This window comes from Copadichromis virginalis, linkage group LG6 (genome assembly GCF_057382275.1).
Source record: "Copadichromis virginalis isolate Kocher_CV1m ecotype Utaka linkage group LG6, C_Virginalis_male_GT1.1, whole genome shotgun sequence".
Lineage (NCBI taxonomy): Eukaryota > Metazoa > Chordata > Actinopteri > Cichliformes > Cichlidae > Copadichromis > Copadichromis virginalis.
This window is the reverse complement of record NC_140623.1, coordinates 10,855,591-11,143,948: the sequence shown is the minus strand read 5'-3', so window position 1 is coordinate 11,143,948 and position 288,358 is coordinate 10,855,591. Positions and strand designations below refer to the sequence as shown.

Here is a 288,358-nt window from a genome sequence, read left to right as displayed (position 1 = left end):
GATCAATTGATCAAATAGAAACTATGATTCTTACAAGTGCAGTGTCTTGGGAACATTTAGAAAGAACCGTATGATGATTTAAAATAACACATTTGACCTTTGACCTCTCCTTAGAGGCCATTAGATTGATCTATTAAAGCAGCTATTCGCTATCTGTTTCTTTCTGCCACTGATTGCATTGATAGCACAGAGGTATATATGAAAACTCTAAATATCATGTTAATATCATGTTTTTGACCTTTTTCCTCTTCTTCAAGGTCAAATAAGGCCAAACTTTCATAACATGTCTTTTATATTTAAAACTGTGTTTAAAATTCTACTGTTTTTGTCTTGGCAACATTTAGGAAATGATAGTGTTGTACAGGGATTTTATTAATCTTTGAGCTCACTTTACATTTCTCATCTGCCTGTTTTTCAAGTTGACCCCAAAATGCGTTATATCTTTAAAGAAAGTACAGGCGAGAGAAAGAGCTGGTTAGAAAAAATACAGAAGTACCATAATAAGCTCAACTTATTCCTTCCCCCTTATTTACCGCTTTTTCTGTGTTTGCTTTTTTAGGCCTCAGTTTGGTTTTTTAACTCATATTAGGCTTTGTTCTACCCATTGTGTGCTTCTTCTTCTTGTTATTCAGTAGAGCTCCTTGACTTCTCATTTTTGGCTACAGAAATGGCCAAAATTGATTTTTAGATTTCGAATAGTCTGCTAAAGAAAAACTATACAAATAAAGTAAAGATGCTCTGTAAAACCAACTCTGAAGACCTTATTTGATCCAATTTTGATACAAAGCACAGATTATTTCAGGTCAACCAGAAACAAAAGAACTTGTTAATCCTGTATCATCCATCTGTCCCCAGATGGAAAGTAAGTCCTTTACCTTAACACTGCTCCTCCTCCTCCCTGGCCGTCATTACTCTCAGACTTGTCTGACTCACCTTGATGACATCACCGCAGTGAGGTCAGTGTCCTGCTTGGCTGGGAGCGGATTAAATCGGTGGCCTGTGGCGGTTGTTGCACAGGTCTCAGGGTAGCTTAAGTGTGACTACATGCGGTCACTCTGTGAGGCTCAGCAGATTAAAATGTGTGCCACACTGCTGGTGATGTCATGAATTTGAGCCCTGCACCTGACCCACACCACCTAACATCCTTTTTCTTTACTTTTTGCACAGTTTCCAAAGTCATCTGTTTAAAAAAAAAAACAACAACAAAAAACTGATTTTTAAGAAAACATCTTAGTTAAAGTCTTCCATATGAAAATAGTTGCAATGTTATTTTGCAGTTTTGCATTACTGTGTGTCCCCATTACATAATGTGCTGTCAACACTTTTAATTTGAACAACTTCAAATGAAAACACCCACTATGTGTAAGGCCGCTATGAAAAGAAAATCCATCCTGTTTTTGCACATTCCAAAAATTCCAAAGGTCATACTTGGTCATTAGGCTGACAGAAAAACAGATCGGGAGATGGAAATGCCCCTTGGTTTTCTCAGGAAAGACCATACAAGGGAAAAAAAAAAGAAGAAAATAGCAGATGCTAACATGGCAACACTAGTAACAATGCATCGGAATTTTCTTTTTATGTTTCATTGTTTGATCCATCAGGGGAAACTCCACCGATGTTTCATGGTCATCATCGCGGACACAGGAGATGAAGCAGTTTCGGCAAGTCATGGGACAGGACAGGAAAAAATATTGCAATCATGTTAATTTATCATTGTGTTTATTTCTGATAGCATTCCATGCAAGTGCAGTAATCAGCTGCTTTTAATTCCTCTGATAATGAAGTAAACATAACTTCAAAGAGAACATCAGTGTTTGGCTGAATTCTGGATAATCTTTCTAAATTGGGCTTTTTTTATATATATGCTACAAAAAAGGAAAAAAAACAGCCAAAAACGAGTCTGTTGGGATGTTTATATTCTCTTAATCATATGTGTGCAGTCAGTGCTGCAAATTCTTACTCCAGCATTGCAAACGCTGCCACACAGGTGGGGTCCAAATCTAACCATCTAAATTTAAGTGTCTCACCAGACTCTGTGCCATGAAATATTTACTGAATGTGACCCAGAATAAATGGAGCAAAGCCAGTGAGCCAGTTCAGGCAGACAGTGAGCTGCAGACACTCACATGACTGTTCCACTGCAACGTACGTCCAAAGCACATTTTCAGCAAAGGTGTCCTCAATCAGCTGTGCTTAGACACTGCTGGGTACAAGCTGCAGTTCCTCTTCAGTTTGCCTTCAGTTTCAAAATGATGCCCCACTCCCTTACTGCGTATAGGCAGGTTTCTAAATCCTCTTGATTTGTAGGTGTGCTGTACTGTGCCAAACTGCAAATAGGCATCAGAGATTGTTCAGGGTGCTAAGATCCTTCCTATAGGTGCCTCAAGTGAGGTGTTTCAGGTGAGTCCAGCTGGGAAGAGGCCTCAGCACAGACCTAGGACATGCTGGAGAGTTCATGATTATTTTGGTAAATGCCCCTGAAAGACCAGGAGGAAGTGCAAGGAGAGAGGGAGGTCTGGACATCACTGTATAAGTGCCAGAAGAGATGGATATCAAACGCATTGCAGAAATAGATATTTTGCCCTGGATTGAAGGTATAACAAGTCCACAAACGTGTGTAGTAAATTTCATGTTTTGGTAAAAATAGCAGTTTTCACACGCAACATGTAATCAGCATCATGAGAGTACAGTCTGCGCATCCAATGCCCTGTAATGGATTTAATGCCCGGATCTAGATAAGAAGTTGTGGTGATGACTCAGACTGTGTGTGTGTGTGTGTGTGTGTGTGTGTGTGTGTGTGTGTGTGTGTGTGTGTGTCACCATCTATAGGTGCAGGGCCGGCCCGTGGCATAGGCCGTATAGGCAAATGCTAAGGGCGCCGTCCATCAGGGGGCGCCACGCCAGTGCCACAAATGTTGAAGAAAAAAAAAAAGTTGGTACTATTATTTCTAAATACAAAAAATAATCCCACGTTAATTAAAATGCAAAGTAAAGCTTATTTAATAGAAATATTATTTGTTACAACATTACGCCCCCCCCCCCCCCTCCCCCCTCCCCGCACGGTGCGCCCCCTCCCTTCCCGTATCATGGTTCCTTTTGGACGTCACCACATCAAAAGATCAACACAAGATGTCAAAACGGCCAAAACTGTCAGGTGCCCAGGGAAGAAAAAAGAGAAAAGAAGAGGAGGAGAAACGAGAAAAAGACAGAGGTAGGTAAGGTTAGCCTACATGAAATTATTTGTCTGAATGTGATAGTAACCTAAATTTTTAGCATTAAGCTAATGTTACATGATTCGCTAATTGCTAATCAATAAATAGCTAGTTAACTGTTTTAACGTCAGTTAATATTGTGGAGGGGGCTAAATTGTTATGTAAAATAATAATGTAACGTTAGGTAATTACAGTACTCCCACCTTTCCCACCATTCCTCATTTGTATTCATCTTTTAAGCAGGTGTTTTTTGTTTACATTGTTATTGCCTTCTGGTTAGCTAACGTTTACCCTGCAGGTAATAGTCACTTTTCCACCCCTGTATATATTATAGTTGTAAGCCTAGTTGTTAAAGTGCACATCATTAATGTTAATTAAGCAATATCACATGAGAGGGAACGCTGTTTTTTTAATATGAGCACTGCTGTGATTCGGTCAAAGATAATCATAACATAACATTCTCATATGATATTATACTTTTACTTTGCATTCTGCTATTCAGCATTTCACTGTAATGATGACAATAAATTGAATCTAATCTAATTTGCATATCAGTTAACATCATACATATATCTCTTTGGTTTTTCATTTATATTATATCATTTCATTTTATTCCTGGAATCATATGTTTTTATTATTAGACTTTAATACTCAGTGGTGTCACATACTCCTCTCTTCAGATGCACTGTTGAAGTTTCTAAATCCCACCCCTGGGCCATCTACCACATCTACCGCTGCTGCCTCCACTTCAGCAGCACAACCCACCAGTGATGCAGCATCAGCAGCACAACCCAGCCATGATGCAGCAGCATCAAGCGGTGTTCCTGTTGCCTTATTTATATTGTATTTTTAATTTATTTTATCCAACTTGTTGACACGTTTTATTGTGTTTATGTATGTAAAATTTATTGTATTTCATATATTCATTTTTTATTTTTTGTATTCATTTATTTATTCATATATTTTTTTATCTTGTTAACTATTCTGATAGTGAATTTGCTTTCTTTAATAAAAATAAAAAGGTCAAAGACAAAGCTATTCAGTTTCTTGTGAGTACATACACTACACTCCCGATTTAGGGGTGCGCCACCTAAAATCTTGCCTAGGGCGCCAGATTGGTTAGGGCCGGGCCTGGCCCCAAGTCTGTTTAAAGATTTCACTCTCTCTTTCCCTTTTTGGCTCTGCCCATGTGACACCCCCTCCCAGATCTTCCCTCCATCATGTCCCCCTTTTCTCTCATAGGCATCCCTCTATCACTCTCGTGCTCTCAAAAACAAACCCACCCTACACACACACACACACACACTTCTGGCTGAAGTCACTGAGTTGGAATGCAATCAGAAATAGAGTGAGTGAAATTTGTGTGTGTGTGTGCGTGTGTGTGTGCGTGCGTGTGTGTGTGTGTGTGCCAATGACGTCAGTTGTTTGTTTGCGTACTGTGGTTGTGTCTGGGGCACCAGCTTGGTAGATAAGCAGTGTGTGTGTGTGTGTGTGTGTGGTAGGGTAGGGTATTGAGGGAAAGAGGGAAATGCCAGACATGAACGTGCGCATAAAAAAGGTTTTGTTTAAAGTCAGTGGGGCTGGCCTCAGGAGTGATGGGCTTGTCAACTTTTATGGACTCTTCATTGTTGAGCGACTGATGATTGAGTGTATTCCCATGTCTCTGTCTCTCCTGCTCTCTCACCCCGGCCAAAGGAAACTGCTGCATAATGAGAACACACTCTGAGACAATGGGTTCAACTGGCATAAATACACGCGCGCGTGCGCACCCATGCAAGACGCGTAAACATGCGCCATAACTGCCAGAGCTCAAGGGTCAGGGGTCGGGCCTGTGCTCCTGATAGTCTTCAGACCTTCTGAAATTATTTATCAAATATGGAACAATCCGGACATACCAGTAGCATTTCAGAGGTTGGTTTTTTTTTGGTCACTTTTCCTTAGGTGACTGTTGGAATAAAGAATTATCCCTCTCCCACCTTCCCTCCCCTGCCTGGACCTGGTCTGCCCAGTGATAAGGTCAGATTAGATTTATTTTTGGGCTCCTTGCAGTATTGCAAAGAGTACCAGAGCCCTGAGGGTTTCGCTTAAAAGCATTTTGTTGTGTTTTTTGGGACTTTTTGCCTGTCACGTGTGATGAAGACTGCACTCAGAGGGGGAAAAAAGAAAAAGAAAAATCCAAAAAATGGCCTATTTTTTTGAGTAGTTTGACCTTGATCTGGTTGCATTACCTGTTCCTGGAGCTGCAGTTTTTCTCTCATATTGTCTTTTCGTCTTCTGTGTGTACATTTAAAAAGAAATGAACAAAATAGAAGTTGCATCATTAAATCAAGAGCACTAGTACCAATTAGTGTCACATATCCAGTAAGCATTTCTAACTATACCAGCAGCCATTCTAACCTGAATTGGTATAAAGCAGAATGTATTATTCTAACTAAGGCAGGGGAAATAGATGCAGTGATACAAGATTACACATAGGATAATAGATAAGTGTTATCAAATGTTTGAATTGCCCTCACACCTAACCAAAACAAATAAATCGACTGTGATAGGCAATCAAAGAGTTTAGTGTGCTTTTAAATAACCTGTAATAAAACATGAAAGAATATTTTGGAGATTAAAGATTTCACAGAGAGTCATGTGTGCTTATGAGTAGTTTGTCTGACGTTCTCATTTAAGTGGAAATCTGGATTCAATGTGTCCTTTTCCTTTAAACTCAGCTTTCAGTCTTCAGTCTGATATTCAATTCAAACGCATAATGCATGATACAGTATAGATTTAAATGCTGTTCTAAACGCTGCAAACTGCAAGATGATGGTGCAACAGAGACATTAACTTGCGGCAGGCCTGCTCAGCACGTAAATTACTCGCGGAGAACTGGCGCCACCGTGTGGCAGCATTTCTGAATAGCAGTTTATGGAAAAATAATCCCGAAGGAGCACACTTGTCGCCGCTAGATGGAGCCATTCGTGTATCTGTTGTTTGCTACCGCTGGAACGAAACCGGAAACGGTTTCAAAGTGTGCCGCATCATAGCTGCGGTCGTGTACAGAAAATAAAATAAATAAATAAACAGCTTTAAAAAGGCACTCTCCGGTCAAAATATCTCTTTAATCTTGCCATTTTTCTTTTTAAAAAATAATTGAAACAACAAAAGGAAGAAACACGAGTTTGGGTTAATTATTATTAATTTTAGAACAAATGATAATCTGGATGCATAGAATAATATGTCTCTCAACTCTGAGAGAACTAGACGGATGTGGTGTCTATTATTCAAAGCACACTTTAAATGGATTTTAATGTTTAGCCCACTGTCAAACTTATATTCTCTTTCGGAAGTTAGATATGCAGAAAAAAAATGAATTTACATTTATTTTCGTTGTTTCGTTGGGCGACCGCTATTTTGCAAACCCTTACCGGAAGTGCTTCTCTTCTTCGCTCTAGCTTGACTCCGCTGCTGTCAACATTTGTTGCGGTGAAACCTCCGAGCTGTCACAGCAAGCGTCTGTTGAGCCCAGTCATGCCATCTAGGTTTAGACTTTACTTGTGGAATTCGTCATGAACCAGGCTGCTATTTTGGGACTAACTGAACAGAGTTGAACAAAACGGGCATGTTTGTTTAAGTTCAGTCTCCGTGCGGATTAATATTTCTGGTTAACCGTCTTTGCTGTTCGTTGGCGTGTTTTTTTTTTTTTTTTGTACTATTATTATTTATCTGCGACGGACTAAACAGTTTAACGAGGTAAGTTACGGGCACGGGGTTAAGGAATCCAAGTGGTAATTCGTGTTTTTTCAGTTTCTTAAGGTTGAATTTTGGACTTTTCGTGTCTCCCTGCATCTCAGCTGCGCTTCAGGATGCTTTTGTCCGTTGGCTGCCCGTTGAGTTTAGCGACTACAGTTTATTGTCAACATTAGCTGCCTGCAGCTCCTGCTCACTCTGAAAGCATGTGGGGTTAGCTGTCTGCTGGAAATGTGTGTTAATTTAGCGATGAATGTAGTTAAACAGCGAAGTTAAATGTCAGCGTGTCATATGTAGGCGGAACTGGTTTGTTGTAATGGGTGATTAACTAACCTGCCATACTTTTCTGCATAGGCTGCTCTGCTAGTCCCCATAAGACCACTACTTAACAACTTTATGTGGGAGTGTTTATGTCTTATTACCATTTTGTTATTATTATTATTATTATTATTATTATTATTATTATTATTATTATTATTATTAGTTGCCATATATTACTTGCGTAGCATTTAGTCTTATTTGTCCACAACAATACATAACATGAGCTTGGGCATTGAGGGCTACTTTAGCCATACTGAGCTTGGTGCAGGTGCACAAAAGGTTAAATTTCACAAAAAGCAATTATTTTTCTGTACTTCGATCAACGGAGGGCATGCAGGGAATATTTAAGGCCCTCAGAGGGTGTGTCTAAGAAAGGCAAGTGCAAAATTGGCCAAACTGGCGATAACTGTTTTGCTGTAAATAACATGTTTTAACCTTATTGCCATATTAAGTGTGTTGTGTAGGGAAGCATTGTTACATGTACTGGCTAAACAGGTGTTTATCTTTTGTCTCACATCAACCACATCACAACACCAGAAAGAAAAAAAACTACTGGGCTTGTCTGTCGTTACGGTATCATACTATTGTCTTTCAATATGTAACCACAGTTTATTTATTTATTTATTTATTTATTTATTTATTTATTTATTTATTTATTCATTCATTCATTCATTTATTCATTTTTGTAAAGGTATGTTTAGGTATTGCAAAATCTAATGAAGTGCATAAATCATCCCTGCGGAATTTTCTTTTTGTTTTTGTTTATTTCATGTAAGGATCATAGACTGTATGTAAAAAAGTAGATGTAAACACTATTAAGTTAGACGTGACTAGTGAGGGCTTGATCCGACAGAGCAATCAAGGGACCATTCACTCTGCTAGGGTAGCAACCCCTCAATCTTTAAAGCACACCCTGCTTCATCATCCTCAATCGCTTTTAACTAGAGTGTAGTTTACAAAATGAATATCGTGTTGTATTCAAAAAGCCCCCAAACTGCAGATTGAGATCATTAGTATATGCGTGTAGTGTTTACTGTGGTTGCATCTTTGAGATATGTTTACCATAGACTTTTCCACAGTCTTATTTCTTTTTACTCTCAGAGCTGTTGTCTCCTGCTGGAGTTTAAGAAGAATGCTTCAAAATGAGTTAGCATTTTCTACTTCTGGTTTCCTTAGCCTGAAGTTAACATTTTAATTTTTTTAGAGGCTTTTAACTTTTGTGATCAAAACACACAATATCTTGATCTATAGGATGTATTTCAATAAATACACAATCATGAATATTGAAGCCTTAAGTGTTTTTGTAAAGGCGTTCACTAACAAAGGACCATGGAGACATTGAGCACAGGGTCGTAGTGAAGTCATACAACTGTCATGTAGTAATTTTCTAACCTAACATTGGTCTTTTACTTTAGGGATTGCAATTATGTGTTAAAAATCAGGGTGGGCTAGAAAAACACATCATTCCTGCAGCGGTCTATATTACAGATAAATGCTACTATTAAATGGGGGGAGATTTTGGCAACATTGTATCAATAATTAATACAGGGACACCAGATATTAATATTTTATTAAATAAATTTAAATACTCTGGGAATACTATGAACAACAGGGGTCATCTCACCATCCTGAGATAACAATAATTCGGCTTAACCAAAAAAGTCATCCAGCACTGGACACGAGTAAAAACAGGGCAGCAGGAAAACTCTGTAAACGGCTGCAGCCTAATTTCGACAAATTTGGATCAGCGCAGTTCATGTAATCCAGCTGTTGTTCAGTGTAAGGGAAGTTAGACTTTTTTTACAGTTAAAATTAAAATTGGGATTTTTTTTTTATGCAATCAAGGGCTTGATTTGGAATTATTAGTATGGAAATGGAAGGAGATTAATTCAGAAGATCTTTAAAATAAAGATTGTTTCAACACATTACTTGAAATATATGAGTTTTGTGTGAGGCTGGAAGAAAGCAGATGGGCCTGCCTGAGAGTCTCGGGCAGGGATGGTAAAACAGCTTCGCAGCCCTGACAATAAAGTTTCTTTCATGCAGCAGACTATTTAGAGAGACACTGAGAGAATAAACATTAATTAACTGGGTCACATTGTTGTAAACAGACCTGGTTAGGTAGCAACTTAGCTAAAAAACTGTGCTTAATTATTTTCTCCCCTTAAACTTTACAAAGAGATTGTGGTCCTTTTGTTAGAAGGCAGTGCACACTGATGACTCATCCGCTCTCTGTGAGTGAGTCATATTTCACTGGCACGGTACTAATGTTAGCCACAAACCATGTGCCAGGCTGGTTTGGTTTGATGAAGACTAATTCTCGGCATTCCTTTCTTCCCCCACTCCTTCTTACCGTACCATTTTCCCTTCATTTCTACACTTTCTTCTTCTTCTTCTTCTTTTTTCTGAATTGTTTCAGTCATTCATAAAAGTGTGAAATCATAAAAGTGATTTCACACCTTCTCCATCACCAGCCAAGCTTTCATCTTTGTTGTTCTGCCTGTTCTGTCTCTTCTTTTCTCTCCTGTGTCTCAGTGTCTTTGTCTCAGTCTGCATCAGCTCTTACTCTTCCTTTCACCCTCTACATCTTTGTTGTTACAGGCCGTGTCAGCGTTCCTTCTTTGTCGCTGTCCTGACAGTGAAACAGTGCCCCTCTTTGCCCAGCCCTGAGCAAATAATGCTGCTACATCTCAATCTCCACTCTTTGATTTTGTCCAATAGAGATTCCTGCCGTCAGCTTTACGGGCTCACATGTGTTTTTACATGTGCTTGTGCTTGGGCTGTAATGGTCCTGAACCATTTGGCTTGCACAGTTCAGTTTGGTATGACATTTCCTCGCTTTTATACAGCCTGTGAGTCATACTGTTACTGAAATATAGAAGTCTATTTTTGCCGGCATACTTGGGTTTCTGGAACAGACATTTGAGGCTTTATCTGTAATCATCTGTTATCAGCTGCTGATAGACAGCCTTAGCATGCTAACAGGAGTGGTTGTGAAAGATGGACAGTACTTCCACTTTTACTGAACATTTATGCCTTCATTTACACACAAACAAGTTTGGTGTGTGTGTGTGTGTGTGTGTGTGTGTGTGTGTGTGTGTGTGTGTGTGTGTGTGTGTGTGTGTGTGTGTACTTGGTTCTCAAAATTTTTTGGACCTGCCCCACTTCAGAAGCTGAAAAAAGTTCAAGCAACACACTGATTATTGATTATGAACCACTAACTAGCTTAGAGTTCTCTCTTATAAACAGTAGGCTTGTTATGACAAACTAAATACCTGCACCCAAGACAATACTTGATATTTTAAAAAAGGGTCATTAGTGTCTCCATAGCGTAGTGGTTAAAACATTGGCTTAGTGAAGTGAAAGGTTACTGATATTTTATAAAGGGGTAATTATTTCTCCTAGGTCATGCCAAAAGTATGGCACTGGGTGTGTTAACATTTACAATAACTGTTTAATACTTCTGTGTTGATGTAACAGGAGATTTACTGGCCTCTTCAATTCCTCTTTAAGAGTTGTTTAGTGTTGTGAACGTCAGCTGGTTCAACTGTTAGTGAGGGAGGGGCTGTGTGTCTGCAGCAGTACCGTGTCAAGTCTGCTGCTATCATTGGTGTCGCAAATGGGTGTCTAACCTGATAATAATTCTTAGTTTTGAATAGTATCTGAACCTGTTTTAATGGAAAGTAGCAGCTTTTTTTGACCTTAATCTTACAGGAAGAACTGGAATAGCCAACTGCAGTGAAAATGCAGTGCCATGATCCCAAAACTGAAGCACATACCAAAAGTGTTTTTTTGTTTTTTTGTTTGTTTTTTGCTTGTGTGATTATTACAGCTTAATCAACATACTGGCCTATCACAGATGTAATAGTTTTGCCGTATCCAGGAAACCACATTTTCATCTATTGAACCAGATGTTTGGTGACCCTGGTATATTTTTACAGCCCAGAGCTTAATTCAATTTACTGCTCAGATGTCTCTTTTAGATAAAACTGTGAAAGCAAAAATGCTCATATTGTTGAGCCCTGCTTACTATCATCAAATCCTGTGTTATGTTTTCCACAACACTGTTGACCCGAGGAACACTATAAAAATATAAGTAATTCAGACTTTACTGATATCAAACCCTTCATGCCACCGCCACTGTCTCCACTACATGTAGCACAGCAGGCATCATAGCCGAGCAGGGCGATGTTGTGGCGAGGCGATGTGTGAGCTTTGTTCCAGTAAATTTTCTTCTTCTTCTGCTTCTTTTGACTTGTTTTACACTCTAAGAGACTATACTAATTATATGAGTCAGTATATTTATATGGGAATTTCTTACTCTGACATTCTGACATTTTTGAATTATTTTTGTTGGTGTCGAATCATCCAAAACAAATTCTTTATACAGCTGTTTATAAATGATTCCAGTACAGTACAAATGGATAACTGGTGGATTTCCACACTGTTTGGGAGACTCTGTCATTTCACTTTTTCATCTTTCATTTGGACTAAATGGCTGAATGTGATGCACTTGTCACTGTTGTCCTTCTTCATGATTGAGGCAGATTTATTTCTGTGGGAGCTGTGCAGTTTGTGCTGCCTATTCTTGATGAAAAGCCGCTTTTGTGTCTTTCTGCACCTGATTCCCACAGGACCTGAATCAGGCTTCTCTGTCTCTGACGGGGGGGGGGGATGTTGTCATCCTCACATTTGTACATTATTGGCTTTCCATACTGCACATTCTCATGGAGGAATCAGACCTCAATGACAGATCCTGTGAGCAGTGCAAGGGTGACCAAGGCAGAACATGTTTTCTCAGCAGCTCTTTAGAAGTGAGATGCTTAGAAATTAAATGAAAGGCCTCAAATCAGTCACGCGGGCATTCCAGGACAAAAACAGCTCTCTCAGTTTACAGCATGAACAGACTATTGTAAGATGTAATTGGGTTTTAGATCAAGCGGACTGGACGACAAGCCCCAAATAAGGAAAGTAAACCTACACAAGAATGTGGGACGCAGTCAAACACGGCTGCAGTGTTTCAGTGGAATGAGCAAAAGAGGAGGGACATCTTGGTGCAGCAGTGTCCTCTGTGTGGGGTGGGGGTCGGTGATGTTCAGGAGGAGAATTGTGCTGAGCTAGGCTCCACTAAGATGCCACTTAAAGTGTAAGGGAGGCTTTAGGGGAATTAAGTTCAAAATACTCCCCCTCTCTACGCTCTTAGCTTAAGCCTCTTGACGTATTAAGAAGAAAGAAATGTAAATGTGTGTTTCCTCAGCAGCAGGTCCAGGCTGCTTGCACTGTTTAGTCTAAATAAACATGACCCTTGTTTTTCTGTTTTGTTCTTATGATGGGATCTGCAGATTAGATTGTTAGACATGATGGGATTTAAAAAGAGCTCTTACCTGTCACATGCTACAAGAGCCCCTCCATCTAATTTAAATTTAAACAGCCTGGTTGTTTGATAGAGAGAAGAAGGTGCAAGTTACAAAAAATAAACAGATTTAATATGCATCTTCATAGGAAAGATGTATTGGAAACGTAGCTGTCTCTGCAACAGAGCAGTTTCAGTATGATGGTGTGTTTTCCTTATTCACAGTAAACAGAACAGGCTGGCTGTAGCAACCACCACAGGGGCTGCAGGGCGTCGTCAAGTACAGTGTTGCTGTTATTGGCTGTTTACATCAAAACGGTGTGGCTGCTGATATTTACTCTTTTCTCTCTTTCAGTCTTTCACCCCCTCGAGTCTTGAATCAACAGACGAGCAGAGGGTGACAAAACTAGAGAAAAAGTATGTAAAGAGTTTGTGTGGTGTTGTTGAGCATGTTTGCTGGACAAAGTTTGTTTGTAAAGCAAGGTCATGATTTGTAAGTAATTATATTAAACAACAACAACAAGGCAATCGCCCATTTTTTTAAAGTGAGGGTTTCGGCGCGCATGTGTCCTCGTGCATCAGCTTCCTGTCTGTTAGATGCACAGACGCAGCTTCCCTTTTTGTCATCTTCTGCCGCTCATTTCAGTTGCACAAGTCTGCAGTGATCGCATCCCCGGCTAATGACATCAAGGCTTTTATTGGATGTCAGCTCTGATTGCGTTAAAACTTCCGAGACAGGAAGGCTGCTTTCATGAGAACAGTCAGAAGCTAAAAGAAAGGATCGCAGAGAGAATCTAAAGGCTGGTGGATTTCCTGGGGGCCTCTACTTGTCACTGAGCTGAGAAACGCCCCGTGCAGCTAGCATTTCTAACTTTCAGCGTCCTGTTACTGTCGAACGCCTCGTTTTGTCTGATTGTCTGGAACTGTAGCTGCAGGTATGTACTGGTGCTCTTCTTTTGGTCTTATCAGTGATGTGCAGCAGGAAAGAGGGTTAATGTGGAGTTGAATGTTTTGACCCCATCGTCAGAGCACTGCTTGTGTTTTGTGTTTCTGTAATGAATTGAATGTGTAACAATAAACTTGCTGCAGGAGCTGTCAGGCGGTAAAGCTGCTGCTAATTATCCGCACTGTAAGAGCACATCGTGGACCAATGGGATCACTTAGCTTAAGATGCTTGTTACATAATCTTTACGATGCCTGCCGTGCTGAAAGTTAACCTCATAGATGTTTTGTAACAACATAGAGCTGTTCAGATCCTTCTCGCTACCTGTGATAGTCTCTGAAGATTTTCTGAACTTTAAGTATGCGGGGTCTGTTAAGGTATGCATCTGTGTGTGCATGTGTGTCTGTCTATCATGTATTCTATACTGTAAATGTGTCTGCACTGTAGCGTAATGAAAGTGTATGTCCTTGTTTTTTAAGCTTTGCATGTACAAATGCCTTCATGGTGTTTTGGGGGGTTTATATTTACTCTGTAAATCTTGGTGCTGTTGAGTGTTTGTGCAGCAGGACCGATTAGCTGGATTACAGGCAACCAAGATTAACCAAAAGAGCATCTGTCAGTGACATACTACTAATATTACTTCTACCACAACTACCGCATCACTATTACTGCTACTGTGCGTTTCACTGTGCTGCTGCTTTACTGTTTTATTGTAATAATAATGCCACATTCTTAAAGGTGAACATATGGTCTTATTTATTTAATGTGATTACAGGAAATATCATTACTGAAACATGCAAGTCCTAAAAGATGCATTGAGCTGCCAGTTTGACTTACTGGGGTCACCAGTTCTTGACTCCCCGTAGAGATATTTATGAAATGAACGAGAGAAAAGTTGATGTGAAAATGAAAAAATGTGACCGAGGCAAAAAAAAAGAAAGAAAACATTGCTCAGACATAGCAGATGGAAATAGCCACTGCAGTCATTCACTGGTTTGTGAAGTCCCATTTTGAATTTGAATTGGCATTATAGTATTCAGTAGAGCAGGGCGATATGACCAAAAATATTTATCACGATATACATTTGAAAATTTGCGATAACGATATAACTGACGATAGGGCTGCTCGATTATGGCAAAAATGATAATTACGATTATTTTCACTGAAATTGAGATCACAATTATTTGACGATATTTATTTAACCCTTTAAGACCTACTATAGAACCAAGTCCACCAGAGCTTATATTATTTTTTTTACATGCTGTAGTGCCATTTGTGGGAGCATTTCAAGTTGCTATACAACTGTTATAGCCCATATTTTACTAATATGTATGCATTAAGTCCATAGTAACTACATTAATTGCAAAAAAGTGCAATAAACTACAAAAAAAATTGAAAATCGCTTTTGTTTTGTTTACATATATTTCTACTTGGAGAAATTTAAGAGGTTTATCCCTCAAAACTTTAAATACAATAAAGTTGCAAAAAATAGTTTACAACAACAGGAAATTTATTTTGAGTGTCTTCATAGTTTTATTTTGGAGATACAGCAATTTTTATATACTGCAGGAAAAACAAAAAACAATCCTATGATGCAAATTTGCAAAGAAAATAGCATGTGCATCATTTCACTGTGGGAAGTGTTACGAACAGCTGATAGGAACGGCAAAGCGTGTTTCTGAAATATTATGTTTTTGTTGCTGCAAGCGCTTTTTATGCAATTTTTGCAAAGCTATATGTGGAACGAAACCGTGACCGAGGACAAGCTGATGTCATAAGATGTAAGTACAACTCCTCCGGTTTCATATGCAAAACAAATTATTGCGCTAGCTTACACGGTTCAGGTTCTACAGGGATTTAAAAATAGTTACGCAAAACGGAGCATGCTGCTCTGACCGGCTTTAAAGGGTTAACAATGACTTTAAAGAAAATAATATAAAATAGTGTGCAACACCACTGAAGTTTTTTTTTAAACTCTCTTTTCAACCAACGGCAGTCACTCTCCAAATAACTTCTGCTTAGCTTTCCGAGCTTCCCTCGGGTCCTCTTAATCAGCGGTCTCCAACCTTTTTTGCGCCACGGACCGGTTTATGCCCGACAATATTTTCACGGACCGGCCTTTAAGGTGTCGCGGATAAATGAGGGAGGGGCTAATAATCGGCTCAGTCATTTTTAATGATCGTTGAAAGCCCAGATCGTAATCGTGATTAAAATTCGATTAATTGAGCAGCCCTAACTGACGATATAATTGACACTAGACAAAACACTTTACAACTCCACAACTTTATTAGTGAAAAAAAAACCCATCAATGTATTTTCACTTAAACAAGCAGCTGTTTTTTATGTGCATTAAAGTTATATAAAAATTTAACAGTGCAAATGCAAATGCCTTGCTGACAGTTTAACCAAAAGGCATTTCCAGTGGAAATTGGCCGGCATATCCTCAGCATAACCATGTATAATATCCACAAAACTTAAAAAGAGGTTATACACACACAATATGGTAATATTATGTTGAAGCACAGTACATATCACTCCGCGAGGCTCCTGCCTACGATAGCCGTAATGCTCCAACAATCCATCAAGCGGTGCGGGTTCGTAGCTTAGCAAAGTCGTACTAAAACGTCTGACAGATTTTCGAGCGCCGTGTACCACATAAAATCGTTTCAAGGTCAGTAAACACAACCAGAATTCATACATAAGGCACACGGGATTATAAGGGGCTCTGTCGATTTTCAGAAAAATCAAAGGATTGATTTTAAGTGTGCTGTATTTTCCAAACACCACGGTAATAACGGCGGCCCGCTAGCATGCGCTACCAAAAACAGTGCTCTGTTGTGTATCTGATGGACGAAAGCTAAACCAGTTCCACACCAGTGAAGTTGCAGCATTTTTACAAACCAATTCTGATTCATCCGTTTTATTCAACGATCCGCTTTTGCTCTTCTCATTCTCTGTCACCGGCACGCTTTTTCCGCCATGTGCGTATGAAAACAAAGGCACTGCGCATGCGCGTTTTACCCATATTCTATGGCGATATTTCATTTTCTTATCATTGCCCAACATTATACCGGTATTACTGTGAACGGTATGATATGGCCCAGCCTTACTATTCAGTCTCTGTGTGTTCTGGAGCTAGAATTGGGTGTATTTGAATAAGAGGGTGAGTTTATCAGCAAGCTTCATTAGTAAGCTGTGCCCAGAGGCGTATTGGAGTAAAGATTATTTGATGGTTACCACGCAGCAAGTTGTTTGTCAGAAAGTTGAATTAAAAATGCTCCAAAGGGCAACAACACCACAGACTTCTGTGGGAGGTCCAATTCAGTGGCTCAGAATTGGACCTGACTCCTAGCGGAAAGCTACTAGCCCCCTACTACATCACTGTTCTATATGTCTTTCATATTTAAAACTGTCTTTAATTCTTGAAACTGTTTGATTGTGCTTTACTCTACACCTTCACATATAACACTGAAGTCTTCCACAGTATCTGTACATTGACAGTCACAGTTTATCTTTTCTCATCTTTTTCTTGCAGAACTTTTAAGCCAAGCATATTAAGTTATATAGAAGAGGCACAATCACTAATTATATTACTAATTATATTGTGGGCAATTTCTTGGTTAGCGATGGTGTATTCACTCTATCTAAATTAAGCTGGCAAATGAGGTTACTGTAGGTGAAAACTGCAGTTTTATGTAGGCCTAAGGATTATGTATTAAGAGTAGCTGAAAGCAATCTAAACACAATGCAGCAGTGTTTGCTGTGGACTTCAAAACACCACACTAAAATCCTATTCCACTGCTCTGACTAGGTCTGCTGATTACAGGGATTATCCAATTTCAGTAACTCTGTTATGTATATTGAGTAAATTGAGACTTACTATCTTTCCCTGTCTGTGTGTTTCAGTCATGTCTCGCAGAAGTTCTCGCCTGGTTTCTGGTGGCTACTATAATTCAGATGAAGAATCTGACTCAAGCAGCGTGACCAACATATCTATATCCTACCGTGAAAACCCTGTTAAGTAAGTTACTGGTTTCTGTGCCCTTGTGCTTGAAGCTTTTTTTCTACATTCTGATTGTCAGTCTGTAATGTAACCCTGCCTTTCTCTCTTACCAACTTTTTCTTCTTCAGGGTTTTCAAGAAGAAGGCCGGGACCCGCAAGCCCGCCTCCCGTACCTCCAGCAGAGCCAACAGCAATACTAGCTCCGCTGCCCCTGACACACCTGTCACTCCAGGTCAGTATGCTGCGATGGTGCATAAGTGGTAATGACATAATATCACAATCTGAAAGTTTTCAGAGTAGGTTAAAGAGAAAGTTTCCAAACTGTTGCCTATAACAAAGCTTTGGATTACTTCTAACCCCTTATCGGTATTTTACTGACTGTCAATTATTTAGTTACTCTTTGTAATAATGGACACAGATGGAGTATTGGTGTAAGGAACCTAATTTATTTATCTCATTTTCTGCTTCTTTCTCTCATCTGGCTCTTAGTCCCATCTCCATTAACCATTGAGAGCCAACCTGTCATGAGGACCGTATCTTTCACCCCATCCACAGCCACCCCGCGGCCTGCCCTGACCCCATCATCATCATCAACCCCGAGGCAGACACCCCCTCATTGCCACCCAGCATCTCCAGGAAACAGCTCTCCTGCAGGGCACTGCAGCTCTAGCAGGCCAGGATTACAGTTTAGACCCAGCCATAAGGAGCTGAGTCAGAGTGGCGTGGACAGCTCAGGGTACTCGTCCTCTGAGGGTACTTACAGGAAGCCCATGGCCGCCCCCTGCAGCACTGGTAGAGTCAGCATTAACACTGGGGATCCCAATACCGGATACAGAAGCAGAATCAAAAGTGCCTTCAACAGCCTCAGCGGTGAGTGTTGAAGTTTGCTTGTGTTTGCGTGTCTTTGCGCTGCCATGTAATAATCTCTTTGTTCGTGTTTGTTCTTTTGGCAGACTCAGCCCTGATGCTCGGTGCGACAGTATGTGCAAAAACACATGACGTGGCAGCGTTAGGTATGGTGTTTGTATATGATCATTGTTACTTCTTGTAGCTGAAGCTCAGTATGGATCTACATGTGCCTGTGCATTATATACAGATCCTACATACTTTTTCTTAGTTGCTGCATGTGATTTGGCTCTAGCTTATCAAAATCCCTGCAAATCAATGTTCCTTCTCTTCCCCGCAGCTAATTCTCTAATCAGCAGTCGCATGAAGAAGGCTTGTGGTGTGGCTCTCCTCCTCCTCCTCATCTTACTTTTATGTAAGTAACATAAACGAAATCGAATATATTCTGTGTTTTCAGAAAGCCGCTGTATTTTCTGCTTGATCTACTTTCCTGAAGACAGTACAGTAATCTTCTATGAGCTTGGGGTTTCCCCTCAAAAGTAGGCGTGGTAGGTTCTGCCGCAGAGGGTTCTTAGACTTGCAAAGCAGCACTGCTTAGTCTGCTCCCTGCATCATGTGGTGGGGTTTTACTCCCTTCTCCACCTCATTGTGACTGTATGAGTCACTGTAAATGTCAGTCACTACAAGAGGCTTTCACTGTTGAATATTAGAGTTGGGTGATCTTGCTTTGTGTGCTTCTGAGTGCTGTTGTTCAGGAACTATCCCTTCTGTTTTCTCCAGGTCTTTGGTTGTTCCTTCCCTTGCTCACCTCTTTCATCACCCGCATGAATGTCACAAAGAGCCCATCACAGACACAGCCTGTTGTCCCTGCTACTCCTCCTCCTGCCCAACCCAACAACATCTATTCCAAACCTGTGGTGGTAGGGCTCTGCAACTGACTGTTTTTCTTGCTGGTTAGATTGATGGGTGCTGGATCAATCTAACTGTCTGAGTGACTAAGTAGATTGATTAATTATAAATGACAAACTTTTATAATAGTGCTCAAGCTCAAATCTTCAAGGCCTGCACGAGGGGTTATTTAACAATGCCAAACCACAGCAGCAGTCGTCTCAAGGTGTAAAGTTCAAATCCAATAATACCGAGAGAACTCCAACAGATGGCAGAGGCAGCCATTTGCTCCCAATACAATACATATTTTTAAATGAAATCTTGATATTGTTTAAGTAATGGTAATAATGATATAAATCATTGTGTAGTTGTTTGTTTATATGCAATTGATAGTCCTGTCTCACTATATCCGTGCACTTGTATTTTAAATTTTATTCATTTATCCAAAAAAAAGCAGACAATGAGTTAAAGATGAATTTGACTGTTAGCAATCATTGTTGTTTTCTTCAGTGGTATCATGGCGGCCCAAGCTTGAGATTTGCTAGTGTAGTATTTTCCCAGCACACATTTGTGGATTTTTAAAGGTTCACAGAGTCTGTTTTCTCCACTGTGGGTGGTTTACAAATTGAAAGTGAAAGATCAGCAGTTTGATCCTGAGAGGAGACACAAATCCCTTGGGGGATCATGACGGATCAAAAATCAGCCAGCAAAGCTACCTGCTGTGGTGGTGATGAATTGGAAATAAGAGAGCTGCTGAAAGGTGCTTTTTACTGTATTTTCTTTATAAATCTTTATAAGTGCATCACATTCTCAGTTAAAAGAGTTACAGTTTGAGAACAACGACACTTTCATCAATGTCATTTCTCTCTTACCAAGCTACCTTTGGTTGTTCTCTTATTCACAAGGGGTTGCGACAGCAGGCAGCACCACATGTTTGATTCACAGGATATTTTGCACCAGTTACCCGTCCTGACACAAACCCAAATGCAGCCACCTGCAAATGTGTAAAGCGCTACACTTTGGAGCCCCACTGTTCTCTAACCAGCTAAACAGAGTCAACAAGGGATGGGATTTATGATGTTTATGATCAAAACTTTGAGACTTAGTTGTAAGTCCTTCAAGAAGTTCACCGGTTCAGGGACCTCTCAGTCAATTCTGAAGCATTTTTAAAGGTCAAAAATATATTTAATGTAATAGCTGTTCTGATTAAGCTTGCTGTTATGAGACTCTTAATATGTTTGTATGAAAATTTGGGTTCTTTTTTGTTGCAGTAATAGTTTGTTGTTTTTGTATTTTCAAACAGGATCCTACCATTGTGTCTGCTGTAGTAGATGAAAAGATGCAACGTCTTCTGGTAACAAACCATTTCCTTGCAGTCAGGAGTAAAAAAGTCTGCACCCTCCCTCCACACACGCACATGCACAAACAAAAATTAAGCTGTCTAACCATATCAGAATAAAACAAAGGAAAACTAAAATAAATGCATTGGTGTTACTTTGAGACCTTGCATGTTGATCTATTTTGAGGTGAAAGTGATGTGTTGCATCTGTTACAGGTGGAGCTGCAGATGAAGCAGGAGCTGCTTCTCTCCCAGGTGAGAGAATCTCTTTCTGGTTAACCCTGTGGGTGGTAGAGCTTCTGCCCACGGATGTCAGAAAGGAACACAGGCTAATAGTAACAGGGTCAAAACTCAGGTATGCTAGAGTGACATCTAGTGGTTGACATCTAGAGCAAATGCAGAGGTTTGTTTACTAACCTACAAGCACTCGGGAAGTACAGTTGCTGAATAATTCCCCAAAGGCATAATTTCTGATTTGAAGAGAATTTATTTTAAAGAAATTTTAATTTGATTTAAGGTTTAGAAACAACAAAAAGGCTTTCTGATAAACGGGTAACCATGGTTAGCTTTTAGGATGAACATATATGACTTAAAAACCTGGCTTTAAAACATGAGATCTAAAATTTATGAAAGAGACAGCCTGGTATCTATGAGCTCACTTCACCTATCAGCATGTCATGTTTTCCTTCACTTGTTTTTTCTAACAGATGAAGGAGAGACTCCAGCTGGAAATGCGCGATATGAAGGCCAAGCTTGAGGCCACAGACTCCGACAGTCGGCAGCATCTAGAGCAGCAGGTCACAAGGTTGAGCAGCCGGATGGCAGATTATCAGTCAGACAGCAGCACTGCTGCTGCCAGCCTCACCCTCAGAATCCAAGCTTTAGAGGATCAGAATAATAAGGTAAAAGTCCTGATAGGTTCAACTTATCTATATTTAAAGCAACCGAAGCTTAATGAATGCAGTCTGGAACTTTGCCTGGGTTTTATGCATAGTCTTTTCTCTTGCAGTTGGCCCAGGAGTTGTCATCCATCCAGGTGATGCCTCCTCCAGCCCCCTGCCCTGATCCTACCAACACACCTATACACAATCACCTCACACCTGAGCTCCAACATGCCATGGAGAAGTGGCTCACTGACCGCATCAAGGTAACTAGTAGTAACTGTGTGTGTGTGTGCGCTTATGCTGCTAGATATGAGTTGTTACACCTGTCAATACTTAATAGTATACTCTGTTTGTGAATGTGAATAAGGAGCAGGATGCAATCAGGCTCAGCAGCAGTGGAAGCTGCGCAGACTGTGGACGTCCCATGGCTGATAAAGTGGCTGACTTTGCCCTGGAGACTCAAGGTCAGGAATGTTTGGATAAAGATCAAATTGTTTTTGCTAAAATTCAGTGTGTGCATGTGTGTGTTTGCTGTTTTTGCACCCAAAAAAACACTTTTTAAATATTTAGTTATTGGTTGTTTAATTTATTTGCCTGTTGATTTGTCTTCTGTAATTATTCTAAATGACATTCATGCATCTTGTCATCAGTCATCAGCAAAGATTGTTGTCATTTAATCTTACACTCTATAACATATAGAAGATTAAAAAAAACATTTCAGAACTCTTATTGCCCTGTGTGTGTGTGTGTGTGTGTGTGTGTGTGTGTGTGTGTGTGTGTGTGTGTGTGTGTGTGTGTGTGTGTGTGTGTGTGTAGGTGCCAGTGTGATCAGTACCAGGTGTTCAGAGACGTACCGTATTCGTTCAGCATGTGTGACCCTGTTTGGTTTCCCTCTTTGGTATCCATCTGAAAGCCCGCGCACTGTCATTCAGGTACAATGACCATCAGTTTGCTTATCTGTTCCCTCATTGTCATTTTACCCTCAGGGCTTTTCACTTTAGACTGTTAGCCCTTTCATTTTTACTAACTACATCTCCCGCTGTCTTCCTCCCCAGGGTTACCCAGTGCTGCTTCCAGGGAAATGCTGGGCGTTTCATGGTGTCCAGGGAACACTTGTGATCTCTTTGTCCCACCCCATACGGATAACTCATGTGACACTGGACCACCTACCACGCTACAACTCTCCCACTGGCCGAATTGACTCAGCACCCAAAGACTTTAAAGTCTATGTGAGTGCTTCCAGTGTAGAAACAGTGTGGGGACACATGACTGCCTGCGCTTGCTTAAAAAAAAAGAAAAGAAAAAGCTGCCTGCAAGTCAACATGAAGCAGGAAAATAACCAGTAGCCAGCAGTCAGTTCATCATTAATGAGAGTTTGTGAGCTCGTGGGTCTTAATGACTCAGCTCAAACATAGATACATGGAGGGAGCAGGGAGGGTACTCGTGGTAAGGAAAGAGCGAACCCACCAGGTCTGTTTGTCCTCAGCCAGAGCATCACGTACTTTTTAGGATATACAGATGTACTACAATATCTGTCAGACGTAAAGATGTGAAATTATACCTCAGAGGCAGCATTTGTGGTTGAGACATTTAAAGCTGCTGCTAAGTCATGCTGGTTCTCAAGTACACATGCTTACACAAATTAACCAAAACATCAGATTGAACTGCACACAGTACACATGTGATCACATTTCCAGCAATAACTCAAGTAACAACACACGCTCTGCATTTGTCCACGGTGACAGCACACACTGGATTTTAAAGCTTTAGCATTTTTGCCTCTGCCATGTTCCATTATTGGTGTCAGAACTAAATGTATATGGATGAAAGCTAGCAAGCATGGTTTGCAAGCTGGATCTTAACCTTGTACAGCCTGAACCATGACATAAAAATATTTTTTATTTATGTATTTATCTATTTTTAAATGGATATTAAATCTTCTGAAATATGAATTGAAACAGTAGAGAAATATCAGTTTGCATATACGAGTTTTCATATGTATCAGTTTTGCTTTGTCTGGAAATTTATTCAGGTGTTTGAAGACAAAAATTCCATTGATCATGTAGAGATTAACACTGTTAAGACTGTTTTACTCACCTTAACTGGACCACAGCTGTTTGTAAAAGTAACCGTGCAGCTTAGATAATTCCATGAAAAATCCACCAAAGGCACCAAAAGAGCACACACATCTCTAAGTTTAAGCCTTTACAGTTAAAGGTTAATACACTCCATACACTTGTTGTAAAGGCCGAAAGTAGCTGCAGGGCAAAACTACCTTTGTACCATTGTGCTGTAAATTTGCGCTTTTTAGCACAGGAGCCAGCTTCAAGTGTAACCTTGAGCAGCTGCAGTTTTTTACTGAATTTCCCACAGCAGAGTTTTCTGCTTGACAGACACGCATACCTGCCAGTTATTACATTCATTTTCTTCCACTTCCTATTAAAAAGCCTCGGCACAATGTGATAGCTACAAATTGTAACTTTTCTGATATTTGTAGTTCATGAATTTGACTTGTTTATTATTTCACTTGTCATTTTTTAAATGTGGATGATCTAAATCTGCCATTTATCAACCGTAGGACCTAATATAGGAGTACTGTATGGAATTAAGTCTCAAAGAAAACCTTTGAGAGTGACATAAAGCCAATTTTAATATTGAAATCTGACCCAGGTGCCATTTGTCTCTTTCCAGGGGATGGAAAACGACACAGAAGAAGGAACACTGCTGGGGACGTTCACTTACGATGAGTATGGAGAGCCAACGCAGACGTTTAAGATTCCTGTGAGTTCAAATGAGCCCATCTTAATATTTACCGCTCATTATATTTACAGAGCACGAGCAGACTACTTCTGCTTCTGTATAAAGTGTAGTAATCATAAGTGTTTGTTGCATGCTCTCCCTTACACTTAGATTTTGTTGTTTAACTTTCTTTCCTATCTTTTCTTTTCTTCTCCGCCTCACACAGAATCCGAGCGACATGGTTTACAGAGTCGTGGAGCTGAGAGTTCTCAGTAACTGGGGTCACGTCGAGTATACGTGTCTTTACCGTTTCCGTGTGCACGGAAAGATCGCCACCACGTGAGGCTTCAGACTCACTCGGAGTGACTTGAGTGGCCAAATGCTACTGAAAAGTGTTTTAGTGTTCACACGCACAACTCTTTGTTTCAGCTGTGTTTTACTGGGGTTTTTCTAACCTCTTAATATTAAAGGATAAAAACGTGCACGATCCTTGTTGTGCAGTGCACATTTGCTTTTGCTTTGACAAAAGTCTACATGGAAGTTTAAGGTTCTGGCAACTTGCTTTCAATTATATGACTGTGCCACAAGATCCTTTTAAAGCTTTTCTTAGTACAAACTATTATTATTAACAATCTTTTTTTCCTACTTTGCATGTGTACAGCGCTCCATCCCACCTGAGAGTTCTCTGGTAAAATAACATCTCTTTCCGTTTTGTTGCTGGGAAGCCACAGAGGAGTTGAGTGTTCAACACCTTGCTCAGTGGCACAGTGACAAGTCATAGAAACAGTCTCTTATTTTATTTACTTGTCCTGGTTTCTATAGCTGGTTATCAGCTTTATTCATCTTTCCATCTTAGACCAAATGAGTCTCAGTATTTTATGTTTTTACAATTAAAACAGAAAATAATCTAGTTTGTCTAGCGCTCAGTCACATATGTTGCCTGATACCTGAACAGGTTGAAAACACTGTTTTGTTTTGTTTTGTTTTGTTTTGTTTTGTTTTGTTTTGTTTTGTTTTGTTTTGTTTTGTTTTGTTTTGTTTTGTTTTGTGCTTCTTCTTTTTGTTATTTGGTGGAAATACACAGAGGGCAGCAGTGAATGTTTTCTAATCAGCAGTGCTTGATGTTCTTAAAGGAAAATGTAATTTCATATCACTATGAAAGGTAAAATATGCAGCTTGGTAACATTTCCTTTCAGCACGTTTTGACACATCAGTGTGGATTTTCCTTCTGGTACTTGAATACTTGAAAAGCTGTTTTTCTAACCTCTTTGACAGACGTCGTGTTGAAGCCATGACAGCTTTGTTTTTTACTCTGTACATAATGCTTACATTTGTATGAAATGTTTAACCAGGATAGAAAAAAGTGCTATTTATGCATAAAACAGAAATTCTTTTACAAATTCTTTTTGCTCCGTCCATTTTGTAGGACCAGCTCGAGAATCATTTTGAATTATTGTCAATTATTATGTCAGATCTTTGGATTGTGTCATTCAAAACCCAGAAAACACAATTTCACACAATGACAGAATTTTTGTTTTTATTTGTTGTACATTTAGACAGAAGATCAGAGAAAGTATCATTTACAGAATGACATGAAATGTTCTTCCTGATTTCAAGCAGTTCAGATTTGGATAACTTAACAAAGGGTCAGGTTTTCAGAAGTATTATTATTGTTTGTGTTTTGTCTATTTAATAGATGCTGATATATACAAGTTGTTAAACAAAGGAGACACAGTGTCATTAACACATGTTTTCAAAAAGTAATGTTAAAGTGAAATGAAGATATATTTTTGCATTGATGGCTGTTTTATAAATGATTGTTTACATTCCTAAAAAGCTTAATAACCACTCTCCTGGTGTACTGCAGGCTATAGATAAACTGAACATTGTAGTATACAATACAATACACGCAATAATACACGCTAATGTTGTTAAATGTGTTTAACATGTTCACTTACAGTTTTCACTTTAATCCTTAAATAGCTTGATTTTGCATAACTAAACATTCCAACATGTGTCTAATAGACTCACATTTGCTGAAGCATTGTTTAAAAATGTAAGTATTGATGGGAGCCTAGAGCCTACACCTCAGAGTGTATCATTCCTCTTATTTGAACAGTGTTAAGGTTTAGGTAGATCAATCAGGTTCATTTTCTCTATCCTCAAATGTTAAATTGATCGATTGATTGACAATAAAAAACGTTTGTTTTCTATTTGGATTTTAGAAATCTCGTCTCACACGGAGCCCTAAAGTGTTCTGCAGAGTATATGACTACATTTTTGTCTGTAAGCCAAATTTGGATATTTGAGTTCTAAAATAAAACAATGCAATATGTCTTTGTTGTACTTGTTGTACATCCAGTGACGCTCATCGTGGTTATTGACAAATTTACTTCCTGTTCCTGAGTCAAAGACATGAGAGAGAAAAATGTCAGGTTTGCATTCAAGCATTTAAAGGCATAAAGCAGCTACCAGTAGATTTTTATTAAACTGCAGAAAATACCAACAACTTAGTATTATGGTTAAAAATGAATTTTTAAATATTGCTGATCACTGTGCAGGTTGCAGCTCAGCTTTTCCATCACGTTATCAGCCGCTCTGCACTCTTGCATCAGTTTTAGTCTCAGCTGATTTTGGGCAGCTGCTTCGTCCGGATGAGAAAAGTCAGAGGCTGAACAAAGCTGCTCATGGAGAGAATCCAGTAGGCCACACAGGTGACAACTGAATAGGGCTTGAAAGAAGTGGGACCAAGCTGCCTCAGCAGGTATTCTCCAATGGGGGGGAGGTAGTGGACGTTGATTATGACCAGCGCAGACAGCACTATTTTGAATGCTCGCTTTTTAACTGGGTGGACCTCTTTTCTGCTGGGCCCTGACTGGCGGAGAGACTTTAGAATCAGGGTGCTGCAGGTTGTTACGACCACAGTGGAAAAGCTTATGATTGCTAGTATCACATTCCACTTATACCCTGCAGAGACTTTGACCAGAAGGCAGCAAGCAGCAGTGATGGCACTCCCCATCAAGCATAACGACAGCCGCAGTTTGGGATCCTTGAGCCGCAGAAAGAACAGAGGATGGCAGACTGCTACGTAGCTGTCCAAACTCAAAAAGCAAAGAAAAAGCGGTCCCCCTCCCTGGTTTAAACCCCACGCCAGGAAGCTAGTGGCCTCCATTGACTGATTAAACCAAAGATTAATGCATTCACCCACGACTGTGATACAGAACAGCATATCGATTACTGCCAGGTTCAGTGTGAAGATCTCTGAGGTAGAGCAAATACCAGGTTTGCGCAACAGGAGGTAAATGACCCAAGCATTAGTTGGTAGTCCTAGTGGTGGCACAGTCACTACTGTGGGCAAGAAGTACCACAAAAATATTTCAGTCGCTGCCGTGGAGTTTCCCATGTGTCTGCGTTGAGCTCTGTCAAAAACAGAAGATATTTTACAAATTGAAATTTCAACGAAATACTAAAAATAACTAAAACACAACACTGATACATTATTACCTTACAAAGTCTTAACAGCGTGAAATACACTGGGCACTTGCTTCAATTCCAAAAAACAAATCTTTCTACTCTAGACAGATAATTACTTCGACTCATCTAAACAAACACTGCTTCTTTATTTTGCATGTCACATCTTATGCCAGGTGCTGTTTTGCACACTTTGTTTCGTTTAAAGAAATGATGCAAATTCACTCTATCTGTCACGTATTTACCAGCTCTATTGTTATCATAGTTCTGTTTTCAGCTTCTCATTTGTTTAGGTGATGTGGTCTCCTGTGAGCTGAATAACAACACAGTTTGATTTAACCCACCGTTTGCTGAAATCTATTAACAAATAATCCTGATTAATTAGTAGAATCTAGACTTTTAACAGTCTTATACAGAACTGTGCAAAGTGTTGTTTATATTGTGCTATGAAAATGTGATATTGGTGCAGTAATTTATAGATATATGTGCAAAGAACTGCAACAAGCAGTATGTAAGAAAAAAATAGAATTTGTACAATTATAACAACCTTGTCAATATTTGGTATGAATGAACTCACATAAACTAAAACTACTAGTTTTGGACTGTGTGCAAACATTCTTAAAATACCATTTTTCACATGGTGAGGGAAATTTTTCACACTCATAGATAGATAGATCGATCGATCCTTTGTGGCCTCCCAGCCTCCCTATTGGTGTGATCTCTTTTGGTCAATCACTACTGGGAGAGGTAGCAGTGGTCTTGAGTGGATTGTACACTGACTGTCAGACTGTAGATGTTGAGGGCCAGCCTCTTCAGAGACGGTTCTGTTAACCTTATTTTACACTGGCGAGCATCAGTAACTGTCTTTCCGATACTGAACATTCACTTCTATTCACACTAGTGTTTCAACATAACAGTCAGATATGACGTTAGCTTCTCTGTCATTAGGAGTCGAAGGATAATGTGCAAAAAATGTGTCAACTGTACAGTTTGTACAGAGGTTGTCTAATAATTTTATGTTGGTATTACATAAAGGTAAACGATTCGCATATATGTCATATATTAGTCGAATATGTAAACATTAACAAACATATAGGATAATTAGTATAAACGAGTGTTTTTCATGGCTTTGCAGGCTCATATTCCCTAACAGCGTTACCCTTTTTAAACTTCGTACAGGCAGTTCAGTAACACCTTGCATTAGATTTCTCATTGATGCTTACCTTGCATCACCTGTTTACAGTGTACAGTTGCATCAGTGAGATGAATATTTCACTGCAGTTTTACTGTAGGTAAATTACCCATAGGAACAGACCTGGGATCAGCTTGACTTATACACCCTATGAGTCATAAATGAAAACTATGAAAGCACAAACCTAGAGAGGCAGCTTGGTGCAACTATAAGACCAATGCCTTTATAATAATGCAACAGCTGAGAATATGTTATGCAGCTACACAACTTACATATATCATGTTCACAGTACAAAATAAGGTAAGTTGTTCAACAACTACAGACCCCTGATGGCACTGCATCTAGCCTGTATTTCATTTATGTTTTACCTCTGAAGCCCATATAAGTACTTTTTAATGGACACAATAACATTTCAATCTAGCTCAGCCAAAACAGCCTGTATGTACGCTACATATCTGAGTTATCCAATCGCTGAAGCTGTCTCTGCATCACTGGCCAATCACAGCTTGACATGACATGATTTTGAAAAGACGTCGTAGATGTTCGTCCAGATTGGCCAAACACAAACGTGACGTTAGTCCTTGTAGAGCATGTTTATAAGTGAACTGCTGGTAATTATGGGAACATCCTGCAGTAAGTGGCGAAGACCAGGACCACAAGACAAATCAAAACCTTTTAAGGTAAGATATCTTTGTGTATGTTTCATCTTTAGATTTAGGCCATAAGCAATGACATTGGGCCACTGTGTGGAATCAAATAGCAATAAGTTCCTCCATGGCTCTATTGTTTGGGTGCTAAATGTAAAATTAAAGTGTACAGCAAATGAAAAGTTTCAAGCATCAGAGTTTTTAATCAGGTTATGAAGGGCATTAGAAAGACTAATAGTTCTTGAAACAACACAATTCTCTGGTGCAAAAACATTTTGAAAAAGCAGATCTGTGGAATGGGCATGCCCTTCCATCTATTTTTTTGTTGGCTGCTGGTTTTCAGCCTGTTTTCTTTAAATACTGAACAGTAAAACCTAATTGGTCTTTCTAACAACCTTCCAGCTCCTTTGTTCTGCAATGTCCAACAACACTCTGAACACTGCCTACAATCATTCTGCAAACTCTACCAACCCCAGTGCGGTCCACATTCGTCCGCTATGGTACGAGTTCCCAATATGCGCCGTGGCCCCTTATGGCTACATTTTCTACTATGGAGTCAAGATGTTCAACCTGGCAGTAGGGACTCCGTGTAACATCTTGGTCATCTGGCAGATCATAACCAAGAAAAGCGACGCTTTCACATCTGACACCTTTATCCTCAATCTGGCCATACTGGACGCCTACTTCTGCCTCATGACGCCCGTCGACCTTGTCAATGGGTTATTGCTGAATGACAACGGCATCTGGTACTTTAAGCGATTGGCATATGGAATCAAAGACTTAGCGCCACTCTTTCTGGTGAGTTTTTCATTTGTTGCACTAGTGTATCAGATGTTTTCAAATAGTCTGATGTGCGAAGAAATCAGACCACTGGAGTGTTTTTTGTTTTGTTTTGTTGCTCTCCCAGTTCAATAAAAAGCTAAAGCTATAAAATTATTATTATCAATTTCGTTATTTTTCAAAGCACCATGAAACACAGTCTTTCTTCTTGTCTAACAACCCAGGTGTGTATTTGTCTGGACCGCTACATGGCTGTGGTCCAACCCGTGCTCTTCGCTGGCATCCGTGACAACAAAATCCGAATCGGGATTTCTGTGGTGGTGTGGGGCCTCATATTGGCTTACGCCCTGGTGAAGTGCATCCTGGGACGCATGCCTGTCGATGGTGTCTTCAGTGGCATCATCCTTTTTGCGTTTGCATTGATGATCTTTTGTAACATCTCCATCATCTGGGCCCTTCGGCACTCTGTGACGGGAAAAGAGGTGATGCACCCGGTGAAGAAGAGGGCCTTCAAGATGGTGCTGATTAACCTGGCCATCATCGTGGTCAACTACTTGCCACCCGTGGCGCTCATGCCCTTTGCGTCATACTACACGGCTGTGGCGTTTCAATGTCAGATCCGCGTCAGTGTGTACTCCATCATGGATCTGAGCTGCAGCATTGAGCCTCTGCTCTACATCACAAAGATGGAGCGTGTGGAAGGCACATGCTGTGGAAAGAGTGTCTGTGAGAAGCCGCTCAATGTCACCACATAACTGAACCTCTAGTCATAAATCCATCACAAAAGTTTTTCAGAGAAGACCGTGCATGCACTGTTATACTTTTATTTGAAGAATTTTGTCCTGTGTGATCCGGAGAGCCGGTAAGAGAACAACGTCAAAGCTCTTGAGCTGGTGGACAAACCTAGCTTTAGTTGAAATGTAACCTAATTATCTTTTTCACTAGCTGTTATGTGGTTGTAATTCTTACTCCATGCATATGATAATTAGTAAATAGTTGCTAAATAGTTGCAATATCCAGAAGAAATACATAATCGATTTTTAACAAACCACAATTTAGTAATTCCTTGAGTTAAGAGCAATTTTTTGAAAAACTGGAATAAGTTGCCTTATGCAATTAGAGAATGGGCTTTAAAAAATATGAAAAGAAGTGATTTTTAAATTTTAAAGTCACTTAAAAGCCTATTTAGGCAGCTTTTAGCGGTGGTATCATCTGAATTTCAGGAGCGGGACCACTCCTCCTTCACGCCCCCTCTGGCCTGAGGCTATAAAAACCCCCCTTCTCCAATACCTGCTGTTCTCATTTTCATATTGTGATATTTATATGCTCATATTTTCACAATTGTAAAACCTTACTGTGGATGTAAGAGCCAAATTATGTAGATATTTTGCATCCACTTTATTGTGTAATGTTTTATTTGATTGTATTTGATGGTTGGACCCCAGGAAGACTAGCAACCACTGTTGTGGAAGCTAATGGGGTTTACTTATAGACAAATAAACAGCATCCACCACAACCAGTTGTTTCTTATTCACACTTGTAGTTTGTGTTCTCATCTACTTTGGGGCAGGGATAGCTCAGTAGGTAAAGTGGTCGCCCCATGATCGGAAGGTCGGCGGTTCGAATCCACTTAACGGCTACCCTGAGGTACCCCTGAGCAAGGTACCGTCCCTACACACTGCTCCCCGGGCGCCTGCTTAGTGGGCTGCCCACTGCTTCACTGAGTGAATGGGTCAAATGCAGAGAAAAACAAGTAATTTCCCCATGGGGATCAATAAAGTATCCATTATTATTATTACTTATCCTCTGAAGGTTTATCGTAGTTATTGTTTGGAAACGATTGTGTTCTTTCATAAATCCTCATTTGCATTCAGTAGCAGAAGGCTAGTGTTTCAGGGGTTATATCGGCTAATGGGATAACAATTCAGCTATCCCAGGACTAGCTTATGAGCACCAAGGTAAGTGGAATTAAGAGGACCTACAGGTCTTTTATTATCATCACTTAGATTAGGCTTTGCCTCTAATGGAACTGTTGACATTTTAGTTTTATGTAGTTAAGCTGTCTTTGTGTCAGGAATTTAAATTCAGGCTAAATTCTGCTCCTCACATACAAGGACTTGAATCATCAGGCCCCATGTACGTCATAGTACCATATCCCCCCAATAGAGCACTTCACTCTTAGACTTCGTTCCAAAGGCGATAGAGGCTTCATCTAGCAGGCATCTCTCCAGTGGAACCAACTCCTAGCCTGGATTCAGGAGACACAGCCTCTCTACATTGAAGATCAGACTTTAAAACATACAGTTAGGGCTGTCTTGTCTCCATCTGCTCTCTACCCTTTCCCCTCACCCCCAGCTGCTCGAAGCTTATGCCTGCCCCTCCCTAAACCTGGTTATACTGGAGGTGTCTTTTCTGATAAAAAGGGAGTTTTTCCTTCCTACAGTTGCCAGGTGCACATAGAAGCGATCGTTAAAGAAGTAAAAGAAGCTGTTGGCTAGTGAGCACACCAGACGAGTAAATAAATTACTTTGAACCATGGAGATTACTCCTTGAAGACTTTAGCTAGCTCTCTGCTTTTTCCCCATTGCAACCAGCAGCAGAAACCCTCCTCATTAACTCTTGAACATCTTTTGGACCATTATAATGACAGCCAGGGGCACTGCCTGTATTACAGAGCACCGATTAAGCACTTTATTAATTAATTTATTAATTAAGTCTTACAACAGAATCACACAGAGGGACCAATTAGTAGATGTGTAATGAGCGAGCACACAGATTATGCAAGCAAACGAACTAAACACATAACAATCGAATTATTCAGGAACATAAATAGCACAGTGTAATGATGCTATGACATAACTGAGCTTTTTGCTCTGTATTTCTGAGGTAAACTGTACATGTTTACTGGTTTTTGGCAGAGTACAAGTGTGCAATGACACTGATGTTTTAATCTTAACATTGTTGGATTTTAAAGAATGTATTTAATACGTGATTTAGAGTAATTTGTAAACTTTAATCAGATATTTGATGTCTGAATCAAATGTTTGTCTTGCAAAAAATGAACAGAGTCACTTAGAAGTACTTAGATAACCAGCTCGGGTGTAGTGATTGTGCAAAGAGAATGGTGATTATTTGGTAAAAACAGTATCAGAGTCAGAATCAAAGAGCATTACATTTGACTGATTTTAGTGTGCATTATCTTCAGACTCTCTAAGCTGGCTTCAGGCCCGTCTTCTGATGTCACATATCCCGGGTAAGTGGGGTAAAACTGGGGAGACGGTGGTTTATCTGGTTTATTTTCACCCGCCAACAATGGCAGCAGGAATAGTGGTATCAGCTTGGCATGAGCGTAGTCGATCTCAAAACCCTCAAAAATAAGCCCCACCCCCCAAGCGCCCAACCCATCCTCCAGGAACCACGACACCTTCTTGGCGGCCAGCACCAGTCTCTCGTAATCTTCTTTTTCCAGTCTGAATATATCAGAGGTCAAAGGTCGGCGTGGGACTAACACAGTGAATCCAGGAGAGTTGGGGAATGGAGTGAGAAAAGCCACATGACCTTTGTCCTCCCACACGCGCCACTGCTGCTCCTCACCACGAACAATACGTGAGAACAGCGAAGGGTGAGCCGGATCGTCCCCGAGGAAGGTCAGATCAGGGGGGGCATCAGGCAGCGGCAGTTTGGCTCGAATCCTGGTCTGGATTTCAGTCAGGCTGGAGTCACTCCATCGTGGGGCAGTCCTGGAAGTGCAGTATCCCGGGTCATGGGCGTTGTGCTCTTCTTCCCCAGCCAGATGAGGGCGCCACTCTGCGTCCAGACCACACAGGGGGAGGATACGGATCTGTAGTGAAGACACGTGTGTTTGCTAACTTAAATTTACACAGAGGGAGCTGTCTACATGCGTTTACACGTGCTGGTAAAATGCATCAACAGCCTTTCAGATTGCTACTGGTTACACTTTACAGTGAACAGGTCCACCCAGTGTTCAGGCCCTCACCTGAGCAGGTCTATCTCTGTGGGGTCTGCTGACCAGCGCACACCTCCGAACTCCCAGCCTGTCACAAAGCAGCTCTGCCACAGCTCTCGCCCCAAGCAGCCAGGACAAGTACTCTGGCTCCCCCAGGTGGAAAATGCTGCCTCCTTGGGTCCCGGGGGTGCTGCTCTCCAGGATGACAGAGCCCGGGGTCCAGGGCCGAGGGTGAAGGTAGGCTACCAGCCCATCTGACTCCCAGATGACGTGACGCTGAAGAGCGGACGACATGCTGAGGAAAGGGAAGGAGAGAAATATGAATCAGCTCTTAGCTCTTCCCAATAGTCTAAGATGAATTTAGTGAAAACTGCTGTTTCTGACTACGCTACACATCTGACTCAGGCGCACGTGACCTTTGTGAAATTTAGTCACTAAATTAAAACGCATGATTTTAATGGAGTCATCCTTTTAATAGCTTATGTTTAACTCTGTATCAGACAGCTGCATGCCATTTCTAAAATAAATAAACAAACAAACAAAAACCCGCTAAATTATTTCGTTAATGCAAATAAACGTTGTGCCGATAGAAACCTTTGACTCAATTAAACACGTATGAATGTTGTCACTTGTGCTGAGATAAAAACATGTTCCTGGAATAAAACAACAGCTTTCAGAACAGAGTTTGGATTAACAGTCTGCCATTAACATGAATGTTTGCGTAACTTGAATCAACATACCTTCTAATAATAAGCCTTGTGAATAAAGTTGTAGTAAAGAAGGGCATGCGGACAACACCGACCTGCCTTCTTCTTCTTCTCCTCTAAGCTGGTTGTCAAAGTTCATGTAATAAGCACAAACAGCGACGAAAGCAGCGGCAGCACTTAGCCACATCAGTCAGACGTGCCGACGATATGAAACTGGGACACTTGAAACCAACTTTTACACAATAAAGAAAAACACAAGAACTAGAACTCATCCATTTTCAGCTCATGCCTCAAACTTCCGCTCAGCTGACAGGAGCCAGGAGCGGCTTCTTCTTCTTTCACTTCTCTTAGCAGTTTCCAACAAATCGGCACATTACCGCCACCCCCTGGAGACAGTTTGCAACAGCCCGTCTATCTGTGACACCTGCTTCCTGACTCTTTCTGTAGTGCAGAGAGCACTTTTGTATGATGTCATTAAGATCCACATATACATATCTATATTTATCTTTTCTTCTTTGCTTTCTTTCAGCCCCATATTTCTAACAACGTAATATAATCAATGAATAAAGGGGTTAGATTATTATATGAAAAATAAATAAAGCCCTAAAGTGAATAAGCAATGTCCCAGCGCTGAAGTGCTGGACATTCTGTCTGCCATTTGTCCAGTTCAGGGATGATACAGACACTGGCACCTATACTCAATTAGATCAACCAGTTAACCTAAGAGGCATGACTGCAGGAGGAAGCCACACAGACAGCATGCAAACACAGGTGTAAGGACCTTCTTAATATGAGGTGACATCACTAATGACCACACCACTGTGCTATCTGAGAGAAATCAGTATTTCAGTATTATCAGTAATTAATATGTTTATGCGTAATTGAAGTGCATTTTCAGCATTTATTAAATAAAAAGTTGAAAAGTAAAAATGCTTTATCTGAGTTCAGCATCAATGCTAAAAGTGTGACTGAGACAAAAGTGCTTGCAATAGTAAATGTGCAGCTTTGGCGAGAATGCTGCAGATCACACTTTGGGGATCATTTTTAGCCTGCAGTCTAGCAGTTTCACATCTCTGTCGGCCTCAGAGCTTTAACAGCAGCACTGCGTATTTTAATTAATGTTGGTTAATAATAATTAAAAAAAAGCATGTATATGTTCTGATGCATCTTGTATGTAAAAATGAACAGAAAACTTTTGCAGTTTGAGATGATTGAAGAATTCCACAAACATAAATTATACAAGGGAGAAAATGTATGTAAATTGATGTAAAACAAATCAACTGTACTTGAGCTGAGAACATTTGAACTAGGGGTGTGTTTTTATAATCGATTTATCGATTAAAATCGATTCTGGCTTGGGTAACGTAAAATCGATTCATTAAAATCCTGAATCGATTTTTTAATATAAATGTATTTTGCCCCAAATGCCAGAATCTCAGGTTAAACCTCACAAAATTTCAACAACCACCAAACAGCTAAGAGAGTAAATGAGAGCAGGAACACGGATTCTGCACAAAGACAAAACCCGCGGATCAGAATCAGTTAGATGTCGCCTTTCTCACAGTCGGGGCTGAAAGCCGACAGCTCGCTGATTCTGATCTGTTGTCGCTTTGTGTTCCCTTTATGCGCGGATTCTAAAGCTGTTAGTTTGATGTCTCTCCAAACAATATTGACCGAACCAGCAGCAAAAGAAGATCCAAACTACGCTTCACATAAACATCGTCATGTATTCACTCTTACTTTTACTGTTTTGCTTCCACCACGATGCACAGCTCTCTCTCTCTCTCTCAACAGCAGTTTCCCGTCTAAAAATCCGTTTTCTTCATTATTCGCTTGCTTGTTACACACAAGTCTACCGTTGTTTACAGCGTTTTATATACTTCCGAAAAGAAAACCTAATTTCTGCCGTTCAATACTGAACAAATTTAAACTTTTTAAAATTATGCAAAATGCAAAACGCTTAGCTGTGTCTCTAATAAAACCGCTGTAACTTCAGAGGTAACGTTCATGTGTTGATTAATGGTTTTCTTTCGTTTTTGATGTACTGCAGAATATTTTTATAAAATCCCAGGCCAGGAAAATCGCCTTCATGTTTTTCTGTGTTTTATCTTCAGCTACTTTGACACAAAGGCCTCTGCTGTGATGCTCACACCTTTGATAAAGTCTTGCGTGTGTCATCTTCCTTTTTATAGATACAAAAATATGTAAATGTACTGATCTGAATTATAATATTTCTGGCTGTCAAAATTTTAATTAATACGTTATGTTTTCCAGGCCCTCCTCTGACTTATCCTTTTATTTTCTCCTAGGAGCTGTTACGTCTCTGACTTAAGGTCCTGTGACCTGTGCTCGCCTGATGATTGTTGGTTTTCAACACAGACAGCAGAGGGCGCCAATGAAGCGCAGACAAATGTGAGTGCCTGATACACAAACACCATCACATTTAAACTGCTTATAAACAGCACAAACTGTCTGCTATGGAAACACCTCTTTATCAGATCACACATCACAAGTGTGTTGACTTTCATTTCTGGCTTACTGCCAGCAGTGTCAACTTGCTTCCTCTTTCCGAGGAATGTCAGCAGACCAAAACCCACAGAGCACTTCTCGAAATACTTTCAGATGACTCATCCCACACTTACTATATACATACATGCCTTTACCAGCAACGAGAGGGCGGGTAGCGCTGTAGTCTCTGTGCGTGTATATATGTGTCATCGTGGTAAAAAGTATTACAACTAAAACATGGCCACGTGCTTCTTTGTCTCTATGAGTGACTCCGTGGCAACAGTACGAGGCGCAGTCACCAAACTTTAAGTGTGGATTTTAGAATTAAGGTTATGATTACGAACTAATCCTAATTAAGTTCTAAATGAAAATGTTGGCATGGCAGTTGATAGGTGTCACGGGATCCTTATTGAAATATTGGATTCCTAATCCCTAATCCAATCCCTTTTCATATCACCTACCACCTAACCGTAATCCTTACTCTTAGCCTAACCCCCTAATCTTAATTCTGCCTTTAACCTTTAAGGGAAGTTTTAATGTTGAAAGAGTGATTTGAGGAAAGGAGGTGCAGACAAAAATATCATCACTTCCTCAAATGCCCTTTAAACCTTGTAAGGTTCCTCACAGACATGGACAAATCAAATCATAGATTTCCGAATGTCTGCGTCTGGTAGCAAAAAGATTCCACTGAGCTTGAACTGCTCCATGTAAAAGTATAAAAAAGTGCACAAAAATTTAAAGGTAAAGCATGACTCTCTCATTCAATACAGTCACTGTAAAGCAGCTGTGGCGTGTGGTGGTATTATAAGTTTCAGAAGTGTGCAAAATACAGTTCCCTCTGCTCTACTTCATACGGGAAGACTTTCAGAAAGTTTGCATGTGGTTTCCTGTGATAGACAGTGAGGCACGGTGAACAAATGTGTCGTCCCATTTTATGGAAGTAAATCTGTCCTAATCTGCACCCCGTGACCTCAGTAATGAGCTCAGCTGCTCGGGGATCCTCTGTGGGCATTGTCAGCTGAAGACCAGTACAATGAGTCTCTAAGTCAGAAGGGGCAGAATTTAAAGCCCGAGTGAAACACCGAAGTGTAGCAGGAAAACACCAAAACAGTAGAAAATACTATATATGATGCAAGTTGGTTTTAAATGAACTCAGACTAAGTTTCTGCTGTATGTGTCACAGTTTCTTTTCTCGCTTCCTACGACAAGGCAGAGGTGTCAAAAAAAAAAGGAAATGAGCCAACAAAAATGCACTGGGGTCAGACGAGTGTTAAATCTTGAGGAGAAGCTGACATGAAAAAACATCCAGTACATGAAGCAAAAACAGAGTTTGTAAAAATTCTAACAAGCCTGACAGTCAGTATTTAGTATGACCACCTTTATTCTTCAACACAGCCTGAGGTCTCTTAGGCAGCTTTCTTTTAATTAGTCTTTAGGAATAGTTCTCCAGGCTTATGAAAGGACATTCAAAGCTCTTCTTTGGATGCTGGCTGCCTTTTGTGCTTTTTTCTGTCAAGATGAAAAAACACGGTTTCAGTTGTTTTATGGTCCAATCCAACAGCATTTTTCTGTGTTCATAATTCCCTTGATTTTGACAAGATTCCCAAATCACTGGGGGGCTGGAGCCTATCTTGGTGTCTTAGGGAGAGATATGTCAGAGAGAACATGGAAACTCTACAAACACAGACCCGGCCTGATGGTGGAACTTGAACTAAGGATCTTCTTGCTGTGTGGCAACAGTGCTAACCACCGTGCTGACATTCCTCAGCAAATGGTCAGGTACAAGGACTGGACTGAAAAAGTGTAAAAGCAGTCAGTGGCCAACAAAAGCTGTTGAACAGGCCTCCGAAATTCTGGAGAAATGTTGCTTAAGACCACTTTAAACCATTACAAGGAAGTTCGGAAACTTAATATGGAGAAATGAGTGGTGGCTCAAGACTTTTGCACAGTACTGTTTTCAGTTGTAACTGCAATTTATTGACGTGTTTAATGATTTACCCACATGTGGTTTGTGTGTGTATTCAGCTGTGTTGGTCCTGCTCACAAATGGCAGGAGCTAAAGTGTGAGGCTCCGTCACACGCAGTGTAGCTGTCACGCTACCAACTGTTTCCCCACTTCACAGTTAACATCCCATTTTTAATTTTGATGTCAATGTAAAAAAATATGGTAAAATAAGAGAGTTACATAAAACATTTCTGCAGAGTGTAGATCAAGTCAAGTCAAGTCAAGTCAACTTTATTTGTCAATTCTGCCACATGTACAGGACATATAGAGAATAGAAATTTGGTTACTCTCAAACCCTAGTGATTAAAAAAATGCAAATAAAATAATTAAAAAGTAAAAATTTAAATAAATACAATACAATTTTACGTATAACAAAAAAAAAGCTATGCAATATACAATATACAGTATTCAAGTAAGGAGGCATCAGTGAGCTTTAAGATAATAAGATAAGATTAGTCTTTAGTGTGGGCCGTAAAATCAGACTACTTTCGAATTAAGAATTTGTAAATGTACAATATTAAAACAATGTGGCAACATTTTGTTTTCAAGCCAAGCAAAACTATATAATCTTAAGGTATAGATTTTACTTTTGGTTATGTTACATGAATTTACAAAGTCCCTGGATACGGTGGCCCTGAGAGGTCAAATGCACTGCAACTTAAGAAAACACCAGCAAGTAGAAAAACATGAAAAACACAACAGTTAAATAAGAAACAACAAAAGTAGGGTAAAAGGTCATAAAACACAATAAAAGTGTTTTTGGAGACACAAAATTTAATGGATCAGCTACACAGATACACAAAACCTGTGGAGGACTGCACAGAGACACACTTTTTTTAAAAAGCAGAGGATTAGTCTGTCTTGTGAGGTAATGCAGATGTTGTTTTTATTACCACTTTATATATATATATATATATATATTTTATTATTTATATATATATAAATATTTATATATATTTGTTTCAACAACAACAACAACAACAATAATTTAGTATAAATTCATCTGTTCTTGCTGCTCTTGCCCTTTGCCATCATCACCTGTGCATACTGAAGGACAGCATTTGAAACTGCATGATGCACAGCTGCGCAGGAAGTGCTTCTGGCTCGTGATCACCTGTGTACACAGCAGAAACAGCAGAAACTGAAAATTAGGGTGAGGCCTCTTTGTAAGTTATGTGGATCATATGTCACTGGGCATTCACCTGCGTACACATGTTAGCCTATGTGCACAAGATAAAAAATACAGCTTCCAGGACCTCTGGTTTCTAAGCCATCTTCTGTTTTTGATTGGTTAAACTTTTAGTCAACAGCAAAACTGCATGGATAGTGGTAAGAGGTAAGTGTCAAGTGGTTGGCCAGTTAGACTTTATTTACTGTAAACTGCAATGAACTGTATCCTGAAAACAACCCTCAGGTTCGGGGGAGATATAATGGTGGAGTCGCCTCGCTGACACGTTCCACTGCTGGATGTTTTTCCTGTTGGCAATAAGGAAAGTGAGTCTGTCATATTGGCTGCTTATGTGTTGACTAATGGAAATGTCATCTTTTCACTCTCTATTTTTGTACACGACTTTCAGGTTAATCACTGATTAATATTAATATCTGCTTCTTTTGTCCTGTCACCTTTGGCTGCTCCGCCCTGAGCCTGCTTCTGAGGAGGCTTCTTCCTTTTAAAAGGGAGTTTTTCCTTCCTCTGTCACCAAGTGCTTGATCACAGTGGGAATCATCTAATTGAAGGAGGTTTCTCTGTATTATTGTAGGGTTTTTACCTTACACCATTAAGTGCTTTGAGGTGACTGTTGTGATTTGGTACTACATAAATTAAATGAATTTGAAATGAATTGAAGTGAAAAGAAAAGAAAAGAAAACTGAATTTTAATCCTTTGTTCTGGATTTCAGTTTGATTTTCTTGATTCTCATATCTAAAAGAAAAAAATATATTTTAATGCTTTACAGCAACTGTTCCAAATCAGATCACCTTCAGCTTTCATTTTATAATCCAAATATCTGCAGGAGTTCAGAGCGGAGTAATAATCCATAAATAGGGCCGTGAACGAATGTGTCAGTTTGCTTGGCTATCACTGACTTACAGTCAAACTATGAATAGCCTTAAATCCTTACTAGGTTTCATGCCTTTGGTCAGCCAGATACCATGAAGTCTTGTGATAGAATGTGAAATAGAGTTGCCTGCACTTTAACATTCAAAGTGTGGGCTGCATAAATGTCCGGGTCAGAAGTGTCTTTTTTGTGTTGCAGTTTCAGGCCTCGGGGCTAAGAAGACACTGGAGGAGTGTTTGGAAACTCACCCGCCCATTTCTTGTGTACACTTAGTCAATGTGTACTTACTGACTTACTTTGGAGGTTCCTTATGTGGTTGTCTGTGTTTTCTGCTTTCCTCATTTCCTTTCTCCTGCCCTCATTATTTTGTAACTCAATCAGACATTACCCTTTTCGTGATGTCTGTTCAGTCTGGGTTTACTCTTTCAGTTTTTCCCTCATTTTGCCTCTTTGGATTTTTACTTTTCATGTTTTGGACTGTCAAGGATTAGCCTTTGCAGCCAAAGTTTGGTCTCCTCTGGTGTCACTGTTCTGGGTCATTTTGACCCGGCATTTTGAGTTTTTTATGTTTTGGTTTGATTTTTTATTATGGGTTATATTCTTAATCTGTTGTTGTGTTTGATTATTATTATACTTAGTCTTTGTTTCAGTTAAGGGTTTTATTCTTGTAACCTCGTGTTTACTATAGCTTTAGTCAAGTCGTTTAGTTTCTTGTTTCCTGTTTTATTGTGAAGGCCCATGTCTCATGTGAGTGTATTCTGTTTTGCGTGCCCCTGTCTGGTTAGCCCTAATCTCTCCCAGCTGTGTCTCCCTCCTGTTTCCCATTCCCTGATTACGCCTCAGTGTAGTTCAGCCCCGTGTTTCTCTGTGTCCTGTTGTACCCTCACTTTCACTGTGTGTTTTGTTTGCTAGCCTGCCTGGGTCGTTTGTTTTTGTATTCTCAGTTTAGTTAGTTTTCTGTTCAGTTGCCTTCCAGCAATAAAGCTGGCTGTTTTGAGTTACGTTTGCCTCTGTGAGTCCTGAATTTTGGGTCCTCTCTCCCTGCCTGCCTGCACACAGCCATGACATCTGGGGTCTGCAGCCGTCCTTGTATGTGCAAATATGTTACCAGTTTGGCTCAAACTGGTAACAAAAAAGGAGCGTCCAGACATACATAATCAGTTTATTAAAGTGTATCACATCAGTTGTCACATGCAAGCATTGATGATAAAACATGAATGTTACAATGTTTTGTAAAAGCTTAAACTACCAAACTGAGAGTCTGGGCTAACAGAGAAAAAAAGGCCACTTTGGCAGCCTGCCCAGGTTTGTAATAAAGGAAAAGACAAAGACAGAGCAGCTTTCCTGCTCTGTCTTTGTCTTTTGCAATAGAAAATAGAACATTGCAAAAGATTTTGTTGTGTCACATTTTATCCGGGCTTGCAACAGAATCACAGATTACCACGCAAGGCCATATTCTCATTAGTCCGATTGATAACTGTGCACGAACATATGATTGTGCAAAACAAACAAACAAACAAAAACAGGGCCCACAGTATGAGATATCAGCATCTATTTAACGATTGTATATAAGTTCCAGTGTATGTCCGTTTCCCATCTACAACCTGTGGCATGACATATGTAAAACAAGGCCTCAGTTCAGACCAGCTCGGGCATGAAAATCTCGCAAATGGAGACACATGACTGCACAGATTCTGATCTGACTCTGTTAGTCTGGGAAACAGCAAGATGACAGCGATAAAACTGGAACTGGAACAGAGGAATAGGCCAGTGCTCTGCTCAGAGCCAGTACAGCTATCACCTGCTTATAGAAAACAAATGTTTCTATCGTAACCTTTGTTTATCATTTCAGACGTTTTACCTCACAGTATGACGTTGAATCAACATGTCTCTTCTTGTCTTTCCTTTCAGCTCAGCCACCCTTCTTATCTGGACCACATGCAAATATGAAGTTCAGGTCTGGATTCTTAAGGTCATGTTTTGGATAGCGTCCAATTGTCCAACATCAGACAAATAAGCCAAAGCTATTGGACAGAGAAATGTCCAAATGCATTAAAAAAACTTATTAAATAAATAAATGTGTTTTTATAACACATCCGCCCAGATAATGGAGTTCAGAGCATGGTCATCCTTTAGTGACAGGTTTCCTAACACCATCTGCTAGGCTTCACCTCCGCTAATTGGAGTCACTGAACTGGAACTCTCTCCTTCTTATCTGCTGTGGGCACCTTCTGAAGCTTTTGTAATGGGATTGTCTTACAAATAATAAGCTTGCTGTTTGCTACAGACCATCCAATAAGTTTGAGTTCAGGATCAGTTTGATTTTTTTGTCACATGAAAGTCAGCACAGGGTCAACATTACAATGAAAAGTTGAACGAGAGGAATACAAATCACAAGCTTTCACAAGATAAAAACTAAAGGAATAAGAGTTTTAAACCAAAGGTGAAAAAATAAAGAGAAATAAGATAAAAGAAGTAAATAAATCAGCATTCTTGAATTTACGCATGTACGTCAGGTGTGCGGTATCCAGCATTACTGCACATGACAGCACCTGACAGCAGCAGTACCAGTGTCGGGTTAGATAACACCCAATATTTATTCCAACCATACGATTTATGAATGCAGCTTGTTAACCAAACTTGCCAGCCAAGCAGATAACTTAGCACTCCACCCTGTCGTCCAAATATGGTAACTTCTGGGGCAGGGATAGCTCAGTAGGTAAAGTGGTCGCCCCATGATCGGAAGGTCGGCGGTTTGAATCCACTTAACGGCTACCCTGAGGTACCCCTGAGCAAGGTACCGTCCCTACACACTGCTCCCCGGGCGCCTGCTTAGTGGGCTGCCCACTGCTTCACTGAGTGAATGGGTCAAATGCAGAGAAAAAAACAAGTAATTTCCCCATGGGGATTGTTGAAATCTCCCAATTCTTTGAATCTTTGGGCTGAAGGAGGGACAATACTCGGTGTATAAATGCTCAATCAACAATCATTTATTTCCATACAATTCAACAGTCAGAGCATTACAACGTCCGGACGGGAGAGATGCTACCAGAGGGTCAGGCACATGTCTCAAAATGGTGACGGGTTGCTCAGCTTTTTATACTCTCTAGTGGCCCCCAGCTAGTCGTAAAAGCCAAAACATCACATTCTTTCTCTGTTACAGCGCCTAAGTTATGACCTCGGCAGTTGTTTCTCTGCTTTCTGTAAGGTGGGGGTGTGGAATGTGGTCTATCTATCTCCCCTGTCTTAGACACAGAGTCTCCTGCTTACAATCTTCTCTTCATGATTCAACAATTAAGCATGTAACACATTCACAGCAGATCAAGGATACAGAGTGATGCACACTTGTCTAATAAACTAATACGTGAATATGTTCTTTTAACTCAAAAGTATAACGAGAACTAAACTACATACAGCTCACACACTCTATATTAAAGGGTATAATATGATCTACAGCAGTATTCTAATTCAACTACTTTGATTACATATATAAGGTAACATATAATAACAGAATAATATCACAGGATCAATAAAGTATCCATTATTATTATTATTATTTCTGTCTCCAGAACACCAAGACGGGGCTGCGCAAAGCTTTGCTCCTGCTACTGCTCACATAAAAATCCCTCTCAGCTGGACCAGTGATGTCTTTTTTTTTCAGCTGTTGTTAAACAAGCAGGAATAGTGGAAAATACAAAGGAAAATCTTAACTCATTCACTGCCATTGACGTCTATAGACGTCAATTGAAAAACTTACGTTGACTGCCATTGACGTCCATAGACGTCAATTACGTTTTTCAATGCGAGGGGCTAGAATACAACCTCGTCACAAAGCAAGAAATATTAGTGTCAAAGGCACTTTTCTGCTTGAAATGTATTTTTCACAAAAAGCTCGTTTTCTCCCTTTTTTTGGTCAAAACAGGCATCTTTGGTGGAACCCACCTCTCTTCTACAGCTGATTACTAAAGAATGGAAAATGGTAGAAACAAGATTTTTTTTTGGATGAAAGAAGAGAGTCTGTTCTTCATTTTGGTAGGTTCAGCGTTTATATGATCATAACACACAGTTTTCTGTGGCTCTTCAAAAGTGAGTGAAAATGCTCAAAAACCCTGGCAGTGGGGAGTTACCTGATTTGAAAATGGCTGGCAGTGAATGAGTTAATAACTCTTAAGCTTTCTTTATGGCATTAAAGTATATCAGTCCCTAACAGATTTTTAGCATGTTCACAGCTAACCAATAGACCATGCCATGCTCGGTATAGCCTTGTCATTTGCACTGACCTGATTTTGCTACCCCTGCTCCCCCCCCCCCCCCCCCCCCCCCCAAAAAAAAAACCCCATCTCCATAGAGACTGTGTCAGCTCCCAAAAAGACAAAAAACAAACTAAAAACCAGCAACAAACAACTTAAACATAAAGAATCACAAAGAAAGAACAATACAGTATCCACATCTGAACCAAAGAGTAAAACTGTGAAATGTGGATTATTAAATCTTAGGTCTCTCTCCTCCAAGTCTCTGTTAGTACATGACTTAATAATTGATCAACAAATTGATTTACTCTGCCTTACAGAAACCTGGTTGCAGCAGGATGACTATGTTAGTTTAAATGAATCATGCTGATGCTTAACATTGTCCACCCCAGCTGTAAAACTCAGAAACCAGTCTTACTTGTTATCATCTATCGTCCACCTGGGCCTTACACAGACTTTCTGTCTGATTTCTCAGACTTTTTATCTGATTTAGTTCTGAGCTCAGATAAAATAATTATTGTGGGTGATTTTAACATCCATGTAGATGCTAAAAATGACAGCCTCAACATGGCATTTAATCTGTTATTAGACTCAATTGGCTTCTCTCAAAATGTAAAAGAACCCACCCACCACTTTAATCACACTCTAGATCTTGTTTTAACATATGGCATCGAAACTGAACATTTAACAGTGTTTCCTGAAAACCCTCTCCTGTCTGATCATTTCCTGATAACATTTACATTTACAATAATTGATTACACAGCAGTGGAGAGTAGACTTTATTTTTTGCCTGTTTAATTTTCTCTTTTTAAATCTTTTTATGACTTGTAATCTTATGTGTAGCACTTTGTGATTCTGTCTTGAAAGGTGCTATATAAATAAAAAATGTATTTATTTATCACAGTAGATGTCTTTCTGAAAGCGCTGTAACTAAGTTTAAGAATATAATCCACCCACTGTTATCATCTTCAATGCCCTGTACCAACATAGAGCAGAGCAGCTATCTGAACGCTACCCCAACAGAGGTCGATTATCTTGTTAATAATTTCACCTCCTCACTACGTACGACTCTGGATACTGTCGCTCCTGTGAAAACTAAGGTCTCTAATCAGAAGTACCTGACTCCGTGGTATAATTCTCAAACACGTAGCCTAAAGCAGATGACTCGTAAGCTGGAGAGGAAATGGCGTGTCACAAATTTAGAGGATCATCATTTAGGCTGGAGAAATAGTTTGCTGCTTTATAAGAAAGCCCTCCGCAAAGCCAGAACATCTTACTATTCATCACTGATTGAAGAAAATAAGAACAACCCCAGGTTTCTCTTCAGCACTGTAGCCAGGCTGACAAAAAGTCAGAGCTCTTTTGAGCCAACCATCCCTTTAACGTTAACTAGTAATGACTTCATGAACTTCTTCACAAATAAAATTTTTATCATTAGAGAAAAAATTACCAATAATCATCCCACAGATGTAATATTATCTACAGCTACTCTTAGTACCATTGATGTTAAGTTAGACTCTTTTTCTCCAATTGTTCTTTCTGAGTTAACTTCAATAATTACTTCCTCCAAACCATCAACGTGTCTTTTAGACCCCATTCCTACAAAACTGCTCAAAGAAGTCCTGCCATTAATTAATTCTTCGATCTTAAATATGATCAAACTATCTCTAATAATCGGCTATGTACCACAGGCCTTCAAGCTAGCTGTAGTTAAACCTTTACTTAAAAAGCCATCTCTAGACCCAGCAGTCTTAGCTAATTATAGGCCAATCTCCAACCTTCCTTTCATATCAAACATCCTTGAAAGAGTAGTTGTCAAACAGCTAACAGATCATCTGCAGAGGAATGGTTTATTTGAAGAGTTTCAGTCAGGTTTCAGAGCTCATCACAGCACAGAAACAGCTTTAGTGAAGGTTACAAATGATCTTCTTCTTAGTGCAGTGTTCAATACTGTCGACCATAATATCCTATTAGAGCGATTAGAACATGCTGTAGGTATTACAGGTACTGCACTGCAGTGGTTTGTATCATATCTATCTAATAGACTCCAATTTGTGCATGTAAATGGAGAGTCCTCTTCACACACTGAGGTTAATTATGGAGTTCCACAGGGTTCAGTGCTAGGACCAATTCTGTTTACACTATACATGCTTCCCTTAGGCAGCATCATTAGAAGACATAGCATAAATTTTCACTGCTATGCAGATGACACCCAGCTCTATCTGTCCATGAAGCCAGATAACACACACCAATTAGCTAAACTGCAGGAATGTCTTAAAGACATAAAGACCTGGATGGCCGCTAACTTTCTGCTTCTTAATTCAGATAAAACTGAGGTTATTGTACTCGGCCCTGAAAAGCCTAGAAATATGGTATCTAACCAGATTCTTACTCTGAATCCGTTACCTTGGCCTCCAGTAACACTGTGAGGAACCTTGGAGTGATTTTTGACCAGGACATGTCCTTCAACGCACATATTAAACAAATATGTAAGACTGCATTCTTCCATTTGCGCAACATCTCTAAAATTAGAAATATCCTGTCTCAGAGTGACGCTGAAAAACTAGTTCATGCATTTATTACTTCCAGGCTGGACTACTGTAATTCATTATTATCAGGATGTCCAAAAAACTCGCTGAAAAGCCTTCAGCTAATCCAAAATGCTGCAGCAAGAGTCCTGACAGGGATTAGAAAGAGAGAGCATATTTCTCCTGTTTTGGCTTCCTGTTAAATCCAGAATTGAATTCAAAATCCTGCTCCTCACATACAAGGTCTTAAATAATCAGGCCCCATCTTATCTTAATGACCTTGTAGTACCATATCACCCTATTAGAGCACTTCGCTCTCGCTCTGCAGGCCTACTTGTTGTTCCTAGAGTATTTAAAAGTAGAATGGGAGGGAGAGCCTTCAGTTTTCAGGCCCCTCTTCTGTGGAACCAGCTTCCAGTTTGGATTCAGGAGACAGACACTATCTCTACTTTCAAGATTAGGCTTAAAACTTTCTTTTTTGCTAAAGCATATAGTTAGGGCTGGACCAGGTGACCCTGAATCCTCCCTTAGTTATGCTGCAATAGACGTAGGCTGCCGGGGGATTCCCATGATGCATTGAGTTTTTCCTTTCCAGTCACCTTTCTCACTCACTATGTATTAATAGACCTCTCTGCATTGAATCATATCTGTTCTTAATCTCTGTCTTTGTTCCACAGCATGTCTTTCATCCCGTCTTCCTTCTCTCACCCCAGCCGGTCGCAGCAGATGGCCCCGCCCCTCCCTGAGCCTGGTTCTGCTGGAAGTTTCTTCCTGTTAAAAGGGAGTTTTTCCTTCCCACTGTCAAAGTGCTTGCTCATAGGGGGTCATATGATTGTTGGGTTTTTCTCTGTATCTATGAAGCGTCTTGAGGCGACTTTTGTTGTGATTTGGCGCTATATAAATAAAATTGAATTGAATCGAATTTTGCGTGTAAATGCTCACTAGATGGGTCATATTGCATACTAAATCAAAGCTGCTTTTCAGCATGTGCATGGTAGGAATGTGGCGATGCCTCATTCTTCAGTGAGGTGTTGCCGGGCATTGTTCCAGCGCAAAGGAGAAGAAGAGTCAAATTAACCGTCAGTGTGAAGCCCTACCAGAAAGATCAGATAAATAAAATTATTAACTACTTCACTTTACTAACAAGTCTTATTTGAACTCTACATGGCATTTTTTATATTATTATAATTTATTTTCATATAACTGGGTATGTGTGTTAGCAGAGAGGTGAGGTGCATGTGACGACCACAAGTGATAAAAACAACAACTTGGTTGTGGATTGTGATGCTTAGATTTGAGTTGTCAAATTGATTTGGTTCTAGTTTTTAAGTTTTAAATACACTGCTTTGTTTCTGTACTAGTTAATCCACCTGCATGCAGAAGCTCTTTAAGTGAAATGATATTTTAATGCTAAAATTTAATTATTGTTGTCCACCGTTCATTTCGAAATTTACCATTAAGCTAAGAGACACAACGAACAGGGAAAACACATTATTGTTATGTTTTGATAAGTGACACTTATTTACCAATGCCAGTGTGTGGGCTCAAATTTGGGCATAAAAATGTGAATTCAGTTTATTATTTGTCTCATAAATAAAAATAAAATGTAACTAGAAAACTATTCATACTCTGATGGTACAGGTTTGCCTAACTTCATTAAATATGCAAAGGTTACTGTAGACAGAAAAGCAGCTGATTCTGAGCGACTCAGTGGGAAGCACTGATAGATGTTTTAAGAATGACTCTATAACAGCCTACAACAGCGACATAAAGGCCCTTTGAAAGTTTTCAGGTAAAAGCATAACTGTAACAATTAAACACATCAGAGAGCAAATCCTTAACAAGGACTGCAGGGTCCACATAATACCAAAGCAGACCTTTTTCCTCATCTCTTTTCTTGTCTTTCCTTCCAGCGTAGCCACTCTTCTTATCGCTATCTTCGCTGGAGGGCAAGGCCTTGCTACTGAGGAATCTGTTAAGGAGGAGTGTGCATGTGTGCGTCTGTGTGTGCGCCTGAGGGGTTTTACTGACAAGACTAAATTTACACAGCTGGTCAACACAAGTCAGCACACTGAGTTGGCTTTAAACCACACACACTTTACACCGACTTAACTGTAAGTTAAAATACTAATTCATGCTTAACACACAAGGTATGAGCAAATTAAACTTTCCAAATGTGGCCTCTAACACACACACTCTTTTGGAACAAACTGTGCAACCCCCCTCACTCTGACACCCTGTGCGAGCCTGGGGAGTGTTGTCTCGTTTCACACTTACAAGGACTTTCCCATACAACCTTGGCCCATCTGTTTCTTTCTCTGTTCTTGTCTCATTTCCAGATAGAAAAGCTGCTTTTGCAGCTCCAGATGGTGACACAAGTTTCAGTTTTTGTGATTAAACTTATTTAGCAGGTTAAGTCAAGGGAAAGTTGCACACACTCACTCTTTGTATAAAGCAATTTTTACCGCTGCTCAAACATTGGGTTTATGTTGAACACGATGCATCGTGGCCTTCAACTGATAAAATGTGTTGCCCTCACTCTTCTTCACATATTTCTACTTAGTAGTAAACCAGCCAGACTTCTTTAACACAATAACATTAAGAGGAACTCCAATTAACACAGAGAATATGTAAATACTACTGTAACGCAGCTCTGTGGAAAGAGATTTGTTTTCATTCCAAAGGTTTGAGGCATTAGCAGATCTGGGCCCTGTTTCAGGAAGCCGGTTTAGTGCAAACTCTGAGTAAGTATACCCTGAGTTAACGAAAACTCTGGGTTTTCGGTTTCACAAAGTGAGTTTAGATTAATTCTGAGTGAGTTACTATGACGACACACTCCGTGAAGCTAACCTGCCCCCTAGCAGGTTTACTTCAACTAACCCTGACCTTCTCCGCCTCTTTGTCAGAAACCTGACTGTAGGAAGTGTCAGACATGGCGTGTCCCTTCCTTGAAGAGCCAGTAGATGTTGAAGCCCAAATTCTCCGCAGAGCTCTCCGCCGGGAGAGAGTGATCAGAGCGCGTTTGGACATTTTATCATTTCCTGATGATTTTCTGTGTGAACGTTACCGTTTTTCAGCACAATCTATAATTCATTTGAATAACATCCTCAGGACTAATATTGCTCATGTGACACATCGCGGACATTCTCTCAGTTCATTACATATTATTTGTATTGCACTTCGTTTTTTTTGCAAACGGGAGCTTTCTGTATAATATTGGTGACGCTGAGCACGTTTCCAAGGCTACCGTCTGTCGGGCAGTCAGGAATGTTACAGTTGCACTGAAACGTCTCGTGTACTCGTTTGTGGTGTTCCCCGGTCATAGACCCACAAGATTTATCAAAGAGGGATGCCACAAAATTGCAGGTAGCAGGATGAACAAAACTTAATTCATGATGTGGTGATATTTGAACTACTACTTAAATTTTACATTTATTCCCACGGTGTGTGTGAATGTGTGTGTGAATGGGTGGATGACTGGATATGTAAAGCGCTTTGGGGTCCTTAGGGACTAGTAAGGCGCTATATAAATACAGGCCATTTATGCATGCTCCCTTTCTTTTGCAGCTGAGGCTGTGTTACTTTTTTCCCGCAAAATTTGCATGTTATCGGCATATGCTGCCATCAGAATTTCGGCCTCAAGCACTGTAAAATACATTGACCGCGCCTTCTTTCCCTCCGTCTCCATGGTGACTCGCTTAATCTGTGCTCCACTAATCAGGGCTTTATGTATCCTCGTGCGCGCGCTTAATTTGGGGTTACAGCAACTCTGCGTTGATTGAACTAATTGTTAACAGCCTTTCTGAAACCGAATATTCCGAGTTGGACAGTTCGGGGTTACTCAACCCCGTGTATCATTTTTAGAGTTTTCTAAACCGGCTTCCTGAAATAGGGCCCTGGGGCCCGTTCTTCGTACGTCGCTTACTACATCCAAGATCAAATGACACATCCAAGATCAAATCATCGCGCTAACCGTGAGCTCGCTAATCCGGTTCCCCGAACACACCTGCTGTTGACGATTACTACAGCTGGACGCAGTAATGTGACATCACTGGGTGTCGTAAAAGGGGCTACGCATCGATAGTAGAAACATTGATCGGCAACCCTCTGATTGGTCGGCGAAAATGTCGAAGGAGCGCGCTCGGCTCGGTATTTTTCGGCAGCAGAGCAAGAACTCCTGAGTGAGGGATTTCAGGAGTTTCAGAGTTTAATCAGAACGCAAGGGAACACTGCAAAGGCTGCAAAAGCAAGGAGAGAGGGCTGGCAGAAAGTTGCTGACAAATTAAACTCGTAAGTAATTTAATAATAATAATAATAATATATTGGATTTATATAGCGCTTTTCAAGGCACCCAAAGCGCTTTACAATGCCACTATTCATTCACTCTCACATTCACACACTGGTGGAGGCAGCTACGGTTGTAGCCACAGCTGCCCTGGGGCAGACTGACAGAAGCCAGGCTGCCATATCGCGCCATCGGCCCCTCTGGCCAACACCAGTAGGCGGTAGGGTAGATTTATCATATCACACTATATTATCCAATATTATATTACATTATATTATATTGTTATATTATATCCTCTTTCACATTAGAGCCACAACAGGACCCACTAGAACATGGGAACAAGTAAAAGTGAAATATAAGAATATTCTATAGAATGGTAATATTTATCACTTATATTGCTTTTCGTCTCTTGGAAAGAGACCCTGAAATAATCTGTTTGTTTGTTTATAACAGCAACCAAGAAAAGGGCAGAGCAAAAAAAGACAGGTGGTGGTCCTGCACCCCCTCGTCAACAAGTTGGTTAAGTAAATAATATCCTCACGGGAAAATCGATATCTCTCAATGAGCACACTGTCGCGCTGAGCTAAAGGATCCTGTCTGTCCCGCAATATACGCTGAATTCTGAAAACTCTCCTTATCAATCTTGCACCTTCCGCAATGGGTTGCTCGCGTAAACGGACAGGACATGGCTGCGACAGGCTTCCCAAATCCACCTTGGCTTTTATAGCCGTGGTCTCTCATCTTGATTACACGAAGTAATTTACAATTACTACTCTGAAATATGAATTACATCTGTAATAATCACATACATGTAATAGAATGTTAATAGTACATTTCCCTTTTTTAGGAAATGACCTGTATGTATCTGTGTGACATCAATAAAAGGATCAAGTGCTGCATTATCTTCAGTTACATTGATGTTATTTATTTATCGCTGTTGCTTTCGTATAAATGAAGCGGACATACCTGCGTGGCCGCGATCTAATCCTGTTTACATAAAGTAAACCTGCTCCCGAGCAGGTTTACGCTTACGGCTCTGTTGCTATGACAGCAAGTCCCGGATGAGCTTCGGGGAACCGACTGATCCAGGATCACGCGAAATCGTCAACAATCTAATCCGGCTAACCTACTTAGCGAGGTACGAAGAACGGGCCCCAGGTCTGTGACAAGGCAATACAAACCAGGTAAGGTACAAATGTAACCGGAAAGGAAAATTTCTAAATATATATTTGTGCCCAACTTTTCCCAATACAAGGCACCATTTTTATTAATAACAACATTCACTTTCATAACCTTGAGTTATAAGTTCAAGTCCTAGTCTCTGGCTTAGTAATCGATGCTTACACGACTAATTTTTCATCTTCTCATTGCCTTCTGCAAATGACTCAGCATTTTTATAAACATAAATATATCAAAGGATCTGTGTTAAGATTTTATTTTTGTCACTGAAACTGGTTCATCTTAAAAATCTCGTTTTTATCTACCCAATGTGTGTTTTACAGTCTGTCGTATCAATTTTCCAGAAAAGCCTGACAGACTTAACTATCAAATGTACTCTAAATAAAATTAAAAAAAGACAGATCATCACTGGAGTACTGATAGATATTTAATAGAAAAAAAGACCAGCAAAGCATTTTTTACAAGCCAAACACCAGTGCTAGGAGACAGAGCTACCAAAGATGTGATAAGATTTTATCCAGCATTAAATAATAATTAAAAAAAAAAAAGGGGAAAAATACCCACAATCTGCAAGCAAATGAGAAAATATATACATAAGAGTCGAGTGTAATATCACGGATTCATAAGTAGGCTGAGGCCCCTTACTGGAAGTCAAGATGTTAAGAAGAAGGTCAAAATAGGGTTGCATGGGGTTAGAAGGTAGTAGGAACGGGGTAGAAGTGGTGTTTAATTTTTCTGACTAAATGTATTTAAGCCCATTTGACGTCTGGTGATGAAGTGGTGCTGGAGCAAGGAGATCTCAGTCAATGAGTTACAGGTCTACAACAATACCAGGAGCTACGGTGACTCGTGCTTTGCATGCCTAGTCTACAAAGACAAACTTACACCCTGTTTTTTGTACCAGGAATAAGACAGGGGACTGAGAGACAAGCATGTACAGATGCTTCACCTCACAAACTCCCAGCCCCCTAATCTACACTACTATAACTTCTATACGAGTTTGACTTTTTATCTGGCTATTCATTCTTTTCCACCAAGTGGCAGGTTTCACGCGCAGCTCTTTTACAATTTTCTTCAATTACTAGTTTGGATTCCCTTTAAGCATGTGATCACTGAAGCAGGAACACCACTCTCTCACTACTTTCTTTTTAAGCCACTGAGTTGGTCTTTACACGGCGGTGCTTTCGAACCTCTTCCATCAGGTCCTTGAGGTACTGGATCTCTCGGCTGATGGACTCTGCTTTTTCCGCCAGCTCGTTGTTCTTCTTCTCCAGCTCTTCGCACTCTTTGTGCAGCTCCTCCTGTTCAACCCTTTTCTTCTGCCGATAACGTGTGGCTGCTGTCTTGTTCTGTTCCATTTTCTTGAGCTTCTTCTCCACCCCTCTGGGAGCACCAGACACTGATTTGACCTTTGAGGTCTTGGGAGAGGTGGAAGCTTCAGATTTGGAGTAGGGTTTGGTCCTAGAGGAACCAGCTGCAGGGGGCGGGGTAGGAAGAGGAGAAGGAAGGCGCACCGGAGAACCAATGGCTGACTCAAAGCCAGAGTCACTGTCGCATTCGCTTGGTGGAGAGGTTTTAACAGCTTGATCGGGGAGAGATACGAGGGAGGGCTCTTCTTTGTTTGAGAGAACCACCACAAAGTGACCAGAGGTGGGGATGGAGAGAACAATGGGGGTCGACTGAACGCTTCCACTGGGGTCTGGGATGATTGTGAGGGATGTGGTCTGCTTGTCAGCATCTAGGACATCTACTTCGCTTCCCAGCTCCAATGTGTAGACTGGAGATGGGGGAGATGGAGGTTCAGATTTAACCTCATGAGCAGGAGCAACATCCATCTTCTTGGCCTCAGCTGCCACAGGGAGAGGGAGCTCCAGAGGGGGACTGGGAATGTCGGGCAGAGGCAAACTCAGCTCAAGGCTGCTGTGTGGGACGGGGATGTTTGTGTTAAAGGGATCTAGATCCAAATCCATGGAGGAGTCCAGGGAAGCCAGGAGATCTTCAGGGGAGCTGGGAGACTCATCAGAGGAGCAGGATCCAATGAAAGACTCCAGGTCAAATTCACTCAGGTCGATTTTCTCTGACATCCAGTCCATGCCGGCAAAAGCATCATCTGCTGACAAATATTATTCATTAATACTCGCAATAAACAGTTCAGAGATTTGGATCGTTAATCTTACAGTGAATCATTTCCATGCCATACTCCATAAAGCTACTTATTTGTTAAATACCAGGGTTGTGAATTGTACTGGATCAATTTTTACAACCTATAAAAAAGCCGTATGACAATCTCAACACTATGTGGGTTATAGTCCCGTTACTACATATGACAGAAAAAACAATGGGCGGATGTAAATTACTGATGTGGTTACACGGTGAAAGCTGCTGTTTAAAATATTGACCCAAGATACAATATCCCAAAATATTATGAGAGCTGCTGGCTGCAAGCATCAACAAAACATACAGTGTTTATTTTTTATACATCAAATTTTCTTGAAATGTTGTGATCCAACCGTATTCAACACATGACCTCAGGCGTAAATTTGATCTCTCCCTCGTCTCACAAATACTCAAGTGAGACTAAATCCATAAAACAAGGACTTTTACACCTTTAACTGATGTCAGGAAGAACAAAGGGCTAAATGTGTCATTTCACAATGACGTCTAACAAAACCAGATTGAGCCGGTCATTACAGCACAACTGTGAGCCACACCCGCCACTCACAAACCAATAAATGTTTGTTGCCCTACAAACATCGAGGTTTCTCATCCACGGTCTTAACGTCAGGTCTCAGCCTGCAAGCAAACCTCAAATACTTAACTGCCAGCGGGCCTCTCCTCTGAAATACTCACAGCACAAGAAATACTCCAAACTTCACAGTCTAATAAGAGTGGAAGATGTAGTTTGGTCCTAAACATACTCCAATTAGTAATCTCCCATCATTTCTTTTATTTGGTTTCTAATCAGCTCAACAAGTAGTCAAATTATTTCCTTTTGAAAAATAATTTTTAAAATTTAGGACTTGCCCCCTGCTCATTAAACATGTATTTTAAAGCACGCTCACCTTTGCCATCATCTGCTCCAACATGGGCGTCGAGCAGGTCGCCGGCACCCAGCCAAGAGAGGGACAGCGAGTCCGCTCCGGCCTTGGTTCCCAGGAACGAGGAACAATGGGTGGGAGAAGGAGATGGGGAGGACAAAGACAGCGGGGAGAAAGACATAGTCTGATAAGGGGACGAGGAGGATGGATAAGTGGACAAAGAAAGGGAGGGCGAAGCTGGCGCCTTCCCCTCTAGGGAGGAGGGAGAAAGAGCTTCTTCTTCATCTTGGTCCAGAAGGGGCCCCATGGGGTCAGCCATCAGAAAGGAGGGCCCTGAGAACAAAAGATCAGCGCGTCAATTTCTAATTTTGGGCATCCAATACATACAATCTGTCATTCATCCAATAACTCACTAAAACATCTAACCCATCTACAGATAATTCCATGCTGACCATATGGAACTGTACTTCATTGGCTTTAGAATTGTTGGGAATGGTATTATTATTACCAAATGTTATGCAAACAAAGCAGCACATTCAGCAGTGTTTGTACTAGTGCTCTGGCAATATGTATCATCACAACACACACCTAAGTACAGGGCCTCCACGTCCTCCAGGGCTAGCTGGGAGAGGGTCATGGCTGCTGCTGGTCAGTGGTAGCCGTGAAAAGGTGTACAAGAACAAAGGTGAGTCGAGAGGTCCAGGTATGCTGTCGGCGGCAGCAAAGCTGAAGGTGGTTGCCGGGAGAGACCTGGTTGGAGGGGAGAAAACAGAAATCATGTTAATGGGAGAAAAATAAGGAATATAAGCAAATGTAAGTCTTGATTCTCATGGAAACTAAAATGAAGTGACACATTTTATTGCAGGAAGTTGTGAAACGATATATTCAAACTTTATGAAAATTCAATGTTCGGCAGGGCCAAGTTTATTTGTAAATGCAAAGTTTCCCCAGAGCAGGTGTACTTCCTGAAACAAGCATATTGTTGACTGACAACATTGTGCAGACAATGTAGGCTTCTTTGGTGGTATGTACTAGGGCATAGGTGTCAAACTCTGGGCCGCGGGCTAAATTTGGCCTGCAGCCTAATTACATTTGGCCCGTGAAGCCATACCAAATTATTATTAGAGCTGGCCTACTGGTATTATACAGCTAATATATATATTGTTTAGTATTAAGCTTTGCTTGTTCCATATTCAGTTTTTCAGCAAAACTTGTTTGAGTCCATAAGAAGAGATTCATTCTTAAATCTGGAGGAAGATTTTTTTTCCAATAAATATTAATGTTAGCCCGCGACCTTGTTCCAGTTTTGAATTTGGCCCACTGTGAATTTGAGTTTGACACCCCTGTACTAGGGTCATTAGAGGAGTTGACATCCCCGTTATGGGCGGGGGGGGGGGGGTTGTATCTAATTTTGGCTAATCCGTTCCCCTTAAGCGTCAAAGCTGTATTGGTGGGAAACTCCGCCCTACACCGGGGGATAACTTTGCCTAATTTGGTCATGCATTGGCTGGTAACTCCACCCACGCCTATGAGTCACGGCGGAGATGTGGGAGGGCAAACCGCCATTTTCACAACAGAGCCATCTGCGCGAGGCGGGGAACGAGCACAGCGCGCGCCATTTTGGACGCCACGTTGCCAATATGAAACGTATACAAAACACTAAAAATGTTTATAGTATCACACTGACAACAGTGTCGCAGCCATGGAAAAAAATTACAACTTCAAATGAGACGTCTGAAATGTTTCCCGTGCCCAAACGACGGCTCGTTAGCATGATTCACAACACAACACCCTTCAGCTGGTATACTGTAATTTGATACCTTAGCTCCAAACAAGGAACTAGGAATCAACACACTTAAAGTTTTTTTTTTTACAAAAACAAATAGCCTTGATCAACAAGTTTAATAGCCAGTAACACATTCTAGTTGACAGGTTAGTTACTACAGGAAGTGGCTATATTTTTTTTCTCTTTAGAAGACTGCAAACATAAAAAAAAATTACTTACGCCATTTTGCCAGAAAAAGCCAGTGCACTTAGCCGTTGCACTGCCGGTTTGTTGCCGCTGCAAGATTAGCTGCCGCACGCCTCTACACTGCCATTTTGGCCCGCTAAAGCTACTATGCGCAAAGTGTGTTTACTTTAGGAGCTGTAGGAACGAAGAGCAGGTAGAGCCGTCGCGTGGGGATTATATAGGAACGAAGTACTACTGCGTATATCACTCCGCACCAAGCGCGAGGGCGTTTGTTCACTGTGAAACCAGCAGCGCGAGTGGGAGGTCTTCACAACAGTATTTATAACGCCAACAAAAGCGTGGCCACTCGACTATGCTGGTTAAGTTAAACAAACGAGCCTTTTTTGTGAGTGCGATCCCTCCGCCTGACTCATGTTTATAACTGGTTGGATGAATCATAGCTTTTACAACGGACAAAGTAGATCCACAGGCTGCTGTGACGTAAAATATAGGTCAAATCCAGGATGTAAACATTGAGTATTGAGTATTTTATGGGCCTTTAGCTGTTTTACTGTTTGTAAAAAAAAACCCATCCAAATCGCATTTTTGCAATAATATTCATTGTACTGGAGCGAAGATGTCTATTGTTTTAACTGGCCGACAGTTAATTTAGATCACAACGTGTCCCATTTTATATTTTATTCACATACAGACGGACATGATTCACTGCTTATGTCTAACACATGTAGGGTCACACCCTTGTCATTTTGAGCAGCCTCTGGTCAAACAAGCCTGGTAACTATTATTTGGACTGAACAAGACTGTGCAGACTGCAGAGCGAGGAGTCTCACTTCATACATTTCATCATAATTATTTTTTTCACCCTACATGAAGGTTTCATGTGGTTGGGATGGTTTTGTAAAGGGAAGATATTATTTTAGATGGGGAAGTCATTTAATGACTGTCAAAGTAGTCAGCGAGGTAAATAAAAGGCTGATTGTCACTCAAGTGCACTGTTCCTTTTTTCAAACCGAAGATAAAGATGGTGTTGAAGCCAAATATTAGAGCAGCCCCCTAAAACCCAAAATTGGCATCTGAATGAAATCTTCAGCATTGTTTGTAGATACACTTGTTAGAGCCAGTCATAGTGTAATAAGCAAGTAATGACAATAAAGCAAACATAGATTAAAAAAAACAAAAACAAAACTCCATCCAAAGTTGAAATAGGGGTGGAAACATCAAACTTGTTCTGCAGACAGTACTGAAAGATTCAAGCTGCAGGACAGTGACTCTGAAAGTACACCTGGGTCTGGTTTGTGCTTCTCCAAAACCAGTGTCTCTTGCTATGTTTTTTGTAGTCGTTTTAATCTCACTGAGATATAGTTTGACTACATTTCTGTAATTGTAATACGGTCTGTATGACCCACAGTCCGGTCTGGTACCTGAGTAGGTTTATGGAGAACATTCAAAATGTTTCATTTTAAGCTTTCAGTTAACAACCACTCACATTTGTGTGTAAATTGTTTTTAAATGTTATACGTAAAACTATACCACATATAAAGTCAAGCTAGGAATGTCAAAAGTTTACGTATTTTCAAAATGTGTACTCAGCATCAGCTGAAATGTTTTAAAAGAAGGACTACACTGCCCCCTGGTGGATGGCGTCAGTCTTTATTTATTAGTCTTATTTTAAAAATGTCATTGGATTCAGTTTAACACGTAGCTTAAGCTGTTAGATTATCTTGAAAGAAAAAACAGCTAAAGTAAGGGAGGTTAACACAATCTCAGTTTTATACAGCATTAATAACCACATGCCATTTAAAAGAAACTGCTTGAAGTTACAATTCCTAAAGTTGCACCAAAAGCTTTGTTCTGTTTTCAAACCTGTTGACAAAGAAGTAATATATATACACCGATCAATAAACGTTTGTAAAAACTGAAAATTAACATTAAAAGACAACCCCAAAACAAAAGATATTCAAGTGGAGAAAAATACCCTCCTAACAATACTTTTCAAACAGTTCTTTGATTTTGATGAACTCATCCAGTCCTTTCTGGAGATCCATCATCAAGGAGCGGAGTTTCTTTGCCAACTTTGACTCAAAGCCCTTCTTCACCTTGGTTCCATCTTTTCCTTTGGTGAAGTACATATCCATGCCGAGGGCGAAGCCTTCTATCATCCCAGACGCCTTAGAGTTTGCCTCCAAGGCCGTGGCACATGCACCTCCTTGACCACAGAACTCCAGCACCTTGGAGGCCCTCTCTGACTTCACCTTTGTGTTCTCAAGCGTGAACACACCATGCTGCCTCAGCTGCTCTATGCCCTCATTAACATAAAACAATTTCTCCTGAATGCACTTACTGAGGGACTCGTAATTGGTAAAGATCTTCTCAATTTTCTTCTGGTCCTGGTTGCATTTCACCTGGAAAAACATGCTTCACAATCAGTTCAATACCAGAAATTCAGATTACTAGTGTGGGTAGTTTCCAGTTAGTACCCTTTTTAAAAATTGTGATAACATAAAAACAGGGCTTTTGATCTTGAGAGACTTTATATTGTAAAAGAAGACATTCAGCATTTTAGATTGAAGTCCTGGACCTCCAACGGTCCCCTATGACAGCAAACACTTAGACAGTGGGGAGAAGTGTTCTCGGCCAAGACACTGAAGCCCAAAAACTCAGATGCATCACTGGAGTGTGAAAGTGATAAAGAAAAGCTGTGATTGTTTTTAACAGCAGAATTTAATCAAGCCAGTGCCTTAAAGACCGTCACCTTATTTGCGATGGCTGCTGATGCACCAGTAACACCGCCGGCTGCAGCCACGCCGACCCCGACAGCAGTTAGTGCCAGCGAGGCTCCCAGCGTGAACGGGGACAGGATCACCCCAGCAGCTGCTGCCACACCTCCTGCTACAGTTGTAGCGCCTCCTGTGATGCCAGCGATTTTTGTCCCCTTTGAAACCTGAAAAAGAAAATGATTAAAAAGGGAACCTATGGACACAGATATACATATATCCATAAATATATCCACACCTTCTTACCTTATCCAAGTTGTCAGCGATGGAGCCAAGCTCGTCTATTTTTTCTTTCAGCCCGCCTTGACACCCAGATGTCGTCGAGATGTAAGAATTGAAAGCTTTATGAAGATGTTCGGCTTTAACTTCTATGACCCTAGAATGTGTTATAAAAACTTTATTAATTCACCTTTAATATCAACAAAACCATTTGCATTTTAAACACACTTATTCATGATCCGCAGATAACAGACTGTAATAACTTTGGTGATTCTCTGACTTTTCCTAAAGCAGGAAAAGCACTGCATTTATCACGGATAACTGGAAAACTGCACTTTAATTTACAGTGTAAGTCTTCATTTGCTTCACGAGCTGCTTCTTTTGTTCATGGCAGATTATTTGGTGAAGCACGTGTGTCATGACTGCCTGCTGTAAGTATATCTTTTCTTAAGCACTTAGTTTTACGTGTTTCATACTATTAAGAGTTGTTTTGTATTAAAAGTCTGCTTTTGTTTTGGTTCTTTTCTCTACAGAAGTATTTGGACCAGATGGAAAGCAGCACTCAGGACACTATTTGACAATGTCTAAAAAAAATCAGTGTGAATCTGCGTGTCGTTAATCATTTGAAGCAGGAGGCATGTAATGAAAGTACAGGAAAGACTCCTCCAAACAGCTCAAATCGACAACTAACCTCAGATGTGTTTAGCCGCACTATTCTGATGAATCTCATTTAGTAAAAATAAATACTTAAAAAAAAAACAACTCTGAACATCTAATGTTTGGTTGCTAAGGAAAATAAAATGTTCTTTGTCCATGTTTATGGAACTTATTCCTGTTTAGCTTGTTTAACTTACTTTTAGAAAGTGAAACTAGTGCTTAACAATAATGTATTCATATGTAACTAGATTAGAGGTATGAGAGTTGCGAGCACAGCCTTTTTTCTTAAAGACATTCTTTATGAAAAAAGGCTATGTGAATGGCTGGGAACTAAAGTTAGGCCTGAACTTAAACACATGCAATCAGCCAATCAGCTGTATGGTATAAAAGAAGTGCTGTAGCCAAAGGAGTGCACGAGTAGGTTCATGACAGTACTGTCAGTCTGTCCACCCTTTGTTAAAGACTGAAGTCCAACGATGTCTGAAGAGAGGAAGATGCTCACATTTGTGTGGTGTGTCTGCTTATCATGGAATTGAATTAAGCTGCATTGAAGTGAAGATGAAATTAATCCAAAGACAAACTTAGTGCCAACAAACAATCATTTTAACTATAACTACTGTTCCCACATGTAAAAGCATGGATAAAAAACTTACACTTTTTCTGGCACTCCTCTAAGTTGGAGCTCACTGGACAGAGTTTTCCAGGCTAGAAGCAAATGACACTACAGTTCAGCAACAACAGGATACCACAAAAAACAACATCCTATTGAAATCTTTTCAAGCTGGATATTTTTACTCACGTGTTGACTCTTTGTAGGAGTTTGACAGACTCTCAGCATCCTAATTAAAGAAAGATGATTTAAAGTGACTACAACATGACAAAACAATCACTTGATATCAATTTAATGCTGTGTTTATTTTAAGTAATTACCAGGGCTTCATTTTCATCATCAAGCTGCAGTCGATGGGGTTTAGGAGGCAGCGGAGGGGGTTCATCTTTATCCTTAAAACACTGATCCAGCATCTTAAAAAAAGAGAAACAATCCATGTTTATTAGATCAACCTTGAACATGGTAATCCTGTTTGAACTGTGCACATACTTCATATGTTATCTCACATGACAGAGAGTTTGATCAGACACACCAGTTTCAGATTCTTTGGATGCACATGTCTGACCTTTGTACTGCTGCAATTCAACTGCTTTCAGATAAACTACATTTCTGTGACACATTAAAAGCATTCATTGTGTGAGTAGATGTGGACAGAAAAAAAACATTAGATATAGACCAGCGGTACCTTTATTTTTTCCACAAAAACTTCATTTCCTGTTGAACTCTTTCTAACAGTCCACTTCTTTGGTGCCACCGGTGGTGGACTCGAGCAGATGTCCTGAGTTTATAATAGAGAAAAAAATCACCAAATAATTAAAAATGAATAGAATGCAACCATATATGTTTATATATAGCCACTGCTTAAACTTCTGAGAGTGTAGGCGACTGAACCCAAACCTCTCCAGATTTCGTGGGAGACAGGGGAGCACTTTTTTCTGGCTCATCAGTCTTAGGACTCATTTGAAGGAAGATTTGTTTTCTTGGCAGGGGAGTCGGACGTGGCAAGGGAGTCGGAAGCTTTGGCTGGAGAAAAGAGGGAGCATAATTGAAGGTGCTGCCACAATGTGACAAAGATAGTTATGTAACACAGAATAAGTTTATCAAAGTAGAACTGTGGTCTACAATTTCAATGGCCCCCTCCCTGAACCTACTTTTAGAGACCATGAGGCATGTTCATGATACAACATTGAGTCAAATCTACTGATCTATACATTTTTACAGTGAAATTTGCTTCAAGATTTCTAAGGAACTACAAATCTGAACACATTATATTTCAATTCAGAGTCAGCTTACAGAGCTGAAATTCCAGACAACCAAACTGTTAATCTACCTGGTCAAGCCCGCCAAACAAGGCTGCTTACATCGCTGCAGCTAACACGCCCATTGTGGACTGATTTCACTTTTGCTTTGTGTGCAAATCTAATCTAATTCAAAAATTTTAATGATTCTGGCAACAAAACCTTTGCAGTTCTTTTGAAATATGTTGGAACAAATTCCAGATAGGTAGGATATTTTGACCAAAACAATATGCATGGCAGTTTGAGTAAAAGTTGTTGTCATCTGAACTTAAATAAAATTCTATTTAAATTTCTTACCTGTGGCATTGTGTAACAGTGCCTGCTGTCTCTGTGTAACTACAGGATGCTGCACTTTGGCTGGTTGATCCACTAAATGAATGCTCATCACACAAACCAAACAGATTGCATGACTGTGACTGAAACGTCACGGCATGGTATCCATTCACCTTTTTTCATTCATTCTGTTGTTGGACTGGAAAATGTTGTTTTTAGGATAACAACACCCGCCACTTGTCGCAAGAAATATTAAAGGAAATCGTTTAAAGGAACACTTTAGGAATACTGTGATGAATAAATAACAATTTTCTTTCACCACCTTTTAAAGACTTAGACATGAAATTGTTTTTTACTTTTATCAAAACCTTACTGACTTTGCAAAGGTTTCTGCAAAAAATGCAGGAATAATGCAGAGTAAAAAGGATCCAGACAGAAAAATTACATGTGATGGATTTATGTGAAAAATTGCTGAAATGGAGAAAAGCAAAATAATACTCGTGAAAACATACAGATCAGAAAACAGACAAAGAAAATATATACAACCTGAGAGCATAGCACCAACTACTGTAAGTCACACTACATACATTCAGCAGCCACTTTATTAGGTATACCTGTTCAGCTGCTCAATAATGCAAATACCAAATTAACCAATCATGAGTCAGTAATTCAAATCATTCAGGCATATAGACATGTCCAAGACAGCCTCATGAAGTTCAAACAGAGCATCAAGAAGTAAGGTATAATAGGCATGGTTTTTGGTCTGAGTGTGTCAAAAACTACTGGTCCAAAAAAAGAGAAATATCCAGAGAGCAGCAGTTCTCAGGGTGAAAATGCCTTGTTGATGTCAGAGACCAGAGAAGAATCACCAGAGCTGATAGGAAAGCAACAGTAACACAAATAACCAGCGATTATAAACAAACCATGCAGAAGAGCACAACAAATCTTACCTTGAAGCAGTTCGGCTACAGCAGCAGAAGACCACACTTGAAGCCACACATTAATTTGGACCCAAACCCTAATTTTTTTTTTTAGGTCATTCAAATTTTTTTTCACAACCCAAGGTGTCCACACCTTATGATAGTGTGAAAATGTAAAAAGGTTTATAGCATAAATAGGTTGAATGATAGGCAGAACTATTTGAATAAACACTGAGAAAAAGTTTGACTGCATTTCTGTAATTGTCATATGGTTTGTATGACACACAGTCAGGTCTGGGGCCTGAGTAGGTTTATGGAGAAGTAACATTTAAAATGTTTCATTTTAAGCTTACGGTTAACAACCACTCATGACATATAAAGTCAAGCTAGGAATGACAAAAGTCTATGTATTTTAAAACTGTACTCAGTATCAGGTGAAATAAAAAACAGAAAAAAGAATTACACTGCCCCCTGGTGGATAGTGTCGGTCTTTAAGTAGTTTATTTAGAAGTCATTTTTAAAAATGTCATGGCATTCTGTTTAACACCTAGCTTAAGGTGTGAATCGACAAAATCTGATTAGATTAGTTGTAGAAATAATCTTAACAGGAAAAATTGGCTAAAGTAAGGGAGGTTAACACAATCTCAGTTTTATACAGCATTAATAACCACATGCCATTTAAAAGAAACTGCTTGAAGTTACAATTCCTAAAGTTGCACTAAAAGTTTTGTTCTGTTTTCAAACCTGTTGCCAAAGAGGTAATATCTATATTGATCAATAAACTTTAATAACAGCTGAAAATTAACATTAAAAGACAACCCCAAAACAAAAGATATTCAAGTGGAGAAAAATACCCTCCTAACAATACTTTTCAAACAGTTCTTTGATTTTGATGGACTCATCCAGTCGTTCCTGGAGATCCACTGCCAAGGAGCGGAGTTTCTTTGCCAACTTTGACTCAAAGCCCTTCTTCACCTTGGTTCCATCTTTTCCTTTGGTGAAGTACATATCCATGCCGAGGGCGAAGCCTTCTATCATCCCAGATGGCTTGGAGTTTGCCTCCAAGACCTTGGCACATGGCCCTCCTAGACCAAAGAACTCCAACAACTTGGAGGCCCTCTCTGACTTCACCTTGGTCCTCTCGAGCATGATGACACCATGCTGCCTCAGCTGCTCTATGCCCTCAATGACATAAGCAAGTTTCTCCTGAATGCCCTTACTGAGGGACTCGTAGTCGGTAAAGACCTTTTCAATTTTCTTCTGGTCCTGGTTGCAGTTCACCTGGAAAAAAATGCTTCACAATCAGTTCAATACCAGAAATTCAGATAACTAGTGTGGGTAGTTTCCAGTTAGTACCCTTTTTAAAAATTGTGATAACATGAAAACAGGGCTTTTGATCTTGAGAGACTTTATACTGTAAAAGAAGACATTCAGCATTTTAGATTGAAGTCCTGGAACTCCAAATTAACAAAAAAACAGAAACAAAAGTGAGTCAGAATAGATTTGAAAAATGTATTTTCTCTTAAAAATTTAGGAAAACCTATCAACCTACAAAAACCATGAACAAAGATGTTTTAACCCAGTGCCTTAAAGACCATCACCTTATTTGCGATGGCTGCTGATGCACCAGTAACACCGCCGGCTGCAGCCACGCCGACCCCGACAGCAGTTAGTGCCAGCGAGGCTCCCAGCGTGAACGGGGACAGGATCACCCCAGCAGCTGCTGCCACACCTCCTGCTACAGTTGTAGCGCCTCCTGTGATGCCAGCGATTTTTGTCCCCTTTGAAACCTGAAAAAGAAAATGATTAAAAAGGGAACCTATGGACACAGATGTACATATATCCATAAATATATCCACACCTTCTTACCTTATCCAAGTTGTCAGCGATGGAGCCAAGCTCGTCTATTTTTTCTTTCAGCCCGCCTTGACACCCAGATGTCGTCGAGATGTAAGAATTGAAAGCTTTATGAAGATGTTCGGCTTTAACTTCTATGACCCTAGAATGTGTTATAAAAACTTTATTAATTCACCTTTAATATCAACAAAACCAATTGCATTTTAAACACACTTATTCATGATAACAGACTGTAATAACTTTGGTGATTCTCTGACTTTTCCTAAATTAGGAAAAGAACTGCATTTATCACGGATAACTGGAAAACTGCACTTTAATTTACAGTGTAAGTCTTCATTTGCTTCACGAGCTGCTTCTTTAATTTAGTTTGTGGTAGATTATTTGGTGAAACACGTGTGTCATGACTGCCTGCTGTGAGTATATCTTTTCTTAAGCACTTAGTTTTATGTGTTTCAAACTATTAAGAGTTGTTTTGTATTAAAAGTCTGCTTTTGTTTGGGTTCTTTTCTCTACAGAAGTATTTGGACCAGATGGAAAGCAGCACTCAGGACACTATTTATTTATTTATTTTTACTCAGGACACTATTTATTTATTTATTTTTACTCAGGACACTATTTGAAATCAGTGTGAATCTGCGTGTCGTTAATCATTTGAAGCAGGAGACATGTAATGAAAGTACAGGAAAGACTCCTCCAAACAGCTCAAATCAACAACTAACCTCAGATGTCTTTAGTCACATCATTCTAATGAATCTCATTTAGTAAAAATAAAAACACACACACAAAAAACTGTTTTATTTGCCTTAGTCACCAATGTCAAATAAAATAAAATGTTCTTTTGTGCCCTTCCATGTTTATGGAACTTATTCCTGTTTAACTTGTTTAATTAATTTAAGAAAGTGAAACTAATGCATAACAAAAAGGCATTCATATTTAATTATTATCATGAGAGATATGGGAGTTGCCAGCCCTGCCCTAGTTGTGTATGTTCATGAACAAAAAGGTCAGAGAGAACGAGCCCCTTCCGGCATCTCTGCATGCCTTCACTTTCACTTGCATTGTTCTTTTTCTTTCTTTCTTCCAAATGTTTTGTGAAATTTTGTGGTCTTGAAAACTGCTTTCCTCCTCAGCTTTGGGCAGCGAGAGCCAGTGTAGCATACAAAGATGTTCTTTAAGCAAAAAGGCTATGTGAATGGCTGGGAATTAAAGTTAGGCCTGAACTTAAACACATGCAATCAGCCAATCAGCTGTATGGTATAAAAGAAGTGCTGTAGCCAAAGGAGTGCACGAGTAGGTTCATGACAGTACTGTCAGTCTGTCCACCCTTTGTTAAAGACTGAAGTACAACGATGTCTGAAGAGAGGAAGATGCTCACATTTGTGTGGTGTGTCTGCATGTCACTGAATTGAATTAAGCTGCATTGAATTGAAGATGAAATTAATCCAAAGACAAACTTAGTGCCAACAAACAATCATTTTAACTATAACTACTGTTCCCACATGTAAAAGCATGGATAAAAAACTTACACTTTTTCTGGTACTCTACCAAGTTGGAGCTCACTGGACAGAGTTTTCCAGGCTAGAAGCAAATGACACTACAGTTCAGCAACAACAGGATACCACAAAAAACAACATCCTATTGAAATCTTTTCAAGCTGGATTTTTTTACTCACGTGTTGACTCTTCAAAGAAGTTTGACAGACTCTCAGCATCCTAATTAAAGAAAGATGATTTAAAGTGACTACAACATGACAAAACAATCACTTGATATCAATTTAATGCTGTGTTTATTTTAAGTAATTACCAGGGCTTCATTTTCATCATCAAGCTGCAGTCGATGGGGTTTAGGAGGCAGTAGAGGGAGTTCACCTTTATCCTTAAAACACTGATCCAGCATCTTAGAAAAAGAGAAACAATCCATGTTCATTAGATCAACCTTGAACATGGTAATCCTGTTTGAACTGTGCACATACTTCATATGTTATCTCACATGACAGAGAGTTTGATCAGACACACCAGTTTCAGATTCTTTGGATGCACATGTCTGACCTTTGTACTGCTGCAATTCAACTGCTTTCAGATAAACTACATTTCTGTGACACATTAAAAGCATTCATTGTGTGAGTAGATGTGGACAGAAAAAAAACATTAGATATAGACCAGCGGTACCTTTATTTTTTCCACAAAAACTCCATTTCCTTCTGGACTCTTTTTAACAGTCCACTTCTTTGGTGACACTGGTGGTGGACTCGAGCAGATGTCCTGAGTTTAAAATAGAGAAAAAAATCACCAAATAATTAAAAACTATTAGAATTAAACCATATATGTTTATATATAGCCACTGCTTAAACTTCTGAGAGTGTAGGCGACTGAACCCAAACCTCTTCAGATTTCGTGGGAGACAGGGGAGCACTTTTTTCTGGCTCATCAAGACTGATTGGAAGTGAGATTTGTTTCCTTGGCAGGGGAAGGGGATGCTTTGGCTGTAGAAAAGAAGGAACATAATTGAAGGTGGTGCCACTATGTTACAAAAAGAGTTATGTAAGTTTATCAAAAAATGCATCTGCAGTTTCACTGCCCCCCCCTCTATTCTTAGAGACCATAAGTGCATGTTCACATTACAATGTTGAGTCAAATCTTGTGATCTATACATTTTTACAGTGGAATTTGTCTCAAGATCTCAGGTCCGCTAAACAAGGCTGATGACATCTCTGCAGCTGACACACCGATTGTTGACTGGTTTCACTTTTGCTCCGAGTAAAATTTGATAATGGCTGTTTATCAGTTTATCTATCAGTGGCATTGTTCCAAAGTCAGCCTTTGACTAAGAAAGTAACAAAACTGAAGACATACTAAAGATGCATTCAAACATACAAGCATTTCTAAGGGAATATAATGTTGGCAATGATGGTACCCATACAGTAAATATGGGAAGCAGTTGTATGCAATAGGAATTCCAATGATTTGTTCTGACTACATTATTACTTAATAACTCCTTTATTATTGACTCCAATCATCTTCAGCGTAATCAAGTGCACGATGCTTGTATATATGAATATATGTATGTCAATGTAACGTAAATGTAACATCTAAATAAAGTTTCAGAAGAAATCACCAAAAAAAGACATGAAAAACAAGCACAAACAAGCAACATATTTAAGACATTTACATGCTCACACTGTAATGACCCCTCCCTACGTATGCTTGGTATTAAGCAGTGAAGACGATGTTTTTCTTGACTATGTGACTCAAGGTGAGTTGCATAAAGTTTGCAGTTTACAAAGCAAGCACAAAAACTGACATTTGAAAAGCCTTGCAGCAACATGGTGATATAGAAAATACTAGAAAGCCGTTCTAAAGATAACAGTTTACTGTGAGGTTTGCGGAGACTGAGAGCTGGACAGAGCCTCATTCTTCAGCACAAAATGACCAAATTAACTGCCAAAACTTGATTTTTAAAAAAATATTTTATAATTCTGCCAAATAATATTTTGGAACAAATTCCAGATAGGTAGGCTATTTTGACTAAAACAATATGAATGGCATTTTGAGTAAAAGTTGTTCTGAGTCATCTGAACTTCATTAAAATTCCATTTGAATTTCTTACCTGTGGCATTGTGTAACGTTGTCTCTTGTCTCTGTGTCACTACAGGATGCTGCACTTTGGCTGGCTGCTCCACTAAATGAATGCTCATCCCACAATCCAAACAGGTTAGGCATGACGGTGACTGAAACGTCACGTCATGGTATTCATTCTCCGTTTTTCATTCATTTCTGTTGTTGGACTGGAAAATGTTTTTAGCATAACAACACCCGCCACTCGTCACAAGAAATATTAAAAGAATACTTAGATTCTTTTTTTCTTTTTCTAATGAAATTGAACGCATAAATGTTATTCTGTGAACAGAAAGACAACTTCTGCTTTTGCTTAAGTTTTTCTAAACTGGGATATACACTAGGGGGAATCTCATTAGTAACTGCTTATACAGAGGTCTCTATGTGTGCCTTTTCAAGTATGTTAAGCAGGATAACTGTCTTTTATGTTACTGTAATACAGTTGCACCAGTAAGACAAAATTTCATATTTGCAACACAGTTTGTTTTGTTGTTTTTTAGTGACTTTGGTGGAAATCTCAGAGCTGGAACATTCTTCTCATCACTCTTTCCCACTAATGATCATTGTTTTGAGAAAGCGGCTACAGATGTGAGAATTGCACCAAAGCAACTGAGAAAAACTGCAAACCTTTTCTCAGGTATGAGAATGAAGAGTGCTAATGTCATGCCAGGATCCGCTGTAATTCACGCCCTGGCTTTACAGGTTGTCTCAATCAATTAGGCACGATGTTCACAGCAGGATTGTTATTCTCACTGCACTTCATGTAGTTCTCAAAATAGTTTTATGACACAGACTCACCTGTACTAAAGACAGGACAATAATCAAAACGTTTTTCACATTTGTCAAATGTGCCAGTCAGTCAGTCAATCACTTCAACTCTGTGATTGATGAGTAACAATCTTTCACCACCTTTTTAAGACTTGGACATTAAATTGTTTTTTACTTTACCTTTACAAAATCTTACTGATTTTGCAAAGATTTCTGCAAAACTCTGTAAAAAGGATCCAGACAGAAAAATTACATGTGACGGATTTATGTGGAAAATTGCTGAAATGGAGAAAAGCAAAATAATACTCATGAAAACATACAGATCAGAAACAAGACAAAGAAAATATATACAACCTGACAGCATAGCACCGACTACTGTATGGTCCAGCAAAGTCATATTACATACATTCAGCAGCCACTTTATTAGGTATACCTGTTCAACTGCTCAATAATGCAAATATCAAATTAACCAATTGTGAGTCCGCAATACAAAGCATTTAGGCATGTAGACATGTTCAAGACAGCCTCATGAAATCAAACAAAGCTTCAAGAAGACCAAGAATACCAGTCAGACAAAAAACCATGCCCATTATGATTCCCTTAGGCCCCCTCCTCGATTCAGAGATGGTCTTTCCCTTTTCACGTAAATGGCCTCTTTGACTCTGCACTCAAACCAGCGCTCCTCCCTGTCCAGCATGTCTTCATCATGCCTGTAGGCATAAATAAACTGCCTGATGAGTTAGCTCTTCTGTGTTGTCCCATCCACTTAGCCAGATAGCCTAACGGTGCATCTTTTACCATCTTACAACGCTGTGATTGCAGCCATTTCCCAACTCTCTGCGAATGGCCATTGATCAATGGTCATGACAATTTGCATATTAAAGGTCATGAAACTGACCTCACAGCACATTGTTTGTGTCAGTCATTGTGCAAATGTACTGTTTATGAGATTGTGGAAACCTGCAGCCAGCTGAGACTGAAGAAGTCACTCACATGAGAAAGTGACATGACTGAGGTGGAAAGAGCAGAATGCTGACTGATGTAGATCTGTGGCTGCATTAAATACTGGCCTGTACTGTGCAGGCATTCAGTATTTTCTTTGAGGACCATTTAGCTGTTGTGGCAGGAAATTGCTTCGTGCAGCGGTCCCCGACCTTTTTTGCGCCACAATATTTTCCCGGACCGGCCTTTAAGGTGTCGCGGATAAATACAACAAAATAAAACTAGTACTGGTACCGAAAAAAAGAAGATTTATTCATAACACATGTGAAAAGACCCAGGAAAACCGAGTTAACAATAAAAACGATAACAAAATAACGCTAAAAACCCCGAAAACCATACATTTCACACCTGAGCCTCAACTCTCGCGGCCCGGTACCAAACGACTCACGGACCGGTACCGGTCCGAGGCCCAGGGGTTGGGGACCGCTGGCTTAGTGCATTAATAATTTGATTTTCTACAGTGTGGTATTTGTTTAATAATTCATTGATTCAGTGCATAAAATAAGTTGATAAATAACATGTTAAATATATCAATCATATCAAAAAATGATAGTTTTGGGGGGAGTTTCTTTGACACATGCTGACTAAACAGAACAGGAAGTGAGAGCAGGGAGAACAAGAGTGAGCAGTTTAGTGAAAGGAACAGGAAAGGTGAAGAAGGTAGCATCCTAAAGACGAGCAAGAGGACAGTTTAAAAGGAGACATTATGGCACAATAAAGGCACAAGCTCTATCACCAGAGCTTCATCAAACAAACTCAAATTGCATTGATTGTTTATTTCAGTATCATTCTGTGACGTCAACCTTTAGGTAGCATATAATGTTTGACATTTTACATAAATTTTACTATTAAATACAATAATAGTATACTGTATTGACTGAAAATCCCATAGATTTCAGGTCTGGATTTAGCCCCAGTATTTCAAGAGCAACGCTACTGTTTATGGACAAATTCTTAAAAGATACGAGGTTTTTTTGGTGCTGACTCAGTTTTAGTTTTTTTTTTTTTTTTTAATTATTATTATTTTTAATATGTGCAGCAATTTATTGAAACATAAGGCAAAAACAGAGGTACAGGCACAATTCTAAAGTGTGTGAAAGTCACTTTTCAGTATGTCGACCTTTTGTTAAATATACATTTTTTAAAATAGGGAACATAAAACACAACATGTACAACAAGAATAAACAAACAAACAAACACAAAAAGCAAGGGATGTACCTACTAGTTAACATATGTACATAACAATTCAAAAATATAAGATACTGGAATATGGAGGTTCATACAAGTTCGGGACGCCTTGACTAAATATAATGTTTCCATATGTCCCAAATTTCAACAAATGTGTCATATTGAAATCTGTTAGAGAATGTAATTTTTTCCATTTTAAACAACCGATACACAACTTCATGTCATTTAGTGATGGAATTTTTACACCGAGCCATTTAGTCTTTCGGACAGCCAGACTCAAAATGCCGTATAACGGAGCACATTGCTGATACCAAGTGTCATTTGAAATTACCATATTTGTTTCCCTTTCCCATTTCTGTTTGATGTAAATTGTATTCATATTCTTAATTTCCTGTAAACACTTGTACAGTCTAGAAATCACTTTGAGACCAGGATCCGCATAGTATGCCTTAACAAATATATTCAGAACAGGAAGAGAGAAAAGATCTATTCTCTTGGGTATAAAGTTATGTAGATGATGCTGGATTTGGAGAAACCTAAAAAAATCACTATTGCTTAACTGGCATTGATCTTTTATTGACTGGAAGTCCCTAAGAGTTCCCTTATCATAAAATGTACAGTATACCTTTAAGCCTTGTCCTGCCCACTTTTTATATGTCGCATCTAACTTTTTGGGTAAAAAATCAGCTGGATTATAGTTGATCAAAACTTTAATGTGATTTCAGTTTAAGACATTAAACTGGCCACGTTTTAGATAAATTTTATAATAACAGAGTGATGCTGGACATAAGCAACTGTGATTCCCTGCATATTTTAAGGATTAAGATAAACTTCAGTTTTCACTGAGTCTTTATTAACATTATCTTGAGCTGTCTACATCATTTTAAAATGTATTAATTTTGTTGTTTGTTTGTGTTGTTAAAAGAGTTTTGTGTTGCTGTGCAGAGTGAAAATCTCACCTGATGTAGTGTTAAGGTGATGTTCACCAGTAGATGGCAACAGAGACAAATGGCACAGGTATTTTCTATACAAACAAAATTTCACACTGAAAAGCCTCAGTGGGAATTTTTGTTTGCATAGAAAGAAAAGGAAAAAGTGTCTTCAGGGGCCTGTTCTTCGTACCGCGCTAAGTGAGTTAGCTGGATGAGATTGTTGACCATTTCGCGTGATCCTGGATCGTTCGGTTCCCCGAAGCCCATCCGGGACTTGCTGTCATAGCAACAGAGCCGTAAGCGTAAACCTGCTCGGGAGCAGGTTCACTTTATGTAAACAGGATTAGATCGCGGCCACGCAGGTATGTCCGCGTCATTCATACGAAAGCAACAGCGATATTCCACCACTGTTTCACCATAAATAAATAACATCAATGTAACTAAAGATAATGCAGCACTTGATCCTTTTATTGATTTCACACAGATACATACAGGTCATTCCCTAAAAAAGGGAAATGTACTATTAACATTCTATTACATGTATGTGATTATTACAGATGTAATTCATATTTCAGAGTAGTAATTGTAAATTACTTCGTGTAATCAAGATGAGAGACCACGGCTATAAAAGCGAAGGTGGATTTGGGAAGCCTGTCGCAGTCATATCCTGTCCGTTTACGCGAGCAACCCATTGCGGAAGGTCCAAGATTGATAAGGAGAGTTTTCAGAATTCAGCGTATATTGCGGGACAGACAGGATCCTTTAGCTCAGCGCGACAGTGTGCTCATAGAGAGATATCGATTTTCCCGTGAGGGTATTATTCACTTAACCAACTTGTTGACGAGGGGGTGCAGGACCACCACCTGTCTTTTTTTTTGCTCTGCCCTTTTCTTGGTTGCTGTTATGAACAAACAAACAGAGTATTCCAGGGTCTCTTTCCAAGAGACGACAAGCAATATAAGTGATAAATATTACCATTCTGTAGAATATTCTTATATTTCACTTTTACTTGTTCCCATGTTCTAGTGGGTCCTGTTGTGGCTCTAATGTGAAAGGGGATATAATATAACATATTATAATATAATATAATGTAATATAATATTGGATAATATGGTGTGATATGATAAATCTACCCTACCGCCTACTGGTGTTGGCCAGAGGGCCGATGGCGCAATATGGCAGCCTGGCTTCTGTCAGTCTGCCCCAGGGCAGCTGTGGCTACAACCGTAGCTGCCTCCACCAGTGTGTGATTGTGAGAGTGAATGAATAGTGGCATTGTAAAGCGCTTTGGGTGCCTTGAAAAGCGCTATATAAATCCACTCCATTATTATTGTTATTATTAAATTACTTACGAGTTTAATTTGTCAGCAACTTCCTGCCAGCCCTCGCTCCTTGCTTTTGCAGCCTTTGCAGTGTTCCCTTGCGTTTTAATTAAACTCTGAAACTCCTGAAATCCCTCACTCAAGAGTTCTTGCTCTGCTGCCGAAAAATACCGAGCGCGCTCCTTCGACATTTTCGCCGACCAATCAAAGGGTTGCCGATCAATGTTTCTACTATCGATGCGTAGCCCCTGTTGGGCCACCCAGTGATCTCACATTACTTCATCCAGCTATACTAATCGTCAACAACAGGTGTGTTCGGGGAACCGGATTAGCGAGCTCAGAGTTAGCGCGATGATTTGGTCTTGGATGTTTCATTTGATCTTGGATGTAGTAAGCGACGTACGAAGCACAGGGCCCAGGTCTTTCCAGTGTTTTCAAAATTGTGTTTTTCAGATTCACATCAAAACTTCACACAGACACACACACGTTCGTTTTCACATCTTAGTGAGGACACTGAATTGACATATTACCCCTTAACCAACCATCAGAAATCAATGCCTAACCCTAACCCTTACCCAAAAACCTAACCATGACCCAATGGCACCCCTAACCTCAAAATGACATGTTGAGCCAAAAAACTGCAAAATTGCATGTATTTCTCGTTAATTTTTATTGAGATTTTAACCATTTTTAGTTTTCATGGAAAATAACTGTTATTCATGAAATGACATAATTTCAAATAACTTCTTAAAGTCAGTAAATAGCTGCCACACAAGAATAAATAAAATCTAATTTATGATATTTAACGGAGTTAGAAGTTAGCAGGAAGTTAGCTCACTAGCTTCTATCTAGATACAATATAGCATGTCCTGACTGCGGGGCTTTGGAAACAAATTAAAACCTACAGTTCTGTTATCACTTCCAACATAAATGAAGACAGAAAACTAAACAGCAGTGACGTTTGTAGGGTTACTGAAGTTTGGCTAGCTGGTATATAATGCTGTGCTACATGACCGCTAGTGACACAGCTATGTTAGCATAATATATACAAGCTAACTTTTTTCCCACTCGATAAAAGTTAACGTGAGTGTTCTCGGTGGTCAGGAACAAATGTAATCGCATGGCAGGATGCTGTAAAAGGACCAAACTTCAGCCAGGAGAACAACTGAGATAATCCATCCACAATATGAGGTTAGTCATTCATATACTGCTGCATGGGCTGGGCTGTAGTTACATCCTAAGGTTTTAAAAACTGAGCTTAAATAAATGATTAGCGGTAATAAAAGCCGAGGGAGGTCAACAGTGATCACTGACTGTTTTAGGAGCTTTTTGAGATTAAATAGAAGAAAATACAAAACATTAAACAAGTTAACAACACAAAAGCCATATTAAACGCAGACTACTTTAGGCCCAGAAGTAGAATTCGTCACGTCATCACTTAACGACCGGATATGTTTCCTGCAATAAAGTTACCAAGTTCGTCTGTTACAAACAAGCAATCCAACATTGTTAAATACGCTGCTATATGGCCAAAAGTATTGGGCCACACCTCTGACTCAATGAATTCAGGTGTTTCAGTTCCATGACTACAGGTGTATAAAATTAAGCATCCATGCAGTCTGCCTTTGCAAGTATTTGTGAAAGAATGGGTCTGAACAGTTCACTGCTCTCACAGTGTGGTACCGTAATACTATGTCAGACAACATAAGCTGAGATAAAAGCCACCAAGGCTCTGCACCAGTGTTGGTCAAGTTACTTGAAAAAAGTAATCAGTAACTAATTACTGATTACTTCCCCCCAAAAGTAATCCCGTTACTTTACTGATTACTTATTTTCAAAAGTAATTAATTACTTAGTTACTTAGTTACTTTTTAAAAACACGATTTACAACCTGAATAGGTGATAAAGCGATAGATCTTTCAGCCCAATTCTACTTTTTCTACATAATCCATCATACAAAATGTAATCAAATGGAAAGGTCCCTTTTTAAAACTTGTTTTATTAGTTTTAATCTTTTAACTTTATGCATCAAGCAAAAATTTAATTATATGCAACATTCTCTGACTGGAAGAAATTTGTTTAATATTTAAACCTATTTTCTGCACATTCCCGCACATAAAATATATTTTTTTTGTGTTTACACTCAGTCTTTCAAATAGATGCAAGTGAAACACAGCAGAAAATAAATAAAATCAAAGACTCAGCGGCCCTTTTGCTCTATTTTCACCTGTAAAGCAAGAGTGGCGTAGGCGGAGGTTTGCCCTGGGGCAGGTTTTTGTCACTTTTTATGGAATCAAACTTAAAGTAAGGTCAGTACTTCCACGCTTTAAACGCTGCATGCTCATACTCTCTTCTGCACTCGATATATTATCCATTGTTGATCTGCACACAGCTGCTGTCACGAACGTCGCACTTGCTTACCTTACTGTCATGAGACATTCTCGCAAAAAAATCACGGTTTTAGTAACGCAGTAACGCAGTGTTCCTACGGGAAAGTAACGGTAATCAAATTACCGTTTTTGCAACAGTAATCCCTTACTTTACTCATTACTTGAAAAAAGTAATCGGATTACGCGTTACTGCCCATCTCTGCTCTGTACAGCTCCAAACCTCCTCTGCCACTGACATCAGGATAAAAAATGTGCACTGGAAGCTTCATGGTATGGATTTAAATCGCTCAATATGTATGTGGCCAAAAACTTTAGTCCATGTAGGGAAGTTTACCACAGTTTACCACAGTTTACCACAGTTTACACAGATTTACGCAGTTTAGAGTCAGTCAGGTCAGCTAGTGTGATGGCAGAGAGGGCAGCCTTTACATTGTAGAAAGAGTCACATTATTTTATTCTGGGGTGACAGTATGAGCTTCTGAGCAGGCATAAATATTGATATAAATATATAAAAAACAAAAGTAAAATACATTCATGAAACTGTCAAAGTTGCTGAAAACTGAGCAGAAGAGAAAGAATTATGTGATGTCACATTTTCCTGAGAACTGACTGACTGTGATGACTCCTCCAAGTGCTACATGCTATGTTGTCCTGCTAGTTGAGCCTGCTGTCTGTTCTCAGCCGTCCTCCTGTTTCACTGGCATATATCCATCACCAGAGGGCTCCACCGACCTGCCTGTTGACATCAGAGCAAACCCCTGTGTCATGTGACCTGGCTGGAGCTGCAACGCTGGACTCAGTCGTGGCCCAGGCAAGTTCAGAGGCAGTTGTGGAAAAGAGAGCAGGGAGCATGGTAAAGCACTGGAAGGATGAGGCGGAAACAGGAAGCGTGTAGATTCAGTGGACTTATCAGCATCCTCCATGCCCTCATCCTGACTCAGCTGCTCCTCTCCCCCACTGCTAACACCTGAATCCAAGCTGGGAAGCTCCGGGCTGTCAGCCTGCTGTTTCTCCACTCGCTCATAATCAGAACAAACCTGGATAGACTTGCCAAACACACCTCCGCTGCTTCCAAACAGCCTCTGAAAATCTGCCTTTTGTTCATTCCCTCCCTCCTCCTCAGCCTCAGGTTCTTCATCATGGCTATCAGTCATATTGATGCTATCTGCCTCCATGCTCTCTTCACTGACCTCTTCACAACTGCACATGCCTGAATCTAGACTCTGGAGCCTAAATCGATCATTGTCGAGCCTCTCAGTTTTCTCGTAGTCTGAAATCACCTGCACTGGCTCACTGTTACTGCTGCCTTTGAGCAGCAACATTAACGTCTCCTTTTCTTTCTCTCTCGCTTCATCACTTTCCTGTTCTGCGCTTTTTCCTTCACCCTGAGTACCAACAGGACCATAAGGCGTGTCAACCGCACAGGGCTTCAGATTCCCAGCAGTGAGTGAGGAAATAGGAGGAGGGCTACAAAGCTCAGAGTAACTTGGGTTAGTGAAGCTGGAGCTGGTGGAGTCATAGCTGCCTTTGTTCAACACCATCTTCTCATCTGGCTTGTAGGCCACAGCAGCATCCACAGGTGAGATTAATTCTACAGTGATAATTTCCACTGGTTTCAAGAAGGAGTGAAAGTATTCACTGGAGAACCCACTCTGGAGGAGAGAAAGTCACAGAACAGAAGAAGAGATTAGAAAGATTTGAAATATACTACATATTCAGTCTGCACTTCAAGACCAGGATTAAAAAGACGAATGGATCAGTGATCAATTTTGTTTGTCTGGTTAGACTGTCTGCAGCACAACTTTCAGTAATTCTCTTTTTATGTTGCATGCTGTGTCTGTTTATGAGCTGCAGTTATCTCATTTTTATTTGTAGATGGTTATGACAAAGTATTGAACTGAAAACTAAAGAAGATTCAGTATTCGACTGTAAACGACCACGGCTGACCCAGTGGCATTTTAATCATTCTTTATTAATACTTGATGGTTGCTGTGCACACGCAGGACCCACTACAGTATTTAAGTAGGCGGGGCATGATTGCAGATGCCATGCAGGTGCGTCTGCCGTCCCTGCACGGCACCGCAAGCCACGGCCTGCCACATCGACTTACAGTCATATGTGGCTGACACACAGCTCAAAATAAATGCTAACGATAGCTGCTAGTCATGTACATTTACTGCAAACATGTTCACCATGATAGTACACAAATGTTATTTTTTACTGCCCTGAAATGGCAGCTTCAATTGTTTTTCATTTTAAACTGTAAACTGTAACCTGATTACATGATTTAACAGTAGAGAGTAAAGAGGACGCATCTACAGCCTGTATGCTTACCTTAAAATGTACATTCTGCAGGGAGGATTTTCCTGGGTCTGGTACGGGCTGACCTTTCATTGTCTTTACTACATAAACCCTGAGGCAACAAAATTACAATCAAAACCGAAGCTGTCAAAAAGAATCTTTTTGTTTTTAATACATCATACCAGAATAACTAATCATAATATACTGCACATTGAGATATTTTTGGAAAAGTTTGCTTACCAGTGTTTTTTAGTTGTGCAGAGAATGACTGCCATTAACACTACAACACCTGCTGTAATTATGCACACAACAAGTGTAGGAACATCTGAAAAATACAAAAAAACCAAAAAACAGAATAGAATAACTTTATCGTCCACACTAATGGAAAATTGTCTTTGGTTCACCAAGTCAAAAATCAACCAGGCAATAAAATCATAATAAAAATATTGGTAGGAATCAGACCACATTCAAACCTAAGCATAAATAACACTCCAATATACCTATAGAAATACTTCACAGTATATGATGGATTTTTTTAAAATATTAAATGCTTTTGACACAAAGGATCTCTTATAGACTTTTTTGCTAGCTAGAGGCATCTTGTAACGTCATCCTGACAGCATTAATTCAAAATCAGAGTGAAGAGGGTGTTTGGGGTCAGTAACAATAGACCAGGCTTTCCTTAAGACAGCTTGAAGATACTAGATTCCAATCAAGGCTGCTATCGACCAGTAATTGTTCTGGTAGTTCTAACAATCATGTTACAAAATAACAAAATATTCTCCAATTAGCTTTCCTGTAAATGGAATGAGCATAAAAAAAAATAAATCTTGTCCTTAAAATGTGTTTCCAGATACTTAAAGATATTAATGACTCTCACAGACTGATCAGAAAGTGAAGCCGGTCATGGGGATTGGGTAATTCAAGACAAGCTTTTTCATTTTTAATAAGGAAATAATGAAATTTACACCCTTCTTTCAACCTGCATCCCTGAGCAAAACCATTAGGGCTCGAGTTCCTATAGAAGACCAACAATAGCCATATCATCAGCATATTTTCACATTTTCACTTTCCTATCTTGGAGCTGCACGTCATTTACATAAACAGAGAATAACAATGGTACTGACTGTACTGACTTCATCAGGTAAAACAAATACAGAATTTCTGTGGGCTTTAGTTGCTCTTATAAAATGTGTGTCCTTGTTGTACTGAAACAGAAGACAGAGCCGATCACGTTAGCTTAGAAAAATGAGAGAAGGCAGGACTGAATGTAAAAGAGAACTCTGCAGAGTTTCTTAAACTAAACTATTTGTCTTTGGAGCCATTTGGCAAAAAAAGTACCTGATGGTGGTTTTCTTTTTCCTACTGGTGACTCCCATGATGCAGTGGGGCTCCAGTCACTCCAGGCTCCCTTGGGTCGAGGTTTAACAGACCGCACACGAACTCGTACCTCGTACTTCTCGCCTTGTATCAGTTTGTCTGGGTCCAGCTCTGCCCTGCACTCATTCTCGCACTGAATGTCACCTTTTTTCTGAAAGGGGGGATCCTGACAGACAGAAAGATTTTTATATCACTTTATTTACTCTTGCTATGAATTCACACAAACACAGGGCAAGGATCATGTGTACACACTATTTAAACGTGCACTTTCAGGATCTCGACTTCATACCCAAACTCATTCACATTGTGATACAAAATCTAAACTTACACTCCATGACTGATCCTGCTGCTTCCACTGCACTTCACTTTCGTATGAGTTGATCATTTCATGTTCGGGGTCTTCGGACAACCAGGAAACAGAGGTGACGTTGACTTCTGGCTTCGAAGGAGGATTCACCTTTACTGTAAGAGTGTGCACATGAACACACACACACACACACACACACACACACACGAATCAGACAAATATGTTCTATGGGCTCCGTAAATAGGTCATATTGTAAGTAACAATGAGGTAGTATAGATTACACTCACTGTGACAGGACGGCACGTAGGAAGTGATTAGACTCTGCTTCATATGAGCACAGCTCAGATTCATGGACAACACATGGAGAGACCGAAACTGAAATAAATTGTTTTGAAAAATTAATAAAATGATCCAAAACTAGTGAAGATCTAAATCGATTGGTAAATTTAAAATGTTTTGATTCAAATCTACAGATAATAGTTTCGATGTAAATCTAGAAGTGATGTATATATGCTTGAGGCTTGAGGTTTTCCTTGGTGTCACAGAGTGAAATTCACAAGGGTGGGACCAGTTATGCTTCTTCTTCATTTCTGACATATTATTATTTCATATGTGCAGGTATACCCGCACATATTAGAAAAAAAGGGGTCCAGAATGCTCTCTCAGTTTAGCTTCTACGTTTTGAGAAATTAGCATTTTCACACAGTAGCCTGTGTCTGCACAGAGGCCATAATTAGCTTTAATTTCACTTCATGTGCAAAAAAGTAAAAATAAAAAAGAAGCCTGATCCTGGAGTTGTACTTCCTGAAATTCATACATAGATACTCTAATATTAAATGGAAAGCAGTGTGCTTTAAATGTCCTGCTGGCCATATGCTCATCACAGGATTCTTCACAGCTGTCTATACCTTAAAAAGCAGATGATTCTTTTTTTCTCTCTTCTACAGATTTTAAACATATTTTTAATAAACAGGGTATCCACCAACAATGCTAGTTGTTTACACACTCACAGTGTATTCCATTTCAAAGATGAGGGAGCACTCCTTTAGGTCTGGTCTGGACATGTCAACAGACTTTAGGTGACAGGAAGTGCTGTAAGAGCTGAGAAGAAGAATATTCATTTGATTTTGCTGTAGATGATGTTACTGATGACATTTGTGACTCGTGTATTGTAAGTATTATGCATCTAGGTTTTCTTTTTGTGATTGAGGTCCTTACATGTAGGGACCTTTATACTGAGCATGTATGGTGCATGCAGTGTCATCAGACACGTATTTGCTGTTCCACAAACATGTGATGTTTCTATTGTAGTCAGTGTAGCAAGTGAGATCTGTGAGAATTAAAACAGGAGAGATTAAATGAAAATGAGTAAATATGTCAAACAACAGATCTTAAAATCAGTTAAACATGAATAAAGAGGAATAAAGACTAACTCTCTGGAAGCCTGGGACACTCATCACTTGTGCAGAGCAGCAGCAGAGGCAGCAGAATAAACAGGGAAAGTCTTTTCTTATTTCTCTCCATTTGTTAAGTCCTTTGAGGCCACTGGGATGGTTTGTTTCCAAAGCTCAGTGACTGGAAGATTTGAAGCATTGTAGTCGCTCCAGACTTTGGCTCACTGCTTCCCAATTTTTCTCATCCTGCCCAGATAAAAAATAAATAAATTTAAAGTGTTTATTAAATCATCTGGTTGACAAGATGCAACAATGTGACAGAGATACACATAGAAAAAAAACTGCTGCCTACAAACACATCAAGAATAAGTTGTAACATAAGCAGTCGATGGAAAAACAGAAATAGAAGTGTTTCAGATCCTGCCCCACTCCTCTGCGGTTCCACATCTGTACAAATGTGACATTTGTTCTCTTGCAGTAACAGGATAAATGAACAATGATGATTTGAGACAACAAAGTTCCAGTGTAAATCAGGCTTATGCATCAAAATCAACACCAAATACAATGTCATTGATATTTCCTTTTTCAGGGTAAAACAAGACCAGCTGTTTTTTCTGAAAGGCCACACTCATACAGCCATTAAAACAGGTAATGAAAAGAAATACTCTGGTCAAATTCTCATTTTACACTCAGCCACGCACACTCAAGACATGCAAAACCTTTCATCAGCTTCCTTTTTGGAACATACAACAGTCTGCCTTTTTCATCCCACCCACATTTGTGCAAAAATGTCAGCAGTTTCCATTCAATCTCCACTGGAATTCAGCACAACTATTTAATAAAATACAGTTTAAATATCAAACAGTTCTCTTAATAAAACAATAATAATAATTGTGTCAGCTACACAAACCCAAACAGATAAAAGGAAAAAAAAAAGGTTGAATTCGTTGCTTTTCAATTCAAGCAATTAACACTGTAGAGGATCTTACTTTGAATCGGCACTGCTCTCCAGACTAAAATGTGAACTTCTGATTAATTATTCTTCACTTCTGAGCATCTGAAGCATGTCAACACGTGTTTCTTACTTCCTATCATTTCTTTCAACTGACAGATAAGGTTAAATTTAGTACCTGATGACACATTTAAACATGCAGTCAAGTAAAAACTGGCAGCTTCTGCGTTAATGTTTCAGTTTTAAACTTCATCATCATTTATTAGTTTGTTGACTACAGCCTGCCATTTCCCCCAGCCTGTTGGATTTTTAACCGTGTACAGCAATGCACACAAAGGGCATGCTACAGCTAATACTTATAAATGTATTAGCTGCAGCTGCCTTTGCATGTGGACCGCAATGACATTTAAACTCTGTGAAAAACAGGATGAAAAAAAAATGTGTTTGTGTGGATTCGTGGTTCTTGTGGTTTTGCAGCCAAGTGCAAGCTGACCCACAAACACCCAGAGCCTGACCTAAAACTTTCACCTTTTTTTAAAAGCATTTTATCTCATTGATATTCAAGCGAACATTTCTTTTCATTGTGATTAACGCAAACATATTAAGTTTATACTGCACAGCGCTGACGTAGATTCTTTACATGTTTAGATTCACATTCATAACATAACATGTATTCTGCTTTGTAGCATGATAGAAAACCTAAACCTGAACCTGCAGCTAAAACCCTAAATATTATCTTCAGCCACAATCCATAGAATAACTGTCTAACAAACTACGTTCCAAGTGTCATGCAGAAGTCAACACTTGTGGCAGTTCGTGGCAAGTATACCATGAGTTGCTGCAGTTTAAAATGCAGTGGAACATTTTAAAAATCATTTACTGATAAATATTTGTGGTGCCAGTATCATTTCTTTAAAAAAAAGAAAAAAAAAAGAAGAAAAAGTGTTGTTCTCCTTTTTTTTTAGCCCAAACCGCTGCACACTACTGTTTTTCTTCCATTTCCGTGCACAGGGGAAAGCACATTATGTTGGTGCTTCTACGGTCACCTGTTTGCAAGGTTTAATAAAGGTCAAAATGTTTTTCTGAGAACTCAAATGTTCCATTATTCTGACAGGTTCACTTCCTGCTAACGGCACTTCTTAAAAAAAACTTAATCTGATTGCATGCAATGAGCTCAGACTTACATGATTTTAATAAATGGAGTATACAATTTCCAGTCATGCACATTACAAGAAAGTGCTTTAGTAGTCAGGAAGTTGATAAGCTTAACAGGAGGCACTTTGTGTAAAAATTAACAAGATGTCAGTTGATACAAAAGGTGAGGGGGGGAAGTTACACTAACTACATCCTCTTAAAATGTACTATTAGATTGAGTCATGTGCTGCAGCATAAAGCAAGATCAGTTCCATCCTGACATTGAGACTCTCTGATGAGAGCTCTTCTAGGGTGACAATGTTGCATGTAGTGATCCAAGAAGATAACAGCCTTGCAATCTTCCAGAATAAAAAAGAGAAACACCAGTATGGGATAGGAAATGAAGTAGATTACTTATTGTGTCAAATTATGATATGAGACTGCTTATATTTTATTCGTTATCTGATCTTCCGCATGCAAATGGTCTGACAACATACACCTACCTGACACCGCTAATGCACTGCTGCTCCTCAGTGTGAGGAATCTGTAGAAACTGACCTTTCACTCTACCAGATCTATAAAGGTCGCACTGCAGTCACATCAATCTGTAGCAGACGGCTCAAACAAGGCGCATGTTTGATGTGGGTGTTTTGGTTTAATCACAGCTAACTCTTTCTTCTTGCATGGGTAGAAGTCCTCTGCAGTTAAAGCATTCAGACAGACTTTCAAAGAATGGTGAGTCTTTTAAATGCAAAAGATTCATCATGAAGTTCCATGAGCTTCTGTGCCAACACTTACCTTTATTCAACTTCAACAATATCACTAGTAAACACTGCACACATTTTCATAGCTATGATGACAGAGCCAAGCTATATTTATCTTTGAAGCCAGGTGAAACTGTCCATTTAGTCACATTTAAGCATTTCTTAAAGACATAAAGGTCTGGATTATGTAAAATTGTCTACTTGTAACCTCTGGTGTTGTGTATGGAATACAGAGCATGAAATGATTCACTGTAATTACTTTGGATAGGAATGCCTCAGCCTCAATTATTTCCACTCTGACAAACCATCTTTTTTACCCTTATAGTGTCATCAAAGCCAAGTCTTATGGACAGCCTTGTTTCAGCTGAGTAATATTGTCCAATTATGTCCAACGTTTCTGAGTTCAAGTATCTCGGGGTCTTGTTTGCGAGTGATGGGAGAAGGGATCGACAGACGGATTGGTGCTGCGGCTGCAGTGATGCGGACGCTGCACCGGTCCGTCGTGGTGAAGGGAGAGCTGAGTGTAAAAGCGAAGCTCTCAATTTACCGATCGATCTACGTCCCTACCCTCACCTATGGCCACGAGCTGTGGGTAGTGACCAAAAGAACGAGATTGCGGATACAAGAGGCAGAAATGAGCTTCCTCCCTAGGGTGGCTGGCCTCTCCCTTAGAGATAGGGTGAGAAGTTCGGCCATCCGGGAGGGGCTCAGAGTAGAACCGCTGCTCCTCCACATTGAAAGGAGCCAGCTGAGGTGGTTCGGGCATCTGACAAGGATGCCTCCTGGGCGCCTCCTGGGTGAGGTGTTCCGGGCATGTCCCACTGGGAAGAGGCCCTGGAGCAGACCCAGGACACACTGGAGAGATTATATCTCTCGGCTGGCCTGGGAACGCCTTGGTGTTCCCCAGATAAGCTGGAGGAGGTGGCTGGGGAGAGGGAGGTCTGGGCCTCTCTGCTTAGGCTGCTGCCCCCGCGACTTCTTCCGCGATAAAGCGGAAGAAGATGGATGGATTGTTTGTTTTTGGTTAGACTTCAACAAGACTTTTTCTGTTCTGGTGGATTTTTTTTTTTTTAAATTCATAAGACTGAAATCACAAGTCTGTTTTTAATCAAACCTGAAGTCATGTGATTAATGATACGAGTCAAAGTCATACTGGACAATCCACAGACTTCCCCAGCTAACAGGAGATTTGAATGATTTGCGTCAGTTGACCACTTATCCAATTGTGGAAAACCCGCTTTGTTAATAACTTCAAAAAATCAAGATTCCTCTTCTTGCCTCTTCTTATCAGACACTATCTTAATACTTTACCTTCTAAGAACCATTTTTCATGTGTTAAGCACTAGTTCTCTTCATATCATTTGTCTACTGACTTTTGGACTTCCCCTACACTGGTCCGACAGCAAAGTGAAAAAGTTGACACTCTTTGATCTCTTTTTTTTCTCTTTCGTCTCTTTCTCTCTTTCCTTACTCACTTCACTGACACACGAGAAAAACAACCACAAACTGAATACAAATACACACTAAAAACTTAAACCACATCCTAACCCCTTTGTCTTCCCAGAAAGGTATGTTTGTTTCCAATAACAAAAAAAGCAACCATTCACAATCCAGAAAGTCTGCTCTTCATTTCTTGAACTACTTTTTTCTTGAAATTACTGGTGCAGCGGTTTCTGAAACCACAACTAGTGGTGAGCTGGAGTAACATGTTTTATTCATTTCTGTGGGCATACAGATCAGAACTGCTTCATAATAGTCATCATGTTAAGCTTCAGTCACATGGGCTTAAAGTCCGGTCCACCCTGTCAACCTACATGACTGACAAAAATGTCACTCATTAGATAGTTGGTGTCAGGAAATGCAGATTTTCCCTAAGCAACTGGTGGTTACCAGAAAGTTGCTGACCTGTCTGGGTATTTTTTCTTTCCTTCTTTTGTTTTTATGGCTGATGTTCAACCAAAAAGAGGCAGTAAAGATGTTTGTTGCTCTCTGACTATAAGTAGCTAAAATGAGCATGGTTGTCAGTTGGTGGAACCTTGTCTTGTTTACTGTAAGTGATTAATTGAAGTATCGTTATTATTATGATGTCAGAGACAAGAATCTGCCGAGTAGTTTTTATGTGATCAGATACTTGGAAATGAGATGGTTGGATTGATTATGCCGCTATGGCTTGAATTCTTAACTGAAAGGGTTGAAGGTGGGATAAATTAGCATATCATAGTCGCAGTCTAGGAGTAGGCGTATCCCGAAACAACAGCGGCAGCAGCAGTATGACTGTTGAGCATGCAGGGACACATAATTTTGTACAGACATACAATAAATCCCCTGAGCTGTTTCCTCTAATGCTGCTGGCAGGCAGAAATTTGGGTGTTTACAGCTTACCACGAGCTTTGTGAAATGTCTGAATTTCAATTTGTTTAATACTGTTTATGTGTAAAATCAACATGATAAACTTGCTTGTTAGCATGCTGACACATTTCAAACTGCAACCCCCAAAAAAGCTGTTGTGTGCATGGACAACTTTTGTTTATTTGACAAAACTATCCACATGTCCGTTTAGAAACCCTTTAACTCTGGCGTCCTTTCCTTCTCTCGCTCCTCCACACTATTTTGTGTCTTTGCTATTCTGCCACCTCCCCCTGCCTCACCCCCCCACCTATTTTCCTGTGCCATTTAAAGTGCACCTTTCCGAGTTAGCATTTTTATTAAAAAGACAGCATTAGGTATCTTACTGGGACTAGTTTTTATATCTAAATATATTTCTGTCTACTTGGACCTTTTAGGTGATCTTTAGTGCAGAATATATTACAATTACAATATAACTGTGAAAAGTCTTGTTCACAATGATATTGTGGAAAATACAGTGAGAACTCTTGCATAAACACAATAGGTGAGCTTTAACTTGTTATGATTTTATGAATTAAATACAGAAAAAAGAAAGCCTTTTCCATTCATCACATGCACGTAACCAGCCACTTCTAATCTCGCTTCAGAGTAGACTTTATCACTTTCTCCATCACACTGCAACACCATCTTTCTTCACCGCAGGTTCATTCATTCATAGCAACTAAAAAATGTGTTTGATCTCTCTTAGAAAAGACCAAGTAAACCAAGTAAAAATTGAACTTACCGTTCCAGAGTTGTTCAGCGTGCTGTCATTTCCATGTCTGTAGGGTTATTCAGGCCGTGTACCCTAAACATTTCTTTGACTAAAGTTTTGCCGTCTTGCCTCTAGTGACGAATTGGAAAATTTTCTGAGAAAAGAAGAGGCTGCGGTGCTGTGGTTTCCCTTGGGGTTGTAACTCGGTGACATTCAATCAGCGTGTCAAGAAATGTGAAACATGGTGAAAACCCCTTTTTCTATGTTCGCATAAACACTTTCTGTTCCCTTTGCACTGAGTTTCTATTATTTGTTAAAAATACTATGACTTGGTAAGAAGTAAAAGTAATATGCTAGTGCAGAAACTATAATTTCATGCCTCTGTTTTGTTTGCTTTGCTAACTGAAATTCAGAGTCAACTCTTTTTAGGGCCAGGTTAAATGATTAGTTGGGAAATGTGCTTTCTTACTGAGAGTTTGATGGAAAGTTCGATATCTCATATGTTTACATAAGAAATATGAAGGTTAGCTTAGCAAGTGAGAAAGGCTGAGAATGGGGGAAACAGCTGGCTTACTAAATAAGCTTATTGGTTAATTGTGAAAACCTCTATTTGTCATCCTACCTATCCTACGTCAGGCACACACAAGCAGATCACCAAAAAGTAGGCCAGTCTCACGATTAGGGGGGCTTTTAAGCCACAGCACACAGGATATACAAGAAGCCAACTTGTGCATAACTTACTAGAACCTGGCCAGACATGTATAAAAGGTTTAGGCAATACATTTTGTTCATGAGGGGTTGAATAAAACCTTTAACCCCTCCAAAAATGATTTTCAACATGAGCTATACCTCTCATGTACTCATTTTCAATTCTGTCCATCCTCTTAGTAAAACATCTTGGTATTTTCAACTCTGCCACCTCCACGTCAGCCTCCTGCCTTTTTGTCAGTGCCACCATCTCCAAACCATACATCATAGCAGGTTTCACCACCACACGGGAAATCTTTCCATTCACTCTTGTCACACATCAACCTTGACCCTCATCTCCACCCGCTGCACTCTCTTCTTCACCTCTGTTGTCTACTATATGAGGCTTTGGATGGTTGACCCCACCTTCACCACCTGTGCTAGTTGCATGTTTACCGTTCCACCTATATCCCTCTCATTCTCACTCATGTATTCTATCTTCTACTGACTTTCATTCCTCTATTCTCCAGTGCAAACCTCCACATGTCCAGGCTCTCTGCTACCTTCTCGCCACTGCAAAATATCATCAGTAAGCATCGTTAGTCCACGTAGACCCTTGCCTGACTTCACCTGTCAGGCTGTCCATCACCATCAAAAACAGGAAAGGACTCAAAGTCAAACCCTGATGTAATCCCATACCCACCTTGAACTCATCTGGCACTTCTACCACACACCTAACCCACTGTCTCGCTGGCGTCCTGCATGTCTTGCGCCACACTCACATACACTTCTGATTTCCTAACACACTACCTCAGGCGCCCTATCATATGTTTTCTCTGGATCCATGAAGACACTGCAACCCCTTTTTGATGTTCCAGCAACACTTTTTAAAAAATATATTTTTTGGCCTTTTTCTGGCTTTATTAGATGGAGACAGTGAAGACTGACAGGAACGCAAAAAGAGACAGAGGGGGAGACGTGCAGCACATGGTCGCCTGCTCATCCAACTATGCTAAACCAGTGCCCACCCAGCAACACTCTTAAAGCAAACATTACACCTGAAGTGCTCTTTCACAGCATGAAGCCATACCGCTACAGCTTTTCACATCATCTTTGTTCTTGGAAAGTAATGAAGATGATGTGTACTTCTTCTCCATTACTCATGGGTCCTCTCAATCTCCAGGATTGTGTTAAACAATCTAGTTAAAAAGTCCACTGCCCTCTCTCCTAGAAACATCCAAACCTCCACTGTATGTCATCTGGATTAACTGCCTTTCCACTCTTCTAGAGCTGCCTCACTTCCTTGCTACTAATCCTCTGCACTTCCTCATTGGCTAACTATCCACTTTCCGTCCCCCTCTGGCTCTCGTTTTTTACATTCATTAGCTTCTTAAAGTATTCCTTTAATCTTCTCAGCACACTCTTCACTTCTATACTATAATATTAGTTATAATATATGCAATGTGCTAATTGCATATATTATAACTAATATTATAGTCGTATATATTATAAAATTTACTAATATTTTGTACTGTTGTGACATCTTGTGGCGGGTATTAGCTGATTGCTCATTGCACCTTTTGTAACTACTGTTGACTGCTATGTAATGTCATTTGTCCATGATGCTTGACATTTTAAGGAAAAAAATACGATTATGTTGTATTTTTACTTTCTAAATCATGCATTTCTGAGACGGATGAAAAAAGGAACAGTTTGTAAAGTGTTTTTACAACTTTATCTTTTATATTATTTTTCTGTCTGTGATGTCTGCCTTTGCACTGCTGCGAACAGAACATTAGATCTCTCTAAGCATCAATAGCATGCTAAAAACAGCTAACAGCAAGAGACCAACCAGAGATGGAAATATCTCAAGACTCTAGTTTCAAAAAAGCCTTGAACTCTAATGAAAAAAAGACCTGAGGAAACACTTTCCTGATGGGTCTTAATGACAAGTTCCAACATTTATTTAAAACGTGATTTATATAAGTTATGGTGCCCATTAGACTCATAAAGGACATTAAAGCCAAGTTAAGATCACCAACTGTACATTAATAGTTATGTATAGACAAATAAATGATCGTAATATGAATTTAATTATGTAACTAACTAGAGATGGACCGATCTGATATTACGTATCGGTATCGGTCCGATACTGACCTAAATTACTGGATCGGATATCGGAGAAAAATAAAAAATGTAATCCGATCCATTAAATATCACGAAAGCACCTCACAAAACTTGCAACAGGCTGTAACTCGCCTCAGAACGTTAGCACGTCGGAGCAGTATGCATCAGGTGATAGAGCGGCTGTGGCATGCGGGACCTGTCGGTGGTCTGGATAGCATGTGGAGCTTCGCTAGCAACCTGGCATTTCATCTCCGACAAAGTTATCCCCGAGAGAAGTAAAGCAAGTGTGTAAGTCCATCTCTGAATGTTTGTAAAGCATTCCTGCGTTAAGCTTAACAAACGACTGCCTCTCGCTCTCCTGCTGCTACTTCAATCATGAAACTGCTTAACGATCAGCTGATCGGCTTTTCTGTCGCTAGTCCGTGTCTCTAGTTTGCTTTTGGCCCACTTTGCACCAGAAAGAGGAAACCAGCGGCTGAACAACAGCAGCACGTTTAAGCTTGATAAGCTGTTGTTAGAATTTATTTAATATTACTTTCTACTCGAGGATCTTTTTCTATGTAGCTGACGTAACTGTGCAGGGGCGGATCTAGCAAAGTTTAGCCAGGGGGGCCGATAGGGCATGAACAGGGAAAAGGGGGCACAAAGACATACTTTTCTTTCTTATTCTCATTTAAAATGTCTAGCTTTTAATAAATAATTATCTGACACCCAAAGTTTTAATTTGATGTAAAATGAATAGAAGTCAATTACTGTATATAGTGACTATTAAGTCTAATATATATACCCTAGTAAGCTATAGTACTTTTTACTTTGGGATGGTACCATCTGTGCTGTCTGCAATTTTGTTGAAGAAAGATGCTGAATCTATTTAATATTTCTTGAAAAATAATTGATTTCTGTGCATTTTTTTCACACTTCATCAAATTAAGGTTGATTACGTCGATTAAGCATCATGAGGTGGAGCGTGAGGGGTGGTTCCCTATTTTTTATTTATTTATTTTTGTTGTTGCTGGGAGTTGGAACCCTATTAGTTAGGTTGCTTAATATTTACGCTAAGTACTCTTTAAAATACCAGAATAGGGAGGATGGTGTAGGTTTAAGTTTATTAGATTGATCAGTATTGCTGAACTATGAAATATTTTTTTTGTATACAGGTATAACAGAATAGCTTTAGTGTAGTTGTTGTTTTAAACTTGAGTATGAACTTATACAAAATGCAGCAAAATATTTAAAAAACAGTTTTGTTGATTAAAAAACACTATATCGGATTCATATCGGTATCGGCAGATATCCAAATTTATGATATCGGTATCGGTATCGGACATAAAAAAGTGGTATCGTGCCATCTCTATAACTAACCAAAAGATACTTAATAAATGTCAAAATGTTGGAGATGTTCTTGAAGAAAAACCTTCATTTACTGTTTGACGAGTAAATGCTTCACTGTTCCACAAGTTTTTTAACAATGTCAGTTTCAATTCTGTTCAATGTTATTTACATAGTACCAAATCAAAATAACAGTTCCCTCACAGCACTTTTTATTGTGATGTAAGGCCACTATAATGATAGAGCGAAGCCCCCAACAATAACATGACCCCCAAATAGCAAGCACTTGTCGACAGTGAGAAGGAAAAGCTCCCTTTTAACAGGAGGAAACCTCCAGCAGAACCAGATTCAGGGCGAGGCAGCCATCTGCTGCGACCGTTTGGGTGAGATTTACGACAACACTTTAACAAGAATTATTTAAGAATTAAAGCCATTTTTTATACAAAGTAACACATTTTTCAAGTGGATACAATCCTGAGACAACTCTGTGTGTAGATGCAGGTGCTCAGCAAAGCTGCTCAGAGAAACTAATTAAAAATACTCATGATTAAATGTTCAGACTATTTCACCTGAGCTCCTATTATACAACAGTGCTGAATGCCAAGGTTTAAAACTCTAGTGTAGTGCTGCCCTCGAGTGGAAGCTTTAGAAACACAAACTCAAATGGCATTTAATGTTGGTTATTATAAAGTGGAAAGGGATAAATATTAACTTCACAAAGATAACTTCACATCAAAGCCCTGAAAATATAATCAGTGTTAAAACAAGCGAGCTTTTTCTTATTGTTAGTATTTTTATTTGTTTTTAGTCTAACTAGAATTTATGTTGTGTTCTGAAATAAAATTAAACTTAAAATGTAAAAACCCCCAATTATTTATGACATAAAAAACAAACCAAGAGATTATCTTGGGACTTCACTGCTGTTCTAAGTTATCACCAACAACTTTCCCAAAGGAGCTCATGTTCACAGCAAGATAACAGAAATCTTTTATCAGAGCACCACACTCACCAGTTAAGAGCCAGGACAGGGTGACTACTCCCACACTGCAACAGCACAAATAATGAACATGTCCTCTCGGTGACACATGTACAACTATACTGCTCAGAAAAAGCAAAAGGCTTTTTTAATGCGAAAGAGGAAGAGAGGACATTTGAGTCTCACTTCCTTGTCACAGGTCAGCTTTAACATTTCAACTTATGTACAGCAACCCCTTTGCTATGCAGTGGAAAAATGCCTTACGTGTAATACGTGTGACTATCACTACGTCACAGCAAAGTGGGTTTTGATGCCACCTTTTTGTTTCCTTTAGTGCAAGTCTATTTTATATCTGTTCATGCTGAACTTTACTCAAGAAATGATTATTGTATATGGCAAAAGTGATTTACTTGTTATATTAAAAGCAATATTTTTAGCATCAACATTGCATCACTGAAATCATTTTAAGCCACCACAGAAAAAGAGTCTTCTAAAATGCTGTACAGTAATTGGCAATGTGTAACATGACATGAGACAGTAGCAATCATGATGATATATTAATTTATTTTTTCTTTAGACACAAACTTCTCAGGATATCTGACTTTGGAAGCAGAAAACCACCCAAAAACAAACAGAAAAACATCACTATCCTTAGGCTCTAATCAGTCAACAAGTCAAAAGTCCATCGTTTAAACTGCATTATTGTAAGAACCTAACAAAGGAGACTCTGCTCTTTGTCTATTTTCAGTCCTTTTTAATCAGTTACTGCGTCGATAAACATGTTCATATTTATTTTACCAAAGATTACACAAGATTACAAAGTGTAGGTGTCTTTGAGTCCATGAGCTGCCAACAGGTGGAGACTTGAGGTGGTGGGGACGGGGTTAAGAAGTTCAGTTTAGTGTCCACATATTGTTGACTTTAATCACAAATCATCTATCAGTATATAAAAGATGAACAAAAAAAAAAAAATCCCCAGTGGTGTATTATTAATACAGGAGCTTTTTGGACATTCTGGGAAATTTTGCTATCGTGCTGCTGGCTGTGGCTTCACAGGAGGAAGTCATACAAATCCCAAATGACCAAACTTCAATAGCAACAACAGCACAAGTGATCCAGCCTAAAACCATCGGTCACAGGTCCTTCCTGTTATCACAAATGTTTCCCTCTCCCATCTGATATGACGTGCTCGGGCACGGCGCGGGTGTACCACTCCGACCATCCACCGTCATACACCGACACCCCCGGGTGCCCGCACTCGTGGGCCGCCAGTGCCACGTGGCACGCGGTCACTGCAGAGCCGCATAAGACACAAAGCGGGCAGTCGAGATCCACACCAGCACGGGCAAACAGAGCCTGGAGTTGTTCCTTTGGCAGGAAGTGGCCAGAAGGTGACAGGAAGGCGTGGAAAGGAATGCTGATGGAGCCAGGGATGTGGCCCGGCTCTGTGTCTGTCAATCAGAAAGAGCAGATACATTCAGAATATGATTAAATAATCTGAAATAGCAAATGTGTACTCTTAATTAATTAAGAAATGGGCAGTTACACAGAAACATGCAATTAAAAAGACCTTTAGAGATCTTGATTAGCCTTGGTGAGGCTTTTAAGTCATGCTAACCCTGTGTTGATCCCTTCTGTTTTTCTCAGTCTGGATTATGTTCTACACTTTGAATGTGGACTACAGTAAAATTCTTGAGCTGTTGCTCTGTATTCTAAATATTTTGCAGGGAAAATGGAAAATATGTGCAGCAATTTATTGAAACACATACAAAGATACATGGAAATACAGTATATGAGGCAAAAACAGTTTGTCATTATTTGGTTAGACAACCTTTATTCTTCAACACAGCGCAAACTCTCTTAGACAAGCTTTCTTGTCATTTCTTTAAGTAACAAGTAGTAACTATGACATCACCCATTGACTAGTAAGTGAAGTATTGCTGTGACGCATTTTCATCATTGTGACTGTGGTGTTTTAAAACCACATGTGGCAAGCAACTGTGAAACCAATGACACTGCACAATCACTGGGTAAAGGCTTACTATTGAAGTTGTGCCAGCCATTAAAAAGAATGCATGTTTAAGGCACTTCTGTTTTGGCTTTACTTTTTAGACCTTTCTAGCTACACACCTCCTTGATGTAGTCTCTAATCCTGGAGTGACCTTTTACATCACAAATAATTTTACCACACATGTTTAGTGCCATTAGTAAAACTGTTATGATCCCCATTTCTGAATAACTTGTTATACAGTACACATGATTAGCAAATCATTATAATCTGCCTTTGTATTGACCGCCTCTTATTACGGCATTTCCATCTCCACTCTGCTAGCATCAGAAAGAGTAAGAGGCGTAAGTTATATTGGTCCAGCTCAGCTGCACTCGACTCTGAATAAATCAGTAGAGAGGCATGAGTCAGAGGACTGTTAAAGTCCATGACCGAAGATGACAGTCTTAAATATAAGATAAAAAAAACGGAACATAATGTGATCATTGATGACTCAACCCTGTGATCTTTTGGCTACAGAAGGACCATGTGGACGAAACCCCAGAAAGGGTTTTCTTCAGATCACATTTTAAATGTGAAAAAAAAAATAGCCAGGTGTTAATAAACCACAACCACACTGGGACAGGCGGTATTTTAGTCTTGACTATATCAGTTATAGTGGGAAATTGGTTCAGTGTTTCAAAAGCAAAACTCTGAATTGAGGAAAAGAAAGCGAAACCCGCATTTGCTACGTTTTTACTACCACAGACAAATATGTGTGTTTGTATCGATGTTTGATATGAAAACAGACATTACAAAAACTGATGCTTATACTCCCAAGGGAGTCAATCAGAAGAGCAGATTTAGCATGTGAAAGTTTTATTTGTTTCCCCCAAAATTAAATCCAGGTTGGATTTACACATGCAATGAAAAGGGAAGTTTTTTTTGTTTTTTTTTAAGAGAGCAGTCAGAAAGGTCACTGCTCAAACTGCTTTCAGAAGTGTTCTGCCTGCAGAGGAGCCCTGTAACAGCACATCAGAGCTTTACCCTCTAACAGTGTGTGTACTGTGAGACGTATATGGATAAGACATCTATACCTTATCACTGTTTTGTCCATTCACTGAGTGCCGTCTTTAAAAACATCAGCAGATCAAAGGTTGGACTATTGCTGCATCTAAACGTTTAACCATTCACTTTGTCTGCTACTGTGGCACAGCAGTGTGTGTGTGTGTGTGTGTGTGTGTGTGTGTGTGTGTGTGTGTGTGTGTGTGTGTGTGTGTGTGGTTCATTGACTATAGCTAAAATGTGGGCTAAGTACGGCCTGTCTGCCTGACCTCTTTTCATGTTTGTGTTGTTCAGTCATCCAAGCCGCAAACTCCATAAAACTCTATGTAATGTACAAGGAACTAGCAAACCATTATCTTGTCCCCCCCCCCCCATTGCATACCCGTGTCACCCTGACGTCACTGTCAGAGTCAAACTGTAATTGTGTTTTATAAGATACTAATTATTGTCCATGTTTGTTCATTAATTATCCCATCACTAGTAAAGAGAGGAGTATCAGGGGTCAATAACATAAAATATCATGAGCCATGATATCCTCCCCAATAATAACTTATTGTGACACGTTTGTGTGTCTATCCACCTCCACTGCCATCAGTTTGAAGTCTGAAGTGTACAACTGCCAGAAAAACAAATCTGCGCAGACAACAGGAAGACATTTGGAGAATTTCAAACTGGTAATTGATACCCGCCTCCAGGTGCAATCCTCGAACCAGTTTTTGATCAGTCATTCTTAAACACTCTTAAACAAGTTGACTGGTTCAATCATTCTGTTTATCTTAAAAACAGGCACAATAAGATCATCAATGTTGTCTATAAACCCTTTAATGAAAAAGTTACTATCAACAATGCACGTAATAAAAGCTACTGTGGGACGTTACTGTGAGTCACTCAGTCATCACTTTGACCAAGATAAAAATTCTATTAAAAAAATGCATGTCACCATCTTTTCCAAGGGAAAAGAGTGTAACGTTGGGTTCTTTAGAAGTATTTCAGTTACACACGGACATGAGTCAGGCCGGAAATCCTGGCACAAGTGTGTCCCAACAATAGCTGAGTTGTGAAGTTATCTTAATCATAATCAACGCATTTGTCATCAAGAGGCAATAAGAATAAAGATACAGTACACGCCCCCTCATGTCAGTGTGCCTGTAGTCTGAGGATGCTATTTGAAATAAGGGTGTCAGTAATCTGAAAATGTAATGAAGTTCTGAGAAGAATGGATCTCTTCAAAAGCCTGAGTGGGGCACGCAGGACTGTAACCATGTAACCATCATAAAGGCTCTAATGCAGACTACTCACTGTCTCTGGGTTCAGGGTCCAGTCCTTTGAACCTGCCTGTGGGCCTGGCATCCACCACCTGGAACTTTTTAGTCTCCAGGTTATCCAGGATATCCTCATAGGTTTTTATCCACGAGCGGTTCAGAGAGGCTTTGAACTCGGTCGCTGTGGGTCTGACGTACCGGTCACTCACAGGTCGACCCTCCAGCTCCCAGTTCCTGAGCCCCCCGTTGAGCATAGAGACCGCACTGTGCCCGAACACTCGGAACATCCACCACACGCGGGGCGCTGAGAACGCCCCGAACTCGCTGCCATCGTAGACCACGACGTGCGTGTCGTTTTCTATTCCCAATTTCCCGACGTATTCCGCAAAATAGTCCTCTGACGGCAACATATGGTCCAGAGGAGAGGTTTTATCACAGCACTGGTCAATGTCAAAGAAAGCTGCTCCCGGCACATGCTTCTTCTTGAACTCGGTCTTTGCGTTTCTCCGCAGTTTGGGCAAATACCACGAAGTGTCCAAGACCCGCATTTTCCCCTGGACCTTTACAGCCTGAGCCAGCCACTTAGAGGTGACCAGAGCGGTGGCTTGGAGAGCCATGGTGAACTGGAGATGCAGACAGGCTACAAAGTTTACCTAAGTTTCACAATATTTAACAAAACCGAGCCAAAAGTCGGGAGCGGTCGAGTGAGCAAAGGTACTAATGGTGGCGAGAGAGCGCAAGCCAAACCGTCACGCCCCTCGGCTCACCTGACACTGATAAAAGTGAAAGGGGGACACAGTAAAAATGGCATTAGCCTACATTTTAGACAAAGTCTGAACCGACACTCATTCATAAGTCTGCAGCGAGACATGCACATTTTTCCAACTCCAACAGAAAACGTAATCTATTAACCTATCTCCGTGTGAAGTGAAAATAACAGAGGATTGGAGCCACTTGTTCCATATTTGAACAAGATCAAATATTGTAGCATATTTGATTTGAGAGTTGGCAGTTCTGTTTTGATACTAATACTACTACTACTAAAATGGCCTGTATTTGTATAGCGCTTTACTTAGTCCCTAAGGACCCCAAAGCGCTTTACACTACATTCAGTCATCCACACATTCACACACACATTCACACATTGGTGATGGCAAGCTACGTTGTAGCCACAGCTGCCCTGGGGCGCACTGACTACTACTACTACTAATAATAATAATAAGAAGAAGAAGAAGAATAAGAAGAATAAAAATTTAAAACTAAAGTAATTGAAATAGCACAACAGGTCATCCAGGTAGGAACTTTGTTCATTTTACATCGTCAAGCCGACTGCTTTTAACCGACGCACGCGAGCTTGCCGGATGTTTATGGAACCACATGTTGTTACCCGGTTATAAAAGCACATTTCTGTGGATGTAGTTTGTGGAAAGTAGAAGAAAACGTTTGTAGCTTGAATCAGGATGTCGGCTTCGTTGATCAGGAGAGGACTGGAGCTGCTGAGCAATGACATTAAAGGTCAGTTTAGCCTCTTGAGCTTGCTGTGCCAGTTGGCTAACAGTATTGGATATTAGCGCTCTCGCTATTATAATTCTGACCATAACTTGTGACTGATCTGGGTTTTTTTTTTACATTGTTATAGTTAGGCCGTAATAGAGTGGGTTTACAATGTTGCTTTAAGGTCTAAAATTGATTACTTGAATATTATTTCGGAGGTTTTCACGTTGTCGTCATTAAACCATAGCAACGTAGAGCCCGAAGAAGACGTATTTGAATAACGGTACTATGCTTAACCTCAACCTACATAACATTCCTGTGAGGAAAGCAATTCCTCATCCGGGTGAGCGGGTACTTGGTCTCAGCACAGCTGATGTCAGGAGGACCCTGAGAAGAACTGACGTACCCAAGCAGCGCCTCGGGACTGGTGCTCAAGGAATGTGCTGACCAGCTGGGTCATGTCCTCACAGACCTCTTCAATACCTCACTGAACCATGCAGTTGTACCATCATTCTTCAAGAATTTTACCATTATACTAGTTCCTAAAAACAGTCCACAGTTCCATGTCTTAATGATTATCACCTTTTAGGACTCACAATGTGCATTTCAGTTCCGCATTCAACACAAATCATCTCCCAGCATGAAAGCATGCGGCAAGTGGAGACAATTGATGGGGACTGGTGTACCACACACAGCTTCTCATCAATAACATTGTGGAGGAGGTGGACAGCAGCACTAAGTTTCTAGCTTTGTTCTCTTGTAATGGGAGCACAGCAATGTCTGCACTTCCTGTCTCAGATGAAGAGTGTGTATTTGGAGCAGAAGAGCCAGATTCTCCAAGTTTCTTTCTCATAGCCATCAGGCTTCTAAATTCTATTTTTTTTTTAATACCCCTCCCATCTACACACACACACACAGAGTGGACCACACTTGGACTGATCTCCCTGCTGCTGTGATACTCCATTGCTATCTATAAGTGTAATACACTGGTAATTTAACAATACTGCTGTTTTTTTTATGCATTTCACATTCATTTTTTTATAGCTCTGTTTGTTACTACAATTTTTATTAATGTTGTGAGCCAGTGCAACACGATTCCATTCAGATATGCTATAATTAGTGTATAGCTTTTGAATGACAAAAAGATCGATTCACACTCTTAAAAGAACATGTTTCCTTGTCTGCAGCTTACTTTGGGTTTTGTGCGTGTCTTTTTGCCATGTGTTTCCTGCCAGATGTCACTAAAGTGAAGAAGAAGCAGCAGCAGACCCCCAGCTCAGCCACAGTGATGGAGCTGGTGAGCACCAAGCGGCAGGGAGTTACCAAGCAGGTCAAAAGACTGCAAGGCCGTCTCGGGCCTGGCAAGAGCAAAGCCACTGTTAAAGACAAGAGGATCAAGTCTGCAGTGGGTCAGTCTGCTTGCTGTATTTCAGTCTTCTTCATGCTTAGAATAAAAGACATCTGTGAAAAAGTAAAAACAATTGGTACAGAGGCTTTTGTGTTTTTATGTAAGGACCAGTAGGTGGCAGCATTGGTCTTAAACTCAGTTGTAAAATGTACAGCCTTCCACTGAAAAAGAACTTAAACCTGAATAATTGTTCTGTTACTCTTTTACAGTCTAGTTGATGTTGCTCTAAATTTCTTGTTCTTTGGTTTGAATTGTAGAGGAGTTCAGGAAGAAGCAGGGGAAGAGCCATTTGAGTGAGAACCTCAAATACTTTATGGCAACTGGCTGTAAAGCAACAGATTCTGACACACTGAAGGTAACCAGGTCATCAGTCCCTCACATTTTACAAGTGCTGTCATTGTCTGTGACTTTTATCTCTTCTTGAAACACTGGAGTCCAAAATGTTAAGCAGGATTTAAAAAGAAGAGTCATATTTACATAAAAAAGCAGCTTGCTCACAGCCACAAAAACACTGGTGGCATCCGGTGGTATCTCTCAGCCTGCTCGTAGATTCAGCAGTGGTATCAATTTTAATGTCGGCAAAAAATAAACTGTACAGTAAAGATCCAAATCCCAGGATTTTATTTATTTATTTTTTGCATTATTGATAACCCAAATAGATTCATAGCCATCACTGGCTACTGATGAACTGCTTTTGTTGTCTACAGGTGGCCCTAACGTGCTGATTTGATTTCTGTCTGACATAGATCGTGAACCACAATAAAGGGAGGCAGTCAAGAAATCACCCGGACAGGCCTGTGAAGAAGGCCAAAGAGGCAAAGTCTTTGTTCACAGAGGAGGAGTTCCAGCAGTTTCAGAAGGAATACTTTGGCAGGACTGTGGAGGAAAAGAAATAAAACAGACACAAAGACACTGCGCCCACAGCAGAAGCTCCAGGGCTGCGTTTGGAGGATCGAAGTGGATTTCTGGACCAGATTTTGTTCTCATTAATGTTCATGTAGTGTCTGTATGGTTCAGGGTTTTTTTTTTTTTTCTTTTTCTTTTTTTTTCTTTCAAGGGTGTCTGTGTGAGTAATGTGTACATTTTGAACCAACCACAGGTTGAAGTTCATAGACAAAGTATGAAAAATCATTGACAAAGAGACAGGAAATGACTGAGATATGACTTGTGTCAGTCATAGCTCGCGAGTCCTTTGTTTCATTGTTTGTGAACTACAAACGTAATGAAGCTCACCTTTAATTCACAGCCAAGAAAAACACCATATTCATGGCTTAATAACCAGATAAGCTTAGCAAGAGCCATTACAGGGCGGTGTGAGAGAGCAAATTCCTGAAATTATGGGCTTATGGATGACTTATACAATACATTTCTGTTTCTCATCCCTTCTTCTTTGATAACTTCTTAGAATTTTTTTTTTTTTTTTTTAAGATTATTGAATTATTTTTTCAATAAAAGCTGTAATTCTGGGAATAAAGCTGCATGACACACTCGATAGATATAAAGATATTAGTTGCTAATTAATCAATTATTAAATAATATCACAGTCAACACAAAGGTTTGTTATTTCTATTGCAACGACCTTGAATTAATAGCTTCCATCATTTTCATCATTCCTCCTATAAACACGTGTTTTGATATGGTCGTCCTCAAACTTGTTGCTTTATTAAAGTAATGAAATAATGACTCCTGTCATGGGTTTATTCTTGTTCAGTTCAGATTACAGTCTTTCTCTACTGGTTTGGCTCATTTCTTGAAACAGAAATTACATTCTCAAAACTCTAAGATCATTTGGCAAAACACTCTTACAGTTTAGCACAACACTATAGCTCACCTGCAAAAGCTCATATCTCTTCCAAAACTGTTCACTCAGGCTTCAATCTAAATCCCTTTCTCATTTAAACAGTCAGTGTCTCCAAAATGGCAAAGATCCTTCTCAATAGCTTTGGCTCATTTCTCGACACAGATCGGACATTCTCATCATTCTTGGTGCTTTTGTCAAACTAAACCTGGATGGTTGATCACAACAACATGGTCCACCTGCAAAAGCTCATATCTCCCCTAAAACAGTTCACTCATGTGTCAAAACTATATTTCTTTCTAATCTGAATAGTCAGTGCCCCCAAAATGCATCGTCCCTTTGGCATTGTGTGAGTACTGCCATACAAAATGTTTAGATGTTTTGTCACTATAGCAGAGGACCAACAATATACAACAGAAAAGAGTAGCCTCCAAGGTTTGACATCACAGATTGCACTCACACTACCAAGGAAATTATAACCATTTATTATTCACATGCAAAGAAAGTTTTATACATATGTAAAAAGAAAATGTACATTACAGTAGTAAATTGTATGAACACAAAATCGGCCACGTTTTCGGCCCTTGGCCAGGTTGAAGCCAGCTTTATCCACGAACACCAGGATGTGAGGGGTCTCATGTCCTTCCAATCCCATTATTCTCTAAAATAGAGTAAAGAACGTAAAATCAGTCATACAGAAGAATCATATACTACAGTTAGACAATTACATGTTCTCCCCCACAGGTTCAATATACTACAGGCCACTACTCCAGTGGTTCTAAACTAGTGATAGGCCTATGAGGAAGTACTGCAGGGGTATTTGATAGAAAGGGGAGTGGGAAATACTGATGACTTACTGAGATGTTACAGTAAAACCTACAATATTAGATAGATTTGATTGGGAGACAACAAAATAAGGATTATAATGAGAATTGTATCATACAGTAAACTGCAGTTTTCTGTTGAAATTGTTGAAGTCAGATGAAGCAAATACTGATTCTGAAATCAGGTAAAGGAGGTATTGAAACCAAATAAGTGTTTCAAGAAATGAGCCAAACCAATGGAGAAAAACTGTAATATTTTGCTTTTATTAGGTTAAAAGGTGAACTAATAAGGTTTGGAGGGGAAGAGCACAGACATTTTCACTCTTTACATTTTTTTTAAAGATTAACCAAAAAAAGCTGTTTCATTTAGTGAGCTCTTAACTGTTTCCCCTTCGAGATGGGCTTTTTTGTTTAAGGGAAAGAGTGCCACCATAGACCTAAAGGGTTTCCACCATTTTTCATGTTTTTTTAATTACTCATGTCGTCAAGGCAAATCAGAACACCACATCCTCTTTTCTCAGAAAAAAGGAGTCAAACTTGAGTCGAAGAAATGTTTAGGGTACAACGTGAACAACCCAGACATGGACATGATGGCACACTAAAGCACTGGTACGTTCTTAATGTGATTTTTCGCAGTGGCTGTTTGGCTAGTGTGCATAAGTGACTTTAGAACCCTAAATTTCATCATAGTTATATCATTAACATTTTTCTAACATTGTGTTTTAACGTTATATTAATATGGGACATAATGCTATGAATGCTACACATTTGTTGACAAAAACAATATTTTGGAGTAAATTAATCTGCAGGATTACATAATATTTCATAAGGAAGTCATGTCTTTATCATCTGTATCATCTTTAGCCTTTTAGACCCTCTAACCCCAAATAACATCAGCCTGTTTAATGCTCTGATGTAGTTTCCATCTTAAGAAAATTTTATTTTATAGTTCAATGTATATAAAGTATAATATCAATAGAATGCAGGACCTATCATTTGTACGGCCAAAGTGAGATTGACACTAGTCTTATCAGCTATGTTAGCAAACTAGTATACTAGCTAAAGTTAACAATACTGATGGCTAAAGGAACTCAGCCCACGGCCGTCGTATTCTCCCAGACACATTGCATGCCGACGAAACATCTTAACTTTCTACAACAAAAGTCAAACAAATGACATAAAATAACATTTTCTCTATTTCTGTCAAACATTTAGCTGCATGAGCCTTGCACCTGAACCCTGGGTGCACTGATAGCATAGTCTTTCTTCTTTTAAAACATCTCTAAAAAGTGCATCTGTGCTTCTGTGCTGGTCCCAGACATACAGTCCTCCACAGAATCTGTATTTTTTGCAAACAAACTTTAAATATTTTACTCCATATCACAGACCAAATTTATTTATGGTTTAACTGGCGATTGTAAGACGTCACAGTATCTTTTCAAATACAGTTTAGTATCTTGGTCCATTATTCTACCATTATTTTGAATTTGAGTCCAAAACTTAACTTCAACCATTGTTACATCAGTTTGCAGAGATGTCTCTATGGTCCATATCTTCCATTTTGGATGGTCAGATTTCCAGAAATCAGAATCTGCAAACTTTATTAATCCCTAAGAAAGTTATGTGGGTTACAGTTGCTCCAGTATAAATAACAGTAACAGAACCAGACTAGACTATATAACAATACTATATGTTACAGATTTAAGACATTTAAGAAATAGCACAATATATACAAATCACTCAAGAATAAATATCAAGGATTGACGGAGGTGATTATAAATAAATATCAAGAATGTTGACATGGTGCTCAGCATGCAACAACATAGAGGATAGCACTGACCACAAAAGACTCCGGAGCATTGTCTGACAGATGTTGAAGGACCTCAGAAAATAGAGACGACCTGCTGCTGCGGAGCCTGGGACGGTCTGCTTGCTTCCACCCCGGGGGGAAGGGTAACATCTCTTGGGTCTGGGTTCTGTTTCCCCCTCTGGGGGCGAGGGTACCTGGACCCGGGGTATAGAGTATGTTTGGGGAGTGTGATTGTGTGTACATGTCCATTTATGTCAATCCTTACGTTGGGTGAGTGCTGAATGTTTGTATATGTGTGCATGAGGGTGGGAATGCATGTTTGTGTCTGTGTGTGCCTGTTTGTCTGTGTCTATATGTCAGGTCGGGTCTTAGACTCCACCTCTCTGGGAACTCCCAGGCCCTCCAAGGCCTATCTCCCCTTACCACACTCCCTGCCGGTGACTGATGCCCTCAGGGGTCGGTGCATTGGTGGTTCTTGGTGTCCGGGGCTGGGCACTCAGGTATGTACCGGCTCACTCCCGGTGGCTACCTGGGTTTTTTTTTTGCTTGTTTTCTATTCTTCTTCTCTCAACAGGTGATCCAGGAGATTTTTTTTCTCCCCCCCCCCCCCTTTCTCACTGTCCCTCTCCCCTTCTGTTTTTCCTTTCCTTCCTCTTTCTTTCTCCCTTTCCTATCCCTCACTCATGTCTGTCCCGTCTGTAACATCTGAAAATAAAATATAATAAATAATAAAAACAAAGGTCGATCAAATGGACCAATACGGCAATGCCACGATGATCCATTTGGCAAAGTAAATCCATTGGGTATCCTTGTTGGTCTTCAGACAACAATTCTGATGGCTAAAGAACCAAATGGGACAGGCAAAAAAAAAAAAAAAAAAAAAAAAAAAAAAAGACAGTTACGCAATGAAAACCTGGCTTTCAGCAATTTTTGTGATTTGGTGGTATATAAATAAAGTTGAATTGAACTGAAAAAAAAAATAGAGACGACTCTGGCCTTTCCTATAAAGTGCAGTGGTGTTTGTAACCCAGTCCAGTTTATTGTTCATGTGTACTCCAAGGTATTTATAGTCCTCCACAATGTCCACATCGACCCCTGGATTGAAACACGGGTCAAGGGTTTCCTGGTCTTCCTAAAGTCCACAATCAATTCCTTAGTTTTGCCACGTTGAGCTGCAGAGGATTCTGCTTGCACCACGTGACGAAGGAGTCAACCACAGCCCGGTACTCTATCTCATCACCCCTGCTGATGCATCCAGCTGATGCTGATATGGTCTGACTACGGGTCAGAGCTGGTCCAGGATGATTTTTCCAGGGTCTTCATGATGTGAGAGGTCAGTGCCATTGGTACTCCTCCAAACAATTTCAATTACGTTCTGCAAAACAAGTCTGGAGGATCTGCTGCAGAAGTACTTTTCAATAATCATTGGTCAGCATCCATCATAGACGTTCAACCTTCCTGGTCTTCATTGATGTTTGAGCCACATCATGAAAAATGCTAAGGATCTTTGTGTATATATTAAGAAATGTGTGTACATTTATATCAATAACTGTATGACAATTTAATATTTCTGGTTTAAAAGTACTACTAACAGTAGTTCCATGTACTTTTCCCTGCATTTCAGAAAACTGCAGGCTTGGAATGCATGTGTTTGGGCTCCTTAAATGTTGTTCTTCAATGAAAGACATGACATGGATGGGGTTGTCCATAGTGTAGCAGTAATGTTTTTGCAGGCCTTGTAGTGGCAGGAACGTAACAAAGCACTACAACTTGAAACTCCTCATGCAAAAAAGGGGACTCTGGATGTTGATGAAAAGTGATTGCCAAAGACGGGAAAGTAAGTTAGTAATATTACTTTGTCATTCCAAATGAATGTGTCTCATTGTCTCACAGAAACTGGGTGCAGGTTACATAAAAAAGATAAATTAACTGAATAAAATGCAATCTGTTCGTTTTTAAAAATAGAATTTTGAAATCATACTGTCATGTGTATCTAAACTACCAAAACCTTAATGAGAAATTTAAATAACACCACACATAACTGTGCATGAAAGTAAGAAATATTGTTAAAAATTGTCACTGAATAAAAATTGTTTCATACATCACTGAATATTCATTTACAGAAAGATGTTGGGGAAACCCCGCCAAAGACCCATTTCCTGGAAAGTGTTCATGCAGCATTACTGGACTGTGAGGGTCCAGGATGTCATGGTACTTGTCCTGCCTACTTAGCTCAGTAAACACAATCACAAACACAATCCAAGAACCAGGTATTTTGAAGATGATAAGTGCAGCAGGAGTTGTAGAGCAAATTGAGAATAACATATAATAAATTAACCAATGTACTATTAAATTTCAGAATTACACACAAGTAGAACCCAGGTGATTTTGGGGAAAAAAGCCATTGGGATCCAAACAGAACTTGTATCCAATGAAGAATGACAAAGCTCGTGCATGGGTGGCAAAGGTGTGAGAATTGGAGGGATGTATAGGAAGTTGAGATGAAAGCCTACATTGGAATTTTGATTCTAGCTGGCATCTACCACTCAAGGCATGAAGCAACACGTGATTTGTGGGATGACAAGACCAGATGGGCAATATTTCGTGCGACGATGTCCCACTACCGCTATTCTCAGATCAGTGCTAACATCCACTTTGATGACAGGCTCACCTGCCCGGGACGCTTCAGGGATGATAAGCTTGCTGCATTTCATATCCTGTGGGAAAAATGGGTTGCTTGTTTTCCCCTGTTGTTCAGTCCAGGGGTTGATGTGCGTGTTGATGAACAGCTTGTTGCATTCAAAGGCTGCTGTTGATTTCGACGGTATATGCTCAACAAGCCCGCAAAATATGGCATTAAAATCTGGGTCACCCGTGCTGCGGTAACCTCCTATGCCTGGAAGGTGCAAATTTACACGGGGGGGAAAAAAAAAATCACACTCCCCACCCGGTAGTTCCCAGGCAGTTGTGCTCCAACTGACAGAAGGGCTCCAAGGACACACTGTCACATGGGACAACTTTGCGTAATTCATCTTGGCAGTATAACTCCTCAGAAGGAAGAGGGAGAAAAAAAATTGGCTCTGGTTGGCACAATCACAAGAAACAAACCAGAGTTACGATAGATTTGTTTCGCTCCAACAGAGGAAGACTCTGTCATCCGTCTTTGCCTTCACCAAAATGACCATGGCGGAGTCCTACGTCCCCAGTTGAGGGGAGAATGCTTTTAAGCACAAAGCACAGGCAGTGATGGGGAAAATATGAAACCTGCAGCAATCCTGTTCTACAATAGGTGCAAAGGCAGCGTAGATGACCTGGACAAGGTTGTTGGCATACGATTGACATACGATTTTTGATAAAGTCTCTTTTTAACATGAATTGCAATGTATAATAGTTGATGCAATACTCATTAAAAGGATACAAGCATTAACCCCATGGTGTGCTCTAGTCAACAAGAAATAGAGACTTGTCTCCTAAACTTCGAAGAAGAACTCCACATACTGCACAAAAAGTAATGATGCATAAAAATCATTTGAATAAATATAGTATAGTATATAGTTAATATAGCTTTGTTTTGCAGGAGTTTTCACAATATGAAAATACAGTGGGGCAAAAAAGTATTTAGTCAGCCACCGATTGTGCAAGTTCCCCCACTTAAAATGATGACAGAGGTCAGTAATTTGCACCAGAGGTACACTTCAACTGTGAGAGACAGAATGTGAAAAAAAAATCCATGAATTCACATGGTAGGATTTGTAAAGAATTTATTCGTAAATCAGGGTGGAAAATAAGTATTTGGTCACCTCAAACAAGGAAAATCTCTGGCTCTCACAGACCTGTAACGTCTTCTGTAAGAAGCTTTTCTGTCCCCCACTCGTTACCTGTATGAATGGCACCTGTTTGAACTCATCATCTGTATAAAAGACACCTGTCCACAGCCTCAAACAGTCAGACTCCAAACTCCGCCATGGCCAAGACCAAAGAGCTTTCGAAGGACACCAGGAAAAGTATTGTAGACCTGCACCAGACTGGGAAGAGTGAATCTACAATAGGCAAGCAGCTTGGTGTGAAAAAATCAACTGTGGGAGCAATCATCAGAAAATGGAAGACATACAAGACCACTGATAATCTCCCTCGATCTGGGGCTCCACGCAAGATCTCATCCCGTGGGGTCAAAATGATCATGAGAACGGTGAGCAAAGATCCCAGAACCACACGGGGGGACCTGGTGAATGACCTGCAGAGAGCTGGGACCAAAGTAACAAAGGTCACCATCAGTAACACACTACAACGGCAGGGAATCAAATCCCGCAGTGCCAGACGTGTTCCGCTGCTGAAGCCAGTGCATGTCCAGGCCCGTCTGAAGTTTGCCAGAGAGCACATGGATGATACGGCAGAGGATTGGGAGAATGTCATGTGGTCAGATGAAACCAAAGTAGAACTTTTTGGTATAAACTCAACTCGTCGTGTTTGGAGGAAGAAGAATACTGAGTTGCATCCCAAGAACACCATACCTACTGTGAAGCATGGGGGTGGAAACATCATGCTATGGGGCTGTTTTTCTGCCAAGGGGACAGGACGACTGATCCGTGTTAAGGACAGAATGAATGGGGCCATGTATCGTGAGATTTTGAGCCAAAACCTCCTTCCATCAGTGAGAACTTTGAAGATGAAACGAGGCTGGGTCTTCCAACATGACAATGATCCAAAACACACCGCCCGGGCAACAAAGGAGTGGCTCCGTAAGAAGCATTTGAAAGTCCTGGAGTGGCCTAGCCAGTCTCCAGACCTCAACCCCATAGAAAATCTGTGGCGGGAGTTGAAAGTCCGTGTTGCTCGGCGACAGCCCCAAAGCATCACTGCTCTCGAGAAGATCTGCATGGAGGAATGGGCCAAAATACCAGCTACTGTGTGTGCAAACCTGGTAAAGACCTATAGTAAACGTTTGACCTCTGTTATTGCCAACAAAGGTTATGTTACAAAGTATTGAGTTGTATTTTTGTTATTGACCAAATACTTATTTTCCACCCTGATTTACGAATAAATTCTTTACAAATCCTACCATGTGGATTCATGGATTATTTTTTCACATTCTGTCTCTCACAGTTGAAGTGTACCTCTGGTGCAAATTACTGACCTCTGTCATCATTTTAGGTGGGGGAACTTGCACAATCGGTGGCTGACTAAATACTTTTTTGCCCCACTGTACATAATCAAAACACTTCCTATACAGATTCAATCCAAAAGTTTATCAAGTGTCACTGAGCAGTCTTTACCTTCAAATCTGACCCCCCCACCCTGTGAAGTAAAGCAGCTGGGCCTTTAGCAACACAATGTTGAATTTGAAATAACCTGCCACTTGAAAACACGTCTCTCTTCCTGCTTCCTCTTCTTCTGTAGAGCTAGCTAGATTTTGAAGTATTGCGACCACAAAATGCAGACACCTGCACTCCTTCCAGCCCACTTTAACCCCTGAATATAAACGCTATAAATAAACCTGGAGTAACGAATCTGGTTTAAAAATATGATGAGTAGAACCTACTGATCTTTGTTAAAAATGTAGGTAGTAAAAGTAAAGAGAAAAACAAATAGCCGAGTATAGATTTAAGTACAGTTACCACCTCATACAGTATGAAATAGTGACGCAAGCCACTGAAGCCATTTTCCAACCCTCCTCATATTTTCTTTTTTCTGTTACGTGTATTATTATGACTAAAATCTGTCCATTCAGAACAAACCGCAGATTGACGTTCACATTTAATCAGTATCTGTTTCGAAACCTACCAGAAATTATGCAGATACATGCAGTCAGCAGTTATTTCTCTGACTAAAGTCATGAAACCAGTTCTCCAAATGATGAGCCTGTAAATGTCTTAAACATGTTTATTAGTCATATTTTCTTTGTAAGGATTTCGCCTGAGACTTTAGTCAGACTATTTAGTTAATATCACAATTAGAAGTCATATCATATATATCTGTATATACCAGCATGTAGCACTTGCTAAAACTGAGGATTTGCCATTGAAGCTTACAATAAATCAGTTGTTAAGTAATATAGAAAACTGCAACCAGCAGCTTTCTATATTTGAATGAATAGTTTACTTCTTTTCTAATATCCTACCATAAACACCAGAAGTCTGAACAGGAAGAGGTACCCAGGCAGACCCAGGACTTTTTTTCTTTTTTTTCTTTTCTTTTTTTTTTTTTTCTTTTTTTTTTCTTTTTTCTTTTTTTTTTTTTTGCCTGTCCCATTTGGTTCTTTAGCCATCAGAATTGTTGTCTGAAGACCAACAAGGATACCCAATGGATTTACTTTGCCAAATGGATCATCGTGGCATTGCCGTATTGGTCCATTTGGTCGATCTTTGTTTTTATTATTTATTATATTTTATTTTCAGATGTTACAGACGGGACAGACATGAGTGAGGGATAGGAAAGGGAGAAAGAAAGAGGAAGGAAAGGAAAAACAGAAGGGGAGAGGGACAGTGAGAAAGGGGGGGAGAAAAGAAATAAAAATCTCCTGGATCACCTGTTGAGAGAAGAATAGAAAACAAGCAGAAAAAAAAACAAAGCAACATACTAAACACAACACCATCGCATTAATCTAGCTAAGTGTAAACAGCAGTAAATACTAAATATTCAATGTTGTTGTGCAGCACGCAGGACAGATGTGCTTCGAATTAGCAGCCAAGAAAGGTGTAATTTGGGTCTACGAGCAGTGAACACCCGTGTGCATACCTGTGTGGATCCGCGCGCTTGCATTCCAAAGGTTTCTCCATGTAACGATCTGCTAGGGAGTGTGGGGGGGGCCACAGCCCCGTCCTCCGGGGTGTGAAGCGGGTATGGAGGAGATCAAAACTCCAGACATCCAGAGGCCCCCAGAACACAAGAGACCATGGAAGACCAAGGACTTTTTTTCGACAAATAGGGCTTTCACAAAGCTCTGGGAAAATGTACAGGTCGCAGAGGTGAGTTGTCTAGGGAGAAGGACACAGGATGAGTTAATCCCAAAGCTTCCCAAAAAATCCATAAAGACAAAAAAAGACTGATCCAGATTGCCTACTTGATTTATTAGAAGGCGACGTCCAGAAGGGGTTTGGGTCTGCAGGGTGGTGACTTGCTGAGGAGTTGTTTGAGCATAGGTAGGCAGGTGAAGCGGTAGGTAATCATTGAAGGGTCCATGTGATGAGATGGAAAAGGAGGAGTACTCCTGCAGTCAATGAGGAGATACTGGAAGAGGAGGGAAAGGACTGCTAGAACACAAAAGGTAAGTTTCACAAAATTAACTTGGTTTAGTCTGTTTACCATACAAAACTGGCAGATAATCTGATGAAGACTGGGAGGAAAGGAATTCAGTAAATTCTAATACAAAATTTTAAGAGTTAGTACACAAACCAACTGACAGACCACAACACAAACCTGGATAAGTGGCACAAAATGGATGAATGAATAAAGACAGGACCTTTTTAATGTAATGATGGATTTTGTTTTTTTACTTAGCTGATTGGTTCTTGCCATAATATGAATTCTAACAGTTGTGAAATCAGGCTGTCAGCAGGGTACCAACCTGGCCTGACAAGGCACACCTGTAAAGTGAAACAGGTGTGAGGTGACTAAATCATGAAGCTTATTAAGAGAAGGCCAGGGGTTTGCAGCACTTTCAACAAAGCAATGGGTGGCTACTTTCAGGAATCTATATTATAGGTTTTTTTTTTTTCTTTGCTACATAATAGTGTGGATGCTGTAAAGCTAATTAGTTAACTAATTAAGGTTAAGTAACAAAGGTTGCTTGGTTTTTATTTATTTATTTTTGTTATTTTTAGGTTGGCTGTGGCTCAGGTGGTAGAGCAGATCAGCTACTGATTGGAAGGTTGGTGGTTCGATCCTAGGCTTCCCCAGTCTGCATGTCAAGTGTACTTGGGCAAGATACTAACCCCAAATTGACTTGCTCTTGACGAAGGCGGTCGCACTTTTCTCCTCTCCTCCTCCTCTCCCTTAGCTTCCCTGCTTAGTCCTTGTCTAGTCTCGTGTTTTTTGTATTACTTTTCCCTGGAACACTCTCTTACAGTCTGTTCTCTAAAACCTAAAAGAGAATTATGGATTTGATCAACTGGTCTCTGAATGCAATTGACACCCCTTCTCAACGAGAAGTCTGGGCTCGGGTGAGCCTGACTGCTGAAGATATCTACCTATTCGGAACCATGATAACAGGGTTCTGGTTGATCGGAGCTGGCTTGGCCCTGGCTTATCGCAGAATTAAGGAAGCGGAACCAGCTGTTCAAACCCCCACAAGGCTGCCCGCTGGGATTGAAATGGTGGGACGAGGCGTGAGTTTCTCAAAATGGGCTCGTCGAGTGCAGCACGGAGAAGATCTTGGAGAACGCACAGCTGCCGTGAATACTCAGAACAAGACCTCTGAGTGAAAAACTGGATTACATCTGGAGGGGCTAGCTCGAATAACACCTTTGAGCGCAAATTCGATCACATCTTGGGGAAGTGCACTGCGGTCGTGAGTTCTCAGAACCTGCTCTTTGAGCAAAAAGAACGACAACATCACGGAACGTAAGTTTGGATAACATCATCACAGCAAAAATGCCAGTGTTGATTTTTCAGTGTCAGTAGATTTCAACAGAGTTCCGAGTTAGTTCAACACTTAATTGAGTTAAAATAACACATCGGGAGTTGATTCCTGAAAAGCGTAAGTGTGGATTTTAGTCGTTACTGCATTTTAACACTGTGGGTGTTAAAACAAGACCAAGACTTCGCAATGCTGTTTGGGGAGGAAGTGTCTGGTAAATTCCTTGCAAAGTGGCCAACATTCTTTAAGCCAAGAATCATCAAAGATTGCAAAAATCTGTCTCAGAGTACAGAATTGGATGACCTGCTCGTCTCTGCACAGGGGGACTCTGACGAGGGTGGTAAGTTGGAGATGGTAGACTTCACATGTCTTTACAGCATTTTCACAATTCCCACAGCACAATATATTAGTGGACCATACTATTAAATCAAAACATGTTTTGGCACCTTTACAACAAATTGGAATACAGCTTTTGATTTTATAAATTACGTTGGGTTTCTGTTCATTTCAGTATGGTATGAAAAGGAATTTACAAACTTTAATGGCATTTAAAGTTTGACAAAAAAAGTTACATAATGTAGTATTGTTATGACTCAATATTTACGTCACTTGGTGGCCAGAAGATTTTAAGTGTCTTGAAATGAATTTTCATACCATACTGATGACAGTGGAAAACTGCTTTATTTGAAAAATTATCAGTTATCTAAAACTGAATAACATTGAAAAAATGACTGCTGTGGACCTTAATCAGAATCAGAATCAGAAAGGGTTTTATTGCCAAATGTTGAGCGGGTTTACAACATTAGGAAATTGCTGCGGTGCTTCAGTGCAAACATACTGTTATAAATTAAGCTTAAATAGACATGAAAATAAAAATGAGAACAAGAATTAAAAGTGCTAAGTAGATAGATAGATATATACATGATATATACATGAGTGCAGGTGGTGATCAGTGCCAAACATGGAATGATGCAGTGAACACAGCGTAGGGTCATGTGTTAGTGGCGGGGATAGTCATACGGTTATTGTTCATGTGTCCAACAGCAGAGGGGAAGAAACTGTTCTTATGGCGAGAGGTTCTGGTGCGAATGGACCGGAGCCTCCTGCCTGAGGGGAGCAGGTCAAACAGACTGTGTGCAGGGTGAGAAGGATAAAATGACAGTAATTGCGATTATCCTAATTCCTATTCTGTTGTTTGGGACTGCGAGTTGGCTGCCATTCTTTTGCTGCTTCACTTGTTACCTCCAACATCTAAAGGAAGGAAGTCTTCAAAGATTAGCACATCAGATGCTGCTCACCACCTAATGAAATTCATGAAGGTATGATTTTTAGAAATGTGTTAAAGTAGCTTTCTCTTTTGATGAGAAAAGATCCAGATTATCAGATGTTTTAAGAGGGCAAGGGGTTCCACTGTGCAGCAGATATATCTATGCCAGATAGGCTTGGTGTTGCAGCGCCGGCACATTATTATTTCCATTAAAACTAAAATTACACATTGGAACAAAAAACTGTGGGCCCGAAGTAAAACATTCTAATATTGTCTTAATTTTAGGCAGCACTGCCACTCAACATCCAATTACCAATTTTGTTTAATGTGAATCATTTGGTTTCTTTCACTCCCTCAGGTGGGAGGTAGCATGGAGACTTTTCTTAAGGCTGGCCCCACTCAGCCATTCCTCCTGTGTGTTGTAGAAAGAAAGAACATCATCCAGACTTTCTACATTGTCCTAGATCAAAAGGTCATCCCCTGTGTGACGCAGACGGGAGTTGCAGCTTTTGATGAGCTTTTCAAGGCACATTTTGTATTTGCTGTGTCCTATGACGAAGCATTGCACAACTTCTGCACATTCATCCAGACCACCGTGTATGGCATTGATGTTGGCAGCGTGAAAGAGAGTCCTCGGGTCAGGGAAATCAGAGCAAGAATCCTTCACAGTACAGTCTAAAGACATCGACTATACAGCACTTTGACTGGAAATGTTCTTGTGTTACTTTTGCAAGATACACCACACAAGTTGCTCAGTGTTATTTAGACATGTAAAGTTCCAGCAACGTTTTTACGTTTGACCTTTGGACAGCCTAGATATTAATTTATCTTTTACAAGCAACACCTCTTCAAAGCACATGGAGACTTTGTTGACTCGGCTTCAGGTTGGGGTACAGCTTTCATGAGTACTGAGAGGGGTCTCCATGAAATCTGTCTTTCGTCCCAGGTCAGCCGGTGACTGCTGTTGTGCATCAGAGAGTGTGCACGGGCAGGGAGGTTGTTTATCCCACCATCAGCCAGCAGGCCACAGCCAGGCTCCACCATCAGCCAGCAGGCCTAGCCAGGCGCCATCATCAGAAATTCCGCTTCCGGGTCCCTCGTGGTGGCCGCCTCGTGCTCTCGCTTCAGTATGCCACCCAAGAAAGGCCCAACACCAGAGGAGGTTGAGGACATTAAAACCTCCCTCGGAGCGCTGTGCGGAGACGTGGCCGCAGTCAGGGCACAGCAGGAGCTGCTTCTGGGGCTTCTGGAGGAGGTAAAACAGCTACGCCTCCAAAATGCCGAGAAGGACAGACGGATCATGGATCTCGAGCGGCGGGTGGATGAGCTGGAGCAGTACACCCGTACGAACGACGTGGTCATCAGCGGTATTAAAATCAAGCCGCGCTCGTACGCGCGCGCGGTGGCCGGGAACGTCGGGGAGCCCAGCGACGAGGAGACCCGCTCGGTAGAGCAACAGGTGGCGTCCTTCCTCCAAAGCAAGGGGATAGAGATGGACCTGGAGCACATAGAAGCATGTCACTCACTGCCCAGGAGGAGTGACAGACTGCCGGCCATCATTATGAGATTTGTCAATCGGAAGAACAAGGTCGCACTGCTGAAACAAGGACGCAAACTGAAAGGCACGGACGTTTTCATTAATGAGCATCTGACACGAAAAAACGCAGACATCGCGAGGAAGGCAAGGCAACTGAAGAAGAACGGTAAAATACAACATACATGGGTAACAAACTGTGAGATTTTCATTAAGCTAAACGGGACACCAGAAGAGGCAAAAGTACTGATAGTGAGGAACATGGAGGATCTGGACAAGTATAACTGACACCAATGTATCAACTACACCAGGAAATGACATGGACACGTTGAAATTAGTTCTTCAACAGAAAGTAATTGATCTAGATTGTGAATATAAGGAGCATAATATAATAGATCCAGAAATAGATTCTGAAAGTAACTTTCTCTCTTCTTTTGTTAAAAATTGTAATTATTTCACTCAGGAACAATATGAAAAAGAAATTAACCTAGACGGGAAGCTCTCATTAATTCACTTTAACAGCAGAAGTATGTACTCTAATTTTGATTTCATTAAGGACTATTTGCAACAATTTTCTCGCCCCTTTAGTGTTATAGCCATCACTGAAACTTGGTTCAATGTCGATAAAGGAATAGATTTTTGTTTGAATGGATATGATTTAAAATACATGAATAGATTAAATAAGGCGGGCGGCGGGGTTGCTATATGTTCATAACTCTAAAAAATATAATGTTGTAACAACTATGTCTATGGCTATTGATGGAATTTTGGAATGTTTGACTATTGAGATTATGAATGAAAAAAAGAGAAATGTTATAATAAGTTGTATATATCGGACACCCAGTTCAAGTATTGACACTTTTAATGAATGGATAGAAAAAACGTTTGCTTCGGTGAACCAAAAATTACTATTTATCTGTGGTGATTTTAACATTGATTTGCTAAATCCAACAAGGTTAAAAGCCATTGATGACTTTACTGACACAATGTACAGCTTATCACTATATCCAACAATAACAAAGCCAAGCAGAATAACATCACATAGCGCCACTATTATTGACAACATTTTTACTAATGTCATGGATTTCCAAATTAATAGTGGTCTGCTTGTCTGTGATATAACTGACCACTTACCAGTTTTTACTTTGTGTGACTGTGATTTAAAAAAAAATAGATACCAAGATCATGATAGCAAAGCGAACAATAAATGAAGAAACAATTCATGCCTTCAATTTCGATTTAGCACAACAAGATTGGAGTTCGGTGTATGAAGAGTCAGATGTGGACAAGGCTTATGATAATTTTCTAGATATTTTTACTATGTGGTACAACAAACATTGTCCTGTAAACGAACACATGACAAAGAAAAAAAAGATAAAAAGTCCTTGGCTCACAAAAGGAATTATTAATGCTTGCAAAAAGAAAAACAATCTGTATAAACAGTTTATCAAAGTAAAAACAAAAGAAGTGGAACAAAGATATAAAGCATATAGAAATAAATTGACTGATATTATAAGAACGAGCAAACAACTTTATTATAGAAGAAGATTATATGAAAATAAAAACAATATAAAAGGAACTTGGGATGTGTTAAACAACTTAATTAAACAAGGATCTTCTGGAACATCATATCCTGAATATTTTACTGATGCAAATGGTGAAAATCACAACATGAGTAATATTGTCGATGGGTTCAATAAATTCTTCATAAATGTTGGCCCTGAACTAGCAGCGGACATCCCGTGTCATAAAAATGAAAATATCAGTAATATAAAATCAAATCCCTTTTCACTGTTCCTCTCAGCTACAAATGAGCAAGAAGTAATAAATATCACATTAAAATGTAAAAGTAAGTCTTCAATGGATTATCATGACATAAATATGTCTGTAGTTAAACAGGTTATTCTGAATATTGCTAGTCCCTTAACATATATCTGTAATTTATCATTTCAGTCCGGTTGTTTTCCAAAAAAAATGAAAATTGCGAAAGTAATACCACTATATAAAAGTAATGACAAACACAGTTTTACCAATTATAGGCCTATTTCTCTACTGCCTCAATTCTCAAAAATTCTAGAAAAACTTTTTAATTCAAGATTAGAAAAATTCCTTGAAAAACATCAAATAATAAATGTTGGTCAGTATGGTTTCAGAACGCAAAGAACCACTTCAATGGCGATAATTGAGGCAGTAGAAGAAATTACTGATACACTGGATAAAAATAAATATGCAGTTGGTATTTTTGTTGACCTCAAAAAGGCCTTCGACACAATCAATCACTCAATTTTACTGGATAAATTGGAAAGATATGGTATTCGAGGGAAAGCTGGTAACTGGTTAAAAAGTTACCTAACAGGTCGGGAACAATATGTTAGCATAGGGCATTACCATTCAGAGAAACTTGGTATTACATGTGGTGTTCCCCAAGGGTCAGTGTTGGGACCAAAACTTTTCAATGTATACATAAATGATATTTTTGATGTTTCTCAAGTACTTAAACTCATACTGTTCGCAGATGACACCAACATATTTTTCAGTAGCGATGATTATACTGATCTTGTAATGACTGTAAACAGGGAGCTAAAATTAATAAAAAAATGGATGGACATAAATAAATTATCATTAAATATAAATAAAACTAAAGCAATGTTTTTTGGTAATTTAAAATATAATATAGAATTACCAATTATCATTGAAGGTGTACCAATTGATAATGTGAGTGAAAACAAATTTTTGGGAGTTATAATTGATAACAAAATTTCATGGAAACCCCACGTCAGACACATAAAAACCAAAATTTCTAGAAGCCTCGCAGTTTTGAACAAAGTGAAACAATTCCTTGATAAAGATGCACTTCGTACTCTGTACTGTACCCTGGTTCTTCCATATCTTACATATTGTGTGGAAGTGTGGGGAAATACATATAAAAATACAACTAATCCATTAGTCACAGTACAGAAACGAGCACTGCGTATTATTCACAAGGCTGGTTATCTAGATCATACTCACAAATTCTTTCTTCAGGCAAAGTTACTTAAATTCCAGGATCTGGTTAATTACAATACATCCATAATTTTGTATAAAGCTTTTACTAAACTTTTACCGGCAAATTTACAAACTAGATTTGAAATTCGAGAAAAGGTTTATAATGTGAGAGGCTTTGGAGAATTCAAATTACCCAGAACTCGAACAACCCGTAAAGGTTTTTGTGTGTCTGTATGTGGTGTGAAAATCTGGAACAGTCTGAGTTTACAATTGAAACAATGCAAAAATATTCATAGATTTAAATTTCTCTACAAACAGTTGGTCTGGTCACAGTATACTCAATGATGGGTTTTAGTGTGCTCTGTAATGTCTGTCCTCTTACCATTGCTGGTATGGATTCCAAAATAAAAAATAAAAAATAAAGTGTGCGTATGTATGTACATATATGTACTTGTGTGTGTAGATATATATGTATGTATATGTATGTGTGTCTGTTACTTGTAGTTATTACTGCCTGTTACCTGTGGTAATGCAATTTATAATTTATATATTCTGTATTCAGTTATGAAGGCTCTAATTGTTGGTTGCGAGCTGCCGTTTAGATGCTTGTATCTGCCCGGGGCTGTTGATGGGTCTGTATGCAATGATGGGCGTAGCTGCGGGAAGTTTATTGTTTTTTTTTTGTTGATGAGTGAGTATAGGGGTGGGATTTAATAAGTTTTCTTCGTCCCACTCCTTTTTCAGGCAAGTTTTGTTTTTTGTTTTGTGTATTTTATGTTCAATATAGGTATTTGTTGTGCCTGAAAATGAATAAATAAATGAATGAATGAATGAATGAATGAATGAATGACTCAGAGGTCATCAGTAATTTTTATTTTGAGCCTGCACCTTATGATAGAACCTTTGTTTCACAGCCTGTAAATGTGGCTCATCTTGTGACAGGCAAATACTAGACATGTTTAGGACTGTTATTTCTCAACTACAATCCTCAGGAGTTCTGAAAGTACTGTGCAGTGTTTAGTTGGTTCATTGTAGGAAAGTGTTAATGACATACAAGTACATGCAAAACAATCTGTTGACAAAATGTTTGTCATCAAGAGAAACCTCGGAAAAGTTGAATGTTTTGATCAGCTTGAAAATCCATTCTCATGTCTTAACAGAATCTAAAAGGATGAGACATTTTGAGCAAAAATGGAAAATAGTTGAACCTGTAGAGCATGTTTTCCTGTGTGTGTTTTGATGTATTTAAAGCTGCTTGTGCATGCTCTAAGTAATTTGGAGACTGAAGAAATGATCAATGGTCACTTAAATGCATTTGTTATTGAGGATAAACTGGATGCTGTTGCACTGATCTGTGTAGATAATGTGGTGTATTATAGACCTTACAATGGGCAATTTTCAAATGACACTAATGACAAAATGTAGATTGTCCAATATTGTAGTTTTGTATATCTTTATGCGCTGTTTATTTGTGGTGTATCTGCTGTTTGAATACAGAGTATTTTGAACACTGTCCTGTTGTTTCTTTTAATGGGTAGAGTGCCTGTAGCTGTGAATACATTCTAATAAATTAATTAATACATTTTACTAAATTGTAGCAGTAGAGATATCAGAGATTAATGGGAGTTTATTGTAATCTGGCTAGTATTGATGATTTGACTGACACTAGTGTTAGTGTTAGACAATCAACACTATTCAGTGTTAAAATTTTAAACACCAGGGCTAGTGTAAAGTACTACCAACACTATTTGGTGTTAATTTTTAACACTTAACACCAGTGTAGAATATTGTTGACACTGGTCAGTGTTAGTCAGTATTAATCTTTAACTCTGTACAGTGTTAAAATAACACTAGGTCATTGTTAAAAATATGACACTTTGAAAAGTGTTAATTTAACACTCAAAAGAGTGGACACATATAGACACTTTTCTAGTGTTATATTTAACACTCACAGTGTCAATTTTACACTGGCGATTTTGCTGTGTAGAAAGCTAGCGGCTCTCCAACGGGAGAGTGAGAGACCAGTGTTGGACTGTAGAACAGCTTTGAAATTCATATGAGTTGTTCGCACTAAAGTAAAAAGCACCATCACTTCATGCGGATACCCTCTCGGCGCCAGCTGCGGTTGCAAGGCTGGAGCCGAACAAAAAAACTCCCTGATAACGACTGTGTTTAGTCTGTTCATTCCCATTCCATGCAAGGCCACCTGGGTTGGCTGAAAGACTGTTTACTTAGCCTAGCAGGGCGAAGGACACTGTCTCAGCTGAACTCTGGACACGCACACACATACATATACACTGATATGCACACACTCATCCCCCCTCCCTTTCCAAACGCCTTCGACGCTTATTCCCTTCCAATGCTGACGGTGGATCAAGGAGACCAGCGCACAGGCTGCAGGCCCGGATGTACTGTCTAAATCGGCTGTCTCTCACCCTTTACCCACCCCTGTTGCTTGTCATGTGTTTCTTTGGTGTATTTAGAGTTTTTTCATGTGCAGAGGTGTTTTTTTCTGTTCTCAAACTGATCTCCCTGTTGGAGCTCAGTCTGGGGGGGAGTTATTTTTTTTTTTCGCCTTATCTTTCCTCATGTGGTGCATCTTCCATTGTTATACCTCTCTTCCCCATGTGATGTTTGTGTAATGTATGTATGGTCAGAAGGGTAAGTCGGCGCTGGCAAAGGTCGGCAGCCTTAACCCAATTTCCTTCGGGGTCAACCTTCAGGATCAATAAAGTTTTATTGAATTGAATTGAATTGAATTGAATTGAATTGAAATTGCCCTCCGATGAATGCATCAGAAGGCATTTTGGAGAGCAAATTCCGATGCGTTCACTGGAGTGTGAATGTAGATTAAGTTTGCACTTGTGTTTAGAAGTACTTGCATGAGTGAGTGTGAATGAGGCATGTTGTATACAGCGCTTTGAGTACTCTGGGAGAGTAGAATAGCGCTATATAAGAATCAGTCCATTTACCATTACGTGAATTGTTTTTTTTCTTCTGTTTTTCACCATGTAATTCTATCATAAAGTATTGTTATTGTTAATTTATTTCAAACATGTAAACAATATACAGGTACATTTAGTAAAGAAAATAAGAGGGGGAAAATACTATACAAAAGTCAATACATTTCAATATTGCTACTGTTCAGATTCATTTACATGTTGAAAGGGAAGAAGTACACACTTATTTAATCCCACCCCTTTGCCAAAAGTTATCAGTTAATATTTAGTCAGCTTCCTTACTGATATAATCTGTAATAAAAATAGTGAACAGATTTCTGATATATACTATATACTATAATATCACATCATTATTTAAATAGAGACATTCACTTAATTTCAGTATTTAACCTTTCTTTATAGTTTGAGAAGATCATATTTTTATAACTCTTTCTGAACTGTTTTATGTTTGGACGTTGATTTAATTCCATATTCAAACTGTTCCACAGTTTCACTCCATGCACAGAAACACAAGAGCTTTTTCTTGTGGTACGTACCTTCCCGGTTTTAAAGTTACAAAAAAACCCTTAAATTATAACTTCCTTCTTTACAGAAAAACAAAAAACATTTTCTGAATATTACCTGGTTCAGACTGCAAAAATAGTGAGTTTGTGGGTTCCCTATAACCTGCATTGTGGATGATTCGAACTGCTTTTTTCTTCTTCTTTTTTTTTAAGAGTAAAAAGTGAATGTAATGTCATTTTAAAGTTGTTGCCCCAGACCTCTGCCCAATAGCTTAAGTATGGTGAAACCAGTGAACAGTATAGAACGTGAAATGATGTTCTGTCGAATACCTGCTTTGCCTTGTTTAGTACTGCAATGCTTCGTTATACTTTAGAATGAATATATCTTACGTGAGCTCTCCAGTTAAGTTTTTCATCTGTCATTACCCCCACAAATTTATTTTCACTGACTCTTTCAATATCAACACCATTTATTTGAATCTTTGCATTTGTATTTAAACTACTATTTCCAAATAACATAAGTTTAGATTTATTCAAATTTAATGATAATTTATTTTTATCAAGCCAGAACTTCACTTTACTTATTTCATTAGTCATATCCCCCAATTAATTCTGCAGATCATCACCAGAGCAAAAAAAGTTTGTATCGTCAGCAAAGAGAACCATTTTTAATACTTTGGACACATTGGACAGATGTCGTTAATGTATAAGTTGAAGAATTTTGGACCCAAAACTGATCCTTGGGGTACACCACAAGCAATGTCCATACATAAAGAGCAACCACCATTTAATTTCACAAACTGCTTCCTGTCTATTAAAAACTCCGGACCCAATCTAAAACTACCCCTCTGACACCATAACGTTCCAGTTTTCTTATTAAAATATATCATGACCTATAGTGTCAAATGCCTTTGTCAAGTCTATGAATAACCCAGCCACATATTGCTTTTTGTCTATGGACTTTGTGATGTATTCTATTGAATCTAATAGTGCCAATGATGTTGATCTGAATCCGTACTGACTCTCGGTGAGTAGTTTATGTTTATCTATAAATTTTTCCAGTTGGTTGTTAAACAGTTTTTCAAGAATTTTTGAGAATTGAGGTAGTAAAGAGACTGTCTATCAGTGTATCCGGTTTTTCTGTGCTTCCCCAGGATCAGTGATTGTTCTTGCTAAATTTGGTCCAGCAGTTACAAAGAATTCATTGAGACTATTTGCCACAACATCCATATTGTATTCTTCATGGTCATTACAAATGAAATACTTGGGATAGTTCTTTTGTCCAGCCCCACGTTTTATAACACTGTTCAGTATTTCCCATCCATCCATCCATCCATCCATCCATCCATCCATCTTCATCCGCTTTATCCGGGGCCGGGTCGCGGGGGCAGCAGCCTAAGCAAAGAGGCCCAGACCTCCCTCTCCCCAGCCACCTCCTCCAGCTTATCCGGGGGAATACCAAGGCGTTCCCAGGCCAGCCGAGAGATATAATCTCTCCAGCGTGTCCTGGGTCTGCCCCGGGGCCTCCTCCCGGTGGGACATGCCTGGAACACCTCACCCAGGAGGCGCCCAGGAGGCATCCTTGTCAGATGCCCGAACCACCTCAGCTGGCTCCTTTCGATGTGGAGCAGCAGCTGCTCTACTCTGAGCCCCTCCCGGATGGCCGAACTTCTCACCCTATCTCTAAGGGAGAGGCCAGCCACCCTAGGGAGGAAGCTCATTTCTGCCTCTTGTATCCGCAGTCTCGTTCTTTCGGTCACTACCCACAGCTCGTGGCCATAGGTGAGGGTAGGGACGTAGATCGACCGGTAAATTGAGAGCTTCGCTTTTACACTCAGCTCCCTCTTCACCACGACGGACCGGTGCAGCGTCCGCATTACTGCAGCTGCAGCCCCAATCCGTCTGTCGATCTCCGGCTCCCTTCTCCCATCACTCGCGAACAAGACCCCGAGATACTTGAACTCCTCCACTTGGGGCAGGAACTCATCCCCGACCCGGAGTGGGCACTCCACCCTTTTCCGGCTGAGAACCATGGCCTCAGATTTGGAGGTGCTGATCCTCATTCCCGCTGCTTCACACTCGGCTGCGAACCGTTCCAGTGCGAGCTGGAGGCCCTCACCCGATGAAGCCAACAGAACCACATCATCTGCAAAAATCAGAGATGAGATTCTGAGGCCACCAAAGCGAAAGCCCTCCGCCACTTGGCTGCGCCTAGAAATTCTGTCCATAAAAATTATGAACAGAACCGGAGACAAAGGGCAGCCCTGGCGGAGCCCATCACCCACCGGGAACGAGTCCGACTTATTGCCGGCAATGCGAACCAAGCTCTTGCAACGGTTGTATAGGGATCGAATGGCCCGTAGCAATGGGCCAGACACCCCATACTCCCGCAACACCTCCCACAGGACACCCCGAGGGACACGGTCGAATGCCTTCTCCAAGTCCACAAAACACATGTAGACTGGTTGGGCAAACTCCCATGCACCCTCAAGTATCCTGGAGAGGATAAAGAGCTGGTCCAGTGTTCCTCGACCAGGACGAAAACCGCATTGTTCCTCCTGTATCCGAGGTTCGACTAACGGACGAACTCTCCTTTCCAGCACCCTGGCATAGACTTTCCCAGGGAGGCTGAGGAGTGTGATCCCCCTGTAGTTGGAACACACCCTCCGGTCCCCCTTCTTAAAGATGGGGACCACCACCCCGGTCTGCCAGTCCACAGGTACTGCCCCTGATCTCCACGCAACATTGCAGAGGCGTGTCAACCAGGACAGCCCTACAACGTCCAGAGCCTTCAGGAACTCGGGGCGGACCTCATCAACACCAGGGGCTCTGCCACCAAGGAGTTGTTTAACTGCCTCAGTGACCTCGCCCCCGGAAATTGGCGGGTCATTCCCCTCATCCCCAGACTCTGCTTCCTCCTCGGAAGACGTGTCAGTGGGATTAAGGAGGTCCTCGAAGTATTCCTTCCACCGCCTGACAATTATTTTATAACACTGTTCAGTATTTCCCATAATCTTTTAATATTATTTCTAGTTATATCTAATTGCTTCATATCCTTCATATCCTTTATCTATATCTAAGTATATTAGTTAACCTATTTTTATATCTTTTGTATCTGATTTCTGCATTTTTAGTTCTCTTTCTTAAGAAATGTCTGTATAGAGCATTTTTCTTTATACATGCATTTTGCAGACCTTTTGTTATCCATGGACAGTTCATATATTTATGTTTCCTACTATATTGCTTTATTGGACAGCTCGCCTTGAGGCGACTTTTGTTGTGATTTGGCGCTATATAAATAAAATTGAATTGAATTGAATTGAATTGAACTGGTATTGTACACTAATGTAAATATTCAAAGGAATTCATTATACGCACTATTAACGTCATGTTCCTGATATACTTCACCCCAGTTCTGTTTCAATAAATCTTTTTTAAATGCATTCATTCTTTCTTCTGTTCTTACTCGCATGTACATTTTTTTTAAATTGTTCATTTTATTGATCTTGTAATTCCTATCATAGATTGTAAAAAAAAATTGGAAGATGGTCACTTATGTCGTTAATCAGGAGTACACTTATTTTCAACTTCATTTGTAAAAATGTTGTCTATGAGAGTTGCACAATGTGATGTGATCCTGGTGGGTCTAGTAATTTTAGAGAATAGGTTTATAAAGTACATTGCGTTTATAAATTTGTCAGTGGTTTTATGTTTATTTGGGTTTAGCAAAGCAATATTGAGATCTCCACAAATGAGAACTTTTTTTGTGACCTATTTCAATAAATGTTTCTTCTATCCAGTCTTTAAATGTCTCAATACTACTACCTGGAGCTCTGTATATACAGCTAATTATTACATTTTTACTTTTCTTTACAAATTTCAACTGTAATGGTTTCCAGTACATTATCAATCACCATCGTCATCTTATCCACCACATTAAATTTCAAGGATTTGTCCACATACAAGGCCACTCCTCCTCCAGTAATTTAGTTGTCAGTGGTCTTTCATGCCAAGTAATTAGCATGACAAAATCAGTAAATATATCTATGTGGTAGTTTAATTTTGCTTGGTCATCTTAATGTTGGGCTCCTCCATTTGCATTAGGATCTTTCATATGAAGAATTCCAGTAAACAGTTATCAAATATGGGTTTCAGTCAGCAATCAATGTGGTTATTAAGAATTATTAGCATTAATGTTCAGTTCGGTGTGTTTAGTATAAAATGTTAACAGGGCTGAGACTAGCTTCTTTACCACCTGTTAGAAGATGTAGCCTCAGATCCTCCTCAAATACTAATGTGAAGAAAAAAAGATGAAAGGTGAAAAGGACCGATTATTCTGAATACCAAATGGCTGTTTTTCTTAATAGAAACACACTCATTTTTGAGTTCGGATGTGGTTTGACATTTTGTGTGTATTTTTGCAGATTGTAGTCATTTTTTTGCAAAGAAAGAAAGAGAAGAGGTGGGTTTTTTTTGTTTTTTTTGCCCGTGTACTGAGTTAGGGGAAGTCCAAAAGTCAGAAGATAGAAGGTGCCTCACGCCTCTGTGAAAATGATGAGAGGGGCTAAAACATCGATATCAGAGGGGCAAAAAAAGAAGAAAAGTCATTATTCAAAGTAATTATACTCCACTTAGAAAGTCTGTATTTTGTACAAATTGTCAAGTTTGTCAGTTTGCCTGACTCATCCAGACCTTTATGTCTTTAAGATATACTTATATTTGACTAAGTGAACAGTTTCATCTGTCCTATATCTAGATAAATATGGCTGGGCTCTGACATCGTAGTAATGCAGTGTTTTTAATAATTCTTAAACAGCACTTTGTTTAAGCAAAAACAAAGTGCTGTTGACTGCTGCACTTATTAGTCTGTAAAATTTCAGATCTGTGTCAGAGATTATCCCAAGGTTCCTAGCCTGTGTTTTAAGGAGTTATAAAACTCCCAGGTAATTCTTCAGCTTCTCAGTTAATAATTAATAGAGCTCTGTTTTAGCCTCCTTTAACTATAGTAAAATGCAGGCCATCCATTTTTCGACATGAATCCATATGAAATGGTGATTTCCAAAATTCAAAGTGTAAACCTAATGCATTGCAATTAAAAAGGATGATATGTTGGCAAATAATTTGACCTAGAGGGGGCATGTACAAAGAAAAAAAGACAAGGTAGAACCCCGTGGAAGTCCAGCAGTCATAATAGCTGATGTAGAAAAGTATTACCAGTGTTACCTGAAAAAGTCTAAGAGAAAGTTTAATTTAAGCCACTTAACGTGAATCTGAATATGACTGGCTATATATAAATCACAACACCCAAATTATAACTTCTTTGACATGTTTTAGCCATCTGCTACAGATTATTGTTACTGCAGTTCGGCATTTATAGATCTGGTAGAACAAGTTATTGTTAAAATCAACTGTTTTAAATTGTGAAATAAATTTTAGCCAAAGATCATTTTCAGACTCTGGCCATATGTTTGAGATAAAGTCCGAATACCACATGTGATTATATAATGCGAATGAGAATCTAAACAAATAGAGAACCTAAAACTTCAGCATGGTCCATTTAAACTTAACATGTTTGTACTGATCACGATAAAAAGAAAAGCTTGCTTGAAATTTTCTAAGTTAGCTTGCACATGGATGCAAAACACTAAATCTGAACAAACATTTAATTTTTCATCCTGTTTTTAATACAGTTTAAATGTCAGTGTGGTTCACATGCAAATGCAGCTACTGCTAATGCATTAATATAGATAACACGCTGTGTCTTTGTGTGTGTTGCTGTGCACGCTCAAAAATGGTACATCCTGGAGGAAATGACTTTGCCTTTTTTGTTGTTGTTTGTTTTTGGGAGGTTTTCGGGTGGTTCAGGTGATACGCAAAGACTTCACATGATGCTCTTTGACAGTATATCAGGTGGAATCAAATCAGCAGTTGAGAACAGATCAGTCGCAGGTCAACCAGCAGGTAAGTCACTGACTGAAGTCGTTGACTGTTTTCTTAGTCTGTGTAACAGAGGACAAAATGAGGCAGGATTTTCTGTTTTATCACCTGTTTATAGAACTTATTCTTGTTGTATTCGTATTAATGTATTTCTATATGTGTTTGTGTGTGACTGCATGAACAAAAAAGAGTGAGGAATCAGAATCATCTGTATCTTATCAGCCCCATGATTTTTTACTTTATTCATGTACACATGAATCTGTGCAGGAGAACCAAGAAGCACTCAGTACTGAAGTGAGTACAATCCTTCAACTCTTTGAGTGACTAAACTTTGGAAACAAACCATCCCAGCGGTCTCTAAGAAAACTGACTACCTGAAGAATGGAGAGAAACAAGAAAACCGTTTATTCACTGTTTATTCTGCTGCTACTGCTACTGGTCTGCAAAAGTGAGGAGTGTCCCAGCCTTCCAAAGAGTTAGTCGTCTTCTTCCCCCCCCTCTTGATTTATATCATATAACAAACTTTAAGATCTGTTGTTTGACATATTTACTCATTTTCATTTAATCTCTCCTGTTTTAATTCTCACAGATCTCACTTGCTACACTGACTACAATAGAAACATCACATGTTTGTGGAACAGCAAATACGTGTCTGATGACACTGCATGCACCATACATGCTCACTATAAATCTCGACGCCTGTAAGGACCTCGGTCACAAAGAGAAATCCTCAACACATAAATACTCACAATACATAAATCACACCTGTTATCATGTGCACCAAAAAGAGATTAATACTGTTTTTTTTTTCAGTTCTTACAGCGCTTCCTGTCACCTAAAGCCTTTTGATGTCTCCAGACCAGCTCTAAAGAAGTGCTCCCTGATCTTTGAAATTGAATACACTGTGAGTGTGTGGAAAAATCAAATTGTTTTCAAGCCCCAGATATACAATCATATGTCCTATATGTCAGTTTGTAGTCTAAGTAGTGATCGATGTTGGATTAATTTTAAAAACTGGTTAGCCAAATTTATCAAGCACATACCACAGTTAACGAAAGAGAGAGGGGTCAGTGAGCAGGGATCTTTAAAAATTGTTTTTTGCCAGAATCATTCTCTTTGACTTTTCCATGTTCTGTATTTGAAGTGAAGTTTAAGGTAATTATAGCTTTTGTCCAGCTTCTTTTTAATGGCATGAAAGTGAAATTGCAATGAAATCTGAAAGTACAGAAAAATCCTTTTAAGTGAATCTATTATTTCTCATTTTCCGCTTTGGATATTTTAATTTCTATTTTACTAGACTTTTGCCTGTTGAACAGTTCAAACTGCACCGCTTTAGTCTTGTACTGAGTGATGATACATGTACTCGTTATCTGTCTAAAAGAAGCTTCATCTCTTCTCTCTTTATAGCTGCTCTCTGTTTATACCAACTCTGTTGTCTGATTGGCTATTTGTGACTCCAATCTTTGACTTTGGCAAACTTCAAATTTGATTTAAACATTTTTTTTTCCAGTTTCTGTCTTTCCATGAGTTGTCCCTTAATCTGAGCTGCAACCAAATGAAGCAGAGTTTAATCACTTCCTTCAAGCCATCCTGTCACAGTGAGTGTAATCTACAGTATAAATACTGGCTCTTTGTGATTTACAGTGCGAGCTATTCATGGTGACCTAAAACAACTGTGTGTGTGATCTTGCAGTAAAGGTGAATCCTCCTGCAGAGCCAAAAGTCAACTTCACGTCTGTTTCCTGGTTGTCCCAAGTCCCCGAACATGAAAGGATCAGTTCATACAAAAGTAAAGTGCAGTGGAAGAAGCAGGATCAGTCATGGAGTGTAAGTTTAGATTTTGTGACACAATGTGAACAAGTTTAAGTGTAAAGTGATCTTAAAAGTGCACGTTTAAATGACAACCCTGTGGCTGTGTGAATCCAAGCAAGATTTATTCTCAACCCCGCACTGCTTTCTGTCTGTCAGGATCCCGCTGTGCGCAAAACACGTGGCATTCAATGTGGGCAGGAGTGCAAGGCAGAGCTGAAGCCACATTTGCTGATCCAAGGCGAGAGGTATGAGGCACGCGTTCGTGTGCGGTCTATTTTTCAGCACCGCAAGGGAGCCTGGAGTGACTGGAGCCCCACTGCATCATGGGAGTCACCAGCAAGAAGAAAGAAAAAAACTTACCATGTGTAATTGCTATAAACTTTCACAGCACACATTGCAACCTGTACCCAGATATTTAAAATCACAGATGTACGGGATGTATTTAAAACTTAGGTTTTTGGTAGCACTTAATAATAATGTCACAATGTTAAGAATTATTAATGTTTTAGTAAGGTATTAGCAAGTGTTTAATTCATACTAACAGTGAGTTACTATCAGTGATAGCTGTACATGGTGTAGTAGTAACAGATGTATAAATATATGTGTATTTAAAAATGACATACTGAGGAGGAGTAATTATATATAAAACATGGAGTACACACTGTTAGGTTCATTTTTGAGAGAGAGAAGACAAACATGCTCAAAGCGCGTTGTCTTAAATGTATTAAGCATTTGAAGGCTCAAGTTAAAAAACAGCTGCCGAGTCTCTTTGCTTGCTCAGGAGAGCCAAACGAACAAAGAGCAGCACACCCAAATAGTATAGACTTTTATGGTGGGTCACAGAAACAGAATGTTAACATGATTGGTGGAATCAGTTGAGGGTGGCCTTCGGTCTGATACTGGTGCACGTTTCTTCTTCTGCACCTCTCTGGATATCAGCCTTATATGGAGATGACCCTTTCGCAGGCAACACTCCCATTACCATGGCAACCACCTGTCGTTCTCCAGCCTGGCCTATAGAGTTCAAGAAGGGGGGTTGTCTTGTAGCTATCACGACCTCCATCCACATTCCTGTGAAGGATCTTCCCCCTGTTTGTCTGCCAGCATCAGAGTGAATCCAGACTATTCTTCAATACATTGTGTGCAGTAAAGGATAAACAAATGTGTGTTGCTAATCATCAAGTGTTAGCCTTAAAGATAATAAATCCCATCAACACTTATTACCTCAATAATGCTTAAAAGTGTAATATTATTATAAAGTTCTACCAAGTTTTTTAACTGTGACATGATTTTTTATTTTTTTTTGCGAGGAGGGTTTGTTCTCCACCACAGTACGTTCATAAGAATCAAAAGAATAAAAGAATACATTTTTATAGTCACACAACGCATGCTTCTTATTAAGTGAAGACAAAACAGAAGAAAGACCTCCAAACAAACAGTAACTGAATGATGCTGCAGTAAAGGAATGGGGCAGTCTTATGCAAAAGATTTGAATGCAGACATTAATAATAATAGTAATTAAATGAAGGGTGAATATGTAAACTAAATAAAGTAAAGACAGCACTGAAGCGAGAGAGAAAGAAAAGGAGACGTTAATGCTGCTGCTCAAAGGCAGCAGTAACAGTGAGCCAGTGCAGGTGATTTCAGACTACGAGAAAACTGAGAGGCTCGACAATGATTGATTTAGGCTCCAGAGTCTAGATTCAGGCATGTGCAGTTGTGCAGAGGTCAGTGAAGAGAGCATGGAGGCAGATAGCATCAATATGACTGATAGCCATGATGAAGAACCTGAGGCTGAGGAGGAGGGAGGGAATGAACAAAAGGCAGATTTTCAGAGGCTGTTTGGAAGCAGCGGAGGTGTGTTTGGCAAGTCTATCCAGGTTTGTTCTGATTATGAGCGAGTGGAGAAACAGCAGGCTGACAGCCCGGAGCTTCCCAGCTTGGATTCAGGTGTTAGCAGTGGGGGAGAGGAGCAGCTGAGTCAGGATGAGGGCATGGAGGATGTTGATAAGTCCACTGAATCTACACGCTTCCTGTTTCCGCCTCATCCTTCCAGTGCTTTACCATGCTCCCTGCTCTCTTTTCCACAACTGCCTCTGAACTTGCCTGGGCCACGACTGAGTCCAGCTTTGCAGCTCCAGCCAGGTCACAAGACACAGGGGTTTGTTCTGATGTCAACAGGCAGGTCGGTGGAGCCCTCTGGTGATGGATATATGCCAGTGAAACAGGAGGAGGGCTGAGAACAGACAGCAGGCTCAACTAGCAGGACAACATAGCATGTAGCACATGGAGGAGTCATCACAGTCACTCAGTTCTCAGGAAAATGTAACATCACATAGAACAGAATAGCTCTTTATTGTCATTGTTACAAAAACAATGAAAGGCACTTTGGCATTTCTCCATGTGTGTGAAGTACACAACAGCGTAAGTATTTACACAATAACACAGAAAAAGAAAGCTGCTAAGTTGCGGAGAGCGCCGGTCCGCTGCGTCTGCTCGCGCCGCCATCTTGAAGTAAAAAAAAAAAAAAAATCATGTTTCCGCCCGGTTTCGAACCGGGGACCTTTCGCGTGTTAGGCGAACGTGATAACCACTACACTACGGAAACTGCGTAACCGTCCGCTCAGTTTTCACAATATGTGAATCATGAATGCATTACCCTTAATATCTTTTCTGTCAATGTTTATGCTTGATTAGAAACTCATAGGCAAAAAAATAACGTGACTATTTCTATAATGTAAGGGCTGCCCTCTCTGCCATCCCACTAGCTGACCTAACTGTGCTAAGATTCCCTACATGCACTAAAGTTCTTGGCCACATACATATTGAGTTGCTTGGCTATAGAAATCCATACCGTGAAGCCCCAACGCACATTTTTTTAAATTTATGTCATTGGCAGAGGAAGTTTGATGCTGTGCAGAGCCTTGGTGACTTTTACTGCACCCCTACCCATTTATTATGAAAAAGCAGCGCAACTGATTTTGCTTTTTTTTTTGTTTTTTTTTTTGTATAATACAAAATGATTTGTATGATTTAGATTTATACTTAAGTGGCAGCTATTTACTGGCTTTAGAAAGTTATTTTAAATGATGTCATGTCATGAATAACACAAGCTAGTTTCCATAAAAACTAAAAGTGGTGAAATTCTCAAAAAATGAGCGAGAAGTGTATGTAATTTTACATATTTTGTTGTTCTGTGTGTGTGTTTGATGTGTATCTGAAAAACTCACTGCAACACAGTTTTGAAAACACTGAAAAGACCTCAAAACATTTTTTTTTAACTTAAGAGAGGGGCCGAGGACACAGAAAAGACACACCTGCACAAAAACATGAAAACACAGAGAGCGACACATGACAGAGACACAAGGGGAACCTAATGGCCAAGGAACAAAACAGCGAATACAAGAACTTGAAACATAGAATAAACTCAAGACTACTAAATGAACCTAAACTACACCATGATACATAATAGACACCAAAACACAAGAAACTCAAAACACTGGGTTAAATGACCGAGAACCATGACACAGATCTGTTACCAACATACTGAAATGTCATCAAAATGAATTTAATTGATAAAACTCAGAAAGATCTAAAAAGTCTGTCAGATTAATGCCCGAATGTCACAATATGGTTTACTGACATTAACAGTTCCTTCATTAATATGTGTATGCATCATGGATCTGACACTAAATAATGTTTCATTTTCTTCCTTTGTACATCCCCAAACTGTTATTCTTACATTTGTATAGTAAAAATAGAAAGATCCTGCCTCAGAGTTATATTGAAAAGCTTGTTTGTGCATTTATTACTTAATGTTTAAATTACTTTTATTGTAATTTATTATAATCAGGTTTTCCTAAAAACGCCTTCAGTTAATTTAATCACTAAAAATGATCAATCACAAGTTCTAAACCCTTTCTAACTTCATACATCATATCCTGTCACTTTTCAATCAGTTGGACACGTCTGTTCATTCACGCTTTCCGTGTCTGGGAACAGCAGTACTGAGTAAAATTGCATTTTTGGGGACGAGTTGTATTAAGTTTGTTTTGAATACTTAGCAAACATTCAGCAGCACAGCAGTAGTTGTTAACAACGTCTTCCATGTTTAGTGAGACACTAACTCTCACAATACTTTGCTAGTTTTATTTATGTAGTATCAGGTGCAGCTGTAGTTCCCAGCCATGGTATAACCTACTTCAGCGATGTCAAACTCAATTTAGGGCCATGCACAGTTCACTTTGATCTAGTAGGCTAAACCAGTGAAAGTGCCCTTTCTTTTGGTGTAAAGATGTTTAAATACACATTTAACCCCAATGAATATGAGATAAAGAAGTGCAATTTTGGGTCATATGAGCTCTTAGTTAGTTAGTCTTAGTTAGTTAGTTCAGTTTTCTGCCAAAGCTGGGTCTCTTTGTCAGTGTGAAGCCAAGCGTACTTAAATGTTTTAGCATAAACCGAGCAGATGTTCACCAAACGTCTGGCCCGTGAACTGTGGTAAGAACACGGACTCAACCATGCTGTGCTGAAGTTTGTAGTTAAAAGAGCTCTCGTCCTGTATAAACCGCTAATATTGAGACAGACAGTAAATGGAGAAGTCCTCCAACATTTCTGCAGGATCGTATACCCCGTTTCCCCTTAGTTTTTTTTTCTCTGATTAGAATACATAAAGTGTGTCCATGTGATTCTATTAGAAAACTGTGTTTTCATTCTGCAAGTTAATCGATATTTGGAGAGGAGAGACTGAGAAGGTGAGAGGTGATGGGACCCTGGGGATACACCAGGACTGATTCAACAGTGTGTGAGGAAGAGGGGGAGAAAGGGGAGCCAGCAGCTGCTAAGAGATGCAGAGGAGAACAAGGGGAGAATAGACAGCTGTTCTCTGTAGTTGAGGAACTGGTGAAAACATTTAAAACAGTTTCTAAAAATTTGCTTCCTGTATTTGCAGAAGTATCTCCAACCCAAACTATAACAGCTGCATACAGGGAACCACTGATGTTTATGCTGCACGACAGGATTTGACAGAGAAAGAAAGAAAAAAAAAAAAAGTGAACCACGGACAAGTTTGATAATTCTTTGATTTATCCAGAATATATTTAGTTAAACTGTTGTTTTCATCAAAGTGGGATTGTGCTGGTTTCAGTGGGAAAAGTATGAAGTTTATTTAAATAAAAAGTTCAAAGACCTGTGAAAGGTTGTAAATTAATAAAGTTTGTCAGTATTTTATAAGGATGTCATGTTTCTGTATCACATCTGTCCCGTTTGAGCCTCTTACCCAAACATCAGTCTGTTTGGTGCTCCGATATCTTCAACATCTTACGTAAATTGTACTGCAGTTTTCTCATCCAATAAAATAATATTTACTTCATCAGTTTGTCTTCAGTTTTATGTGAAACATACAAGGATCAAATCTTTTTAGTTTATTTTAGGGATATGGGATATTGTCCTTAAATATAATTAAAGCTTTCAGACAGTGTGTATGAATATTTCTCTGTCAGACAGTCACACAAGTAAAACAGAAATTTAAACCTTGAATTTTAACTGAAATACAATATTTGAGACAACTACATTTTTTGTTTCAAAATTTTTTGTATAGTAAAATCTCAATAATGTAAATCCTATTACATTTGTAACATCACAATGAAATGAGACTCGTTTCAAGAGCTACACTAGCAAACTAGTTTACTAGCTAAACTTAGCATAATTGTTGGCTAAAGGGACTCGGTGCATGGTTGTGGTGTTCTCCCAGATGCATCAAACAATACAATTTTCTCTGTTTAAAGTCAAACAAATGATATAAAATAAAGCTCTATTTCCATCGAACATGTCAAACATGAGCTGTCCACCACAGCTGTAGCTGCTTATGGCGCGGTTGCTAGGTAACAGAAACTTTCAGTAGCAATGAGCAATAAACCCTATACTATACAGAGGTAAGAGATCACAATCTTCATATCAGAACTTATATTTAAGTTTCAAAAGTTAAAAACAAAACAAAACAAAAACAAAGAGATGAGATGTTTAAACTGTTTAAGAACTAGTTTTGAAATCATAATACTTTCACTTCACTGCTTTCACAGTCATAGTAACCATGAAACAATTTTAACAAATAAAGAGTTTCGGTTTAACAAGTCTACAAGGTGCCATTGGTGGCTGACGTGTTAAGTAACTTGATAAAGAGTACAAAGGGAATTGAAAAAAAGCACATACTCATAGTGGCTGTTGTGGTGTTTCACAGTTCTTCATATGAAGTCTCAAAATATGTGACCAATCATATCACTAAGTTACTGTTGTCAGAAAAAAACCCACAGTTCGTAGCTTCTTCTGTTCTTTTCTTTGAACTCTCTTTCATAAGTCACACTAGATGTAAAGAAGTGTTATATAGGACAAAGGTAAAGCTTAAATTATCTTACAGACATTGAAATGACAGAACACTGAACACACCCGGACTGGTATGTTCTTAATGTCACTTTATGTTTTTTTAAATTATATTTTAGTTTAATAGGCAGGCAAAACAGACAGGCTAAGAGCAAAGTGCTCTGTTAGGTTGAAGGTCTTTAACATAAGACCGTGTGTGTGAGGAGAGGAATTTTAAATTATATTCTGGATTTAACAGGGAGGCAATGAAAAGAACCAATATTGGAGAAATATGCTCTCTTCCTTTTGGTAGTGCCAGAGCCAGCAAATTGGCCAATGTGACGTGGCGACCCAGTCCTGACAGCAAAGAACGGCAACAGTAGGAGACAAAGCGTGTGATTGGCAGCAGGGCAGAGGTATACCTCTGCCTACATTTGTGAGTAGGGTTTCCACGAGCTGGGCTGGGGTGTGATGGCCCCAGTGAACCGGCCGGTCAGCTGCCGGCTCAGCTGCCGGCCCAGCAGCCAGCCCAGCTGCTTCTGATGCTGGGCCAAATGATGCAGCACTGGCGGCGATGTCCGCATGGCAGGCGACGGCCCAGGACGAGCAGCTGGCTGTTCTGTGGGAACAAGCACCACCAAGCAGCACCAGCACGTCCTGCCCTGCTGTCAGTGATGCTCAACTGGATGGCGGAGGGAGAGGATCCACAGGTTTTCAGGCCACGGTGCTGGCATGTCGCTGGCCGGAGGAGGAGAGGGCGACACAGCTTTTGCCACTGACAGGGGTTTTGAGCCTGTCACCAGCGTCTCGGGGGGTGTTCGAGGTCATCTGCTGGGTGGTGTTGTGGATCGCATGGGCCTCTCCCCGGAGGATGTCAGAGAGATGGCAGTAGGAGGCGCACTGTAGGAGGCGCGTATGCTGAACCTTGTGTTCCTCGAGCAGTTTGTGAAGGGGCTGCCCGAGGCCACTGCCCGCTGGGTCCGCTAGCGGCTGGAGGAGGACTATCCTCCGCCTGTGAGCGCTTTGGCACGAGCGATGTGCCCACGGCAGCACCCGCTGCTTGTTGATAGTAAGAGCAACAAGCGCTTTCACGTCAAAAGTCGTCATAAATAAGCCTCCAATAACACCAGAAAAAGTCGCCAGATTTGTCGCTAGTCGCTTTTTAGAAAAAAAAAAAACGACGCTAAGGGGGGTTTGAAAACTCTCTAAATATAGCGACAAAATCGCTAAGTTGGCAACACTGTTTTCAGGGTATTTAAAAAAATTCAAAACAAAACAAAACCGTGCATCTCAATGTGTATTCTCTGAGCATGCGCAGAATTACGCACAGCTGTCATGTGATCCTGTGATCCTGTGATCGAACAAAGGATCAAAGGCTCAAAGAGCGCTGACGTCAAATTCGCAGCCACGAAAGTCTATAAATAGCCCCTCTTCACCGTTGCAAACACAGTTTTACTTGGAACATTTTCAGAAACAGCGAGTTGTGTTTAGCAAACCAGAAACCTTTCAGAAAGGGACTATTTTAAAGTTAAATAATTAAGCACACGTATTTTTCTTTCGACACGTTGCATTAAGCTTTTAAAGAAATGTCACGAGAAATAGTCAATAATTCACAGTCTGACAGAGCGATTCCAGCGGAATCAATCGAACTATGTGGGTTAGTGGAGAGAGAAATATCGGAGCCTAGGGACCTTCAAATGAAAATACAAGAACTCCAGTTGGAGTTAAGCACCCTAAAGCGCGAAAAGAAATATTACAAAAAGAATTACTATCGCTTTAAAAATGAGCGTGAACAAATGAGTACAGATGTGCATGACAGGAATGTCCACTTTAGGGAAAGCATGGTTGAGCTTGAAGAAGTGACTCAACAGTCAGATAACATCCAAGCTCTAATTGTTGCAGAGAATAAAAATTTGCAAGCAGAGGTTAGAACCTTTCGGATGATGCTCCATGAATTTCAGGAAAAGGAAGCATCTCTGCTTGAGCAGAACAGCAACATTGTTGCTGAGTTGTCTCAGATTGAAAGGGAGAGAAATGAACAGAAGAAAGAGAACGCACATCTCAAGGAAGCGTTAGTGAGACTTGAGCACCAAGTGGGAGAAGCTCACCATAAAATATCAAAAAAAGAAGAGATAATAGAAAAACAGAATAGAGAAATAGATCACAAGACTGAACAGATAGTTGAGCTGAAAAAAGAAATCTGTACTCTTCAGCGTCGGGTGAGACAGGCTCTGGATGACAAACAGTCACAGGTGGAATCTCTGGAGGCTAAATTGCAGGAACAGGTTAAAACCGTTCAAATGATGCACTGTGACTTTCAGGAAAAGGAAGAATATCTCCTTAAGGAGAACAGCAGCATTGCTGCTGAGATAAACAAATTAAAAACAGCAAACACAAATCTCAAGAAACGTTTACAAAATCTTGAGTATCAAGAAAAGACAACAGAAAGTCTGACACTGCAAATATTTTGGCTGAAAGAAAAAGTCAAAGTGCAAAATTTCAAGATTGTTCATAACGAAGATCTCATAGATGAACTTTATGAACATCTTAAAATGAAAAGAGAAATAATTAATAATCTTCAGGATGAGCTGAGAAGGGAGGAGGAAGAAGAAATATTAGCTGCTGTTCACAACATCACTGGTGAACCTCTGCAGCTGGAGAATCTTGCTCCTGAACCCGAGGAGCTTTTTTTTCCTGCCTTGGAACCACCTCCTGATGTGGTGCCGACACAGGAGAATCTTGGTCTTCAACCTGAAGAGCTTGATTGTCCTGTCTCAGAACCATCTCCTGACGTGGCTCCGACTAGTGGTTCATGGCGTCATGGTGCCAAACGCCTACTTAAAATAGGTTTAGGTGTTGCCGCAGTAGGCCTTATTATACCTGCAGCTTACTGGGGCTTTTCAATGCTTTACAGTGATTGCCTATTTAACTCTGTCTATGGCCTCCTTGAGCCATATTGCCACCTTGGTGATGGATTAGTTCCCTTTTAAAGACTAGTAATGATGGACTGCTTTTCATCCACAGTCCAGAAAACCATACATTGTTCATGTTAGACAACGTGCGCAACATTTAGCTAACTTGTGCTCTCATTTTTCTTTTCTTTTGCCTCTCACCCCCCAACCAGTCGCGACAGATGGCTGCCCCTTCCTGAGCCTGGTTCTGTCAAAGGTTTCTTCCTGTTTAAAGGGAGTTTTTCCTTTCCACTGTGCCTAGTGCTTGCTCACAGGGGATCATTTGATTGTTGGGGTTTAATTTGTTAAAAAACACAACAAATTAGGTGAGGGGTTCACATAATAGAGAGCACGACAAAAACTACAAATTTTTAAAAAATTTGTTAGTTGCAAATCAAAATAAAGACAACAATTTCTGAAAAACATCTCTTACGGCTCTGTTTATTTGCTTAAATGAACACTTGTATTTTTTGTCATAGAAGAATATATACATTGTCTTAAATATCTAATAATTTTAAATTTAGCCCTGCGCTGCATGAGATAAACTGAGATGAGATAAACTGAGATGAGATAAACTGTGGCACAGACGGCTGTCGGCCTGGCGAGGGAGAGTTCCTCTTCAACCTCCAGACGGAACCCAGTTTGTTACTCGCAGCATCGCAAAATTAGACACAGCAATTTCTTAGAGTCTGGTTTAAGTCCTGAAATGACATCTCCTTACCTGTCACGGTTCTGGGTCAGTTTGAGCCAGTATTTTGAGTTGTTATGTTTTGGTGTGTTTTTGCATTATGGATTGTTTTCTTATTCTCTTGTGGTGCTTTTGTTGGTTATGATGATGATGATGATGATTATTAATCTATGTTTTAGTTATTCTTGTTTAGGGATTAGTTCTTAGGTTTTGTGTTCTCATGTTTTTTGCTGGTTTAGTTCAGTGTCTAGTCTGTCTCTCTCTGTCCAGTCCGTGTCTTAGTTTAGTGTGTATTGTTTCCTGTTTTATTTTGAAGGATTGTGTTTTATGTCAGTGTGTCCAGCTTCGATCCCCTGACTCGTTAGCCCCAATCTCTCCCAGCTGTGTCTCCCTCCTGTTTTCCATTCCCTGATTACTTCCCTGTGTATATTAGCCCTGTGTTTGCCCTTGCTCAGTGCCGCATCGTACCATCGGATGTGTGTTTTATACTGTGGTCAATATTTTCGTGTTCACTACCCTTGTTCAGTTCATGTTTTAATTTCTCCAGCAATAAAGCTGAGGTTTTGAGTTACAATTCTGTGTGATTGGTTGATCCTACAAGTTTGATGGAAATGAGCTTTTGGTGATAATGAGCAGAGGATGTACCCTCAAATCAATAAACATAATTATACACTCTAATCTTATGCTGACTGTAATTGTAAATAATATTTCACATTCAAGAAAATATCTGGAAAATGAATAGTAAGCTGTAGGGGTTATAGCCTAACATTAGAATCTAAAATATGTGAAAACTTAAACTCATTACACCCTGTTCAAATAATGATTCGTGTCTTATTTGCTCATATTAATATCCTAGCTGGCATATTTTGTACTTTCACTCCCATATGGACCCCATTGAAAACAAGATGGCCTATCTCAAGGGGCTGTCCTTAATGAAGTGGAAATCACAACGTTACAAGTCCAGTGTGGTCTTAACGAGGGTAACACGGCTCAGTTTTTATCAATGTCTGTGATTGCTGGCTGGTCTATTTATAAAGGCTTGTTAACAAATATCCTACAAACACAGAAAATGGAGAAGAAAAAAAAAGGACTCGCAAGCCGAACTGGACTGAGGAGCAAGGTTTGTTGCTGGCCCAGTTGGTGAACGAACATAAAGGTATGTTACGAGGAAAATTTGGCCCAACTGTCACTAGCCAAGGCAAGAGGCGCGCCTGGGACACAATATCAGGATAGCCCAGCGGATCAAACACCATTCCCATCTGCAGCACCTGCTCTGTCAGCACCCCTGCAGGAGAGCAGATTGCAACTCACAATTGATGTGTTTGAAAAACAAAAAGAAGTCCTTTCCCTTCAGGAGGAGTACTACCACCTTAAAATTGAACACCTAAAAAATAAACCATTTACAGATTGTGTTCTTTGTCTTGCATTTAACAATTGCAGGTGATGTGCAGTAAAACTGTGGTAGTTCTTAATACCATCACAAGTTCTCAAAAGACATGGGGCTACAGCTTGCCTGAAATGTAAATTTGTGAAGTTTGCCCTGTAAGGCAGTCCACTCTGGGCTAGGTTCCCCTGTGGAATGTAAATATCTTCTTCACCACCATCCTCATCGTTGTCCTCATCCTCATCGCCATCCTCCAGAGGTTCTGCAATCTGTCTAACCTTGCAAATATTGTGTAATATTGCACAGGCTATGATGACTTTGCTGACTTTTTCAGGCCTCAGCCGCACCTCTCCGTGGAGAACATGAAAGCGCCTCTTAAGCTGGCCTATGCCATGCTCCACCACCGCTCTTGTTGTCTTGTGGGCCCTACAATAGAATACGGAGACCTTTAATTATTTGATGGAAATATTGCACTACTTGGATGCTCTAACATATTGCTTGCATTTCATTTCCATGATTTTTGTATTGTTTGGCTTACCTGTTATAGTTTAGTTGGGGCCCTTGGCATGGCTGGAGGTAAGGTGTAAGGAGCCATGGTTTGCATGGGTAGCCACTGTCCCCTAACAAGTGGCAATTAGCTGGCACATAGCGTCTCTCAAAAAGCTGTCTGATGCCACTCTCGGAGAGCATTCTCGCATCATGTGTGGAGCCTGGCCGTTTAGCCACAATGTCCAAAATCTTACAGGCCGCATTGAAGACTATTTGCACATTGATGCTGTGGAAATTCCTCCTGTTAACAAAGACAGCCTCGTCCTCTGATGGCGCAATTATTCTCACATGTGTTCCATCAATTACACCCACAACGCCAGGGAATCCTGCAATGTCCATAAATGCCCTTTTATGTGTGTGTAAAGTGCGGGCATCCAGCGGGAATGAAACAAATTGTGTCACAATATTAGGTTGTGACAAAGCTGTCAGTGTTTGGGTGATGACTCTGCTGACAGAGGATTGGGACAGACCCAAGTCATCACTGCTGCATTGTTGCATTTTCCCAGTTGCCAAATACCTCAGGGTTGTGATTACTTTCGTCTCCGGTGTAATAGCGTTGTGGCGTCGAGTTGGTGAAGTAATTGTATCTCTAAGGAGATCCACCACAAACATGATTCCTGCACGATCCAATCTGTAGCGTCTCAATAATTCCCAGTCATCCAGTGTTTGCAGGACATCTCTCCTGCCTCTTCTGTTGGCCATTTTGTGCAGCTGCTTAGGGGAACTCCTAAGCCACTAAAAGTCCTCTTCCCTGCTCTTAGCAGATCTCGCCTTAGGAGCCCTTTTAAGCGCTAGGAATCTTGAGGAATAGCTTTTATATTAACTGGGATTGTCGTGTCACTTTTAGGGGAAATTCTAAGAAAACGTCATTTTCTTAGAATTTGGCCGCTAGGAGCCACTTTTTGCACAAAGATTCTTTAGGGATACGGGCCCTGGTGTCCTGCAGGTTTTAGATGTATCCTTGAACCAACACAGCTGATTCAAATGGCTAAATTACCTCCTCAACATGTCTTGAAGTTCTCCAGGGGGCTGGTAATGAACTAATCATTTGATTCAGGTGTGTTGACCCAGGGTGAGATCTAAAACCTGCAGGACACCGGCCCTCGAGGCCTGGCGTTGCCTACCCCTGATATAGACAGTGCTTGAAGCAGTTATGACCTTCTTGCCATATTGGCAGAATAAGGCTACGTTCACACTGCAGGCGAAAGCGCATCAAATCCGATTTTTTTGACCCTATGCGACCCATATCCGATCATGCTATGACAGTGTGAACGGCGCAAATCCGATATTTTCAAATCCGATCTGGGTCACCTTCGTATGTGGTACTGAATCCGATACATATCCGATGTTTTAGAAAGCGACTGCTGTTTGAACGGTCAAGTCGCATTAAATCCGCCTTTTACGTCACCGACACAAGACTGAAGCCAATTATCAGCGTCGGAGAAGACATCGCGAACGCTTCCTAGCCATCCAGTGTAGATGTCAGTGAAACTGTTGGGAAGACAACGTAAACATTTTATTTGTACTGTATAATCTGCAGATTCTGACAGAAATCTGCAGCTATCCTTTGAAGCACCGCTCCTCTCTTAAACAGCAATAAGGATCATTATTAGGTTATTTACATTATTATGTAAATAACAAAATAACTTAAAGCAAAAATTGGGAAACGTAAAGTCCGAAGTCTTTATATTAACGGCCATCAGTCAAACAATACTGTTTGTTCTTGGTCTAAACAGAGCGCGTTGTGTGTGACATCTTCTTTTGCGCATGCGGTGCCGCTTTGAGCGTTCACACTAGAGCGCGTTTGCTGTCGCATTTTATTTGTAGTGTGAACGAGGAGACAAAAAAATCGGATTTGATCAAAAAATCGGAATTGAGCATTAAGACCTGCAGTGTGAACGTAGCCTAAATGACCTGGAAGCTGTTGCACTGTCTGCACCTGTAAACTCCAGGACACGTTTACAAACAATTTTCGTTGTTATTTGCGCTGCAGCTGCAGGTTAGGGTGGAGTTACTGTGTGTGTGTTTACAAGTAGTTTTAAACCTTGTGATCCACAAAACAGCATAACAGTAAAAGAAGAATTGACTGCGTTACAGTCAGTGCGGGAGCGGCGGCTTTGCTCGTGCGCGATTCATTTGCAGTTTGGACGCACGTGAACATCTCCTGCCCTGATACACAGCAAAATCGCCAGTGTTAAATTGACACTGTGAGTGTTAAATTTAACACTAGAAAAGTGTCTATATGTGTCCACTCTTTTGAGTGTTAAATTAACACTTTTCAAAGTGTTATATTTTTAACAACGAGCTAGTGTTATTTTAACACTGCACAGAGTTAAAAATTAACACTGAGTAACACTGACCAGTGTCAAAAATATTCTACACTGGTGTTAAGTGTTAAAAATTAACACCGAATAGTGTTGGTGGTACTTTACACTAGCCCTGGTGTTAAAAAATTCAACTCTGAATAGTGTTAATTTTCTAACACTAACACTAGTGTCAGTCAAATCATTAATACCACCAGATTACAATAAACTCCCATTAATCTCTGATATCTCTACTGCTACAATTAACCCCCAACATCCACCCATTACAAAGAAATACAAGACATTAACGTTCCAAAATACTTTGTATTCAGATACACCACAAGTAAACAAGTCATACAAAATTACAGTATGGGACAATGTACATTTTGTCATCAGTGCCATTTGAAAATTGCCTATCATAAGGTCTATAGTACACCAGATCATCTACAGAGATCAGTGCAAAGACATCTAATCCATCCTCAATAACAAATGCATTTAAGTGATCATTGAAATATACTGTTGAGACCTTACAAGTTAGAAGATAAGTATTGAAATCGCTAACAATTATACTGACAATCTTACTGAACAAAGGCATCTCATTTTCAACACCAGAACAAACATACATCCCAACTTGATATTCTGTACCATAACTTTTGACCCAGGAAGTTGTAGAAACAATAGAAGAAACATCAAACATTTTATTCAGTGCTTCACTGCCTTTTAAGCTGCTGGCCAAGACTTCATTAATGGGGCCGAACTGTAATCTTTTAAAATAAAAATTTTCAAAATGAAAGGCTAATTGATTCTGATGTTTTTTTACTAGTGTTTTTGTGATATTTTTAAAGTTCTTTACAGATCTTTTGAAGAACTTGTGCTTTGCTTCAAATCTCATGCACCACATATGTATGAGTGGCCCAATTTTTCTAATGCAGCGTGGGTAATGGATCATTAGGTGGTGCTTTGGAATCAAATTCCGTTCTGGAAAGAGAGATTTGAAAGCCTTGTGATGATCGGCAATCAGATGTTTCAAATAGCAAGTCATGCCATGAGTTATAATGGGTGAAAAAACAATGTTCACAATTTGAACTAACAAAAGTAGCAAGTTCCAATGTCCATCATTTCTGCAAATGATATCTCCAAAAATCAATGGGCTATTCCGCAAAAGACACCATGACTGCACAGCATTAAGCCCAAGATCTTTGCTGTTGTCATCCAGTTTTAGCCCACCTGGCCTGTTCCTTCTCTGTGCATATCCGTAGTTAAAGCTTATAATTCTCTGTGACAATGAATTCAAGGATATCAAAGAGGTCTTAATCAAGTACTGAAACACAAGCTTTAACTCATACTGCACCACTCCCTCTAGTAGATCATGCATTATGTCTACAGCATAGTTGTCTGAAATATGGAACAGCCGAAGTGAATTGAGTAAACAATTTCTTTTTACACCAAATGTTGAGGCCAAAGCAGGATTTTGTTGAATGGCACCACAGTGTTTGTAATGAAGTTCTTTGGAACGCAGTGTTAAGCCTACATGATCTTCACTAAAAACTGACTGCAACTCTGTCTTATCAGTTAAACAAAATCTACAACAATAGTTTGCACTAAATGATTCAACAAAACCAAAAATGCTATGTAAAGCCAAGTTGTCACCTGTAATCTGAAAAAGCGAACCTCTCACAGGTGTGGCTGAAAAGGGCACTTGCATTCCTTCAGTCTCTAAAATCTTTAGATCATCAACAAGTGGCTTTAGGATAGGATCAAACCCATATTTTTTTAAGTCTTCTGAATGAAAAAGGGCTACAAGATGAATGTTCATCACCACAGAATTTAACTCTGGTGGCAAATTTCTCAAAACAAAATAAATACAACCAAGTTTGTGCACCCCCTTTTTTGAGCCTAAAGGATTAGCAGTTTCAAAATCGTCATAGTAGAGCTGGATCTGGAGAGCATGTTCTTGTTGTGAGAATAAACTGTGATTTTTGAAGTAGGAGCCGTCATTTAAATCTCTGTACAATCCCTCCATGTTTAGTTTTTTTTTCTGGAAACTGCTACAAAGTTCACTGTTTCGAAACATAGATGAAAGGGATCCCATGATAGGAACGTACATGAATTTATCATTGACAGGAACTTGCCTGTATGTCCCTGTTGTTCTATCTTTGCGTACATCAAAACGCACACCAAGAACATGCTCTATGGGTTCAACTATTTTCCATTTTTGCTCAAAATATCTTATCCTTTTAGATTCTGTGTTAAGACATGAAAATGGATTTTCAAGCTGATCAAAGCAATCCTCAACTTTTTCTAAGGTTTCTCTTGATGTATCAGTTGACAAACAGTCGACAACAGATTGTTTTGCATGTGCATGGATGTCATTAACCAGTTCCTCCAATGAACCAACTAACTGTACAGTACTTTCAGGAACTCCTGATGATTGTACTTGAGCAATAACAGAGCTGCACATGTTCAGTATTTGCCTTTTTTCAACTGGAACCGGTGTAGTTATTGTCATGGGATGAGCCACATTTACAGGCTGTGAAACAGAGGTTCCATCGTTAGGTACAGGCTCAAAATTGTTGATGACCTCAGAGTGAACGCAGTCTCCATGTGCTCGGAATAAGTGCCGCTTGTAACCAGAGTACGTGTGAAAGATAAATGAACATCCAGGCTCTCCACAGGTCAAACGTAAAAACTTTCCTGGGTACAAACCATGCTGGAACTTCAAATGTCTAAATAACACTGAGCAACTTGTGTGGTGTATCTTGCAAATGTAACAGATGAACATTTCCAGTCAAAGTGCTGAATAGTGGATATCTTTAAACCGTACAGTGAAGACTTCCTCTTGTTTCATTGACCCGAGGACTGTCCTTCACGCTGCCAACATCAATGCCATACACTTGATGGTCTGGATGAATGTGTAGAAGTTGTCCAATGCCTTATCAAAGGACACGGCAAATTAAAAAATGTGCCTTGAAAAGTTTTGCCTTGTCAAAACCTGCATCTCCCATCTGTGTCACACAGGGAATGACCTTTTGATCTAGGACAATGTAGAAACTTTGGGTAGAAACTTTGGATGATGTTCTTTCTTTCTCCAACCCACAGGACGAATGGCTGAGTGGGGCCAGCCTTAAGAAAAGCCTCTGTGCTACCTCCCACCTGAGGGAGAGAAAGAAACCAAGTGATTCACATTAAACAAAATCGATAATCTGATGTTGAGGCATTGCTGTTTGAAATTATGACAATATTAAAATGTTTCACTCTGCGCGCACAATTATTTTTGTTTCAATGTGTACATTTAGTTTTAATAGAAACAATGACATGTCAGTCCTGCAACACCAAGCTTGTCTGGGATAGATACATCTGCTGCAGGTTGGATCACCTTGCCATCTTAAAATATCAGCCGTTGATAATTTGCATCTGTTCTCATCAAAAGAGAAATATACAATTCTAAAAAGCATACCTTGATGAATTTCATTAGGTGGTGAGCAGCATCTGATGTGCTAATCTTTGAAGACGTCCTTCCCTTAGATGATGGAGTGAAGTGAAGCAGCAAAAGAGGGCAGCCGCCTCGCAGTCCCAAACTACAGAATAGAAATTAAGATCATCACAATTACTGTCATTTAAAGGACCACAGCAGTCATTTTTCCACGTTATGTAATACCATGATGACATTTTAGACACCTGATAATTTTTCTAATAAGGCAGTTTTCCAGCGCCTTGGTATAAAAATTCATTTCTAGAGACTTAAAATCTTCTGGCCACCAAGTGAAGTAGATATCGAGTCATAACAATAGTAAGATTATGTAACTTTTTTTGTGTTCAAACTACATTAAATGTCATTTCAGGTTTAACATGTTTGTAAGCTTGTTTTCATACCATACAGAAATGAGTGATATATTGTGTTGTGGGAATTAAGCAAATGCTGTAAAGGCATGCAAAATCTACCATTTCCAACTTACACTTACCAGCCTCGTTAGAGTAACGCTGTGCAGAAATGAGCAGCTCATCCAATTCTGTACTCTGGGACAGATTTTTGCAATCTTTGATGATCCTTGGCTTGAAGAATGTTGGCCACTTTGCAAGGAACTTACCAGACACTTCCTCCCCAAAAAACAGCATTGTGAAGTCTTGGTCAATCTTAAACACAAAGTGTAACAACAGAAACAACACATTAACAAGAAAACAAACAAAGGAACCACAAAGCAGTCATTAAATTATTTTATGCCTTACCAAGCCAGGTGTATCCAGAAATCTTGGGAAAAGGTCCAGGACAGTAGAAGCTATGGCAGGTTCTTGAACCACTTTTTGCCTATGTTGAAATGTCACCTTCATGTTGTCTTTGACATGTTTCATGTCAGTTGAGTGCCTCTTCCTTGCATTTATCACCTGACAACGGCCTCACATTTGAACACAAGTTGCGAAGAGTCTTGGGGCTGTCTTGAAAAGCTGACTTTGATTAGTTCATCTCTTCTCGGGAACCAGCATATCACCACCTGCCAAGAGTAAAATAAGGTCCAGCATATAACACCATTTCTTTGCAAAATATCTAGCATGTCTAGTCCCTTTAGACTGAGTTAAAATAAATTTTGTTAAGAAAAACATCCTTGATCCATTTTTTAAGTAGTACAAGCTGTGTAACATGACTGCAATACAGTATTCTCTCAACTATCACAGGGGTTAGTAGGAACCATATTTCTATTTTATTATTTTTTATATATTTTAAGCGATAAAAACCCTCCCCACAAATATTCCTGACAATGTAGCGTTTGGTTTGTTCGTTTTTAAATTTCAAATATTGTATAACAAGACAAAACTGCAAATATGAACGCATCCCCCCCTCTCCCTCTTAACTAACCGATGCCTTTAATTGAACTACCAAATTAACACAATGGTCCTCTCTTTCTGGTCAGACACTTTGCAGCACTTCTGCTGTAATTTTATTCATATTTAACAAAATAAAAATGCAGAAATAAGTGTACACATTAGTTTTTGACTCTCACTGAACTAACAAAGCCAATCCCTCCACATGTTTGTACTCTCTTGTTACCTCGGCCAGGTCCGCGGCTCTGAACCGTGGTAATGACACCTCTGGCCAATACGCTGGGTTGTCGGGCTTGTAGCTTTACTGTCAGCGAACACAGTGTACAGTCGAATCTTAACAGCTTTCTTACAACCAGGCACTCATTTTGGCGGCAGTGGTTATTATTATATTTACATGCTCTCTTCTTCCATTTCTCATCGGTAACAGCTCTTACTTTCTCCCTCTCTCGCGCTCAAACACACAACGGGAGGGGCAGTTCCACACGTTCTCCCCGCAGCACGGACTACACTACCCATGAGGGCCGGTAACACTCTGCCCTCATTGCCTTTATATTAAATCATTTTTGGCTAATGACAAAAAAAAGTCACTTTAAGGGCCAAATTGCATTATACTTCTTCACCTCACCTGACGTGGGCCGCAAGTGGCCTTTGGGCCACGAGTGGCCTCTGGGCCGCGAGTTTGAGACCACTGACCCTAAGGCTTTGGCAGTTTAATTCGAAAATAAATAAAAGGCATTTAATAAAAACTGTGAAATATATTAACATGTAATATTCATTACAGTCTGCCAATAGCCAGATTATGCTAAATGAATATTAGGAAAGAAACTGGTACTTTGCAGAGTTCTAGCTAGCAGTAGCCCAGCTTAACAAAAACAGTTAAAATTCAAATATGACACTTAAAGATGATGTATTTTGATATAAATACTATTTCTTTTACTAGTTATCATGTTACTTGTTCTAACATCAATCTAAAACTTAATATTTAACCGAATAAAACTTACCGCATCAGCAAGAAAAAATGGCGACCGAAGATTCTGGATTGCGAAGCTCCACAGGAAATGAAGGTGTGGTCTAATTTAACACCCACAGTGTTAAAATGCAGTAACGACTAAAATCTACACTTACACTTTTCAGGAATCAACTCCCGATGTGTTATTTTAACTCGATTAAGTGTTGAACTAACTCGGAACTCTGTTGAAATCTACTAACACTGAAAAATCAACACTGGCATTTTTGCTGTGTACTATTGGCCTGCCAACCTCACCGCAGCCATGATGTTGGCGGAGGATCACCTGGCCGTCGGACCAGAGGCTGTACGGTGGAGCGTCCAGCCCATGGAAGACCAGTTACAGGCACCGGCAGCTCAGAAAAGAGGCAGGGGCCCCATAAATGGTAAATGGTCTGTATTTATATAGCGCTTTACTAGTCCCTAAGGACCCCAAAGCGCTTTACATATCCAGTCATCCACCCATTCACACACACATTCACACACTGGTGATGGCAAGCTACATTGTAGCCACAGCCACCCTGGGGCGCACTGACAGAGGCGAGGCTGCCGGAAACTGGCGCTACCAGGCCCTCTGACCACCACCAGTAGGCAACGGGTAAAGAGTACTGACATTGGAGTCCCACAAACCCCTTCGCACCGCTGCTTCAGGCCAGGGGCCCAGAAGACGTGGCTGGGGCTCCAGCACCCACCCCCGGTCTGGGAGGGACGTACCACATTTCGGTAAGGTGTCAAGGGGGTATACGCCACGCCTTGGTGGACATGGGCTGCACACCGAGCCTGGTCCACCAAAGCTTTGTTCCGCCCGGGGCGTTGTTTGAGTGGGTGGAGGTAAGATGTGTGCATGGGGACATGGGAAGGTGCCCCACGCCTCCACGGGATTTTCTCACTTTGTACGGCAGACAGCCTGATTAAAAAAAAATGGGGGGAAGGGTCGAGTCCTGCGAAAAAAATGAGATTCAGTACATGCTGGACCTGAGAGCAAAACTGCACGGGTTGGGGAGGCTTTCATGGGATAATTTGCTCCAGGCTCAGCAGCGTCAACAGAGCCTGTTCAACAGAGGGGCTAAACTCAGGTTTGAGCCTGGTCAAGGAGAGACATGAGTTTGGGTGGGAGTTGCCAGAGTCCATCATTCCCACCTCCCTCCATTGTGATAACCATCTTACATCCCACACAAGTGCAGAGAGCGGATGTTGCTGCTTTACAACAGAGCTTTGCAGGCGCGTTCTCCCCCCTGCCCAGCCAAACATCTTTCATTGAGCATCGTATTGAAATGCATCCTGGCATGATGTTGCGTTCATGGCCCTAAAGGCTTCCTGAACATAAAAGACAAATTCTTCAGAAGGACATGGCCGACATGCTGAAAATGGGAGTAATAGAAGAGTTGCACAGCGCCTGGTGTAGTCCCATAGTTTTCGTGGTGAAGAAAGATGGTTCTATGCGGTTCTGTGTTGACTATCACAAGGTGAATGAGGTGTCACAGTTTGATGGGTACCCAATGACCCAGGTTGATGAGCACCTAGACCAGTTGGGCACTGCTCGCTTTGGGCTACTGGCAGATTCCCTTGTCTGCAAAGTCCCGGGAAAAATGGCCTTCTCCACTCTGTATGGTTTGTACCAATTTGTCATATTTCCGTTTGGCATGTTTAGAGCCCCGGCCACCTTTCAGCGCCTTATGGACCAGGTGCTGCTGCCGCACGCTGCATATGCTGTTGCCTACCTAGATAATGTGATCTGCCATAGTGACAGCTAGGAGGAGCATGTGCAGCGGGTGGCCGCGATCCTGGATTCCCTGAGGAGGGTGGGGCTCACAGCCTACCTAAATAAGTGTGCGGTTGGACAGAGGGAGGTACAGTATCTGGAGTACCACTTGGAGGGTGGGCAGGTGCATCCACAGGTGGAGAAAACAGCAGCGATTGCATCCTGCCTGCGCCCCAAGTCCAAAATGGAGGTGAGGCGGTTCCTGGGGCTAGCCCCTTGACCGATCTCACCCGGAAAGGTGCCCCCGATCTAGACCAGTGACGGAGCAGTGCCAGGTGGTGCTTGTGCAGCTAAAACAGGCTCTCTGTGGGGAGCTGCTGCCGTTCACGCCTAACTTTTCCCTCCCTTTTTGTCTGAAGACAGATGACTCAAAGAGGCCTGGGGGCCGTTTTGTCCCAGCAGGTAGGGGGAGCCGACCGCTCAGTTCTGTACATCAGCCGGAAGCTGACGGATCAGGAGTGCCGGTATAGCACTGTCGAGAAGAAATGTTTGGAGATCCAGTGGCCGGTCGACTCCCTTTGCTACTACCTCCTGGGGCACCCATTCCCCCTCTGCTCAGAGCATGCATGGCTGCATTAAGAGGCTCTAATGCCTGTGTCTCATTCTCGCGGCCCATGTCACCTCTACTTGTGGCCCGCATAAAGACGTGAAGAAATATTTTTCTAAATTATTATTCAAAAAATGATTTACTATGATGGCATAGCCCTAAAGAATATAGACTCACGGGCAGTGTAGTCGGTGATGCCAGCAGAATGGACTGCCATTCTGCTGGCAGCACGACTCTCCTATTTCTCCCTCCCTCCCCCTCTGAGCGCGAGGGAGAAAAAGGAGAGTCCAAACGTACGAGTTGTCACCAGAGATGGGCAGTAACGCGTTACCGGTAACACGTTACTGTAATCCAATTACTTTTTTTAAAAGTAATGTGTAAAGTAAGGGATTGCTATTGCAAAAAAGATAATTAGATTATGGTTACATTCCCGTAAGCACGCTGCGTTACTACGTTACTAAACCGTGATTTTGTTTGCAAGAGTGTCTCATGACAATGACGTAACCGAATGCGACGTTCGTGGCAACAGCTGTGTGCAGTTCAACAGTGGATAATATATAGAGCGTGGGAGAGAGTATGACCATGCAGCGTTTAAAGCGTGGAAGTACTGACATTACTTTGATTTTGATTCTGTAAAAAGTGACAAAAACATTAGCATCCGCTGTAAACTCTGCGTGGGAAGAAAACTTCTTTTTACAGTGAAAAAAACCCCTAAACGTTTGAGCAAGCACCGAGTACGCTGCCACGGGAATGTGAAATTCACAGAGAAACTCCCGGATCCTTCCACTGACATGACTGCTGCAGCACCGGGCAAACCTCTGCCTGCCCTACTCCTGCTAAACAGGTGAAAATGGATTTAAAAGCAACAGGACTGCATAGTCTTTGATTTTATTTGTTTTCTGCTGTGTTCTACTTGCATCTATTTGAAAGTGTGAGTGTAAACACAAAAAACAATTTTATTTTATATGCTGGAATATTCAGGAAATAGGTTTAAATGTTAAACTTATTTCTTCCAGTCAGAGAATATTGCATATAATTAAATTTTTCCTTGATGCATACGGTTAAAATATTAAAACTAATAAAAAGTTTTTAAAACAGACTTTTTCATTTGGTTACATTTTATATGATGGATTATGCAGAAAAAGTAGAATTGGGCTGAAAGACCTATTGCTTTATTACCTATTCAGGTTTTAAATCATGTTTTTAAAAAGTGACTAAGTAACTAATTACTTTTGAAAATAAGTAATCAGTAAAGTAACAGGATTACTTTTTTGGGGAATTAATCAATAATTAGTTACCGATTACTTTTTTCAAGTAGCTTGACCAACACTGGTTGTCACCAACCAGAAACGGGAGCTGGAAGCATGTAAATATAATAATAACCACTACAGCCAAAAAGAGTGCCTGACGAGCCCAGTTGTAAGTAAGCTATTAACACTTGACTGTACACTGTGTTCGTGTTTTCCTCCGAAACAATAAGTTGCTTTGGAGCAGCCTTTCAACGCCTCTCTCTGTCTCTCGCTAGCAAAGTTGACCCAGTTTTTGGCTACGAGCCCGACACGGAACCCGTAGCCAAAAACTTACTACGGTCTGAGCTGCGGACCTGTGAATGATGGTTTTTTTGTTTATTTTTTTATCAGTGGAAAGAAATTTGTTTTCTGTGAAGAGAATAGGGATAGGATGTGGTTTGAACTTTTAGCGTGTATTTGTGGTTTTCTTGCTTCTGACTCGGAGAGAGGCAAAAAGAAAGTGAGAAGAGAGTGTCATCTTTCTTACATTTTTCTTGTCCTGAACTAAAGACCCCCTAAAGATCCTCTAATCACATGAGCCATGGTGTGAAAATGGGTGTAGGTCACAATCAGCCAAGGTTTCAGGTGAGCTCATTGTGAAACCTGGCCCCACCCTATCGTGTGATTTCCTGAGGTCAGATGGCCCAGGATGTGAGTGGGCGTTATGGCATCTGGGAAGGGATCTCAAACCTGGATTATACAGTGGGGCAAAAAAGTATTTAGTCAGCCACCGATTGTGCAAGTTCCCCCACTTAAAATGATGACAGAGGTCAGTATTTTGCACCAGAGGTACACTTCAACTGTGAGAGACAGAATGTGAAAAAAAAAATCCATGAATCCACATGGTAGGATTTGTAAAGAATTTATTCGTAAATTAGGGTGGAAAATAAGTATTTGGTCACCTCAAACAAGGAAAATCTCTGGCTCTCACAGACCTGTAACGTCTTCTGTAAGAAGCTTTTCTGTCCCCCACTCGTTACCTGTATGAATGGCACCTGTTTGAACTCATCATCTGTATAAAAGACACCTGTCCACAGCCTCAAACAGTCAGACTCCAAACTCCGCCATGGCCAAGACCAAAGAGTTTTCGAAGGACACCAGGAAAAGTATTGTAGACCTGCACCAGACTGGGAAGATTGAATCTACAATAGGCAAGCAGCTTGGTGTGAAAAAATCAACTGTGGGAGCAATCATCAGAAAATGGAAGACATACAAGACCACTGATAATCTCCCTCGATCTGGGGCTCCACGCAAGATCTCATCCCGTGGGGTCAAAATGATCATGAGAACGGTGAGCAAAGATCCCAGAACCACACGGGGGGACCTGGTGAATGACCTGCAGAGAGCTGGGACCAAAGTAACAAAGGTCACCATCAGTAACACACTACAACGGCAGGGAATCAAATCCCGCAGTGCCAGACGTGTTCCGCTGCTGAAGCCAGTGCATGTCCAGGCCCGTCTGAAGTTTGCCAGAGAGCACATGGATGATACAGCAGAGGATTGGGAGAATGTCATGTGGTCAGATGAAACCAAAGTAGAACTTTTTGGTATAAACTCAACTCGTCGTGTTTGGAGGAAGAAGAATACCGAGTTGCATCCCAAGAACACCATACCTACTGTGAAGCATGGGGGTGGAAACATCATGCTATGGGGCTGTTTTTCTGCCAAGGGGACAGGACGACTGATCCGTGTTAAGGACAGAATGAATGGGGCCATGTATCGTGAGATTTTGAGCCAAAACCTCCTTCCATCAGTGAGAACTTTGAAGATGAAACGAGGCTGGGTCTTCCAACATGACAATGATCCAAAACACACCGCCCGGGCAACAAAGGAGTGGCTCCGTAAGAAGCATTTGAAAGTCCTGGAGTGGCCTAGCCAGTCTCCAGACCTCAACCCCATAGAAAATCTGTGGCGGGAGTTGAAAGTCCGTGTTGCTCGGCGACAGCCCCAAAACATCACTGCTCTCGAGAAGATCTGCATGGAGGAATGGGCCAAAATACCAGCTACTGTGTGTGCAAACCTGGTAAAGCCCTATAGTAAACGTTTGACCTCTGTTATTGCCAACAAAGGTTATGTTACAAAGTATTGGGTTGTATTTTTGTTATTGACCAAATACTTATTTTCCACCCTGATTTACGAATAAATTCTTTACAAATCCTACCATGTGGATTCATGGATTATTTTTTCACATTCTGTCTCTCACAGTTGAAGTGTACCTCTGGTGCAAATTACTGACCTCTGTCATCATTTTAAGTGGGGGAACTTGCACAATCGGTGGCTGACTAAATACTTTTTTGCCCCACTGTAGATGGCAGACAGTTGGTGTCGTAAACCCCCGCTTTTGTTCAAAGATGGTCGCTCACAGTGGACATAAATGGCTTCTTTTACTCCTCTTTTCAAACCATCTGTCCTCCCAAAATATGTACATTGAGATCCTCGAAAGAGTGACCTTTGTCCTTTAGATGCAGATGGACTGCTGAGTCTTGTCCTGTGGAGGTGGCTCTTCTATGTTGTGCCATGCGCTTATGAAGTGGCTGTTTGGGCTCTCCGATGTAGAGGTCTGGGCATTCCTCGCTGCACTGTACAGCATACACCACATAGTTAAGTTTGTGTTTAGAAGTTTTGTCTTTGGGATGAACCAGTTTCTGTCTGAGTGTGTTGCTGGCTCTGAAGCACACTGGGATGTCGTGCTTGGAGAAGATTCTCCTGAGTTTTTCTGATACACCGGCTACATAGGGGATGACAATGTTGTTGTGTTTGTCTTTCTTATCCTCCCTAGTGGGTGTCTGATCTTCTTTTCTGTGCCTCTTTGCTGACTTGATGAAAGCCCATCTAGGATAACTGCATGTTTTAAGTGCTTCCTTTACATGTGTGTGTTCCTTCTTTTTCCCTTCAGGCTTAGAGGGAACATTCTCTGCCCGGGTCCTGATTACTCCAAGTTTGTGTTGCAGAGGGTGGTGGGAGTCAAAGAGGAGGTAATGGTCCGTGTGTGTGGGTCAGCATATTTCACAAAATTGTTGCTTGGATGGACAGGCCTGCAATCATACCTATAAAAAGAGTAGAGAAGTGGACTCAGCACAGCCCTGGGGTACACCAGTGCTCAGACTCAGTGTTGTGGATTTTATTATGACATATATACCTGTATACACTAGACATGTAATCATAGTTGCTTTCATAAATTGTGTGTAATCATATATACTCAAATAGACTATGCATATTTACAGCGAAGTGTTTATAGAGTGGAGGCACTTTGTTAAACATTTCCTGTATGTTCAAATCACATGACCCATATATTTAGGTCATATATATCTCCCACTATATTATTGAAAAAGTTGTGGCACTTGTTGTATGAGCACATGTTGATTAATATCAATGGCCAACTGTGACTAGTCCAACAAAGGGTTAATTCAGCTTGGCACTTCTAAAGGATGTGCATAGGACCCTTCTCAGCATGCAGCTGCATTTAACTGTGCAGCAGAAGCATGCAGCGGTGTTTAACAGGATTTGGCCTTTCAATGGCTGTACAAAAGATGGCTGTAAAGCAAAGGCCTGCAGCCCTTTCTGGGGCTGTAAGATAAAAGCATACAGCCCCTTAAATGGCTGGAACACAAAAGCATGAATGATTGTAAAGCCGAAGTGTACAGCCCTTTTAATATCTATGTAAGACAAAAAACCTGGCCTTTACAGGGCATGTACCAGGGATTCTAGTTCTCGCCTCAAACACCAGAAGGCGAACAAGTAAACCCCCACTCAGCATGGATAGCGGTTTACGTCTGGCATGCAGGCCCAACAATATTGTTGAATGGATTAACTGATTAACTGCATTTCTGCAGACTTTCAGACTCACTTTGGCCATGAAACTGTCAAAGGGACCCAGTGCAATGATGGATGAGAGACTGGTTTGCAAGTTATGGTGTAGGGTCGTGTATATCATAAGTGGAAGATGAAAAGAAAACACAATGGATGAAAGGATACCCAACGACAGGAGGGGGGATCACTGTCCCTGTATAAGATGACTCTGATATGCACTGGGGCTCTCTCTTTTTTTCCTGCTGCTTCTTTCCTGTCTGTCTTTGTGTGCGTTTTCTGTTTGTGCTTTAAGGCTCTGCACTCCGGGGTTGCTTCGCTTTTTGTTTGCTTGCTTTCTATGTGATATTTCTGCTTTTAAATGTACTGTTCTGCTGTTCATATGACAATGTTTAATAAACCCTGTTCTAAGAATTCTATGCATTTTCCAGAGAATTATTATGAGTGATTTGATTTTAATTGGATGTGAAAAGTTTGGCCTCCACAGCGTTGGTGGGAGGTTATCATATTGGCTTCAAAATTTGCGACCCAACACCAGAGGATATGTGATCACTGACTTTCACTGTTGTGGATCCATAAACCGATGCCATAAGAGTGTCAGCACAGAACCTTGTGAAACCCCATGATGAACTTTTTGTGTTTAAGTTCTATGAAACAACTGGAATCTGTCTGAAAGGTTTGAATGCAGAGGATTTCAGTACAGGAATAAACAAAGAGCTGCTTCACATCAAACACTATGTGACATGTTTCAACCATTGGGAAGATTTGGCAGAGTAAAAGTTCAGCTTCTATACCAACACTGAGGAGCAACAGTGCATTAATGCTGTCAGGTAGGTTTATGTGGTCAGAACAATTGCAATGTGCATAGACCAGATAACAACCAGATAACAAAGCAGACTCACAACATAATGTACCACAATAAGTTTCTTCCTTCATGTTGAGACTCGCTGACTTGATTGGGTCTCTTCCATTTGTTTATCTCTTGTATTTTTTTTTATTCTGTACAGTTTCAGAGCTTTTATCTTGTTAAAGTACTGAATGCCACGTTGTCACCTTGAGCACCCATGAGCGCTCACTACAGAGCCTCCCAGTTTGCATGAAACTTTGATATTTATAACAGTAGATCAGTAAGGAAGTGCACCTGTTACAGAAACCATAAACAACTGCCTGCTTTGAACCATTTTTGTGAGCTGCAGCACACAACTGAAAGCTCTGCAAGCTCATTTTAAGAGGATCAATAAGCATAATGTCCCCCATCACATCTTTTATATCAACTTGAAAAGCTTTTAGAACATTTGAGTTCTCAGAAAGATCCACAGTTTTTGTTCTATAGAAGATGTGATCTGAAGATCTTCTTTATGAGTCTGGCTCTATGTTTGGGGCAAAGCTGGAGTATCTAATGTGATATGATATTTATTATGTGAATGAGAATCTAAACCAACTTCAGTACTATGCTGTTTAAACTTAATATGTTTGTATTGAACACTATGAAAAGAAAAGTTTGTTTGAAATGTGTTCTTGCAAAGATAAAATGCTTAAAGTCAGTTAATGCATAATGTGAACACATTAGGTGAGGATGTGGGTGTTTGCTGGTTAGCTTGCTCTTGGCTGCAAAACCACGAAAAGGACAAAATCACACAAACACAGTTTCTTTTTCATCTTGTTTTTCACAGAATCACCACGCAAAGGGAGCTCCTGCTAATACTTAGAAATAGTGCAATGTGTGTGTGTGTGTGTGTGTGTGTGTGTGTGTGTGTGGTCAGAAATACAACAGGGTGGGGGAACTGACAGGCTGTACTAAAGTCAAGGAAGATTCAAAAAATGAAGCAACAACCCAGAACAGCCAGTTTCCACCTGATGCTGCATGCTTGAAGTTATCAGCTCAGAGTTATACAGACAGGTGCACTGCAGGTACTGTTATATACAACCGTTTATAAGTTGAAGAATCAGATTCGATGAAACTAAAGGGTTACAAGGCTTCAAGTGAAACACTCAGAAGCTCAAATGTTCGTCAGAAGAGCTCTGTGGGTTGTGATCAAAAGACTTTTCACACTTTTTTTGTCTTGTCAGTTTAGTTGGTTACGTTTGATACGTAAACAAAGTAACACCCTCATGTGATGCTCTTTGACAGGATATCAGGTGAAATTAAGTCAGCAGTTGGAAGCAGATCAGTTGCAGCTCAGCCAGCAGGTAAGTGTCACTGACTGAAGTCCTTTAATGGACAGCGTGTGTGCTTTAATGTACAGCTATTATTATTTTTATAAGAGAAATGTATTATTACAATTACAATATTAAAAATGTTTTACTGAATGTTGTTCAGTTTAAGATTCAGTGCCAATTTCTTTTGTGTAAGAAAACATCCAGGAGATCAGGTTGTTGTTATTTATGTATCAGTTTTATTTGATTTGACATGGTGGAGCAGATCAAACCAAGTGAACACAAACCGAGCAGCCAACAGTTTGTGAGGCTGTGGTAGAGACGCATGTCTGAAAGAAAAGACCACAAATGCAACACCAATGGAAACATTAATTTTTGAAGCGCTTCATGTAAATTATGATTTCAATTCAATTTTATTTTATGCTTTTATTTATTTTTATTTTATTTATTTATGCTTTTTTTATTTTGTGCTTTACCATGCTCCCTGCTCTCTTTTCCTCAACTGCCTCTGAACTTGCCTGGGCCACGACTGAGTCCAGCTTTGCAGCTCCAGCCAGGTCACATGACACAGGGGTTTGCTCTGATGTCAACAGGCAGGTCGGTGGAGCCCTCTGGTGATGGATATATGCCAGTGAAACAGGAGGAGGGCTGAGAACAGACAGCAGGCTCAACTAGCAGGACAACATAGCATGTGGCACTTGGAGGAGTCATCACAGTCTGTCAGTTCTCAGGAAAATGTAACATCACATAAATCTTTATCCACTTCACGCTGTTTAGTAATGGTGGTGGTAATATTCAATGTATTTTATATTTTAAATGCATTTTCTTTTATTTTCATAGTTATGCAAAATTATGTTTCATATATCAGAACTGTGCACTATAACCTTGCTTTTAAAAGTGAATTGTTACATCAGATATTTCTACTGTTAAAAAAGAAATGCATTATCTAATGAAAAACTAAACCGAAATTAATAATAATGTGGTTATAATAATAAAAGTTTTTGCATTTTTATTGTGTTTTTAGAGATCATCTAAATGGCATGTAGCTTATTGTACTGAAACAAATGTTGGTAAAGGAATGTAAGTTCCAGATAGCTGAGATAGTTGTGTTATCTGTATAGTGTGTGAACTGATGTTATTTAGAGGGTATCATGATAATCACATATATGTCTTGTGAAAAATTTGATATTGTGCCAGCCCCATCATAATTCGTCATACAATGAGAACAGGACAAATCAACAACTGACAATGACTAATTCATAAGACCCTTATGAAAAGGACACCGAGGGAACAGTTTACCCTGCCCGGGATAGGGTTACCGGGGCCCCGCCCTGGAGCCAGGCCCGGGGAGGGTGCCCGAGGGCGAGCGTCTGGTGGCCGGGCCTTAGTCCATGGGGTCCGGCCGGGCACAGCCCGAAGAGGAGACGTGGGCCCATCCTCCCGCAGGCCCACCACCCGCAGGAGGCGCCATAGGGGTCGGGTGCATTGTGTGCCGGGTGGCGGCCAGGAGCGGAGGCCCTGGCGGACTGACCCCCGGCTGCCAAGACTGGCAATAGGGACATGGAATGTCACCTCTCTGGTGGGGAAGGAGCCTGAGTTAGTGCGTGAGGTTGAGAGGTACCGGCTAGATATAGTCGGGCTCACCTCTACACATGGCTTGGGCTCTGGAACCAGTCTCCTGGAGAGGGGCTGGACTCTGTCTCAGTCTGGAGTTGCCCCTGGTGAGAGGCAGCGGGCTGGGGTGGGTATTCTAATATCCCCTCGGCTTGCTGCCGGTACGTTGGGGTTTTTCCCGGTGGACGAGAGGGTTTGTTCCCTGCGCCTTAGGGTCGGGGAACGGGTCCTGACTGTCATCTGCGCTTATGCGCCGAGTGGCAGTTCAGAGTACCCAGCCTTCTTAGAGTCCCTGGGGGGGGGGGGGGGGGGGTGTGCTGGAGGGTGCTCCACCTGGAGACTCTGTTGTCCTGCTGGGAGACTTCAATGCTCACGTGGGTAACGACAGCGAGACCTGGAGGGGCGTGATTGGGAGGAACGGCCTCCCTGATCTGAACCCGAGCGGTGCTCTGTTATTGGACTTCTGTGCTAACCACAGTTTGGCCATAACGAACACCCTGTTCGAACATAAGAGTGTCCATAAGTGCACGTGGCACCAGGACGCTCTAGGCCGTAGGTCGATGATTGATTTTGTAATCGTATCAGCAGACCTGCGACCATATGTTCTGGACACTCGGGTAAAGACAGGGGCTGAGCTGTCAACTGATCACCACCTGGTGGTGAGTTGGATCAGGTGGCGGGGGAGGACGCTGGACAGACCTGGTGCACCTAAACGCGTAGTGAGGGTGTGCTGGGAACGTCTAGCAGAGGCCCCAGTCCGCGAGATCTTCAACGCACACCTCCGGCAGAGCTTCAACAGCATTCCGAGGGAGACTGGGGACATTGAGTCCGAATGGACCATGTTCAGCGTCTCCATTGCCGAAGCTGCTGCATTGAGCTGCGGCCACAAGGTGGTGGGTGCCTGCCGTGGTGGTAATCCCCGAACCAAATGGTGGACACCAGAGGTGAAGGGAGCCACCAGGCTGAAGAAGGAGTCCTATCGGGCTTGGTTAGCCTGTGGGACTCCGGAGGCAGCCGACAGGTATCGACAGGCCAAGCGGAATGCGGCTCGGGCAGTGGCTGAAGCAAAAACTCGGGTGTGGGAGGAGTTCGGAGAGGCCATGGAAAAAGACTTTCGGACTGCCTCGAAGAGATTCTGGCAAACCGTCAGACGTCTCAGGAGGGGAAAGCGGTGCTCTACCTGCACTGTGTATAGTGCTGGCGGAGCGCTCCTGACGTCGACTGAGAAAATTGTCAGGCGGTGGAAGGAATACTTCGAGGACCTCCTTAATCCCACTGACACGTCTTCCGAGGAGGAAGCAGAGTCTGGGGATGAGGGGAATGACCCGCCAATTTCCGGGGGCGAGGTCACTGAGGCAGTTAAACAACTCCTTGGTGGCAGAGCCCCTGGTGTTGATGAGGTCCGCCCCGAGTCCCTGAAGGCTCTGGACGTTGTAGGGCTGTCCTGGTTGACACGCCTCTGCAATGTTGCGTGGAGATATGGGGCAGTACCTGTGGACTGGCAGACCGGGGTGGTGGTCCCCATCTTTAAGAAAGGGGACCGGAGGGTGTGTTCCATGAGTGGCTCATGATCAAAGTAGCCATTCATTTTACTTGAATCCTTGCTTATGTCCCTCCATCTATTTTCTCACCACGTTAATGTCACCTTCCTGTTTCTCTTCTTCACTCTCTCCTGAGGACTTCAGTCCCTCTTCGTGCACTTCTTCACAGCTGGTCCTAGCAACACCAGCCTCCTGTGACTGCAAAGCCTTGTTATTAGTTGTTGCTGGTATTACTGGTGATGGTTCAGCAGCAGAAGCCTTGACAGCTAATGATTTTTTGCTCCACATTTTCACCATTTCTTATACAATACACTTTGTTCTACAAGGTGCATGAGCGCACAATAGTTGGTTGGACAATACAACATAAGTAATGAAAATGTACGAGTGGATTGCTATCAGTGCTTGAAGGGCCCACATAATGATATTTTACGCTGCTGTCCCTATTTCCACAGGGTTTCCTCGGTGGATGGATTCTTGCGCTTGAGTTGGCTAAGATATAATCCCAGATGCACTTCCTTACGCAACCCTCTAAAGTTTCCTGGTGGCCCACTGGGTAATTGCTAATAATTAAGCAACTGACAGTAACGTATGTGCCAGCCAGGTTGCAAATAAGTATCTAATCCAATAGTAATTTTTAGTAGAAATTAGTAATGAATGAGGTAAGAGATCTCAAGGTTCTCCCAGCAAGAAGACATATTTCCCACGGACTCTTTAAAAATCGCCTTAATAAAACAGAACTTATTATTTAAGTTTGAAAAGTCAAGAAAAAACAAAGACATGAAATTAAGGTTTATGTGGCTGTTTTAAGTGTTTAAATCATACTACTTTCACTTCACTTCTTTCACAGTCGTAGTGAAACATTTTTAACACATAAAGAGTTTCACTTTTACAAGTCTACAAGGTGCTGTTCTACCTGCCGTTGGTGGCTGGCATGTTAAGTAACTTGATAAAGAGTACAAAGGGAATTGAAAAACTTACATACTCATAGTGGCTATTGTGGTGTTTTACAGTTCCTAATATGACATGTCAAAATATGTGACCAATCATTTCGCCAAGTGTGGCGGAGCGTGGCTGTAGGGTAGGCAAAAGCACCCGCAGGGCATCTGCAATCATGCCTCGCCGGGTTAAAAGACTGAACTGGGTTCTGTCATGTCGTTGTTGTTGTGGATATGTGTGGCTGGCAGCTGGGGAGCAGCAGCCGTGTAAGTGTGTGAGTAGCCATCGAGTGAAATAAAATAAAATGTTCCAGTATGCAGAATCATGGTCGCATTATGCCTCATTCCTGCTACACCCAGTTTCTACCATCAGTAAAAGCATCCACATTGTGTTGCTTCTGTGTTCTTTTCTTTGAACTCTCTTCCATACGTCACACTAGATATGATAGACATAAAGATGTGCTACATAGGGCAATGGTAAAGCCTGAATTACCTTACGACATGGAAATGACAGAACGCTGAACACACCCGGACTGGTAGGTTCTTACTGATATTTAATTTTTATTTTATTACATTTTAGTTTAATAGAGAGGCAGTCTAAGAGCAAAGTGCTCTATTGGGATGAAACAGAGGTCTTTAAGATAAGCTGGAGCTTGATTCTTAATGACCTTATACATGAGGAGAATAATTTTTAATTATATTCTAGATTTAACAGGGAGGCAATGAAGAGAAGCAATGTGGAAAAAATATGCTCTCTCCTTCACTGTTGGTGTTCCCGTTGCAGGATTTTGTATCCACTGAAGGCTTTTTAGGAAGTTGTTAAGACAACCTGATAATAATGAATTATAAGTAATTATTATTAAAAGTGTTGATTGTAATTTCACCTCTGCACATCACCATAGAGGATTTTAAATCAGACAATCAATATGTGCTTGGAGTGCAGACTTTCAGCTTTATTTCAAAATTCAAAGCAAAAGTTTTGTATCTGTTTATTATCTGATATTAAAAACATTTCTATACATCACCCAATGCTGTGTGTCCTCCACTGAGATGCTCTGCTAGGTCTTTACTGTTTGTGGGTCTCTTTGTCTTCAGTTTTATCTTCAGTAACTTAAAAGCATGCTGTATGCAGTCCTTGGAGAATATCCTTTCTTTATTTGAGAAACTCTTGGGTTGTTATGCTTTTGCACCCATTATCTATTTGCATTATGAAGTGCTGGCCAGCCAATTCTGCAGCATTTGGCTGATTCTGAGCTGAGAGTATAAACCTGTACACTTCAGAATTTGTCCTTGCTATATCTATCAGCAGTGGCATCTTCACAGTGGCCCTGACCTCATGAGCTGTATCTTCCCTTCTGCATACGTTTGTCTCGTCATCCTTCTGGTACAAGTCCATCTTGGTTTCTCCTAGAGTCGTCTTCTCCTTCTTTCAGCTGTTTGGTTTAGAAATCATTACAGTGGATCATTGGCCTCCATTTCACCCTGCCCCGAGCACCCAGACTGTCTGGATGTTAGGACTCTTTTCTTCCTGTCTTCTTGTTTTTCTGCCTTGCAGCTCCATCTTCAACATCCACTCTCAAATATCCCTCCTCTGCACGTATGCAAACCATCTCAGCCTAACCTCACTAACGTTGTCTCATCCACCTTCACTATCTCCACTCCTTGCACATGTCTCTCTCATTCACATGCATTTATTCTGTTTTGCTTCTACTGACTTGCAGTCCTCTGTCTGACATCTGTAGAGCTGTTTTTCAGCAGGAGACTCACTGCTCCTCACTGATAAGCTTTCCCATAACTTCATGGTATGGATCATCAGCTTTATCCTTCTGTAGTCTGTAGTACTAATCATCTGCACTTACTGATTCACTAACTCTCCTCCATCCGTCCTCCTCTCTCTCTCATCTTAATGAGCTACTTCACCTTGTGTGCTGGTCAGAAATTACTCTAACTTGAACACAGCAGTGACCTGATGGGTCTTTATCCAAACTGTGCTCAAAGTCAAGGCCGCATTTGTTGTTTTATGGCAAATTCTGATCTGGCCTTCTTATTCCTGAGTGTAACCAGCTGTTTGCATCTTGTTGTAAGCTGTGACAAAGTGGATGAGCAGTTGTAATGCTCTCCATTTGTCCCAGATGTGTTGACCTTTTTTTTGCACATTATGCACATTATTCTGTCTGTGTATTTATTTGCTATGATTTGCTATTTGTCAAAGTAACATTGCTGCACTAACTATCCCGGGTTTGTTTGTGTAAGCATTCTGTTGCCGGCAAATCAAGCATTCTGCAAATTAAGGCAAATAGTCAGATACATGTTTCTTTACATTTTATTATGTTACAGATTAAGTTGTTTGTTCATACTTACTTTGTTCTTTCGTTTCAGTCTTCATGTAAGTCAGGTTTGGGGAAAGACCCGCCTAGCATTTCCTCGTTTTAAAGTGCTGATGATGTCACACATGACAGGTTTTGTTAAGTTTCATGTAGGATGGGGTTCACTGTAAATAAATTGCTCACCTCTGGAAACCTGAAATGTCTGCTGAGTCTGCTTCCCTACCACCTTCCCTAACGTTTGAGTTAAGGAAGGTGACTACCCACATGAACTCTGCATTTACATTCATGAAGGCATCTATTGAATGTCTTTGACAGTGGTACCTCTTTAAATGTTGCACTTTAGTTTTTCTGCATTCCTTTTTTCTTTTTTTAAAGAATCGACCACTACTACTATAACTACTTATATATCTACTACTTGATTTGGGTACTCCTGCTTTTCAGCTTTTCCTATCTCTCTCTGATTGATTCATTTTGCTTTGACATCTTAATGATGGCCTCCTTCACTTGCATCAGCGTCTTTCATCATTTGAAGAGTTCCAGTGAATAGCTACCTAATGCAGTTTCTGGCGAGTACTCAAAGTGATTATTATGTAATATTATCAGTAATTTTTGTAATGCATCCCAGAATTAGTTTTTGTATTGAATGCTAGTATGGCTGATAATAGATCCTTTACCACCTGTTTGAAGCTGTGGCCCCAGATGCCCCTCAACCACTCATGTAAAGAAAAAACAGAATAAGGAAGGAAGGAAGGAAAACAGACTTTCTGGGTAGTGAATGACTTTTTTTTTTTTGCATTAGTGGAAAAAATTTTGATTTCTCTGAAGAGAAGAGGGTTTGGATGTGGTTTGAGCTTTTAGTGTGTATTTGTGGTTTTCTTGCTTCTGAGGCAAAAAGAAAGCAATAAGAGAGTGTCACCTCTTAGTAAGGGGAAGTCCAAAAGTCAGAAAACTTAACATAAATAAAGAGAACATATGCTTCACACCTCTTTCAAAATGAAGAGAATGAGTTAGAACATAAAGATCCATTAAAATAAAAGTAATGGTCTATTAGCATGACTTACTAAGACACTGCTGGGCTAATGAAATCCAAATCCAAAACAAAAAGGCCACCAGAAACACCGGAGCTCACAAAATAGTTCAAAGCAAAAAGTCCAAAGGCACTGAAGCCCAGGAAACAGTTCACAAAACAGCTTAGGGGGGCCATCTGGAGGCTGACTGTACAGGGGTCCAAAACAGTGCAGTTCACGGGGCTGGCCGCGTGGAAGATGTCAGCAGTGACTGAGTAGGTCTGGAGGCCGTCCGTCATGGCAAAGACCCTTAACTGACGGCCTAGAAAGTGGCCGGCAATGGTGTGGTGGTGGACCTGGATGAGCAGGCCGTGCTGGATGTGGACAAAAACGAGCAGGACCAACAGGCCGCGCCTGACCCCTAAGACCTTCCAGCGGAGACAGATGGCTGGACGGGCCCCTCGGACCCCCCAGAAGAGACAGATAGCTGCACAGATTCCTTTGAGTCCCCAGCAGAGCTGGAGTATCTAATGTGACGTGATATTTATTATGTGAATGAGAATCTAAACCATGCTGTTTAAACTTAATATGTTTGTATTGAGCACTATGAAAAGAAACGTTTGTTTGAAAAGTGTTCTTGCAAAGATAAAATGCTTAAAGTCAGTTAATGCATAATGTGAAGACATTAGGTGAGGATGTGGGTGTTTGCTGGTTAGCTTGCTCTTGGCTGCAAAACCACAAAAAGCACAAATCCACACAAACACACAGTTTAAATGTCAGTGTGGTCCACATGCAAAGGGAGCTACTACTAATAAGAAGTGCAGTGTGTGTGTGTGTGTGTGTGTGTGTGTGTGTGTGTGTGTGTGTGTGTGTGGTCAGAAATACAACAGGGTGGGGGAACTGACAGGCTGTACTAAAGTCAAGGAAGATTCAAAAAATGAAGCAACAACCCAGAACAGCCAGTTTCCACCTGATGCTGCATGCTTGAAGTTATCAGCTCAGAGTTATACAGACAGGTGCACTGCAGGTACTGTTATATACAACCGTTTATAAGTTGAAGAATCAGATTCGATGAAACTAAAGGGTTACAAGGCTTCAAGTGAAACACTCAGAAGCTCAAATGTTCGTCAGAAGAGCTCTGTGGGTTGTGATCAAAAGACTTTTCACACTTTTTTTGTCTTGTCAGTTTAGTTGGTTGCATTTGATACGTAAACAAAGTAACACCCTCATGTGATGCTCTTTGACAGGATATCAGGTGAAATTAAGTCAGCAGTTGGAAGCAGATCAGTTGCAGCTCAGCCAGCAGGTAAGTGTCACTGACTGAAGTCCTTTAATGGACAGCGTGTGTGCTTTAATGTACAGCTATTATTATTTTTATAAGAGAATTGTATTATTACAATTACAATATTAAAAATGTTTTACTAAATGTTGTTCAGTTTAAGATTCAGTGCCAATTTCTTTTGTGTAAGAAAACATCCAGGAGATCAGGTTGTTGTTATTTATGTATCAGTTTTATTTGATTTGACATGGTGGAGCAGATCAAACCAAGTGAACACAAACCGAGCAGCCAACAGTTTGTGAGGCTGTGGTAGAGACGCATGTCTGAAAGAAAAGACCACAAATGCAACAGCAATGGAAACATTAATTTTTGAAGCGCTTCATGTAAATTATGATTTCAATTCAATTTCATTTTATGTAGATGTCTCCAAACCACAATAACAGTTGCTGAACAGCACTTTGTATTATATAGTAAAGTGACTTGTCCAGGGTGCACCTTACCCCTCGACCCGTGCCAGCTGAGATAGACTCTAGCTTTCATCGCTGCGATGCTAGATCGGATAAGTAGAAGAAAATGGATGAAAGTAAATTAAAACACAGTAAGTTTAAGTGCTCCTTAGTATACACAGTAGGAGTCTGGATTACATCATCACTGCTTTTAGTTTTACAAACTGAGGCAGGATCTGAAACACTTGTGTGTCTGTTGTTCCTTCCTCTGTTTATATTGTGTTTATCTGTAGCCAGCTGTTTTTCTTCTATGTGGGTTGATGTCTGACTGTTTGGAGAAATAAAACTGTGTCGTCTCTAATCATGTTGCTAACATGGTAACATTTTATTTGCATCCTTTGCAGGATGAGAAGAATCAGGAAGCAGTCAGTCAATACCTAAAGCAACTACAGTCCTTCAAGTCTTCCAGTCACAGTCACCATCCCAGCAGCCTCTAAGAAAGAAAACTGTCGACTTAATGGAGAGAAATAAGAAAAGCCTTTCCCTGTTTATTCTGCTGCCTCTGCTGCTGCTCTGCAGAAGTGATGAGTGTCCCAGGCTTCCAGAGAGTTAGTCTTTATTCCTCTTTATTCATGTTTAACTGATTTTAAGATCTGTTGTTTAACATATTTACTCATTTTCATTTAATCTCTCCTGTTTTAATTCTCACAGATCTCACTTGCTACACTGACTACAATAGAAACATCACATGTTTGTGGAACAGCAGATACGTGTCTGATGACACTGCATGCACCATACATGCTCATTATGAATCTCGCTACATGTAAGGACCTCAGTCACAAAGAGAAAAGCTCAACACATAAAACTCACATAACAGAAATCATAGATGTCATCAGTAACGCCATCTGCAGGAAAATCAAATTAATATTCCTCTTCTCAGTTCTTACAGCGCTTCCTGTGACCTAAAGTCTGTTGACGTCTCCAGACCAGCGCTAAAGAAGTGCTCCCTGATTTTTGAAAAGAAAAGCACTGTGAGTGTGTAAAGAAATCAAATTATTTCTGAGCCCCCGAGATAAAATCATATATCCTATATCTCAGTTTGTATTTTAATTAGAAGTGAGATCTAATATTCTACGGAAAGCCTCGGGGCAGTCACTGACTCCTTCCAAATAGTTTTTTTATCCGGTCAATGTCAGAGATTATGTTTTCTGAAAATCCTGTGCATATGATGAGAGGGAAATCAGCTTGCATGTTTAAATTCGTACTATAAGCGCAGCTGCTAATAGGTTGGTTTACTTTTCCCTGTTGTGTATTTGAAACTAAGGTGAAGTTTTTATGGCTTCTGTACAGACATGGAGCAGTATCAGTAATGTCATTCTCAGCAAGAAAGCTCAAAAAATGTATAACACTCCTTTCAAATGTACCCAGTAATCTCATTAACTATTTTTACTAGATCTTCTGCTTGATGTACTCAGGTCATCCTCTGTCTAAAAGAAGCTTCATCTCTTCTCTCTTTATGCTGCTCTTTGTTTTTACCAAGTCTATTATCTGATTGGATATTTGTGACTCCAATTGTTTTACTTTAAATCAAATTTGAAGTTTGCCAAACAAAAGACTTCTATATTGTTCTCACTCAATGTTTTCTAACAGTAAATATTTTTCAAACATTTTTTTTCCAGTTTCAGTTTTTCCATGAGTTGTCCCTTAATCTGAGCTGCAACCAAATGAAGAGTGTAATCACTTCCTTCAAGCCATCCTGTCACAGTGAGTGTAATCTACAGTATAAATACTGGCTCTTTGTGATTTACAGTGCGAGCTATTCATGGTGACCTAAAACAACTGTGTGTGTGATCTTGCAGTAAAGGTGAATCCTCCTGCAGAGCCAAAAGTCAACTTCACATCTGTTTCCTGGTTGTCCCAAGTCCACAAACATGTAATCAGGTTATACAGAAGTGAATTGCAGTGGAAGAAGCAGGATCAGTCATGGAGTGTAAGTTTAGATTTTATGACACAATGTGAACACGTTTAAGTATAAAGTTGAGATCATGAAAGTTCACATGTGAAACAAGATTCGTTCTCAACCCCACACTGGTTTCTGTGTGTCAGGATCCTGCTGTGCACAATAAAAGTGGCATTCAGTGTGAGCAGGAGTGCAAGGCAGAGCTGGAGCCAGATTTGCTGATACAAGGCGAGAGGTACAAGGCACGAGTTCGTGTGCGGTCTATTTCTCGGCACCGCGAGGGAGCCTGGAGTGACTGGAGCCCCACTGCATCATGGGAGTCACCAGTAGGGAAAATAAAACCACCACCAGGTACATTTATCTCAACATGTTTTGTTTAACATAACATACCAATGTCAAAATCTTTCCAATTCATTTATGCTGGGTGGCTGTAGCTCAGGTGTCAGAGCAGGTCAGCCACTAATCAGAAGGTCGGTGGTTTGATCCCAGGCTGCATCCTGGCTGCATGCCAAATATCCTTGGGCAAGATACTAACCCCATGTTTGCCTACTGGTGGTGGTCAGAGGGCCCGGTGGCGCCTGTGTCCGGCAGCCTCGCCTCTGTCAGTGCGCCCCAGGGTGGCTGTGGCTACAATGTAGCTGCCATCACCAGTGTGTGAATGACTGAATGTAGTGTGAAGCGCTTTGGGGTCCTTAGGGACTAGAAAAGCGCTATACAAATGCAGGCCATTTACCATATGCTGAGCATGATTATTGCAGTATGGAATAATTATGTATATGGGAAAATATTTGAAGTGTGTTGGTGTATAATACACAGCATAGAGGGGAAGAAGCCATTGTGAAAAATGTCCAATGCTGTATGTGGCAGGAGTTTGGTCCCTGGCTCAGCTGCAGGGTAGACGTGGTGCAGTGAGCTCAGGGGGCAGTACTGGGATGCAGGTGAGCCACAGATGGTGCCGATTGACTGATGACGGTGTCTCTTTTTGTTTCTCTATATCAAGTGCCGGTGTCCTGCAGGTTTTAGACACAGCTGATTCAAATGGCTAAATTACCTCCTCAACATGTCTTGAACTTCTCCAGAGGCCTGGGAATGAACTAATTATTAGATTCAGGTGTGTTGACACAGGGTGATATCTAAAACCTGCAGGACACCGGCAGTCGAGGCCTGTAGTTGCCCACCCCTGCTCTATATAGTGAAGGCAGATTTGAGTGGGGAGGAAGGAGAAATGAACTGGAACAGACTGTTTGCGTTGAGCACACAATAGTCAATAAAAAGCAATAATAGTGAGCACATTTACTGTGTGTGTCGTGTACGTTTACACTGTAATTTAACTTGCAACCTTCAACATACAGAGAGAGGGCTGGCTCTCCATTCAAGGTCAATAGGACTTTGTCACCAGAAAAAGTGAAATATTTCATAAACAAAGAAATAGTAGCCGGTTGTTATGAGGTAAGAGTGATCTGTCTACAACAATCAGAGTGAGACTTGTTAGCCACCAAAGAAGAAGAAAAATGGCAGACAACAATAACACATACTACCAATAAAATATCAACCAGTTACAACTGCATTAATTCTCAGATTCAAAAGCATCAATGTCCACATCTGGACTGTTTCCTTGAGTTGATGAAAGTGTTTAGTTTCCATTTGGTAGTTTTTCATGGGAACATAAAATATGCAGTCCATATGGGGAACCAGTGCAAGGCCTTGAATGGGCTAAAAAACAAAAGAGACTTATCATAGAGGTCCTACAACAATTAGAGCAGCGGTCTCCAACCTTTTTTGCGCCACGGACCGGTTTATGCCCGACAATATTTTCACGGACCGGCCTTTAAGGTGTCGCGGATAAATGCAACAAAATAAAACTAGTACCAGTACCAAAAAAAAAGAAGATTTATTCATAACACACGTGAAAAGACCCAGGAAAACTGAGTTAACGATAAAAACGATAACAAAATAACGCTGAAAACTGATAAAAACCATGAAAACTATACATTTCACACCTGAGCCTCAACTCTCGCAGCCCGCTACCAAACGACTCACGGACCGGTACCGGTCCGAGGCCCGGGGGTTGGAAACCGCTGACTTAGAGGGTTGTCACATCAACAACTCAGCAGCTAAACAAATCGGTCACATGACCCCAGCCCAACATGGCGTACTTTCACTTAGTGAAGACAGACAGAAGAAAGACCCAGAAGCAAACAGCAACTGAAGGAGGCTGCAGTAAAGGGAAGAAATGGCATTTTGAAGGTTTCTGACTTCAGACAGTCACATACAAAAGATTTGCACTCAAGGATTAGTAATAATAATTAAATGAAGGGCATAACTGAAAATGTCTGTATTTTTATAATCCATGCACTTCATGCAAAATTCATCCTTAGTCTCTTGAATAATAAATCACACTCACATCTTGACTTCTATTTAAATTCACTGTATCGGCTGCAGAAGCAAACTTGTCTGTGTCTCATGGACTTGGCTGTATGACCCAGTTTTCTCATGTTTCTGAGCCACTGTGTCCTGATCTGTCCCGTATTTTTCAGGTAATACGTTTGTTGTTCCTGTAACGATAGTCGGTGTGGTGGTGTTGCTGGCAGGCCTGCTCTTAAGCACTCACAAAACCACCCGGTACGTGAGCACAGACACAAGTTTCTATGGCAAATAATATTATTAGAATTTCTTCTAATTTGATTTACTTAAGTTATTTTCTGACAACTCTGATTTATTTTTTATTTTTTTAGGGTTTACATAGTAAAGAAAATCAAAGGTCCACCCATACCAGACCCAGGAAAATCCTTCCTGCGAGAAATCCAGGTAAGTGTACTTCAGGGCAGTAAACATAACATTTATGAAATACTGTGGTGAATTTGTTTGCAGGAAATCAAATTATTATCATATATTCAAAGCTGTGTTTTAGCCAATAGTTTTAGTGCAATAGTGACTCTTCTTTAGTGTAGGGTTAAGAGTAGAGTGCGTCATCACAGTGTTAAAATAAAATGCTGGATAAGTTCATGGGAAGTCTATTATACAATGATTTAATTTTCGTTCAGTACAGTTTTATTCATGCAGCACCATTTAACAACAACAGTCACCTCACAGTATTTTCTCTGTTAACCTGTTGCCTGCTGGGAACAAGGCTCACTGTATAACCACAGAGGTGGACTGCATCAGGGTCTAATTTTCATGTCTAAACATATTCATTAAAAAAAAAACCTCTGCAAAGTAGCAGGGAGCTACAGAGAGTTTAAGGAGTCCAAAAGCAAATAAACAAAATAAGCTCAGTGCAAGTTAAAAAGCAGACGGACACAACATGTACCATAAGAAGACAGAGCATTGCAGATAGCTGTGAACTCTGTGGGAGGTGGAACCAGACAGACAAAGTGACTCACTAATCCAGCCACAGACTTATGACCTTTATGATCCAAACAACTCAAATTCACTAAAGTTTGAGTGAAGCACCCCAAACAGCTGATGCTTTCCTATTTAATCCCATTAAAGTGCAGATTGATAATTTTATATATTTCAAATCTTTCTAATCTCTTCTGTTCTGTGACTTTCTCTCCTCCAGAGTGGGTTCTCCAGTGAATACTTTCACTCCTTCTTGAAATCAGTGGAAATGATCACTGTAGAATTAATCTCACCTGTGGATGCTGCTGTGGCCTACAAGCCAGATGAGAAGATGGTGTTGAACAAAGGCAGCTATGACTCCACCAGCTCCAGCTTCACTAACCCAAGTTACTCTGAGCTTTGTAGCCCTCCTCCTATTTCCTCACTCACTGCTGGGAATCTGAAGCCCTGTGCGGTTGACACGCCTTATGGTCCTGTTGGTACTCGGGGTGAAGGAAAAAGCGCAGAACAGGAAAGTGATGAAGCGAGAGAGAAAGAAAAGGAGACGTTAATGTTGCTGCTCAAAGGCAGCAGTAACAGTGAGCCAGTGCAGGTGATTTCAGACTACGAGAAAACTGAGAGGCTCGACAATGATCGATTTAGGCTCCAGAGTCTAGATTCAGGCATGTGCAGTTGTGCAGAGGTCAGTGAAGAGAGCATGGAGGCAGATAGCATCAATATGACTGATAGCCATGATGAGGAACCTGAGGGTGAGGAAGAGAAGGAGGGAGGGAATGAACAAAAGGCAGATTTTCAGAGGCTGTTTGGAAGCAGCGGAGGTGTGTTTGGCAAGTCTATCCAGGTTTGTTCTGATTATGAGCGAGTGGAGAAACAGCAGGCTGACAGCCCAGAGCTTCCCAGCTTGGATTCGGGTGTTAGCAGTGGGGGAGAGGAGCAGCTGAGTCAGGGTGAGGGCATGGAGGATGTTGATAAGTCCACTGAATCTACACGCTTCCTGTTTCTGCCTCATCCTTCCAGTGCTTTACCATGCTCCCTGCTCTCTTTTCCACAACTGCCTCTGAACTTGCCTGGGCCACGACTGAGTCCAGCTTTGCAGCTCCAGCCAGGTCACATGACACAGGGGTTTGCTCTGATGTCAACAGGCAGGTCGGTGGAGCCCTCTGGTGATGGATATATGCCAGTGAAACAGGAGGAGGGCTGAGAACAGACAGCAGGCTCAACTAGCAGGACAACATAGCATGTAGCACATGGAGGAGTCATCACAGTCAGTCAGTTCTCAGGAAAATGTAACATCACATAATTCTTTATCCACTTCACGTTTTTCAGCAACGTTAAAAGTATTTTCTTTTATTTTCATAGTTATGCAAAATTATGTTTCATATATCAGAACTGTGCACTATAACCTTGCTTTTAAAAGTGAATTGTTACATCAGATATTTCTACTGTTAAAAAAGAAATGCATTATCTAATGAAAAACTAAACTGAAATTAATAATAATGTGGTTATAATAATAAAAGTTTTTGCATTTTTATTGTGTTTTTAGAGATCATCTAAATGGCATGTAGCTTATTATACTGAAACAAATGTTGGTGAAGGAATGTAAGTTCCAGATAGCTGAGATAGTTGTGTTATCTGTATAGTGTGTGAACTGATGTCATTTAGAGGGTATCATGATAATCACATATTAACTATAATCAGGATATTTGAAAATCAAATGCCTAGATATAGACTGGTATAGATCTTGTGAAAAATTTGATATTGTGCCAGCCCCAAGGACAACAGCAGAATAATAACAGAGCTGTGTCTGTCGCCGTCATCTGTCCCGTGTCAAATAAATATTAACATTTCTAACTTACATTTGAACGGCAGCTAACATAAAGTTTACTTCATAACATTACTGATCTATATAAGAGCTTGCATTTGTTTTTTGTTTTTAAGAATTTTACTATTTTTTTAAATAAATATACATACTCAACATCTTTAACACAAAGTTCTTCCTGTGTTTTCTCTGGGTTTAGAAAGGGTGGCCATGCCCACTCTGATCGATGTCGGGAGACCCGCCTCTTCCTTGTCCCTGTCGTTTAGGGTTGTGGGGGCGAGGGGACAAGGCTCCACGCTGACACTGGCACATATGCACATATGATGAATCTTGGGGATCCGAGGATTGACCAGCGTCACTGCTGCCGCTGTTTTTTGCGGTAGTCATGTCGGTACGCGGTTCCGTCGCTCTGACGTCTGTTTGAGAAGAAGTGATGAAAGATTTCATTTTTTCTTGGAGAAGAAAATGTGAAATGTATACGAACCCTTTCAACAAACATACTTGAGATTAAATATTTTATTCACAGCAGTAGTTTTAAACAATTCCTTCCATGTTTAATAAGACACTAACTCCCACAACACTCCCAAAACAGGACGTAAATACGGTGACATCATCAGCTGGTTTCTGACGTGCCATTTTGAAGCCTCACTACTTTCAAGCAACCGGATGAGGGTAAATACAGCGTTATAACTTCTGAGTGTTGCGGTTTAAATTGTGTACATGAACCTGTCGTGTCAAAATGCTCCAACTAGCGAACTGTTAACGAGGACATAAAAAGCGTAAGCACCTGTCGGCTTCTATATTACCAGACGTGTCATTGTCAGTGTGAATGGTTAGTTCGTTAACCAGAGTGCTTTAGTGCATGGACAGCCTGCAGAGTGCAGCCGCACTGAACTCTTACGCTCGTGTTTGTGTGTTTGTTGCGCCAAGGAGTAAATAAAATAACTTATTTCAAAGTTATATACAACTCAAAGTGCCTTTGCGTCTAAGTGAAATGTTGGCGGCATTTCTGAGGTGAAATGGGCAACATGAGGTGTCGTGGGCAACATCACCATAACGGAGATGTCTTAACTTTGATGAAGATACACGGGAGCGCACGGCTCGGGGGAGGAAGGGGGGGGGGGGGACTTAGTACTATGGAAAAATCTGAAAGATTGTGGATTTTCCACTGACACCAACTCAAAGATGTGTGTTGAAGCCAAAATCTGCAGGTGGAATTGTCACTGCACCCCAATGATTAATCAAACGATTCACAGAATCCATGGAAAATTTTACTGATGATAAAGTACAGGATGCTTCAATGCATTATTTTTGGAAAATGTTAAACTGTGGATCCAACAATAGGTAGCACTGTCAAGAGTGAAGTGTTTAGCTGAAAGATACATCTCCAGAGAAGTAGTGGAGCTCTACAGGATGAAATTAGGAGGGTGAGTACAAGAGTGGACAGAACATCGTCAAGTCAGCTGACAGCTCCGCAAAATGTCTTTCCTACAGCAGCAAACAGGATTCAAGAAGTGACGGTAAGATTTCAAGATCTGTGGTCAGAGTAGGAAAACAAGCCAGTAGGACTCTGAGTGAAGCAAACTGTGCATTTGAAGTCATGGAGCTTGTGACCAATTCACTCATTCAAGATAAAATGTGACCTGACTCTCCCTTAGTTAAAGGAAATATTGAAAACACATCAAAAAAACTCATGACTTTGAATAACTCGTTGTGTTTGCATTGTGATAGCTCTGAGGAAGGGATCAGTGCAGCACTGCCCAAGAGACAGTGAGGAAAGCTATCCATCACTGTTCATGGGTCCAGAACTGCACCAAAATATAATTCTCCATTCCTGAAAGTTAGAGCTTTTAGCAGTGAGGGAGGCAATTTATTAAAGATTTTGAGAACATATCTATTATGGTCTCTACTATTTATACAGTCAATAATGTATTAATCCTGTGTGTCTATCCTATGAATTCTAGTCAAAAGCACCTAACTGAGAGCATTCACACGATGGGGTGAGCAACAAGTGTCCAGAGCGCAGCGATGAAGACAGAGTGAAACAAGTTTCAAGGAAGAGGAGATACTCTCTGACCCTCTAGGTAATTGCACATAGATAAACTGAGACATATGTGAAGCATACAGTGGGTCTGTGTAATGGCTTATTGGGTAGAAACAGGGTCAAAACCAGGGGTGTTTTATACAATTATATCTGGCCCATGAGATAATCTCAATTATTAATGGCTCGTTGTATGTGGGAGCCAAAACCATGCAGGCAGACAGTGTTGGGGAGTAACGGAATACACATACGTTACGTATTTAAGATACAAAATATGAGTAACCGGTCGTGTCCAAATTCATAGGCTGCATCCTCCTGAGGACCCGGCCTTCGCGGCCTGTGTGGGCCGGATTCTCCGCAGGGCGGGTAGACCGGAAGTGAGCTGTTGTGAAACTGGATGGTCTAGCCTTCAGTTTTGCATTACCAGCTGTCTCGCTGGAGTTTAATAAACTCAACCGTTTGTTTCTTGCTATGTAAAACATAACAGGACATTGGCCTAAATTCTCAAACCATCTCACATTTCTGTTTAATCAGTTTTCTGTTTGATGTTGATTCAACTGTGTGAAAACTATCACTTTAATGTCAGCCCAGCCAACATGTATATATGGGCCCCACCTGGTTTTTGCTCGGGCTGGATGGGTACCATGTGGGCATGGGCTCAAACTGGGCTTTTTGTATGGGGCCTACTTGGGTTCTTCACATTAAACCCATATGGGCCATCCCAAGTGAGCACTTTTAGTAGGTCCTAGCTGGGTCAAACATGGGAAACACTTAACTTGGTCCAAAATGGGAAACACATGTAGGACCCACTTGGGTTTTCCACCTGGGATAGACATGGGCAAACACAGTCATTTAAGGATAGGCTGTTGTTGTGTGCCCCAGGTGGGGCAAAGTTAGGTAATCAGTATATGTTTTAGTATCGATGACACAGGTGGGCCCCACCTGGTCAAACTAAATGGGTCACACATGGGCAAATGCAAGTCAGACCCTGAAAACATGTCTATGTGGGCCCCAGGTGGGGCAAAGTTAGGTAATCAATATATTTTTTTAGCACTGATGACATAGGTGGGGCCCACCTGGTCAAACTATATGGGTCGCACATGGGCAAATGCAAGTCAGACCCTGAAACATGTCTATGTGGGCCCCAGGTGGGGCAAAGTTAGGTAATCAATATATTTTTTTAGCACTGATGACATAGGTGGGGCCCACCTGGTCAAACTATATGGGTCACACATGGGCAAATGCAAGTTAGACCCTGAAAACATGTCTATGTAGGCCCCATATGGGTTATGTTAAGTTAATATGGGCATATATTTTATGTGGGCTCAAGATTGTTTAGTATATATGGGACCCACTTGGGTTTCTCACATGAAAGCCATATGGGCAAAACCAAGTGGGAACATATAGTAGGTCCTGGCTGGGTCAAACATGGGAAACACTTCACTTGTTTCAAAATGGGAAACACACGTAGGACCCACTTGGGTTTTTCACCTGGGTTAGACATGGGCAAACACAGTCATTTAAAGAAAAGCATTTGCTGTGTGCCCCAGGTGGGGTAAAGTTAGGTAATCAGTATATATTTTTTAGTACTGATGACACAGGTGGGGCCTACCTGGCCAAACTATATGGGTCACACATGGGCAAATGCAAGTCAGACCCTGAAAACATGTCTATGTAGGCCCCATATGGGTTATGTTAAGTTAATATGGGCATATATTTTATGTGGGCTCAAGATTGTTTAGTATATATGGGACCCACTTAGGTTTCTCACATTAAAGCCATATGGGCAAAACCGAGTGGAAACATATAGTAGGTCCTGGCTGGGTCAAACATGGGAAACACTTCACTTGTTTCAAAATGGGAAACACACGTAGGACCCACTTGGGTTTTTCACCTGGGTTAGACATGGGCAAACACAGTCATTTAAAGAAAAGCATTTGCTGTGTGCCCCAGGTGGGGCAAAGTGAGGTAATTGGTATATATTTTTTGGTACTGATGACATAGGTGGGGCCCACCTGGTCAAACTATATGTGTCACACATGGGCAAATGCAAGTCAGACCCTGAAAACATGTCTATGTGGGCCCCAAATGGGTTGTGTTAAATTAATATGGGCATATATTTCACATGGGCTCAAGATTGTTTAGTATATATGGGACCCACTTGCGTTTCTAACATCAAATCCATATGGGTGGGCATCCAATGTAGGTCCTAGTTGGGTTAGTGATGGTAAATGTGTACATTGGTTCAAAATGGTAGCACATGCTTATGTGAGGATTCTTCTTCTGTGAAGAGCCTGAGAAAGTGTTATTTGAATAAAGGAGGATTTATTCCAAACAAGCCCATCACAGATTGCGCACAACCCAGGGAGTTCTGAAAGTCAAATTGTAAAAATAATCTCAAAAGAAAGTATGAACATAACTCTCTTTTATAACCTGCAGACGGCACCCATGTGGTACCATTCTCTAAGAAATCACCCTAACTTTAACATATTTGGCACAACCTCAGTCTATCACTTTTGCTACCCTTACGTACAGTCAGATGTTCTTGACCCTTCATTTTTGACCCTCTCAGTATTTAGCCTTGGCTAGCAAATGTACTCAAAGTCCACATTGAGACCTCACGATGTTATGTGTTATCAGACACTACAACCCAGCTGTCAAGTGAGACTATAGGAACTTTGGTGTTTTTGAACATTCAATGTTACTCAAAACACTCTGCACACTATTCCAAATAACTGGTTTGAAACTGGTTACTTTTTAATTTTAGATTTCATTTTATGTACTTAATGTGAACTCTGCATGGTAGGCTGCATGGTGAGGCTCAGATAAGATAAAATAAGGACTTCATGATTCTTCTTAGGTAAATTCACTTGTCACAGCAGCAATAATAAGTGATTAAAACGGACACAAGAGTAGAAAAAAAGAAAAGCAAAAAATACGAATAAAAAACCTAAGATAAAAGTGAATTACACAGACAAAATCCAGATTTGGCATTTGCAAATTAAGGATTACTGGTTGTTCAAACAATTAAGACTATTTACTTGAGCAAACATGCAGTTGAGGATTTTTAGTAGATCAGACACACTCTACTGTATTAGAGAAAAGACAGTTAGTTACATGGAAGATGGAAGTTTTGGTTAATCAGATCCAGTAAAGCTCCTGAAGTATATTACCGATCTGTTAAAATGTTACTCTTCAAACTTGTGCCCTCAAATTATATAACCAGAAATAATTTATATTTTCTTTGAACTAGTGGAAAGGAGAGGGAATGGGGTCTTTCAAGCAGTCACACTTCAACTGTGAAACTCCCTTGTCCTTATGGTGTATTGACACTATTGAAACTTTTCAAAACCAGTCTAATGTTAGAAGAGCTTTTAGGTAAACTGTTATTCTTCTTCTTATCATTATTATATTTTTATTAATTATATTTTTATTATGATGTTGATTTGGGTGACAATTTTTGATAAATATTATATATTACTTTTTAAAACATATTAACCATCCCTATGCTTAAAAAACTTTTAAAAATAAAATTGTTCTTTTAAACTTGTGCATTGTTTGACTTTTAAAATTTTTGTATCAGGTGTAAAACGACTTTTTAAATAAAGTTGTTTTTAATGTGAGCAGCTCCTATTGGCTCGTTTAAAAAGAGGGAGGAGCAGATTGCACCGCCTAGCGTCTAGTCTTCGCGGTCTTTCGTCTGTTGCGCCTTTTCTCTCCCTGGTGTTTAAGAACGTGGAGGACAAAAGGATACCAAAGAATCGAAAACTATGACAAAGGTAAATACTTAAAGTTTGATACGTTTTTATCAATGGTTATTTTAGTAACTTTCTATAGTCGTCCTAAACGGTATAAGGGGGAGAAGCATAACATCTTTAGCTAGCAGGTAGAACTGGGTTAATTTGCTACATTGTCTTTGGCAAACATAATTTAAAGTTAATTAAAAAACTCTTACTGCCTATATTCTACTCAATAAAGTTCATCTTATCTTATTCTGTTTTCATTGCACCATTCTCTCTATACAGTTTTTGAATTTACACACTATAACGTACACGGCAGTTTTTTTCTGTGCTTCTGCAACTGTTTCTTGGATTTTCCTATAAGGTTTTTGTAATTAATTTAAAAAATTTATATTATTTTTTTGGCTTTAGTGGATTCCTGCTCAGCTAACTCGGCCATTATGCACTACCCAGTAAACAAAATGGCTGAACAGTATTTTAAATGTCTGAACATGAGCTAGTCATACCATGTTACATAATATTCATGTGCAGTGTAGCAAGGTGATTGTTTAAATTACAGGAGTAGATGCCTGCAGCTGAAACGGTTTTCTGATCTGAATACGGTAATGTTACCAGATATGCATTGTACTATGGGAAAACGGTGGTGGATCAGTGTGTAAAAAGCCCCCAAAAGAAACACACAGCGTCTTTAGCTCAAACACTGTCTGATCACTCTCTTAGATACTGTGCTGTTCCATCTAGTTATTGGTTACTGAGAAATGTTAGGTCATTAATTAATTAAGAGAGTGCAGCTGTTCAGATCAGATGGTGAAGTAGGAAAATGCAGAACATGTTATTATAGCTGAATGCTGTGTAAAATACTAGTAATAAATCTAACTCCCATTTATGGCTTTTACTACTGTGGGGCTAAATAAAAAATTACAGACATAATGAAATCTGCTACAATTACAAAGCTTAAGTTTAAAACAATTATTATATATTAAGCATTTTTTTGCTCTTTTTTTTTTTTAAATTCTTTTTGCTAATAATGGACTCAATTTTATTATCAACTTCAAAGACCTATTAAACTTTTAAACCATTAAATCCAGGAAATTAGATGCCCGTAAATGTACGAGACCCTCTTTATGTCTAGTATCCCCAAATATTTAATAATCCTTTCTAAAAGTACACAAATTTTGTTCTTTTCAATTAAATATTGCATGTTCAATGTATTCTTGAGCAGGTAAAAATTCCACTAAATTAGTTTTTGCATATTTTTAAGTATAATCAAATTTTTATAGTTTGCGAGTACTTTTAATTTGGAGATTTTGCCACTTGATTTGAAGTTTGGATAGTGCTTTATAGTCATTTGTAAATGTTTTGATCTCATCTGGCTTCTTAATAATTTAATAAAAAATTAACAAGCCATGTAATAATTTGAAAACCACTAGGGACCACTTATAAAAAAGTAATTCCTTTTTTACTTAAAGGAATTTAGGATTTATGTCTGTCAAGTCATTTGTTCTGGCATAAGTCACCATTTTGATATATCTTCCTGTGACTTTAAAGTCTGTCAGCTAGTTAGATACATTTTTGCACTGCTAGTGTTTGCTGCTTGAATTAGTCAGTTTATCATATAAACACATGCAGTGCCTTTCAAACTTTTAATTACACTGTTCATTTTGTGCATTAGTAAGAGAATCTTTTATATTGAATTATCCTGGGAAAAAACAAAAATGTTTGTATTTTCTCATACACTTTCTTTCATTTCCTTATCACGTTTAGATTCTTCAAGATCACAAGCACCATCTTTGACATGTAAGTAACTTTCATATTATTTGTATTACTTATTATTATTATTATTTTTGAAAAGTGATGGTCTTTGGGGCATCCTTTTTTTTATTGGTATTAAGTATATATATTTATTTAGGCACAGGAGGCAATGATCTATTTTAAAATTTAACATTTATTTAATTTTCATCTTTTATGCTAACAATAATGCCAACAGTGTTCTCTTCACTTGACCCACAACTCTGACAGTTTTGGTCCTCTGCTCTCCTCACAATTGGCTGATTTCCATCTGAGCTGCTACTGTCAACTGCATTAAACTGATTTTACATTGCCTTGTTATTCTAATCTTTATCTGCGTTTTGGACTCCAAACATTCACACCTGCTGTTAGTAACCAGAGCTCACAAGAGTGTAAGGCGTGTAGTTCAATAAAGTGATCGATGTGTTCACTAGCTGATTTCATTAAACCGGTAACTTATCAAATCCATATTTTATAGGAAGTACATTACTGATAAAAGTGGTAATAAACACGGTAACCAATAAAAATTTAAATTTCCAGTTATAAAAAAAAAATACTGCAGTGAGCTCGGTTTTCTAACACCAGGTGTGAACATCTACAGTCTTTAAGCGCTGGTAAAGATTTAAAAATAAAAGCATTCAATAACATAACATTAAACAGTAAATTAGTTTGATGGTGTTGACTGCAGCAGCTCAATGTTAATCAGCTGATGGTGATGGAAGCAGATGAGCGTTTTTCATCATGGTTGTTAGTGATGTGTTGGTCAAAACGAAACGGCTCTTTGAAGTGAACGACACAAGCGTGTTTTTTCTCTCTCTCGCACTTTTTTTCCGCTTCACTCTGCACGCGAGCCTTGTGCTTTGCGCTGGGAAGAGGGGGGAGGGGCGGTTGTTACACACGCAGTAGCACAGTAACAGAGCAGGAGGGAGAGAGAGAGAAAGAGAGCCAGGGACAACAACGTCACATTAGAAAGGTATAGTAATCATCCACAACTATTTTCAATTGCGGATGATAAAGGATTCAGAAAGTTTATTCATGCAGGCCCATATGACAGAGAATGTGCATCTTCTGTTTGTTTTCATATTATAATTTATATTTAATTGTGTTGTGGTTTGCAGTGTTTTGTGTTGTTTCACTTTAAATTTGTTTAAAAGGAAAAAGCTGAAAATTTAAATAGTTAAAAGTTGAAATGTAAATAGTTGTTTTTTTTTGTATTATATGATTTATTTATTACATTTTATGTGGAGAGAATAAATAAAAGTATATTTACGGTGGCTGCTAGAGACAAAGCACGTACAAACCCCAAAACACGTAAAAACTCCATAGCACGTACAAACTCCAAAGCACGTACAAAACACAACAGAAGTGCTCCAGGATGCTAGGCACAGTGTTGCGATTTTGTTACCTAGTGGCTACACAAGCCAGGAAGTACCAACGACCGGATTTGGTGTGTGGTAGTAACAGGTAAATGAACAGCTTTTGGAATTTTTTATGAATATATATGAGTGCTTGTGTATAAATACACAAAAAATACACATATGATTTCAATTGTGTAAATTAAGTGATCTAGATAGCTCTGTTTTGGAAGTTCAGTTGACGCTAGAAATGGGTTTTGGAGTTTGTACATGCTTTGTCTCTAGGGGCCACCATATATATTTATATATAAACATATATAAATAAAACCACGTTTCTTTTTTTACATTAGTAATTCCTTTGGTTCATAATTTTATATTGTTGTTAATAATAAATTAATTAAAGCAACAAAACAACCTGAAGAGCCGGTTGGGAGCCGAAAGAGCCGGCTTTCTAAAAGAGACGAAAATCCCATCACTAGTTGTGTAATATGCTGGTATTGATATGATCAAAAATGAACTGAGTTGTTTCGTATTCTATAGAAATTGTACATCTAATTAATAACAAGGCTTTCTGCTGATGTTATTAATTAAAAATTTATTGTTTTATTTTTAAGCAACAACTTTTTAGCATGCAATCAGTCCATGCTGTACAGGACAGATTTGTAAACTGTGCATACAAAAATAGACTATTTTACAAAATTGCTCTTTCAACAAATGTAAATCACAGCAGATTTTTTTTGTTGTAGGTGCACTGTCACAACTAGAAATGTGGGGGGAAGTCCTCAAAGTTGAAGGCAGAACAGGAAAATACATGGAAATAACAATTTTCCTTTAAATGGTAAATGGCCTGCATTTTTATAGCGCTTTTCTAGTCCCTAAGGACCCCAAAGCGCTTCACACTACATTCAGTCATTCACCCATTCACACACACAATCACACACTGGCGATGGCAAGCTACATTGTAGCCACAGCTGCCCTGGGGCGCACTGACAGAGCACATCAGTAAAGGTCGATCTGGATACTTGATAACTGTTGGTATAGGTATGACATGAATTTGAATCTCCATTATCACAGGTTTTAATTGGGAGGGAACATGCAGATATACAGGACGACTATAAACAGCAATTCCTATTGCATACAACTGTTTTAGAAAATACCAACAACACTGTTAATTTATCACTTGCTGGTCTATAGACTTTACAGTGTGGATGGATGGAAAATCCATCTGGCTCCACTCTGGCTGAATTGGTGCTACAAACAACTCTGCGCTCGGCTTTCCTGGCTGTGTGTGGATTTAAACTTACACATCCAAATTTTGACCCTATTTTTCTTCCTTTCAGCTGATTGGTCAATTTCATGTCAATCACCAATTAAACAATCCAATCAGAGAACATCTCCAGAAGTTGATTCTGTTCATCTGGACGTAGCATTTTCAGTGGGAGAAAATGCTGCAAGCGCTACGTCCAGATGAACAGAATCAACTTTTGGAGATTTACTTACCTGGATGATTGAGCATGCATCAAGACAATCAGAGAACAGATAGGTTTGGCTGTTGGAGGGCTGCATTACGGAGCTTCAGGTCCTGGAAGAATAAATTCCCTTTTACATACCAGACCAGCATTTTTCTTCATTAGCACGAAGGAAAACAGTCTGTGCGTGTCAGAGTTCTGTGGTTTTTGTGTCACAGGGCTTATAATATGTGTAAAAATCTGGCCAGGGACCATCACATCACACTGCTATCATATTTTTCTGTTGCTATCATGTTTCTTTTCTGAGATGTTGTTACTTTTATGACAGATGTAACGAGAAATCTTCCAGAAAGTTAAATTTTTTATTCTAATCAAATATTTGATTCTGATAACAGATAAAGATTTTTTTTTTTACTTTTGTTCTGCTATTTCATAGTTTATACAAATTTTGGCCAATTCCTATTTATTTTAACCCTTTAGCCCCCAAAAAGTCGCCAGCGACAGGTTTTTCCAAACCTGTCTCGTCAAACCTGAGCTCTGCCAGGGACCCAACACGCCTGGACTTTTAGAAGAAAAGAGATGTCCGAAAATAAACCACAGGGTCAAATACTTAATTTTGTTCAGTGTTTTAGAGTTATTAATTTGAATTGACTAATTTAAATATTTTATTCATGTACATTTTGATTGCCTTTAGTAAAAATGGCAAAATTTCAATTTCTTTTTTCTTTCTGTTATTAATCCTTGATTACATTCATATAGTATACAGTAGAGGAAAAAACCTACCAGACCTACCAGTTATCCTGCGTAACATTATTGGGGATAAAGGGTTAAGGAAGCGCAATTAATTTTTTTAGTTTAGCTTGTGTTTACTACCATTTTTTTTTTTTATCACCACACAGTAAACATTAAGTAATATGTAAAGCGTCCATTTATCCTCCATTCCGGTCCATTATCTTAAGCTTAGGCTGCTGCCCCTCGACCCAATCCGGTACTAAGTAGAGAGGCCCAGACTTCGCTCTCTCCAGGCACTTGGCCCAACTCTTCCGGGGGAATCCCAAGGCATTCCCAGGCCAGCCGAAAAACATAGTCCCTCCAGCATGTCCTGGGTGTTCTGGGTCTCTTCCTGGTGGGACGTGCCCAAAACACCTCACCAGGGAGGCATCCTAACCAGATGCCAGTATCTAATCTGTCCTTTTTGTATGTTCCCCTCAGGTTGCCATGGTAGCAGATACAGGGGAAACAAGTGTAGACGATGCCACAAGAAGGATGATGAAATTCCTCATATCACCTGAGCTGGCTGTGGAGTACAACATGCTTGGCCGACATGGGGAAAAAAAGTTCAGAGATTTGCGTCTTTTTAATGTTGTGTATGGTAAGTTAGTTTCACTTGAGACATTTGAACTTTAGAAAACTAAACTTTTTTAATAAAGTGTTTGAAAGTGTAACTGAGATTGGTTATCATGCAATTTGTATATATTTTTTGAGGCAATAAAGTGAAATAAACATTGTTCTTTGAAAATCATCACCAAATGAAGTAAGCTAAGATTAACTTTACTTTGGCTTGCCCGTTTTTCTTCTTCTTCATTTGCAGAGGCACTGAAGAATTATTTAACATCAAAAGTCAACTTGCAAGAAGCAGAGAAGGCTCTGTCCAAGTGGTTCAGTGGAGCTAAAGACAGAGGAGGACCGAGGGCTGCAAGGGTACAAAATAGACTTACGGCTCTGTAAAAAAACAAACCCTGCTGATTCAAGATAAGCTTTTGAGTTTTCATCTGACTTTTTCCCCATGTTGCTACAGTTCCAAATATCTAAGGAATTTTGCTGTAGTTTGACATTTCTAGTTTTTAAACGTTTACGCACTTTGGAATACAGTTACGTAAAATCACAGTTGTTGGACAAAATAAATGTGAAAAATGTTGTTTTGTGTACCCTCGTGATTTTTGAAATGGTTTTATTTACAAACTAGATTTTGTTTGCGGTCAGCTTTAATACATTTGGTGTCTTTGTGTCACAGAACCCGTATTAGCCGTCTGAAAAATTGATTTTGTGACTGTTTTACTACATGGGGCCCACTCAGTGCCAGAACTTAGTCAATTCAAACTAGAAATAAGATGCAAATACAGAACCCACTGCTAATGCCATTCCAACTTTTTAGCTCATGTTTTCCTCATGTTGTACCCACTAAGAACTTGAAAAATGGGGCCTAGGTGGGTTTCAGTGTACTTTGCCCAGTTGGGGTCCATTTAGTTCCCAGATTTTACCTATATAACACCGAGATGGGCTTATAAAATGGGGCCATTATGGAACCCGCGGACAATCCCACTTAAAACCCACTTTTTAGCCTATGTGGTACTCACATGGTACCCACAAAACAACTTGAAAGGTGGGGCCTGGGTGGGTTTCTTTGTACTTTGCCCAGTTGGGGTCCATTTAGTTCCCAGATTATACCAATATAACACCGAGATGGGCTTACAAAATGGGGCCATTATGGAACCCGCGGACAATCCCACTTAAAACCCACTTTTTAGCCTATGTGGTGCTCACATGGTACCCACAGAAACTTGAAAGATGGGGCCCAGGTGGGTTTCAGTGTACTTTGCCCAGTTGGGGCACATTTAGTTCCCAGATTTTACCAATATAACACCGAGATGGGCTTATTAAATGGGGCCATTATGGAACCCGCGGACAATCCCACTTAAAACCCACTTTTTAGCCTATGTGGTGCCCACATGGTACCCACAAAAACTTGAAAGATGGGGCCCAGGTGGGTTTCTGTGTACTTTTCCCAGTTGGGGCCCATTTAGTTCCCAGATTTTCCTAACATAACACCTATATGGGCATTTAATATGGGGCCATTACGGAACCCGCGGACAATCCTATATGGGGCCCATTTTTCAGCCCATTTCCAAACCATATGGGCCCCACATATAAATGTTGGCTGGGAGCCAAACTGATTTACTCACGAACAAATAAAACACTGAAAAAAGCCAAACAAGAACATTTTTAAGTTGTCCAATTGACAGGATACATCCGACCAATCCTTCAAATCTGCACTGAAAAAAAGGCCATGTTGGATTTACTTGATTCAATAGTGGACATTGGTTGCACACAAATGTTTTGCTTTGGCAGAAACTTAAACAACTGAGTTAAATCAACACAACTTTTTCATATTCAGTAAACCTGTGCATTTTGTGTTCATAAAACGCGATTGGAACATGTTCAGATGAAGTAAGTTGAGCTCTTGGAATATTTTAATCCTTCACAATTTTGTCATTTTATTTTAACACTATTCAATAACTTTTACCCCAATGCTACTTGGTCACTTAAATACTACATGTTGTCTTCATATTACATAATGTTCAACAAAGTCTAGAGTCTGGTTACCATAAAAATTGAATGGGTCTTCAACAACTACCATCCTTCTATCTTTATCCTGGTTGCAGGAGGGCTGGGAAATAACCCTGAAGTGATAGATTACGGTGCAGGGTACACCCTGGACAGCTCACCAGTCTATCACATAGAAACAAACAACCATTTACATTCACAGGTAATTTAGAATCAGCAGTTAACCCTAACAACTGCATGACTTTTAACTGCGGGAGGAAACCAGAATACCCAGAGAGAAACCTGCAAACTAGCCAGAATGTGGATTTGAACACAGGACCTTCTTACTGTGAAGCAACAGCACTAACCACCATGCCAACAATCTAGGAAATGTAGGAAAGCTATGATTTCCTGTATTTGATGCAGAATTTTTTTGTTTTTGTAATAATACACAATAAATAGCAATAGCATGCACGTGGTGCGTGCAGTTGTCTGCCTCTTATAACTCCAGTGATTTTCCTGCAGTTTGAAATCTTGTGCGATCTTGTGAATTTCATGAGTTCAGCAACTAACCACTCTTACTAGATTGTATCAGGTCGTCTCAACAAGAACAAATTAAGTTGTTGAATTTCGTACAGATTCTTCATGATTTAATTACATTCATAGAAACATGAAATTATTGTGTTCAAATTACAAGTTAGACTTTTTTAATGTAACAACCACCCAATTTACTTTTTTTGGTATACCAAAAAAGTAGAGGTGGCTGCTCGACTTGACTGAGATGGATGCCTTCCTGAAACCACGATCTAAAGAGCGCGAGTCTGAAACCCGTGCAGTGTCACGGGATTTAACATTGATATATTATTGACTTACTTCACTTGAACATGATATGAACAATTTAATCTAGCCTCTCTGCATATCATGTAGTTTCTACACTATGTAGTTACACTTAACTTTAAAGCACGAGGCACTTGTGTTAAATACACGCAAGATGCTTACGTAAATACAAGAGTTGGCCAATCCCTTTTTTTCAGTGTGGGGAAAAGGAGGACACATTTGCTGTTACTCTCATTCCCTTTTATTTGGTATTCCAACTCTGTAACATGCAACTTCTGTCGGTGCTATGCTACTGGAAACTGAATTTCCTAGAGAAACCCACCCGAGGGATTAATGAAGTGTCATCTAATCTAATCTCATCTCATCTCGTCCCTTCTTGCACCAAGATGCCAGGTTCTTTCATTATCCCTCATTCACAGCAGCAAATGCAGAAGCAAGTGTAGCTGTTGCTGTTCTGTGAGTCTATGGTGCATGTGGTGTGATACAGTATGTCCATGTAGAAAGGACGGCACTGTGACGCTGGACTTGTCCTTACTCTGGGCTCCCTCTTTATTCTGGCAACTGGTACAAAGAAAACAGCACACAGTCGTCATCAACAGTGTGAAAAGCAACTGCAACATTCAGTTCACCAGCTTGGGAGTATTTTCCTTTTTTTTCCAAACATAACACTTAACAAAAGACTAATATATATTTTTCCAACACAACATCGATAAAGTCTTTCTTTAAAAGTTCTAGCTGAAACCAAACCTGTGATCATAAAGTGGCAGTATTATTTATTTATTTTTCTCCTTATGGTAACTAAGAGATGAGAGACATTATATCTCCTTTTTCCTAACCAACAACAACAATAAAAAGAGCTTTTCTCTTATAAAACAAAATCATTCTTCATCATTTTTTTTATACAACATCAACTAAAACTTGTACTTAACAGTGCCTTCCTGGTACAAAGAAAACAGCATACAGTCGCCATCAACAGTGTGAAAAGCAACTGCAACATTCAGTTCTGTTAACAAGAATTAGAACTTGTAGGGCCCTTCAATTGACCCGTCACCCCACTAGGAAAATGATGGTATGACGGTATGACAGATTACCAGTCCAGCCCTGTGGGGATTACACATTCTTCCCTAGCAGCTGGTGACTGTATCGAATTCACTATAGTAGACAGCTCTTCAGCAATGTAATCATGACATCTTGTGAGAAACCATGATACTGTCACGTCATGACATGAATGTCAAAGTCAATAAAAATCATCCAAGTCTACCAAGAAAATCTTTGATACTTGACATCAAAGGCAAAATATGGGCAAGATTGTATTTGGTGCTTAGTTCCCACATTATCCTTATTACTATTATTAGCTAAAGCCACTAGCCACTACCTTAATAATGGCTGAACAGATGGCCAATGTGCCTTCACATAATGTTATTTTACGGTGCTGCCCTTATTTCCACAGGGTTTCCTCAGTGGATGGATTCTTGTGCTTGATTTGGCAAAGATATACTCCCAGATGCACCCCCTTACGCAACCCTCTAAACTTTCCTGGTGACCCACTGGGTAAAATGGTAAATGGCCTGTATTTGTATAGTGCCTTACTTAGTCCCTAAGGACCCCAAAGCGCTTTACACTACATTCAGTCATTCACACACTGGTGATGGCAAGCTACATTGTAGCCACAGCTGCCCTGGGGCACACTGACAGAGGCGAGGCTGCCGGACACTGGCGCCACCGGGCCCTCTGACCACCACCAGTAGGCAACGGGTGAAGTGTCTTGCTCAAGGACACAACGACCGAGACTGTCGGAGCCGGTGCTCGAACGGCAACCTTCTGATGACAAGACGAACTGCCGACTCTTGAGCCACGATCGCCCCTGCTAATTGCTAATAATAAAGCAACTGACAGTAACGTATGTGCCAGCCAGGTTAACACTTGTAAAAGTAGTTGTTGCATCACTCCTCCCAAAGTGTTGTTCAGTGTAAACATCCTCTACTTCAGCTATTAGTGAGGGGAGGCGATGTCTGCCTGCCTGTAGCACTGCTGTGTAAAGTTGTGTGTCAGCAGGTGTGTTGGTACTGACACTGTTGCAAATAAGTATCTAATCCAATAGTAATTTTTAGTAGAAATTAGTAATGAACCCTGTACAGAGGAAAGAGATCTCAAGGTTCTCCCAGCAAGAAGACATATTTCCCAAGGACTCTTTAAAAATCGCCTTAATAAAACAGAACTTATTATTTAAGTTTAAAAAGTCAAGAAAAAACAAAGACATAAAATTAAGGTTTGTGTGGCTGTTTAAACTGTTTAGTTTTGAAATCATACTACTTTCACTTCACTTATTTCACAGTCATAGTAACCATGAAACATTTTTAACACATAAAGAGTTTCACTTTAACAAGTCTACAAGGTGCTGTTCTACCTGCCGTTGGTGGCTTACATGTTAAGTAACTTGATAAAGAGTACAAAGGGGATTGAAAAACTCACATACTCATAGTGGCTGTTTCATTCTCAGATATGAAATGTCAAAACATGTGACCAACCATATCACTAAGTTACTGTCATCAGTAAAAAAAAACAAAAAAAAACCCCCAATGTGCGTAGCTTCTTCTTTTCTTTGAACTCTCTTTCATAAGTCACACTAGATGATAGATATAAAGAAGTGTTATATAGGGCAAAGGTAAAGCCTGAATTATCTTACAGACATGGAAATGACAGAACACTGAACACACCCGGATGTCACTTATTTTTATTTTATTATATTTTAGTTTAATAGGCAGGCAGTCTAAGAACAAACTGCTCTATTGGGATGAAACAGAGGTCTTAAAGATAAGCTGGGGCCTGATTATTAATGACTTTGTATGTGAGGAGAATAATTTTAAATTATATTCTAGATTTAACAGGGAGGCAATAAAAGAACCAATATGGGAAAAATATGCTCTCTCCTTCACTGTTGGTGTTTTAGGAAGTTGTTAAGACAACTTGATAATAATGAATTACAGCTCATTATTATCAAAAGTATTGCTTGTAATTTCACCTCTGCACATCAGACAATCAATTTGTGCTTGGAGTGCAGACTTTCAGCTTTATTTCAAAATTCAAAGCAAAAGTTTTGTATCTGTTTATTATCTGATATTAAAGACATTTCTATACATCACCCAATGCTGTGTGTCCTCCACTGAGATGCTCTGCTAGGTCTTTACTGTTTGTGGGTCTCTTTGTCTTCAGTTTTATCTTCAGTAACTTAAAAGCATGCTGTATGCAGTCCTTGGAGAATATCCTTTCTTTATTTGAGAAACTCTTGGGTTGTTATGCTTTTGCACCCATTATCTATTTGCATTATGAAGTGCTGGCCAGCCAATTCTGCAGCATTTGGCTGATTCTGAGCTGAGAGTATAAACCTGTACACTTCAGAATTTGTCCTTGCTATATCTATCAGCAGTGGCATCTTCACAGTGGCCCTGACCTCATGAGCTGTATCTTCCCTTCTGCATACGTTTGTCTCGTCATCCTTCTGGTACAAGTCCATCTTGGTTTCTCCTAGAGTCGTCTTCTCCTTCTTTCAGCTGCTTGTTTAAGAAATCATTACAGTAGATCATTGGCCTCCATTTCACCCTGCCCCGAGCACCCAGACTGTCTGGATGTTAGGACTCTTTTCTTCCTGTCTTCTTGTTTTTCTGCCTTGCAGCTCCATCTTCAACATCCACTCTCAAATATCCCTCCTCTGCACGTATGCAAACCATCTCAGCCTAACCTCACTAACGTTGTCTCCAAACTGCTTAAGCTGAGCTGTCCCTCTGATGTTCTCATGTCTAGTCTCATTCTTCTGGTCACTCACATTGAAACCTTAAGATCTTCAATTCTGCTACTTGTTAGTGCTACCATCTCCAAACACACATACACACATAAACCATACATACCAACTACCAACTTGTAAACCTTGCCTTTCACTCTAGCTATATGTCTGTCACAAATCCCTTCTGACACTTGTCTCCACCCTGCCTGATCCCAATTATTTAAACTCATCCACCTTCACTATCTCTACTCCTTGCACATGTCTCTCTCTCATTCACATGCATTTATTCTGTTTTGCTTCTACTGACTTGCAGTCCTCTATCTGACACCAGTAGAGCTGTTTTTCAGCAGGAGACTCACTGCTCCTCACTGATAAGCTCTTTCCTATAACTTCATGGTATGGATCCTCGGCTTTATCATTCTGTAGTTGTTAAGCTTTAGACAACACTGTCATACTTGAAAATTACCTCAGACATCCTCTCATTGTCCAGGATTGTGTTTAACAATGTGATCAGCCATTTCCTCCTTACTAATCATTTGCACTTACTGATTCACTAACTCTCTCTAGATCCTTTACCACCTGTTTGAAGCTGTGGCCTCAGATGCCTTTCAAATCAAATCAAATCAAATCACTGTTTATTGTCACATCACATGTGCAGGCACACTGGCACAGCACATGCGAGTGAAATTCTTGTGTGCGAGCCCCACAAGCAACAGAGATGTGCAAACACAACAACACAAACGAGCAAAATACAAGAATGGCCAACCTGAAACTAATAAATATATGTACAATATATAATAGTGTATGCATTTCTGGATGTGTATACTAAATATTTTCCTACGTGTGTGTGTGTGTGTGTGTGTGTGTGTGTGTGTGTGTGTGTGTGTGTGTGTGTATACACATTTTTACAAATTAAATAGTAAAAAAATAAAATAAAATAATAATAATAATAATAATAATAAAATATATAAAATATACAGAGTTGAATATGTGCAAAACAAGTGGCATTTATATACAGTGTGGAGTGCATAATGTTGAAGTTCCAGTAGTGAAGCTGAGGTGTCTATGACGTGTTCAGCAGTCTGATGGCCTGATGGAAAAAGCTGTCTCTCAGTCTGCTGGTACGGGACCGGATGCTGCAGAACCTCCTTCCTGATGGAAGCAGTCTGAACAGTTTATGGCTGGGGTGACTGGAGTCCTTGATGATCCTCCCCGCTTTCCTCAGGCACCGCTTCCTGTAGATGTCTTGGAGGGAGGGAAGCTCACCTCCAATTATCCGTTCAGAGCACCGCACTACTCGCTGGAGAGCTTTGCAGTTGTAGGCGGTGCTGTTGCCATACCAGGTGGTGATGCATCCAGTGAGGATGCTCTCAATGGCACAGTGATAGAAGGTCCTGAGGATGCGGGGGCTCATGCCGAATCTTTTCAGTCTCCTGAGAAAGAAGAGGCGCTGCTGGGCCTTCTTCACTGTTTTGTTTGTGTGTACTGACCACGTAAGATCCTCAGCCAGGTGTACTCCAAGGAACCGGAAGCTGCTCACTCTCTCCACAGCAGCGCCGTTGATGGTGATGGGGGTGTGTACTTCTCTGCACCTCCGGAAGTCCACTATCAACTCCTTTGTCTTTGCGACGTTGAGGGTGAGATGGTTGTCTTGACACCAGTGGGTCAGGGCGCTGACCTCCTCCCTGTAAGCCGTCTCATCACCGTTGGTGATAAGACCCACCACTGTAGTGTCGTCCGCAAACTTCACAATGATGTTGGAGCTGTTAGTGGCTGTGCAGTCGTAGGTGTAGAGTGAGTACAGGAGAGGGCTCAGTACACACCCCTGTGGAGCACCAGTGTTCAGTGTGATGGGGGATGAGGTGATGCTGCCCAGTCTGACCACCTGGCGTCTGTCAGACAGGAAGCTAAGGATCCAGCTGCAGAGGGAGCTGCTCAGTCCTAGATCCTGCAGTTTCCTGTCCAGCTTCGAGGGAACGATGGTATTGAATGCTGAGCTGTAATCTACAAACAGCATCCTCACATACGTGTCTCTCTTCTCCAGGTGTGACAGGGCAGTGTGTAGTGTCAGGGCTATGGCATCATCAGTGGACCTGTTGTGGCGGTATGCAAACTGTAGAGGGTCCAGTGAGTCGGGTAGTGCAGAGCAGATGAAGTCCCTGACCAGCTTCTCGAAGCATTTGCTTACGATGGGGGTCAGGGCTACAGGTCGCCAGTCGTTCAATGAGGAGATGGTGGAGGATTTGGGTACAGGGACGATGGTGGCCATTTTGAAGCAGGCTGGGACTACAGACAGAGAGAGGGAAAGGTTGAAGATGTGCGTGAACACTCCAGCCAGCTGAGCCGCGCATGACCTGAGGACGCGGCCGGGAATCCCGTCCGGACCAGTAGCTTTGCGTGCGTTCACCTTCCTTTCAACCACTCATGTAAAGAAAAAACACCTAATAAGGAAGGAAGGAAGAGAAAGCAGACTTTCTGGGTAGTGAATGACGTTTTGTGTTTGTTTTTTTTATCAGTGGAAAGAAAATTGTTTTCTGTGAAGAGACGAGGGTTAGGATGTGGTTTGAGCCTTTAGTGTGTATTTGTGGTTATCGTGCTTCTGACTCAGTGAGGCAAAAAGAAAGCGATAAGAGGGTCATCTTTCTCACTTTTTTCTTGTAATGCGTTAGGGGAAGTCCAAAAGTCAGAAGACGATATAAATAAAGAGAACATACGCTTCACAGCTCTGTGAAAATGATAAGAATGAGTTAGAACACAAAGATACTTTTTTTTAAATGTCATGGTCAATCATCATGACGCTGCTGGGCTAATGAAATTTGCTTCAGCTGTCGTTTTCTTGCATTTATATTTAATGCACCATGTTATTAGTAATCTGCAGGCACTTTACAGGTCACACATTTACCTGGCCAACTCATCTGCATCAATCATCTGATGTAGACTAAAGAATGAAAAGACACGCAGTGAGAAACCACAAACAGTGGGAAGGTTGGTGTGACAGTAATCAGAAACATGTTTCTGGAGCTGGAGACACTTACAAACAGGTACAGAGTGAGGAAGAAGCCAGACTACAGGAAAGCGAAGCCACACAATGATCACAGATGGGATCACAGAAATGCATGGGAGGAGAAAGAAAGGAGAGCGGAAGGAAGGTGAAGTGCAACATGGAAGATCTAGCTGAAAGAAGGCAGTGCCAAAGACTTGATCTGAGGATATGTTGGAATTAAAAATAAATACGATTGTCTGGGGGTAATCACAATGAGAGTACTTGAGGCAGAGGTTATACTAAATTTAGAGCTATATAAATCTAGATTTATATTATTTATATTATATTTAGCTCAGTATTGTCTGAATTATTTAGACAATTATGACTTTAAGACATGCTTAAATTGGACTAAATGAACATTTTGTCTGGCCTCATAGATAAATATAGCTGGGCTCTGACATCACAGCAATGAAAATGCATGCAGTACTTTAGTGATATTGTTGAAGTTAAGCATGAATAAAGATGAGTGTCAGCACAGAACCTCGTGAAACCCCATGATGAACTTTTTGTGTTTAAGTTCTATGAAACAACTGGAATCTGTCTGAAAGGTTTAAATGCAGAGGATTTCAGTACAGGAATAAACAAAGAGCTGCTTCACATCAAACACTATATGACATGTTTCAACCATTGGGTAGATTTGGCAGAGTAAAGTTCAGCTTCTTCTTTGATATTTATAACAGTAGATCAGGAAGGAAGTGCTATTTCCTTCATGCATTTGGACCACCTGTTACAGAAACCATAAACTGCTTTGAAACATTTTTGTGAGTTGCAGCACACAACTGAAAGCTCTGAAAGCTCATTTTAAGAGGATCAGTCAGCATGATTTCCTCTTTCACACCTTTTATATCAACTTGAAAAGCTTTGAGCAGGAAGTGAACCTGTCAGATTAATGGAACATTTGAGTTCTCAGAAAGATCCACAGTTTTTGTTCTATAGAAGATGTGATCTGAAGATCTTCTTTATGAGTCTGGCTCTATGTTTGGGGCAAAGCTGGAGTATCTAATGTGACGTGATATTTATTATGTGAATGAGAATCTAAACCAACTTCAGTACTATGCTGTTTAAACATAATATGTTTGTATTGAGCACTATGAAAAGAAAAGTTTGTCTGAAATGTGTTCTTGCAAAGATAAAATGCTTAAAGTCAGTTAATGCATAATGTGAAGACATTAGGTGAGGATGTGGGTGTTTGCTGGTTAGCTTGCTCTTGGCTGCAAAACCACGAAAAGCACAAATCCACACAAACACAGTTTAAATGTCAGTGTGGTCCACATGCAAAGGGAGCTACTGCTAATACTTATAAATAGTGCCGTGTGTGTGTGTGTGTGTGTGTGTGTGTGTGTGTGTGTGTGTGTGTGTGTGTGGCCAAAAGATTCAAAAAATGAAGCAACAACCCAGAACAGCCAGTTTCCACCTGATGCTGCATGCTTGAAGTTATCAGCTCAGAGTTATACAGACAGGTGCACTGCAGGTACTGTTATATACAACCGTTTATAAGTTGAAGAATCAGATTCGATGAAACTAAAGGGTTACAAGGCTTCAAGTGAAACACTCAGAAGCTCAAATGTTCGTCAGAAGAGCTCTGTGGGTTGTGATCGAGAGATGATCTAGATTTGTGGCTGTAGTTCTGGCAGTGACCTCACAGAATTCACCTGCCTTTTTTGTCTTGTCAGTTTAGTTGGTTACATTTGATACGTAAACAAAGTAACACCCTCATGTGATGCTCTTTGACAGGATATCAGGTGAAATTAAGTCAGCAGTTGGAAGCAGATCAGTTGCAGCTCAGCCAGCAGGTAAGTGTCACTGACTGAAGTCCTTTAATGGACAGCGTGTGTGCTTTAATGTACAGCTATTATTATTTTTATAAGAGAAATGTATTATTACAATTACAATATTAAAAATGTTTTACTGAATGTTGTTCAGTTTAAGATTCAGTGCAAATTTCTTTTGTGTAAGAAAACATCCAGGAGATCAGGTTGTTGTTATTTATGTATCAGTTTTATTTGATTTGACATGGTGGAGCAGATCAAACCAAGTGAACACAAACCGAGCAGCCAACAGTTTGTGAGGCTGTGGTAGAGATGCATGTCTGAAAGAAAAGACCACAAATGCAACAGCAATGGAAACATTAATTTTTGAAGCGCTTCATGTAAATTATGATTTCAATTCAATTTTATTTTATGTAGATGTCTCCAAACCACAATAACAGTTGCTGAACAGCACTTTGTGTTGTATATGTATTGACTGTTTGGAGAAATAAAACTGTGTCGTCTCTAATCATGTTGCTAACATGGTAACATTTTATTTCATGTGGTTACCTTTGCAGGATGAGAAGAATCAGGAAGCAGTCAGTCAATACCTAAAGCAACTACAGTCCTTCAAGTCTTCCAGTCACAGTCACCATCCCAGCAGCCTCTAAGAAAGAAAACTGTCGACTTAATGGAGAGAAATAAGAAAAGCCTTTCCCTGTTTATTCTGCTGCCTCTGCTGTTGCTCTGCAGAAGTGATGAGTGTCCCAGGCTTCCAGAGAGTTAGTCTTTATTCCTCTTTATTCATGTTTAACTGATTTTAAGATCTGTTGTTTAACATATTTACTCATTTTCATTTAATCTCTCCTGTTTTAATTCTCACAGATCTCACTTGCTACACTGACTACAATAGAAACATCACATGTTTGTGGAACAGCAGATACGTGTCTGATGACACTGAATGCACCATACATGCTCACTATAAATCTCGACGCCTGTAAGGACCTCAGTCACAAAGAGAAAAGCTCAACACATAAAACTCACAATATATAAATCACACCTGTCATCATGTGCACCAAAAAGAGAATAATAATGTTTTTCTCAGTTCTTACAGCGCTTCCTGTGACCTAAAGTCTGTTGACGTCTCCAGACCAGCAGTAAAGAAGTGCTCCCTGATCTTTGAAATGGAATACACTGTGAGTGTGTGAAAAAATCTAATTGTTTTCAAGCCCAAGATATACAATCATATATCCTATATCTCAGTTTGTAGTTTAATTTAATTAGAAAGAAGAGCTAATATTCTAAAGAAAGCTTAGGGGCAGTCATTGCATTCTTCCAAATAGTTAGTTATCTGTCATTTAACAAAATCAAGCTTTTATTAAGCCCCCTTCTAACATTAAATATTTTTCAAACATTTCTTTTTCCAGTTTCTGTCTATCCATGAGTTGTCCCTTAATCTGAGCTGCAACCAAATGAAGCAGAGTGTAATCACTTCTTTCAAGCCATCCTGTCACAGTGAGTGTAATCTACAGTATACATACTGGCTCTTTGTGATTTACAGTGCGAGCTATTCATGGTGACCTAAAACAACTGTGTGTGTGATCTTGCAGTAAAGGTGAATCCTCCTGCAGAGCCAAAAGTCAACTTCACGTCTGTTTCCTGGTTGTCCCAAGTCCCCGAACATGAAAGGATCAGTTCATATAGAAGTGAAGTCGAGTGGAAGAAGCAGGATCAGTCATGGAGTGTAAGTTTAGATTTTATGACACAATGTGAACAAGTTTAAGTATAAAGTTGAGATCATGAAAGTTCACATGTGAAACAAGATTCGTTCTCAACCCCACACTGGTTTCTGTGTGTCAGGATCCTGCTGTGCACAATAAAAGTGGCATTCAGTGTGAGCAGGAGTGCAAGGCAGAGCTGGAGCCAGATTTGCTGATACAAGGCGAGAGGTACAAGGCACGAGTTCGTGTGCGGTCTATTTTTCGGCACCGCGAGGGAGCCTGGAGTGACTGGAGCCCCACTGCATCATGGGAGTCACCAGTAGGGAAAATAAAACCACCACCAGGTACATTTATCTCAACATGTTTTGTTTAACATAACATACCAATGTCAAAATCTTTCCAATTCATTTATGCTGAGCATGATTACTGCAGTATGGAATAATTATGTATATGGGAAAATGTTTAAAGTTTGAAGCGTGTTGGTGTGTAATACACAGCATAGAGGGGAAGAAGCCATTGTGAAAAATGTCCAATGCTGTAATATAACTCACAACCTTCAACATACAAGGGAAAAGTGAAGGAGTGGTAACTGCCACTCAGCCACTAAGGGAGAGGTGAGAGAGAGGGCTGGCTCTCCATTCAAAGTCAATAGGACTGATCTAGGAGTGGTCTGTCTGCAACAAACACTCGTTAGCCACCAAAGAAGAAGATAAACGGCAGACAACAATAACACATACTACCAATATTACAACTACATTAATTCTCAGATTCAAAAGTATCAATGTCCACATCTGGACTGTTTCCTTGAGTTGATGAAATTGTTTAGTTTCCATTCGGTAGTTTTTCATGGGAACATAAAATATGCAGTCCATATGGGGAACCAGTGCAAGGCCTTGAATGGGCTAAAACACAAAAGAGACTTATCATAGAGGTCCTACAACACTTAGAGGGTTGTCACATCAACAACTCAGCAGCTTCATGGCACTGGCATGCATGGCTGCTGATGGAAATAGTTAGCTGGTCTTTACTGGTGAATGCTTACAGAGCAGCTACAGCAACAACAATACTTTCTTTTCTGATTCAGTCAAATATTACAAACTCACAGGATGGGCCTGTAATGACCCAAAACATGCAGCAAAAGGAACAGAGATGTTCATAAAAGGACAAATCGGTCACATGACCCCAGCCCAACATGGCGTACTTTCACTTAGTGAAGACAGACAGAAGAAAGACCCAGAAGCAAACAGCAACTGAAGGAGGCTGCAGTAAAGGGAAGAAATGGCATTTTGAAGGTTTCTGACTTCAGACAGTCACATACAAAAGATTTGCACTCAAGGATTAGTAATAATAATTAGATGAAGGGCATAACTGAAAATGTCTGTATTTTTATAATCCATGCACTTCATGCAAAAGAATCAGAATCAGAATCAGAAACTTTATTGTCATTGTCATGAGAACAACGAAATTAAGAATGGTCCCCGATCATTGCATCATCCCTAGCAATATCAAAATATAAATAAAACAATAAAATTCAATAAATAAAATAGATAGAATACTTAAAATACTAATAAGATATAACAGTAAAACATTCACATACATTCCCACACACATGCTTCAGACCGTGCATAGATTAACACAAGAGTGGCGTGATGGACATTTTTTTGTAGTATTCAGATGTGTTATTGCAGTTGGATAACAGCTGTGTTCATCCTTAGTCTCTTGAATAATAAATCACACTCACATCTTGATTTCTATTTAAATTCACTGTATCGGCTGCAGAAGCAAACTTGTCTGTGTCTCATGGACTTGGCTGTATGACCCAGTTTTCTCATGTTTCTGAGCCACTGTGTCCTGATCTGTCCCGTATTTTTCAGGTAATACGTTTGTTGTTCCTGTAACGATAGTCGGTGTGGTGGTGTTGCTGGCAGGCCTGCTCTTAAGCACTCACAAAACCACCCGGTACGTGAGCACAGACACAAGTTTCTATGGCAAATAATATTATTAGAATTTCTTCTATTTTGATTTACTTAAGTTATTTTCTGACAACTCTGATTTATTTTTTATTTTTTTAGGGTTTACATAGTAAAGAAAATCAAAGGTCCACCCATACCAGACCCAGGAAAATCCTTCCTGCGAGAAATCCAGGTAAGTGTACTTCAGGGCAGTAAACATAGTATTTATGAAATACTGTGGTGAATTTGTTTGCAGGAAATCAAATTATTATCATATATTCAAAGCTGTGTTTTAGCCAATAGTTTTAGTGCAATAGTGACTCTTCTTTAGTGTAGGGTTAAGAGTAGAGTGCGTCATCACAGTGTTAAAATAAAATGCTGGATAAGTTTCATGGGAAGTCTATTATACAATGATTTAATTTTCGTTCAGTACAGTTTTATTCATGCAGCACCATTTAACAACAACAGTCACCTCACAGTATTTTCTCTGTTAACCTGTTGCCTGCTGGGAACAAGGCTCACTGTATAACCACAGAGGTGGACTGCATCAGGGTCTAATTTTCATGTCTAAACATATTCATTAAAAAAAAAACCTCTGCAAAGTAGCAGGGAGCTACAGAGAGTTTAAGGAGTCTAAAAGCAAAACAAAATAAGCTAATGTAGCTTAAAAAGCAGACGGACACAACATGTACCATAAAAAGACAGAGCATTGCAGATAGCTGTGAATTCTGTGGGAGGTGGAACCAGACAGACAAAGTGACTCACTAATCCAGCCACAGACTTATGACCTTTATGATCCAAACAACTCAAATTCACTAAAGTTTGAGTGAAGCACCCCAAACAGCTGATGCTTTCCTATTTAATCCCATTAAAGTGCAGATTGATAATTTTATATATTTCAAATCTTTCTAATCTCTTCTGTTCTGTGACTTTCTCTCCTCCAGAGTGGGTTCTCCAGTGAATACTTTCACTCCTTCTTGAAACCAGTGGAAATTATCACTGTAGAATTAACCTCACCTGTGGATGCTGCTGTGGCCTACAAGCCAGATGAGAAGATGGTGTTGAACAAAGGCAGCTATGACTCCACCAGCTCCAGCTTCACTAACCCAAGTTACTCTGAGCTTTGTAGCCCTCCTCCTATTTCCTCACTCACTGCTGGGAATCTGAAGCCCTGTGCGGTTGACACGCCTTATGGTCCTGTTGGTACTCAGGGTGAAGGAAAAAGCGCAGAACAGGAAAGTGATGAAGCGAGAGAGAAAGAAAAGGAGACGTTAATGTTGCTGCTCAAAGGCAGCAGTAACAGTGAGCCAGTGCAGGTGATTTCAGACTACGAGAAAACTGAGAGGCTCGACAATGATCGATTTAGGCTCCAGAGTCTAGATTCAGGCATGTGCAGTTGTGCAGAGGTCAGTGAAGAGAGCATGGAGGCAGATAGCATCAATATGACTGATAGCCATGATGAAGAACCTGAGGCTGAGGAAGAGAAGGAGGGAGGGAATGAACAAAAGGCAGATTTTCAGAGGCTGTTTGGAAGCAGCGGAGGTGTGTTTGGCAAGTCTATCCAGGTTTGTTCTGATTATGAGCGAGTGGAGAAACAGCAGGCTGACAGCCCGGAGCTTCCCAGCTTGGATTCGGGTGTTAGCAGTGGGGGAGAGGAGCAGCTGAGTCAGGATGAGGGCATGGAGGATGTTGATAAGTCCACTGAATCTACACGCTTCCTGTTTCCACCTCATCCTTCCAGTGCTTTACCATGCTCCCTGCTCTCTTTTCCTCAACTGCTTCTGAACTTGCCTGGGCCACGACTGAGTCCAGCTTTGCAGCTCCAGCCAGGTCACAAGACACAGGGGTTTGCTCTGATGTCAACAGGCAGGTCGGTGGAGCCCTCTGGTGATGGATATATGCCAGTGAAACAGGAGGAGGGCTGAGAACAGACAGCAGGCTCAACTACCAGGACAAAATAGCATGTAGCACATGTATCCACTGTTGCCAACTTAGCGACTTTGTCGCTATATTTAGCGAGTTTTAAGACCCCTTAGCGACTTTTTTTCTAAAAAAAGTTGCTAAAAAAAGACGTGAAAGCGCGTATCGCTTTTATTCTCAACAAGCAGCGGGTGCTGTAACGCAGTCAGTTCTTCTTTTACTCTTTTACTCTTATGCTGTTTTGTGGATCACAAGGTTTAAAACTACTTATAAACACACACACAAAGTAACTCCACCAGAGTGCCAATTTCGGGTCACTTTTGCCGGTCCAAGCCCGGGTAAAGGAGCAGGGTTGGAACTGTGACATTAAAAAAAACAATAATTGCTAAAAGTTAATTTGTAGTTCTAAATAAACTCTAAATGCATTTAGGATGTTTTTTACTCACTTTATGTTTCTTCCACAATGTTATTTCTCTCTCCAACAACATAGGTTACAATTAGATTAGCATGACCAATTATGCAAATTAGGCGATGATGTCATTTGACTTCTAGCGACTTTTAGGACAACCAATAGCGATTTTCCTTACTGAGGCGTTGGCAACACTGCATGTATCACACCCAATCCGGTCGTTAAGTGATGACGTGATGAATCCTACTTCCGGGCCTAAAGTAGTCTGCGTTTAATATGGCTTTTGTGTTGTTAACATGTTTAATGTTTTGTATTTTCTTCTATTTAATCTCAAAAAGCTCCAGTGATCACTGTTGACCTCCCTCGGCTTTTATTACCGTTAATCATTTATTTAAGCTCAGTTTTTAAAACCTTAGGATGTAACTACAGCCCAGCCCATGCAGCAGTATATGAATGACTAACCTCGTATTGTGGATGGATTATCTCAGTTGTTCTCCTGGCTGAAGTTTGGTCCTTTTACAGCATCCTGCCATGCAATTACATTTGTTCCTGACCACCGAGAACACTCACGTTAACTTTTATCGAGTGGAAAAAAAGTTAGCTTGTTTATATTATGCTAACATAGCAGTGTCACTAGCGGTCACGTAGCACATCATTATATACCAGCTAGCCAAACTTCAGTAACCCTACAAACGTCCCTGCTGTTTAGTTTTCTGTCTTCATTTATGCTGGAAGTGATAACAGAGCTGTACGTTTTAATTTGTTTCCAAAACCCCGCAGTCAGGACATGCTATATTGTATTTAGATAGAAGCTAGCGAGCTAACTTCCTGCTAACTTCTAACTCTGTTAAATGTCATAAATTCCGTTTTCATGGATGCCTGGATGTTAAACTCAATTGTTACACCTGGTAGAGCAGAACGCTGATCATTTTATTAAAGATGAAAGACTTTAGACAGTTTTTCAACTCTCAGTAATGCCACAGTGATCGTTTGATACATGGAGCTGCAGCGGAGTTTAGACCCAGACACGGCTAGTGACGTCAGACTTAACGACCGGATAAGTTCTCAGGAAAATGTAACATCACATAAAACTTTATACACTTCACGTTGTTCAGCAGCGCTGGTGGTGATATTTATAAATGTATTTTCCTTTATCTTTAATATTTAAACAAAATAATTTTTCATATATCTGAACTTTGCACTTAAACTGTTACTGTTAAAAACCAAATGTATTATCTAATGAGAAACTAAACTCAAATTAATAATAATATGGTTGTAATAATAAAAGTGTTTGCGTTTATATTGTGGTTTTAGTGAGATCATCTAAATGGCATGTAGCTTATTGTACTGAAACAAATGTTGGTAAAGGAATGTAAGTTCCAGATAGGTGAGTTTGTGAACTAATGTTGTTATCATGATAATCACATATTAACCATAACCAGGATATTTGAAGATGAAATGTCTAGATGTAACAGATCATTAATAGCATAAATGACTTATATAAGAACTTGTATTTGTTTTATAAAAATAATTTTACCTTTTAATAAAATAAATATATGTATACGTCTGTAATGGAATGGAAGTATGTCAATGACAAATAGTCTAATAGTTCACATTATTGTTTTGATCTTGGTTTCCCTGTATGTTGTAGACCATCAAGTCAGTCGTAAAACATGTTGTTTACTGTGATGAACTTCACAATAAAATAAATGACAAGTGTAAATAGCTTGTGGGCCTTTTATTTTTAAAGTTTAATGTAAACCGAAGAAAAGATTTTACATGAACATTTTCAAAAAAATGTGCTCCTGATAATGAATTGATTTGCAGAGGCAAAATTTAAATCAGTGAGAAACTCTTTAGTCCCTGAGATAAAGACACTCATATCTCTGTGTGTAGTAGACTCTTGTTTGCAGGGAAAACTAACTCTGGAGAATAGAGACTGTAAATAACTTATTATTCCCTGCAGTCCTACCTGTGCAGGCAGTTGCCTGGGTGCACTGCTGTTGCTTGGTGATGATTTGTGATATCAGGTTGTGTACCTGACTCACTTTTACTCCTCCCAGTTATATCGAACCATCAGTTCTTGCTTTGCTGATGCATAGAGGTAAGTCAGCTAACTCTGAGTGACATGCTTAAGCCAAATGAGGTTTGGGAAATATTGACTGTCTTTTTTTTTACCTTTGGACTTACAAACAGAAATTGGACTGCTCTTTGTCTGTCAGAGCAACATGTGCAGCTTTGTGATTACCAAAGATGGCTGGTAAAAGACTTTTGGTTGGAAATTCAGAACTCAGCGACCCCTCATGGATGTCAAGATGATTTCTCAAGGACTAAGAAATGTGGTGTGATGCAATGGCACTTGGCCACGGGTCAAAGAAGTCCGTATCCTGTGACCAGGGGATCACACATGCTTCTCTAAGCAATGGGGTCAGTAATACTGAAACATTAAAACTGCAGCAATGCACTCTGATCTATGTCCTTTGTAGGGATTTTTGCATATCTAACATTTTTTAGAGTAAATGCATGTTTTAGAGAATGCACAAGACCTTTCAAAATGGAGGCTCCTTCTGTGCTTTTAATGCCATGACTGATGCAGGTTCAGGCACTTCTACATACATGTTTCCATAAACTGTGTCAGTATGCTTTGTAACAATCAGTTGTGTTTGATTGGGATTTGCAGATATCTAATAAATACAATAAATAAATATAATAACATTTTAAACAAATCGATACCTACTTCCCAAACATAACTTACTCAAAAACCAGGTTAGATGTTAACTAAATGATTCACTACATTTTCATTTTTCTCTAAAACAAAGGATGCCACAGCGTTGGGTCTGTCTCTGTCAGATTTTTTGTAGATCATGTTAAGCTTTTGTTTTCAGGTGGGAGCTGCTACACAAGCTGTGGCTCCGCCCACTAGGAAGTCTCGGTCCTGCAAGTGTGTCCTTGCCTTCCTCATCATCCTCATTGTCATCATTATAGTTGCAGCAGCAATTTTGGCTTGGTATTTCCTGGGTGAGCAAAACATTGTCTCTCATTTTGTTAATATTTTAATCTCAAGTTGTGCTCCTGACAATGACAATGCTGTGTGAGTGGCCACGTGTATACAGCATCTACAAAATGTGGTTTGCATGTTTACCTATGATCTTTTGCAACATGCTCAGTTTCAAATAATTGTCAAGTCATGAGGATTATTTGAGGATAGTAGTCATCATGTGCATGAGAAGCTGGCTCCGTAATTGTACTGCTTATCGGGATATAATTTAAAGACCCAAACCAGAACACCATACGTTTGGATCCCTGTAGAATTGCTGTTTTGGCAAAGGATTTGCACTTCAGGATATGATGGAACTGGAGAAACATTTAAATGCTTTGCAGCCAGATCAAATTTGCAACACGCCAACAGGATTCACATCCTGAACCAAGGCCAACTCTTCCAATTGCCGAACATTAAATACCAAATAATATTTTACTGACGTACGCTATTGACAATGCAGCCGTTATGGAGTACTATCTAAATGTAATATTTTAGTTCTCCCTCGGCTGACTAAAACATGTTGGTCCTACAATGACTACAGAAGCCAGGGTCATGCATTTTTATCGGGAGGAGTAGGGAAACAGAATTCAGTTGACCACAAGCTGTAATTCAGTGACATCTAGTCATGAAATTTTACAAACTAACTTAGAGTTAGGCGGCACAGTGCTTAGCACGGTTGCCACACAGCAAGAAGGTCCTGAGTTCAATTCCACCATCAGGCCTGTGTTGAGTTTGCATGTTCTCCCCATGTTTGTGTGGGTTCCCTCTGGGTTAATAGACTGATCTAAATTGCCCATAGGTGTGAATGTGGGTGCGGATGGCTGTCTGTCTCTGTGTGTTAGCCCTGCAACAAAGGGGGACCTGTCCAGGGTGTACCCCACCTCTCGCCCAATGAGAGCTGGGATATGATAGCCCCGTGACCCTGAAAAGGATAAGCAGAAGCGAATGAATGGATGGATGGAACTTAGAGTTAGTGTGTAAAATAATAAGAGTTGATGTTGTCCTCTGTGTTGTAGTTTAGTGGTCAAGCAGGTACCAGCTGTGATTCTAAAATGTAAATGTAAGGCTTGAATTAGGTTGACAAGGATGTGGTAAAGAAGCAGAAACTCACAGACAGCTAGGGAAAGCAAATCAGAGTCAGTCTGAGATGCTATATTTATAATGGTACCGCACACGTATACTGAAACAGAGTGAGCAAATATTTTCCAGTTTCCTTTTTTCTTGCCTTTCATGTGTTACGAGTTCAAAATTGGGGATGGAAACAAGAGGAAAAAACCACAATAACAACACTGGTCCGGTCGGGTTGAGTCAAATGATGATTTTAATGAACACACGCGTGGGAGATGGACACTGATGCAGACAGCCTCAAAATCTCAAAATGGTGGAGCATTGCTCAAACTTTTATAGCCCCTGGTGCCTCCACCTTATCATAAAAAGCCTACACATTTACATGCTTTCTCTCACACAGCGCCTGAGCTACGACCTTGGCTCCCTGCTTATCTGCTCCTGCTGCGATGGGGCAGAAAACTCCAGCATATTCTGTTCTCTTCTAATCAGACAAATAAGACAATAACTCTCTGTGAACAGTATTTCTTATAACTCAGCAGTATAATGCATCATAAAACAATGTCATTCATTCACAACAAGTCAGCAGTTTAATGTCATGCAAATCAGTTTAACTAATGCAATAGTTATCAGCTTCTTCTAATTCAGGAGAATAATGCAAACTAATCTACATAATAATTCACAATCTTTAATTCGGGGTATAACATGGCATAAAATAACACTACAATCCAACACATGCCTATTCTTAGCACAGATGGGCTGTCCCATGGATCATTATCATACGACAGATGAAGAACATTGGATCACTGTTATGATACTATTATTATGTAGCATCACAGTTACTCTTTGATGTCTTTAATTTCTGTGTTGGTCCACATTTCTGTAACAGAATACAAGGTTTGGGTGTTAGAGGCTCGTGTCCAGCAGCAGTACACTGCCTACTTATCCATCCTCAACAGGAACTTCTCTACTGATCTGTCCTCTCACAACAGTCCTGTTTTCAAGAAGGAAGCCAAGGGCGTCGAGAGTATGGTGAGCAGGGACCACGAATTCCTCTGATGCAGATGTCCTAAAAATTTAGGTCACTTAGGTGATCCTGTCAGTTTCAAAGGCTTTCTGTTTTTCCACTAATTTTCACAATGTAATCTTAACAAGTAAACAATAACAAAAAAGGGGGCTGAAACAAATAATGCTTAGCAAGTTTGTTTAGGTGCTGTAGATTATAATAATTCTGAGATATTACCACAAACAGTTGTTATCATTAACGTACATTACACTAGTAAGTCATAGACCAGAACAGAAGTCCAGAAGTTTTGTTTTTTTTCATGTGCTCTTATGTGCAAAGGTGTTTTTTTTCTGTTCTCAAACTGATCTCCTTGTTGGAGCTCAGTCTGAGGGGAGTTATTTTTTTTCTCCTTATCTTTCCTCATGTGGTGCATTTTCCATTGTTATACCTCTCTGACCTGTCTTCCCCATGTGATGTTTTGTGTCATGTATGTATGGTCGGAGGGTAAGATGGCGCCGGCATTACGTGCAATAGGTCGGCAGCCTTATGAAATTTCCCCTTGTGGGACTAATAAAGGTACATCAAATCAAAAGAAGAGCAGACTGTAGTCAGATTGACTACGCTATAAAGAACCACATAGCACAGCAAAAATAATACATTAAATTAGCATTCAGGAGGCTATGTTTGGCAGTATAAAGTACATATAGTGCATGTGTACTGACAGGAACACTACCATCCTGCACCTGAATGATTTCATGTGAACAGCTGATAGTGTTTTGCTTTCTTTCAGGTAGAGAATATTATGAAAGGTTCGATTCTTTCTCGATACTTCAACTGCACCACTGTGTTTGCCTTTGGGTATGTACATTACATTTTTTCTTCACATAGTCATAAGTCAGAGTCATAACAACAGGAATGGGGCAGTACTGTAGTTTAGTGGTAGACTAAGTGCCAGCTGTGATTCTAAAATACAAATTGAGCCTTGAACTAGGTTGATAAGTAGTGAATATTGTGCCATCATGACTCCAAGTTCAGTTCAAGTTTTTGTCAACAGGAGGATATTTTCTACTGATAAGCTTTGAGTAAAATTTAAAATCTACACTGTTCTGCACATTTTTTCTTAAAACTAACCTCTGAAAAATATCTTTGTGGCTTTAACATACGGTAAGCTTTTACTCTGTTTTCAATAAGGGAGCAGCCACCAGTTGTTTCTTTATAGTGGTTAGTGTTTTATGCTAACTGCTACAATACTGATGTGTTTCAACAAGTTCAGAATCTACCGCTTTCTGAACTGACAAAAACTGAAGATGATCAACTTTATCTTACCAACAGTTTTAGGTATATTATGGTAAATGGTCTGTATTTGTATAGCGCTTTTACTAGTCCTAGGGACCCCAAAGCGCTTTACACACCCAGTCATCCACCCATTCACACACTGGTGGAGGCAAGCTACAGTTGTAGCCACAGCTCCCCTGGGGCAGACTGACAGAAGCGAGGCTGCCATATCGCGCCATCGGCCCTTCTGGCCAACACCAGTAGGCGGTAAGTGAAGTGTCTTGCCCAAGGACACAACGACCGAGACTGTCCGAGCCGGGGCTCGAACCGGCAACCTTCCGGTTACAAGGCGAACTCCCAACTCTTGAGCCACGATCGATTATAATCAACCCAAGATCATGAGGTAAAAGTACCAACTGTATTGCAGGTCATGCGTGTTTCTATAGACTGTATACAAAAAGCTCGACATGGCAACCTTAAAATGATAAACCACAGACTATAGACTGATTGTAGAGTTCAAAATTCACCTTGTTCAGATGTTGCTGTTTTATTTTTCATTTCTTTTTTCTTTTTATTTATACTGTAAATTTGCGGATTTTAGCTGGGAAGTTGCTTTTGGGTCCAAACAAGTGAAACACTGTGACTATTTAAGAAACTGTCCTTTTTGGTATTTCACCAAATACCTGCAAAAACAAGCATACTTATGACAACATGAAGCCATAGGCACCAAATACTTTGAATCAGTAAAGACAGTAAAACACTAGAAGTCAAAAGTTTGGACACACCTTCTCATTTAATGGTTTTTCTTTATTTTTACTACTTTCTACCTTTGTAGATACATGCTGAAGACATCATATATGAAGCAAGATATATGGAATCATGTAGAAAAAAAGTTGGTAAATATATCTAAATAGGTTTTATATTTTAGATTCCTGAAAGTAGCTACTCTTTGCTTTGTTGATAGCGCTGCAAACCCTTGGCTCTCTCTCAATGCACTTCATGATGTAGTCACCTGCAATCATTTTCATGTCACAGGTGTGCCTTGTCAGTGTTCAATTGTGGAATTTCTTGCCTTCTTCGTCTGACACTGTTGGGGATTTATTCAAAATTGAAGGCACACTGAGCCAGCATGGCGACCACAGCAGCCTGCAGCGACATTACATCCCATCCAGTTTACCTTTATTTTGACCATAATTTCGTTTTCAACAGGACAGTGACCCCAAACACACCTCCAGGCTGTGTAAGGGCTATTTGACCAAGAAGCAGAGTGATGAAGTGCTGCACCAGATGGCCTGTTCTCCTCAGTCACATAAACTAAACCCAAACGCAATGGTGTGGGGATAAGACTGTATAAGACTATTGGAAAACTATTTCAGGTGACGACCTCATGAAGTTCATCGAGAGAATGCCAAGAGTGTACAAAGCAATCTAAAATATAAAAAGCGGTTTGAGTTATTTCACACGTTTTTGTTTCCTACATAATTTCATATGCTCATTCATAATTTTGATGCTTTCAGTGAGAATGTACAATGTGAATAGACATGAAAATAAAGAAAAACCATGAAATGAGAAGGTGTGTCCAAACTTTTGACTGGTCTTTCATCGAGTCTTGGTTGTCTTTTTGTCTCTGCAGGGAAGGAAGTGTTGTGGCTCACTTCTGGATACTGCTGAATATACCCAGCAGCCATGCTGAGGGAGTCACGCTGGAGAAGGTCAGAAGGAGCCTGGTGGAGGGGCTGAAGGGGTACAGCAGGTCAAAGGTGGAAGAGACAGCCAGCTTTGATGGATACCTTTTCCATCTCCCTACACTATCTGTCAGTGGTGAGAGGAAGAACATGGGCAGAAAAACAGTTAAAGGAAGATTTAAATCTAAATTTAATGTACATTTAATTTAATTTCTGTTTCTTTTTGTTCTGCTCCCTACAGAAACTGACCCCAAAGTTGTAAAACTTTTGAAAGCCTCATTTGGTATCAGATTTTATTTCAGTTTGTTTATAATTTTTTGTTTTGTATTAATTAATTCATGTACCGGAACTTTAATTACAAGTAGCACAGTCCACTGTACATTAGACAAGAAATAAAGTAACTCATGGGAACAAAGGTAAACAGGATTTTATGTTGAGCATGCTTCTCAGTATAATTTAATTTATTATACTGTATACATAATTCACTGAACAAATGTGATTTTGGGGTGAAAGGCAAAAATTTTAAAGCCTTATTTTGACATTTGAACTCCACCTCTATTAGGTCGCATCATTATTTAATTGGCAACATTTAATACCCATTTTTTGACTTGCTTAGATGGGCACTCATTGGTCATGGTTAGAGTTTAACTACATCATAGTACAGGTAGTTTATATGTTTAGTTTTGAAATGACTTTAAAATGTTTTGAAAGGGGCATAATAATAACACGATAAAAACAATGGAACTTGGATACTAACTAACAACTGAATTATTTAAATTTGCTAACAACATATTTGACCTACAGCTTTATTAGCACAGACGCCAAAAACTCTATAAACTGATTTTCTCTTGTGTTATACTTTTACATGGCACATTGTTCTAGTTTAGTCTGATCTTTTAATTGTTTCTTTTTAGACAATTCCTTTTAACGTAATAGCTCCATATCTAAAGTCAAAGTAAAACTTTATATTTAGTGTAATGTCATCAATCCCTATCAGCTTAAGTTAAACCATAGAAGCAAAAGCCATTGAAGTTTAACATTTACAAATCCCATCATCTGTGCACAAAAGTACAGACTCAGTTCTGACTTTAATTCTTGCCTTTTTTGCCCCAAGACTGCTACCGCTATCAGAAGGTGGTGTCCAGCAGCCCCATTCTGCTCCTTGGCCCTAACACGCAGCGTTCCTCCTGTCTGTGGCACCTCCAGACCACCCCAAGCTCCCAGCTTGAGCTCCATATGGAGTGGCTGCTTCCAGAGTGCAGTGACAGACTGCTGGTGTACAACTCGCTCACCCCTGCTGATAATCATCTCATCACATCGTGAGTCTCTCCTAACAATATAAGTATATTTAGGCTGATACACAGCACTGTGAGGCATTAATGTAAAGTGACAGGAATATTTAAAAACCACAAAAATGAAATCAATATTTGGCCTGACCTTTAAAATAGGATGATCTACACATATCTAGGCCTCTATAGTTCCTGTTATAGATGTCCAAAATAGAAACTCATACTAACACGTTATTATCACTATCATTTATGGGCTCTGTGCAACTTTCCTTCCTTCCTACCAGTGTGTATGGCTGCAGCAGACATGAGCGCGTGGTCCGTGTCCTGTCATCAGGAGAGTGGATGACAGTGGTTTGGAAACAGGGTCTATACAATTACAAGGAATCCTTTTCTTTGTCTGTGCAGGCTTGGGAACACCAGGGTAAGCCTATCTGAATGTTTTGCACTTCTCTCTGGTAAAAAATGTATCATACAATAATTTGACTAAAAGTCAGCATCCTAACATGCAATGTCAACCTTTGGTGGCACATCAAAAAGTTACATCATCTGGAAAACGTTTTGGTATTCTGTCCAGTAGATATTTAGATATATCACACTGTAAATGAAATTATTGACCGGTTAGTTGTGCAAGAGCTACAGGAATGACCAGAGTGAGTGGGATTTAGTCTCTGGGCAGCAGATATCAATATCCTCATGTATTTTTATGGCAATCTATCTTGGTCTCACAAAACCAAGAATCAATCAAGTTGTGTTCTGAAAGACATGGTAGAAATCAATCTTGTGTGGATCCTGCTATATTCATGAGTCCCCCTCTTCTTTTCTGTATATATTCACATTAAATGATTATATTGTGGACTGAACAATCTTTCTTGCTTTGTGTCTTCATCATTCTTAGACTGTAATTCCACTATACAGTTGGAGGCAGTATCAGGGGTCCAAGGGACACTAAAGACACCCTTCTTTCCCAGCTACTACCCTCCTGACACCAACTGTACCTGGAACTTTACTGTAAGCCTCTCCTTCAGCCGTGCATCTTTTATTGATCCACACATTGATTGATTATTTTATTTATCATCAAATGATCCACGTCAAACTTTGAATCACTAAAGGTAACTCGTATTATAATAAAGAACCTGTCAAGTAAATGACTTGATTGATACATTTACTGTCCTGTGTGTGATTTCAGATGCCCAGTGCAGGGATGGGCTTGTGTTTGACATTTGAGGGCTATGAGCTAAGCAGAGCCAGCTACAACCAGGCCTGTACCCAGGGACAGTGGGTCATCCAGAATCGCAGGTAAGCTGTGCCACAAAGACCTTTTTCAGCCCAGTAAAGCAACGTTAGTGCCTATTCTGGAACTTATTAGACATGTTTACACACACAAAAAGAACATTTGAGATAGCCCAACACAACACAAATCCTCATCATAACTGATATAGCGGGTCGTGCTTTCAAATAGTTCCCTTTTTAGCAAATAGTCATGTGTAAAGGATTTTGTCTTTCTGTGTAATGCACAGGTGCTGAGTTCTGCTTCTTCTTAGCCTCAGTAAAAAGTATTTAGACCCTGAGAGGATTTTGTTCCCTACTGAACAACAGGGGGCAGTGTTGTACCACACAAGCCAACCAAATCCCCTTATGTTTGAGAGCATTTTAATTCCAGTATAGGCAATAAACTCACAAATCCCTTACTTTCTTTATTTAATCAGGAAGAAACCGATCAATAGTTTCTTGTACAAGTGGAGAGGTGATGCCTTCAGGGACACGTCCCTTCACTTTCACCCTCCCTCTCCTTTCTCAGGCTGTGCGGCACCAGGGCTCTGCAGCCCTACAGCGAACGTCTCTTCCTGCTCTCTACGACAGCCACTATCTTCATGACATCTGAGGTGTCACTCACAGGGCCGGGCCTTCAGCTGCAATACAGCGTCTTCAACCTGTCAGATCGTGAGTTGTGGATGCTGGAACTGACAGCCATGAAATGTTGATGAAAATATTGGGATGTCATTTTGTGACCTTTTCTCAGCATAATTTCGAGCTCTGTGTGTATTTGTGTTTTATAGCTTGCCCAGGACAGTTCCTGTGCACTGTGAATGGTCTCTGCGTGCCCATCTGTGATGGAATCAAGGACTGTCCCAATGGCCTCGATGAGAGAAACTGTGGTATATACAGAACTCCAAACATAAATAACTCTCCCTTCACATTGAGAGGGTAGAGTAAGTGCTCAAATACTGAATGTGACACATAAATGTGCCCATTCTAAGTAAAATAATGTTGAATTTATTGTCTATCAGCCACCACCCTCTTGGTGAGGCCACTTGTGACACTGGAGAGCCAAAACTGCCAGATTTATATGACATGGATGAGAGTAGAACTGTTCCAGAAAAACATCAGATATGTGAGGCTTATCAGAGTGCTGCTAATGAAAGCTCCCTGGCTTTAAATCCAGGGGTGATGTTGATCTGATCTGATGGGCCTACTCTTTAAAAACCCCATGAAAGCACTTGGAAGGCAGAAAGAATCTCTAATTTTAAAACCTGTGAGTGTTGGCAGCCTGTCAAGCTACAATGCTCTCAGTGGTTTGACTAAGGTCAAGTGTTCACTATTGATTCAGTGCTGTGAAAAAATGTTCATCCCCGTCCTGATTTTTTTGTTTTTGCACATTTTTTAAGACCTAAATATTTCAGATAGCATCTTTAGCATAGCATCTTTATTTATAACGCACTTTACATCCAACAATGTTGACCAAAGTGCTACAAATATAAAACAGAGAGGAAACAGTTTAAATTACATATAAAATATCTTAAAATTAAAAATAATATAATTAATAAGAAAATATATTAAGAGACATCAACAAGTCCTGCTGTGCTAAAAGCCAAGGAAAATAAATATGTTTTAAGACGTGATTTAAAAACAGATAAGGAAGGTGCCTGTCTAACATGTAAAGGCAACTCATTCCACAATTTTGGTGCTGCCACAGCAAACGCCCGATCCCCTCTGAGCTTACGATTAGTCCTGGGCACACTCAGGAGGAGCTGGTCTGCCGACCTGAGGGACCGGGAAGGTATGTATGGATGAAGAAGCTCAGAGAGGTACACAGGGGCAGCATTGGACCAACATTTAAAAACAAATAAAAGCAGCTTAAAATGGATCCTAAAATGCACGGGCAGCCAATGAAACTGGGGTGATATGCTCGTATCTACGAGTGCCAGTTTAAAGCCGTGCAGCAGTATTCTGGACTAGCTGCAGTCGAAAAACAGAAGATCGACTCACCCCAAAATAAAGAGAATTACAGTAATCCAGCCGAACGGTTACAAAAGCGTGGATTACTGTTTCAAATTGCTGTCTCGTAAGAAAGTGCTTAATTTTGGCCAGTTGCCTCAGATGAAAGAAACTAGACCTTACAACCAACCCGATCTGGCTTTCAAGCTTAAGCTCAGGATCCATTTTAAAACCCAGATTAACAAACTCTGGTTTACCTGCCTGCGACAGACTGGCAACCTGTCCAGGGTGTACCCCGCCTTTCGCCCTATGACAGCTGGGATAGGCTCCAGCGCCCCCCGCGACCCTGAAAAGGATAAGCAGAAGCGAATGGATGGATGGATGGATGGTTTACAGAATGATTTCAGGGATTGCAGATCAACACACGGAACAGCAGTGGAAGCAGGTCTAAACACCATTACTTCAGTTTTAGAATCGTTAAAACAAAGAAAGTTTAGCGCCAACCACGACTTGACGTTCTGCAGACATCATCAAGAGAATTTTAATATTAGACAAAGATAACCAGGGATAAGGGAAAAAGCTATCTAAACCTTCCTGGCCCTGTGTGATGAAGTAAGACATCTAAAAAAGGTGAGATAAAAAGTCAGTGACATCTATCTGTCTGGAAAGGGTTAGAACACCATTTCTAAGGCTTTGGGACTCACAGTAAACTACAGTGAGAGTCATATCCACAAAAGGAGAAACCTTGGAACAGTGAACCTTTCGAGGAGTGGCTGGCCTACCAAATTTACTCCAAAAGTGCATTGAAGACTCATCCAGGAGGCCACAAGAGAACCTAGAACAACATCTAAAGAACTGCAGGACTCATTTGCCTTAGTTAAGGTCAGAGTTCAACAACAATGAGAAAGAAACTGGGCAAAAATGGCCTCCATGGGAGAGATCAAGGAGAAAAAAAGAACACAAAGACTCGTCTGACATTTGCCAAGGTTTACATCTGGTGTAAAACTAGCACTGCATTTCATGAAAACATCATCATACTAACAGTCAAACATGGCGGTTGGTGGTAGAGTGATGGTCTGGGCTGCTTTGCTCGATGACTTGCTGTAACTGAAGGAACCACAGATTCTGCACGAAGATCCTGAAGGTGAACCACTGAACCACTCAGGCTGAACGACCGCTTGGTTTATCGGAACACCAACCCTTTTTCACATAGGGTCAGGTAGGTTTGGATGGCTGTTTTCCATTAATAAATAAAATCATCATCATTTAAAAACTGCATTTTACTCAGGTTATCTAACATTTAACTATGACAAACATGCAAAAACATAATACCAAAAATATGGAAGCGACAAATACTTCTTCATGGCAAAGACTAATGCTAATACTATACTAATTTACAGAAAGTAAAATATGCTAGCCACAAATTCAGACATATTTACTGTATATTTCTGTTATACAAAAGCATCAAAAGCACTTTATTTAATAACTTTTTCAAATGTACTCTCTAATAAAACTCCTCTTTTGCTTTTCTCCTAATAAACATAATCCAGCATACATTAAATCAAGTTATTAATTATGTACTGTGACACACTCAAAATACATTTAATCTGTAAATAAGAAGCACAGTGGGCTAACTCATGTTACACGGCTGAGTTTTTCTACAATATTTTGTCAGTGAACGGTTCTGAATGTAGTGTTTACATGTGTGTCTCTCAGTATGTGTGGCACAATACAAATGTCCAGAGGACAGTCAGTGTGTGGACTACTACAAAGTGTGTGACCAACACCCAGACTGCCCTGAAGCTACCGATGAGATGAACTGCACTGAAGGTAACAGGCTGCAAGTGTCCTTCTTTTCACACATAAAATGCTTCCACAGCCGTCGGCAAAAGGTAGTTGGAAAAATCACTACGATCCCCCTTTTTGGAATATATGTAGTCAGATGCCTCTAACACTACATTTCCTGTGTGCTGTATAACCAAAGCCTCCATTCACCTTTTAAAATGCTTAGCTTATAAAAAGTGTGCTTTAAGATGTAACCACCCAGACGTCATTTTATATCATTGATTCATTTAGTCGTTCAATTCAGTCTGAGGTGTCTGACTTTTTAATTAGAAGGTGACAGTTAGAAAGATGCATGAAGGTGAGGGATAGGAAGGTGTGGGTTGCATGCAGCAAAGCGCCCACGGCAGAATCAAACCCTGCCTGTCTGCTGCCACAGGGACAGCCAAAAACATATCAGGAATATCTATTTTCAGTGAGGTAGTGGCCTGTTTTTATCTTGTCCTGCATCCTTTTGGAAGACCCACATGACTTTATCCTGAACATCTCAACAGTAACAGTGCATATTGGTTCCTTTTAGCTTCAAGCTGAACTGATGAGGGAAGCAGACACAGGCCATGATGTAAACTTTATTGTTTAATTGCATTAAATATAAATTTATACTTGTGTCCATGCCCAGGCGTGCAGTGTACAGATATGACCTATGTGTGTGCTGACGGAACGTGTCTGAAGAAACCAAATCCTGAGTGTGACTTTGTCACTGACTGCCCTGACGCCTCCGATGAGAAACATTGTGGTAAGAAGACTCGATCACCTAACACCTTCTAACATTCTAACTTTATTCTCATTATTTTAATTGTATCACATTAAAATTTCGAGACTTCTGTGTGCTTCTATGTCAGAGAATTTGTTTCAATAACTCGCGAGCATTTTATTTGAAAAGTATTAGCTCACACTGCGCACATCAGTGTGTTTAAACATACCTGCGTGTGTGTATCCAGAGTGCGGCCTGAGGCAGTTCTCCAGCCGCATCGTTGGGGGAACGGACGCCTCAGAGGGGGAGTGGCCATGGCAGGCCAGCCTGCAGGTGCGGGGTAACCACATCTGTGGTGGCACTTTAATCGCCAGTCAGTGGGTGGTGTCGGCTGCCCACTGTTTCTATGACGACCGGTAAGGGCAGGAAACAAAAAGGAAAGAAGTGGTGTGATGACTTAAATGTTAGAAAGTGATGTTAATAAGAAGACAACCAAAGGCTCTCTGTTGTGTAAAGATTAAAATATTATCATCCTCTGCCGTGACTTTGATGGAGCATTTTAGTCGTGGTTTTATAAATCAAGTTTATTTCTGCTGCAGCTTCCTCCTTCTGTCCTTCGGTTGCATCTTTGCTGACCGGGGTTTAACTGTGACAGCCTGTCTGAGTCAGAGGCAGAGTATTTATGGATTTGTATACACTTGTGTTTTTCAACCCCACAATCTGGACCATCCCCAAAACTATAGCTGCAGCATCCTCTAGAGCATTACCTATTTTTCTCTGCTTAATTTTCTTGCATGGTGATTAAAAGCTTAAGCAGCCTTCAGAGTCTGTGGATGAGGAAGATAAAAAAGCTGAAAAAGTATAAACAGATATTTCTTGGCATGAGTTAATACTGCTAACTGTGTGGGTGTTTTCTTTTTAAATAGCTCAGGAAAAAAACGCTTTCTTATTGGCCCTACAACACATTTGACCTCTTTGTGTTCCTGCTGCAGTCTCTACTCCCCCTCAGTGTGGACAGTCTACCTTGGCAAACTTCTGATCAACCGCAGCAGCCCTACAGAGGAGGTGGCGCGGGTCCAACGCATCCATCTTCATCATTACTATGACGATGAGTCCCACGACTACGACCTGGCCCTGCTCAAGCTGGACCGGCCCGCCGCTGCGCTGCTGGCTGGGCATGCTCGACCCACCTGCTTGCCCCCACCAACGCACCAGCTGGAGCCAGGCCTGCTCTGCTGGGTCACTGGTTGGGGGGCACTCCGTGAGGGGGGTGAGCTTTGAAAGCAGGGAAGGGGAGGGCTTGAAGGATGTGCAAAGAAGCTAGAGTATGGAATAGCAAATTACAGATCTTTTAATAACCAGTAAACCTGCTATGGCAGTGATTTCCAAGTTTTTGGTTTGACCTCTCAAAATGCCTCCATATCTGCTACACTTTATCACCTCAATTTGCTTTATATTGTAAAGTAAAGACTCTACAATAGTATAGAAAAACCCCAACAATCAGACAAACCTCTATAAGCAAGCACCTCTGACAGGTCTTGGTGAGACTCCCCTGGTGAGCTGGGGCTTTTTATGTTCACTCATTGCCTGCACGGGCTTCTTTCAGAAACTCCAGTTTCCTCCCACAGTCCAGAAACATGAGTATTAGGTTAACTGGTGATTTTGAATTTGTTGTAGGTTAGATTTTAGAGTGTGTGGTTGTCTCTGTTTTGGCGTTATGATGGACTAGAGACCTGTCCTTGTGTATCGTGCCATCTGGACTACTTTTTCTCTGGGAATGACATTAAAATATTGAAATAAAACTGCAAAACACAGGTCCATTTCAGTAACTTGAACGAGCTGACAGAAGGTTTAACCGTCTGTGACCTAGCCATCTGCTGTTCAGAGCAGCTGTGCCAGTAATAAACCCAAACTTTAAACCTTTAAAAAATGAGTATTAGCCACAGAGACCAGTTTTTTTCCCATGTTTATTTCTGCTGTAAAGTTGGGCAGTTTGATATAGGAGACCGTGGCAACTGACTTGCTTTCAGAGCCAGCCTCAAGTGGCCATCCATATTTATTAGAGCAAAGTTTAATTGGTTTCCTCTATGATCAAACATCTTGGAGGTTTAAAATTCATCTTCTGACATTTTAAATGGATTGGGGACCTCTATCCTACCTGCCTCTCAAAACAGTCATTTTTCATTCTCCACGATCATAAATCACATTGAGCTACAGGCTGCTTTATGGACAGACACAACAACAGACCTTAAAAGACACTTAAATCCCACTGAGCAGTTTCATAAACACTACTGGTCCTAGAGTGATGTTACATTTACTGCTTTAAAAATGGAAGGTTTACTCTAAAAGAAGAGCACTCACTTTTTAGTTTTTCTTTTAAGCAAGTTTGACTCCTGTTGCAGAATGATTACCGACTTATGTATTATTCAGTGTGATGCATCATTTTCACAACCAAACGACTGTGTGGTTTTTAAAAACATCCTTTTGTCAGTGCGTGCGAGATATGGGGAGTTTTTGTGCAGACGGTGATGTGGAGGCAAGTGGGTGTGCTATTTTGATATCTGAGCAAACACACATGCAAAAAAAAAACCTAATTTAAATCAAAAAGGCAGGAGGAGATGGAGTGGTGTGGGTGGAAGTGGTTTCTGCTATCACGATGAACTTAATAAACTGAAGGCTGAAAGAGAGAAAAGGTGTGGGAGAACATATACTGGCATGCAACGCTTCATAAGAATCAATACAACTTTTGAGAAAAATCAAAGGTAAATTTGAATACATTAAAATGCATTTGCATGATCATAATCGGAATAAAGTGTTTTCTTGTTACCGTAAGGGAAGACCTTTGTTGTTCATTATTAGTAAGTGAAGACACGTCAACCAGGCTTTCCAGCAAACATGGGTGCATCTGGGTTCTACACTATGGGGAACAGCAGCTGCCCACACAAAGCATGCTAAGTGTGGTCTGCCCAGATGTACCCCACATTTCACACCAGTAGCAGGGATCACAGAGGGCTGCCTAACTGTGCCCCGTGGTACATTACAGCCACCAGCTGTATGCAGCGTGGAACAGCGTTTCTGAGGTTCTGCATCAATCACCTTCTCTCAGCTTCTCAGTCTCCTGTTATTTCTCGCAGTGTACTAAAACATGTTCCGTGGTTTCATTACCCTGTATAGTGTTTCATTAATATAAGTAATATGCTGGCAGGCATACCCATGTAGGCCCAAAGTCGGGTGGCTGTGCCTCATTAGATAGCATGGGTAATATAGCAGCTGGAAGGTTGGTGGATCAATTTCTCTGGATACTTCAGTCTACAGTGTGTCAGGGAATGTTAGACAAATACCTGTGCACACACAGGATCCACAGCACCTTTGCCCCTTTAGGACCCCTGTATGAGCTTTCTATGGGCAAGCACACAATGGGTTCCCTCACACCAGTCCATAAAGGGCACATTAGGAATGTTTATTGGACGCTGGAGGTTGCAGAGTGTTATTAGTGCTGTTGGGTGATATCTATTGCAAATGGTGCTGCACCAAAATCTTCTCTGTGATTGCTTTGCTCGCTAGCAGATTGCTGCAGTTTGCATGAAAGTATGCTGATTTGTCTGCAGACAAGTCAACAGTGAAAGTTGAAAAGTGTGATGGGAAGTGAAAACGGAGAATGTTTGGCTTCACGGTAAACGTTGTGTCTTACAGTTGAAACCAACATGTTTCCGAAGACACAGATTTGACTCTGAACGCTAGTTAGCATTTTCCAGGCGTACTATGAGTGATGACAACCAAAACAATCAAAAGAAGGTTGTCAGTGCAGAAATGTATACCTTTTTGCAACAACCTCCCAAAAGCACTCGCAGTCAGGGAAAACTTGTTTTTCCCTCATCGCTGGCCATTTCCAAACAATTGCTAATGGGTCTCTAAGCTGGTGTTACTGGGGCCTTAAGCAGTGCACAAAGACTCAACAGCATTATGACTGACAGGATATTCTTTTGCCCTCTGTCACTCTGTCCTCTTACTTTTCCCAGGCACAGCCAGTAATGTGCTTCAGAAAGTTGATGTGCGCCTGGTTAGCGAGGAATCCTGCATCCGTTCCTATGGACACCTGGTTACTCCCAGAATGCTTTGTGCCGGTTACCGCAATGGAAGGAAAGATGCCTGTCAGGTACAAAGAAATACAAGCTGCATGTGCTTTGAACTTTGGCAGCAAAAATGGATCAAATGACTAAAAATTAAAAAGCAAGTGGAACTCAGAATGTCCAACACAACACTTAGCACTTCATCCCCTCAGCTCTACACATTGTTTCCTTTACAGCCTGCACTTTTACTGTTTTGTCACAATCTCACCATTCCCGTCTAAAATATCTTTACCTACATTTGAAAAAAGAAGAGTGAACAAAACAAGTCAAAAGAGGACCAGGCTTTGGTTTGCTGGGTGGAGATACCGCACAAGTGTGTGTGTAGAACTGCCAAGAAACTGTAGGTAAAATCAAAGCAGAGATTTAAATTAAACTGATTTTGTATGGATTCTCTCTTTAATATAACTAATATTACAAAAAAATCTAAATTCAATAAGTTCCTGCAGTGTTTTAAAGTTGATATGATGCAATGAAAGTAAAATTCTATGTATCACTTAGAATCGTGTAGTCCTGCTCTCTGTCAAGATGTCCTCAAAGCCACAAAAAAGGAGAAACCGATTAAAATTTTAAATATTAAAAAAATCTATAACGTTATTTCCTCTTTTTAGCCCAGTTTTTTTAAAACACATCGATGTTATAAAATGAGTTTTAAAAGCCACATATCTAAGAACCCCTGATGATGATGATATAGTGAGTCACTGTAGTAATTATAAGTACTGTCAATTATTATGGTGCCTCTGTGCTGTGAAGACCCAGTCTTATTTGTGCCTCGTTAACGTTACCTTTGTCTGTTAGGGAGACTCGGGCGGTCCCTTGGTGTGTCAGGAGCCTTCAGGTCGCTGGTTCCTGGCCGGGGTGGTGAGCTGGGGTAGAGGCTGCGGGCGTCCAGACTACTATGGTGTCTACACTCGCATCACCAGGCTCACCAACTGGATAAAGCAGGTCATCAGCAGCTCCTGAGTTACTGATGTCATACTTGCACCAGAACACCAAACCGGAAGAGAGAGAAAAAATGCCTTAAGGTGTTCACAGATGACCTGAGACTGGTTCTTATCCAAACAATGCAACTGTGAAATGTTAAAGGCTTTTTTCCAAAGTAACAAAAGTAATGAAATACTGAAACGATACGCCTCTAATAACTGATAGTAAAAAAACGCTTTGAAATTGTACCCAGCAAAAATCATTTACAAGCTGAATCTTCCTCATTTGAAAGATAATAAACTTCACATATAGCCTCACATATTCTGTGTTTGCATCTCTGATTTAAAATGAATGTAAAATATGTGTAACAAGACAAGTCCACAGTCATGATACTCGCTGCGTGAGTCTATTTATACCTTTAGTACTTTTAGCCTCCAGCTGGGTACTTTGGAGGAGACTGAGACTCCTATACTTCTGCAGACTCCAACTTGTTTTTGCAGCGGAGAAGGCGCCCCCTGCTGGTTATTAGAAAGAATGTTGTTTTAAGGCTGCACCTTTTGGACCTGGAAGTTTTGGCTTTTGTTCATATATGGTCTTTGCATATCTAATTGCAACATAGTAAAACGTAAACCAAAGAAAGAAAAGATCATCTAATTAAGGGATGTTAAGCTGGTTTCAGTGCCCTACAGTTTGCCATTATTCTACACTACAGAAAACTCTGTCAGCACAACTCTTTCAGCTTAAACTGTGAGAGATAAATGTTTAAAATTACAGAAATGTTTTGGTAGATCATTGCAAAGACCACTCTGTAAGTATAAAACTGAAAGTTTTTTTGGTTAATTAACAGAAGTCCAGTGTTTTTGCTATTTTTGGGAGGACATAGGAGTGTTTTTACTGTGGATCCACTGGTAAGAAACAGAAATTTCTATAGTAGATAGATTACTTTGGTGTGACCTTGGGAGCATAACAGTCAGGAAAAAAATTCAAACTTGTGACAATACAGTTAAAATCTATGACTTCTTTCAGATTTTCTAAAGATGTCCTCCACGCCTTATGTGTGACACCCCTGATCTAAACTTCATAGTGTCTAAAGTATCTTAAGAGACACAATTACAATAACAAGCAGGTGGGTTACGGTTGCCTTCTTAATTAGGACACAGAAAAGTGAGTTTTTGGTTAAACGATGGATCATTCTGGAGAAAAAGTGGGGGGAAGCCATAGCAATCATGTAGGAGTTGCATATACAAAAAATGTTAATATTTTTTTCAAGCCATTTGTGACAAATACATAATGCACACTTCACACAGTGCACATGTCTGTGAGCAACATTTACCTCCATGCAGCTCCTGCTGAGGTAAAACTTCATGCTTTGGAGGTACAAGATACAATATCATACGTTACACTTTGGATGTTGGTTTACACCAGGACTATTTTATGAGCTGCCATAAGCAACATTCGTAAGTGTTAAAAATATGACTTTATCAGAAAGTTATTTTGACAGAGATGGAATAGTTACGTATTTTAACACAGTATTAAAATAAGGTACAAAGAGATATTTGTGTTGGGGTGGCTGTAGCTCGGTGGTAGAGCAGGTCAGCCACTAATCAGAAGATCCGTGGTTTGATCCCAGTCTGCTCCAGTCTGTATGCCAAATATCCTTGGGAAAGATGCTAATCCCATGTTGCTCTCCGATGCATGCATCGTAGTGTCAATGTGTGAATGGTAGATAGAGCTTTGAAGAAGTGAATGAATTAGTTGTGTAAAGTGCTTTGAGTGCTCAGACAGAGTAGGAAAGCGCCGTTTACGTTTACCTTGTTTTGAGCAGACAACTGTCCCACATGGTGATATAACACATGGGATTATGCAGACATGACAATGTCGTGTGGCTAACTCCTCAGCTTAAGACAAGATGACGGCTCAAAAATATTCAGAAAACAAAGTAAATTAAAATGCACCAAATTTCAAACCACCCCTAATTGTGTGGCATCATTAAATGTACTGAAACTACTCCATGCAAAAAAGGAAAATTCTGCTGATTAGAGGAGCTCAGGTGGCAACTTGTTTCAGATTGGGTTGATTTTATTTGGAGTGACCCAGGTGCAAGGTTTAATGGGCTCTCACATGACAGACGGTTTTTCTTTTCAATTGATTTTATCATGTATAACAACAACATTCTCAAAGGGACTGGGAGCAGGTGTTTGGCATAACTCCCTGTTCTTGGATTCTCATGAGTCACTGTGATCTTTTCTTTTTAATCGGATGAAGGGCGATGTTCTCAAAAGGTAGATTTGATTACAGATATTAACATCTATCTGTCTATTGGTAATTGTGCTCACTCCAAAGAAACCAACCATCTCTCCTAAAACACACATTACATAAAAGTTATAAATTGATTTTCAAATAAGTATTTTGACTCCATAGCAAAACACAGCTTAGTACTTGGTGGAAAGATCTTTGTTGGTAAGCACAGCAGGGTATCTATCTATCTATCTATCTATCTATCTATCTATCTATCTATCTATCTATCTGTCTGTCTGTCTGTCTGTCTGTCTGTCTGTCTACCTTGTCCTCTGTGTCTCTTGCCCATCTGAGAAATGAGCCCTGATCCTCGGGGGATATTTCAATATTTTGAAGTTTCCATTTTCAGTGTAATTTCTCTTTTATCAGGTTGTAAACTATAATAGCAGTTCTGCTCTATCAAGCATAACTACAGTGCTCAAACAGGCCTTTGGGGGCCACGAAGAACAATCCATCAGTGGTGTGTTGCCTGCCCCATAATGTATAATGTTTATAATTGACCTTCACAGATTTTGTTTATTTTTATTTATTTATTTTGTAGCCCATGCATTAAAGGGTGACTGCCAATCATGTCTGATGTCTTGAATGTATAAAACAGGTTTAATTTCACTTTTGTACAGCATTAAAAATGACACCAGTTTGCGTGATTCTTAGATCATGATATTTCAATCATTCCATCCTGGCCACCATTAGGGGGAGACATTACACACAAGTGGCAAATAGAGATTTAATTGATGAATAAAAAAATGACTCATAATTGATACCCATTTTCATCAGATGTTTGTGATGACACATGTCACTAACATGACTGACAAACTCCAGACGCTGAGGCCGCTGAGATGCTGACTCACAGTGATGTGTCATAGAAAGAGACTAACAGAAGGACAGTTAGACAAGATAATCAAAATTCAAGACTGTCTCCTGTTTATGTTTGCAAATTTTACACACTACTGAGAAAACAAAGACTTTTTTCCTCAGCTGCTACCTTTGGAAATACCAAATCTAGTGAGCTGTGTACACCAGATAAAACATAAAAAGCCTGTAGACTTTCCTACTTTCCCACATAACACAACACAAACTCCCCGAGGTCCCAAAATAAGATCCTTGTGTCTGTTAATGTTCTTAAAATATGTTTATTCTCATAAAACAAAAGTCTGAATTTGTAGAAAAAGAAGCTGAGGAACTTTCAGGTGTGAACTGATGCTTAGCTCATCATTATCAAACAGTTAAGCATATACCGTATACAGGAACAAGAAACCAGTACATTCATTCAAAAGTAGAAGGACATAAATCAGATGAGAGAGCCTGAAAGAACAGGCCAGCTCGCTTGGCCTGAGATGTTGATTAAGTTATGGACATCGGCCATCTCGCTGCTCTTATGTTTTGCTTTGCCTGCGAAAACAGTCAGAGGAGGACAGATGGGGTTCGTTTCATTCCAACTACGATACCACCATACTGTGTGTCCTGTCTGTACTGAGCCTTTTTGAGACATTAGCAACAATATTTACATTAAATATAAACACACATGTAGGGATGGGTACCGGTGTCCGGTGCGTTCTGACATAAACGGTAGTAACCAGACCGAAAAGCAGCGCACATTTTGGTGCTTTATTTCGGTGCTTTTTTTTCCTGAGCTGTGATACACTTCTAGCCAATCATTTTATGTTTCCGAGGATAGTAGGCGGGCCCAGGTACGTAGTTCTTTTAGAGCAGAGCTACAGATTAAAAATGCCCAAGGCGAAGCGGTCAAAAGTCAGGCTGTACTTCACAGCAAAATATGCAAACTCAGCAGCCTGCAACAAGTGCTTTAAGCTGATACTGTGATACTGTCAAAGGAGGTAACACCTCGAATCCGATGAAACACCTGGCGACGCATAGCGTTTTTGTTTTTTTTTTAAGCCAAGAAATGCGCTGTATTTGATAGCTTGCTGCGAGGCCTCACACCGAGCGCATCTACTGCGGGTGTGGTGCCTGTTATCAGACCCGGAGTTAGCAACATCCCCAAAAACCAGGTAAAGGGCCTCCTTGACGAGCTCAAACCAGCGTTGCTCCTCATCATTGAAAGATTGTCCACTGGCCTGCAGGTCTGAATAGACTCCGAGGTCTTTGCCCTGATGAGTTAGCTCTTCTGTGTTGTGCCATCCACTTCGCCAGAGGTCATTTGGTTTCCCCAATGTATAAATCATGGCAATCCTCCTGGCACTTCCTATATTCTGTTGCCCTCTCTTGCTACATCACACCACACTCTTCTCTTCCTTTTCTGTGAGCAGGCTCCTCCACGTCCACATATTTTTCTCATTCTGTCATGCTCAATCTCTCTGAATACACTTTGCAAAATTAACACTCAGCACTTCTACCCGTTGCTTCAGCAAGTTATGATAATCAAAGTGTTCTGGGTGTGATAATTTATGCAATTGTGTTTTTTGTAATGTTCAAATGCTGGAGACATTGGTACAAGACGCAGTCACCGAACTTTACCGGTGTGTAGTTGGGATCAAAATGAATACTGAGTATGAAAATAGGTGTGATGCAACAACTCCTTGCTGTTGTGCCAATGTCAATATAAGATGTTTTTTTAATAACATAATGTGAAGTTTGCAGTTGGCTAACAAAAAGAGTAACTTGGGTCTGCAACAAAGAGCTGAGTTTAACTGTGATAGATTCCAGCTGTTTGGTTTATGATTTATAAATTACCACTTACATTCGCCAATCTCTTTGCCAGTTACATCTTGCTTGTACCAAATTAAACCCTCTTTTCCCTTCAGAACTATTTTAATTATTCTTTACAGAGATTCAGAAAGGTTGCTGCAGTAAGGTCATTCATGAGAGACTTTGGTCCATACTGACATGATAGCTGCAGACTTGTTGACTGCACATCGATAATGCAAAACTGTGTGTTTTACTGCTGAAAGCAGCCCAGATGGATGCACTGTGGTCATAAAGGGATGGACATGGTCAGCAACAATACCCAGGTAGGCTGTGGCAGTCAAACAATGCTCAGTTGGTACTAAATGACTCAAACATTTTCAAACAATGATTATTACACCACCAGAATCCCGAACTGTTGATTTAAGGTAGGGTGGATACATACTTTTTTTTTTTTTTTTTTTTTTTTTTTTTTTTGCCTGTCCCGTTTGGTTCTTTTGCCATCAGAATTGTTGTCTAAAGGCAAAGAAAGATGCCCAACGGATTTACTTTACCAAATTGACCATCCCAGCCTTGCCATAATGGTCCATTTGATTCACCTTTTATTGTTTATTTTATTTTCACTTACTGAATACGGGACAGACTTGACTGGGGGAAAGAAGGGGAGAAAGAAAGAGGGAAAGAGAAACAGCTGAGAAGAGGGACGGGGGAGAAGGGCAAAAGACAAAAACCAACAGAACGGGCAGAAAAAAGAAAAAAGAAAAGAAAAAAAATGCATCTATCGATCACCTGGATCACCTGCTGAGAAAGAAAAAAAGAAAACAAGCAGAGGAGAACAAGAGTAATAGAATAAACAACATCACAATGATATATGGGAATATGACAGTAAATACTAAATATTAAACATTATTGTGCAGCACATAAGATCAACAGAACACAGTGTGCTTTGAGGTAGGAGCCAAAAAGGGTGTAGTTTGTGGGTGTGATCACCCGTGTGTACACCTGTGAGCATGGACGCGCTTGTTTTTTTTTTTTGTTTTTTTTTTAAAGGTTCCTTCATGTAATAATCTGCTAGAGGGTGTGGGGGGGCCACAGCCCCGTCCTCCAGGGCATGAAGCAGGTATGGAGAGATCAAAACTCCAGACATCCAGAGGCCCTCAGAACACAAGAGACCAAGGAAGACCAACAGAGGGGCAGCTGCGCCACTGTCCCAGAAAGAGCTGAGGAGAGCCCCAGATGAGGGCTCACTCAGCAGCCGCGGAGCAGAAGCCAGAGGAAGTTGCAGTGACACGCCCGTGAGCTCCGCCGGCAGCCAGCCGTGCCTGAGTGACCGAGCCCCAGGCCGAGAGGCCGGGGGCACCCCACCTCCGAAGTGGCCCGATCGAGCCCCAGGCTCCAGGCCCCGATAAGCGGCCGCCAAGGAGTGAGCCAGTGTGTACCTGGACCCCCATCCCCGGACACAAAGAACCACCAACGCACCGACACCTGAGGGAGTCTGCCACTGGCAGGGGAAGTGGTGGTAGGGGGAGATAGGCCTCCAAACCTTGGAGGGCCTGAGATGTCCCCAGAGAGGTGGCGTCTGACACCCAACCTGACATATAGACACAGACATACAGGCACACACAGATACAAACATCCATTCCCACCCTCATGCTCTCATATGCACTTACTCCACACTCAACCAACGTGGAGACAGACATAAAGAGACGCTGTACACACGATCACACTCCCCAAGCGTACTCTACAAACCGGGTCTAGGTACCCTTGCCCCTGGAGGGGGGAACTGCACCCAGGGTGGATACATACTTTCATTTCGACTCTACAGTCTGAATGTTGCAGCAGAAATTAAGACTTATCAGACCAGGCTATGTTTCCATTCTTCTATTGAGTGGATTGTAATCTCAGTTTCCTGTGGTGACAGAAGGTGCTAACAGGGTGATCTGTCTTTCTTCTGACCTCTGGGATTAACAAGGTAATTTCACCCAGAGAACTGAAACTCACTTGATACGTTCTTCTTTTTGGACCATTTTCTGTAAACCCCAGAGACGGCTGTGTGGGAAAATCCCAGCAGATTAGCAGTTTCTGAATTACTCAGACCAGCACCAGGGACACCAACAATCATGTCACGTTCAATGTCAGTTAAATCACCTTTTTTCTCCATTCTGATTCTCAGTTTGAACGTCAGCACGCCACATCTACATTTCTAAATGCATTGAGTTGCTGCCATGTGACTGGCTGATACTACATATAGAGATTTGCTTTAAGGAGAAGTTGAACACATATATTTAAGTAAGTGGCCAATAAATGTAGTAAAACCTCTAATATTGTCTTTGTCTTCCAAAGAAATGCTGCTGGATGGAGATTTTGAGTATTTAGGCCAAGTATGAAAACGCCCTGTGACAGAATTAAATGACTCAGCAATTCCAGTGAACCCCCCTGACTTCAACATGAGCTAATAGCTCTCATTTTACATTGCACAGCTGAACAACCATGTCAAACTCTGACCAGCTGGCCAATTTTCACAAAAGCACAAGTAGAGCAGAGAAAACTAAGACCTGATATTTACATAGTTGTCTCGAATACATGGACATTCCAACAAAACACTCTTTGGAAGCTTTTATATGTGCCAACACGCAAACCACAAACCACTATTGCTGGCTGCAGTATCAAATGCCACTTAAAAATGGGGTCAAACCCAAAATAAATCTATACTAAATAGCGTAGGTATAACTAAAGGCTCGTGTGGGTGTGGGTGTGCAGTAATAACATTGTCCATAGCAACATGAAATCCACTTAATCTCAATCCAGTAGTTAACTTGCTGTCCTCGGGGCTGCTACATTAAAACATCTTCACTGCGCTCACTCAGCCGTGAATACTGGCTTTGCAGCAGTGTGAGAAGCGTCATCATGCACAATAGGATTTATTTACAAACCAATTTTTCACAGTTAAGGAAAGAACTGAGTAGATGCCATGGATGCAGGCTAAGATGCAGTGTATTTATCTTCATTTAAAAAAGAGCATCAAAGAAAACCATGAAGGAAACTGCTCGGCAAAGACAGCGAGACGGTGAGAAAGTTGTGTATGTCCTGCTCAACAATCAGTTTTCAGATACTTTGATCACTGTTTCTGTCATGGTACCCAAATTGTTTACACACTTGCCATGAACTGAGTGAGACAATGTGAAGCTGGGGACTTAGCTTCACTTTCCTACCCATGGACAAGTGCACAGACTGGGAACCAAAACGCCAAACCTGTGATTGAACAACCAACATTGCTCCCAGAGCCACAGCTGCCAACCTTTTGTTGTGAAATTCTGGTAAATTAGAGTCTTAAAAGTAGAAATGTGAAAAATCGTAAACTTGATAGACTGACAGATGGCTACAGTGAGTCTTTACATGCAATGGAAATGATCATGAGTCTCACCCAAGGAGATATTTGCAGATTAAAGCAGACTAGTTATGCTCATTTCAAACTCCAAATGTTTCATCTTTTTATTTTGGACACTACTTGAGCAGCTCAATAGTTTCCTCCCTTTTAAACCTGCTTTCTTCTGATTGGCTGCCCTTTGCAAACTGAAGGTTTAAACAACAAGTGGGTGGGGCTGCTCAGAATGACCATGTCTGCTCTCACTTATATCATACAGAGATTAAAAACCTGAAGCCTAGCGCTTGACCTTTTGTACAGTGGCCCTGAAAGGTCAAATGTCCCCGCCACCCCACTATCAGTCACTCTTCCTGTTGAAAGGGAGTTTTTCTGTTCCATATACACACACACACACACACACACACACACACACACACACACACACACATATATACATCTATATATATATATATATATATATATATATATATATATATATATATATATATATATATATATGTAAACAAAATGAAATTGAAAAAGTCTGCAAAAGCACACAAGACACTATCAATGACAGTGGTATTGGAAGGTGTTATGTCAATCAGAATAAGACCTTCTTGGTCACACAGTTTACTTTGGGTCCCGCCCACTTTTGGTCAGCAGCAGTTTTTTTGCCCACAGTGCTTGAAATTGTCAAATATCTTTCTATGGTCTCTGGTCACTCTAGTCTCTGCAAATCACTTCCAGTGTGTGTATCTACACAGCTTTAGTGATTAGTGTGCAGTTTGACCATGATGATCCATTGTAATGGACCACCGTAACAGGAAAATATGAAAGAAAAAAGAGTGGAAAAACAACAGGTCATATATGGTTTTCATCACTGAGCATCATGTTGTTATTCAATCATAGCTTCACATGAGTTCCTTCCACCTCTGTTCATGTTTGGGTTATTGCCAGAAATGATTCAGAATCTACTGCATCTGAAGTGTGTTTTACTTAGAAAGTGGAGAGCAAGGAGAAAGCCAGTGTCTGTGGATTTATGTGGATAACAGATTTCACAATTCACAATTACTGAGCTGTGATCCATTTACTAATAATGACATGCACTCTCTCTGAAAACAAACTGACCAATATTTCCATGGAAACTAGTGGATAAAGACAGCTGCATTTTTCACTTCTTCTGTATTGCCAAATTTAAAAACTGTCTCCAAAACTCAAAGCTCTAAAACCTTATCCATCAAATAATTTTCTGCCTTATCCATTAAAATGATAATAATAATAATAATCAAAGCATTGTTTAAGATCGGTCCCGCACACGAGCAGTTCTGTTAAATTAATGGAATACAACAAAGTAAATGGTAATACAGCTTTCTTGGAACTCATTTACTTCACTCTTGTGTCTCAATGAATACAAAATATTGAGCAATGAAAAAGCAAAAGAAATAAAGTGTTGAATAATTACTGTAATTTTAAACCAAACTTGTCATAAATCTTGGTTTTAATTATTGTTATGGGGTATAAGGCTGTTATTCAGTTGATCTCTCCATTGTTGCCCTTAGCTTCTTTCTCAATGGTTTGAACATCTTAAGGCTTTGTGTGTTTAGACAGGAAGAGAAGGGTAGTCTGGGAGGAGAACACTTGTGCGGAAATCAATCAGGAAACACGAAAGGGAGCAAAAACACAAAAATAAAAGACTGGTAGCTAAGGCAAAAATCTTTTTAATAGAGTTAAAATCCTGCCCTCTCTGGCTGCATGCACAATATTCCAGTTTTATTCTCTTCACCTTTTGTTGTTGAGATTCATATAATGTTGTCACGCTAATAAAAAAGCTAAAAGTAATGTAGCTAATGTAATAATAACTGGTCTGCTACCAATGCATCTTGTTTAACTAACATTATATGACATTAATTTCAGTCGGAAGATATCCTAGAGCTGCTACCCATGGTCAGAACAATCATACAAAAATCAGTTTATGAGGTGGTTCTAACATTACAAGTCACTAGCTTGATGGCTAGCAAGAATATAAAATATATGACGCCATTAACGAGGGACCAAATGAAATGAAATTGAATAAAATTACAGATTTCTGTAGATTTGTTAGAAATATTTAGGTTATTGTAAAAGTATAGGACAATAAGAGAAATAGAATTAAAGTCAAATGAAAAATAATGTGGCAGGATGAATAATCAAAAAGTCCAATCAGTCCAGTATAGTTACTTACAATGAAAGTAACTGTACTTACAAAGGAAGCGGAGGCTGATACTTAAGCTTTGCAGTGAACTGAGAAGATGAGAAACAGGTGTGCAGAAGACTCACTGCTGTGGTCCTCATTCAGGGTGAGCAAGAGGAGGTAAGAGAGACAGAGACGCAAAAGCTGCAATGGAGATGTCAAGACCAGGACAAGCCTAGCTTTAAAAAAATGACCAACTCAGTATTACGTTTGATGAGAAACTGTAATAATTTCTAAACTAGACACCTTAGACACCAAGCAAATTTCCAAGTTCATAGAATATGCTAACATTAAGTATCGACAAAAAGTGTTTAGGATATAACTACAGCCAACTAAGTACCAACATTAGCATATTGGCTGTCTCCATGTTTTGTTTTGTTTTTTAAGACAAAAGTTACCGTCTGTAGATTAAAGTGTGGAGTAGTGATTTATCAGCTAACGCAAGCTGGATTGATAAACCGCACAGGTGCAGTGCAGACACACACATATGAGCTAAATAACGAACAAGTAAAATACTAGAATTTTACTTTTTAAACAACACTGTAATTATTTATGCTTCAAATAATAATAATTATAAATAATAATAATAAAATACTTTATTGCCATTGTCCAAGAATGTACAATGAAATTATACATTTTATTATATATACATTGAATGCTATAAGTTGAACATTTGAACACTGTAGGGTTTTTAACATGTGACCATAATAATTAGCAGGGCACATAATGCTGTAATTCCATCCAGTTGTAAAGTTGGTGTCTAACCAGTTATGTAATGGAAAAAAGACGTTGGTATTTCTGGGAACCATGTGGGGTCCCTGGCATGAATCATCCTAATCCTCCTAAAGCTATTATGACATGTTTTAGCCTTAACATTATGACTTTGAAGTAAGTTGCTGTGATGGGATGCAGTATGTTTGTATACATAAATGAGCTCACATGTGTGTCAGTTTCAAGCTGGGGTGCCCACAGTCTTTCGTGCTGTTGGCCGTCACTAATTTCATTTAGGATTTTTCTTTACTTTTTTTTTTTTTACAGAAAAATGTTGACAGTTTTACAGCTTCAGTGTTTTTAGCTTTCATGTGAAAAATAAAGTTTTATAAGAGGAGTCCTGTGAAAAACTACACCCCATGATTCAGCTGCTTGTAGACTCACCTGTACAAGTAACAATGTGAAGTAATTATTTCCTGTATGACTTTATCAGTTTTTCCACATCATTATGGATGAATTTTGGCCCATCTTCTTTCCACCGTTGCTTCAGTTCATTGTGGGCATCCATTAGCATTCTTCACAAAATTTTAATTGGGTTAAGTTCTGGACCTTTACAAGGTTTGTTGCAGCAATGTGATTGAACAAGTATGGCAGCTACAAAATAAGACAATATGAAGCCTTCCATTCAGTAAGGTCAGCTTGGCACAGAGGAGCAGCAGAGTCTCAAAAGTTTCCACTCTGAGTCTGGTGTACACTGAACCAACTGTATCAGCCTCAGACATGGTGCTACAAAACAGAGAAACAGGGCTGGAATGATAAGCACGATTATCATTGGAGTGGAGAGCCAGCCTCGAAACAAAGAATCTAACAGGGGGTTTGTGTTAGAACTGAGTTTTAGTGACTAAGACCAAACTCCAGACTGCAGCCCTGCTACGATTCTATCAAAAGAGTCATGCTCGGAGTGAATGCTGAGGCTTTTCACAGAGTCACGGTTTCCACCGCTGGGCCGAGTCGCTACATTTCTGCATGTCTCCACACCTGCTGGTAATTGAGCTGCCAGTACTTAGACCAGCACGCAACACTACTCTTTGCCAAGTCATCAGCTAATAGCAATTAGTGCTGACCGTCATAGTGTTTCACAGAAAGAGTTTTGTTTATAGTAATATTTATTCACCTTGTGTTTTCCTACCCTCAGCCATCCTGTCACTTCCCTCTGGCAATACACTCTTTTATCCGGACACTGGTTTGTACTCGGCAGCTCTTTGCATCACAGCACCTTTTGGATTCACTCACCTGCCTGTCCTCCTGTCACAGTACTCGACTGATCCCCTCTTCCTGTAGCCCACACTGCCTCACTCAGACCACTTATCCCTCTCTTGCCATTGCTCCACCTGCTAAAGTAAGATAAAATCTGTTTATGGTTCATACTCCAGGACTTCACAGACCCAGCCACTAAACCTTGTCTTCTCTCTTTCTAGTGTTCAGAGCGTCCTGATCGTGTTTCCTGTTCCTATTCCCTTGTCACAGTCCCCAAGTGCCTTTTTGTAAATCTAGTATTTCACATAGTTTAGTATCACTTGTGTTTGCTAATGTTGTTAGAGTCTCATGTTATTTGTCATAGTTCACAGTTTACAGTCGAATCACCTTCGTTATTATCTTGGGCTTGTAAATAAAGTTCTGTAAATGACGCTCACAAGTGCCTCCGTGTGTGATCAGCAGAATCTCAAAAGTTTCCACTCTGAGTCTGGTGTACACTGAACCAACTGTATCAGCCTCAGACATGGTGCTACAAAACAGAGAAACAGGGCTGGAATGATAAGCACGATTATCACTGGAGTGGAGACCCAGCCTCGAAATAAAGAATCTAATCAGAGGGTTTGTGTTAGAACTGAGTTGATCAGCCAATGTTTCCAATTTATCATCAGTGACGAGGATTGTCAAGAGAAAACAGGAGAAAACGATCATGACAGCGTGGCTTAGGTGACAGCATGGCTTAGGAACAAGGTGGTGATGTTTGCCCACAATGCTCAGTTTCACATTTGATGAAAACCACAGCATATCAGCACAAACACCTCATACTAACTGTCAAACATGGTGGTGGAGGTGTGATGATTCAGGTTTGTTTTATAGTCACAGGACCTGAGGACCCTGCAGTCAGTGAGTCAACTGTGAACTCCTCTGTATACCACAGTATTCTAGAGCAAATGTGTGGCTGAAACTGAGTCATGAAACAGGGCAGTCTACAACAGAATGGCTGAAAAAGAAACGAATGAAGGTGTTTTAGTGACTAAGACCAAACTCCAGACTTCAGCATTGCTAGGATTCTATCAAAAGCTGTGATGGGACCTTAAGAGAGACCTTATGAAATATGTAGCACTGGAACAGAGAGGTGATGGGTTGCACGTTTTACCACAGAACAAGGCCTCAAACTCAAAAGTCAAACGTGGGCAGTTGTGAGTCACCTAGAAACATGCCTCCATACAAATGTGTTGCAAAGCCTAGGCACAAGATTTCCAAATATATCTAGATTTTATCAGTGTTGGTCATTTATAGAATATGATGACTTTAGTTTATATAGGTGTAATGTTTGTGAAAGGGAAATATTAGCTAATGGTAGCAAAGAAAAATAACATTTTCATGTCCAGATTCTTAATGATTGATGGTTTCAGAAGTAAACTTTCTAAGCTAGTATTATTCAGTAAACTTATGGAAATGATTAATGTAATGGTGACATAATACTATGCACTATGGAAAGGAGAGGAAGAATATGAATTATCAGAGGAACATAGGCTAAAGTTCAATAAATGAGCTGAGGGAACAGCTCAACTAAAGGGAGAGGGAAGACTGGGCACAGAAAGATATAAAAAAGGAAGGAAATGTGATTGAAAGATGATAAAGAAGTGAGGAAAACAGTTCAAAAAAAGATGGGAAATGAGGAATATAGTAGGAGGATAGACAGATAGAAAATGACCCCAAAGCTAAAGAATGAAATTCCATAAAGGCAAGCTCCAATCAAATAGACAGCATGACCGAGAGATGAAAAGACCTAAATGATGTGAGGGAGTGGGGGCGGACAGTGAGGAGGACAAGGGATGACAGAATGGAGGAAGAGGAGAAAATTGGATTGAAAGAGTGAGGGAGATATTAGGGTGGAAAGAAGAAGATATGGAGGAGGAGGTGAATGAGGGGGCGTTGCAAGCAGAAAAGTTTGGCAATATCTCTGATTAGTTTGATACAAGACATATTAAAGTTTTCCAATACAAAAGTGAACTTCAATGTAGAGCATGGGAAAAAAACAAGCCACTGCATGTGACTTGGAATTTAAAATCCTTCTCATCACATACACGGTCTTGAATAATCAGGCCCCATCTTATCTTAATGATGCCATAGTACCGTATCACCCTATTAGAGCACTTTGTTCTCAGACTGCAGGCTTACTTGTGGTTTGTAGCATATTAAAAAGAATGGGAGGTAGAGCCTTTTGGTTTCCAGACCCATCTTCTGTGGAAACAGCTTCCAGCTTTGATTTGGGAGACAGATAAAGTCTCAATTTTTAAGATTAGGCTTAAAGCTTTCCTTTTTGATAAACCATAGAGTTATAGGACCCTGAATTCTTCCCTAGTTACACTGCAGTAGGTCTAGGCTGCAGGTTGTTTCTTCTTCACTTACTTTTTTCACTCACTCATGTGTTTATACACCCCTCTGCATTTAATCAGTACTTATTATTAATCTCTGGTTCTGTTCCACAGTGGGTCTTTGCCATCTTCTTTCCCTCACCCCCAACTGGATGTGTCAGATGGCTGTCCCTCCCTGAGCCTGGTTCCGCTGCAGGTTTCTGGTAGAGGGAGTTTTTCCTTCCCACTGTCACCAAAGCATTTGCTGATAGGGGGTCATATGATTGTTTGGATTTTCTCTGTTACCTGTATTACTGTAGGGTCTTTACCTTACGATGTAAAGTGCCTTGAACTGTTGGATTAATGTATATAAACAAAACTGAATTGAATTGAACTCATTCAAGGCAACACAATCACATTTAGTCCTTTTTCATTAATATCTACTCTGATTGGCTCAGCGTGACTCATTTTTGAGTTATGGTGAGTAATGTGCGTTGGGTTATTACCCAAAAGTCCCGTGATGTCATTTGTATGCAACACGAGGCGATGGTATAGCAGCTGCTCAGTCTGTGGCTTTTGTCAGACTCAGGGACCTTTCTCTGCTTGTCCATCACTACTATGTGCAGCTGGTCAGCCATCACCAGTTTGTCCATCTATATCAGTTGGTCCTTCACTCCCTGATACTTCTCTTGGCTGTCCATGTTTAGTTATTTATCTCTAGCTCTGGGGACCCTTATATTGTCATTAAAAATTGTGTCTTAATGGGCTACAGACAAGTTTGCTTCCCAGATATCATTAGATGATGAATAAATATGTTAACATATAGATCCACATTCATATTCAAAGTTAACATAGACTGTATATCGAACCTTTGTGTCAGTATAGGTTTTGGAGACAGTTACAAAACATTGTTCTCCATTGTTTGAGGTAAAAACCTGTCATATAGAGAGGAAACTGTAATCCCATAGACACGTATCCAGACTGACAGAAACGAGACATTTCTGCAGCGAGCAGATTGCGGTTTGATTTAATTGATTTGGATTTACAAATGATGACTAGAAACCATTTTAAAGCCTATCTTAAATAGATTTTAAATAGAACCTTAAATAAGCACTAAAACATACTGACATATTTCCCACAATGAATACACAAATCCATTTTTTTTCCAACGCCCAAGAATTACACATGAAAGTTTGGCAGGTTTGACAAATCTTTTTTTTTTTTTTTCATATTTTTTCTGCATCGAAGCATCTGAACGGAACGGAAATCAAATTTGCGAGTGACACAGAAACTAAAGAAAAGCACAGAGAGAGAGAGAGAGTGAAGTGTAAAAATTTTGGCCCAGCTCTGCAACTGTAGCAATAAATCATCTCGGTGCTAAGTTCACTAACTGGAGCTCAGCTGTAGCAGTGAAACAGTATTTTAAAGGGACAGAGCAGGATGCAAAATTGAGCAAACTTTCAAAACTTTTAAGGTGACATAACTTTAACATCTGATAAATCTCCAAAAGCTGCACGGGTAACGTTGCAGTTATTAACTTTGCACAAGAACACACAGCTGGCTGCTGCAGCAAAGAACATAACCTAATGTATTATGTATCATGGTGGTGTCTAGCTGTGTGCCTGAGGTAAAAAAAATATTACTTTACCATTTCCATGTGATTGTATATTCAGTGAACTACGAGGACACTTCTTGGCAAATGCAGTGGTCTGATTGGTTCGATCTGTTTATTCACACACGAAATGGAAATTATTCATTGTCAGTATATATATATATATATACATATATATATATATATACATACACTGGGTGAATGTGCAGTAGTAGCAGCAAGCAGGTGAATTCTGTACATTAATATGAATAGACATCTGACTATTTTACAGGATAGACAATATAAACATATTTAAAATTAAAGGAATTGAAATGTACATTGTGCCTTGGTTTAGAGTGTCTGGAGTGTCTGGAGTGTCATCTCTAATTACTCAGAACTTTAGGTTATATGGAGCTCCTAGAATTATTACTGTCAACTAACCAACATAAAGAGATACATCCACATAGAGAGACTGCAGAAACTGCAGTCCAGATTACATTCTCACTCTCACACACACACACACATAATGTTAAGTCCCCCTGTCTGCCCCACCATCTGTTTAATTTTCTTCCATGCTGAGTGTCCACAGATGGGACCCGAGGAATCATGCAGAGCTGGGAAATAACATAACTCGATGCAAGAAAGAAAATCGCTGGTAAAGCTATCGACAGATACAGACACAGACACAGACCAAAGGATAAAAATAAAGTAGCAGAAAGAAAGGAAGTGTTATATTCATGCAGGTGACCAGAGGAAATGGATTGTGGATGATTTTGAGAAGTGGAGTCGAGTGGAAAAACACTTATCACCAGCCTGAAGTGGAATATAATACTTACACTGAATGTCTCCACAAAGATCACAGCTACACTAAGTACGATCTTGGAGGAGAGTGCAGCGGTTTGTGGGGGTGTGTTTCACCTTTTCAAATTAGTGTGAGCTTTGATTTACGCTGGTGTTGGCTGTAATTTATTTGGCGTCACTGAGCAAAATAACCTTTCAGTGTACTGTCTGCAGTCTGCGAGAGAAATAAGCCGCTCCTTTTCATTTTGACTTTGTTTTCTAGGCTTTAGAAAATGTATCCCACAATGAGAGATTTTAAACCAACTGCAGCTATAGGCATCTTTTTTTTTTGACCATGGAGGTCCGGTGGGAGAGAAAGAACTACGTGATCTCTGAAACTGATACTCACCATCTCTCCCCTGCAAAATCGAGATTTTTAGATATTTCGAAAAGACTCTTAGAAACAAATCATGTTCAGCCAACATATATTCACCTATTTGAAAATCTGGATTCATTAATACTCTTGTCTGGTTATAGATGGCATCACATCTGTTAAAAAAGACCTCAAGACACCCCAACCTCCAGGCTAACTATAACTATTTTCTCCAAGGTCACTGTTTGTCATAAGCTGAACAGCTAAACAGGCTTCATAGAAAGGCACATCTGCAGCCAAGTCATGGAGCACTCCTCTGTTAATAGTAATTATGTAAACCAGATAATGTAGCTGGAAGGCGATGAATGGATGGAAATCTGAGAAGATTAACTTTAACATTAAAGAGAAAGTGAAAATGAAAGACCGACTTTGCCAAACATACTTGTTTTGTTAAGATTATGTACCAAAATACCTGCTCTGAAGATTGGAAGATGGTTGGTTATCTGGCCCCTCGTGCTGAAGGTCCCAAAAGACTGAGATTGTGTTTACTGCATGTGATACTGTGACATGGATCTAATCATTTTGTTTATTAAATAAACTTTATGTATACTGTATAATGATAAAACCAGTGACTGTATAAAAGACCCCAAGTCTGTTTTTTATCGACTATGACAGTTGTGCTAATCATGCAAACATTTTTTTCTTGGCTGGAAGCCCCCCAATTTATTTTTTCTGGGTTTGATTCTTTCTCTCAGAATTTTGTCCCAGGTTATCGTTGGACTGTTACAATGGCCAACTTTAAGCTTTCTCACAGGTCAACTGAGGACTCTCACCATGAAACCACAGTCCCAGTCTTATACTAGAGCATCTCAAATGATTTCAGTATAATGAGAATGCAATTTTTCTGGGTAATTCGTTTTGTTTTAATGGCTCATGAAAATCAGAAAAAAATTGAAACATTATTAGACTATTTCCTTTTGAGTTTGAGTACTAGTGCTAGTAGTACTATTCAAAGAGTGTAAATGCAGTCTTTTTGGTCCAGTGCAGTATATGTAACCATGGACAGTGGGAAGTTGTCCAAATTCAATTCAGTTCAGATCACAGTTCAAATTTAGGTTTATTTATATAGCGCATTGACTGTTATTGTGATTAGGAAATGATAATAACAGTACTGCAAGGTACAGACCCTAAAGTATTTTGCAGAAAAGAATCACACGATCCCCTTTCAGCAAGCAGTTGGCAACAGTGGGAAGGAAAAACTCCTTTTTAAGAGGAAGAAAACTCCTGCAGAGCCAGGCTCAGAGGGGAAGCTATGTGGTATGAAGGGTTGGTGGCGTGATGGAAAAGTGAAAAGAAGAGCATGAAGAAGATGATCATCAACATGGAAGGAAGAAGCATGGTAAATTAAAAAAAAAGATGCTAAAGCAGTAGGGATGACTTGGGAGGATTGTCATGAAAAGTTAATTCAAGAACTTGGGAGAGTTTTGCAAGGAGTGGACTGAAGCTGCTGCCAGTGCATCAAGAAGTCTTCCAAAAAACAGCTACAACTGTCACTTATATGAAGCCATTCTGAATCAGAAACAAGTAGAGTTACATCAGATGCGTCTTACCTGGGCTACAGAGAAAAAAAAAGAAGTGGAGCATCAGTCAGTGGTTTAAAATACTCTTTTCAGATTAAAGTAAATTCTTCATTTCATTTGTAAATCAAAGTCCTGGATTCTGTAGGAAGAGGCTCAATCCAAGGTTTCTGAAGTCCAGTGTGACGTTTTGGTATCTGTGATGATTTAAGGTTTCATCTGTTGCTGTTGGTGGTGGTTGGTCTGCTCTGCTTTGTCAAGTCCAAAGTCAACACTGCCATCTGCATGGAGACTTCAGAGCACTTCATGCTTCCATCTGTTGACACACTCTGAGTGCCAAAACTAATACCAAATCGTTCGCTGACCATCTTCTCACACTGCTTGATTGGCCAGTCATCTCCTCCGACCTGAGAGCCACGGAGAATCTTCTGGATTGATGAAAAACACCTGAACCAAAAATAAAAAGAGCTGAAGGCTGCTATCAAAGCAGACGGTGCTTCAACAATATCTCAGCAACCCAAAACAAGTATCAGTTGTATAAAAAAGATTATTGTCAGCAGCTGGAAGTACTGTACCTAACTCTCATCTTCTTCCTCTTCTGCTCCCCCTTTCTTACATCTTTCTCCATCTTGGAAAGTTGCATTTGAAATTGCCTGGCACTTAAAAAAGCTTTACTCTATTTATGCCACCCTCCTTTGTAGATCCTCAAGTACTGTGACCAACTCTATTTGACTGCATCATAGGGATTAGAAAAAAACGATGCGAGCGAGCCACAGGATGTCATTATTTTCATTATTGTCTTATTACTCAACTCCAAGCCATCATTGGAAGCAACGCCAGGCTGCAGGACACAAAAAATGAACTCACTCGACAGTAATCTTCATTAGCTGCAGATCAGATTTAAATGCTCATTAACTGAATGCTGTTTAACCCCTGGGCTTGTCATTTTGATTGCAGCGGAGTTGTTGCACAAACAGAAGACAGCCTCTGTAGTTCATTTAGTCACAAACTGAATTCCTCAGTTGTGTTCCTGTCGATATTAATGTCAACATGGCTCTTCGTGAGCCAACAAAATGTGGATAACTCTAACAATAAATTAAGACTGAAAAAAGAAAGAAGAAAAAGAGCTTTTATAAGTCCCTTGACTTCATAATGGAGGAAATTTCTACTATCAGGTTGCAGCAGAAAAATATCATTGAAATTGTGGAGGAGGTAAAGCTCCTCCGCATCCAAAATGCCGAAAAAGATAAAAAGATTGCATACCTGGAAAGTAAGGTCGCTGACCTGGAACAATACTCCAGGATAAACGACGTCATCATCACTGGGCTCCATATTAATCCCCGGTCATACGCTCAGGCGGTGACCGCTGACAGCAACGAGGAACCTGGAGAGCTTGACATTAGCTCCACGGAACAACAGGTGGCTGCTTTCCTGCGGTCCAAAGGGATTGCCCTGGACTGTAACTCTGTCGAAGCATGCCACCCTCTTCCCAGGAGGAACGGCAACATACCGGCTATTATATTAAGGTTTGTAAATCGAAAGCACAAGATTACGCTGCTGAAACAAGGAAGAAAATTAAAATGATCTAATGTCTTTATCAATGAACATCTAACCAAACACAACGCTGAAATAGCCAAAAAAGCGCGACACCTTAAGAAGCTGGGAAAAATCCAAGGCACTTGGACGACGAACTGCAAAATATTCATTAAACTAAACGGATCACCAGAGGAAGCCAAAGTTCTGACCATTAAAAATATGGCGGATCTCGAAAAATATCAGTGAGCAACACGATCTGGACGGCAAACAAGGTAACAGACAACCACACACTCACTTATGACACACACTGGAAGGAAGAACTCAGATACATCTGGAAGAATCAGCTGCATCAGTCAGACAGTTGCAGAATATGATCAATTGGAACTGAAAACATTTAACTATATGGATCACAATACACACGACTTGGAATATGAAATAGATCCAGACAACAACTTTTTCTCATCTAACAATAACAATTGCTGCTACTATACAAATAAAGACTACAATCAGAGGATTAAAACTGAGAATAAATTATCAATTATCCACTTTAACTGTAGAAGTCTCTATGCTAATTTTAGTCATATCAAAGAATATCTTAACCAGTTTTCACATCCATTTAGTGTCATTGCCTTATCAGAAACTTGGATCAATATGGAAAAAGGAACAGACTTTGAACTGGAGGGTTATGAATTCACATTTATAACTAGGCGAAACAAAGGAGGAGGAGGAGTGGCCTTGTATGTGGACAAATCCTTGAAATTTAATGTGGTGGAAAAGATGACGATGGTGATTGATAATGTACTAGAATGTATTACAGTTGAAATTTGTAAAGAAAAAAGTAAAAATGTAATCATTAGCTGTATATACAGAGCTCCAGGTAGTAGTATTGAGACATTTAAAGACTGGATAGAAGAAACATTTATTGAAATAGCTCGCAAAAAAGTTTTCATTTGTGGAGACTTCAATATTGATTTGCTAAACCCAAATAAACATAAAACCACTGAGGAATTTATAAACACAATGCACTGTATGAATCTATTCCCTAAAATTACTAGACCTACCAGGATTACATCACATTGTGCAACTCTCATAGACAACATTTTTGCAAATGACATTGAAAATAAGACTGTAAGTGGACTCCTGATTAACGACATAAGTGACCATCTTCCAATTTTTACAATCTATGATAGGAATTACAAGATCAATAAAATGGACAGTAAAAAAGAGTACAGACGAGTAAGAACAGAAGAAAGAATGAATGCATTTAAAAAAGATTTATTGAAGGAAAACTGGGGTGAAGTATATCAGGAACAGGACGTTAATAGTGCTTATAATAAATTCCTTAGAATATTTACATTACTGTACAATACCAACTGTCCAATAAAGCAATATAGTAGGAAACAGAAATATATGGACTGTCCATGGATAACAAAAGGTCTGCAAAATGCATGTATAAAGAAAAATGCTCTATACAGAGAGTTCTTAAGAACGAGAACTAAAGATGCTGAAATCAGATACAAAAGATATAAAAATAGGTTAACTAATATACTTAGATTTAGTAAAAAGGAATACTATAAGAAGCAATTAGATATAAATAGAAATAATAATAAAAGATTATGGGAAATCCTGAACAGTGTTATAAAATGTGGGACTGGACAAAAGAACTATCCCAAGTATTTCATTTGTAATGACCATGAAGAATACAATATGGATGTTGTGGCAAATAGTCTCAATGAATTCTTTGTAACTGCTGGACCAAATTTAGCAAGAACAATCACTCATCCTGGGAAAGCACAGGAAAAACCCGATACACTGATTGACAGAAATCCATATTCTATGTTTCTCACAGCCGTTGATGAAAATGAAGTTCTTGAAATTGTCAAAAAATGTAAAAATCACAAATCTTTGGATTGTAATGATATTGATATGATAGTGGTTAAAAGAGTCATTGAGGCTATTATAAAACCATTTACATACATCTGTAATTTATCATTTCAAACTGGTCGATTTCCAGACAGAATGAAAATAGCAAAAGTTATACCTCTATACAAATCTGGAAACAAACACCATTTCACAAACTACAGGCCTGTCTCTTTATTACCTCAATTCTCAAAAGTTCTTGAAAAACTGTTTAAAAACAGACTGGAAAAATTTATAGATAAACATAAACTACTCACTGAGAGTCAGTACGGATTCAGATCAAGCAGATCAACATCATCGGCACTATTAGATTCAATAGAATACATCACAAATTCCATAGACAAAAAGCAATATGTGGCTGGGTTATTCATAGACTTGACAAAGGCATTTGACACTATAGATCATGATATATTAATAAGAAAACTGGAACGTTATGGTGTCAGAGGGGTAGTTTTAGATTGGGTCCGGAGTTATTTAAGTGACAGAAAGCAGTTTGTGAAAATAAATGGTGGTTGCTCCTTATGTATGGACATTGCTTGTGGTGTACCCCAAGGGTCAGTTTTGGGTCCAAAATTCTTCAACTTGTACATTAACGACATCTGTAAAGTGTCCAAAGTATTAAAAATGGTTCTCTTTGCTGACGATACAAACATTTTTTGCTTTGGTGATGATCTGCAGAATTTATTGGAGGATATGACTAATGAAATAAGTAAAGTGAAGTTCTGGCTTGATAAAAACAAATTATCATTAAATTTGAATAAATCTAAACTTATGTTATTTGGAAATAGTAGTTTAAATACTAATGCAAAGATTCAAATAAATGGTGTTGATATTGAAAGAGTCAGTGAAAATAAATTTCTGGGGGTAATAATAGATGAAAAACTTAACTGGAGAGCTCACGTAAGATATATTCATTCCAAAGTATCACGAAGCATTGCAGTACTAAACAAGGCAAAACAGGTATTCGACAGAACATCACTTCATATTCTCTACTGTTTACTGGTTTCACCATACTTAAGCTATTGTGCAGAGGTCTGGGGCAATAACTATAAAACCACATTACATTCACTTTTTACTCTTCAAAAGAAAGCAATTCGAATCATCCACAATGCAGGTTATAGGGAACATACAAACTCACTATTTTTGCAGTCTGAAATATTGAAAATTGACGATATAGTGAAATTCCAAACAGCACAAATTCTATTCAAAGCAAAAAATAAAGAACTGCCAGGTAATATTCAGAGTATGTTTTTTTTGAAAGAAGGAAGTTATAATTTAAGGGGTTTTTGTAACTTCAAAACAATGAAGGTACGTACTACAAGAAAAGGCTTTTGTGTTTCTGTTCAAGGAGTGAAACTATGGAACAAACTGAATATGGAATTAAAGCAATGTCCAAACATAAAACTGTTCAAAAAGAGTTATAAAAATATGATCTTCTCGATCTATAAAGAAAAGGAAAATATTTAAATTAAGTGAATGTCTCTATTTAAAAACAAACAAACAAAAAATTCATGATGTGATATTATAGTATATAGTATATCAGAAATCTGTTCACTATTTTTATTACAAATTATATCAGTAAGGAAGCTGACTAAATATTCACTGATAATTTATGGGACAGGGGTGGGATTAAATAAGTGTATACTTCTTCCCACTCCCTTTCAACATGTAAATTAATCAGAATGTTTTTTTGTATGTAATTTGTATAGTATATTTTTTTTCTCTCATTTCTTTTCTAAATGTACTTGTATATTGTTCACATGTTGAAATAAATTACCAATCAATCAATCAATCAAAACAGTCCCCCTGACTTGAGAGAACATGAGCCCACTTCTTTCACAGTTTAAGGCAACTAAAACCACTGCTAAAAATGTGATGTGGTTCAGAAAAGTCAAAAAGCACGGACTGAAACGGGTCAAAAGTTGATCAAAGTTTGCAAATGAGCTGAGAAGAGCCAACTAAAAATGGAGTTCTACAATAACAAGCAGAAATAAAAGGCAAGCAACAACAACTTAACAACTCACTCACACACAAAGAGTAAAGAGGCAGAAAAGCACAGGCGTCATTCTCAGACACAAGCTATGAGTGAATGGAGGTGAGTAGGAAAGTGGAAAAGAAATGAGCTGCTTTTGTCTCCAACAAAACAAAGCAAAACATTTGATCAAAGCAAGCGATGCTACATTGGACACACTGTTATATTACCCGAGTGTTGCACCAGAGGCCGCTGATTCATTGGGCCAATTTAACCCTGGCCCTGCGTTCCCAAAGCACACAAAGGGAACAATTCATTTGTGCTTTCAAATGTTGAGTCTGGTCCGAGCCAAACCAGATCTTCTTTGCACAGTGAGATTTATATACATGTTGCTGCTGACTCTATAACACTTCTGAGAGAGAACAGGTTCCTCAAAGACCACTCCCCACTCCTGTTGCACATTCTTACTGTAATAACCAAGCAGCAGCCTGTTGGCTGGCACCAACACAACAGAGCCAAATTGTTCATTTCCTGGAGGCGTCACTTGAGACTGACTTCAAAACAAAGTCGGCACCCATACGTGTTCAAATGACCAATATAACTGCAATAAAAAGCATTTCTACAGCCTGCATAAAACTAGTTTTGGTCTAAATGGATCACTTTTATTTCAGTCAATTCCATAAATCAGTAAGTGACATAAATGTGGCCACATAAACGTTTCACGTCATTTTTTATTATTTTATATTATAAAGAGAACATTGCACGTGATCATCTGTTTGAATGGCTTGACTGAGAAAATGTAACCCAGGCAACCAAAACAAAATGAATACTGAGACGTAAAACCGTGACTCTTGTTTACGTGACTGCAGTGTGAGGTTTTATATCTTTATGTATCATTATGCATTCACATTTACAGTCTTGAACTTCTGAACTAGTGTGCTCTGCAGAGCTGCCAAAACAAACATGTCTAAATGACGTTTTTCAGAAATACTTTTTTTTCCTCAGAAGTGCTGATGGCTGTGTTACATTTTTAAAATAAACATATAATAATGGAGTGAATTTATATAGCGCTTTTCAAGGCACCCAAAGCGCTTTACAATACCACTATTCATTCACTCTCACATTCACACACTGGTGGAGGCAGCTACAGTTGTAGCCACAGCTGCCCTGGGGCAGACTGACAGAAGCCAGGCTGCCATATCGCGCCATCGGCCCCTCTGGCCAACACCAGTAGGCAAGTAGGGTAAAGTGTCTTGCCCAAGGACACAACGACCAGGACAGAGAGCCCAGGGATCGAACTGGCGACCTTCCGGTTACAGATGCGATTCCCAACCCCCTGAGCCACGGTCGCCCATTAAATATGACAGAGAGTAATTTATTGGTAGGGAACCCAACTTCCACTCCTTTCTCCCAGCATACAGCACGGTCCTACATGCTCAAGGCCATCACCGTTTGGGTCAGTCAGAAGCTCTTGACACAGATTTCATGAGTCTGGTTGGCTGAGGGCTCAGCACTGACCTGGACAGGAAGCAAAACATGAAGGACCCAATCAAAAACCCCGGAGAATAGACCAAAGCCCGTGTGATGGAATGCTAGAAGGAGGAGGAGGGGGAGGAGGAAGCAGGGCTGTGAGTTTAGACAAAGATAGATCATGGGAAGTTTTGGGAGGTAACTCTTTTTTTTTTTTTTTTTTGGCCTGTCCCGTTTGGCTCTTTTGCCATCAGAATTGTTGTCTAAAGGCAAAGAAAGATGCCCAACGGATTTACTTTACCAAACTGACCATCCCAGCCTTGCCGTGGGAGGTAACTCTAACGAAACACAGTTTGATTTTTCTAAACCCTGTTGCTGTCTTGCTTCTAGACTAGAAAAGTAAAAAAATGACCAAATTAGTGTCTAAACCCCAAAACCCATGACATCATCACTAAGCCTGTAAGCTGGGTGTACTTAGGGTTTTAAAAGCCTCTGACCGCGTTTGCTGCTGAAGCGTCATGAAGACTTCAGTGAAGCAGGGACCTGGTAAAAGAGAACGGATCAAAGGCAAAGGATCTTTATAAAACAGCACCTGGGTACGCTTGCTTTATAATTAGCTGTTTTTACCATCACAGCTATCCTTTTGTGTGGGTGTTATCCAAAGAATGTGCTAAGTAAGTACTAGCTGGTTGATCTGATATCCTCGTGTTGGTGTTGTTCCCAGATCATCATACTAAATGTTGTTCCAGGATCAACATTGCAAGTGACCAATCAGAATGTTGTGACGTCATACTTTTGCGACTTCGGGAAAAACTGGCGTAAAACAAAAACCTGTACTAAAGCTGCGTGAAACCGCCTCTGTCCGCCGATCAACGGACCCTGACACTAACCCTAACCGTAACCCTTTAATAAACAGTAAGCAGAATTGATATTGTCCTTGCAACATTGGAATTTCATAAATGCACGAATGGCTTGGCGCGCAAAAGAATAACGTCACAACAATGTGATAGGTCTGTACTTCACAATTTCCACCGTAATGTGAAGTGTGCTACCAGAGGAGATAGAACGTTGGACCAGGTGTACACCAACATGGCGAATGCGTACAGAGCCCAGGCTTATCCCCACCTGGGTCTGTCAGACCATCTCTCCCTTCTGCTACACCCAATATACACACAAAAGATCAAGAGCACTGGGATTACAACCAAAACCGTGAGAACATGGCCGCAGGATGCTATTCCGATGCTTCAGGACTGTTTCCACTGCACAGACTGGGATGTATTCAAGGTGCAGGACACTGACAATCGTGTCGCATTGGACAGTTACACCTCCACTGTCTTGGACTACATCTGTTTCTGTGTGGACAATGTAACAACTTGGAAACGATTCCGTGTGTTCCCTAATAATCCACCCTGGATGACACACGGAGTTCAACAACTTATTCGAACAAGGAACAACGCTTTCAAATCCGGGGACCAGGAGGCATACAGTACTGCCAGGGCCAACCTGAGAAGAGGCATCAAGACTGCCAAGCAGCAGCACAGGAGGCGTATCGAGGCCAGGTTTGAGAACAACACAAACCCAAGGCAGGTCTGGGAGGGCATCAGGGCTATCACGGACTACAAAAGAAGAACACCATCACCCTCAGCCGACAGTTCTACTCTGGCTGAGGATCTAAATCTCTTTTATGCCCGTTTTGACAGGGAGAACACCGACCCTGTCCTGTCCCCTCTCCCCTCAACCGACCCTGCTCCAGTCCTGAGCACTCATGAGCTGAGGCGTGTGTTCCGGAGCATTAACACCAGGAAGGCAGCCGGGCCGGATGGAGTGCTGGGCCGGGTGCTAAAAGACTGTGCTGCGGACCTGGCGGACGTCTTCACCTCTATATATAACACCTCGTTGTCCTGTTCACTGGTACCATCCTGTTTCAAAGCAGCAACCATCGTTCCCATCCCAAAACAGTCAAATGTCACATGTCTGAACGATTTCAGACCTGTGGCACTCACCCCCATTCCCGCCAAATGCCTGGAGAGACTGGTCATTAAACACATCAGAGCTGCTTTTCCACCATCCCTGGACTCGCACCAGTTTGCATACAGGGAGAACCGGTCAACCGAGGATGCGATCGCCACAGTGCTGCACACATTACTGAAGCACTTGGAACACAGGAACACCTATGCACGGCTCCTCTTTGTAGACTACAGCTCGGCTTTTAATACCATCCGGCCATACAAACTCCGTCCCAAACTCCACCAACTGGGACTTAACTCTTCTCTGTGCAACTGGATTGTGGACTTCCTCACTAACCGTAGACAGAGTGTCAGAGTGGGTAAGAACACCTCTTCCACCCTTGTGGTCAACACCGGTGCCCCTCAGGGGTGTGTTCTGAGCCCTCTGCTATACACTCTCTTCACCCATGACTGTATTTCCTCCTGCGCGTCCAATCTCATTGTTAAGTTTGCAGATGACACTACAGTGCTCGGACTTATATCCAACAATGATGAGACAAACTATAGGACAGAGGTGCAACAACTAGAGTCATGGTGCCACGACAATAACTTGGTCTTAAACACCAAAAAGACCAAGGAGATCATTGTAGATTTCCGGAAGAGGGGTCATAACAACCATCTGCCTCTCTTCATTGGCAGTGAGGCGGTGGAGAGGGTGAGCAGTTTTAAATTCTTGGGGGTAACTGTGACCGAGGACCTGTCCTGGGGCAACCATATCACCTCAGTTGTACGGAAGGCCCAACAGCGCCTCTACTACCTGAGGAGACTGCGGAGCGCACACATTCCCAGATCTCTGATGTTGAACTTCTACAACTGTGCCATCAGCAGCGTTCTGACGTATGGATTTCTAGTGTGGTTCCCCAGCTGCACCAAGGCCGATCAGCAAGCACTCCAGCGGGTGGTGAAAGAAGCTGGCAGAATTATTGGAACAAGTCTGCCAGAGATCAGTAATATCTTCCCCACTCGCTGTCTGAGGAGGGTGCACAGTATCCTGCGAGACCAACATCACCCTGCGCGCCACCTTTTCCATCTGCTGCCCTCAGGGAGAAGGTACAGGTCTATACAGGCCAGAACATCCAGACTGGCCAACAGCCTGTATCCACAGGCTGTGAGGCTCCTGAACTCTCTGCCCCCCTCTCACGGACAATAACCATATCCAACTTCTTAATAGCAATGAACTGGTCTGCATTGGTGCATCATATCTTTATTCTCTTCCCCCTCCTGCCCCCCCCCCCTTTCTTAAATAGATAACTATCATATCTGATATCATATCTCACAGTACAATAATATTGAATGGGTTGCATTGTTGTATTTTGTCATGTTTCTCAGGTCTTTGTCTGAATTTCTACGAACATTATTGCTAAGGATTGTCTTATTGCATTGGAGTCACACTGGGTTAAATATGTACACTTGGGTTTTAAGGGGTATTTATTATTTTCTTCTTTTTTTTTTTTTTTTTTTTGGGTTGTATGGAAGCCCCAAACGCAATTTCATTGTTCTTGACAATGACAATAAATAAATAAATACTAAATACTAAATACTAAATACTAAATAGGTCACTTGCAATGTTGAACCTGGAACAACATTTTCATGATGGTCTGGGAACAACACCAACACGAGGATATCAGATCATCCGTACTAGCTGGCTTCAGGTAGAGGCAACTAAAAAGTGACTTTATTACTTACTTACTTTCACTTTTGACTCTAATCAGTGCTAATAGCAGGGAATTTCCCCTCTGTTGATCTTACAGAGATAGCCTAAATGAATGCTTCTCTGAGCACAGATGCACTAGGCTAATTTATTTTTCCCAAAAAACAAAAACACCCAAACTAATCATGTCTGTTAATGATTCTAGCCAGACTAGCAAAGGCAGAGGATCTTTTTTCCAAAGTAAAGGTGTTACCACTTGAGAATGAAAGCAAGATAACTGACAAACAGAAAACTGTAGAGTAGACCTGGGGAAATAAAAGCTCCATAATGCTTTCATGTATTTGGCTTGAAGGAAGGTGCCTAATCAGGTGGCCTAAATGGTGGGGCAGTGGATTCATTCAAATGGACTTATTTGAGGAAATCCCAAAAAGTTGATTCTGTTGATCTGGATGCAGCGTTTTCAGTGAAAAAAACGTTTTGTCACTCATCCAAGTGACTTCTCCAGTCTCCAGAGACTTAAGAAGTTTGAAGAAGTCACTTGGATGAGTGACGTCTGCATCCAGATGAACAGAATCAATTTTTTGGCATGGTTTGCATCATGGTTCCTAGTTAATACTCATCCATCCTTCCATCCATTTTCTTCCACTTAGCCAGTTCTGGGTTGTATGGGGCAAGAGGTACACCCTGAACAGGTTGCCAGTCTGTAGGGCTAAGACAAGGAGACAGCCAACCCTTAACACTCACATTCAATCCTATGGCTAATTTAGAATCACCATTTAACCAAACTCTGTCACCCTTTCCTCCAGGAGAAAGGTAATTTGAGGCCTTGGACAAAAAAGCTGCAGGGTATCTATCTTCCCTTTACCAGAGTCACTGTGCTTCACCCCTGATGGATTTGAAACACCAGTTTATACCTATCTCAAGAGAAGAAAGCTCATCTGAGACCACTGTCATGGCAGTAACTGATAAGGCACACACAAAGATCATATCTGGAAGGTGAACATTATTAACAGTTAAAGTGAGGGAAGACACGGAGGATACAGATGTCCACTGTGGCCCCTGTGATAGACTGGCGAGCTGTCCATGCTGTAACCCGCCTCTCGCTCTGTGACATCTGGTCACAGCTTCCAGTTTACAAAAGAGATGGATCGATAGTTTGGCATCCAATGGACTTAGCTCTCAGTTTGTAGAAATCTACACAACACCATCCAGGCCTCAGCATGAGCAAAATGTTCTTTTGAGAAACAGGAATGACCTTGTTTGTACAGGTGAAGAGCTAAATTATTAGCTAATGATAGCAATAGCGATTTGAACTACAGAGACCAGCATTTTGTACCAGGATGTAAATACGTTATTTTCATAGCTAAAGACGTGAGATGGGGACAGAGTCCTGTGTGTGCAGCCGGCCTCAGCTGGCTTTTGGAGGAACTATAATTTTTGGTAGGTCTGCACTGGCTTCATTTTTCTGCCATTCGGGTTGCTGCTTAGTTAAGAGCTCACTTTCACTGCTATCAGCTCTTTTTCAGTCTTTGCACTGCAATATCAGCTGACTGAAATCTCTGAGAACAGTGGTTTCTCACTGGGCATGGAAGCCACCCATTTGGTGTTTCAGAATGTGTTTACTTTATGATCCCTAAGGAGGAGTTTTGGACTTTTGGACTTCAAATCCAAGTTTACAGTACAGCCTTTAAAACTACCAAGAATACCAATCACAACAAATCACATTTTAATAACACTAATCAACATGAACAATAATTGTACGTGTAACTGATAGGTTGCTCTCACCCAATGACCTCCACACTACACAGTGCTGTTCAGAGCATCAATTGAACAAGCAACTGATGACTTTCAGTCTGTCAAACTTACAGTGTGGAACTTTGTATCTTCTGCCAGAAAGTACAAAGTTCATATTGTGAGAACAGGATGTGAGTTGGGTCACACGAAATTCCCCAGGCTTATTGTAACACACTGTCCATAAAGGGACTGAGGTCTTTGATGAGCTGTCTGACCTATGATTTTCATGGCTGCCTGCCACTTTTAGTAATGTTGTTTTTTAAAGACACCAAGAAAATGTCAATAACATTTTTGTTAAGAACTAGAACAATTTGATATACCAATAAAACAAAATAAACAGAATCTAAATTGGCTAAATTATGTATTTTGTGCACACATGCGCTTGGACCACCAGGACACCCAGATGATAGATACTCCCATGCCTGCTGAATTCATTCTGATATTCTGCAGCACATGTTTTAGAAAAGAAAATGCTGGTTATGCATTTTCACAGTCTTAACAGCAGCTACAGCAGGACTTTATGACGGTGATAGTTTTGAAATGGAACAAATTAAATGAAAGTATGTTGCTGCAGTCCAGAATCTGAGTCATGGGCATCTGCGCTGCCTGGACAGAGGAGAGCGATGACCTATATTAGAGTTTGGGTGGTGACAGCTCCTCGTGCCACTTTGAGCTCCCTGTTATAAAACTCCTGGATGGAAACGCAGCTATCTTGACTCTCTGTTAAGTAAGAATGATGGATCTGGAGTTTAAGGAGAGAGAGATTGTGTGGAGGAGGGGCTGCAGGAAATGAACACACCAGGGAGAAGGGAGTAACACTGACTTTATGTTATTTGATGAAAGAGGAGGATTTGTTGTGCTGTGTGTGTGTGAGGGTAGGTTATATACAGGAGTGGGAGGGAGGAATGTGTGTGTATAGGAGAGAGAGTGAGAGAGGTTTCTTCTCAGTTGTTCCTCCTCTCAGTCTGACACCAGCAGTCTGCTTTTCCTCCTCGTCTGAGACTCCTGCAGGTAAGAAAAGCGACCAGACACTCTGACAAGATGTGACAGCGACTTTATGACAATCGACCGACTCTGCATCGTAATGCTGTACAAAAAAAAAGGAAAAGAAACGGTGAATGAAGGTAAAGAAAAAAGCAGCCGGCGGTGCGCTTGCAGAGACGTGCAGAGGCTGAAGAAGTTATTCACAAGTCGCCAACTCAGCAGTAGCTTTTTTTTTCTTTTGCAAACTTACCCCGGCAGCTATATCACCGCGCACGCTCTCACGCGCCGGCCTACTGCCCGACATTGAGTGCGTGTGCGCGCGTATGTGCTTTATCCGGAGTGCAGATGCATGCCAAGTTGATGCTCTGGCGTTGTAGACGTGGCTTCTTAAACCAATTCATTATAACAGCTGCATGAGTGCAGTGTGTGTTGATCAGCTGATTAGTGGTTGTTACTTGTTATGATTCACAGACACACACGCGCGCACACACACGCAGGCACGCATTGGGGTGATGTTTGTTGGTAGAGTATGATGTAAGAGATTAATTTTTGTTCCCGTTTGATGATATTAAACCAGCTATAAAATCTGACTAATTGTTATTGCCTTTGTAGTTGCACAGCTTTCAGTAACTTTAAAACGTCTGTTGCACACTTTCTTTTCCTGCCTTAAAGCAAGCTGAACGTGTGGCCTAATCAATTTGACAGCATGTTGCATAATAAAATAAGGCCAAGGGTGTGTCAGCCTGCTGTGTGTTTGCCCGAAATCTTCAAGTGTAACTCATGTTTCTGTTTATCCCCCTTAACATTTCTGCAGTATTTTCAAATTTTGCCAAAATGCAGAAACACACTGAATGGAAGGTTACCACATAGTCTTCAGTAAGGCAGGTCATTAATGTGGTCATTAGTTTTCAAAAACCTAAGCATGTAAATGTAGAACTTATTAAAGACAGGTGGAGATTTGATTCTGAAACTGCAACAAGCAATTTAGTAAGAACTGGCTGCATCCTCTGCCACGGAGATCTGTGACAAATGTTACGGTCATGCCAAGACGTGTTACCAAAAGCCACAAAAGGATAACACATGGTGCTGGAGGAAATGTCACTTCATTTTTTGGAGACCATGATATTAATTATTAAAAATCAATCAATCAGTAAATAAATAAATATTCTTGCCAATCGGGTGAGTAGTGGATGGGATATACCAGGTTAGACCAACGTGGAGGACCTCAAGTGGTACTTTTAGGGGCAAATCCTAAACAATACCTTTAAATGCACTCATGCATCAAATAATGTTGCTACCCATGCTCGACCCTCACCTTTGCCATTTACAATGATTGGCCTGAAGCCACATGATCACATTTCCAACCCATCCTTTGAAGCAGAATTGATATAACCTTGTTGGTGTTCATTTGTGTTGATATTCAGCTATCAGGGTGAAGGATGTGAGATATGCATCCTATACGTATGTGGTTGCATGCAGTCCTACAAAAAGCAACAGTGCTGGCCTGAAGGTGAGGATGGCATACATGGGTCAAAAGCTGATTGGTTTAATAGTGAGCCCCACAGACACTGCCCCCTGGTGATAGTTAATAGCTACAATATGTGGACATGGTCTGAAAAGCTATGCATAGGCGCTACGTAGGGCACACGCATGACACCATGATAGTCCCTCTAGTTGGTTCGCTGATATGCATGTTGGCATTTGTACAGTATTTTTATATGGCACAAATATTGCTGAAGTTTTGACCTGTTCAGGCTGTTTTCATGAACACGCTGGAGCCCTGAACTGTTTTAGGACTTGTTAAGACAGAGGTACACACGTTCTCCTCCTGCCTGTGTTGGTCCTTTCTGGTAACTTTGGTTTTCGCTCACAGTGCAAACACATGCTTGTTACAGGTGAAATGCTAATTCTAAATGGATGTATCTGATATCCCCGTGTTGGTGTTGTTCCCATCATAATAATGTTGGTCCAGGATCAACATTGTAATTGTAATTTTTGTAATGTCATAACTTTGAGTTTTATATAAAACTCTCTTTAAGAACAAATGGTCAACATTTTAAGCATTTTCTTCATTCATTTATACAACGAACAAATATTTTATTTAGTTTGCTTTGTTGTTGGCCAAATGTAGGTTTGCTAGCGATAGTTTTTAAGTACGTTAGCTAACTTCTTGGCTGCTGCCAGTTGATCCTTGACCAGTGCTAGTGTCATAATATAAGAGCAACACCAACACAGAGATATCAGCTCATGCTTCTGAATGAGCCATAGGTGTGAGTGAGTGTCCTTGTCTCTGTGTTCAGTCCTACATTAGTGAGAACACATATGTTTCCTTCTGCACGCCACATGAGAGAAAGGACATCAGAATGACACGATTCTTCTCAATATCTAAGGTTGAGGTGCAAAAGCTGCTTCAGAAAACCCAAGAAGATGCATCTTTTCTTCATCTCGGTGCACAGCGGCTGGGCACTGCCTCCACTGACCAAAACCTATAATTTCAACAAGTGTTTCCTATCTTGGGACTGTAGAAATATTACTTCCTGTCACTAAGGGTTGGCTTTTTATAAGCTGACAGGTTGCCAGTCAGTCAAGCAGAGTGCCTGCTGAGCGCTTCCCTGTCCTGTGCACTGCGTTCCTGTGACACTGTAAAAATAAGCCACCCATTCAGGGACACTCTGGTAACTGGAGAGCAAATATACAGTAGCATGTGGGATTCTTTGAAGTCTGCAAAATATTTTTTGTGTGTCAACTGCAGTGAATCCACAGTTGACAGCTTTCCAAGAAAAAAATCCAAATAATCACTTGGATTTTCCACACCAGCTCAACGTTCCAACGTAAGCACTTTCAAGCTGCACCACTCATCCTCTTCTTATGGTTACTGCTTTGTGACAGAAATACAGCTTTAGTCTGGATTGTCTTTAAAAGGAACCGAAGGCCATTTCTTGTTGCATTTGCCGCAGAATATTGCCAAAATGACAGAAATACAAATTCATATGATAAATCTGAGCCTAATTTTTCAGACATGTTGGAGAACAGAGCAGAGATGCGTTGCGTGACATCTGACAGGCTGTAATAGCGAGGCAGATAATAACTGTTATATTTTACTATCAGTAGTCAGATAAAAACGTTGGGGCAGCGCTCCAGTTATTTCATTTTTCTCACAGTCATGCGCCATCTGTCATCTCAAATCCTTTTAACATTCATCCATCACTGTAAAAACCTCAGGGAATCTCTCATCTGTCTCTTCCCTGTTTATTTCATTTCCTCAGTTTTCTCCTTTCTCACACAAACATTTCCTCTCGTTCTGTTATGCTTTTCCTTTTCAGAGGCGTTGCGTTTGAGGATGAAAATGAAATAGATAAGAGCGAATGAGAGGAAAAGGTGAAAAATGCAGACCAGACAAGCACATGCAGTTTTGTTTTTATGGCCTAAGAATACAACTCTCATGGGCTTCATTTCCTGCAGCAGCAGGCCTCTAATTCTATCAAATAAAGTTTTTTATTAAGACTTTTTTCAGAGACTTAGATGCTTCTCTGAGAAAACAGAAAATTACAACACATGTAAATGGAAAAATATTAGATCAATATTCAGATTTTTATTGATTAATTGTTGATGGACTATTTTCTGTTGCTGGTCATGTTGGGGAAAACGAGCACTCAAAGCACTTTTTATACAACATGTGTCATTCAGAAGCAAATCAGGGTTCAGTATCAAGGATACTTTGGCATGCAGACTGGAACAGCCAGGGATCAATCAACCAACCTTTAAGTATGTAGATGGCCTGCTCTAATTCCTGAGCCACAGGCGCCAATATGTAGTTAACAACAAACTGGGCAATTGTTTCCAGTTCAATTTAATTTTTTATAGTGCCAAATCACAACAACAGCTGCCTCGAGCAAAGCAAAGATAATACAATAATAAAGACAAAAGCCAGATGACCCCCTATGAGCTAGCACTTGGTGATGGTGGGAAGGAAAATCTCCCTTTTAACAGGAAGAAACCTTGAGCAGAACCAGGCTGAGGGCAGCAGAAAACAAAATGTGCTGAGATCCATCATGAGGGGTGCTCACTGTCCACCAGTCAGTTGGTCAGTGTTACATCCCCTGCTCCTTAGGGCTCACTGTAGAACCCAATGTAGACTAATCTTGAGATTTTTATTTAATATAACATCAAAGTTTGTGTCTCTAGTTGTGTAAGGAAGCTCAAAGGAAAAGATTGTAGCATTCCCCTTTTAACCAGATGGATTTTATGGTCTTGTGTTTCTCAGTGGTTACAGTTTCGGGGTGGGAGGGTCTGGCTGACTCTGGGTTGTGCATCTTGGAAACATATGTACTCACGTTACCATAAAGCACTCTGGGTAAAGCATCAATCAAGTGTCATATTGTCTGTGCTATGGTTACTGTTACACAGGCACATAATGATGGACACATTTGGGTCTTTTTCTTCATAACCTTCAATTATGTAGTCAAGTTTCATTTGTAGTGAACAGCTTTGAAAAGATTCTCAACCAAAATATTAATTTTGTTTTATATTGTGATCAAAGTTCCAGCCTCAGAAAACTTTCTCACTCTTGTTTTTAGTCTATAGAAAGGCTTATATTTCACTTCTTGATCCTCTGGATACTATACGATAATCCTAAAATAACATAATCTGGTCTGTCAAGTTGACCTTAAGTTCTTACATTTCAAAATGCCAAACATACTTTTAAGAAGTAGTACGGTTTTTTCAAGCCTTTTGTTTTTGAATACTTCTTGCTGCAACTCTAAAACCACAATGTCATGGTAAAATTGCATTGTAGTATATTACATCTTGTATAGATCACTAAATGTAGGTGCACAATGGCTAATAAGGGCTGCAAGAGAAACCTGAGAAAGACTGTCAATATCATTGTCTCCTGAGAAGATGCAGTTACAGTCCAGATTTATAGACCAGATTTCCACAGGAATGTGAAAAATACGGCACACCAACAAACAACATAACTAACCAAAAAATGTTGGTTTGGGGGCTGATCGTTTTTCACTTTCAAATTCCTCTTTATCAGAGAGTAAAAACACCATTATTATTATATGAGCCATAAAGTTGCATGCATCTGTAAACATCTGCCATCACTGTGGCCTCATATGGACATACAGTTTAACATTGTCCTGGAGCATTACCATTATTTTGATTGCTTATTTCTTTTCTTTCCTTCCATCCTCAGGTTGAGACAGCCATGTTGTCGGGGTGTTTTGGGCTGCTGTTGCTCCTTCCCTTGGTTTGCTGTGTCCCCTCCCCCTCCAGGTCTCCTTCCAGACTCTGCAGACGATGCTGCGACCAGCAAGATTCTCCCGCAGCCACGGCTCAGTATCAAATGCCTGAAGTCCGAACTGTCATTAACATGACCATCCTCAAAGGTACCAGGGACTTGAAAAGCATCTGTTAAGCTCTGAAACACTGCTGATTACAGACTGCGTTCAGTTGATAATTGCAGCTTCACTTTGATGGTCAATCATGCAAATGATACCATGACTGGAGAATCGTTGCTTGTTAATTTACTAAAAAAAATCATTCACTCTTTAAAGTGTGTACTACGAGGGCTCTATTTTAAGCTGCATTTACAAAGTCTGCGCTTTTCCTTTTCCAGGTGTGTGTGTGTGTGTGTGTGTGTGTGTGTGTGTGTGTGTGTGTGTGTGTGTGTGTGTGTGTGTGTGTGTGTGTGTGTGTGTGTGTGTGTGTGTGTGTGTGTGTGTGTGTGTGCTCCTTAATCAGGAGAGTAATCACATATCTATAATAATGGAATAGAGCTACTAAGTGTAGCCATGCAGTGATGGCTAAGTGGAACTGAGAGTAAAATGAGAGATTGTCAGTGAAAAGGAAATTAGATACTCGCGCAACAGAAGGAATCTGGAACCACTTCAAAAATCAGCCGCTTTTTAACATTTTGTAAAGCAGCAGGCAGCCAAATACTAGTGACAATGGTGGCTTTTCACAGTATCTGTGGTAGGAAATGTATATCAGCATCAAAATATGAATGTATGCAAGGATTTCATTAAGGTGGAATGACATTTTGTTATAATAAATGCATCAGTCAACAAGCCAAAGCTCAAAGGCCAAACGAGGGAAGTTTGCAGTTTGTTAAAAAGCACGTCACAATAATATATACAGCTATAAACTGTATAGTAAAGTCTCCTGTCTTCTGCCACATAGAGGCCTCTCTGATAGATAATCCAGGCAACATACTGGCCATCACAGACTTCTTGGATATTCTGTTCGGTAACTGGGCAAATAATATTACTTTTAATACAGTTGCAAATATTTAATAAAAGCACCAACACCACAAACATCAAAGAGGTCCAGTTCACTGATTTAAACAGACCGAGGGGTATTGTTGCCAACGTGCCAGCTGGATGGGTGGGTAGCATGAACACCCGACTTCGTATCTACTGAGGACCAGCACTGGTGGCTGCTAGTATTTTTTATGTATCTTCCTCTAAACATGTTTGTTTCTGCAGTAAAGACATTTTAACTTGGAGTCTACATAAACAGACTGTTCCCTGTCTGTTACCTCTGACTTACATGGTACTGTGTTACTGGAGGTTACTAAGAGTCTTCATGGGGTTCAGAGTTTGAACCAATGGCAGGTTGACCATACATCCAATTCTGGACTGCATCTAACCTGAACCTGATATTCGTGCAATGAGTTTTAAGAGAATGGGCAACTTCATTTGAAATGGGCTGCAGGATACTCAGACTTGGTCTAAACTAAACTCAAAGATAATTACACTACAAAATGACCCATTTAGAGAGAGAAAAACAATGCTTGCCACAGTATAATTCACCAGGCTCTAGACTGCATTGCCAAATAAGCAGGCAGTTACTTTGGTGTCCCAGATTTTCAGTGGTCCAAAAAGTCCTAGGTTGTCTTGTTGCACTAGCTTCTACTAATACTTACCAATTACAGGGCAATATTAAAATAAATGTGAGAAACCTTAAAGCTTACCTGATCTTAAAGCTCTTTGTCACAACCCACTTTCAACATCACAAATATTTCCGAGCAAATTGTTCCTACATTGTGTATTTTCTTTAAAAAACCAAAACCGTGGTTACTTCAATAACCACAAATTAACACCAGTAAACGTGGGCTCGGTTACACAGCTATAGACACACATCAAGCAGAACGTGGGGGAAAAGGACCAACAAAACATGTCCTACTAACCTCAGGCCCACTTTAAATTAAAAAGAAGCAGATTAAATAAAACTTGGAAGTGGTCCAGTTTGACTCCTTAATCTGCCGTCCTATAAACACTGTGGATCCTGTGCTTACTACACCTGATTACACAGTCAAATCCATGACAGCTTGTTTGAGTTACTGTTACTGCAGGCAGTGAGGAAGGCCAACAGTGAAGACTTTGAGTGTCAGTGTTTGTGCATCTGTGTGGCTTTATCTGTGCGTGCACATACTAGTACATATATATATATATATATATATATATATATATATATATATATATATATATATATATATATATATATATATATATATATATATATATATATATATATATATATATATACACAATGAAGGTAAGAGAAAGAGGGGGAAGTGTTGTGAGAGAATTTCCCAATGCAAGAGATCGAGTTGGAGAGGGATTTGCAAGAACATGTGTGTTTAATATGATAAGTCAGTCAGCCAACTCAGCCAGAGCGATCCAGATGATGTGTCATCACTCTGTTGTTTTATCTGTTGGTTCTTTGATTACCGGACGTGCCAAGTCTGTTCTGACCCACGATCAGCCCGTAAACCAGTCCAACCATTGAACCACAAAAATGTCTCTGCTGGTCTATCATTAAGCTTCTCACATGCAAACACAGTTCAAGTGTTTTTGTGCCATGTCGCAACTTTCCTCATCGAAGTCCAACTGTAATTTCATGGACTCAGTGGGAAGTCAAAATGTGAAGCAACTTTGCGTTGCACAGCAAGCAAACTGAACTAAGTGCATGATCAAAAATGCAGCAGTATGTGCTGTTGGTTTTACTCAAACAGTGTAACCATAGTCAGTAAGTCAATCTCAGTTTGCCAAATTTCTCAAAAGAAACACGAACCTTCAGTCACGGGCAAATCAGAATTTACACCCACACATTTTCCTTTAGTAGCATTACATTGAAAAGTTAATTTGGTGTCTTGATCCATCCTCAAAATCCCAGAAACCTGATTCTGTTCATCTGGACATTGTGTTTTTATTGGTAGAAACAAGGAGGGGGCCTAATGGTGCATTTTGAAACATCTTACAACTGCAGCATTTAACCAGCTCTCTGTGAATGGTACTCATGGCCATTCATCAAAGGTCATGACAATTTGTATATTAATGATCATAATACTGAACTCACAGCCTATAATGTACTTTTTATAAGGTTGGGGAAACCTGCAGTCAACTGACACTGAAGAAATCACCTGGATGACTGACTGAAAATGCAACATTCAGGTGATTTCTTCAGTGTCAGTTGACTGCACTCTGGGAAAAAGTTCTGTTGTTCACCTTTAGGGCTGTGCATGGTGAATCGCCCACCTATATTAGCAAACGTTTGTATCCATATGTCACCAGCAGGACTCACAGGTCTTCTGATCAGGGCTTGTCACTCATCCTAACATATTAGCCATCATAATAATTACTTTGTGCCTCTGACGGCTTCTTCAAGGTCAAATAAGACCAAACTTTCATAAAATGTCTTTTATCTCTAAAACTATGCTTAAAAATCTGTTGCCTTAGTTTGTATTTGCAACATTTAGGTATTGTTTAAATACACGTTATAGTTTCCATCCAATTATCAGGTCACATTTGACCTCTGACCTTTCATGTCTGCCTTTCTGTCAAGTTGATTCCAAAATGCATGACTTTGGAGTTAAGTCTTGGTGTCGTGCAATGTTGCTTAATTTTAGTAATAGGATCTTATGTTTGTTTCTATGAAACCCTGCAGTTTAACGTTTGCTGCTTTCAGTGTCAGTGTACTTTCAGTTCCCAAATTAACATGTTTATCTAAAATTTATCTTTTAAGTTGCTCAACTTGTGGGTCTTGATCCACTTTCGGACTCTAGATTCATCCCAAGTAAATCAAAAGCAAATAAAAAGAAGTGTTGCTTGATGTACTTGATACATGGAACAGCAGTGTCCACATTCCAGCTGCATAGTTGTAAAGAAAAGCAACAATACCATTGGCTAATTGGTGCTTTTTTAAGTGCATGTGACTCTCTTTGATAACAAGTTTATTGTTGCAGTCATTCCTGAATCTGTGCAGCAATTCTCATCTCTTTAACTTTCCACTTGTAACTGCTGTTACAATCTCCGCCCATACCGCCATGTATACTACTTTTGAGGCCTCGGGCCTGGGAAAGGAGCAACGTCTGTGATCTTTTTCCAGACATTCAGTGACTCATAACCATCTGATCGTAATATCCTAAACCTACAGTGTCATAGACCTATATTTGCCTACAAGAAGAGCAACAGCAAGTCTTGGTGATATTTAAAATACTATTCTATGTTGTATATAGTGTATGTATTAAAATGAGCACATGAAAGTTAGTAATTAAATGACGTAAACGTGTATATTTCACACTTAGAACCATTTCCTTGTTTGCCATTATATTTTTTTATATTTTTATTTTTTGTTAAAAATAGGTTAAAAAACATGTAAAGGTTTCCAAACCAAAGAAACAATGGGTTTTTTCTCATCTAAGTATTTTGCAACATGTAACAGTAACTGTGTATTATTGCCGGATAAGTCACTCACTGTAGGTCATTGCTAAGCTACTGTTTGTGGAAACTGCTGTAACTCTGCTCGGGACTTTTTTGCTTGGACGCTGGTCACAGCTGGAGACGTCACTGTGGCTCTGTGGAGAGGATGAGCAGTGCTTACCTCTACAGGAAGTGTTGGTCATGGTTAAAGAGGGAAGCACTGTGGCTTCTTCCTGTGGGGTTTAGCGATCCCAGAGGTGTTTAACTCATAACTGAAGTTTTAGTTGCCTAAAATAATGCAGAGCAAGCTCAGCAAGACTTCGCAAGAAAGTCATATTTACAGGTTTCTTTTTATCACCCTATAACCTCAGAGCCTCTCAAAACTGACGAAACTATCATACACCAGTTTTTTTTCTAAAAGCTATAGTGTAATCTCTTTGTACAGGCACTACAGTATTTAGGAGAAAACCCAACCAATAATATGATCCCCAGTATCTTCCAAACAGTTAACACCACTAGCCTGAACTCTTGATCATGAACTCTTGGCATGTGGTCCTAAACTTTTGATAAACAGCCTGTTTCCGTTTAAACGTTGTTTCTAATAAATTGCATGCTCAAAATATGTTTTGTCTCACTCCCATTTCTTCTTGTTGCATGTTGAAGCTCTGCTTGGAACCTTGTCAAGATCCAACAATGCAAAATATGATTTTCTGCCATTTTTTAAGTGGTCTTAAATTTTTGATTGGGACAGTACAAGGCAGGATGGAGCCATAGTTTCATGTTGTTTACGCCAAGTTCTGACCATCTGAAAGTTGCATCAGAAATTGAGATTGAGATTCATCAGACCAGGCAACCTTTTTTCAATCTTCTATTGACCGATTTTGGTGAGCCTGTGTCAAAAATTGTAGCCAAAAGCCCACACTGTGCTCCTTTGCTGCTGTAGCCATTCTGCTGCAAGGGAATGCACAACATGTCTGTTGTGCATTCAGAGAAGCATCTCTGCATTCCTTGGTTGTGATTAATGTTTTTTTGAGTTACTGTTGCCTTCTTATCAGCTCAAAGCTGTGTGGCCATTTCCCGCTGACCTCTGACATTAACAAGTCAGTTTCACCCAGAGAACTGCTGTTCACTGAATATTTTCTCTGTTTTGGACCATTCTCTGTAAACCCTACAGATGGTTGTTTTGGAAAATCCCAGAAGATCATCAGTTTCTGCAATAATCAGCCCATCTAGAACTAATGCCAGTTTTAGAGTCACGTAAATCATCTTTCTTCTCCATTCTGATTCTCAGTTTTAAACTCAGCAGGTTGTCTCGACCACGTCTACATTCCTAAATGCACTAGGCTTCCTCCATGTGACAGGCTGATTAGATATTTGCATTAACGAGCAGTTGAATAGGTGTAATGAAGCGGCCAGTCAGTATGTATGGCAGAAAATAGGGAGCACAAGTGCTTGCCTTTAGGCTTGTCAAGCCATCTTCGAATTGGCCTAGAATATTGCTGTAATAAAGTTTCACGTAGATCCTTGATGATAGATAGATTTGAGCCAACTCTGCTGTCAGCTGAAAGTGAAAATGGTCACCCACTTTTCATCCCATAATTTCAGTAAGCTGCACTGCTCCTAAATTAGCTTCTGTTTATGTATGCCTGAGCCTTTTCTTGGCTCACATCTTTTTACAGCTGTTCCACAGCGATATGGTGATGGCATGTAGGAAGGCTTACCGAATAAGCAGTGTCACTTGACATGCAAATGTACAATCAGCTCAAAAGTATTCTCTTGTGTTTCGGGAATAATAGCACCACTCAAAATGTTCGCTTAAATAGAGACATTTCAGTCAGTAGTCACAAAATCGCATTAATCATTTTTAGAGCTTGTTGTCACATCGCATTTAAATTTAAAATCAAGAGGACGTTTTGGTGGCGTGTGGTGGCAGCTTAGCAGAATCCAGGGAAGACAGATATAAACAAGAAAAGAGCAAATAAAAACTAGGAAAACATATCCAAGTAATTTTTTTAAAAACATATTTTAAGCTGAACATGCACCAATCAGGTAAAGTGATGAAGTGAATAAAACTGATTATCTTTTCACCTGCTAGTGGCTGGGATATATTAGGGAGCAAGAAAACATTGTGTTCTCACAGTTCATGTGCTTGATAGAAGGGCCATACTGCGATGACTTGGTCAGAGCATCTTCAAAATTGCAGCTCTTGTGTGGTGTTCCTGGTCTGCAGTGGTCAGTCTATCAATCTATCAAAAGTGTTCTAGTAGTGAACCAGCGACACGGTCGTGGGCAGCCAAGGCTCACTGATGCACGTGGGGAGCGAAGGCTGGTCCTTTTGATCCAATCCAACCGATGAGCTACTGTAGCTTAAAAATGTAATGCTGTTTTTGATAGAAAGATGTCAGTGCATCGCAGGCTGTTATGTAGAAGACTGTACAGCCACCAATCAGGGTGACCATGCTGACTCCTGGAAACAATGGGTATGTGAGCAACAGAACTGGATACCAGAGCAATGGAAGAAGATGACCTGGTCTCATGAATCACGTTTTCTTTTAAATCAAGCAGATGGCAGTGTGAGAGTGATGCACTATGGGAAGAAGACAAGCTGGCAGAGGCAGTGTGATGGGCAATGTTCTGCTGAGAAACCTTGTACCACCTACCTAAGCACTGCTACAGACCATGTACACCCTTTCATGGAAATGGTGTTCCCTGATGACTGGAGGCTCATCCAGCAGGATAATGCTCCCTGCCACAAAGCAAAAGTTCTTCATGAATGGTTTGAGGAGCACAACAACGAGTTTGGGGTGTTGGCTTGAACTCCAAATTCCCCAGATCTCAATTTAATTGAGCGACTGTGTGATGTGCTGGACAAACAAGGCCAATCCACGGAGGTCGCACCTAGCAACTTCCAGGACATAAAGTGTCTGCTGCTAACATTTTGGCGCCAGATACCACAGCACACCTTCAGGAGTCTAGTGGAGTCCGTGCCTTGATGGGTCAGGGAAGATTTAGCAGCAAAAGGGGGGCCAACACAATATTAGACAGGTGGTGTTGTTATGTTCTGACTGATTGGTGCATTTAATTCATACACCAATCAGTTTGTATGGCCAAAAGGGAGGCAATTTGAAGGAAGCAAGGCTAGATGACCATTTTGATACCTTTGGATTGCACCAACCCCTACTTGTTCTTTTAAGGGAGATTTTATGAAACAGTGCGTCATCACGAAAGCTCCAAGTCAGTTTTAGAAGAATGATGCTCATTCCTCCAGTAGAGCTCATGTGCTGTCTCAGGGTGTCAGCAGTAGTAGTTCACCTTCAGATGCCTAGAACAGCAGCAGAAAAAGGAGAAATAAATGTGTTTAACTGAAATGATTACAGTTCCTTCTGGTCTTTGGCTGTGATTACTTCAAATTTAATGAGGCAGTAGATTCTGGAAACAAACTGCTTTTTACAGACATGCTGTCCTCACAAGGTCTACCCGAACACTTCGTCTTAAAGTCCACGAGGAGGTCAAGTTTAAAATAAGCACTACTTTGAATGAAAGAGTTCCTTTAGATTTATAAGCAGGATTTGAAATGTCAGATATAAAAGGTTTACTGGAATTTGTTGCTGCTTCTAGATTTGTAGCCACTATGAAAAAGTTCAGGCAGGTACTGTGCGCACAATAAAACGGAGACCTGAAAATGGAAGAGTTGAGAGAAAATCTTTGAATCCAACTAAATGCTGCACTTTGCTAAATGGCAAGATCACTTTGAGTTCTTGAAAGAAAGAAACATCTGGTGCAGCCAGCTGGGAATAAATTAATGTGGTCTTGACATGCCTTTGCTATTAATGGGTACAGTGAGCAGTAGTATATCTCACTTTGCAAAAGCTAACCTCTTCTTTATTAAAATGTCTGTTAAGAGCTTTACTTTTAACCCTGTTAAGCCAAGTGTATCACATTTGATACATGTGTTGAGCCTGTGAGTTTTTGAGACTTCTACTCATATAAAATCATTTATGAAATTTAAAAATGAAAGATTTCATCAGAAGGTTTACTAAACACTATATTTTCAAGAATATAGAATTTTCTGGCAATTATTTCATGGTTCAGGCTTTAAAGGGTTAAAATATTCAAACATGCAAGTCACGCGTGTGGGTTTTCTGTCTTCCTCCCTGTTCATGTTTCATTTTGTCCCTTTAGGTGATAAAGGAGACAAAGGAGACAAAGGTACACCCGGAAAACCAGGTCTGGAGGGCGCTCCTGGCTACCGAGGCCCCATGGGCCCTAAAGGCAGCAAAGGCCAAGCAGGTGCACCCGGAGACGCCTGCAAGATCCCTCACTCTTCTTTCTCTGTGGGACGCCGCAAATCCCTGCACAGCCTGGACTACTACCAGGCGCTGGTGTTTGACACTGTGTTTGTCAACCTCTACGAGCACTTTAACATGTTCAAAGGCAAGTTCTACTGCTACGTGCCCGGGATCTACTTCTTCAACGTCAATATCCACACGTGGAACTTTAAGGAGACATACCTCCACCTGATGCACAACGACAAGGAGCAGGTGATCCTGTACGCTCAGCCCAGCGAGCGGTCCATCATGCAGAGTCAGAGCGTCATGCTGGATCTGGCTCTGAATGACGAGGTCTGGGTGCGGCTCTACAAAAGGGAGCGGGACAACGCCATTTACAGCGACGACGTGGATGTTTACATCACCTTCAACGGATACCTGGTGGCTCCCAGCATCCAGTGAGGAGAAGGCAGGATGGAGAGGCTGTGTGGGTCCAATTACTAAGTCTTTTTCCCAGGGATATTACTTTGTGCCAAGAAACAGGTACTTATTAGCGCACAAAACAATTTAGGTGCTTAAATATTCCTTTCAACCCAGAGAGGAAAATGCTGTTTTGTTAAATAAAGACTGCCCAAAATGCTTAAATCTAAACCTTAAAAAGAAAAAGGAAATAGGAGGCACAACTGGTACAGCATAGGGGAAAAAAGTTTAAATAATTACTTTGTACTAGAAATACTTTATCGTACAAAGATCTTACTTTTTGTGCCATTTCCCATGATCACCTGCTTTCAGGTACTTTTTAATCAGACGTCACACCAATTTTTCAGGAGTTTAAAATCTGTGCAATCAGTTTTATGTGACATTTATGGTGCGATGCCTCTTAGCAACATAGAATCTGTCAGAGTGAAATGTATTGTGGCAGTCGGCTATTCATTAAACAAATGTCCTCTTTCACAGAAGCAATTTAAAATGTCAGTTCATCCAAATTACAAAAATGTCCCACAGCCGCCACCATTCCACCATCTGTATGGAGCCATGCAGAAATGGAAATGCTGAATCTAAAAGATCCACTGTCCTAATATAAAATGATTGCATACACATTATGCAACTCCACGAAACACCAGCTAACAGACAACAGGGTCGATTTTAAGCATTGCATATCCTCAGGTGCTTTACAGGAAATTATTACATTATGGAGGGACTTAAACACATTTGACTTCCAGGCTTTACACATTATACTGTAATTTACTCAAAGTATAATTTACTCACTGCAAGTAACCGAATACTTAAAATTACTTTACAGGTTTCTTGCAAAAGCCTGACTTGTTACCCTCTTATGTACCTGCCGGTAAATATAATTACATTGTAATTTCATATAAAATACATTGAATTACACCCTTAGTTGTGAGTTTTATTACAAAAATGCTACCAAATATTTGCAGAATTTTTGTGGAACAAATTCTACAGGGATGCACCCAAACACAAGACATCAGGTAAAAGTCCAAACATCCCGATCTTTAATGCAAAACACTGTCAGAGATCACACTGTCAGAATCAGACAGCACAGCAAACGATCCAAATGAGGTGCAGGGAAAAGGCAAAGATCATGGAGCAGTTCAGAGGTCATGCATGAGAATGCAAAATACGAACATCGGGGACAAGGCACAGGGAAGATGAGCAATAATAAAACAAATACAAAAGAAATCAGAGTGGGTCGTTCAATCTCAAAAGAAGAAGAAAAATAATACAGATAAATATTTGCATACATCATAATTTGTTTGTCAAAACAAAACAAGCAGTTGTAATTATATTTACCTACAAATACTTAACGGCAGTGAGATCGTTGAGGTCGAGTCATTCTCATTCTCACTCCTTCACATTTCTTCTTTGCTAGTGAGCTCCAGCCCGTTTTTTTTTTCAAGTGGATCACAATGGCTGTGAGCATCTGCTCTCATACATAACGAAAATCATAATCCAACTCGAGTGCTTATATTTGCAGTGACGTGGCAGGAAAATATTGCACAACTGGATTTACATTATTGTCTTTTTGTAATTTTGGTGAGCTGACCACTTTCCCAGCATATGAAAATACATACGGTGCTTTTATCAAATTCAGGAATGTATTTGACAGTTATTGTTTATTGTTTTAGGGACTTGAGGCTGCAGAGCAGTTTATGTAAATGTCTGTAAATGAGCTTTCTATAATAGCTTTAATATGTTTTACCACTTAAGCTGTTGGGTCTGGACTGTGTATGTCTACGTGTGTTTGTTTATATAACATATAAAAACAGTATTCCCTTCACAAACCAAGTCTCTCCTCATTTGTATTAGTGAGCAACAAAAGGGCTTGTAGTTTTATATCAAATGAAGAGCTCTATACTGTGTCAAGATTCAAAAGAGCTTTTTTGTGTGTTAACAATTCTGGAAGATTTTCCTCACCTGTCTAATTCTCTTCATGTTGCACCCTCCAGATTAGTGCTTGGCCACTCAACCTTATGAGGGGAATGACACTTGTGATCAAGTCTGAAAACTGGCCAGATTTCTAAAATAAACAAACAAACTAGCAAACAAAAACCCATCTCAAACTCTGAGAGACAGCGGATGAGTCCACAGCATGCCAGCTCCATCTGTTTGGCCATATATCTCCCATTAGCTGTAATGCCGTCCTCAGGGAGGCTCGGGGAGGAAGCCTTCGATGGAGATCTGAAAACTGATGGGAAACAAAGCAGGACAGCTTTCCTGGATCATTTGCCCAGACTAGTGGAGGCTGTTCCAACATGCACAGCAGGCAAGCTGTTAGTTCAAATGAGTACTTTAGGGGTTTAATTTGGTTTGGTTTAGCTTTTCCTACTATGTTTTGCCATTACAGACAGAATATTTACGTGCAAATAAATGGGTCAAAATATATATTTGAGTAAAAGATACTCTTTACATCAAAGGCAATTAAATGCACCATTAGAGAGAGAAATAAATCAGCAGTGAACCAGTGGCAAAACCAGCAAAACTATTGGCAATAAGAAGTCTAATGGGAAAAGCTTTACACATAGTGTGTAAACTGGCTCACTATGTTGCCCATTAACAACAACAGCACTTAAAATAAATACTCTCACAGTCGGTTAAAGCGATAAGCTCAATTAACTTCAAGTTTACAGGATTCATGAAAACAACCGTCCGGTTCAGGCTGTTTCAACTAATCCCATTAAACTTAAACAATGAACAAGCAACTGAGACACATTTTCCTTCCAATTATCCCCGATGAGTGAAAAACACCAGCTATCACTGCAGTAATGAAATTCTCATTTTGCGTCTGGCAGCATTCTTCAGGTAGAAAGGTGGGCTACAGATTCATTTAGATGATCTATAATAATCATCGCACACAGTACAAACTCCACTTTACCCCCTGCTCTTTGAAGCACCTGAAGACTATTACAAACTAACCAGTTATCGGACTCATCTCGGACGGGGTTGAGTCTGCCCACAGCAGGGGTGTCAAACTCCAGGCCTCGAGGGCTGGCGTCCTGCTGGTTTTAGATGTCACCCTGGGTCAACACACCTGAATCAAATGATTAGTTCATTACCAGGCCTCTGGGGAACTTCAGGACATGTTGAGGAGGTAATTTAGCCATTTAAATCAGCTGTGTTGGATCAAGGACGCATCTAAAAGCTGCAGGACACCGGCTCTCGAGGCCTGGAGTTCGACACCTGTGGCCCAACAGGATGGAGGCTGAACGTCTGGTGTGCTGAATGCCCAGAAGACAGTGGAGATTACTGTGGACTTCAGGAAGCACACAGCCCCACTCCCCCCCCCCCATCATCCTGACTGCCACCCTCATCACCACTGTGGACTCATTCCACTTCCATGGTACCACCATCACACAGGACCTGAAGTGGGAGCCCACCATCACCTCCGTCATAAAGAAAGCCCAGCAGAGGATGTACTTCCTGAGGCAGCTGAAGAAATTCAACCTGCCGGCCCAGACGATGATGCAATTCTACATTTTTTTGTAAACAGAGTTTTTGGTTGACTCAGTGACTCCAAGGTGCCCAGGTCCTGTGACTGCAAAACAAGCCCAAACCATCACCTCTCCACCATTGTGCTGATAGTTGGTGTGAGGTGTTTGCGTTGATCTGTGGTGTTTAGATTTCATCAAGTGTGTGCATTATGGCCAAATATCGCCACTTGGTCCAAATGTCCAAAGTGGAGACATGCAAAAGACATTGTTCTTCTAGAAGAGCGTAGAGATGAGACGTAACTCTTGGTTTGTTTGTTTTTTCAGTTTCTGTGAGCACTGCACAGCCTGACCTTGGGCTGAATTTGCTGGTACCATGAGAGACATTCAAAATAAACAGATGATGCTAAAAACACCCTTTGTGTGTTTTGGCAGTTGTAGATGATGCTAACTGCTTCAGCTCAATTTGAGTCATTTAATGACATCAATGACTTCATTTATTGCATACAAGAATTACACCAGTCCTCAGTGGAGAGGAAAATAGTACCATTTTGTGTAAAGTTGTAAAAAAGACAAAGAAGAGAGCTACTCATTAGATATCGTCGTCCATTTTTATTTGTTTGCGCTCAAATAATAATCAAAAAGAAAAAAATTCCCATATAACGTAAATCCGTTGATGAACTGCTTCTGTCACGGCTGATGTTGGTTCCCTAGATTAAACGTTTTTTTATGCTGACAGACTTAGAAGAAATAAACCACTGAAGGCTGGAAAAATCCACAAAGACTAAACCAGCGTAATAAGAACCACCTGAAGAGCAAAGTGAGTTGGAAACAGGCCCAAAGATGCTGGAAATAGTTAATCTATAAAAAAAAGAAGCAAAGGACATAAAAAAAAATGGGGCTTGTTATCAGTATGAGTGTATCATTTCTGAAGCCTTGAGCATTCCTGTGTCTTAGTCGTTCTGCAGTTATGTAACAGGCAAAGCAAAAGGAAGTCAGTGTGTGGAGCCGGTGTGGTGGAGGACAAGGTTTTGATAAATGTTATGAGACTGTGAAGACAGGTTAAAGACAGTTTTATTTAAGTTGTGGCATTTGAAGGCTGAGCCTGAGGCTAACAGCTGTTTTCAGGGCTGATTGAACTGCAGTCTGTTCCCCCTGTAGATTAGAAACAGGAAACAGGGCCGAGTGCTGAGGCAGGGCTCACCTAATTACAAACACATGACCTCTGACCACACTCATCTGTCACAAGGAAATGGGAAAGAAAGAGGAGCTGGAAGGAGGAAAAGGAAACAAGGCAGAAGCAAGGAGCCTCATGGAAAGAAAATAATAATAATTAACTGGACGTTGAAAAAAAAATAAGTATGGATCAAAAGACAGCCCAGTTCCTGACAGATTCTTGAAATCACAAAATTACAGCTCACTGAAACAGAAAACCCCAGGATATAAATCTCGAAAATGTAGAATTTCTAGCTCTACAATCCACCACTGCAGCATAAATAGAGCAGACAGGAAGGCATGCTGACAGAGCCAACTGCCCTTTCATACTCACTCCAAAGTAAGCAACATAATTTCAGAGTGGCCGATAGTTATGCCGCTTGTAGATGGAGTGTGCACGCAATACCAGTGAGCTACACAGTGTCAGTGTGTGCGTGTGCTCCTTAACGGAGACACATTGAGGTCATTCAGAGTCTCATGTTGGCAACAGTCTGCAGCTGCATTTGCTTTTTGTTACTGACAGATGGAAGTAAAGGAATCACCCAAAAAACAAGTGCCTCAGCAGGTTTATGTTGGTGGGCTTTAGCATAAACACGTGAGAATAAATACAGAAAGAAACAATAATTTACAAACTTTCCACTGTTTGCTAGCTGGTTTGTGCTTGTTTTGCTTTACAGTCATGGTTACGGTCATAGGGAGGAAACTTTTTTTTCAATAATAATGTACAAAGACTGCAAAAAGGGGGGGAAAGTGCAACATATAAAATTATGTAGGACATTACAAATGCTTGACAGCTTTCTGCCCATAACAGTTTGATCAGAGTTGCAATAACGTCAACACTAGCATGAAAGGTTTAGGTATGTTCACTGAAATAAACAAAAAAACATGAGATTATTTGGAAATGTAGCTAATTCTGTTAAGGTGAAAGTTAAAGGTCAAATAAAAAGTCTGTACTTCTGCTTTCTCCAAAGTACAGGTTTAGACCACAGTACCAGCTGTGATGGCTTAAGTTAGAGGGCTGTCAGTCCTCCTGCAGGCAGATAACCAACATACTGACAAACTGTTTTACATCTGTACTGTTATAGAGCTACTTTTACAGCAAATCATCCTGTTTAATGTTTAATCTCAAACATCTCAGAAGCATTGAAGAAAGTAGAAATTTGGACCTGAGGATGACGCTATAATTAACAGTAACTGAATGTTTGTACTGTTTGTATCTCGCTGAACGCTTATCGGCGTGATTTTGCACTGCTGTCAGGAGCTCTGCATACTCGTTGCATATTCAGGCTGACAGTAGTCTGTTGTTTACTGGATTATAATAATCTTCTTGCTAATTTGTTGTTTTGTTCCGATTTGTTTTGGTATTTATTCCCATCAGTTCTTCATTTCTTCTTGGATTTCAAAAGCAGATCTTTTTATATTAGTGTAACCTACAAGAGTTTATTTTAATAGTTATGGTAAAAAAGAAGTTTACTCTCTTTCACTTACAAGGTTTTACCTATCAGGAGTTGATGACAATAGCCTGGTCCTTGGCAGGTTTAAAATGAGGTAAACACGACCTCAGAAATGAAATCAAAAATACAGAAAGTAGCAGCCAGACGCTGCTAATCGAATGCACTTTATTGACCTCGTCGTCAGCAGGTGTGGCCAGTGTGTAAAGTGGGATTTCAGATGTAGCAGGGCAGTAAGCTACATTTTGCATTTGTAATTATGGTTTCATCCCAACTCCACATCAGTGTGAAGCAAAAATTTGGCAGCTGTTACTAAACAACACAATTTTAAATGAAAACTAATCACATCTTCTAGAAGGAGATCCTGTGATATTGAAAAGCATCTGAGCATGGATTCATATATTTCCAAATTCCTTTGGAAAGATAAACCCCCGCGTATTAGCTTAAAAACGCTACAAAGAACCAAGGATAGAGGAGGATTAGATCTGCCTAATTTTCACCAATACTTCTTAGCCAACAGGCTTCAGTTCATCTCAGAATGGTTAAAACATACCTTCTTAGTTGAGCCCTGGCTAGATGTTGAACAGGCACTATGCAAGGATCTAGAGATTTCAGACCTACCATTTATTAGCTCAAACATCAAAAGACATGAATGCTTTAAAAGTATCAACATCAGCTTTTCTCTAACAGCATGGTGGGAGTTTCTAAAAATAACGGAGTCTTCATTAATCCCATGCAAACGTACACCTATCTGGAACAACCCTGACATATTACAAAACAATAATATGATTAATTTCCCAGAATGGAGTTGTAAAGGAATTAAATACTTAGAACATATATTAGAGGGAACAGAATTTATTCCATTTGACAGACTAGTTGAACAATATGGGATCAACAAGACAAGGTTTTTAGAATATCAACAAATTAAATCCATAGTAAAAAAGAAATTTAACCTCAGTCAAGTTGAATTACAAACACCACTAAGTGCGGCACATTTTCTTACTCTTAAATCCCCCAAATTATTATCTAAAATATACAGAACACTTTCTAAATTAGATGAATCAATATCCCTTCCTACTGCAAAGTGGGAAGCAGATTTATCAGTCAACCTAGACCAAAACTTCTGGTCTCAGATTTGCTTAAAAACTTTTAAATTAATTAAAAATCCCAGTCTGCAATTAATACAATACAAAATACTTCATAGAGTGCACTATACAGGTCATCGGATGTTCAAGATGGGCTTTACATCTTCCAACAACTGCTCACACTGTCAAGGCAATACACCAGACAATTACATCCACGCTCTTTGGTTCTGTCCACCAGTGCAAAAGTTTTGGCGCGAGATATGTGAAGACTTATCAAAATGTCTGAAATGTAACATTCCAACCTCCCCCTTAGTGTGTTTGTTGGGCAGCTTAGATAATGTCACTTCAGAAAAGAATATAGCCCATATGATCTTCACTGCCCTATGCATAGCCAAGAAAACAGTCCTCATGAACTGGAAAAATAAAAATAATCTTAATTCTAACCAATATAGAAATTATCTATTAGATTACATTAGTCTTGACACAGCCTCTGCCACCACATTAGATCAATTGCTCTGGGCCCCTTTTATCAGCTCCATCACCTAGTGGGGGTGGGGGGTCATAGTTTGGTCCCGCCTTCACTGTTGTGATTGGTGAGGGGGTAGGGACAGGCTTAGGGCGTCGGGGGGTTCCCCGGAGGCATCTTCCTTGGGGGGCTCAACCCGGGGTAGCGGTCACGTCCGGTTGAGGGCTCTGTTGGCTCTCAGGTGACTGTTTCCTCGCGGCTGCGTGCAGCGGGGCTAGGGGAGGGTCTGTGCTGACGGACGTGGGTTACTGACCTGGCAACCTGGCTGCCCCTGGGTGGGTCCGGGATGGGCGTGAGGTTCTGGGGGCGCTCCGTCTCTGGGCTGGGGCCCGGGCCGGGCCTCGGGGGCTCGGGTCCTGGTTGGTGTGTTGCCGGGGTTGTGGGCGGGTGGGTGCATGGGGGCCCGGCCCTGGAGCAGGGTGCCGCCGGTGCATCGAGCCGCCTGGGGGGCTCTTCAACTGGTGGGGGGGATGGTCACATCTTGCAGGAGCTTTCTTCTCTCAGGAACTCTCTGCAGGAGGGGGAGATACAGGAGAGGTGGAGGAAGATCTCAGCCTGGGCGTTTACCGTCTTATGTAGTCTGGAAGATGTGTGGTTGGTGGGGTGGGTGCAGTTTTCTCTGTGGTGGGGTTGGGTGGACTGTCCAGGGCTCTGTGGAGCCGGGGGGCGCTACTGCACTGGGCCCCGGTCTGATGGGCCTGGGCCCCCCTTCCCTGGCGGGTCGCGGAGGGTGGGAGTGCCTACTGGGGTCAGCGGGGGAGCTGGCCCCAGGGAGGGGTTACCTGCCCCCCCCTTCCTTCCCTCCCCATCTCCAGCTGCCTCCCTCTTCCCGCTCCTCCACAACCACCCACACATGCAGGGCCTTGGAGTGGGGGTATGTCACCAGGGTGCAGAGGAGGCTACCCCCCCCCTGTCCCCTTCTGGCTGCCTCTGCCTCAATTTTATCCCACAACTTAGACATTCACATTATTCACACTCTCATTACACATACATATAGGATCTTGGGGGTGGGCACAATCACGGAGTCCAAATCACCATCAGGGTGTATACCTCACCCCTGACGTCGTTGCCCACCTCTCAATTTTAAATACACTTAGTCATTGAGGGCTAGCAGGAGGGACTATGCGCTTACCTGCTGCTCCTTGGCAGGTAGCTCCAAGCCCTCCTGGGTTTTAATTGCACCTTAGAACACATATGCATCAACACTACAATGAGCGGGTGGAGGGAGGTTTGGAGTCTTCTCCCACCCCCATTCTCTGCGGCCTGCTGGAGCGGGAGGGCTAGTAGGAGGAGTTGGCCGTCCGACTGCGGTCTGGGGTGTGGGGCCTCCCTGCTGCTACGGAGTCGGGGTGGTCTGCCTCTCCCCACCGCAGGGAAAAGGGTAACACCACCTGGGTCTGGGTGCAATTCCCCCCTCCAGGGGCAAGGGTACCTAGACCCGGTTTGTAGAGTACGCTTGGGGAGTGTGATTGTGTGTACAGCGTCTCTTTATGTCTGTCTCCACGTTGGTTGAGTGTGGAGTGAGTGCATATGAGAGCATGAGGGTGGGAATGGATGTTTGTGTCTGTGTGTGCCTGTATGTCTGTGTCTATATGTCAGGTTGGGTATCAGACGCCACCTCTCTGGGGACACCTCAGGCCCTCCAAGGTTTGGAGGCCTATCTCCACCCACCACCACTTCCCCTGCCGGTGGCGGACTCCCTCAGGTGTCGGTGTGTTGGTGGTTCTTTGTGTCTGGGGGTGGGCGTCCGGGTACACACCGGCTCACTCCTTGGCGGCCGCTTGTTGGGGCCTGGGGCCTGGGGCTCGCTCGGGCCCCTTTGGAGGTGGGGTGCCCCCGGCCTCTCGGCCTAGGGCTCGGTCACTCAGGCGCAGCTGGGGGCCGGCGGAGCTCACGGGCGCGTCACTGCAACTCCCCCTGACTTCTGCTCCGCGGCTGCTGGGCGAGCCCTCATCTGGGACTCTCCTCAGCTCTTACTGGGACAGTGGCGCGGCTGCCCCTCTGTTGGTCTTCCTTGGTCTCTTGTGTTCTGGGGGCCTCTGGATGTCTGGAGTTTTGATCTCCTCCATACCCGCTTCACACCCTGGAGGACGGGGCTGTGGCCCCCCCACACTCCCTAGCAGATCATTACATGGAGAAACCTTTGGAATGCAAGCATGCTGATCCACACAGGTATGCACACATGGGTATTCACAGACGCGGACTAAAGCTTTCTTGGCTGCTGCCTCAAAGCACACTGTGCGCTGTCTATCTTGCGTGCTGCACAATATCGTTTATTACTTAGTAAATACTGATATCTATGACTAGCTAGTTTATTGTGATGGTGCTTTGTTTTCTCTATTATTATGTTGCTCTTTGTTGTTTGCTGTCTCCTCTGTTTGTTTTTGTTTGTTTGTTTGTTTTTTTTTCTCCATACAGGTGACCCAGGAGTTTTTTTTTTTATTTTTTCTCTCTCTTCCCCCCCCCTTCTCACCGTCTCTTCTCCCCTTTGGTTTTCTTTCTTTCTCTCCCCCTCTCTCTCTCATTCATTCCCCCTGTCCTATTTATTAAAAAAAAAAAAAAAAAAAAAAAAAATGACAAAGGATGAACTGAAGCTCTGCCATCACGTAATGTCGCATACTGCTGTTTCTGATGTCATTTAGAAAAAAAAAAAAAAAAAAAAAAAAAAAAAAAGCATCTGAGCATTTATAGTTACAATTATTTTTGAAGCATTATATAAATTGTCTTTCATTTCAAAGACCAACAGGATGTAAAAACTTTATGTACAGAATATTCTGCCAAAGTTTATTGGCTTTGCACACAAAGATGATTTTAAAAGTTTCTCCACTATTGTTTCATCTAAAATTCTCATACATTTCTGTTGAATGAGTGCCATATCTCTCTTTTAAAGGTTTCGACTTCTACCTAGGTCAGGGTTGGGCTCGAGGGCCGGTGTCCTGCAGGGTTTAGATGTGTCCTTGATCCAACACAGCTGATTTAAATGGCTAAATTACCTCCTCAACATGTCTTGTAGTTCTCCAGAGGCCTGGTAATGAACTAATCGTTTAATTCAGGTGTGTTGACCCAGGGTGAGATCTAAAACCTGCAGGACACCAGCCCTCAAGGCCTGGAGTTGCCCACCCCTGACCTAGGACCTAAGCTAGCAGTGACCCAGGGTATAACAGTCCATATGTGAAAAACACTGTATGTATGTTTTTCACACTTAAATGTTTCAGGTCATCAAAGAAATGTAATTTATTTAAAAAAAATTGACAAAGATAAGGTAAGCAAACACAAAATGCAGTTTCTAAATGAAGGTATTTATTATTATATAAGGGGGAAAAAATCCAAACCTACATGGCCCTGTGTAAAAAAAGCAATTGGCCTCTAGACCTAAAAACTGATTCTGCAGCAACAACTGCAATCGAGCGTTTGCAGTAACTGGCAATTAGTCTTTTAGAGTGCAGTGGAGGAATTTGTCGCACTTATCTTTTCAAAATGTTAGGGTTTTCAAGCATGAACCACCTTTTGTCATGCCACAGCATCTCCAAAGCTTCATTTTGTTTTCCTTAAGCCATTCAGAGGTGGCCTTGCTGGCGTGTTTTAGATCCTTGTCCTGCTGCAGAACCCAAATGCACTTCAGCTTGAGGTCACAAACAGGTAGCCGAACATTTTCCTTCAGGATGTTTTGGTAAACAGCAGAATTCACGGTTCCATTGACCACAGCAAGTCATCCTGGTCTCGAGGCAGCAAAACAGCCCCGGACCATCACACTACCACAACCATGTTTTACTGTTGGTATCATATCTCTATTCTGAAATGCTGCGGTAGTTTTGTGCCAGATGCAATGGGACACATCAACCTTTCAAAGAAATTAAACTTTTGTCACATCAGTCCACGAGCCTTCATGTTCCTCTTGCTCAGCAGTGGTTTTCATCTTGGATACAGGCCATCTTAGCCGAGTCTCTTTCTTATGGTGGAGTCATGAAGAGACAAATGAGATTTGCAGCTCTTTGGCTGTTGTTCTGGGGTCTTTTGTGACCTCTTCGGTGAGTCATGGCTGGGCTTTTGGGGTAATTTCAGTCGGCCAGCCACTCCTGCCCATGGGAGACTGTTCCATGTTTTCTTTGTGGTAATGTCTCTCACGGTGGTTCGCTGGAGTCCCACAGCTTTAGAAATGGCTCTATAACCTTTTCCAGACAGAGATCTCAATTACCTTCTTTCTCATTTGTACCTGAATTTCCTTGGCTGATGGCATGATGTCTGGCTTTGGAGGATCTTTTGGTCTACTCTACTTTGTCAGGCAGGTTGCATTTAAGTGATTTCTTGACTGAGAACAGGTGTGGCAGTAATCAGTCCGGGATGTGGCTGCAGAAATTGAACTCAGCTTTCCAAAGATGCGATACACCACATTAATAATAAACACCTTCAGTTAGAAACTGCATTTTGTGTTTACTTGTGTTATTGTTTGTTGAATATTTACGTTTGTTTGATGATCTGTGAAAAACATACAAAAAAATAATCAGGAAACTGAACCACAACACTGCAACCTTTGAATAACATGCGGTTTAATTTGCTGTCAAAATTGCTTTCAAAAACATTTTATAATTTTTAATGTAAACACTGAGATGACTTCATGTCAGGGTTCCAGTGTTTTGTGTTTACTGTGTTTTGGTGTCTTGTCTTCATTTTGTTCTCTGTGTATCTTACATTTCCCAGTTTAGTTTGCTTACACTCTTGTGTTCATCCAGTGTTTCTAGTCTTAGTTAGTATTCCCAGTGTAGTTTTCTATTCCTCCATCCATCACTAAAGCTGAGTTTTGAGTTCAGTTCTGCCTGATTAGTCTGGATTTTGGGTCCAATCTCCTTCCCTCTTCTCACCATGCACGACACTTCAGTAAGCAGTCATACATAGATCCAATTTTTACTCTAAAATGAATTTTTAACATTACATGTAAATGACCTGTATTTGTTTAGCGCTTTTACTAGTCCCCCAAAGCGCTTTACACACTCAGTCATCCACCCACAGGTAGAGGCAAGCTACAGTTGTAGCCACAGCTGCCCTGGGGCAGACTGACAGAAGCAAGGCTGCCATATCGCGTCATTGGCCCTTCTGGCCAACACCAGTAGGCGGTAGGTGAAGTGTCTTGCCCAAGGACACAATGACCAAGACTGTCCGAGCCGGGGCTCGAACCAGCAACCTTCTGATTACAAGGCAAACTCCCAACTCTTGAGCCACGATCGCCCCAGATTTGCGGGGCGTGTACATGGAAACAGGAGTCATTTCACCAACTTTTGTTCCAACTTTGGCAACCACCAGAGCAGATTTCAAATCAAATAATTAACACGAACATTAATTAAGTTCGTCTTGCGCCGAACTTGATTAATGAAAACATTCTTGGCAAATGCTTTTGCCCGTCTTGCGCCGGTCCAAGAATTTCACCTCTAGCGGCACAATACGAATGTACGCTTTAATTTTCTAGTTTATCTGATGGCACATGATGAGCATCTACCTTAGAAAATAATCTCTCATCTTCCTCTTTTTACATCGTTAGACATCTCAGAGAGCAGAATTCCCTTTTTTAGGGACATACAGCCGCAATATCCTTAACTAGCAAAGAAATGTTGTGCCCAGTGGCACAGGATATGGTTTGTGTGCCATTTATATTGAGCTACTTGAAACATTGAATTTGCCTCGCATTTCTATAACATTACACTGAATGTTCTCACTTTTCTGCAGCACAAGCTAGAAGTTTAAGTACCTCGAACACACACCGTCACAAATGTAGCGTGCGAAAGCCACCGAGTAACCGCTAAGGGCCTCTATACTACTTGTGCAAACTTTCAGGCCCAAAGCTCTCACAGGAACGAGCCCAGAATAAACAGGACAAGAGGGTCAATATCAGTCAGGTATGTTAAAATTTATTATTTTAAAAGAACACAAAGGGTTTGCAAAAGGCCTAAAACATCAAAATGGTAAAGGTCACTAACGACCACAAGATAGTGTTATTGGTGCAACCTGCCAGCAATGCAACTATCACCTGAGGGCTTGCTCTCCCTTGGCGGTCCCAGATGCTCGTTGCTTTAAAAGAAACAAATCCACCCCAAATAAATACGAGCCCAACAGAGCACTTAT

The 288,358-nt window shown here is 40.4% G+C and overlaps 15 protein-coding genes, 3 long non-coding RNA genes, 1 other non-coding gene and 1 pseudogene across 27 annotated transcripts; 12 read left to right on the top strand and 8 right to left on the bottom strand.

Annotated features, from left to right (window-relative positions):
• The first annotated feature begins 6,626 nt into the window (after positions 1-6,626).
• On the top strand, positions 6,627-26,599 carry sun2 (Sad1 and UNC84 domain containing 2). 4 transcript variants are annotated; one of them, XM_085458610.1, is made up of 17 exons: positions 6,627-6,950; positions 12,977-13,038; positions 17,471-17,585; positions 17,696-17,799; positions 18,057-18,437; positions 18,521-18,580; positions 18,754-18,828; positions 19,194-19,333; positions 20,605-20,691; positions 20,857-20,895; positions 21,348-21,542; positions 21,650-21,787; positions 21,892-21,988; positions 22,341-22,456; positions 22,580-22,753; positions 24,216-24,305; positions 24,490-26,599. In XM_085458610.1, the coding sequence occupies exons 3-17, from the start codon at positions 17,473-17,475 to the stop codon at positions 24,604-24,606; spliced, it is 1,926 nt and encodes a 641-aa protein (XP_085314736.1). In that variant the 5' UTR covers positions 6,627-6,950; positions 12,977-13,038; positions 17,471-17,472; the 3' UTR covers positions 24,607-26,599. The 4 variants fall into 4 exon arrangements, with proteins under 4 accessions (XP_085314736.1, XP_085314738.1, XP_085314735.1 ...); XM_085458612.1 differs by lacking the exon at positions 12,977-13,038 and having other exon boundaries at positions 20,605-20,655; XM_085458609.1 differs by lacking the exon at positions 12,977-13,038.
• A 3,391-nt stretch (positions 26,600-29,990) lies between these two features.
• On the top strand, positions 29,991-31,108 carry LOC146707283 (G protein-coupled receptor 4). The gene is made up of 2 exons (XM_085460749.1): positions 29,991-30,371; positions 30,578-31,108. The coding sequence occupies exons 1-2, from the start codon at positions 29,991-29,993 to the stop codon at positions 31,106-31,108; spliced, it is 912 nt and encodes a 303-aa protein (XP_085316875.1).
• A 1,984-nt stretch (positions 31,109-33,092) lies between these two features.
• On the bottom strand, positions 33,093-35,357 carry LOC146707282 (uncharacterized). Of its 2 annotated transcripts, none has more exons than XM_085460848.1 (3): positions 35,123-35,357; positions 34,351-34,615; positions 33,093-34,194 (listed from the first exon to the last, which is right to left on the bottom strand). In XM_085460848.1, the coding sequence occupies exons 1-3, from the start codon at positions 35,212-35,214 to the stop codon at positions 33,523-33,525; spliced, it is 1,029 nt and encodes a 342-aa protein (XP_085316974.1). In that variant the 5' UTR covers positions 35,215-35,357; the 3' UTR covers positions 33,093-33,522. The 2 variants fall into 2 exon arrangements, with proteins under 2 accessions (XP_085316974.1, XP_085316975.1); XM_085460849.1 differs by having other exon boundaries at positions 35,061-35,176.
• Positions 35,358-54,249: 18,892 nt separating this feature from the next.
• atf4a (activating transcription factor 4a) lies at positions 54,250-59,085 on the bottom strand. Of its 2 annotated transcripts, none has more exons than XM_085458607.1 (4): positions 58,884-59,085; positions 57,467-57,628; positions 56,903-57,211; positions 54,250-55,953 (listed from the first exon to the last, which is right to left on the bottom strand). In XM_085458607.1, exons 2-4 carry the CDS (start codon positions 57,513-57,515, stop codon positions 54,989-54,991), a joined length of 1,323 nt encoding a protein of 440 aa, XP_085314733.1. In that variant the 5' UTR covers positions 57,516-57,628; positions 58,884-59,085; the 3' UTR covers positions 54,250-54,988. The 2 variants fall into 2 exon arrangements, with proteins under 2 accessions (XP_085314733.1, XP_085314734.1); XM_085458608.1 differs by having other exon boundaries at positions 54,250-55,950; positions 58,884-59,082.
• A 1,404-nt stretch (positions 59,086-60,489) lies between these two features.
• On the bottom strand, positions 60,490-64,766 carry LOC146707280 (apolipoprotein L6-like). Its single transcript, XM_085460847.1, has 9 exons — positions 64,706-64,766; positions 64,008-64,133; positions 63,796-63,888; positions 63,431-63,523; positions 63,300-63,339; positions 63,154-63,205; positions 61,871-62,000; positions 61,603-61,791; positions 60,490-61,252 (listed from the first exon to the last, which is right to left on the bottom strand). The coding sequence occupies exons 1-9, from the start codon at positions 64,712-64,714 to the stop codon at positions 60,830-60,832; spliced, it is 1,155 nt and encodes a 384-aa protein (XP_085316973.1). The 5' UTR covers positions 64,715-64,766; the 3' UTR covers positions 60,490-60,829.
• A 1,324-nt stretch (positions 64,767-66,090) lies between these two features.
• LOC146707279 (apolipoprotein L6-like) lies at positions 66,091-71,129 on the bottom strand. Its single transcript, XM_085460846.1, has 9 exons — positions 71,065-71,129; positions 69,839-69,940; positions 69,627-69,719; positions 69,262-69,354; positions 69,131-69,170; positions 68,985-69,036; positions 67,471-67,600; positions 67,203-67,391; positions 66,091-66,882 (listed from the first exon to the last, which is right to left on the bottom strand). Exons 1-9 carry the CDS (start codon positions 71,071-71,073, stop codon positions 66,460-66,462), a joined length of 1,131 nt encoding a protein of 376 aa, XP_085316972.1. The 5' UTR covers positions 71,074-71,129; the 3' UTR covers positions 66,091-66,459.
• Positions 71,130-76,128: 4,999 nt separating this feature from the next.
• On the bottom strand, positions 76,129-95,603 carry LOC146707278 (uncharacterized). Of its 2 annotated transcripts, none has more exons than XM_085458605.1 (10): positions 95,159-95,603; positions 84,096-84,302; positions 83,881-83,992; positions 83,673-83,763; positions 82,950-83,037; positions 82,684-82,817; positions 82,317-82,521; positions 81,216-81,300; positions 81,009-81,087; positions 76,129-80,326 (listed from the first exon to the last, which is right to left on the bottom strand). In XM_085458605.1, the coding sequence occupies exons 2-10, from the start codon at positions 84,184-84,186 to the stop codon at positions 79,352-79,354; spliced, it is 1,860 nt and encodes a 619-aa protein (XP_085314731.1). In that variant the 5' UTR covers positions 84,187-84,302; positions 95,159-95,603; the 3' UTR covers positions 76,129-79,351. The 2 variants fall into 2 exon arrangements, with proteins under 2 accessions (XP_085314731.1, XP_085314729.1); XM_085458603.1 differs by lacking the exon at positions 95,159-95,603 and adding an exon at positions 90,037-90,139.
• A 66-nt stretch (positions 95,604-95,669) lies between these two features.
• LOC146707277 (3-mercaptopyruvate sulfurtransferase-like) lies at positions 95,670-100,226 on the bottom strand. Its single transcript, XM_085458606.1, has 2 exons — positions 99,477-100,226; positions 95,670-96,576 (listed from the first exon to the last, which is right to left on the bottom strand). The coding sequence occupies exons 1-2, from the start codon at positions 100,054-100,056 to the stop codon at positions 96,278-96,280; spliced, it is 879 nt and encodes a 292-aa protein (XP_085314732.1). The 5' UTR covers positions 100,057-100,226; the 3' UTR covers positions 95,670-96,277.
• Positions 100,227-100,748: 522 nt separating this feature from the next.
• On the top strand, positions 100,749-104,077 carry rps19bp1 (ribosomal protein S19 binding protein 1). Its single transcript, XM_085458602.1, has 4 exons — positions 100,749-100,954; positions 102,169-102,342; positions 102,599-102,696; positions 103,088-104,077. Exons 1-4 carry the CDS (start codon positions 100,900-100,902, stop codon positions 103,235-103,237), a joined length of 477 nt encoding a protein of 158 aa, XP_085314728.1. The 5' UTR covers positions 100,749-100,899; the 3' UTR covers positions 103,238-104,077.
• Positions 104,078-109,385: 5,308 nt separating this feature from the next.
• Positions 109,386-117,294, top strand: LOC146707275 (uncharacterized). Its single transcript, XM_085460748.1, has 4 exons — positions 109,386-109,492; positions 115,486-115,686; positions 116,544-116,667; positions 116,974-117,294. The coding sequence occupies exons 1-4, from the start codon at positions 109,386-109,388 to the stop codon at positions 117,292-117,294; spliced, it is 753 nt and encodes a 250-aa protein (XP_085316874.1).
• Positions 117,295-130,449: 13,155 nt separating this feature from the next.
• Positions 130,450-134,690, top strand: LOC146707274 (uncharacterized; annotated as a pseudogene). Its single transcript, XR_014921005.1, has 8 exons — positions 130,450-130,558; positions 130,802-131,009; positions 131,124-131,235; positions 131,348-131,438; positions 132,045-132,132; positions 132,228-132,361; positions 132,503-132,711; positions 133,899-134,690. The product of XR_014921005.1 is annotated as an uncharacterized LOC146707274 (transcript).
• A 191-nt stretch (positions 134,691-134,881) lies between these two features.
• On the bottom strand, positions 134,882-134,954 carry trnav-aac (transfer RNA valine (anticodon AAC)). Its single transcript has one exon. It is a non-coding gene; the product is annotated as a tRNA-Val (tRNA).
• Positions 134,955-139,902: 4,948 nt separating this feature from the next.
• LOC146707272 (uncharacterized) lies at positions 139,903-142,916 on the top strand. The gene has a single exon (XM_085458601.1). It carries the CDS (start codon positions 140,290-140,292, stop codon positions 141,691-141,693), a length of 1,404 nt encoding a protein of 467 aa, XP_085314727.1. The 5' UTR covers positions 139,903-140,289; the 3' UTR covers positions 141,694-142,916.
• A 3,966-nt stretch (positions 142,917-146,882) lies between these two features.
• On the bottom strand, positions 146,883-152,632 carry LOC146707271 (uncharacterized). Its single transcript, XR_014920810.1, has 5 exons — positions 152,398-152,632; positions 150,806-151,068; positions 150,541-150,712; positions 150,036-150,156; positions 146,883-149,731 (listed from the first exon to the last, which is right to left on the bottom strand). It is a non-coding gene; the product is annotated as an uncharacterized LOC146707271 (long non-coding RNA).
• Positions 152,633-170,883: 18,251 nt separating this feature from the next.
• LOC146707270 (uncharacterized) lies at positions 170,884-178,385 on the top strand. Its single transcript, XM_085458600.1, has 9 exons — positions 170,884-171,721; positions 171,825-171,936; positions 172,054-172,144; positions 172,793-172,877; positions 172,973-173,103; positions 173,220-173,424; positions 175,611-175,695; positions 175,809-175,881; positions 176,636-178,385. Exons 1-9 carry the CDS (start codon positions 171,631-171,633, stop codon positions 177,614-177,616), a joined length of 1,854 nt encoding a protein of 617 aa, XP_085314726.1. The 5' UTR covers positions 170,884-171,630; the 3' UTR covers positions 177,617-178,385.
• A 127-nt stretch (positions 178,386-178,512) lies between these two features.
• Positions 178,513-209,085, top strand: LOC146707268 (uncharacterized). The gene is made up of 12 exons (XM_085458599.1): positions 178,513-178,906; positions 180,199-180,318; positions 201,347-201,405; positions 201,939-202,142; positions 202,246-202,357; positions 202,466-202,556; positions 202,788-202,875; positions 202,971-203,104; positions 203,221-203,425; positions 204,956-205,040; positions 205,154-205,226; positions 205,978-209,085. The coding sequence occupies exons 4-12, from the start codon at positions 202,052-202,054 to the stop codon at positions 206,956-206,958; spliced, it is 1,860 nt and encodes a 619-aa protein (XP_085314725.1). The 5' UTR covers positions 178,513-178,906; positions 180,199-180,318; positions 201,347-201,405; positions 201,939-202,051; the 3' UTR covers positions 206,959-209,085.
• On the top strand, positions 183,882-190,545 carry LOC146707269 (uncharacterized). Its single transcript, XR_014920809.1, has 4 exons — positions 183,882-184,054; positions 185,780-185,812; positions 189,840-189,999; positions 190,219-190,545. It is a non-coding gene; the product is annotated as an uncharacterized LOC146707269 (long non-coding RNA).
• Positions 209,086-209,544: 459 nt separating the features above from the next.
• Positions 209,545-227,844, top strand: tmprss6 (transmembrane serine protease 6). Of its 2 annotated transcripts, XM_085458596.1 has the most exons (18): positions 209,545-209,789; positions 210,248-210,380; positions 212,357-212,499; positions 213,264-213,331; positions 215,382-215,569; positions 215,675-215,716; positions 216,548-216,752; positions 217,007-217,143; positions 217,618-217,730; positions 217,909-218,018; positions 218,521-218,663; positions 218,780-218,878; positions 221,655-221,768; positions 222,400-222,516; positions 222,722-222,890; positions 223,467-223,744; positions 226,494-226,630; positions 227,400-227,844. In XM_085458596.1, the coding sequence occupies exons 1-18, from the start codon at positions 209,700-209,702 to the stop codon at positions 227,562-227,564; spliced, it is 2,451 nt and encodes an 816-aa protein (XP_085314722.1). In that variant the 5' UTR covers positions 209,545-209,699; the 3' UTR covers positions 227,565-227,844. The 2 variants fall into 2 exon arrangements, with proteins under 2 accessions (XP_085314722.1, XP_085314723.1); XM_085458597.1 differs by lacking the exon at positions 215,675-215,716.
• Positions 227,845-248,054: 20,210 nt separating this feature from the next.
• Positions 248,055-250,091, top strand: LOC146707266 (uncharacterized). Its single transcript, XR_014920808.1, has 2 exons — positions 248,055-248,235; positions 248,343-250,091. It is a non-coding gene; the product is annotated as an uncharacterized LOC146707266 (long non-coding RNA).
• Positions 250,092-259,895: 9,804 nt separating this feature from the next.
• Positions 259,896-276,317, top strand: c1qtnf6b (C1q and TNF related 6b). The gene is made up of 3 exons (XM_085458595.1): positions 259,896-260,069; positions 265,240-265,432; positions 273,932-276,317. Exons 2-3 carry the CDS (start codon positions 265,252-265,254, stop codon positions 274,477-274,479), a joined length of 729 nt encoding a protein of 242 aa, XP_085314721.1. The 5' UTR covers positions 259,896-260,069; positions 265,240-265,251; the 3' UTR covers positions 274,480-276,317.
• The last annotated feature ends 12,041 nt before the right edge of the window (positions 276,318-288,358 follow it).

Coding starts and splice junctions, on each gene's coding strand:
- LOC146707282 (XM_085460848.1), bottom strand. CDS start 35,214: ATGTGGCTAAGTGCTGCCGCTGCTTTCGTCGCTGTTTGTGCTTATTAC. Junction 34,616..35,122: donor GGAGAAGAAGAAGAAGGCAG/GTCGGTGTTGTC, acceptor CCCTTTCCTCAG/CATGTCGTCCGCTCTTCAGC. Junction 34,195..34,350: donor ACAGAGATAGACCTGCTCAG/GTGAGGGCCTGA, acceptor TCTTCACTACAG/ATCCGTATCCTCCCCCTGTG.
- LOC146707275 (XM_085460748.1), top strand. CDS start 109,386: ATGTCCCACTACCGCTATTCTCAGATCAGTGCTAACATCCACTTTGAT. Junction 115,687..116,543: donor CAGGGGGACTCTGACGAGGG/TGGTAAGTTGGA, acceptor CTATTCTGTTGT/TTGGGACTGCGAGTTGGCTG. Junction 116,668..116,973: donor ACCTAATGAAATTCATGAAG/GTATGATTTTTA, acceptor TCACTCCCTCAG/GTGGGAGGTAGCATGGAGAC.
- LOC146707279 (XM_085460846.1), bottom strand. Junction 69,720..69,838: donor CTCCCACGAAATCTGAAGAG/GTTTGGGTTCAG, acceptor TTTTAAACTCAG/GACATCTGCTCGAGTCCACC. Junction 67,601..68,984: donor GGTAGAGTACCAGAAAAAGT/GTAAGTTTTTTA, acceptor AACACATTCTAG/GGTCATAGAAGTTAAAGCCG.
- LOC146707268 (XM_085458599.1), top strand. CDS start 202,052: ATGGAGAGAAATAAGAAAAGCCTTTCCCTGTTTATTCTGCTGCCTCTG. Junction 202,143..202,245: donor GTGTCCCAGGCTTCCAGAGA/GTTAGTCTTTAT, acceptor TAATTCTCACAG/ATCTCACTTGCTACACTGAC. Junction 202,557..202,787: donor TCTTTGAAATGGAATACACT/GTGAGTGTGTGA, acceptor TTCTTTTTCCAG/TTTCTGTCTATCCATGAGTT.
- LOC146707272 (XM_085458601.1), top strand. CDS start 140,290: ATGTCACGAGAAATAGTCAATAATTCACAGTCTGACAGAGCGATTCCA.
- rps19bp1 (XM_085458602.1), top strand. CDS start 100,900: ATGTCGGCTTCGTTGATCAGGAGAGGACTGGAGCTGCTGAGCAATGAC. Junction 100,955..102,168: donor GCTGAGCAATGACATTAAAG/GTCAGTTTAGCC, acceptor GTTTCCTGCCAG/ATGTCACTAAAGTGAAGAAG. Junction 102,343..102,598: donor GAGGATCAAGTCTGCAGTGG/GTCAGTCTGCTT, acceptor TTTGAATTGTAG/AGGAGTTCAGGAAGAAGCAG.
- c1qtnf6b (XM_085458595.1), top strand. CDS start 265,252: ATGTTGTCGGGGTGTTTTGGGCTGCTGTTGCTCCTTCCCTTGGTTTGC. Junction 265,433..273,931: donor TAACATGACCATCCTCAAAG/GTACCAGGGACT, acceptor TTGTCCCTTTAG/GTGATAAAGGAGACAAAGGA.
- LOC146707278 (XM_085458605.1), bottom strand. CDS start 84,186: ATGGAGAGAAATAAGAAAAGACTTTCCCTGTTTATTCTGCTGCCTCTG. Junction 82,818..82,949: donor CTACGTGCCGTCCTGTCACA/GTGAGTGTAATC, acceptor ACACTCTTACAG/TAAAGGTGAATCCTCCTTCG. Junction 82,522..82,683: donor AGCAGGATCAGTCATGGAGT/GTAAGTTTAGAT, acceptor TCTGTCTGTCAG/GATCCCCCCTTTCAGAAAAA.
- LOC146707277 (XM_085458606.1), bottom strand. CDS start 100,056: ATGGCTCTCCAAGCCACCGCTCTGGTCACCTCTAAGTGGCTGGCTCAG. Junction 96,577..99,476: donor GGACCCTGAACCCAGAGACA/GTGAGTAGTCTG, acceptor TCTGATTGACAG/ACACAGAGCCGGGCCACATC.
- LOC146707280 (XM_085460847.1), bottom strand. Junction 62,001..63,153: donor AGAGGAGTGCCAGAAAAAGT/GTAAGTTTTTTA, acceptor AACACATTCTAG/GGTCATAGAAGTTAAAGCCG. Junction 61,253..61,602: donor CAGCAGCCATCGCAAATAAG/GTGACGGTCTTT, acceptor ATGTTTTTCCAG/GTGAAATGCAACCAGGACCA.
- sun2 (XM_085458609.1), top strand. CDS start 17,473: ATGTCTCGCAGAAGTTCTCGCCTGGTTTCTGGTGGCTACTATAATTCA. Junction 18,581..18,753: donor ACATGACGTGGCAGCGTTAG/GTATGGTGTTTG, acceptor TCTTCCCCGCAG/CTAATTCTCTAATCAGCAGT. Junction 20,692..20,856: donor TTGCAGTCAGGAGTAAAAAA/GTCTGCACCCTC, acceptor CATCTGTTACAG/GTGGAGCTGCAGATGAAGCA.
- LOC146707283 (XM_085460749.1), top strand. CDS start 29,991: ATGTCCAACAACACTCTGAACACTGCCTACAATCATTCTGCAAACTCT. Junction 30,372..30,577: donor ACTTAGCGCCACTCTTTCTG/GTGAGTTTTTCA, acceptor CTAACAACCCAG/GTGTGTATTTGTCTGGACCG.
- LOC146707270 (XM_085458600.1), top strand. CDS start 171,631: ATGGAGAGAAATAAGAAAAGCCTTTCCCTGTTTATTCTGCTGCCTCTG. Junction 172,145..172,792: donor TTTTTGAAAAGAAAAGCACT/GTGAGTGTGTAA, acceptor TTTTTTTTCCAG/TTTCAGTTTTTCCATGAGTT. Junction 173,425..175,610: donor GAAAATAAAACCACCACCAG/GTACATTTATCT, acceptor CGTATTTTTCAG/GTAATACGTTTGTTGTTCCT.
- tmprss6 (XM_085458596.1), top strand. CDS start 209,700: ATGTGGTGTGATGCAATGGCACTTGGCCACGGGTCAAAGAAGTCCGTA. Junction 215,570..215,674: donor CCCTACACTATCTGTCAGTG/GTGAGAGGAAGA, acceptor TGCTCCCTACAG/AAACTGACCCCAAAGTTGTA. Junction 221,769..222,399: donor TGAGATGAACTGCACTGAAG/GTAACAGGCTGC, acceptor GTCCATGCCCAG/GCGTGCAGTGTACAGATATG.
- atf4a (XM_085458607.1), bottom strand. CDS start 57,515: ATGACCCTCTCCCAGCTAGCCCTGGAGGACGTGGAGGCCCTGTACTTA. Junction 57,212..57,466: donor CGTGGAGGCCCTGTACTTAG/GTGTGTGTTGTG, acceptor TTTTGTTCTCAG/GGCCCTCCTTTCTGATGGCT. Junction 55,954..56,902: donor TGGAGCAGATGATGGCAAAG/GTGAGCGTGCTT, acceptor AATATTTGTCAG/CAGATGATGCTTTTGCCGGC.